This window comes from Fringilla coelebs (genome assembly GCF_963513975.1).
Source record: "Fringilla coelebs genome assembly, chromosome: 8".
Classification (NCBI taxonomy): domain Eukaryota; kingdom Metazoa; phylum Chordata; class Aves; order Passeriformes; family Fringillidae; genus Fringilla; species Fringilla coelebs.
Window position 1 is genome coordinate 17221675 of NC_140066.1, and position 287137 is coordinate 17508811.

At 44.7% G+C, this 287137-nt stretch overlaps 11 protein-coding genes and 2 pseudogenes across 16 annotated transcripts in view; 6 read left to right on the forward strand and 7 right to left on the reverse strand.

Annotated features, from left to right (window-relative positions):
* The window catches only part of LOC311156300 (zona pellucida sperm-binding protein 4-like), a 6112-nt pseudogene extending 819 nt beyond the window's left edge, over positions 1 to 5293 (reverse strand). The window contains exons 1-8 of the transcript in view: positions 5263 to 5293; positions 3557 to 3853; positions 2843 to 3003; positions 2278 to 2458; positions 2014 to 2111; positions 1557 to 1687; positions 1171 to 1361; positions 941 to 1097 (exon numbers count right to left, since the gene is read on the reverse strand). The product of the transcript in view is annotated as a zona pellucida sperm-binding protein 4-like (transcript). The remainder of the gene's footprint in view (positions 1 to 940; positions 1098 to 1170; positions 1362 to 1556; positions 1688 to 2013; positions 2112 to 2277; positions 2459 to 2842; positions 3004 to 3556; positions 3854 to 5262) is intronic.
* A 2707-nt stretch (positions 5294 to 8000) lies between these two features.
* LOC311156474 (cytochrome P450 2C19-like) lies at positions 8001 to 13566 on the forward strand (the record flags this gene model as incomplete). The annotated part of the gene is made up of 9 exons (XM_084210422.1): positions 8001 to 8180; positions 8440 to 8602; positions 9078 to 9227; positions 9531 to 9691; positions 10098 to 10274; positions 10790 to 10931; positions 11248 to 11435; positions 12585 to 12726; positions 13385 to 13566. 9 exons carry the CDS (start codon positions 8001 to 8003, stop codon positions 13564 to 13566), a joined length of 1485 nt encoding a protein of 494 aa, XP_084066548.1.
* A 2761-nt stretch (positions 13567 to 16327) lies between these two features.
* On the reverse strand, positions 16328 to 23084 carry LOC311156301 (zona pellucida sperm-binding protein 4-like; annotated as a pseudogene). Its single transcript has 11 exons — positions 23054 to 23084; positions 21339 to 21635; positions 20625 to 20785; positions 20060 to 20240; positions 19796 to 19893; positions 19338 to 19468; positions 18952 to 19142; positions 18731 to 18878; positions 17032 to 17110; positions 16589 to 16705; positions 16328 to 16467 (listed from the first exon to the last, which is right to left on the reverse strand). The product of its transcript is annotated as a zona pellucida sperm-binding protein 4-like (transcript).
* A 2707-nt stretch (positions 23085 to 25791) lies between these two features.
* Positions 25792 to 31068, forward strand: LOC311156205 (cytochrome P450 2C19-like; the record flags this gene model as incomplete). The annotated part of the gene is made up of 9 exons (XM_084209977.1): positions 25792 to 25971; positions 26231 to 26393; positions 26870 to 27019; positions 27323 to 27483; positions 27890 to 28066; positions 28583 to 28724; positions 29041 to 29228; positions 30077 to 30218; positions 30887 to 31068. The coding sequence occupies 9 exons, from the start codon at positions 25792 to 25794 to the stop codon at positions 31066 to 31068; spliced, it is 1485 nt and encodes a 494-aa protein (XP_084066103.1).
* A 3502-nt stretch (positions 31069 to 34570) lies between these two features.
* Positions 34571 to 40443, reverse strand: LOC311156302 (zona pellucida sperm-binding protein 4-like; the record flags this gene model as incomplete). Its single annotated transcript, XM_084210151.1, is given in 16 exon segments — positions 34571 to 34710; positions 34832 to 34948; positions 35275 to 35353; positions 36673 to 36820; positions 36894 to 36913; positions 36917 to 37054; positions 37056 to 37084; positions 37280 to 37410; positions 37738 to 37835; positions 38002 to 38072; positions 38075 to 38182; positions 38566 to 38571; positions 38574 to 38726; positions 39280 to 39382; positions 39482 to 39631; positions 40390 to 40443. Coding segments are annotated over 16 exon segments (1545 nt in total).
* A 3304-nt stretch (positions 40444 to 43747) lies between these two features.
* On the forward strand, positions 43748 to 49000 carry LOC311156429 (cytochrome P450 2C19-like; the record flags this gene model as incomplete). Its single annotated transcript, XM_084210336.1, has 9 exons — positions 43748 to 43927; positions 44187 to 44349; positions 44825 to 44974; positions 45278 to 45438; positions 45843 to 46019; positions 46536 to 46677; positions 46994 to 47181; positions 48013 to 48154; positions 48819 to 49000. The coding sequence occupies 9 exons, from the start codon at positions 43748 to 43750 to the stop codon at positions 48998 to 49000; spliced, it is 1485 nt and encodes a 494-aa protein (XP_084066462.1).
* A 5922-nt stretch (positions 49001 to 54922) lies between these two features.
* Positions 54923 to 137377, reverse strand: TLL2 (tolloid like 2; the record flags this gene model as incomplete). 2 transcript variants are annotated; one of them, XM_084209907.1, is made up of 21 exons in its annotated part: positions 54923 to 55057; positions 56213 to 56463; positions 57490 to 57703; positions 58498 to 58625; positions 59453 to 59578; positions 60881 to 61061; positions 62420 to 62580; positions 64233 to 64358; positions 67639 to 67834; positions 68760 to 68905; positions 72336 to 72448; positions 75245 to 75351; positions 77240 to 77355; positions 81072 to 81196; positions 86122 to 86227; positions 86535 to 86713; positions 87112 to 87229; positions 88019 to 88189; positions 90706 to 90777; positions 105895 to 106005; positions 137227 to 137377. In XM_084209907.1, 21 exons carry the CDS (start codon positions 137375 to 137377, stop codon positions 54923 to 54925), a joined length of 3033 nt encoding a protein of 1010 aa, XP_084066033.1. The 2 variants fall into 2 exon arrangements, with proteins under 2 accessions (XP_084066033.1, XP_084066034.1); XM_084209908.1 differs by lacking the exons at positions 86535 to 86713; positions 87112 to 87229; positions 88019 to 88189; ... (1 more) ...; positions 105895 to 106005; positions 137227 to 137377 and having other exon boundaries at positions 86109 to 86424.
* A 7535-nt stretch (positions 137378 to 144912) lies between these two features.
* On the reverse strand, positions 144913 to 190226 carry TM9SF3 (transmembrane 9 superfamily member 3). Its single transcript, XM_084210123.1, has 15 exons — positions 190092 to 190226; positions 181919 to 182114; positions 175467 to 175589; positions 170644 to 170804; positions 168422 to 168499; positions 167343 to 167474; positions 166659 to 166825; positions 164188 to 164282; positions 162191 to 162321; positions 154553 to 154692; positions 152943 to 153011; positions 152705 to 152851; positions 152464 to 152547; positions 152278 to 152354; positions 144913 to 147806 (listed from the first exon to the last, which is right to left on the reverse strand). Exons 1-15 carry the CDS (start codon positions 190167 to 190169, stop codon positions 147739 to 147741), a joined length of 1746 nt encoding a protein of 581 aa, XP_084066249.1. The 5' UTR covers positions 190170 to 190226; the 3' UTR covers positions 144913 to 147738.
* Positions 190227 to 191059: 833 nt separating this feature from the next.
* On the reverse strand, positions 191060 to 229972 carry PIK3AP1 (phosphoinositide-3-kinase adaptor protein 1). Its single transcript, XM_084210121.1, has 17 exons — positions 229850 to 229972; positions 223915 to 224331; positions 212605 to 212753; positions 211626 to 211770; positions 209944 to 210086; positions 208685 to 208817; positions 207811 to 208007; positions 205492 to 205681; positions 202664 to 202759; positions 201969 to 202148; positions 201134 to 201196; positions 200249 to 200454; positions 198574 to 198646; positions 198080 to 198235; positions 196294 to 196364; positions 196003 to 196112; positions 191060 to 194933 (listed from the first exon to the last, which is right to left on the reverse strand). The coding sequence occupies exons 1-17, from the start codon at positions 229860 to 229862 to the stop codon at positions 194879 to 194881; spliced, it is 2397 nt and encodes a 798-aa protein (XP_084066247.1). The 5' UTR covers positions 229863 to 229972; the 3' UTR covers positions 191060 to 194878.
* A 4275-nt stretch (positions 229973 to 234247) lies between these two features.
* Positions 234248 to 245233, forward strand: NOLC1 (nucleolar and coiled-body phosphoprotein 1). Of its 2 annotated transcripts, XM_084210541.1 has the most exons (14): positions 234248 to 234372; positions 234465 to 234520; positions 234598 to 234719; positions 235815 to 235930; positions 236723 to 236864; positions 237373 to 237473; positions 238106 to 238256; positions 238776 to 238916; positions 239310 to 239399; positions 240710 to 240856; positions 241082 to 241642; positions 242328 to 242440; positions 242821 to 242901; positions 243150 to 245233. In XM_084210541.1, exons 1-14 carry the CDS (start codon positions 234262 to 234264, stop codon positions 243306 to 243308), a joined length of 2091 nt encoding a protein of 696 aa, XP_084066667.1. In that variant the 5' UTR covers positions 234248 to 234261; the 3' UTR covers positions 243309 to 245233. The 2 variants fall into 2 exon arrangements, with proteins under 2 accessions (XP_084066667.1, XP_084066668.1); XM_084210542.1 differs by lacking the exon at positions 242328 to 242440 and having other exon boundaries at positions 243150 to 243284.
* Positions 245234 to 252552: 7319 nt separating this feature from the next.
* Positions 252553 to 258404, forward strand: LOC311156553 (2-hydroxyacylsphingosine 1-beta-galactosyltransferase-like; the record flags this gene model as incomplete). Its single annotated transcript, XM_084210560.1, has 5 exons — positions 252553 to 253398; positions 256161 to 256300; positions 256470 to 256546; positions 256937 to 257156; positions 258089 to 258404. 5 exons carry the CDS (start codon positions 252553 to 252555, stop codon positions 258402 to 258404), a joined length of 1599 nt encoding a protein of 532 aa, XP_084066686.1.
* Positions 258405 to 269342: 10938 nt separating this feature from the next.
* On the forward strand, positions 269343 to 272830 carry ELOVL3 (ELOVL fatty acid elongase 3; the record flags this gene model as incomplete). Its single annotated transcript, XM_084210388.1, has 4 exons — positions 269343 to 269455; positions 270327 to 270458; positions 271665 to 271816; positions 272409 to 272830. The coding sequence occupies 4 exons, from the start codon at positions 269343 to 269345 to the stop codon at positions 272828 to 272830; spliced, it is 819 nt and encodes a 272-aa protein (XP_084066514.1).
* A 7026-nt stretch (positions 272831 to 279856) lies between these two features.
* On the reverse strand, positions 279857 to 286317 carry PITX3 (paired like homeodomain 3; the record flags this gene model as incomplete). 2 transcript variants are annotated; one of them, XM_084210841.1, is made up of 3 exons in its annotated part: positions 279857 to 280420; positions 281437 to 281642; positions 286212 to 286317. In XM_084210841.1, the coding sequence occupies 3 exons, from the start codon at positions 286315 to 286317 to the stop codon at positions 279857 to 279859; spliced, it is 876 nt and encodes a 291-aa protein (XP_084066967.1). The 2 variants fall into 2 exon arrangements, with proteins under 2 accessions (XP_084066967.1, XP_084066966.1); XM_084210840.1 differs by having other exon boundaries at positions 286209 to 286317.
* Positions 286318 to 287137: the final 820 nt, after the last annotated feature.

The following is a 287137-nucleotide window of genomic DNA, read 5'->3' on the forward strand; positions in this document are numbered from 1 at the left end:
GCACTGCCTGGGGCCTGGGGATATCCTAGTGCGCTGCACTGATCCCAGCCAGCAGCTAAGCGCCCACACAGCCGCTTGCTCACTCCCCTACTCGGCCCCAGCAGGGCAGAAAAAGAATAGGAAGAGCAAAAGCAAGAAAACCTGTAGCTGGAGAGATAAAGACAGTTAAAGTAGTGAAGGAGAGGAGGAGAGGGAAGAAAGGACCTAAAGCACACGGGATGTAAAGGCAAGTCACCTACCCTGCTCCTACAGGCAGGTCAGTGCCCAGGCAGTTGGGGCATCAGCTATGCTGGAAGATGAAATCCCCCAATGTTTACTCTGCTGACCATTAAATCATGCAGCATGGAATAGTCCTTTGGCCTCTTTGAGTCAGCTCTGCTGCCTCCCAGGTTCTAGCCTGTCCCATGCCTACTCACTTGGGGTTGAGACAGCAGAATGAAGAGAAAGTCTTGGTGTTCTGCAAGTGCCATTCTGCAATCACCAAGAACATCTGTTTTCAACGCTGTTTTAGGGACAAAGCCAAAGCCACAGCACCATGCGGGCTGCAAAGAGGAGAGTTGGCTCCCTATCCCGGTCCTTAAGGGGGAAGGCAGGAAGGCTTGTTCGGCTTGTTTCACATGCAGCCTGTAGCCTTGGAGCCCTCTGCTGTCTGCTCCAAGGCGGCTTTGAAATCTTTACACCATACACTTTCAAACTCGGGCCAATCAGCGTTACAGCACTTCTCCCTGACACCTGCAATACTGCTGCCCGGGCACCACTGCACTGGGAACCGTGTTGAGAACAGCTGAGACCAATTTTGGGTATTAGTCTATGCCCGGAGCACTGAGCAAACAGTACAAGGCAGGGTGAATTTCATGTGATTTAACTGGAGGAGGTCAATGAGATTCAGAGCCCAGATGCTTCAAAAGGTACTCAAAGTTTATTTCCAAGTCATTTTGGCCAAGAAATATAGTTTAGAGAGTTTCTCATGGGAAGTGGAGTCCTCAAAGGTGAATGTGTAGAGAGTGAAATGCTGGTAATGAGAGGGCAACAGTAGTCCTGAGGTGAAACTTGGAGGCATCAGCTGTGTCTGATAGTTGTCCCCTGCAGAAGGGCACCTGAGGAGGAAAGGTGAGCAGTGAAAAAGAGCAAGTTATTCCCCTGACCCAAAGTTGTTTACAAGTCACTTACCCATCCAGCAAAATTGGCCACTACTGCTGTTGCTGGGGCTTGGTGCTTGGTGTGGCCCAGCAGTGGTGCAGAACTAAAATCAGGTCTGGGTCTGTTCCCTGAAGGATCTTGACCTCTGCATAAACAGGGTCTCTCAGAGTCTTCACTACAGGATAGTCACTGCTCCATATAGTAGGAAGTATAGCTTCCATCTGGGACAGAAGAAACCCAAGAGCCATTTAAGAGCAGGAAGAAGCAGGAATAGGCATCCTTTAAGGCGATATCAGTAAGTTCCCACCATGGCAGGGAAGCAGGGCTGGGTTAACCCATCAATACTCCACTGTTACACATCAGAGACCAGAGCCCTGCTCCAAGAGCCTTGAGCAGGTCCTGCAAACCTCTCCTACCTGAGGCAACACACAGCTCCAAAGACAGAGGACCTGGCTGGGACACAGCAGGGAGTGGTGACAAGGTGAAGACCTGAACACTCAAGGGAATGGATCTCCCACTGGTGGAATAAGTACACTGGTCATGTAACCTGGTGGGAAAGTTCCAAATCAGGCAAATAAGGAAAACCACTCTGATACCCTCTTTCACCAATATAGCAACCTATCATCTGCTTTAATTAGTTATATCCCCTTCTTCTGACTCTTCCTTTTAACAAATACTTGAAATTCTCTTTAGTGTTTAAATTTGAGAATCTGCAGATTGTCACTGATCAGTTCCAGCTTTATTCCCACTAATTAGAGATACAGCAGCCTTCAACCTACTCCTTCATGTGAATTCAGAGGTTGTGACAAGCAGGAATTTCTCCAGGGACATTGAACGCAGGGACACCCAGCAACATCAGCGCTAGGGTAATACCTGAAAGTGCTATCCCTAGTGACAGAGCCAAGGCTCCCAGTCTTCACATCCCTGCTTGCCACTAACTCATTCCCATATATGGCCTGGTCTGCAATCATCTGGAATGACAGATAGGCAGCATCACTGTGGTAAAGTCAGGCTGCATCAGTATGAGGCTGGAGAACAGCATTTGGCCTGTGGAAGTCTGTAGGATGCCCATTGAGCAGCCAAAGCCATGGCAGGCTGTTCCAGCTCTTCCAGCCTAGCAGCAGCTGCAGCTCTTACCTGAAAAGCAGTGCCACAGGCACAGAGTGGAGACTGGTACACGACAAAGGCATTGTTTGTTAGGACAGACCACAGCCAGTACTGTGTCCACTGGCCAGTTGCACTGAGTCCAGGACAACAGGGGGGCAGGTGACATCCCGAGAAAGATCAATGGAAAACTGGCCATCTGGTGTGCAATGAGCTGTCACTGGAGAAAAAGATATAATCAGTCTTGAGCTCAGAGATGAGAGCAATGGGAAGGATGCTCTAGCATCACAACCAAGACAAGACAAGCAAGTCCTGCAAGCTGTCCCGCCTTTAACCCACAGAACAAGTGCTAAGTATGGCAAGACAAGTGCAACCAGCACCACCAACAACACCCATGCTAGGCATAAAACCAGGTGTGTTGCAATAGAGTGGAAAATGCTGGACACTTGACTGGGACATGATATTCTTGGTAGCCAAAAACATAGCCCTGAGCCACCTGCAGGAGTGGTACACACCAAGTGCTGGCTTGCCCGGCCACAAAGTGAGAAACCCTGTTTTGCAGCAGCTCAGGAGGGAGGGAAAACAGGTGCTCAGGCACCTGTGTGGTGTTACCAAAATAGCAAGGCTTCACCCTGTCTCTGGGGTCATAGCAGCAGCCTCGTGCTTCACAGTCTCCCTTGCAGATGGGCAGGGAGGCACACGGCAGCCGGTCTTGGCTGGGAACAGCCAGACAGACACTGCTGCTTGGAGTATCCAGGGCTTGGAGTATCCAGGCTTTGCAGATAAAGCACAAGAGCAGGGTGACAAAGACAGGAAGGACAGCGGCTGAAGGAGTCCTGGTGACTCTGCATACAAATCAAGGGAAGTGAGAGTCAGATGATGGTCAGACACATGGCCTGGATCTGGCATGGAAGCCTGCTCAGGAGGGACCTGCATTTCCATGGAGCAGAGACTCCCCCTGAGGCCACGTACGGGAAACTGGACCTTCATTGGATCTGTCAAGATAAAGCATTCTAGATTGACTCTTGGCAGTTAAGAAAATTTGTACCTCGTCTCCGGTTCATTCCCTGAACTAGCAGGAGCTCATGTAGCCAGAATATGGCTGGGAGACACAATGCACATATTCACCTGCTGACCCTGCAGAGAGGCCCGTGTCCACAGCAAGCTGGTGGCTCCTGTGTCCAAACCTTTCCAATGGAGTTTTCTGCACAGCAGTTATTCCACTTTCCTAGCGCCCAAACTGACTAGGAACAGCCATCTGAAAGCAATGGCACTCATCACCACAAGATTCTGACAGGTGCTTGTATCTTACCAGGAACATCCACAGGGCACCTGAGCAGCGTCTCTTCATGAAGAACCTTTTTCCCAGCAGCACCTTTTCCTTCAAGCCCAATAAGGCAATTGTGATCCCAGGGGAAAGCCCCACCACTCAGGACAGCCAGAGCAGCAGTAGTTACAGTCCCAGCAGAATCCCTAAGGCCACTCACCCACTCAAAGACATAAGAGCCTGCATAAGAGACTGATACATTCCTGGAGCCATCTGGAGTCCCAGATACCAAGAGCCCACAGCCAGAGACATTCTGCAGAACGTGGGCCTTCCCTTCAGTATCTAGGGAAAGAGGACACAGCAGCAGGGGCTTCAGAGTCCCACCTTCAGATTAGACCCACTACAATCCTACCTTCCTGTAGGAAATAGGGACCTAGACAGTATTAGGGTCTGGAACAGCAGTGAGAGAATCCAGCAGCCAAGACACCTAGACCAGGCACAGCACTCCACCAAGTCCTTGACTGCTGTGTCACAAAAACAGCCCCCAGATAATGCAAGATGCACAGAACTTCAGTGAAGTTCAGCAGGCACTTCACATCAAAACCTGTTCCTTTCCTCTCATTCCATGCACCTCTGCATTTGGGCAAAGATATGGCTAAAAATGCCTCTTGGTATTGCCTCAGCCCATGTAGTCAGCACAAATGAAGCATTCCCTTCTGAGCCTGGTGGTAAGGTGAGTTGTAAGCTTTTTTGGCCACAAGTCAGCAGGGTAGGATCAGAAAAAACACTGACATGAGTCCCCAGGACCAAAGCCAGGGGACCAAGGAACAGCCAGAAGAGCATAGCTCCTGATGAAGCCCAAGACCACCCTGCAACACCCATCCTGCTCTCTTGCTCTTAGCCTAGTCCTTTTAAATTGTGCAGCCAGCTGGGACCAGAAATCCCTGGAGTGCCCAGGTGGACCCAGCCCAGCAGTTGAACACCTTCCATTGCCCTCACCTGAACTCAGCAGAGTCTGCTTGCACTCTTTGAAGAAAACCAAAGGGCAAGAGTTGAGCTAATGTCAAGAGATGGGTCTGTACTTGTACTGTAGAGCCCCAGGAGGGTCTTCAAAGCTTCCTTCCTACCCTGAGTTCTTCCCACAGATGGGACACGTAGGAAATCTGGTTGCTTCTGCCCATGCACCCTGTTGCTGCTCTAATTGCTCAATACATGGCATGAGTGCAAGAAACAGTGACTATGCCCTTTTATTCTTTTCAAGATTGTACGAGTTCAAATGCCACACACAGGGTGCTGACACAAAAGCACAGAAAGAGCCCTCCACATAAAATCTGTGAGCAATCATGGAGCTCAGGAGGCCTTGCACACCTAAACAGTGGTGATTCCCCATAAGCACTCTTGGCTGTGGACTTACAGCCCTGTTTGCAGCGTGTTTGGGAGGGGATAGTTGCAGGACTGGTTCAGGCCTGGCTGCTAAGTGGCGGGATGGTGTGCTCTCTGGGACCCCTACCCCCAAAAAGTGGCAGGTAGGGCCCTGAGCTGGGCTTGAAACATGGGCAAGGGGAGCCTCTGTGATCCCAGAGAAAACTCTGCCTGCCAGCCACCATTGCCTGCCTGTAAGTGCAAGGTCTCAAGGAGAGTCTTCTCCCCAGGCACACATCAGGCAGCCACACCAAGTGAATGCCTGACAGTCCACCTTTCCATGCATGCTTCTGCATTCATGTCTGCACAGCACTGTACAGCATCAGTACCCTGGCCCCAGCCAGCCCTCATCACAGGCATGGTGAGTGGGCAGCAGCTGAGTCTGAGGGGGGCATTTCCTTTGCTCTTCCACCTCAGCCCACAGCCCATCTTGCTGCACAGCCGTGCAAGATGCCATGATCCCAGCTGCCCAAGAAGGTCACTGTGCCTACCTCTGCTAATTTCATGCACCAGCCAGGATGGCTGCTCCACAAAGTGTGAGACTTTGTCAGCCGCTCTGCACAACAGGAGATGGAAACAATGGATCTTGGCTGGCTGCCTGCATTGCTGAGGCATGAGCAGTCCTCATGAACCAACTGTGCTCCCCACAGCGCCTGCCTGGGCGCTGGGCAGCACAAAGGAGAGACATCCAGGGAAAACATTTGAACTTTGGCAGGGAGGGAGGCTTCGTCTCTTTAGAAGCCGAGCACTGTGCATGCCCCAATCGCATCATCACTGAATGACTGCCAAATGCTTTGACTGCAATACCTGCTGATAATTGGGTAAAAATCAGTAAAGTACTTTGGAGCTATAGGGAAGTACTTTTATTATACTTTAACCCATCAATACTTTATTCTGCTAACCAAAAAATGTCTACGTGGACTTGAAGAATAATTCTACATGAAACAACCCCAGAAGTGCTGTAGATCCACCAAGGAGAACCTGTGCTGAGAATGGTTTCAGGTAACTGCCCTTTCCTAGTTCCTACACAGACACCAAACAGCTGTGTTTGATCATGTAGGGATGGGAAGCTCTTCTAATGAGCCTGAAATTCAGGGAAATTAAATGCTTTGTTTGAAAGAAGTTGCTATGGAAAATGGAAAGCAGAAAGCAGCCTAGCTGAAATGAAACAAGCAGGTCTCTCTTCCTCAGAAATCTTTTCCTCACCCATTTGATTGTTCTCATGCATTACAGTGACCCAGCTGTGAGCACCAGTTTAGATAGCAGCCAAGACCACCACAGACAGGAAGGACATGCAGTGGATGAAGGGAGGTGAAGAAAACCTCTCTGTGGACCACTAGTCTGATCAATGAGTGTCACAGCAAAAAGGGAACTTTGCAGACCAGGTTGTCAGTTCATGAACGCTGCTAGCTGGTAGCTACCTCATGTGGAAGTGCAAACTCTCATGAACTTCACTTTCATTAGATGAAAGTCCATGAACCTACATGAACTTGCATGAACTGCCCTGAGAGCATCTGAACTGATGCAGGAATTGGGCCAGCAGACCAGCAACTAGCCAAAATTTGTTGGCAATTAGGTTTTTCCACCAAAGTATTCAGTATGGCTCTGTAAGAATTCAAATAAGATTTAAAATGAACAATTAGAAAATTATTGCAACTACCCAAGAGAACAAGGATGACTTAGAACTCCCTTCTGCAGGGAAGGCACAAAAGCTTTTGCAAGGGATGGAGATCTTCACTAGCTCCTCTGAGTGGGAGGGAAACTCACTTAACACACTGCTGTGCAGCAAACACAGCATACCCCAATGCAGCACTCAGTTCACGCAGGCCTCTTGATAATTCCCACCAAGTCCCACATCCCCTATCCCCTTGCAATGCCTTCTGATCTGCAAATGTGTCACAGTTCAGGAGAGACAGAGAGTTCAGAATGAACAAGCTGAGCACAGCCCTGAGAGTTGTTTCTACCAGACCTTGCCACTGTTTTTGGGACCCTGCCGGTATGCAGGCCCTGTGCAATCTTGGGCAGGAAGCCTCCAGCTCTTTTTTAAGCCCTTGCAACACACCAGACATGCTCTGCTGTCTCCCAGAGCACCTAGGGAACTTCCAGGGCACTAGTTCCTCATAGTGGAGTCAGACATCAACAAAACAACCTGTGCATGCCAGCTTCCAGCAGTAAGTTGGATGAGCTGCTATGGTAAGTGCAAGGAAAAGTTGCAGGTTGCAATGGCCAATACCCAGCCCTGGACAAATGCTTCTCTGTCCCAGCTTGGGAAGCCATTTCCCAGAGACTCTCTCAAGTTCTAGATTTCTCTATTCTCTGTGTTTCTTTATTTTTCTCCTCTAGGAGTCCTTGATGAGGTCAGAGACTCAATGTCTTGTCCCCTTTTCTTATATCTTCATTTTATCTCACCCAGCAAGTCCTTTCTTGTCTGTTGTCACGTCTGGAGACCTTTCTAGCCTTGCTAGATGATATTTTATACTCTCCTCTCTTGTGAAGCCAGACACCCCTAGGGAGAGAGACTGGGGCTATTGCTGTGCAATTACTGAGGAAAACACAGTTGCATATCCTTTTGGCAAATCCCATGCAGTGTGAACTTCACTCATTACATCAGGAAGATTTCAGGAACAATCGAGGATGGCTCACACTACTGAGGGCTTGCACAATCAGTATGGAAGAACAGAATACCCAAATGTCCCTGAAGTACTTGGAAGATGCTCTTGTGACAGTGAATATCTGTGAGTGCCTCAGGAGGAGAATGTACCCCTACCATGATTTCTTTAACAAATAACTCTGGATAAAAGAAAACAAGTTTTGGGAGCACATTACAGATTTCCTAATCTCTGCTGGCATCCACAGTTGTTTGCGATAAGGTGTGTCTTTAATGAATAGTTAATACCAATAAAAATATCTATTTCATAACACAGGGCAATCTAACAAATGATTGACTAGTAACCATGACTGACTCAGCTATGTGATCCAAAACATGCTCTTGAGCTAACACAGACATTTGGTATATAAACTCAGATTCTGATAGCCAGAATCACTCCCTCCTGAGCCACAGATGAAAATGGAGCTCCTGGGAGGAGTCACTATTGTCCTCCTGGTTTGCATTGCTTGCCTGCTCTCCTTTGCAGCATGGAAAGGAAGGTCTGGGAAGGGGAAGATGCCTCCAGGACCAGCTCCCCTTCCCATTCTAGGTAACCTGCTCCAGGTGAAACCAAGTAACTTGGCCAAAACCCTCCAGAAGGTAAGGCCACTTCTTCTCTCTTTCTGCTGTGGGTCAGAAATGTGTGGGACATGTCAACCTATGGCTATGGCTTGCAATTCCAGAGCAGCAGAAAAAGTCATGAGGATTGCACTTGCTTCCCCTCATCATGAGAGAAGCAAATCATGATGTTACCAATGTATGAGGCTAACCTCCTGCTGTGGGAGGCAGCAGCAAGGAGACTTTCCCATTCTTCCTCACTCTTTGCTCCATGGCCACGTTCTCTCTGGCATTTTTACAGCTCAGTGAAGAGTATGGACCAGTGTTCACAGTGCACCTGGGCTCTGAGCCAGTGGTGGTGCTGCACGGACATGATGTGGTGAAAGAAGCCTTGATCGATCGCGCGGATGAGTTTGCTGCTAGAGGGCACATGCCAGTTGGAGACAGGGCTAACAATGGATTAGGTATGTTTGCTGACTGAGCTCCTTCTGAAGGAGAAGGGAAGGGCTGAGGATGTGTTCAGCAGATTAGAGCTGGAGTGTACTTTGCATGAGGAAAAACTGCCAGGGGTGGGGCAACCCACCAGGAGAGGGGAAGCCAGAGAAGGCTACAGCAGCTCAAAGGTGGCAGAGAAGGGAGCCAGACTGCTCTCAGAGATGGGCAGAGAAATGGCAAGGGGCAGCAGCCAGCAGCTGCAGCAAGAGAAATTGTGTATGGGTGAGTGATGAATTATTCACAAGGATGTTAGGCATGTAGTGGAGAAGGCCAAAAGCAGGCCAAAAGCAGGCAGTTGGACTACAGGACCTCCAAACCATAGTGCGCTGTGACGCTGCCATGTCAGTGCTCTCTAGGGACAGGGTTCGCTGTCACCAAGAGCCACTGTTCATCTCACACCCAGAATGCCCAAGACAGGTCTTTCCTCTTCCTCTTCCTCTGTAGGGATTATTTTTAGCAACAATGAGCCATGGTTACAAGTCCGGCGGTTTTCTCTCACCACTCTGCGCAACTTTGGAATGGGGAAAAGGAGCATTGAAGAGAGGATACAGGAGGAATCTGACTACTTGCTGGAAGAGATCAACAAAACAAAGGGTAAAGTCCATTTTTAATATGTTTAATGTTTTAAAACGTAAGCGCTATTAAGGGAGCTCACTTCTTTAGCAAAAAATGAAGGTCCTATGGTTTTGGTCCATGCACCATCTACCCCTCATTTCAAAACCATAATAATTCTGTGATCATGTCCTGTTCTCTTTGGGGGGACCCTTCTGTGTCACTCAGAGACTGATCTGATATTTCCACTAACAACCAGAGTACAGATTAGCCACAGTAGTCATACGTAGACCTACAATATTTCATGGGGGTTCTTAAATAATCTTAACTCTTCTGAAATCACAGGAACAGCTTTTGACCCAACCTTCATGCTGAGCTGTTCTGTCTCCAATGTCATATGCTCCATTGTCTTTGGGAAACGATATGATTATAAAGACAAGAAGTTCTTGGCTCTGATGAACAACATGAACAACATCTTTGAGATGACGAACTCCAGCTGGGGACAGGTACATTCAGCAGGCATTTCACAGTGACAACATTCTCCCAGGGGAGCAGGAGGCCTCCTTCCCAATGAAGTTCCATTTCAGTCTTCTAAGTAGGACCCCATCAATGCTCTGTGCTGCACTGAAGGCATTTCATTTAAGAGCAAGAAACTCCCTTAACAAAGGTGGAATTGGCTTTGCCAGCTAAGTGCAATAGTTCCATATAGCCCTGGACACCTTTCTTCTCCACTTCTAAGGTTACTACTACTACTACCACTACTACCACTAAGCAAGTCCTGCCAGACTGTTCAGCCCCATAGTCCTTCTGCTTGCCTCAGTTGACAGGGTTGTGGCTTTCCTGGGCTTTTGGTTAATATCAAAGGATGGGGCAAATGTCATACTAGGGACCTTCCTGTTTCTTTCCTTCCAGCTCTACCAGATGTTCCCAAATATCATGGATTACCTGCCTGGCCCACACAACAATATATTTGCAGAATTTGATGCTCTAAAAGCCTTTGTAGCAGAGGAGGTGAAGTTGCACCAAGCCTCCCTAGATCCCAATTCCCCTCAGGATTTCATCGACTGTTTCCTCAGCAAAATGCAGGAGGTAAGGAGACAGATGGCCCCAGCGTGTCCCCCAAACACACCTCTGCTGAGTCCTTCCCTCTCATAAGTAACACAGACATGGGGACCCCGTGCACAGCTGACCCCTTCCCAGTCAGCTGTGCAATGGGAAAAAAACAATAATACCCCAGATATTGCCTGTGTTGGAGCTTATAGCTCTGGGTCTGCACGCTCTGCACCAGCCACCACTGCATGCAGGTGTTTGGAGAGGGAGAGCTTCCTCTGCTTTTACCAAAACACCGGGACTTATTCATTCTGGTCTTGCAGTTTTTTCACTGGAAGGCATTAGACACAGCAAACAAGCCGTGCAGAGTGCACAGCTTAAAAGGAGGTTGGTATTGAGTTTACGCTCAAGGCTGCTTTGCAATGCCTCAGATGGCTGCTGCCCCATAGCAGAGAAATGCCACAGCTCTAGGAGAAAAGGAAGGTCTGGGATGACATGTGAAAGGGCCATGTCTCTCAGCTCAGCCAGAGGAAAAAACAAAGCCTTTTCCTTAGGAGAAAGATCGTCCCAATTCCAGTTTCCACATGAAGAACCTGATAACAAGTGCTTTCGACTTGTTCATTGCTGGAACTGAGACAACAAGCACCACTGTACGATATGGGCTTCTGCTTCTTCTCAAGTATCCAAAGATACAAGGTACCTGCTTGTGATCTCTTCCTCTCTAGCTGTTCCCCTGGGCTGGGCACATGACTAACACCACATCCTCCTCCCAGATTTTCCCCTCATCTCTCTCTCTCTCTCTTTCTCTGAGACCTGACTGTGTCCACATCTTTATTTAGCCAAATCAATAGGAGAACTTTCTTTGCATGGGCAGCAGTGGAGCTGCGTTCCAGTCAACATCAAAACCAACTTAATGCTCCTGCCATCTGTGACTTGTTAATAGCTGAGGGCAATCTATTTAGATGGGTTTGGTTTTATTTACCCATTTGATGGTGTGTGCCTGTCATGACAGAGAAAATTCAAGAAGAGATTGACCAAGTAGTAGGACGATCAAGAAAACCCTGTGTGGCTCACCGGACCCAGATGCCCTACACAGATGCCGTGGTCCATGAAATCCAGCGCTTCATCTCTCTTACCCCCCTGGCTCTCCCTCACACTGTGACCAAAGACACCAGCTTCAGAGGCTACGTCATTCCTAAGGTGAGCTCCCTCGAGTTCAGCAGTTCAGTTAAAAGGCTGTCAGTTAAAAGCCACAAGTGAATGTTGTGGCGTGATTTTGTTTTCACGCAGTCCTTTGTGAGGGTTTTATCCTCGGGCAGCCGTAGCTGACTTGCACTCCCTTCTTGATGCTCCATGGGCTAAGACTAAAACAGTAGCTCTGACCAATACTTTTGTTCCCTTGCTCTGCAGCTTAGACATTTGTAGAAGCACAGTGGGTTCACCAACACCCAGAGCAGTGATTCTGCACACCAAAGGCAGCAAAGTTGAGGAGCAGTTCACCACCATCCAGGATAGGCTGTGCACATGCTGGGGAGCAAAGTCAGTTGCTGGTTATTGAGCACAGAAAGACACTGAGACACAAAATGCTGTAGGCAATGTTTGCATTGAATGGAAAAATCCAAACCTGTGGGCTCTGTTCTAGCAGATGTCCTGAGGCAGTCTCTGCTGGCCACTGCCAGAGGCAGGCTGGTGGGCCAGAGCAGCCCATGGCTTGGCCTGGATTGCTGCAGCAGTGCTTGTTGGTCTTCTGGGTGACTGTGGGCAGCTGGGAAACAGTATATGGGCTGCTGGTGACGTGATTTCCAGCTCTCTGTGTAAATTTATAAGGCAGGGCCCAGAGAACTGCTCAGCCACCAACAGAGAACTCTTGTGTCATCGCTGCCGAACAATCCAGCCCCTGGTAATGGCTGGCCAGGAAGTGGGAAGGTAGAGGATTATGGCAGGAGAAATTTGTGAGGACAGGGGAATTTCACAGGAACTTCTTTTCCGCATCCTTGCGTGCTTTTGATATTTTGGACTCGCAGAAAAGAAGGGACATGGTGCATATACAAGGTCCCTATTGTGAAATACCAAGAAAGAGATGAATTAGTTGGGGTGTCCCCTGATGACCAGAGCAAGGTCAGAATGAATGCTCTGGAGACGACAGACAGAGTTCAGGAAGAGCAGGCAACAACTGCTGTGACATTCAGTAGGATCTCCCTTGAGCTGCCTCCTCTAAAGAAGAGTCCCCAAAGGGAAACCACAGGCACTGGTAGGGTTATACAGGGAAGCACAGTCTCAACTTGGCAGGCAGATTGAGTGACCTCATTTGCCAGCCTTTCATGTTCTGCTCTTCATGCGTTACTACAGGGCACCACGATTTTCCCTGTCCTCACTTCTGTCCTCCATGACAGTAAAGAGTTTCCAAACCCACATGAGTTCAATCCTGAACATTTCTTGAACAAGAATGGCAGCTTTAGGAAGAGTGAATTCTTCATGCCCTTCTCAGCAGGTAAAGCACAGGTTTGCTCTTTCTCTCTCTCTCTGTCAGCCTCCTCCTCTGCTGACCACCCTGCCTTTCCCTGCAGCACTCAACTGACTCTTCCCTACACAGTCCCACTGGTGTTTTCCTGGGGCTCACTGCTCTCTGGATAATTCCTCCCATCTCCTGTGGCATCTCCCATCTTCTTTAAGCCTGACAGCTTCTTAAATCTCCTGCTAGGGGTTCTCATTGTCATGACATGAATGGGCTCCACTGCCACTAAAATACCTGTCACCTTCCTACACAACCACCCAAGTCGTCCTGAACAAATCTTTTTGTGATAGCTCCACTTTTTCCCCAGCACCTTTTAAGTACCTCTTAGGCTACATGCAACCATTCACCTATCATAGGCCCAACCTTGCACTTTCTCACCTGTGCCTTATGTCACCCTGCTCTCTCTCGACTCCTGTGCTGTTCTCTCCCTGTTCCTGCTCTTCCATCACACACCCATCCAAACTGTCAAGGGTCTTTTGCCAGCAAATACTTCTCTTGAAAATGTCCGTGCTACCTTTGACAGTTGTCTCCCTGCTATGGCTGCGTGTAGTAAACAAAGGGGTGCAACAGAGCTGCTTAGCACAAACTCTGCTCTACTCAGAAACTCCCACTGAGTTCTATTTGCTTCTTTCAGGAAAACGAATATGCCCAGGAGAGGGCCTGGCACGAATGGAGATATTCTTGTTCATAGCCACCATCTTGCAGAACTTTACTTTGAAGTCTGTTGTCAACCCCCAGGAGCTCAACATAACCCCGACTCTGAGTGGGACAAGCAATGTGCCTCCTGCCTACCAGCTCTGTGCTGTCCCCCGCTGAAAAGCACAGAACCACTCCCCAGTGGCCTGAAACTGGCCAGTCCTTCACAGCTTCTTTACTAAAATCAACAGCAGGAGCATTGGCCCACCTTTCCCAGGCCTTCAGGAAGGCAGTCCCAACACAGGCACAAAGCAGAGACCTCTGAAGCCTCCTAGAACTCCACCACAGCGCAGGAGGCCCTGGGTGACATCGCAGCCTCTTGCACGGATACTCTGTCCCAGGATCACTGAGGGCACTGGCTGCACCAAACAGCTACTGTTGGTTTTCTCACCAACACAGCTCCCGTGGCTGCTCCCACAGCACGTGTCCCACCAAGACCTGGCTTTGCAGCTGGATGGTGCTGCATGTGTGTACATTCACAATCCAATAAACAAAAATCTCTTTATGACAATTTGAGCTGTTACTGAGTTTGGGTTGGGGCAGTGCCCACATCAGCTGCTGCACTGCAGAGTAGGTCTGCAGAGCCTGTGGCCAGCACCCTGTGGGAAGGGCTGTCCATCCTGGGCAAGGATCCTGCCTTTGTCACCCACTGGGCTCACTGCTGCTACCTGCAAGGAGCTCCAGAGCACTCACAGCACACCACCGGTCGAGCAGGCTCACGGTGCTGGAGGGGAAGGGTGTCCTGCAGCCTGTCTGCCTAATGAAACAAACGCATTCATGCTTTTTGCAGCCTGTTGCAAGGAGATCCCTTACCTGAGCATTGGAGACTGCAACCAAGTCTCTGGCACCGCTTTTCTACCATCAGGGTTACTCCAGGGATTTAGGTGCTCTTTATTAAAATGAATTAATTTTGGATGTGGGGAGTGTCTCTTATTTCCACCCTCAGCTACAATTTGGTGAGAAAATGTTTTCCTACTAAAGAGCTCCAGAAGACAGGACATGCTCAGGGGATAACCAACCACACAGGTGAAAATATTATTTGGGATGATATTCAACATATCCTAAGCTGGATGCAATAATGCTGTGTTGTTTGGAACAATGACAGCATCCTCTTGACACCTGCCCACGAGAATGACCTTGCAGAGGTCCGCTTCATATTCTAGGGCACCAACCTCCTCTTTGCTCCAACTGCCCTAAGACCCAACAATACCTCCAGGACAGAAAGGCTGAGGGCAGATGTTAAAATCCAAGCAGGTATTTGAAACCATCTCTTGCAGGGTAAGGAAAGGCAGAGCTAATGAAGGAGTGAGTTTGATTGCTCTGGCTGGGACAGAGAACGAGAGGGTTAAACACCCCCATGGAGCTTTCCAACCAATACATAGGTGGTCCAGTGCCTCACCTCTCCTGCCTTCTGACCTCCCCCTGCCACTCCCATCCAGAGATCCAACTCCCATTCACCATTTCATGCTTCTCCATGAAAAAATCCCTGCATGCAGCAACAGCAGACCGCCCAGTTTCAGGGTTAGTGCTCCTTTCAGGATAAGCTTCTCTTCCTGCTAACACATGGAGGACCTGCAAAGTGGAAGAGATGATGGCATTTCTCTTGGGCTGACTCAGACAAACTGGCTGGGTCCCAGAATATCCCAGGCACACGCCTGGGAAGCTGGGCTTCAGGGCACTGGAGCCTCCATATCTTCTCCACCAGCAGTATCGGCAAATTAGGCAGCTTCTGGCTGTAAGGCTGCACTTAAAACGAGGCACAGAGGGGAATCCTGCTTTTGCTTTCTAAGGGTTTTTACATTTTACTTGTCATAATAATTGTGCTAATCATGTGCCTAGTTTTCTCCAATGCATCCAACAAAAGATTGACAAAATTATTAAAGGAATCCAGATGGTTGAAAACAGAGGGGGGGATGTTGGCATGTAAGCCTCTCTGAGTTCCTCAGAAAGAGAAATGAAGGCGGGGGTTGAATTAAAGCCTTTAGTGAAATTAATATATAGTAAGCCACATAGATTTGAAATAGAATGTAGGTTTAAGTTTTAAGTAAGTGGAAGTGTACGTTATCATTTTAAGGAAGTAGAAATACATTTTAAGTGCCTTAAGAAACTGTGTTAGCAAATAAAGGCCCTAAGGCCTAGTTTAAAGTTCAGTAACTTAGCTCCTGACATAATAAAAACATAGCAGAACTTGGCTTGATCCCCAGAACAGATAGAACTATAGCTGTAATTAGGTAGAACTATTCTAGTAACTAGATAAACTTCTACACCAAAATTTTAGTAAGAAAACAGTATATTTGAAAAAATAGATTATATTATATAAATAGTTTGTTAGTTAAGAACTGACACTACTTTTGTAATACTTTTACACATTAAAATTAAGTTTATATTGGTTTAGAAAGAATGTTTTAGAATTATGCTTTTAGCTGACTGGATGTTTCATGAATAAAATGCCCTTCTATTGGGGTGCAAGGGATAGAAGAAAGAAAGAATAATAAGAAGAAAAGGCTGGGGTTCCTGCGGCTCTGAACATTTGACTCTCTGCCAGGGAACAAGTGTTGCTGCTGCTGCTGTTCTTGCATGGTACAGTGGGGACTCTACACCAGAGAGGAGCTGCTGCAGCTGCAGCCTCTGCTTGGGACTCTATGCCAGAAAGTTTTTAGCATGGACTTTAATACCTGAGCACAGACTTTAATACCTTGAACTCTTCACCTTTGAGACTGATGTATTCATGAAATAAATTCCAGAGTGAGACGAATTCAGAGCATTTGGAAAGCTTGCACAGCCACTGGGGTAGTTTTTGCCTTGCAAATAAAGTCTTACAGCTAGGGTCTCCAGGGGAAGGGGTCCCACCAACCAAATGGGTTTGATAGTAGTCACTTTATTACAATCCACTAATTTCATGCATGGCTGACACCTTCCTTTGCCACAGCACAGAAACCACGAGCGCCACACACAGAGCTGTCCCAGCTGCCACAGCAGCAAATCCCAGAGCCCAGGGGGCTGCAGCATGCACTGCCGCTCCTGTGGGGAGAGACACCCCAATGAAAGCTCCCAGTGGGGCACAGGGATGCCTGAGGGGCTCAGCCTTCCTGCAGAAAAGCCTTAGACCAGGCCCCTTCCCCTGCCCTGCTGCCACACTTACCAAGGCCATCCTTGGCTGCGTCCTGGCCTAGCTCATGCTGGAGGAAAATCGCAGGGCCTTTGCTGGAAACATGGGAAGTTCCTTCCTGAAAAGGATGCTCAGCACTCCTTTTACCCCCTACAGAGCAACACAAAGGTTGTAGGTAAGAAGAGGGATGGCCCTGAAGGTCAGCAAACTTTGTCCACGTCAGCTTCCCAACACACGGGAAGCGCTGAAGGCGCAGTTTCCACGTGAGTCCACACAGAGCTAAGAGCCCATGAAGACCTCTGTCTTTGGGGTTATAAGAAGAGCCCTCAATCAGTGGAAAGGAGCAATAAATGCTTTGTCAAGCTGTCCATGCCTTCAGGGAATTACTCCATAGGCTACATGTCTCCTCCTCCCCAGCATGGAGACTAGGCCCTTGCTGCCCCTTTGGCTGGGGAGCAGAAGGCCAGGACACTTACTGACTCTGGAAGGACAAGTGGGGATGCAGGACTCCTTTACAGACGGGTGGCACACGGAAGCACTGCAGTGCAGGAACACCTAGAGAGAAATGGAATACAGCCTGACATCCCTCCGGCACTGCCTGGGGCCTGGGGATATCCTAGTGCGCTGCACTGACCCCAGCCAGCAGCTAAGCGCCCACACAGCCGCTTGCTCACTCCCCTACTCAGCCCCAGCAGGGCAGAAAAAGAATAGGAAGAGCAAAAGCAAGAAAACCTGTAGCTGGAGAGATAAAGACAGTTAAAGTAGTGAAGGAGAGGAGGAGAGGGAAGAAAGGACCTAAAGCACACGGGATGTAAAGGCAAGTCACCTACCCTGCTCCTACAGGCAGGTCAGTGCCCAGGCAGTTGGGGCATCAGCTATGCTGGAAGATGAAATCCCCCAATATTTACCCTGCTGACCATTAAATCATGCAGCATGGAATAGTCCTTTGGCCTCTTTGAGTCAGCTCTGCTGCCTCCCAGGTTCTAGCCTGTCCCATGCCTACTCACTTGGGGTTGAGACAGCAGAATGAAGAGAAAGTCTTGGTGTTCTGCAAGTGCCATTCTGCAATCACCAAGAACATCTGTTTTCAACGCTGTTTTAGGGACAAAGCCAAAGCCACAGCACCATGCGGGCTGCAAAGAGGAGAGTTGGCTCCCTATCCCGGTCCTTAAGGGGGAAGGCAGGAAGGCTTGTTCGGCTTGTTTCACATGCAGCCTGTAGCCTTGGAGCCCTCTGCTGTCTGCTCCAAGGCGGCTTTGAAACCTTTACGCCATACACTTTCAAACTCGGGCCAATCAGCGTTACAGCACTTCTCCCTGACACCTGCAATACTGCTGCCCGGGCACCACTGCACTGGGAACCGTGTTGAGAACAGCTGAGGCCAATTTTGGGTATTAGTCTATGCCCGGAGCACTGAGCAAACAGTACAAGGCAGGGTGAATTTCATGTGATTTAACTGGAGGAGGTCAATGAGATTCAGAGCCCAGATGCTTCAAAAGGTACTCAAAGTTTATTTCGAAGTCATTTTGGCCAAGAAATATAGTTTAGAGAATATTGATTAGCATGGCTAGAGCACAAACCCTAAGCTAATTCACCAGACAAACTAGCACATGCTTAGGTACACTACTACCCTTCTAGGAGTCACATTTTCTGTCACACTCCAAAAGTGATGTCTCTAACTGTCACCCTGGGTTTTTGAGATTTCTAGAAGGCCTTCTGATATTGACATTCTTTGTAACGAACTTTCCCACACACTTTTCTGTAAACAACTTATAGTTTACATTCTTGTGGAAAAGGACACTGTTGATAGACTGTTAGTTAAGCCAGTGTCTGTGGAGAGGTGGCACTGTCACCCTCCAATCTACTGTCACCTTTGTAAAACTATAAATTATAGAGTCAGAAAATAAACGCCCTCTTTTTTCCTTCTCACCTAGAGAGCAGTGTGTGCGTGTGTTCTTTCGTGTCCTACAGCGACATCTAACCTCTACCACAGTCACTTCAGGGAATGAGGTTTTGGCATCAAGCTCTCCTCTTCTGTTTCAGCAGGGGATTTTCCCAGTCCTTGCCCCACTCCCCCAAGGAGGCCAAGAGACTCATAATCATGAAGTGGTTCTTATTGCTCACACATTTTACTTGTCTTCAGTAGGAAACAAGGCAGGCAGGACAGGATCTTACCTGCCCAGAGAGTTTCTCATGGGAAGTGGAGTCCTCAAAGGTGAATGTGTAGAGAGTGAAATGCTGGTAATGAGAGGGCAACAGTAGTCCTGAGGTGAAACTTGGAGGCATCAGCTGTGTCTGATAGTTGTCCCCTGCAGAAGGGCACCTGAGGAGGAAAGGTGAGCAGTGAAAAAGAGCAAGTTATTCCCCTGACCCAAAGTTGTTTACAAGTCACTTACCCATCCAGCAAAATTGGCCACTACTGCTGTTGCTGGGGCTTGGTGCTTGGTGGGGCCCAGCAGTGGTGCAGAACTAAAATCAGGTCTGGGTCTGTTCCCTGAAGGATCTTGACCTCTGCATAAACAAGGTCTCTCAGAGTCTTCACTACAGGATAGTCACTGCTCCATATAGTAGGAAGTATAGCTTTCATCTGGGACAGAAGAAACCCAAGAGCCATTTAAGAGCAGGAAGAAGCAGGAATAGGCATCCTTTAAGGCGGTATCAGTAAGTTCCCACCATGGCAGGGAAGCAGGGCTGGGTTAACCCATCAATACTCCACTGTTACACATCAGAGACCAGAGCCCTGCTCCAAGAGCCTTGAGCAAGTCCTGCAAACCTCTCCTACCTGAGGCAACACACAGCTCCAAAGACAGAGGACCTGGCTGGGACACAGCAGGGAGTGGTGACAAGGTGAAGACCTGAACACTCAAGGGAATGGATCTCCCACTGGTGGAATAAGTACACTGGTCATGTAACCTGGTGGGAAAGTTCCAAATCAGGCAAATAAGGAAAACCACTCTGATACCCTCTTTCACCAATATAGCAACCTATCATCTGCTTTAATTAGTTATATCCTCTTTCTTCTGACTCTTCCTTTTAACAAATACTTGAAATTCTCTTTAGTGTTTAAATTTGAGAATCTGCAGATTGTCACTGATCAGTTCCAGCTTTATTCCCACTAATTAGAGATACAGCAGCCTTCAACCTACTCCTTCATGTGAATTCAGAGGTTGTGACAAGCAGGAATTTCTCCAGGGACATTGAACGCAGGGACACCCAGCAACATCAGTGCTAGGGTAATACCTGAAAGTGCTATCCCTAGTGACAGAGCCAAGGCTCCCAGTCTTCACATCCCTGCTTGCCAACAACTCATTCCCATATATGGCCTGGTCTGCAGTCATCTGGAATGACAGATAGGCAGCATCACTGTGGTAAAGTCAGGCTGCATCAGTATGAGGCTGGAGAACAGCATTTGGCCTGTGGAAGTCTGTAGGATGCCCATTGAGCAGTCAAAGCCATGGCAGGCTGTTCCAGCTCTTCCAGCCTAGCAGCAGCTGCAGCTCTTACCTGAAAAGCAGTGCCACAGGCACAGAGTGGAGACTGGTACACGACAAAGGCATTGTTTGTTAGGACAGACCACAGCCAGTACTGTGTCCACTGGCCAGTTGCACTGAGTCCAGGACAACAGGGGGGCAGGTGACATCCCGAGAAAGATCAATGGAAAACTGGCCATCTGGTGTGCAATGAGCTGTCACTGGAGAAAAAGATATAATCAGTCTTGAGCTCAGAGATGAGAGCAATGGGAAGGATGCTCTAGCATCACAACCAAGACAAGACAAGCAAGTCCTGCAAGCTGTCCCGCCTTTAACCCACAGAACAAGTGCTAAGTATGGCAAGACAAGTGCAACCAGCACCACCAACAACACCCATGCTAGGCATAAAACCAGGTGTGTTGCAATAGAGTGGAAAATGCTGGACACTTGACTGGGACATGATATTCTTGGCAGCCAAAAACATAGCCCTGAGCCACCTGCAGGAGTGGTACACACCAAGTGCTGGCTTGCCCGGCCACAAAGTGAGAAACTCTGTTTTGCAGCAGCTCAGGAGGGAGGGAAAACAGGTGCTCAGGCACCTGTGTGGTGTTACCAAAATAGCAAGGCTTCACCCTGTCTCTGGGGTCATAGCAGCAGCCTCGTGCTTCACAGTCTCCCTTGCAGATGGGCAGGGAGGCACACGGCAGCCGGTCTTGGCTGGGAACAGCCAGACAGACACTGCTGCTTGGAGTATCCAGGGCTTGGAGTATCCAGGCTTTGCAGATAAAGCACAAGAGCAGGGTGACAAAGACAGGAAAGACAGCGGCTGAAGGAGTCCTGGTGACTCTGCATACAAATCAAGGGAAGTGAGAGTCAGATGATGGTCAGACACATGGCCTGGATCTGGCATGGAAGCCTGCTCAGGAGGGACCTGCATTTCCATGGAGCAGAGACTCCCCCTGAGGCCACGTACGGGAAACTGGACCTTCATTGGATCTGTCAAGATAAAGCATTCTAGATTGACTCTTGGCAGTTAAGAAAATTTGTACCTCGTCTCCGGTTCATTCCCTGAACTAGCAGGAGCTCATGTAGCCAGAATATGGCTGAGAGACACAACGCACATATTCACCTGCTGACCCTGCAGAGAGGCCCGTGTCCACAGCAAGCTGGTGGCTCCTGTGTCCAAACCTTTCCAATGGAGTTTTCTGCACAGCAGTTATTCCACTTTCCTAGCGCCCAAACTGACTAGGAACAGCCATCTGAAAGCAATGGCACTCATCACCACAAGATTCTGACAGGTGCTTGTATCTTACCAGGAACATCCACAGGGCACCTGAGCAGCGTCTCTTCATGAAGAACCTTTTTCCCAGCAGCACCTTTTCCTTCAAGCCCAATAAGGCAATTGTGATCCCAGGGGAAAGCCCCACCACTCAGGACAGCCAGAGCAGCAGTAGTTACAGTCCCAGCAGAATCCCTAAGGCCACTCACCCACTCAAAGACATAAGAGCCTGCATAAGAGACTGATACATTCCTGGAGCCATCTGGAGTCCCAGATACCAAGAGCCCACAGCCAGAGACATTCTGCAGAACGTGGGCCTTCCCTTCAGTATCTAGGGAAAGAGGACACAGCAGCAGGGGCTTCAGAGTCCCACCTTCAGATTAGACCCACTACAATCCTACCTTCCTGTAGGAAATAGGGACCTAGACAGTATTAGGGTCTGGAACAGCAGTGAGAGAATCCAGCAGCCAAGACACCTAGATCCAGGCACAGCACTCCACCAAGTCCTTGACTGCTGTGTCACAAAAACAGCCCCCAGATAATGCAAGATGCACAGAACTTCAGTAAAGTTCAGCAGGCACTTCACATCAAAACCTGTTCCTTTCCTCTCATTCCATGCACCTCTGCATTTGGGCAAAGATATGGCTAAAAATGCCTCTTGGTATTGCCTCAGCCCATGTAGTCAGCACAAATGAAGCATTCCCTTCTGAGCCTGGTGGTAAGGTGAGTTGTAAGCTTTTTTGGCCACAAGTCAGCAGGGTAGGATCAGAAAAAACACTGACATGAGTCCCCAGAACCAAAGCCAGGGGACCAAGAAACAGCCAGAAGAGCGTAGCTCCTGATACAGCCCAAGACCACCCTGCAACACCCATCCTGCTCTCTTGCTCTTAGCCTAGTCCTTTTAAATTGTGCAGCCAGCTGGGACCAGAAATCCCTGGAGTGCCCAGGTGGACCCAGCCCAGCAGTTGAACACCTTCCATTGCCCTCACCTGAACTCAGCAGAGTCTGCTTGCGCTCTTTGAAGAAAACCAAAGGGCAAGAGTTGAGCTAATGTCAAGAGATGGGTCTGTACTTGTGCTATAGAGCCCCAGAAGGGTCTTCAAAGCTTCCTTCCTACCCTGAGTTCTTCCCACAGATGGGACACGTAGGAAATCTGGTTGCTTCTGCCCATGCACCCTGTTGCTGCTCTAATTGCTCAATACATGGCATGAGTGCAAGAAACAGTGACTATGCCCTTTTATTCTTTTCAAGATTGTACGAGTTCAAATGCCACACACAGGGTGCTGACACAAAAGCACAGAAAGAGCCCTCCACATAAAATCTGTGAGCAATCATGGAGCTCAGGAGGCCTTGCACACCTAAACAGTGGTGATTCCCCATAAGCACTCTTGGCTGTGGACTTACAGCCCTGTTTGCAGCGTGTTTGGGAGGGGATAGTTGCAGGACTGGTTCAGGCCTGGCTGCTAAGTGGTGGGATGGTGTGCTCTCTGGGACCCCTACCCCCAAAAAGTGGCAGGTAGGGCCCTGAGCTGGGCTTGAAACATGGGCAAGGGGAGCCTCTGTGATCCCAGAGAAAACTCTGCCTGCCAGCCACCATTGCCTGCCTGTAAGTGCAAGGTCTCAAGGAGAGTCTTCTCCCCAGGCACATATCAGGCAGCCACACAGTGGCCAACAGTGAATGCCTGACAGTCCACCTTTCCATGCATGCTTCTGCATTCATGTCTGCACAGCACTGTACAGCATCAGTACCCTGGCCCCAGCCAGCCCTCATCACAGGCATGGTGAGTGGGCAGCAGCTGAGTCTGAGGGGGGCATTTCCTTTGCTCTTCCACCTCAGCCCACAGCCCATCTTGCTGCACAGCCGTGCAAGATGCCATGATCCCAGCTGCCCAAGAAGGTCACTGTGCCTACCTCTGCTAATTTCATGCACCAGCCAGGATGGCTGCTCCACAAAGTGTGAGACTTTGTCAGCCGCTCTGCACAACAGGAGATGGAAACAATGGATCTTGGCTGGCTGCCTGCATTGCTGAGGCATGAGCAGTCCTCATGAACCAACTGTGCTCCCCACAGCGCCTGCCTGGGCACTGGGCAGCACAAAGGAGAGACATCCAGGGAAAACATTTGAACTTTGGCAGGGAGGGAGGCTTCGTCTCTTTAGAAGCCGAGCACTGTGCATGCCCCAATCGCATCATCACTGAATGACTGCCAAATATTTTGACTGCAATACCTGCTGATAATTGGGTAAAAATCAGTAAAGTACTTTGGAGCTATAGGGAAGTACTTTTATTATACTTTAACCCATCAATACTTTATTCTGCTAACCAAAAAAATGTCTATGTGGTCTTGAAGAATAATTCTACATGAAACAACCCCAGAAGTGCTGTAGATCCACCAAGGAGAACCTGTGCTGAGAATGGTTTCAGGTAACTGCCCTTTCCTAGTTCCTACACAGACACCAAACAGCTGTGTTTGATCATGTAGGGATGGGAAGCTCTTCTAATGAGCCTGAAATTCAGGGAAACTAAATGCTTTGTTTGAAAGAAGTTGCTATGGAAAATGGAAAGCGGAAAGCAGCCTAGCTGAAATGAAACAAGCAGGTCTCTCTTCCTCAGAAATCTTTTCCTCACCCATTTGATTGTTCTCATGCATTACAGTGACCCAGCTGTGAGGACCAGTTTAGATAGCAGCCAAGACCACCACAGACAGGAAGGACATGCAGTGGATGAAGGGAGATGAAGAAAACCTCTCTGTGGACCACTAGTCTGATCAATGAGTGTCACAGCAAAAAGGGAACTTTGCAGACCAGGTTGTCAGTTCATGAACGCTGCTAGCTGGTAGCTACCTCATGTGGAAGTGCAAACTCTCATGAACTTCACTTTCATTAGATGAAAGTCCATGAACCTACATGAACTCGCATGAACTGCCCTGAGAGCATCTGAACTGATGCAGGAATTTGGCCAGCAGACCAGCAACTAGCCAAAATTTGTTGGCAATTAGGTTTTTCCACCAAAGTATTCAGTATGGCTCTGTAAGAATTCAAATAAGATTTAAAATGAACAATTAGAAAATTATTGCAACTACCCAAGAGAACAAGGATGACTTAGAACTCCCTTCTGCAGGGAAGGCACAAAAGCTTTTGCAAGGGATGGAGATCTTCACTAGCTCCTCTGAGTGGGAGGGAAACTCACTTAACACACTGCTGTGCAGCAAACACAGCATACCCCAATGCAGCACTCAGTTCACGCAGGCCTCTTGATAATTCCCACCAAGTCCCACATCCCCTATCCCCTTGCAATGCCTTCTGATCTGCAAATGTGTCACAGTTCAGGAGAGACAGAGAGTTCAGAATGAACAAGCTGAGCACAGCCCTGAGAGTTGTTTCTACCAGACCTTGCCACTGTTTTTGGGACCCTGCCGGTATGCAGGCCCTGTGCAATCTTGGGCAGGAAGCCTCCAGCTCTTTTTTAAGCCCTTGCAACACACCAGACATGCTCTGCTGTCTCCCAGAGCACCTAGGGAACTTCCAGGGCACTAGTTCCTCATAGTGGAGTCAGACATCAACAAAACAACCTGTGCATGCCAGCTTCCAGCAGTAAGTTGGATGAGCTGCTATGGTAAGTGCAAGGAAAAGTTGCTGGTTGCAATGGCCAATACCCAGCCCTGGACAAATGCATCTCTGTCCCAGCTTGGGAAGCCATTTCCCAGAGACTCTCTCAAGTTCTAGATTTCTCTATTCTCTGTGTTTCTTTATTTTTCTCTTCTAGGAGTCCTTGATGAGGTCAGAGACTCAATGTCTTGTCCCCCTTTCTTATATCTTCATTTTATCTCACCCAGCAAGTCCTTTCTTGTCTGTTGTCACGTCTGGAGACCTTTCTAGCCTTGCTAGATGATATTTTATACTCTCCTCTCTTGTGAAGCCAGACACCCCTAGGGAGAGAGACTGGGGCTATTGCTGTGCAATTACTGAGGAAAACACAGTTGCATATCCTTTGGCAAATCCCATGCAGTGTGACCTTCACTCATTACATCAGGAAGATTTCAGGAACAATCGAGGATGGCTCACACTACTGAGGGCTTGCACAATCAGTATGGAAGAACAGAAAACCCAAATGTCCCTGAAGTACTTGTAAGACGCTCTTGTGACAGTGAATATCTGTGAGTGCCGCAGGAGGAGAATGTACCCCTACCATGATTTCTTTAACAAATAACTCTGGATAAAAGAAAACAAGTTTTGGGAGCACATTACAGATTTCCTAATCTCTGCTGGCATCCACAGTTGTTTGCGATAAGGTGTGTCTTTAATGAATAGTTAATACCAATAAAAATATCTATTTCATAACACAGGGCAATCTAACAAATGATTGACTAGTAAACACGACTGACTCAGCCATGTGATCCAAAACATGCTCTTGAGCTAACACAGACATTTGGTATATAAACTCAGATTCTGATAGCCAGAATCACTCCCTCCTGAGCCACAGATGAAAATGGAGCTCCTGGGAGGAGTCACTATTGTCCTCCTGGTTTGCATTGCTTGCCTGCTCTCCTTTGCAGCATGGAAAGGAAGGTCTGGGAAGGGGAAGATGCCTCCAGGACCAGCTCCCCTTCCCATTCTAGGTAACCTGCTCCAGGTGAAACCAAGTAACTTGGCCAAAACCCTCCAGAAGGTAAGGCCACTTCTTCTCTCTTTCTGCTGTGGGTCAGAAATGTGTGGGACATGTCAACCTATGGCTATGGCTTGCAATTCCAGAGCAGCAGAAAAAGTCATGAGGATTACACTTGCTTCCCCTCATCATGAGAGAAGCAAATCATGATGTTACCAATGTATGAGGCTAACCTCCTGCAGTGGGAGGCAGCAGCAAGGAGACTTTCCCATTCTTCCTCACTCTTTGCTCCATGGCCACGTTCTCTCTTGCATTTTTACAGCTCAGTGAAGAGTATGGACCAGTGTTCACAGTGCACCTGGGCTCTGAGCCAGTGGTGGTGCTGCACGGACATGATGTGGTGAAAGAAGCCTTGATTGATCGTGCGGACGAGTTTGCTGCTAGAGGACACATGCCAATTGGAGACAGGGCTAACAATGGATTAGGTATGTTTGCTGACTGAGCTCCTTCTGAAGGAGAAGGGAAGGGCTGAGGATGTGTTCAGCAGATTAGAGCTGGAGTGTACCTTGCATGAGAGAAAACTGCCAGGGGTGGGGCAACCCAGCAGGAGAGGGGAAGCCGGAGAAGGCTACAGCAGCTAAAAGGTGGCAGAGAAGGGAGCCAGACTGCTTTCAGAGATGGGCAGAGAAATGGCAAGGGGCAGCAGCCAGCAGCTGCAGCAAGGGAAACTGCGTATGGGTGAGTGATGAATTATTCACAAGGATGTTGGGCATGTAGTGGAGAAGGCCAAAAGCAGGCCAAAAGCAGGCAGTTGGACTACAGGACCTCCAAACCATAGTGCGCTGTGACGCTGCCATGTCAGTGCTCTCTAGGGACAGGGTTCGCTGTCACCAAGAGCCACTGTTCATCTCACACCCAGAATGCCCAAGACAGGTATTTCCTCTTCCTTCTTCCTCTGTAGGGATTATTTTTAGCAACAATGAGCCATGGTTACAAGTCCGGCGGTTTTCTCTCACCACTCTGCGCAATTTTGGAATGGGGAAAAGGAGCATTGAAGAGAGGATACAGGAGGAATCTGACTACTTGCTGGAAGAGATCAACAAAACTAAGGGTAAAGTCCATTTTTAATATGTTTAATGTTTTAAAACGTAGGCTCTATTAAGGGAGCTCACTTCTTTAGCAAAGAATGAAGGTCCTATGGTTTTGGTCCATGCACCATCTACCCCTCATTTCAAAACCATAATAATTCTGTGATCATGTCCTGTTCTCTTTGGGGGGACCCTTCTGTGTCACTCAGAGACTGATCTGATATTTCCACTAACAACCAGAGTACAGATTAGCCACAGTAGTCATACGTAGACCTACAATATTTCATGGGGGTTCTTAAATAATCTTAACTCTTCTGAAATCACAGGAACAGCTTTTGACCCAACCTTCATGCTGAGCTGTTCTGTCTCCAATGTCATATGCTCCATTGTCTTTGGGAAACGATATGATTATAAAGACAAGAAGTTCTTGGCTCTGATGAACAACATGAACAACATCTTTGAGATGACGAACTCCAGCTGGGGACAGGTACATTCAGCAGGCATTTCACAGTGACAACATTCTCCCAGGGGAGCAGGAGGCCTCCTTCCCAATGAAGTTCCATTTCAGTCTTCTAAGTAGGACCCCATCAATGCTCTGTGCTGCACTGAAGGCATTTCATTTAAGAGCAAGAAACTCCCTTAACAAAGGTGGAATTGGCTTTGCCAGCTAAGTGCAATAGTTCCCTATAGCCCCGGACACCTTTCTTCTCCACTTCTAAGGTTACTACTACTACTACCACTACTACCACTAAGCAAGTCCTGCCAGACTGTTCAGCCCCATAGTCCTTCTGCTTGCCTCAGTTGACAGAGTTGTGGCTTTCCTGGGCTTTTGGTTAATATCAAAGGATGGGGCAAATGTCATACTAGGGACCTTCCTGTTTCTTTCCTTCCAGCTCTACCAGATGTTCTCAAATATCTTGGATTACCTGCCTGGCCCACACAACAATATATTTGCAGAAAGTGATGCTTTAAAAGCCTTTGTAGCAGAGGAGGTGAAGTTGCACCAAGCCTCCCTAGATCCCAATTCCCCTCAGGATTTCATCGACTGTTTCCTCAGCAAAATGCAGGAGGTAAGGAGACAGATGGCCCCAGCGTGTCCCCCAAACACACCTCTGCTGAGTCCTTCCCTCTCATAGGTAACACAGACATGGGGACCCCATGCACAGCTGACTCCTTCCCAGTCAGCTGTGCAATGGGAAAAAAACAATAATACCCCAGATATTGCCTGTGTTGGAGCTTATAGCTCTGGGTCTGCACGCTCTGCACCAGCCACCACTACATGCAGGTGTTTGGAGAGGGAGAGCGTCCTCTGCTTTTACCAAAACACAGGGACTTATTCATTCTGGTCTTGCAGTTTTTTCGCTGGAAGGCATTAGACACAGCAAACAAGCCGTGCAGAGTGCACAGCTTAAAAGGAGGTTGGTATTGAGTTTACCGCTCAAGGCTGCATTGCAATGCCCCAGATGGCGGCTGCCCCATGGCAGAGAAATGCCACAGCTCTAGGAGAAAAGGAAGGTCTGGGATGACATGTGAAAGGGCCATGTCTCTCAGCTCAGCCAGAGGAAAAAACAAAGCCTTTTCCTTAGGAGAAAGATCGTCCCAATTCCAGTTTCCACATGAAGAACCTGGTAACAACAGCTTTCGACTTGTTCCTTGCTGGAACTGAGACAACAAGCACCACTGTACGATATGGGCTTCTGCTTCTTCTCAAGTATCCAAAGATACAAGGTACCTGCTTGTGACCTCTTCCTCTCTAGCTGTTCCCCTGGGCTGGGCACATGACTAACACCACATCCTCCTCCCAGATTTTCCCCTCATCTCTCTCTCTCTCTCTTTCTCTGAGACCTGACTGTGTCCACATCTTTATTTAGCCAAATCAATAGGAGAACTTTCTTTGCATGGGCAGCAGTGGAGCTGTGTTCCAGTCAACATCAAAACCAACTTAATGCTCCTGCCATCTGTGACTTGTTAATAGCTGAGGGCAATCCATTTAGATGGGTTTGGTTTTATTTACCCATTTGATGGTGTGTGCCTCTCATGACAGAGAAAATTCAAGAAGAGATTGACCAAGTAGTAGGACGATCAAGAAAACCCTGTGTGGCTGACCGGACCCAGATGCCCTACACAGATGCCGTGGTCCATGAAATCCAGCGCTTCATCTCTCTTATCCCCCTGGCTCTCCCTCACACTGTGACCAAAGACACCAGCTTCAGAGGCTACGTCATTCCTAAGGTGAGCTCCCTTGAGTTCAGCAGTTCTTAGGCTGTCAGTTAAAAGCCACAAGTGAATTTTGTGGCGTGATTTTGTTTTCACGCAGTCCTTTGTGAGGGTTTTATCCTCAGGCAGCTGTAGCTGACTTGCACTCACTTCTTGATGCTCCATGGGCCAAGACTAAAACAGTAGCTCTGACCAATACTTTTGTTCCCTTGCTCTGCAGCTTAGACATTTGTAGAAGCACAGTGGGTTCACCAACACCCAGAGCAGTGATTCTGCACACCAAAGGCAGCAAAGTTGAGGAGCAGTTCACCACCATCCAGGATAGGCTGTGCACATGCTGGGGAGCAAAGTCAGTTGCTGGTTATTGAGCACAGAAAGACACTGAGACACAAAATGCTGTAGGCAATGTTTGCATTGAATGGAAAGGGGGAAGTCGGAAGGTAGAGGATTGTGGCAGGAGAAATTTGTGAGGACAGGGGAATTGCACCGGAACTTCTTTTCCACATCCCCGTGTGCTTTTGATATTTTGGACTCGCAGAAAAGAAGGGACATGGTGCATATACAAGGTCCCTATTGTGAAACACCAAGAAAGAGATGAATTAATTGGGGTGTCCCCTGATGACCAGAGCAAGGTCAGAATGCATGCTCTGGAGACGACAGACAGAATTCAGGAGGGGCAGCCAACAACTGCTGTGACATTCAGTAGGATCTCCCTTGAGCTGCCTCCTCTAAAGAAGAGTCCCCAAAGGGAAACCACAGGCACTGGTAGGGTTATACAGGGAAGCCCAGTCTCAACTTGGCAGGCAGATTGAGTGACCTCATTTGCCAGCCTTTCATGTTCTGCTCTTCTTGCGTTACCACAGGGCACCACGATTTTCCCTGTCCTCACTTCTGTCCTCCATGACAGTAAAGAGTTTCCAAACCCACATGAGTTCAATCCTGAACATTTCTTGAACAAGAATGGCAGCTTTAGAAAGAGTGAATTCTTCATGCCCTTCTCAGCAGGTAAAGCACAGGTTTGCTCTTTCTCTCTCTCTCTGTCAGCCTCCTCCTCTGCTGACCCCCCTGCCTTTCCCGCAGCACTCAACTGCCTCTTCCCTACACAGTCCCACTGGTGTTTTCCTGGGGCTCACTGCTCTCTGGATAACTCCTCCCATCTCCTGTGGCATCTCCCATCTTCTTTAAGCCTGACAGCTTCTTAAATCTCCTGCTAGGGGTTCTCATTGTCATGACATGAATGGGCTCCACTGCCACTAAAATACCTGTCACCTTCCTACACAACCACCCAAGTCGTCCTGAACAAATCTTTTTGTGATAGCTCCACTTTTTCCCCAGCACCTTTTAAGTACCTCTTAGTCTACATGCAACCATTCACCTATCATAGGCCCAACCTTGCACTTTCTCACCTGTGCCTTATGTCACCCTGCTCTCTCTCATCTTGACTCCTGTGCTGTTCCCTCCCTGTTCCTGCTCTTCCATCACACACCCATCCAAACTGTCAAAGGTCTTTTGCCAGCAAATACTTCTCTTGAAAATGTCCGTGCTACCTTTGACAGTTGTCTCCCTGCTATGGCTGCGTGTAGTAAACAAAGGGGTGCAACAGAGCTGCTTAGCACAAACTCTGCTCTACTCAGAAACTCCCACTGAGTTCTATTTGCTTCTTTCACTTTCAGGAAAACGAATATGCCCAGGAGAGGGCCTGGCACGAATGGAGATATTCTTGTTCATAGCCACCATCTTGCAGAACTTTACTTTGAAGTCTGTTGTCAACCCCCAGGAGCTCAACATAACCCCGACTCTGAGTGGGACAGGCAATGTGCCTCCTGCCTACCAGCTCTGTGCTGTCCCCCGCTGAAAAGCACAGAACCACTCCCCAGTGGCCTGAAACTGGCCAGTCCTTCACAGCTTCTTTACTAAAATCAACAGCAGGAGCATTGGCCCACCTTTCCCAGGCCTTCAGGAAGGCAGTCCCAACACAGGCACAAAGCAGAGACCTCTGAAGCCTCCTAGAACTCCACCACAGCGCAGGAGGCCCTGGGTGACATCGCAGCCTCTTGCACGGATACTCTGTCCCAGGATCACTGAGGGCACTGGCTGCACCAAACAGCCACTGTTGGTTTTCTCACCAACACAGCTCCCGTGGCTGCTCCCACAGCACGTGTCCCACCAAGACCTGGCTTTGCAGCTGGATGGTGCTGCATGTGTGTACATTCACAGTCCAATAAACAAAAATCTCTTTATGACAATTTGAGCTGTTACTGAGTTTGGGTTGGGGCAGTGCCCACATCAGCTGCTGCACTGCAGAGTAGGTCTGCAGAGCCTGTGGCCAGCACCCTGTGGGAAGGGCTGTCCCTCCTGGGCAAGGATCCTGCCTTTGTCACCCACTGGGCTCACTGCTGCTACCTGCAAGGAGCTCCAGAGCACTCACAGCACACCACCGGTCAAGCAGGCTCACGGTGCTGGAGGGGAAGGGTGTCCTGCAGCCTGTCTGCCTAATGAAACAAACGCATTCATGCTTTTTGCAGCCTGTTGCAAGGAGATCACTTACATGAGCATTGGAGACTGCAACCAAGTCTCTGGCACCGCTTTTCTACCATCAGGGTCACTGCAGGGATTTAGATGCTCTTTATTAAAATGAATTAATCTTGGAAGAGGGTAGTGTCTCTTATTTCCTCCCTCAGCTACAATTTGGTGCCCTTCTTTCAGTAAGTGGCCAGATGGTTTTCATAAACATATTCCACCACAGATTACTTTCTCCTGAGCTTCTTTGTTCCTGTGGCCTTTGGTTGTGTCTGGATGTTCAGTTTGTTGTGTTTGTCTTGATCTTCATTTACATAGATACTTCTTGTCCCCTGCATCATGTAATAGTCCCAGTGGAAAAATATAATTTCTGTGATTGGCTGTCACTAGGCACTCAGAGAGAGACCATGCAGAGAAAACAGTGTGCAAGAATTCCCATCTCCCTTTGGAAATGTTTAGAATTACTTTGATGGATATATCACATTTGCCCACAGCTCAGGTCCGTCCCTCCTTGTCCCTCCATTTGTTCCCATGAAGACTGCAGCTCTAATGCTTGTGTACTCTAAAACAATGGCAAAGCATTGCTGATTGCTCATCTGGGACTGCATCAAATGGACAGGTGTGCAAGCACAAACAGCAGTCATGTGTGAGACCCAGGCACAATGGAGAGGAGATTACCTTGAGGTGTCCATTAGTCTAAGGCTGCCCTTAGAGCCAGTCCTGCAACCCAACAGCATGTGTGCTTTGCTGAGAACAAGTTAAAAATGGCTTACATCTGGAGGTCTTGGAGGGGATGATTCACACTCATGTCCTTCCTGCCCACTGACATGCTGATTCATCTGAGGCAATGAACAAAACTGTGAGAACACCTTTCAACAATTCAGAAACAACTGCAAGAGAACCACAGGGCAGTGAGAAAATGTTTTCCTACTAAAGAGCTCCAGAAGACAGGACATGCTCAGGGGATAACCAACCACACAGGTGAAAATATTATTTGGGATGATATTCAACATATCCTAAGCTGGATGCAATAATGTTGCGTCATTTGGAACAATGACAGCATCCTCTTGACACCTGCCCACGAGAATGACCTTGCAGAGGTCCGCTTGATATTCTAGGGCACCGACCTCCTCTTTGCTCCAACTGCCCTAAGACCCAACAATACCTCCAGGACAGAAAGGCTGAGGGCAGATGTTAAAATCCAAGCAGGTATTTGAAACCATCTCTTGCAGGGTAAGGAAAGGCAGAGCTAATGAAGGAGTGAGTTTGATTGCTCTGGCTGGGACAGAGAATGAGAGGGTTAAACACCCCCATGGAGCTTTCCAACCAATACATAGGTGGTCCAGTGCCTCACCTCTCCTGCCTTCTGACCTCCCCCTGCCACTCCCATCCAGAGATCCAACTCCCATTCACCATTTCATGCTTCTCCATGAAAAAATCCCTGCATGCAGCAACAGCAGACCGCCCAGTTTCAGGGTTAGTGCTCCTTTCAGGATAAGCTTCTCTTCCTGCTAACACATGGAGGACCTGCAAAGCGGAAGAGATGATGGCATTTCTCTTGGGCTGACTCAGACAAACTGGCTGGGTCCCAGAATACCCCAGGCACACGCCTGGGAAGCTGGGCTTCAGGGCACTGGAGCCTCCATATCTTCTCCACCAGCAGTATCGGCAAATTAGGCAGCTTCTGGCTGTAAGGCTGCACTTAAAACGAGGCACAGAGGGGAATCCTGCTTTTGCTTTCTAAGGGTTTTTACATTTTACTTGTCATAATAATTGTGCTAATCATGGTGCCTTGTTTTCTCCAATGCATCCAACAAAAGATTGACAAAATTATTAAAGGAATCCAGATGGTTGAAAACAAAGGGGGAGATGTTGGCATGTAAGACTCTCTGAGTTCCTCAGAAAGAGAAATGAAGGCAGGGGTTGAATTAAAGCCTTTAGTGAAATTAATATATAGTAAGCCACATAGATTTGAAATAGAATGTAGGTTTAAGTTTTAAGTAAGTGGAAGTGTACGTTATCATTTTAAGGAAGTAGAAATACATTTTAAGTGCCTTAAGAAACTGTGTTAGCAAATAAAGGCCCTAAGGCCTAGTTTAAAGTTCAGTAACTTAGCTCCTGACATAATAAAAACATAGCAGAACTTGGCTTGATCCCCAGAACAGATAGAACTATAGCTGTAATTAGGTAGAACTATTCTAGTAACTAGATAAACTTCTACACCAAAATTTTAGTAAGAAAACAGTATATTTGAAAAAATAGATTATATTATATAAATAGTTTGTTAGTTAAGAACTGACACTACTTTTGTAATACTTTTACACATTAAAATTAAGTTTATATTGGTTTAGAAAGAATGTTTTAGAATTATGCTTTTAGCTGACTGGATGTTTCATGAATAAAATGCCCTTCTATTGGGGTGCAAGGGATAGAAGAAAGAAAGAATAATAAGAAGAAAAGGCTGGGGTTCCTGCGGCTCTGAACATTTGACTCTCTGCCAGGGAACAAGTGTTGCTGCTGCTGCTGTTCTTGCATGGTACAGTGGGGACTCTACACCAGAGAGGAGCTGCTGCAGCTGCAGCCTCTGCTTGGGACTCTATGCCAGAAAGTTTTTAGCATGGACTTTAATACCTGAGCACAGACTTTAATACCTTGAACTCTTCACCTTTGAGACTGATGTATTCATGAAATAAATTCCAGAGTGAGACGAATTCAGAGCATCTGGAAAGCTTGCACAGCCACTGGGGTAGTTTTTGCCTTGCAAATAAAGTCTTACAGCTAGGGTCTCCAGGGGAAGGGGTCCCACCAATCAAATGGGTTTGATAGCAGTCACTTTATTACAATCCACTAATTTCATGCATGGCTGACACCTTCCTTTGCCACAGCACAGAAACCACGAGCACCACACACAGAGCTGTCCCAGCTGCCACAGCAGCAAATCCCAGAGCCCAGGGGGCTGCAGCATGCACTGCCGCTCCTGTGGGGAGAGACACCCCAATGAAAGCTCCCAGTGGGGCACAGGGATGCCTGAGGGGCTCAGCCTTCCTGCAGAAAAGCCTTAGACCAGGCCCCTTCCCCTGCCCTGCTGCCACACTTACCAAGGCCATCCTTGGCTGCGTCCTGGCCTAGCTCATGCTGGAGGAAAATCGCAGGGCCTTTGCTGGAAACATGGGAAGTTCCTTCCTGAAAAGGATGCTCAGCACTCCTTTTACCCCCTACAGAGCAACACAAAGGTTGTAGGTAAGAAGAGGGATGGCCCTGAAGGTCAGCAAACTTTGTCCACGTCAGCTTCCCAACACACGGGAAGCGCTGAAGGCACAGTTTCCACGTGAGTCCACACAGAGCTAAGAGCCCATGAAGACCTCTGTCTTTGGGGTTATAAGAAGAGCCCTCAATCAGTGGAAAGGAGCAATAAATGCTTTGTCAAGCTGTCCATGCCTTCAGGGAATTACTCCATAGGCTACATGTCTCCTCCTCCCCAGCATGGAGACTAGGCTCTTGCTGCCCCTTTGGCTGGGGAGCAGAAGGCCAGGACACTTACTGACTCTGGAAGGACAAGTGGGGATGCAGGACTCCTTTACAGACGGGTGGCACACGGAAGCACTGCAGTGCAGGAACACCTAGAGAGAAATGGAATACAGCCTGACATCCCTCCGGCACTGCCTGGGGCCTGGGGATATCCTAGTGCGCTGCACTGACCCCAGCCAGCAGCTAAGCGCCCACACAGCCGCTTGCTCGCTCCCCTACTCGGCCCCAGCAGGGCAGAAAAAGAATAGGAAGAGCAAAAGCAAGAAAACCTGTAGCTGGAGAGATAAAGACAGTTAAAGTAGTGAAGGAGAGGAGGAGAGGGAAGAAAGGACCTAAAGCACACGGGATGTAAAGGCAAGTCACCTACCCTGCTCCTACAGGCAGGTCAGTGCCCAGGCAGTTGGGGCATCAGCTATGCTGGAAGATGAAATCCCCCAATATTTACCCTGCTGACCATTAAAATCATGCAGCATGGAATAGTCCTTTGGCCTCTTTGAGTCAGCTCTGCTGCCTCCCAGGTTCTAGCCTGTCCCATGCCTACTCACTTGGGGTTGAGACAGCAGAATGAAGAGAAAGTCTTGGTGTTCTGCAAGTGCCATTCTGCAATCACCAAGAACATCTGTTTTCAATGCTGTTTTAGGGACAAAGCCAAAGCCACAGCACCATGCGGGCTGCAAAGAGGAGAGTTGGCTCCCTATCCCGGTCCTTAAGGGGGAAGGCAGGAAGGCTTGTTCGGCTTGTTTCACATGCAGCCTGTAGCCTTGGAGCCCTCTGCTGTCTGCTCCAAGGCGGCTTTGAAACCTTTACGCCATACACTTTCAAACTCGGGCCAATCAGCGTTACAGCACTTCTCCCTGACACCTGCAATACTGCTGCCCGGGCACCACTGCACTGGGAACCGTGTTGAGAACAGCTGAGGCCAATTTTGTGTATTAGTCTATGCCCGGAGCACTGAGCAAACAGTACAAGGCAGGGTGAATTTCATGTAATTTAACTGGAGGAGGTCAATGAGATTCAGAGCCCAGATGGCTTCAAAAGGTACTCAAAGTTTATTTCCAAGTCATTTTGGCCAAGAAATATAGTTTAGAGAATATTGATTAGCATGGCTAGAGCACAAACCCTAAGCTAATTCACCAGACAAACTAGCACATGCTTAGGTACACTACTACTCTTCTAGGAGTCACATTTTCTGTCACACTCCAAAAGTGATGTCTCTAACCTCTACCACAGTCACTTCAGGGAATGAGGTTTTGGCATCAACTCTCCTCTTCTGTTTCAGCAGGGGATTTTGCCAGTCTTTGCCCCACTCCCCCAAGGAGGCCAAGAGACTCATAATCATGAAGTGGTTCTTATTGCTCACACATTTTACTTGTCTTCAGTAGGAAACAAGGCAGGCAGGACAGGATCTTACCTGCCCAGAGAGTTTCTCATGGGAAGTGGAGTCCTCAAAGGTGAATGTGTAGAGAGTGAAATGCTGGTAATGAGAGGGCAACAGTAGTCCTGAGGTGAAACTTGGAGGCATCAGCTGTGTCTGATAGTTGTCCCCTGCAGAAGGGCACCTGAGGAGGAAAGGTGAGCAGTGAAAAAGAGCAAGTTATTCCCCTGACCCAAAGTTGTTTACAAGTCACTTACCCATCCAGCAAAATTGGCCACTACTGCTGTTGCTGGGGCTTGGTGCTTGGTGGGGCCCAGCAGTGGTGCAGAACTAAAATCAGGTCTGGGTCTGTTCCCTGAAGGATCTTGACCTCTGCATAAACAAGGTCTCTCAGAGTCTTCACTACAGGATAGTCACTGCTCCATATAGTAGGAAGTATAGCTTTCATCTGGGACAGAAGAAACCCAAGAGCCATTTAAGAGCAGGAAGAAGCAGGAATAGGCATCCTTTAAGGCGGTATCAGTAAGTTCCCACCATGGCAGGGAAGCAGGGCTGGGTTAACCCATCAATACTCCACTGTTACACATCAGAGACCAGAGCCCTGCTCCAAGAGCCTTGAGCAAGTCCTGCAAACCTCTCCTACCTGAGGCAACACACAGCTCCAAAGACAGAGGACCTGGCTGGGACACAGCAGGGAGTGGTGACAAGGTGAAGACCTGAACACTCAAGGGAATGGATCTCCCACTGGTGGAATAAGTACACTGGTCATGTAACCTGGTGGGAAAGTTCCAAATCAGGCAAATAAGGAAAACCACTCTGATATCCTCTTTCACCAATATAGCAACCTATCATCTGCTTTAATTAGTTATATCCTCTTTCTTCTGACTCTTCCTTTTAACAAATACTTGAAATTCTCTTTAGTGTTTAAATTTGAGAATCTGCAGATTGTCACTGATCAGTTCCAGCTTTATTCCCACTAATTAGAGATACAGCAGCCTTCAACCTACTCCTTCATGTGAATTCAGAGGTTGTGACAAGCAGGAATTTCTCCAGGGACATTGAACGCAGGGACACCCAGCAACATCAGCGCTAGGGTAATACCTGAAAGTGCTATCCCTAGTGACAGAGCCAAGGCTCCCAGTCTTCACATCCCTGCTTGCCAACAACTCATTCCCATATATGGCCTGGTCTGCAGTCATCTGGAATGACAGATAGGCAGCATCACTGTGGTAAAGTCAGGCTGCATCAGTATGAGGCTGGAGAACAGCATTTGGCCTGTGGAAGTCTGTAGGATGCCCATTGAGCAGCCAAAGCCATGGCAGGCTGTTCCAGCTCTTCCAGCCTAGCAGCAGCTGCAGCTCTTACCTGAAAAGCAGTGCCACAGGCACAGAGTGGAGACTGGTACACGACAAAGGCATTGTTTGTTAGGACAGACCACAGCCAGTACTGTGTCCACTGGCCAGTTGCACTGAGTCCAGGACAACAGGGGGGCAGGTGACATCCTGAGAAAGATCAATGGAAAACTGGCCATCTGGTGTGCAATGAGCTGTCACTGGAGAAAAAGATATAATCAGTCTTGAGCTCAGAGATGAGAGCAATGGAAGAATGCTCTAGCATCACAACCAAGACAAGACCAGCAAGTCCTGCAAGCTGTCCTGCCTTTAACCCACAGAACAAGTGCTAAGTATGACAAGACAAGTGCAACCAGCACCACCAACAACACCCATGCTAGGCATAAAACCAGGTGTGTTGCAATAGAGTGGAAAATGCTGGACACTTGACTGGGACATGATATTCTTGGCAGCCAAAAACATAGCCCTGAGCCACCTGCAGGAGTGGTACACACCAAGTGCTGGCTTGCCCGGCCACAAAGTGAGAAACCCTGTTTTGCAGCAGATCAGGAGGGAGGGAGAACAGGTGCTCAGGCACCTGTGTGGTGTTACCAAAATAGCAAGGCTTCACCCTGTCTCTGGGGTCATAGCAACAGCCTTGTGCTTCACAGTCTCCCTTGCAGATGGGCAGGGAGGCACACGGTGGCCAGTCTTGGCTGGGAACAGCCAGACAGACACTGCTGCTTGGAGTATCCAGGGCTTGGAGTATCCAGGCTTTGCAGATAAAGCACAAGAGCAGGGTGACAAAGACAGGAAAGACAGCGGCTGAAGGAGTCCTGGTGACTCTGCATACAAATCAAGGGAAGTGAGAGTCAGATGATGGTCAGACACATGGCCTGGATCTGGCATGGAAGCCTGCTCAGGAGGGACCTGCATTTCCATGGAGCAGAGACTCCCCCTGAGGCCACGTACGGGAAACTGGACCTTCATTGGATCTGTCAAGATAAAGCATTCTAGATTGACTCTTGGTAGTTAAGAAAATTTGTACCTCGTCTCCGGTTCATTCCCTGAACTAGCAGGAGCTCATGTAGCCAGAATATGGCTGAGAGACACAACGCACATATTCACCTGCTGACCCTGCAGAGAGGCATGTGTCCACAGCAAGCTGGTGGCTCCTGTGTCCAAACCTTTCCAATGGAGTTTTCTGCACAGCAGTTATTCCACTTTCCTAGCGCCCAAACTGACTAGGAACAGCCATCTGAAAGCAATGGCACTCATCACCACAAGATTCTGACAGGTGCTTGTATCTTACCAGGAACATCCACAGGGCACCTGAGCAGCGTCTCTTCATGAAGAACCTTTTTCCCAGCAGCACCTTTTCCTTCAAGCACAACCAGTATAAGGCAATTGTGATCCTAGGGGAAAGCCCTACCACTCAGGACAGCCAGAGCAGCAGTAGTGACAGCCAGAGCAGCAGTAGTTACAGTCCCAGCAGAATCCCTAAGGCCACTCACCCACTCAAAGACATAAGAGCCTGCATAAGAGGCTGATACATTCCTGGAGCCATCTGGAGTCCCAGATACCAAGAGCCCACAGCCAGAGACATTCTGCAGAACGTGGGCCTTCCCTTCAGTATCTAGGGAAAGAAGACACAGCAGCAGGGGCTTCAGAGTCCCACCTTCAGATTAGACCCACTACAATCCTACCTTCCTGTAGGAAATAGGGACCTAGACAGTATTAGGGTCTGGAACAGCAGTGAGAGAATCCAGCAGCCAAGACACCTAGATCCAGGCACAGCACTCCACCAAGTCCTTGACTGCTGTGTCACAAAAACAGCCCCCAGATAATGCAAGATGCACAGAACTTCAGTGAGGTTCAGCAGGCACTTCACATCAAAACCTATTCCTTTCCTCTCATTCCATGCACCTCTGCATTTGGGCAAAGATATGGCTAAAAATGCCTCTTGGTATTGCCTCAGCCCATGTAGTCAGCACAAATGAAGCATTCCCTTCTGAGCCTGGTGGTAAGGTGAGTTGTAAGCTTTTTTGGCCACAAGTCAGCAGGGTAGGATCAGAAAAAACACTGACATGAGTCCCCAGGACCAAAGCCAGGGGACCAAGAAACAGCCAGAAGAGCGTAGCTCCTGATACAGCCCAAGACCACCCTGCAACACCCATCCTGCTCTCTTGCTCTTAGCCTAGTCCTTTTAAATTGTGCAGCCAGCTAGGACCAGAAATCCCTGGAGTGCCCAGGTGGACCCAGCCCAGCAGTTGAACACCTTCCATTGCCCTCACCTGAACTCAGCAGAGTCTGCTTGCGCTCTTTGAAGAAAACCAAAGGGCAAGAGTTGAGCTAATGTCAAGAGATGGGTCTGTACTTGTACTGTAGAGCCCCAGGATGGTCTTCAAAGCTTCCTTCCTACCCTGAGTTCTTCCCACAGATGGGACACGTAGGAAATCTGGTTACTTCTGCCCATGCACCCTGTTGCTGCTCTAATTGCTCAATACATGGCATGAGTGCAAGAAACAGTGACTATGCCCTTTTATTCTTTTCAAGATTGTATGAGTTCAAATGCCACACACAGGTTGCTGACACAAAAGCACAGAAAGAGCCCTCCACATAAAATCTGTGAGCAATCATGGAGCTCAGGAGGCCTTGCACACCTAAACAGTGGTGATTCCCCATAAGCACTCTTGGCTGTGGACTTACAGCCCTGTTTGCAGCGTGTTTGGGAGGGGATAGTTGCAGGACTGGTTCAGGCCTGGCTGCTAAGTGGCGGGATGGTGTGCTCTCTGGGACCCCTACCCCCAAAAAGTGCCAGGTGGGGCCCTGAGCTGGGCTTGAAACATGGGCAAGGGGAGTCTCTGTGATCCCAGAGAAAACTCTGCCTGCCAGCCACCATTGCCTGCCTGTAAGTGCAAGGTCTCAAGGAGAGTCTTCTCCCCAGGCACACATCAGGCAGCCACACCAAGTGAATGCCTGACAGTCCACCTTTCCATGCATGTTTCTGCATTCATGTCTGCACAGCACTGTACAGCATCAGTACCCTGGCCCCAGCCAGCCCTCATCACAGGCATGGTGAGTGGGCAGCAGCTGAGTCTGAGGGGGGCATTTCCTTTGCTCTTCCACCTCAGCCCACAGCCCATCTTGCTGCACAGCCGTGCAAGATGCCATGATCCCAGCTGCCCAAGAAGGTCACTGTGCCTACCTCTGCTAATTTCATGCACCAGCCAGGATGGCTGCTCCACAAAGTGTGAGACTTTGTCAGCCGCTCTGCACAACAGGAGATGGAAACAATGGATCTTGGCTGGCTGCCTGCATTGCTGAGGCATGAGCAGTCCTCATGAACCAACTGTGCTCCCCACAGCGCCTGCCTGGGCACTGGGCAGCACAAAGGAGAGACATCCAGGGAAAACATTTGAACTTTGGCAGGGAGGGAGGCTTCGTCTCTTTAGAAGCCGAGCACTGTGCATGCCCCAATCGCATCATCACTGAATGACTGCCAAATGCTTTGACTGCAATACCTGCTGATAAGTGGGTAAAAATCAGTAAAGTACTTTGGAGCTATAGGGAAGTACTTTTATTATACTTTAACCCATCAATACTTTATTCTGCTAACCAAAAAAATGTCTATGTGGACTTGAAGAATAATTCTACATGAAACAACCCCAGAAGTGCTGTAGATCCACCAAGGAGAACCTGTGCTGAGAATGGTTTCAGGTAACTGCCCTTTCCTAGTTCCTACACAGACACCAAACAGCTGTGTTTGATCATGTAGGGATGGGAAGCTCTTCTAATGAGCCTGAAATTCAGGGAAATTAAATGCTTTGTTTGAAAGAAGTTGCTATGGAAAATGGAAAGCGGAAAGCAGCCTAGCTGAAATGAAACAAGCAGGTCTCTCTTCCTCAGAAATCTTTTCCTCACCCATTTGATTGTTCTCATGCATTACAGTGACCCAGCTGTGAGGACCAGTTTAGATAGCAGCCAAGACCACCACAGACAGGAAGGACATGCAGTGGATGAAGGGAGATGAAGAAAACCTCTCTGTGGGCCACTAGTCTGATCAATGAGTGTCACAGCAAAAAGGGAACTTTGCAGACCAGGTTGTCAGTTCATGAAAGCTGCTAGCTGGTAGTTACCTCATGTGGAAGTGCAAACTCTCGTGAACTTCACTTTCATTAGATGAAAGTCCATGAACCTACATGAACTTGCATGAACTGCCCTGAGAGCATCTGAGCTGATGCAGGAATTGGGCCAGCAGACCAGCAACTAGCCAAAATTTGTTGGCAATTAGGTTTTTCCACCAAAGTATTCAGTATGGCTCTGTAAGAATTCAAATAAGATTTAAAATGAACAATTAGAAAATTATTGCAACTACCCAAGAGAACAAGGATGACTTAGAACTCCCTTCTGCAGGGAAGGCACAAAAGCTTTTGCAAGGGATGGAGATCTTCACTCTGAGTGGGAGGGAAACTCACTTAACACACTGCTGTGCAGCAAACACAGCATACCCCAACGCAGCACTCAGTTCACACAGGCCTCTTGCTAATTCCCACCAAGTCCCACATCCCCTATCCCCTTGCAATGCCTTCTGATCTGCAAATGTGTCACAGTTCAGGAGAGACAGAGAGTTCAGAATGAACAAGCTGAGCACAGCCCTGAGAGTTGTTTCTACCAGCCCTTGCCACTGTTTTTGGGACCCTGCCGGTATGCAGGCCCTGTGCAATCTTGGGCAGGAAGCCTCCAGCTCTTTTTTAAGCCCTTGCAACACACCAGACATGCTCTGCTGTCTCCCAGAGCACCTAGGGAACTTCCAGGGCACTAGTTCCTCATAGCGGAGTCAGACATCAACAAAACAAGAACCTGTGCATGCCAGCTTCCAGCAGTAAGTTGGATGAGCTGCTATGGTAAGTGCAAGGACAAGTTGCCAGGTTGCAATGGCCAATACCCAGCCCTGGACAAATGCTTCTCTGTCCCAGCTTGGGAAGCCATTTCCCAGAGACTCTCTCAAGTTCTAGATTTCTCTATTCTCTGTGTTTCTTTATTTTTCTCTTCTAGGAGTCCTTGATGAGGTCAGAGACTCAATGTCTTGTCCCCTTTTCTTATATATTCATTTTATCTCACCCAGCAGGTCCTTTCTTGTCTGTTGTCACGTCTGGAGACCTTTCTAGCCTTGCTAGATGATATTTTATACTCTCCTCTCTTGTGAAGGCAGACACCCCAGGGAGAGAGACTGGGGCTATTGCTGTGCAATTACTGAGGAAAACACAGTTGCATAACCTTTGGCAAATCCCATGCAGTGTGAACTTCACGCATTACATCAGGAAGATTTCAGGAACAATCAAGGATGGCTCACACTACTGAGGGCTTGGACAATCAGTATGGAAGAACAGAAAACCCAAATGTCCCTGAAGTACTTGGAAGACGCTCTTGTGACAGTGAATATCTGTGAGTGCCTCAAGAGGAGAATGTACCCCTACCATGATTTCTTTAACAAATAACACTGGATAAAAGAAAACAAGTTTTGGGAGCACATTACAGATTTCCTAATCTCTGCTGGCATCCACAGTTGTTTGCGATAAGGTGTGTCTTTAATGAATAGTTAATACCAATAAAAATATCCATTTCATAACACAGGGCAATCTAACAAATGATTGACTAGTAACCATGACTGACTCAGCCATGTGATCCAAAACATGCTCTTGAGCTAACACAGACATTTGGTATATAAACTCAGATTCTGATAGCCAGAATCACTCCCTCCTGAGCCACAGATGAAAATGGAGCTCCTGGGAGGAGTCACTATTGTCCTCCTGGTTTGCATTGCTTGCCTGCTCTCCTTTGCAGCATGGAAAGGAAGGTCTGGGAAGGGGAAGATGCCTCCAGGACCAGCTCCCCTTCCCATTCTAGGTAACCTGCTCCAGGTGAAACCAAGTAACTTGGCCAAAACCCTCCAGAAGGTAAGGCCACTTCTTCTCTCTTTCTGCTGTGGGTCAGAAATGTGTGGGACATGTCAACCTGTGGCTATGGCTTGCAATTCCAGAGCAGCAGAAAAAGTCATGAGGATTGCACTTGCTTCCCCTCATCATGAGAGAAGCAAATCATGATGTTACCAATGTATGAGGCTAACCTCCTGCTGTGGGAGGCAGCAGCAAGGAGACTTTCCCATTCTTCCTCACTATTTGCTCCATGGCCACATTCTCTCTTGCATTTTTACAGCTCAGTGAAGAGTATGGACCAGTGTTCACAGTGCACCTGGGCTCTGAGCCAGTGGTGGTGCTGCACGGACATGATGTGGTGAAAGAAGCCTTGATCGATCGCGCGGACGAGTTTGCTACTAGAGGACACATGCCAATTGGAGACAGGGCTAACAATGGATTAGGTATGTTTGCTGACTGAGCTCCTTCTGAAGGAGAAGGGAAGGGCTGAGGATGTGTTCAGCAGATTAGAGCTGGAGTGTACCTTGCATGAGGGAAAACTGCCAGGGGTGGGGCAACCGAGCAGGAGAGGGGAAGCCCGAGAAGGCTACAGCAGCTCAAAGGTGGCAGAGAAGGGAGCCAGACTGCTCTCAGAGATGGGCAGAGAAATGGCAAGGGGCAGCAGCCAGCAGCTGCAGCAAGGGAAACTGCGTATGGGTGAGTGATGAATTATTCACAAGGATGTTGGGCATGTAGTGGAGAAGGCCAAAAGCAGGCCAAAAGCAGGCAGTTGGACTACAGAACCTCCAAACCATAGTGTGCTGTGACACTGCCATGTCAGTGCTCTCTAGGGACAGGGTTCGCTGTCACCAAGAGCCACTGTTCATCTCACACCCAGAATGCCCAAGACAGGTCTTTCCTCTTCCTCTTCCTCTGTAGGGATTATTTTTAGCAACAATGAGCCATGGTTACAAGTCCGGCGGTTTTCTCTCACCACTCTGCGCAACTTTGGAATGGGGAAAAGGAGCATTGAAGAGAGGATACAGGAGGAATCTGACTACTTGCTGGAAGAGATCAACAAAACAAAGGGTACAGTCCATTTTTAATATGATTAATGTTTTAAAACGTAGGCTCTATTAAGGGAGCTCACTTCTTTAGCAAAGAATGAAGGTCCTATGGTTTTGGTCCATGCACCATCTACCCCTCATTTCAAAACCAGAATAATTCTGTGATCATGTCCTGTTCTGTTTGGGGGGACCCTTCTGTGTCACGCAGAGACTGATCTGATATTTCCACTAACAACCAGAGTACAGATTAGCCACAGTAGCCATAAGTAGACATACAATATTTCATGGGGGTTCTTAAATAATCTTAACTTTTCTGAAATCACAGGAACAGCTTTTGACCCAACCTTCATGCTGAGCTGTTCTGTCTCCAATGTCATATGCTCCATTGTCTTTGGGAAACGATATGATTATAAAGACAAGAAGTTCCTGGCTCTGATGAACAACATGAACAACATCTTTGAGATGATGAACTCCAGCTGGGGACAGGTACATTCAGCAGGCATTTCACAGTGACAACATTCTCCCAGGGGAGCAGGAGGCCTCCTTCCCAATGAAGTTCCATTTCAGTCTCCTAAGTAGGACCCTATCAATGCTCTGCTGCACTGAAGGCATTTCATTTAAGAGCAAGAAACTCCCTTAACAAAGGTGGAATAGTCTTTGCCAACTGAGTGCAATAGTTCCATATAGCCCCGGACACCTTTCTTCCCCACTTCTAAGGTTACTACTACCACTACCACTACTACCACTAAGCAAGTCCTGCCAGACTGTTCAGCCCCATAGTCCTTCTGCTTGCCTCAGTTGACAGGGTTGTGCCTTTCCTGTGCTTTTGGTTAATATCAAAGGATGGGGCAAATGTCATACTAGGGACCTTCCTGTTTCTTTCCTTCCAGCTCTACCAGATGTTCTCAAATATCATGGATTACCTGCCTGGCCCACACAACAATATATTTGCAGAATTTGATGCTCTAAAAGCCTTTGTAGCAGAGGAGGTGAAGTTGCACCAAGCCTCCCTAGATCCCAATTCCCCTCAGGATTTCATCGACTGTTTCCTCAGCAAAATGCAGGAGGTAAGGAGACAGATGGCCCCAGCGTGTCCCCCAAACACACCTCTGCTGAGTCCTTCCCTCTCATAAGTAACACAGACATGGGAACCCCGTGCACAGCTGACCCCTTCCCAGTCAGCTGTGCAATGGGAAAAAAACAATAATACCCCAGATATTGCCTGTGTTGGAGTTTATAGCTCTGGGTCTGCATGCTCTGCACCAGCCACCACTGCATGCAGGTGTTTGGAGAGGGAGAGCTTCCTCTGCTTTTACCAAAACACAGGGACTTTTTCATTCTGGTCTTGCAGTTTTTTCACTGGAAGGCATTAGACACAGCAAACAAGCCGTGCAGAGTGCACAGCTTAAAAGGAGGTTGGTATTGAGTTTACTGCTCAAGGCTGCATTGCAATGCCCCAGATGGCTGCTGCCCCATGACAGAGAAATGCCACAGCTCTAGGAGAAAAGGAAGGTCTGGGATGACATGTGAAAGGGCCATGTCTCTCAGCTCAGCCAGAGGAAAAAACAAAGCCTTTTCCTTAGGAGAAAGATCGTCCCAATTCCAGTTTCCACATGAAGAACCTGGTAACAAGTGCTTTCGACTTGTTCATTGCTGGAACTGAGACAACAAGCACCAGTGTACGATATGGGCTTCTGCTTCTTCTCAAGTATCCAAAGATACAAGGTACCTGCTTGTGATCTCTTCCTCTCTAGCTGTTCCCCTGGGCTGGGCACATGACTAACACCACATCCTCCTCCCAGATTTTCCCCTCATCTCTCTCTCTCTCTCTTTCTCTGAGACCTGACTGTGTCCACATCTTTATTTAGCCAAATCAATAGGAGAACTTTCTTTGCATGGGCAGCAGTGGAGCTGTGTTCCAGTCAACATCAAAACCAACTTAATGCTCCTGCCATCTGTGACTTGTTAATAGCTGAGGGCAATCTATTTAGATGGGTTTGGTTTTATTTACCCATTTGATGGTGTGTGCCTGTCATGACAGAGAAAATTCAAGAAGAGATTGACCAAGTAGTAGGACGATCAAGAAAACCCTGTGTAGCTGACCGGACCAAGATGCCCTACACAGATGCCGTGGTCCATGAAATCCAGCGCTTCATCTCTCTTATCCCCCTGGCTCTCCCTCACACTGTGACCAAAGACACCAGCTTCAGAGGCTACGTCATTCCTAAGGTGAGCTCCCTTGAGTTCAGCAGTTCTTAGGCTGTCTGTTACAAGCCACAAGTGAATGTTGTGGCGTGATTTTGTTTTCACACAGTCCTTTGTGAGGGTTTTATCCTCGGGCAGCCATAGCTGACTTGCACTCCCTTCTTGATGCTCCATGGGCTAAGACTAAAACAGTAGCTCTGACCAATACTTTTGTTCCCTTGCTCTGCAGCTTAGACATTTGTAGAAGCACAGTGGGTTCACCAACACCCAGAGCAGTGATTCTGCACACCAAAGGCAGCAAAGTTGAGGAGCAGTTCACCACCATCCAGGATAGGCTGTGCACATGCTTGGGAGCAAAGTCAGTTGCTGGTTATTGAGCACAGAAAGTCTCTGAGACACAAAATGCTGTAGGCAATGTTTGCATTGAATGGAAAGGGGGAAGTCGGAAGGTAGAGGATTGTGGCAGGAGAAATTTGTGAGGACAGGGGAATTGCACCGGAACTTCTTTTCCACATCCTCGTGTGCTTTTGATATTTTGGACTCGCAGAAAAGAACAAGGTCCCTATTGTGAAATACCAAGAAAGAGAAGAATTAATTGGGGTGTCCCCTGATGACCAGAGCAAGGTCAGAATTAATGCTCTGGAGATGACAGACAGAATTCAGGAAGAGCAGCCAACAACTGCTGTGACATTCAGTAGGATCTCCCTTGAGCTGCCTCCTCTAAAGAAGAGTCCCCAAAGGGAAACCACAGGCACTGGTAGGGTTATACAGGGAAGCCCAGTCTCAACTTGGCAGGCAGATTGAGTGACCTCATTTGCCAGCCTTTCATGTTCTGCTCTTCTTGCGTTACTACAGGGCACCACGATTTTCCCTGTCCTCACTTCTGTCCTCCATGACAGTAAAGAGTTTCCAAACCCACATGAGTTCAATCCTGAACATTTCTTGAACAAGAATGGCAGCTTTAGGAAGAGTGAATTCTTCATGCCCTTCTCAGCAGGTAAAGCACAGGTTTGCTCTTTCTCTCTCTCTCTGTCAGCCTCCTCCTCTGCTGACCACCCTGCCTTTCCCTGCAGCACACAACTGCCTCTTCCCTACACAGTCCCACTGGTGTTTTCCTGGGGCTCACTGCTCTCTGGATAACTCCTCCCATCTCCTGTGGCATCTCCCATCTTCTTTAAGCCTGACAGCTTCTTAAATCTCCTGCTAGGGGTTCTCATTGGCATGACATGAATGGGCTCCACTGCCACTAAAATACCTGTCACCTTCCTACACAACCACCCAAGTCGTCCTGAACAAATCTTTTTGTGATAGCTCCACTTTTTCCCCAGCACCTTTTAAGTACCTCTCAGGCTACATGCAACCATTCACCTATCATAGGCCCAACCTTGCACTTTCTCACCTGTGCCTTATGTCACCCTGCTCTCTCTCGACTCCTGTGCTGTTCTCTCCCTGTTCCTGCTCTTCCATCACACACCCATCCAAACTGTCAAAGGTCTTTTGCCAGCAAATACTTCTCTTGAAAATGTCCGTGCTACCTTTGACAGTTGTCTCCCTGCTATGGCTGCGTGTAGTAAACAAAGGGGTGCAACAGAGCTGCTTAGCACAAACTCTGCTCTACTCAGAAACTCCCACTGAGTTCTATTTGCTTCCTTCACTTTCAGGAAAACGAATATGCCCAGGAGAGGGCCTGGCACGAATGGAGATATTCTTGCTCATAGCCACCATCTTGCAGAACTTTACTTTGAAGTCTGTTGTCAACCCCCAGGAGCTCAACATAACCCCGACTCTGAGTGGGACAGGCAATGTGCCTCCTGCCTACCAGCTCTGTGCTGTCCCCCGCTGAAAAGCATGGAACCACTCCCCAGTGGCCTGAAACTGGCCAGTCCTTCACAGCTTCTTTACTAAAATCAACAGCAGGAGCATTGGCCCACCTTTCCCAGGCCTTCAGGAAGGCAGTCCCAACACAGGCACAAAGCAGAGACCTCTGAAGCCTCCTAGAACTCCACCACAGCGCAGGAGGCCCTGGGTGACATCGCAGCTTCTTGCACGGATACTCTGTCCCAGGATCACTGAGGGCACTGGCTGCACCAAACAGCCACTGTTGGTTTTCTCACCAACACAGCTCCCGTGGCTGCTCCCACAGCACGTGTCCCACCAAGACCTGGCTTTGCAGCTGGATGGTGCTGCATGTGTGTACATTCACAATCCAATAAACAAAAATCTCTTTATGATAATTTGAGCTGTTACTGAGTTTGGGTTGGGGCAGTGCCCACATCAGCTGCTGCACTGCAGAGTAGGTCTGCAGAGCCTGTGGCCAGCACCCTGTGGGAAGGGCTGTCCCTCCTGGGCAAGGATCCTGCCTTTGTCACCCACTGGGCTCACTGCTGCTACCTGCAAGGAGCTCCAGAGCACTCACAGCACACCACCGGTCGAGCAGGCTCACGGTGCTGGAGGGGAAGGGTGTCCTGCAGCCTGTCTGCCTAATGAAACAAACGCATTCATGCTTTTTGCAGCCTGTTGCAAGGAGATCACTTACCTGAGCATTGGAGACTGCAACCAAGTCTCTGGCACCGCTTTTCTACCATCAGGGTCACTCCAGGGATTTAGATGCTCTTTATTAAAATGAATTAATCTTGGAAGAAGGTAGTGTCTCTTATTTCCTCCCTCAGCTACAATTTGGTGCCCTTCTTTCAGTAAGAGGCCAGATGGTTTTCATAAAAATATTCCACCACAGATTACTTTCTCCTGGGCTTCTTTGCTCCTGTGGCCTTTGGTTGTGTCTGGATGTTCAGTTTGTTGTGTTTGTCTTGATCTTCATTTACATGGATACTTCTTGTCTCCTGCATCATGTAATAGTCCCAGTGGAAATATATAATTTCTGTGATTGGATGTCACTAGGCACTCAGAGAGACACCATGTGAGTACTGCAGAGAATTCCCATCTCCCTTTGGAAATGTTTAGAATTACTTTGATGGCTATATCACATTTGCCCACAGCTCAGGTCCATCCCTCCTTGTCCCTCCATTTGTTCCCATGAAGACTGCAGCTCTAATGCTTGTGTACTCTAAAACAATGGCAAAGCATTGCTGATTGCTCATCTGGGACTGCATCAAATGGACAGGTGACAGGTGTGCAAGCACAAACAGCAGTCATGTGTGAGACCCAGGCACAATGGAGAGGAGATTACCTTGAGGTTTCCATTAGTCTAAGGCTGCCCTTAGAGCCAGTCCTGCAACCCAACAGCATGTGTGCTTTGCTGAGAACAAGTTAAAAATGGCTTACATCTGGAGGTCTTGGAGGGGATGATTCACACTCATGTCCTTCCTGCCCACTGGCATGCTGATTCATCTGAGGCAATGAACAAAACCGTGACATTCACCAACAATTGCATGAGAAGCACAGGGCAGTGAGAAAATGTTTTCCTACTAAAGAGCTCCAAAAGACAGGACATGCTCAGGGGATAACCAACCACACAGGTGAAAATATTATTTGGGATGATATTCAACATATCCTAAGCTGGATGCAATAATGTTGCGTCATTTGGAACAATGACAGCATCCTCTTGACACCTGCCGACGAGAATGACCTTGCAGAGGTCCGCTTGATATTCTAGGGCACCAACCTCCTCTTTGCTCCAACTGCCCTAAGACCCAACAATACCTCCAGGACAGAAAGGCTGAGGGCAGATGTTAAAATCCAAGCAGGTATTTGAAACCATCTCTTGCAGGGTAAGGAAAGGCAGAGCTAATGAAGGAGTGAGTTTGATTGCTCTGGCTGGGACAGAGAATGAGAGGGTTAAACACCCCCATGGAGCTTTCCAACCAATACATAGGTGGTCCAGTGCCTCACCTCTCCTGCCTTCTGACCTCCCCCTGCCACTCCCATCCAGAGATCCAACTCCCATTCACCATTTCATGCTTCTCCATGAAAAAATCCCTGCATGCAGCAACAGCAGACTGCCCAATGTCAGGGTTAGTGCTCCTTTCAGGATAAGCTTCTCTTCCTGCTAACACATGGAGGACCTGCAAAGCGGAAGAGATGATGGCATTTCTCTTGGGCTGACTCAGACAAACTGGCTGGGTCCCAGAATATCCCAGACACACACCTGGGAAGCTGGGCTTCAGGGTACTGGAGCCTCCATATCTTCTCCACCAGCAGCATCAGCAAATTAGGCAGCTTCTGGCTGTAAGGCTGCACTTAAAACGAGGCACAGAGGGGAATCCTGCTTTTGCTTTCTAAGGCTACCACCTCCTCTGCCAGAGCATTTGCTGGAAATTCTAGGACAAAGTGGAAGATTTCTACTGGATTGATGCTGAGACCAATGAGCCTGTCTGGTCTGAGGCATGATTCCTTGTCTGAAGTAAGTTGGGCCACTGGGTCATACTGTGCCATGGTACTCGGCTGCAGGATGCTACATGGGGATCCTTATTCCTTACTTCATTTCCGCTTCTGCTTTGGCTTTGGGAAGAGCTGGGAGAAAATTCAGATAGCATGAAGTTTTGGGTAGCTGTGATACACATCACAGAACTGTTCTGGGAAGTGGAACATGAACCAGTTACATGTGTGTTGGGAAAAGAACATAGACATGGTCCTTAGCAATCAGAGTAGACATCAAGCAGTGGACAGAAAGAGGAAAAAAAGCATTTTAGGTGCTGCCTTAGCAGCATTTTGCTGCCACATATTGTGGACTAAAACTTTGCAGTAAGGAACATCTGCCTCATCCTGCTGTCCTTCACACAGGAATTTAAAGTCTCTGTGTCTTTGGGACCTGCTGCTGAAGGCCATAAAAAATGCTTTCAGTCTAATTCCTTAATCCCTGATATTTATCATGCAGACCTGCATCTCAGCCTCCCAAAGTGTGAGCAACACATGGAACAATGTAGCCCTTCGGCTGGCCACCTTGTTTCTCTGCCCTAGTTTCTAAATGCTCCCTTGATTGCAATAGCCAACAGAAACCTAAGGCCCACAGGTAATGTTCCTTCCTGATATTACCAGCAGACCCAAACAACAGTTGGCAGAACAAGAAACGTAATAAGAAAGTTCCTCCCCTTGAGGAAGTGGAAAATGCATGCATACAACAGAATGTATAACTGAATCCACAGTCTTTAATGAATGCAGAGATTTGTTCTGGACACAGGTACATTTGTGATTGTCCCCACACCCTCTTCTTCTCCCCCTCTAAAAATTATTTTAGTTAGTGAAATGTAAAACCACACAAAGACCAGAATACATATTCACACATCAGAGGGTTTGACTTTTTTTTTTCTTAAGAAAATTTCACTCATTTAGAATTATTGACTGTAAAGTCCAGTCAGTACAGCAGAAATATTCTACATAGATCATCAGTTGGAATGCACAGTACAACATTTGTGAACACACTGTCACAAAAGACACCTGGATGAACACTAACAAGTGTCCAAGATCTGTCAAACCATATTTCAAGCATCTGCATCAAACCAGTCTGGATTATATGGGAAATTACTAGAACATGGAAAAAAAGATGCTAAAGTACATGGGAACCTGCTACAGTCACTTTTCTCTAGAGTCATTGCTGCCACTAAAAGGTCAGGAAACTTGAACTGCTGCTTGTCACCTGAAACTTTGCCTCTGTTTCACAGGGATTGATGTCACACTTTTATTTCCAGACCGATTTACTGTAATTTTGCTTGAACTGGAGCAAAGAAAAGAAGGACAAACACACACCCCATCTAGCAGAGCTCACTTCCCCTGACCTGCCTGGTCAAACAGCTTGAGATCAGAGGTCTTGCCTGTAAAAAGGCCACAAAATTTGAAAAAATAAACAAAGCAGAGCTAAAATAAAGCAAACAAAAAACCCAAAACCAAAATAGAGATAACATGATTTTATACAGCCTGCAATAAAGCTATAGTCAATGGTACAGTATTGTTCACATTACACTTATTAAGGCTCTGACTACTGGTCTTCTACATGCACATTTTATATACATATAATCCTCTGTGTGTATGCATAAATTACTTTACTTTTCTTGATCTAAGCAAGAAAATATTTTCATGCATTTGCTTCTCCTAGTATTCACAATACTTGGCCCATATTCTATTCAAGGATTTCTGGAGAGGGCTGGGTCTATTTATTATCCATCTGAAAATGCCCTTATCTCCAGGAATGTTGTTTGTGCCAGACTGTGGCACTGGCCCCACACTTCTCCAAAGTCATACACAAGAGAGGAGGTGCCACTCCAAAGCCTGACAGCACAATGGTTATGTAAACACAGCAATCCTTGGATTATAAATACTTTATTAAAGCTAACATACCTCAGCTTTTAGCTCATAATTGCCCATGAGTGCCTTAATGAAACATTCAGAATGAAGTATTTTTTCCCTCCCATGTCAACTGCTCAGTTACAGTGGTTCCCCCAAAACACACTTTTCCTTTTTTTTTTTTCTGAAAGAAGCACCAAGCTACCTGTTAATTCTTCAAGCCTGTGGCTGGGTAGCTCTCACGGGCAAACAAGAACATGTCTGAGCCTTACAGCTCTAAGTGCTCTAAGTCAAAGCCACCATCTCACTTGCACCCTTGCCATGAAGTTAAGAGACTGTGCCATGCACCAGTGACAAATGGGGAGGAAGCAGAAACCAGAACTCTTCATTCCTAGCCCCATGCCTGCAGCTTGCAAGTTTGACAGGTTCCCAGAGATCACCAAAGCTGACCTGTAGCACGGCCTGTGTCCCTTGGCCTCAGGGACACCCTGACTTCCCCTGCCCCAGCGTTTTCTTCAGTGAGATGTTCTGGCCAGCTGAAGTTGCAGAGCACTCCTAGGTTGTGGCAGGGAGTCCTGGGGAGAGCAGCTCTGCTGTGAAAAGGAAAGGCTCACAGGGAAGTGGTAGTATGGAAAGGAAGCAGGGTAAAGAAGGCTGAGGAAGCAGGCATGGGTGGAGTGAGAAGGAGAGATTCTTTATTTAAGACAGGGCCTGGACTGCTGCCACAGCCCTCTGAGCTGCCTTGCACGGTGGTGTAACTGGAGCAGGCAGTCAACACTCCCTAAGCTTTGCCACCATCGCACAGCTTTGCCTCGCATATCACCACAACATTTCTGTGTCAGCCACCACCCTTGCCTCGGGCACTGCATTGAAGTATTTCCATTCAACATATACCATGACAATTACTACAAACCAAATACTGGGTCCTCCTCATTCCCTGGAATTAAGTAGCTAGAAGAGACTGTCCCCGTCCCCTGCCTTGCTCTCCACTCAACAATAAGCAAGACAATAATAGAGAGGACAGAAAGAGTGATGCAGGCACAGCCATCTGGTTGTTCTCTTATTGCACAGAGTAGTTGGGGCAGGTAGGGGAGAGTGGGTGGCTCACAAAGCCCTTTAAAAAATCGTACTGGATGTCTGTCCAAAACACTTGCTCCAGAAAATACATTCAGACAGCTCATGTGGATGCTTGGGAAATGTCACCTAGAAACAAGGTATGCAAGAGATGAAGACTATTCTCAATCCAAGTTCAGTCTTCATTCAGCCCCATGGCAAGTTGTGCAAAATACAATGTTTATGCCCTGGCAGGTATGATTAAAAGACAATTTTTTGGTCCTGGGTAGGTTAACAAGAAAGGGTCATGCTAATAATTGCAGAGGCAAACCTTTGAAACTGGATTTAGTTTTAGTTACAGAAAATAATGTACACTGCTTTTGGCCAAGTGCACAGAAGCTTTAAAAAAAAAGACAAAGATCACAGTTAAATGTCTCAGTCTTCAGATGGGGAATATCTGTGAGTAGCAGTCAAACTATTTTCTCATGTGCAATGCATCCTGAAATTTGGTACTTATGTATCGGGCATGAAATCCTTTCTTGTTGATGGTGTCATCTGTATGGAATCGAATCATAATGGAATCCCCTGCAGAGTAGATTTCTTCCAGAGGCTGCAGAAAAGGAAAGAAGACAGTACACAGTGGTCAAATATGGAGACTAAACAACTGTCTGCACCAAGATACTTGAGTTTAAACCCATAGTGAAGACAGACTGGCCAGTAAAGATGAAGATTTGAACACTCAGTACCTCCCTGCCCTGATCTCCCTTCCTAAGCACATTTCTTTGCTCTTTATGTTTGAAGACTGATGTCAGTCCACTCTACAATCCCAGTCCTTCCAGCTGCTTTTTTCACAGGCCTCCCTGAATATTCTCGTTCCAGTCTTCAGGTTGACTCTAATTTGTCATTGTCTTTTCAGGAGAAAACTGGAACCTGTTTGGCAGCTGAGACTCTCCCGGTGTTCAAATAACTCAGGTTCTTATCTTACATGACAATTCTGGATATGTCCCACACTGTTGTGACCTGCTGCAATCTCCTTGTGCTTCCCTTTCCCAGCCATTCTCCATTCATCAGTGTGCAGGTAGGTAGATTACTACCCAGCTGCCCTGAGCTTCTTCACACCAAGCTGCTCTGCCTTTGTTTGCCTTGGTTTCCAGACCATTTCCCCAGTTTGTGAGAACTTCTTCCACCCACCTGGTCCCTGATTGTCTCTCTCTAAATTCAATAAGAAACATCTCCATTTCATTGCTGAAGGCCTAGAGAAATCAAACACAGATTCTCTGATTTCAAAAACCACACACCATTACTCATGTTAGAATCACTCCTGGTAATGGGGATGCAGGTGACAGTTTAGGATGCCTTTAGGATGGCAGCAAGCATCACACAACTCTAAGTCCCTCCACGGTTCACCCATGCCATAGCATGGCCACAACATAACTCAGCTTGAGCCAGAAAACAACACAGGATGAAACTGGCCTTTGGATCTCCCACATTTACACAAGGCTGATGGCAGGGCTGGGGCACAGCAGCATGGCAGTCTCATGCTGCTGTACATGGCCCTGGGCTAAAAAGGACAGTCAGGAAGAATTTTCAGCCAACACTGTGTAACAGAAAATGGCTGTGATCTCCTGAGGAAGGGAAAGAAGCAAAACCCAGCCACAAAGCATTCTCAGTACCAGTTTGTGACAGCTGCCCCTCTCAAAAAATGGTATGAGGATGCTTTGGCACCCTCAGTGACCCCTCTGAAATCACTGCTGTCATGGCTTACCCCCGAGCCACAGAAGCGTCCCAGACGGGGTGCAGTGCTGTCGTAACCATCATAAATCTCCATGTAGTCGTACCCACAGTCAGCCTCCTCCTCTATCTCGAATATCTGGAATATTAGCTCCACCCCATAACCATCTTCAGCTACAATCACCCATTCACAGTTGGCTTGACCTGGGTAGTTGTTGTCCCCATACTGAGCATGGGAATATAGATCCTTAGCTTGTACTTCAGCCTTTAAGAGTCCACCACACTCTGAAGGGAGAAAAGGACACAAAACAGTCTCTCAAAGTTCTTAGTCACAACGAAGACTCATCCCACTTTTGGGTCAGTCATGAGCAGAGAAGACCTCCAGCTTGAAGTGCAATAGTGAAGGTAATTAAACACTACACCAAACTACAATAAACCAGTGAATTCTACAGTCACCCATGAATCCAAAGACCCACAGAGCTTAGAGGAACTTAGTTTTTTTTGGTACAGAACACATGTGAAAACAGGTGATCAGTTTAGACTGCAGGATAGGGTTCTTGACACATACTCTGGGAAATTTTATTGTATTAGAAAGCAATCGCTTTGCTCTTTGCATTTGTCCTGTAGATAAAATTCTGACCCCAAGTATTTTGTCAGCAGGAAGCGGAAGCACACCAGAAAACTGGTGACCAAAGCAATCCTTTTCTGCCCACACAATGCACAGAAGTAGCCCTGTGTTTGTGTAGAAAGTGCGTGCTTTAGCAGAGTTTTCCGTCAGCCAATGAGGAAGACACTTCTTCACCAGTGTCATGTGCACAGCCACTTTGAGCATGTTTCATCTATTTACAGTGGCAGGGATTTCAAAGAAATGAATGTTGCTGCAACACACCCACATCTGGGCTGCACAGATAGGAGGATCAAGCTGTGTCTGTTCCCAGCACAGCTCTGCTTCTACCACAATCAATCTAGTCTGGGTCTGTTCTGAGGGTGGGCCAATACATGGGCTAAATTGCATCACCTCCTTTTCCAATGGTTGATGTGGAACAAAAGGGATTGTTGCTCAACCAAATACCTCAATTTTAACAAAAGAGCCTGAACAGGAATGTCCAATACCAAGAGAATTTGGAGCTGTTATGGCAGCTGGTATTTATGGTATGACACTGGCAGCGGTCTGGGAACTGAATGTACACCACTTAAAATTTAGGCTGAGCTTATTTAGGAAAAAGGTGTGTCTGTTTTTACCTAGAAAAAAAGGTAGTGAGACTTGATGACAGCTTTTGGCACTGGGGTATTGGCAGGCAACCAGCTTACCTGTGCTGTGCTTTGCCTGGAAACCTCTCCTTTGCACAGAAGCATCAGAGTAAAACCTGAGGAACATCTTGTTGGTAGAAGCCACTACAGGGTCTGGTTTCTTGCTGCCACAGAAGCGGCCAAGGATAGGTGACTTGCTGTTGGGCCCATCGTACATTTCTAAGTGGTCATAGGCACATTCTTGGTGCTGCTCAATCTCAAACTCATTGAAGGTCTAGAGCAAGAATTTAGAGAATTAAGACAGTCGTAAATCTGACTATGCAATTTAGCATATGGTGAAATGGCAAGTGAGAAACACATCAAATGGTACATCTGTCCCACTCTCCCCACACACTAAAACAGAATAATGTGCTTTCAGACAAGAGTGATCTCAAGGTGACAAAGATAGAACTCTGTATCAGTGCGCTGCGTTGCCTCAGCCTTGCTGCCTCACATGGGTGCATATCAACAGTTATCAACTGCAAGCCTTATAACACTTATTTTTCTGGCTGGAAATTCTGCCCAGCACACCAGAAGGGCAGTTCTGTAATATCACTTCCACTCAGCACAGGCATTATTTCCCCCAATACATGGGCCATCTGCACAGTTCTGGGCATGTCCGGCCATTTGCATCAGGCCATGTTGTAAAATGGGCCTGACACCTCTCCCTCAGAGGGGCTGGGGGCTGGCTCAGCCACCATCTTATGTAAAAATGGTCCCAAGAGAGTGGCTCACAAAGAGGGGCAGGGATGGGAGGGCATTTATGCCATCTATTTACATAGGGAAATACTCTACAGCTGTCATCTGCTGGAGTCTCCTCCAAGCTGCCTCTCCTCTGCTTTGTGTCCCTCTGAGATCTTCTGCCCTTTTGCAAGCCAGGGCAGCCTCCCAGAAAACTCTCCTCCACGAGCCCCAAACAGGACCTGAGGGCATCAGCCTCCCACTCACACAGTGGTGGTGGGAAGTCACTTTAGCTCCTCACAACCCAGCCTGCTTCCTGCCTCACACGTCCGCTCTCTGGCTACTCACTACTTTCACTCGGTGGCCAGGTGTTGCAGAGATGTCCCAGGTGCACTCTTTCCGGCTGGGATACTTGTCAGGCCAGTTGGGACTGCTCATCATTCCCTCTGCACCACTCAGCTTGTGCTCACAACCAGCTTGGGAGAGAGAAATCGCATTGGGGCAAGTCTCACATGGCAACCCTGTAGTGTCCCACATGGTCCACTCTGCCCACTGAGACCCTCTGCAGGGCAGAGTTGTGGAAGGCTTCAGTCACCAAACAGGACCTTTCAGTATTACTCCATAGTTCTGGTGGGTTTGTCCAATACTTATTTTGAGCTAACCTGGCGATGGTGAGAGAGACCATCTCACTCCCCTGGGCCTCATTAACCTAACCTATGTCTTCACACCCTGATCTATTCTCCGGCTCCTTCACCTCATCTGCCCTGTTCCTAGGGCCATGATGTCAACCCCTCCACAGTGTTGACTCTGGTGCTATCTCAGCTTTGCAATGTTTTGCCAATTTGGAGAGCTTTATGAGCTCATGGAGAAGTCAGACAAGGACCAGAGACCATATACAGGAAAGCCATGGGAGCACATAGCAGGGATAGGGGTGCAGGAAGAAAGGTAGTTTTGGCACCAGCAAGTGGTTAGATCAGCCCATCCTTTCTCTTCATACTCAAACACAATAATTAAATGAAGCAGCAGTGACCAGTCTAATGATGATGTCCCACAACTACTCCTTTTGCAAGTCAAATTTCTCATCCCCACCCTGTCCATCCCCTGTGGGCATATAGAGAGCAAGACTGGGGAATAGGAATGGTCCTATTTCTAGCCAGCTTTGCAGCTAGTGGGGGTTTTTTCACCACCCTTGCCTGGCAAGCTGTACAAACTTCCTTTCACAGGGCAAAGGGCAGGAAGTGCCCTGAACCAAACAGTGTTTGAAGTACCTTGGCATTCCCAAGGGCAGGAGTGGGGACTTTACCTTCTTTACAGTCATGGCCATTTTCATGCAGCACAAAGCCATTTCTGCACTGGCACATATAGCTCCCAAAGGTGTTGATACATTCGTGCTGGCAACCACCATTGTCTTTGGAGCATTCATCCTTGTCTGGGCAGGATCAAACCAACAAATACTGAGTTAACAGTGACACAGGCTACCACAGTCACCAGCTGAGAGCCCCATACCCAGGCTGGCAGATAGCAATTCAAGCCTCCAACTCTACTGCTGGATTAGTCCAGTCAGCTTTTTAGCCCAGATCCTATTCTCTTCAACTGCCTCACATTCCATAAAATGTATCACAAATGTGTTCTATTTTATAATGTAAGTTTATTGGTTAAAGACTCCTGTCTAAAAGAAACCTAGAGCAGCATCTCATTCTTTAAGAATAGAACCCAGGAAAATCATCACACAAATTCACTAGCCAAGGTAAAAATCTACTTCATATTTTCAAGTTTTTATGTGCTCTGATGAGCCTCCATTTCTCAATAGCTCTGTCTGAGCACAAACAACCAGCTGATGAAGAAGATCTAAGGTATGAGCTGCTCCCTGAAGCGGAAATATGTTCCAGTGGATCTTGACTCCTGTGTGCTCAGGACTATGCATTCCTCAGTCTCACTTTCTGAGCATAGGATCTGCTCATGGTTTCCAGTCCACTTTAACGTATGAAAAGTTTATCTCTACTTTTTCTTGGGATAATGCCTTCCCTTGATCTCATTAAATTTATCTGTCTCCTCACTCCCAAATGTATTTCTAGATGAATCATACCCACCTCATCCTTCCTCCTGTACAATTTAATAAGTCAAATCCTTAGTCCTGATTCTACTCTGCACCTGTACTGATTCAAGGCTGTTTTGCCTGATCATTCTCCTCAAAAGCATTAATACTCCAAGGCCTCTGCTGAAGAGACACAACAAAATTGAATTTCTGCTTCCAAATGACATACAGTTAACCTCCAGAACTGCCTACCAACAAGGTACATCACTGACCAAGGATTGAGAATAGGATGAAAAGCTTCCACTAGTACACGTTGCTTTGATGGGAATGATTACAATAAAGAACACTACTGGAAATTTTCTAAATCTTCTTGTTTCAGAGGAAAAAGCTTTCCTCTAATCTTCTGGGAACCGAAATAACTTCCAGGGTTAGGTTCCACATTGCCTCCTGCTGTAGAAGGACTGGAGGCATTGATGGAACTCATGCATCTTGCTGACACCACACTATGAAACTGGACCATACACTGCACTGAGAACCCAAGATGAAGGTAACAGACCAGAGCAACCATGCTTTTAGATTTAATGAACCAGGTCAGGCTCTGATGGGTTCAACATCTCAGGATGTTGAAGAAAGTTCACCAAAACCAAGAGGTTCAGTCAGAGGAGACAGGTTAAATGAAAGAATACAGTCACATACCAGAGAAGTAGTGAACTTTAAAGCCTTTCTTGGAGACCGTGTTGTCAGATTTGAACTCCAGTCTCATGTTGTTGCCATAGGACGTGATTATTTCAGGCTTCTCTGAGCCACAGAATTTGCCATGTAGCTTGGAATCAGAAGCCAGCTCACTACGAACCTCAACATAGTCATATTTACAGACCTGCCAAGAGAGGAAGAGATTTCTCAGTTCTGCGGCCTTGGAACAGAGCATTTCAGAGGAAGGGGACAGAGAAGGAATAGAAACAGCCTTGTACTCAAATACACTCCTAACTTGCCCAAAATCTCCTCTGCCAGTTTTCTCACCCCTTCGCTTGCTGCCCTGATCTTAAAGGATGGCTGTGTTTTTCAAAATTCAAAAGGCTCATTGAATTTAGCAAAAGTAATTATTTTCACCTTATCCAAGAACCTGGCAGTGTTGAATAAACTTTAGCAGCCTCCTGAATTATGGAAGTGCCACTGCTCCCATTTACAGTAGGGAAACTCAGACCTGAATGCTTTGTTCAAATTTCACTGTGCATGGCAGAGAACAGACTTTTACTATTATTTCCTTTACCATTGAAGAACTCTACTTCATTGTTCATTTCCAACTATTTTCCTGCAAAAGTGGCACTGGGGAGGTGGGAGGCGGGACACCTATTAGGGATAGAAAATACCTACAATTTTGCAAAACTAGTAGAGAGAAGAAGCCCATTGTGCTGGTCTTGGCTGGGCTAGATTAAATTTTCTTCATGGTGACCGGTACTGGGCTGTGTTTTGGATTTGTGCTGAGAAAAGGCTTGATAATATCAAAACATTTTGTTACTGCTGAGCAGGAGTTGCACGGAGTCAAGACCTTTTTTCACTTTTTGTACTGTTCCACCGCTGAGGAGGTTGGGGGTGCTCAGGGAGCTGGGAGGGGACATGGCCAGGACAGCTGATCCTCACTGAACAAATGGATATTCCATGCCACAGGACATCATACCCAGTATATAAAGTGGGGGTGAGTAGAGGGAAGAAGGAGGAAGGGAAGACACTTGGAGTGACATTGCCTGTCTTCCCAAGTAACCATGTGTGATGGAGCCCGGCTCTCCTGGAGATGGCTGAACATCTGCCTGCCCATGGGAAGTAGTGAACTAATTCCCCATTTTTCTTTGCTTGCATAAGTGGCTTTTTGCTTTATCTATTAAATTGTCTTTATCTCAACCCATGAGTTTCTCTCACTTTTACCTTTCTGATTCTCTCCCCATTCCACTGGGGGAAAGTGAATCAGCAGTTGCGTGGTGCTTAGTTGCCAGATTGGGTTAAACCATTGCACCCACTTATAACAGAACAGCTTTAATCCTTCCATTCCACAGAGAAAGCAAATCCAGACTTCAAGGAGAACAGTCACTGTTATTGGGGTAATTACACTGAGGGTGGGAAAACAACCAGGAGCTCCACCAGTAAGACAGAGCCTCCTCTTCCTTGTACCCCAAGGATTTATCCAGTTCTGATTTAGCCAGTAGTCCCACCTCTGAGATGCAGGGACTGGTTACGTACATCATTGCCTTCCAGCTCAAACACTTCGAACTGCAGAGAGATCCGGTACTGGGCTGGAGCTACCACCTGCCAGACGCAGTTTTTGTTAGTAGGATATTCCTTGGGCCATCCAGGGCTAGTAATGGTCCCATTGAGCTTGGTGATGAAGCCCCCACAGGCAGCTGGAGAGGCAATAAATGAACACAAGTTTTACTTGGTTCTGTTCAGACACACAGATTGGGCCACAGTGTTAACTAGCAAATGAACCAGATCCTGGTTGGTGGCACATTTCAAATCCCAGCCTCCAGAACAGGCTTAAAATGCTGGGAAGTGTGAAGAAGACAGAAACTTCACCTGCAGTAAATCACCAGTCAAACACACCCAATGAGGCTATGGCCCTGAGAGCCACCATGTAAGACTAGTTTGCTTTTTAATCTGTCTCCTTGGGCTTACTGCTTGACTTGACATGCACAACACAGTTGTAAAGCCCAGCTTGGTAAATTCACCTACACTCTGTGCTACAAACCTTGCTGTTTTAAGTTTATCAGTAATGGAATAATTATAAGATAATGGAATCATAGGGCAGACATTCCTGTCAACTCTTCAGTGGTTCATTATATTTGGACTGCATCTTCTCTAGGGAAGGCAAAGTCAAGACTTAGATGTATTATCCCATATCCTTTAAAAATTTAAGACATCTCAGCTTCATGTTCTTGTGGGAAGGCAGGGCTATTATCTCAAAGGAGTAAACCTCAATGTGCTGCAAAATTCTATTTGCAACAAAGCTTTTTTTTTTTCTTTCTTGCTGTTTCTTGAGAATAATGAGATATAGCTTCAAAACACACAGGGATAAAAGCTTTCTGTGTCTTGTTCCCAGCATCATTTAGCATTAAGAGGACTAACCCTAACCCAAGGGAGCAGCTTCAATAAATAGAGTAGCAAGCAAGTGGTTTTGGAGAAAAAAAAGCAATTTACTCTGATGTACAGTGCTACGGTTTCAAAGACTGTCCTTTCTGTTTTGCCCACAGATGAAGTTTAAAATAGGAGGTTAAGAGTGAAGTTCAGAAAAAAACCCTGCCAAGTTATAGCAACTTAGCAACTGGCTTGCTAAAACTACAAGAAATTATTTAAAAAAAAAAAAAAAGCTTTCAAAAGCCTTTTGCACATGCCTGACTGCCCTCACCAAGTTGATAGCACTCTTACCCAGTTTGACAAAAGCAGAAGTCAGGGCAAACCAGGTGATATCGAGAGCACCACTGATAGCATGTGGAACACCCTAAATGTCCCTACACACAGAGTCTTGAGAGAAGAACAATGGAAAGCTGACACAAACACCTTCTATTATAGACATGGGATTTTTTTTCTTCATTAGAGGAAGGGAGGAAAATTCCCTTCAGTGTGGAAAAGCCTGTTTTGCATGCAAACAAAACATTGATATTTTATTATATTTATTATATATTATTTTATTATATATACATTGATATTTTATGTTAGATTTAAATACTTTTGGGCCACTCAATGGTTAGGTTGTAATGCCTGCTTCCCTTATGTTACACTGTGGGAGATCTGGTCTGAACAGCAATCTCTGGCCATGAAGGACAACTGGCTTTAGGGATGATTAGCAGTATAAATCAGAGAATTTTCAGGGTTTTTTGAACCAAAACTTGTTTTTCAATGGAAGATGTTAACAAAAACAAAAATATCAGTTGGGGGAAAATAAAGTGAAATAAAGAGGATGGAGGGGTAAGGAAAATCACTTCCAAGACTGTTCAATTCCATTTATAGCTGTAGTACCTCTCCTAGAGTCAGATGGCTCAATCTGGGGGGTACTTACCTTCACAACTCTTTTTATCAGCTGTCAACTCATAGCCAGGCTCACAGGTGCATTTGTAACTGCCCAGTGTGTTCTCACAGTGCTGCTCACACCCACCATTGTCTGGCAGAGAACATTCATCCATCTCTGTCAGGAGAAAACCAGAGCAAGTAGCACTTTCCTGACCACCTGAACACACTGATATTCCTCATGCAACCCTTCTGGACAGAAGGAAGAGAGCCCTGACTGCTGAGCAGGCACTGCAGCAAAGCTGACAAGTGCTGAAATACTCCTAACACCAGAACCATAAAGGACTGCCATTACTGCTACTAGCCAACTATGCTTTTTCTAGACACAACCAGGAAAACTGTATCCTGTAAAGACTTCATTGCCTTTTGTTCTCATATGCCATTTTTTGGCTTTGTTTTGTTTGTTTTAAATTCCTCGCCCTTCTGAGTAACTTGAGCTACCAGGAAGTAACCCACTATGGCACCACAGTAATGGAGCTGAGGGAGGTGACACCCCATGGAACAGGGTGCTGCGAAGGAGCTGGCAGGAATGCAAGTATTTGCCTTTTCACAGGCACATGAACTCTTGCTGTCCTAGACTCTGAAGTCAGGTTCTTCAATCACATTTCAACAACCTGAACTGACATTTTAATAAAAAGATAGGCACTGGCTTCTAACCCTGACCCCTGATTCCACATGCATCCTTTAATAGATGGTTTTATTAACATGGCTGTGGTGGGTTAGCCTCAGCTAGCAGCCAAACTCCCACCTTGCTGTTGGTTCATTCCCTGGCCTGCCACTCCCATGGAATGAGGAAGAAAACAGGAAGAATAAGAGCAAGAAAATTCTGTGTTGAGCAGACAAATTACCCACCCATTACTGTTCTGTTCAAACAGACTCAATTCTGAGGAATTTAGCTTAATTTACTGCCAATTAATAAAAATATTTGAGTGCTGCTTTATGTATGAGGAAACCAAAACTGAAAACAAATACGTTAAAACACTTAGAGAAATCATCTTTCTGCTTCCCTTTCTTGGCTCAGCTTCACTTCAAGCTCCTCCCCCCCCGCCTTGTACAAGTTACACTCAGCCCTTCAGCAAAGCCACGGGTGTGCAAAGGCAGGAGGGGATGGGGAGCCACAGGCAGTACATGACCCTGCTGCTGCTTCTCATTCTTCTCCCCTGCTCCAGGTAGAGGCACTAACACTTCAGCCACATAAAAACAGGCTTCAATGATACAAACAATTTGTTGCCAAAATGAAGATAACTAACAAGAATAATCCTGGAGGTATCCAGGATTACCTGACTGAGTGGGCATGAGGTGATTGTTCTCCATATCTTCCTGGCAATGCATCTTGGGTGTGACCAATGGTTTACCCTCTAAGCTGATTGCAGGGTTATTTTCTCTGAAAACTTAGACATTACCATTGCATGGTCTCACAAAGCATAGCATTCAATTCCATCCTTAACTCTGATTTTTTAGGCTAAGTTATTTTCTTTCAGTGTTGTAAGACATTTAATTGAATCTCTATTCCTTTCCTGATTCATTAAGGCAAAGCTCAGTTGAGCTCATTGTTCAATCAGCTATGAGAAGCAGTCTGAAGAGTGCCTGCAGAGCCATCTAATTTACTCCCTTCGCTGATGGAGTGTCTCACAATCCCCCTGGATACAGAGGTAGAAACTGCAGACTTCAGATTCCAGCTTGAAACTCCACGTGCAGCCTGCACACGTGTCCACACAGCTTTTGGACACAGACATCAGCTCCACCCACAATGCAAGCTGGCTAGAAATTGTGCAGGTATGACTACTGTGATGCTTGGTTCAAGCAAAACCACTTTGCTCCTCAGCTGAATTTACTGGCATGGACTTAAAGATGCTCTAACCAAAAATGCTGTAACCACAAGCTACATGGTTTCTGATTCAAATATGAGAAATTCAAGCAGACACTGAAAGATCTAGTCTGCCAGCAAAAACTCCACAGAAAATACCTGTGTCTCCAATTGCATTAGTGTACAAGTTCACACATTTTTACATTAAAAAAATAAAACAACCAAATTTTTTTCTGCCTATCTGCATCACAGAGAAAGCACTTCAGGTTCAGGTGTATAACTTTATTCCCCTACAAACTGGTAGGGGAAACTCAGGTTTTAGAGAATGACTTGCTGTGTCTTCGTGTAGTTCTAATTTTGAAAGACATCTCTGCCACAGTCAGCCTGCACTGTTCATCCTGAAAGGGTCAAAATATCTTTAGGAAGAAGTATTCTCTGAGCCTTTATGGAACCTGAGAAATTTAAACAAGGAAATCTAGGTACTGTGAGACCTGTCCAGGGACTGAGATCAAATGTGACAGTATTTGCCAGTGATCTTGCAATCACCCTTTGTCACAGTCCATTAAGACCTCTCAAATTTACGGGTGAATATAATCTGTGAATTAAACTTTATTTACCTTTTCTTTTTTTCACTTAAGTGCATGGTTTAAGAATTATGGGTTTTAAATGATGACATTTTATGCCTTGAATGGTGAATAAGTGAATTCATAGGATAGACTAATCTGAGCCAAGGGGATTGAGCCCTGACATGTTTGTTTGTTTTAAGTCTTAAGTTAATGAAATAAAGTTTAATTCACAGAGTACATTCTGCTGAAAATTTGAGAAACCTAAATGGACCATGATAATCTTAATACCAGAAAAAAGTTAAGGTAGAAATAAATAAAGGACTTATGCAATCCAAATATTGGCATTGCGACTATTATTTCTGCACAAGTGCCACTGAACCTAAGATAAACATGACCGTCTGACTCCCAGCAGCTCCACAGGTATTTTCCCAGTTAGATATTGCCTCTATCAAGTCACCAGGATGCTGGTAAAGACCATTTCTAGGGTCTAGCTCTTAAAAAAAAGAAAAAAAAAATTAAGATCTTAGTCTTAGAGAATCTCAGTTTAGGAATACATTTGTCTCCTAAAGGTCCCAGTATTCTTTTATTGAGACTCTACTTGTATTTAGATTTACCCTCTCTCCAGAAGTTTCTTTTGGAATAGAACTTAAGCAGAGAGCTGTTCTTAACACTTCTTGTACAGTATTAGTACTTTGAAAATGTCAGTGTCCTCTGCTATGGCTAAATGGAGGTGACATTCCATCCAGCTGTGCAACATTTATGCTGACACCAGCCCAGCAGAGTTGATTTCTGTCCTAATCAGGGAGAAGGTGTTTCTGCCTAAGCATCAAACCCCTCTACAGTCTCAAAGCAATTTGTACATAAATTCAATATTTGCAAACCAAGCATTCAAAAAAATGCTAAGTACAAGCAGATAGAATGATAACGTGTGAATTGAGAAATAGAATGAATTGATTTGTGGATGGCAGTAGCTTAAGGGATGAATTGTCCCCAGCTTTGACTGTGAGAGGTATTAGATCACATACCTTTAAAGAAATTGGCTGCAAAGCCTGCTTTATTGATGGTTGCATCAGATGCAAACTTCATCCATACTTTGTTTGAGCTGGATTTGATGTCTGCTGGCTTCTCATAGCCACAGAAGCGGCCGATGAGCGGGCTCTGCTCAGCGAGGCCATCTCGGATCTCCAGGTAGTCGTAGGAGCACGCATCGTGCCATTCAATCTGCAGCGGGAAAAGTGTGTCTGCCCCTCACTGGGAAGAGTTCTTCAGCCAGGCTAGTGACACAGTTAGACTGGCCACAGACCGGCTCCCCAGACAACTGGCTACAACTAAGTACTTGCTGTGGCTGACACCGAGCTCTTCTGCAGCTCAAATTGCATTTGAGCCTAGGCACATCTCAGTTCTGCCACTGCTTTGTGGCTATCCTGCAATGAAACCCAGTACCTGACCATCTACAAACTGCTTCTGCAAGAGAAGCTGTAAGAAACAGAGCAGAACAACTGCAAACAAAAAGGTTCAAGGAATGGCTATGGTGAGGTAGTAGTGTCAGCCCTTTACAGGACAAGCGTGGTGAGTGTACACAAGCCACAGGAGCCTGTGGGATAGATGAGATTTATGCACCAGCCAAGGTCCTGCCCACTCCTGTCTGTGACTTAACATCAGCAATCAGAGACTGACGACTGGCATGTAGCTAAGAGTGTAAGACATCTTATAACCAGAGAAGAAAACTTGTTGTGACCTCTTCAAAGTCTGTCTGCCATCTGGGAACATATTGTTTCTTTGGGGAGTCACATCCTGCAATCTGACAAGTCCCAGTGACACCAACAAGAGTTGGTTTGATTGTGACCATTTACTTCCATTTGACCAGAGTGAAAATTTATGGACTCATGAGTCCCTATCTAACATCATCAACACTTTTGAGCTCCTTCTAATTCCTTCTGTCTAAAGTAACAGTTTTTGAAAACTCAGCATATTTTAAATTTCAAAAATCAAAATCTTTGGGCAAACATCTGGTAAGGTAAATAGTACTCTGAAATAGACAAATAATTTTTTTATTATTACTATTATTTTTACTTTCTTCTTCATTTTAAATGGTTTGTAGAGGCAAAATAATATCTGTAATATAATATGCAATGATATTTCTCACCTCAAAGGCTTGGAAGGTGATTCCTATGTGAAAACCCTCAGAAACTGTGATCTTCCAGATACACTCTTTGGAAGGTCTGTAGTCATCTGGGTAATTGGGAGATTGGATCTGGCCAGCATCTTTGTGTATTTCTCCACCACAAATAGCTTCATAAAAAAGAAACAGCAAACCCACGAGATTGCAAGTTTCTCTCTAGGTAAAGCCCACTCCATATACACCTTTCTCATCCAATCTGTTTCAGTATTGCTTACTATACAAAGGCAACACACAAGTCATAGATATTTTAAACATTTTGTCTTATAACAGTGCCTCCTATCTCGCTGTCCTAATGTCCTCAGAAGGTGAGCTCACTGGACAGAGATTTGTGTTATTCATACTCCAGCTCACCCTCATATCTGCTTGAAACCTGCTACCAGCACTAAGAACCAAGAAAAGCTGGGGGTGAGGGTGTGGGAGAGGGGAGAAGTTGCAAATCTAATCCAGCCACACGATGGCAATATTAACAAGCACAACTTGAGTTGTTCATCACCAGACTTTCAGGCTGACTGCTGTGCATGAAAAATTAAGCTTTACTGCCAAATATAAGAGTCAGTTTAAATACCAAAAGAGAAAATGTAATGGAAATCTAGTTTAATACAAAACTAGTGAATATCTTGAAGACAACAGCAGCTCAGCAAAATTGTCTGCAAGACTCTGTAAGAAATGAAAGTAAGATCACAGGCTAAAACCTGTGTTACCCATGACACACATACAAAACACATGAATGTTTTGGCTGTGCCAAAAGTCAAGGAAACAAAAAAGCACCAGCAGAAAGTGCAACAGAGATGCTACTGCAATGACACCTGCCAGATATCACCATCCTCACCCTTGGCTTCTCCCCCCATGGCACTGCATTAGCAATTCAGATATGGGTCTCCATGTAGTGTCCTGCAGATTGCTTGCATTGGGCAACACTGTCTTGGTCTTGCATTGTAAGCTGCTAATGTAGCAGAGTTAAAAGCAGTGCTTCATTAGTGCAGCTAACCTCTGTCTTACAGAATCAGTGCTAAAGTAGCACCAAAAAGTTGCACCCAAAAATTCAGAGGTTGTGCTGCAGAGCACAATTTTGATTGCAATTTGGATTCATATATCCAGAGCTACAAGTGGTGCTTCAGAAAACCTCTGAAGGACCCTTTAAAAAACTGCCTGCCCCACCCAACAGAAGAGACCTTCAGGAGCAGAGCACTTTTTTTTTTCTAAGAGCCATGAAACTGACAGCCAACAAATAACATTTTCTCCATCCACTGCAGAAGTTCACACTGACACACAGCTGAGCATCAACTATCCTTGGAAGAGTCTTACTGCAAAATGGAAAGAACATCTACGCATGGAGCCCGAGCAGACGGAATGACGGCACATTCGGGGCTGTCAGCAGTTCTGGAGGGCAGAACCACCAACATCTTCCCATCTTAAATCTCATGAAAGAAAGGGAACAGAATGACTGAACTAAGAGGACACTTTCACTACATAAATTGTCATTTAGGATCAAGTAATTCTACCAACATGTGGCTGCATGCTTCTGCCTCTTTCCTCCCATCTTCTGAAAACTTTAGGGCCAAGACTTGGAGAAATCCAAGCCCAAAAATCAGTCCTCACCCACAGTTTCCAGAAAAGTTCAGATGCATGAGCATTCATATACACTGTCACTAAAGCAGAAGACAGAGAAGCAGTGCTAAATTTGAGGGAGGAGGTCAAAAGAAAAAGAGGAACTAACAGCATCAGAGAAAGATTTTGGACAAAAATTGACAGAAAATTAAACATTTATATGCAATCCCTCCTGGAAATAAAAGCTGCCTTTATTGCTTAAGCACAGAAGTCACAAAACACCTGAGCAAGCCATTTTCCAAAGGGCAAAAGAAACCAGACATTATCAGAACTTGCCTAAGAGGGAAATAGGGATTAAAGAAGACTTTTGGAAAATCTCCTATTTCAGCTAATAAATTATGGTGAGACATGTAGATAATCTCTCTACCTGCTGTTCTGACAAGAGGAGGCTGAGATATCCAATGCTCAAGCATTCCCTTCATCATCCAGAGATAAGAATGAAGCTGTGCAATGAGCCATCACTGTGTCTGTAGTACAAGCTGGTTTACACCAGTCATACTCAGTGCTTGCTCTAAGGCAAAGCCATGGATTTGACAGCCTTTCAATGGGAAATTTCTTGCAGGAAGGGGTTATTTAAAAAGCCACACTTGAAGAGGCAGGAAAATATGAACTTGGAGTTTGTTTGACTACTAGATGCACATTCTACCTTCAGTTGCTCTATTCAAAAATCAAGTGAAGCGAGCTCATTATTACTGAATCTTTAGGGATCACTTATTAATCAACAGAAAATATGGGAAATTGTCAAGGGAAAACAAGGTCACTTTGCAAAGTGACTTTGGAATGCACCCAATGTAAATTTTTTTTTCTTCCAATACCATTTGGCAATATGAAGGATGATTCCATACACACTAATTTGATCACTTCTAATTCCAACAAACTACTATAAATGGGGAGTTACAAACCACATGGTCCAGGCAACAGCTGCTTTTCAGAGGAGATCTTTAAAAAAACCCAGCATCAAGCAAGCTACTTCTGTCTCTGGGGCAACAATTCCTGCAGAAACCAGATATTTCTCCTGTGAAAGAGATTTGTTAGCCCCAAACTGCCGTGAAATCCTCATATGCTTTATTTGCACTTCCCCAACAGTCCCATGTTTGCTTCACTTCCCTCTGTTAGCATCATTATTCATGAGTTTATGGGACACTTGGGCACTGGGCTTCCAGCATTATGCTTGTTCCTGTGGCTGAAGAAAGAAGATGATGCAATGTCGGTATCAATACAGTCAACCTCAATACTGGTGACAACACTGGTATTTTTAAAAAAAAAATGCCTGCTGCCCAGAAAACAATGAGGGCTTTTAATACATTTTAGAATCATTACTGCAAAAAAACCAAGCATATATGGAAACGGGAAGTTACTGATTTTTAATGACTGTGGTAGTATTGTTCTTCCACTGAAGTTGTTTCATCATCTCAGTGCTATGCAAGTTTCTAAAATACCTGACCTGTAGAAGATCTGACATGTTAATTTCCAATTTTCTGTAAGTAAAACTTACAAATGAGAAACAAAAGACTAATCTTTGAATTTGAGAAAAAAAACCTCAACCAAACAAACAAAACCACCCCAAGACAATCTGCATTAAGTGATACAAAATGTATGATCCCAAACAGAACTTTGCCTGTTAAAATACTGAAAGAAACTCTTGCTCCATACACTGCTGCTTGCAGGGGCTGCTTAGACCAAACAGAACCTGGCCTAAGTATGGAAGCTATTCCTTTGTGTTCCCATCTTGTTGTGCCCCTCAAAATGTGATAATACAGTTGGAAAATTCATGCCTTGTCTACTGAAACAAGCCACAAAGTCTGCCAATTCCCATAAAAACAAGGGCATAGCTGTATCTAACCACACAGCAGAACTTCTGCTGATCCCATAAAACCCCTGCATCCTGCTCCATCCACTCCCTACAATGCAGCCTTCTGCTAAGGGTTGTACCTTCATAGAGCACAAAGAAGCCTTTGCCCAGGATGTTACTGCTGCTCCGGAACTCGATCCACAGCCTGCTGTCCGTGGAGATGACTGGTTCAGGAATCTTGTCGCCACAAAATCTACCTAGAAGGCAAGAAAGCAACAATAAAGATCTCTACAATCTCCTGAGGAACAGCACAGCATAATGGGCACCTGTGGCTCTGGGAAGCAGAGTCTTTGGTAAAGGAGTGTGCTTGCGTAAACACCCTCTCACTCCCATCAGCTGTGCTTTTGAAAAAGTTCCTGTGTCCCCCCCTTCATTATTCATATTCTTTTGCATTATTAAGTGAATTAAAGATCTCTTCAGCTGGGAGCAGAATCCAGTTACAGATGAAGCCTCTATTGCCCTGGTAAATTCAAAAGGGCTCTTGTCTTGATCACATAATTGAGCAAACGCACTACCACGGTGGGGGGAAGCAGCCCCCTCTCCTTCTAGAGATGTGGCATTAGGAAATGTCCTTTCCACCTGCTAAGCCTTGAAAACTCCTTCAGCACTTTGCACCCAGGAGCGAATACTCCAAGTCGAACCAGGGGCAGGACATGACCATGCTGATGAGAAAAAAATCACTTATCTCATTCTCTGTTCCACAAATCCCAGTTAAACTTCTGCAGTCATTTAATTTCTTTCAAGAGAAAAAGACCAGGAGCCATTTTGCTCCATGATTGCCCTAGCTTTGAGCTCTCTGGCATGTACCAGCACTGGTAAACTCCCAAATTTTACCAGTAGGAATGAATCCTGAAACAGAACAGCTGCAGATGGCATCTGCAGCCTGGACAACCTCAACAACCCCAATTTGGTGCTCCTCTGTTGAAGCCAGAAGCTCCTCAGAGAAACAGAGCAAGCACCAAGTGTGCACTGATAGGCAGGGACCTGCACTTGGGTCAGGAGCTTGCGCAGAGCAAACATCAAACATGGTTTTTCACTGCAGCTGACACCAGCAGGGCTATACACTGAATTCAACATGGTCTTGGCACCCTGTTCAACTGAATCCCAGTTGGAATCTGACAGAGGCAAAGAGCACTTCTTCAGGTTGAATTCAGTCAGAACAGTAGTGATAGGGATCCTGGCCTTCCAACACCAGGCAAAGGCATCTTTGAACAACTTCCACTGAGTAAAAGCCTGGTTAATGCCTTACTTTCAAAACAGCATCATATTCCCCATTAACTAGCTGGGAATGGCAGTTTCACTACCAGCTTTTTTTTCTTGCAGAGTCACCCATCCAAATATTATCTTGGACCCAGCTTCACTCAGCTACTATTGTGCCCCTAACCTGCCCGGTGCTGTTGGGGCAGTGTGACAGCCCTGCAGCATATCAATAGCATCCCCCATTTCCACTCCCAAAGGGGATGCTAAAAACAGCATCAACACTGCAAAACTTCTTCCTCTAGGGTCACTGAGCAACTTCCTCCTGGATTTAGCCTCGGAGTTTAACAAGGGTGTCAAGAAGAGGAAACACAGATGAGGAACGAGAACGAGCAAGCTCCTCAGAGTGTGATAAAGGGCCCATTCATAAAAAGTTATACACCATTTAAAGACTGGGTTTTCACACACTTCCCTGGGAAAATATGCAGCACACATGTATTTTTTTCTCTCCAAAAGAAGCCCGTGCTTTCACAATTCACAGTAATCCCCCTCCTCACCCCCTGCTGAATTGCTGTCTGTCTGCCTCTCTGACCTAATTTCATGGGCTCAGCCCCATGCGGGAACCACGGCCACTCAGGCAGCGTCTCCTTCCAGATGGAAACACTCCCAAGTCCACCTGCACTAGGGGGACAGGGAGGTGCTTGGCTTCTGAAGTACCTTTAAATTACTCAGCAGAAAAAAAAATAACGAGGAGCTAAGTTGCAGCTGCTGGAGCAATGTTACCTGACACATATGCAGCAGAGAACAGCAGTATATGCTGCCAACCCCAAAATAGGCAGTAAAGAGTAAAACCAGCTGCCAACTGCCCTGAAAGGGAGGCCCACTGAAACCTGGGAAGCAGCATGGCTTCAGCCTCAGCACCTCACCTGGTACAAGGGCTAGGATGTCCAGTGGAGCCAAGGAGAGCACCCAAAGCTCCCTAAACCCTCCTACCCAATGCTCACTAGCCCAGTCTGAGCAGCATGGGGTGCAGCATCTCTAACAGAGCTGGGGATGATGCCAAACCTGATTGCTTCTTTCCTTTTAGGCAGAAGGGACTGTTGCAGTGCCACATTTTACATGTTTGGGACACCAAGCTTAGGGGATGAGGTCAAGATCAGAGGCAGTGGCAAAGCAGGTGGGACTCTTGAACCATTCAAGGTGACAGAAGACTTGCAGTTATGATAGCAGGAGGCAGAGAAACAGGGAGGACACAGGGGAGCTGCACTTCTTAGAGAGCAGAAGCAGACTGGAGTCCTTGCACAACTTGACATGGCATGGTCTAGCAAGTTCCCTGCTAGGACTACAGAGGCTCAAAGTACAAATACTGTGTATTTGTAAACAGAAATTCATGAGAAATAATGGCAGGAGCTCGGGTCAGGAGCTGTGCAGCTGCTTCATTCTGACTGCCTGACAGTTCTTCCCTGGACTTAGGAAAGAGCAATAACAAAACTCCAGAGACTACATTGTTAGTCCCAGCCAGGGCCCTGGCTCACTTCCCTCCCTGCCTCATTTCTCAAGTTGGAAAAGGAAGGAATAAAGCCTTTATGACCACAGGGCTTGGAGCATGGATCATTGGGAGGGAATACAGCACACCAACCTCTCTGCAGAGAGACACTAAGGGATGGCCAGTGCACGGGCTGGACCTAGGATCCTTCCAAGCAAAGGAAAGTTTGTTTCTGTTTGTTTTCCCCACCCACTCTCCAAAGCATCAAGCGCAATACACAAAATGCAATTAAAATGAAATAGCTACTCACCCAGTAATGGAGCCTTCCTCCAGTAGCCATCACGCACCTCCACATAATCATACCAGCAAAGGCGACTTTTAAATAAGTCCATCGATGTGAAATTTAACATAATCTGAAAGGAGAGAGTGCACATTTCTCTCTGGGGAGGGAGTTACTTTAAAGAGAAGACTCTACAGATTGTTTCATGTTTCATTTTCACTACAGAGCTGCCTGAGATAGCTGGGCCATTTGCAGGATTTGTACACCACCTTTTCTCAAAAAAGAAAGCCTTCTCAAGGTGTTTTAATGAAATCACGACAGTATATGAGAGCAGAGAGGCCTTTACTATCAATTCTGTAATTCAAATTCAATACTTCTCAGTTACTAAAATGTTACTTTAAAAAAAAGCCCAGTTCAGATTTTTAAAATTAAACCCTTTGGTTTTGAGTAATGTGAAAATCATACAGAAAGATATTGTCACAAACCACACATATTTGGTGTCTATACCTGAATATAAATATGTGTAAGAAATATCAATTTTTGCTAATTAGGTTCCACATTCTGACCATCAAACTCACACCATCACTGTGATGCAATTGCATTCACTGGCTTTAACAAACAGAACTTGTCATTTTAATGCTATTTTCGTCTCCTTCCTCTCTAAGATGGATCACTGGCCTTGGTCTGGGAGGTCACCTATGGAGGTCACCGTTGGCATGTACTTGAATTTTTGTTCTGGTGAGATTTGACCCATGTAATTAATTTACATCCAGAATCTGAACATAGTCACAGAAAGGTCTTTATGTTAAAATGGATGTTCTCCTCCAAAGTACTGGTTGGGTGTGCAGAGTGCAATCTGTAATGATGCCACTCACTTTTTTTCATATTTTTTGCAGTATTCTGACTTTAGACAGCAAAAGGAGATTCATCTGTTCCTGTGCATATGCATGCTCTAAGCCCAATATCTGTTCTGAACTAACACCTCTGTGCAACAATTTGCACCAACGACGGCATTGAAGCATTTAATCTGAAATCAATTCTTTATTTCCTTTTTCAACACTAATGCTTCAGCATTAATTAGATGCTGGGTCCTTCCCAGCACCACTCTGAAGAGGCTGAGAAGCAAAGGGAGAGTTTATAGTAAGAGTGACACCATGAAACTCTCGGTGCCACAGTTGTCAAACCTGGACAGCTCTTGCCCTCTCGCCCCAGCGATGCTCTCCCTGCAGCTGCTGGCAGGAGCTCAGCATGGCATGGGACTGGGCTGGCAGGTGACAGAAACAGCTCCTGGAGCCAGGCAGCTGCTGCAAAACAAACGAGCTCTGCGCTTCTCTGTCCGAGGCTGAGCCTTAAGCGCGTCTTGAGGGTGATGCTCAGCAAAGTCACTCTGCCAAGGAGTGGGCTGCTCATTCCTGCAGCCTGCTATGGCGTGACAGGCCTGAAGGGCTGGGGTTGCTGGATTAAGGAAAGATTTCATTTCTACAGGAAGATCAATAAAACAAAAGGAGCTGGGAGGAAAGTGGACAGGGTGGGTGATTGATGTGCAGTGGGGCTTGGCGTTTCCAGGCGGGAAGTGGGAGTTCCCTGACAGGGACATTATGCCTGCATGACAGGGGCAGGCCACAGATGTCACTCACGGCTCCTCAGCTCCCTTCAGGACCCCAGATTGCAGCACATTTTATCTAACTCATCTGACTGGCTTTGGAATGTGTGCTTGCCAAAGCTAACAGGTGGCAGGAAATGTCCATGCAGGGTTTAGTCTCAAACTGAGAGGGAGGATCAGAGATCAACACACAGCCCAGATATGTGAGGGGCTCTGCCTCGGCATCACCACTTCTCTCCCCAAAATCATGTATTCCTGACTCCATCTCTCTCCTGAGTGGTGCTCAGGAGCCTTTCCAGGCTCCATTCCTGCAAGCCAGGCATGCAGAGATCTTCTGGCAGGTTCTAACACTGCCATCACAGGCAAAACCTCCCATGAGGGAAGTGCAGAGTATGCCTTGTGCTGCTGTGGCACCTACCTTCTCCCCCGGGGTCACCGAGATCCTCCAGACACAGTGGGAATAGGAGGGGTAGCCATTTGGAAAGCCAGGGGCTGAGAAATTACCTGTTGAATCTTGCAAGGTCTCTCCACAAGCTGCAGGAGAAGGGAAAAAGCCTGTCAAAAAGGAGTGACTCTGAAAGACATCAGGGTCTACCAGACTGCTCATGGCTGCTCTGTGCAGGCTGCTGCTGGTACTCCAACAGTGCCCACCCACCATGGGCACTGGCCAAAGGTCACTGACCACCTGAAGCCTTGCCGAAGGGCTGATGTGAAATGTGTCAGAATTTCTGGGATAGAAGATGATCAGGGCAAGGGCATAGATGAAACAGCTACTAAAGAAGAACCCTTCTTCCTTCATCATCCTTCCACATGCCAGCACTTTCAGGTTTCAGTTGAGGAATATCTCATTCACTAATCAAATGCAAAGTATTAACCCCACCCCACTTCGCAACCCCACACTGCTGCCAGCAAATCTGTTTTCACTTCATTACAAGCTGCTCAATGAAGTTCTCCTTAGTTACCATTGTAAATTGTCTTTCTTGGGCTTAAAACATCCTAACAAAAGTCCCATCACCCTCATGTTTCAGCTACCCAACACCTTCCTGTCCACTACACTGCACAGGAGAAAACATGAGCACAGCAGTCCATTGCTCTTCAACTTCCTGTTTTGTGGCCTGCTGCAGTTGATGAAATGTAGATCCCAGAGCGACTTTTGGGAAGCAAAGAATATGCACATGCATATGATCCTTTAGGGAACTGCAGCTTCCAACATCTGGAAAAGCTGTGACTACTGTAGTTCTGTTCTCTGAGACAGGATGGCTGAGCTGGAACAAGGAGGACCATCCACAGCTGCAGAGCACCTGACCGGCTGGGTGGGAGGACCACAAATATCAAGGCTCCCATTTCCTTGACAGTGCCCACCAGACACATCCAAATGCCAATTGCAAGCAGCAGGGACCTTGCCTTGCCTGCTTCCCAGTTGTTTATCCAGTTTCACAACCAAGTGATATTATAAAGCTCCACTGGACCTGGAACTCTGTTTGCTCAGAGATGGCGAGGCAGCCCCCCAAAATCCCTGACTGAGCAGCAGTGCTTTGAAACATCCTTGAAAGGCCTTCCCTTTCTCATGGAAATGCCAGGGGTTGTTCCTCTCCTTGATGTCATCACAGGATAATTTTGCAGCCATGATTACATTTAGATGGCTGGGTGTGCAGTTGGAGATGAAAGGAGACAGGTTCCATTGAAAAAGTGTAATACGTTCAAGCAGGGGAGGAGGAGTCCGGCACTTCTTAATTTCTCTAAGGAAGTTTGATCCACAGTTTGACAGATCAGACTAGATGAAGAAATGTGGGGACACAGAAAGGAGCTTTTTAACTTTTTTTTTTTAATAAATAGGGAATTCCAATCCACAACTCACCGGGATAAATAAATGTTCTTTTTCTCCGCTCAAAAATCTATTTAAACAAGCATGAAATTATAAAGGGAGCTCAAAATCACAGGAAGCATGCACAACATGAGCACAGTGATAGCAGATTATTGCCTCTCAGATGAGCCATAGTGAAGGTTTCCAACAGGCCAGACTTAATTCTCCCAGAGTGCAATTACACAATGACTGGTAAGACCCTGTAATTATGGAACAGGTACTACCCCTGCACTGTGCCAGGCTGGCCTTGCAGCATGCAGCAAAGTGCAGTGCAGCGCAGGGGAAGCACGACAGGCAGCAATGCATCTTTGTGGGGAGAGCACAACCTCTTGCAGAGCACCCTAAAACGCAATATTACTGTACTCCACTGAGGAGCAAAGAAGACAAGAGGTCCAAGAAAACAACTGTTCAGCACTTTTGGGATCCAAGAAACTGAGCAGGTAGAAAGGACCAGGGGTGAAAAGCAAAGCAGTAAGGTGAATGCTTCAAAACTCATTTGTAAATGAAGCAGTTGGGTGATAGGCACTCACAGCTGATCAGCTGGTTACTAGTACACTGTATCTTTTTGAAAATGCCCAGAGAACTGGAGGATATTACATAATGCAGGACCATTCTCAATACTGTTTAACCATTCCTGCACAATTAGCACAGCTACACAAGCCTTTTTCCTTTAGCACAGCATCAGACAGCAGGATGAGCTGTTTTAAAGCTTTCGTAGTCACTGAGGTCATCAAATCCTCAACTGTGCAGCCATAGCAAATCTAGCATTAACTACCATGTAGCAGACTGCAACTTGCCTTCAAGAAATTCCTTCAGCAAATTTCATTTGATTTCACCTGGCTTGGCACTAACTTTAACCCAGCAGGTATAAGCTTTGAGGAATTACGAGCAATTTAAACCAGCAGGGTTTTAGAATGGACAAGCTAAGCAAGCCCTAACTGTAGCAGGCACATGAACTCCAGTCTAATGAGCTGGAGAGCCCTGTTTCTTACAACAAACACAGCAGTTGTTCTGGCTGATTCCAGTGCATGCTTGTAACTCATCCTCCACCATACTAGCTCTTTTTTTGGAGATATTATTAGGTATTCTCAGATGGAGACTCTCTTTGTAAAAGGGAAGCCATCTGCCACTCAACTTCTGAATTATGTTGCTGCATTTTACCCTAAAATCCTCAGCTTGCCTGCCAAACAAAGTGTCTTCATCCTAAAGTCTCGTTCAGACCCTGCCTGAACACACACATGAAGTCCTTTGGTTTTGAACCCCTTTGCTTTGTATTTTGCAGAGGAAGAAAACCTTCCAAGTTACAGATTCAAATAGCAGAAGATTTTACCGTCACTAAATACATGGCACCTCTTCTCCTAAGACACAACTTGTGTACAAATTTTGATGCAAAGATAAAAAAACCAAAGCAGAACAACAGTATTTGGAAAAAAAAGTTTAGTAGGCTTAAATCTCTAATTATTTTGCTGCCTAATATGTTCTGAACTGCAATAACCTCTGGTAAAGCTTTGTGGAAAAAAAAAAAGTAGGAAAAGTTCTACTTCGCAAATGGAAAACTTGAGAGTCGCAGAAGAGTCCTCATTTTAAAGAAATTTGCTTTGTCGCTTTTAGTTAGTACATCAGGCCAAAGTGGCTTTTCAGCTTGCCTTGAGAAATCTAAATCTGTAATTGATTCTTCCAGCTATGGGAATGAAAAGCCTGGGTGGATTAAGTCTGATTCAATCAAAAAACATGGTGCAAAAAAATAACCCCTAAACTAATCCATGAGATAATTTTGCAAGAACAACATTTTATTCAACCAAAATCAATTTAGAGATAATGATGAGTGCAAAAAGAAAAATGTAATTATGAGGTAAAAAGAAAAAAAAAGTTAATTAGAATAAACAGACCTAAAAGTTATACCACCCATTATAAGATAAAAGCAGTAATCTTCAAACATATAGACCCCGAAGCCCTCAGAATTCATTGTAGACCCTTATGGACTCATATTTTCTGACCTGTAGCTGGATACAGAAAAACAGTGGATTTGAATACCAACTATCCACCACTTTCCAGGGCCTCTGTCTACCAGACATCTTTCCATCACTTTGCCAACTCCTAGTCCCCACTCTGCCCGTTGCCTTGTCCATCAGTTTAATTTTCTAGGAATAGAACCTACACTGGACCAATTTGAAGCCCTAAACCCGACAAGAATACTGGCAAAGTACTAACAGGAGACACATCTTAGGCACGTCCACTTCTCCCCCACAGCTCCAGCCTAAAGCATTTAATAGTCTGCGTTTCCCAAGTCTCTTTCCTCAAAGGATGGTGCTCTGGAACGCCAATGCTTTCCACATACACCATGTGTCTGTGATGAAGCAGGCTCCACCTCCCCAAGCCATATTACCTGGGCATTTGTACAGCTTCCTTGCCTGAGCGATGTCCCCCCGGCTCAGGCGCACGCGCTGGCCGATGGTCGGCCGGACGCCGTTGTCGTCACGGCGGGGAAGGATGGTGTCCAGGAACACTCCTCTGAAGGGAAGAGCAGAGACACTGAGCAGTGAAGCAGGGGAAGGGACACAATGAACAGAAAGTAGAGCTGGCAGGCCTCCCACACCCCATCCCCCTGACCATATATCCCATGCTAACAAGCAGTAGTGGTTCAGCTTCTAATAACTGCTAACTATCTCAAGACAGCCTTCTCACTATAGCAGACAGCTTCCAAATGTACAAGCAAGTCTGCCAAGCCAAATTCCTCTTGGATATCTCAAAATTGCTGCTGCCTCTGTTTGAGGTAGCACATTCCTTGCCATAAATCAGAAAAAGCAATGAAATATTCCTGCAGACAGTTCATGGCACATCTGGCTCAGCAGAAGCACAGATCTGGCATTTAAGCCAAAGAAGCAGAGGAAGGGGAGTTTTCCCAGTAGAAGATGGGGTTGGGCTGGCAGTGACTGTGGCTGCCACAGATAAGAGGAAAAGATCATGTGCTCTACCTTTGTTCTGTATGAGTTTCCAAGCTAGTAACTCCACTTGTCTCTGCCTCTTTTCACTTGCTACTATTTCTTCCATGTGCTTCACACTCAGGAGCTCTTTACTGCACTTCTGATCTCAGTCCAGTGAAGGATTTAAGCTCAGGCCTCACTTCTATCAAAATGCAGTCCATGTAGCCAAGCAAGAGCTTGCACATGAAAAGAGACGCCAAGGGAGCATTAGGACTGTAGGGAAGGAGGGAGACCTGAACTCCAGGTGGGCAAAACCCAAGCTCCTGCAGCCAGGTTGTCCAGTCCACCCGAATGTTTCACTGCACCCCTGAATGCCAAACAGGCTTGGGGATGCCAAGGCTAACACTGAGCTTTACCTTCAGCATCAGGTCAGTGAGGCAGACTGCCCTTTCTGAAGGACAGGATATAACTGTCCAGAGAGTCCAATGGGAAATCAGGGCAGAAGCAATAATTTTAGTGCTGCCTAGTCCAGAGGTGGGGAGGGAAGGGGGGAAATTGTTTTGTAAATATTCAAACTGAAGAAAGAAATAGAGGGAAAGGAATTTAATCTGTTTTGAAAACTGGAATCAGCTGTTGCATGGGACAGATTCCATCAGATGTTGGCATTTTTTCAGCAGCAGAAAAATTCCTGATCAGCACCAAAACCAGTACTTACAAGATCTGAGGTGAGTCCCGCAAATTTCAATTTATAAATTCTGTTTGTTATTCTAAATGCCAACTGCATACCTTGGGCTGAATTTATTTAAGTTTATGTACTGAAAATAAATCCTCCAATTCCAGAAACACCACAAGCATAGAAACAGGTCAGTTTGCTCACAGTAAATGTTCAAGCCTCCTCAGGAGTTCATAGAAGAACTCAGCATTTGGCAGGACATACATCTGTGGCCTCTGAAATGCTTTCTGCAGATCTCCAGGCTCAACCAGGAAAGAATGACAGAGTTTAACAGAAAAACCACCACTTGCACATGCAAAGTTTTGATTCTTTTTCCCAATCCAGCCCTCACAACTGTGCACGCACAGCCCTCAGCTTTCTGCACGTAGTATATACCTCAGGCACTGCTCACACAACACAAACAACCCACACAACCTCAAACTACCCTTGCTACCTGCCAAACACATTTTCTTCTAGAAGGCTGTACTCTATGCTGAGGCAGTAAGATTTTTGGTTTTGCTTTTTCCTCCAATTGAATTTTTTCTCCTTTCACACACATTGCTGAACATGACTCTCAACTACAGAGCAGTAAGTACAGTTTCTCTCATTTTGCCATCAAAGGAACCAAGAACAGGAGAATCTGTCTGGCCCAAACCACACAAGTCCCAGAAGTCTATGCTGTCCACCCAAACCTCATCTGCTTAGAAACACTTGGAGTGTAAAGTTGCACATTTGGTGAGTGCCTCAAAAAGTGCAAATACTTTGACTCAAAAGTTAATAAACAACAGACCATTAAACAGAGCAGCTCAGGAAGTCTAACACCAGAACCATGCTTGAGTAAAATATCTAAATTCTCCTCCCAGAGGTAGGAGAAGAACCCATGAATCCTGGATGCCCCATTCTCTTGCTGTCCAGGCACAGGCAGAACATGCAGTTGTAAGCCAAGCACAACACCCCACCATTCCTACCAGCTAAGAACAACAGAGTCTGACAGGAGATTCACACAAGTCATTAGCATCTGCACAGCACCCTGAACACGCCCAGTGCCAGGCAAATGCTATGAAATTATCAATTGATCTCAACAGGTGCTAAACATTGATGTCCCAGGAGATAGGGCAACAAATACAGGTGCCTAAGCAACAGCCAAGGAAGCAGATACTCAAGGCAGGTTAAGGACCCAGCTGCAGGCTTACCTTATATCTCCATGTGCAGAAGAGAGACAACATGACTCTTCATGCAGTAAAACTTGGGGAGGATCTATGTATGTCTTGTGTGGGATTAGGACAGTGCATTGCAAATACAAGATGTGCCTCCTGGGCATGGAGGCAGTGCTACCTACATCCTAATTTGAACACGAGCTTGCAGGGATCATGTTTTGTAACTCCAGTCTGTGCTGTCACGTCTACTAGCAAGCCACTTTCTGAATTAAGGTAACAAGCTACTTGCTTTGTAAAGGTTTAAACTTTCTTCTTGTTAAGTTGCCATTTTTAGGTCTTGACAGCTGTAAAAGAAATTGTTTCATGATACAGCAACATTCAGTTTAGACTGCTGCCATGTTGTAAGGAATGCACCAGGAAATAAAAGCTTGCAGCCACACTCTGCACAACAGGCAAATTTCTGACCTAGATGAGAACAGAAATTCCAATGGTAAAAACTTGTTCCTGATGTCATTACAGCCTCTCGTGCCACACTCCTATTTCTATTAGTCACAGACAAAAACGAGAGGCATATTTTGCTATGAAATGGAAAGGGGTGACTCTACACCAATCCTCAAAAGTATCACTGGAAATGATTTCCACTGCTAGGACTCATCAAATTTCAGAAAAGCTATACCTTTCTGTCCTAGGTAAAAAGCTTAGAATAAAAAGGGCCCAGGATTTACAGCAGCATTTGACCATGACAAGCACCATATGATTTATTATCATCAATATTGACTGAAGTTAAAAACAAGGTTGTACTAAGTGCCAGGTAAGAATTGCTACAAGAGAGTAAGTCACAGACATGACTGTGTGTCCTTTCCCTGCTCACTCTCACATCCCATCTCCACTGGTCAGGTGCCCACCCCATCTTATGTCGACTTTCTGCTGTCTGCTAATGTATTAACACACCCAAAGCAACCCTTCCCTTGCAGGCCCAAGCAGTAACTCTCTCCCTTTCCTAGCCACTGATCTTAATGGAACTTGCTGGAACTTAATATTGTCTCGGACTCTGTGCTTCTGTCAGTTTGGGCTGCAATCGGCCGGCGCTCGCAAACCCCAGTGAGGTGGGAAGGTCAGGTGCATACACCCACCAGTCTCTCTGGCTGCTCACTGCACTGCTCCCTTAGGGGAGCAGATGTCAAGACAGGTCTTGGCAAAGTAAAAGCCTACTCCAGCCCTGCTTATTTGTGGTGAGAGCACAATCAGCCTACCGAGGCACTCAGTGCTCAGTTCAATTACGGCACAAAGACTGCAACTGGGGTAAGGGTGGGTCACAGAGACAAAGAGCTTAAAGAAAACAGACTTAAAAATCCTATCAAGCACCAATTTAAATCTAGCAGGACTCTTGCCATTTTTACCCATTTTGGCCCAGCAGTGCTCTGAAGGACCCTAGTTTTCAAGAGACACAAACTCAAAGGCATCCACAATATAAATGGTGGTAATAACTTAATCCTGCTTTTGTGCAAGACAATTCAAACCATTAAGAGTTTAGCAAATGTTGGGAGGGTCCAGCAGATGCTTCAAGGGAAGAAAAATTGTTTGCTTTAGATATCTAATGCAAAGAAATCTGCAAAGTCTGCAAAACACCCTTGCTCAGGCACCATCTCCTCCTGCCACAACAAGCAGCATTTCAGCAATTTTCCACTGGCTGGCGTGAAGTTGTCAAAAGAAAAGCGCCGAGCAACAGGCTTGGCCCTTCAATACAACAGGGGAGTAAGAAAATGTAAAAAGTCACAAAGACATCTTTAATTTTTGCAACAAAAATTTTCCAAGAGTGTGAATACTTCCACTGTACCTTCCAAGCCCTTTACTCGCAGTATGTAGTGACAGAAAGCTCTTGGGAAGGAGCAGCAGTAGTAGGATTTACGGAAGAAAACTTCTAACAATGCAGCAAAATGAATCTGGTCATCCAGTAACTCTCATTCCAAATACAGGACATAACAATGGTTATATCACCTCTCTATTCAGTAGAGCAGTCTGATCAGAAAATGGGCTCCATCTGGAGGTATGAGATGGGAGTCAAAGGCAAACAGCCTATGCAGAAACTGGCACTTGGTTGGGGCAGGACTGATAACTCCTCCATGAAAAAACCCAGTCACACAGAACCACACAGCTGCAGAGGCCATGATCAAAAGCTCATGCATAAAGGGGTAAAAAAAAACCCCAAGCAATTAAAGATCATGTTCTAGAGTTCAGCTCTCCCTCGACACAACCACTAGAGACTCTGATGGCTGTATTGTGACTCCAAAGCATAAGCTGGACAACCAAGAGATTCAAAGCTTGTTCTAGTATTACCCAACGTGCACACGGGCAGATATGCACACAGATACACATGTGCTGCCTGGGAAGGCTGCCAAAGAATGTCAGCAAGGCTTTGGAAACTCTCTAAAATTACCAGTATCATTACTGAGTAAATACAGCGGAACGGGAAAAACAGGAGTCCACCACACTACACCCACCTTGCTTCTTCAAATATTTTTTGAGCCTTGCAATGCAGCAATAGATCAGAGGTCTCCTTCTAGGCTTGATATATCCCACAAAGTTAACCACAAGTACCAAAAATGGTACAAGGTACAAGGACATGTAACCTTGAATTATCACCTGGAGAACGTGTTCCTAGCATAGTGCATGATGCTGTCAAAGTCATAGGTCTCTCCAAGTGAGTTCACTTCCCCAGCTTCCATCTTTAAAAAGTTGTACTCCTGACCTGTGATGACAAACAAAAAGGAAAAGAAACAAACCACTCTTAGAGAATAAAAAAAAAAAAAAAAAGAAAAGACTTTCACCTGTGGGAGCCTAGAATGAAATGGATATGCTCCTCTGTTTCAACAAGTCCAGCTGGACATCCAAAATTCTTATTCATATAGCTATTTTGACCCTTAGTATACAGCAATATTTCTTCATTTCTTCTTCTCTATCCCAACCCTCAGACCACCAGCATTTTCTACAAATGTAGCAAGAAAGGTTTCTACCCAGCCAAAAGCCAGGTGGAATAACCTGAAACATGATTTTACCTTGCTGTATGTTCTCTCTGATGATAGTGACATGCTGGTCCCTGTCAGGCCGTGTGTGCTCGTGCCAGAAACCCACCACATGACCCAGCTCATGAGCCACAATACCAAACTTGTCACAGTTCTTTCCAATGGATATTGCCTGAGGGCCCCCTCCTCGGCGACCCACGTAGGAGCAACACCTGGAAAGAAAACCCCCAAACCCAAGCAGCACATCAGTGACTTGAGGAACTCTAACACATAGGAACAGAGCACGGCATCTGGCAGGGCTCAGGACAGGCCAGCAGGTGCACACACTATATGTACTTACATGTAAGGACCAAGAAAACAAAGAAAAATGTGTGTATCTATAAACACACACATGCACACCTAAGTGTTATCCCAGGAAAAAAGAATCCAGAAAGGCTTAGCACCTTTTGAGCAAATACTAAACTATCCTAGCAATCCTCACTGAAAGCGACCAGCTGCATCTCTGTGTCAGATTCTCCACTGGTCTGTTCTGGGCTAGACTTACAAAGCCACGTGTGACTGAAAGTGCTGTTTGCAATAGAGAGCTGCAGGGAATGTGTGCATCACTCACCCACACGTTCGGTACGTGAACACAATGAAGCTCTCTTCATCAGTTCTCTCCACAAAGGTCACACAAGTGTGCTTCTCCCAGTGCCTCATTGCTTGCTTAAAGATAGCTCTTTGGGTTCCTGGAAAAGAAACCAAGAGGGGCAAACAATGAAGGCCTGGCTTTCAGGAAAACCTCCAACAGATTTCATCTGTACATGGGAACAGTCAACCTTTCAAACAGCCAATCTTATACTGTAGACACATCATGGACTCTGGGGCCCAGTTCCAGCTATAGCATTACCTTCCTGTATCATCTTTTCTCTCCTTGTGCCTGATTACTGCTCTAATTAAACAGGTAGAAAACTTTACAGGTTAAGTACATCAATATTTGTGAATATGAAACAGACCACCTTTCTAGGTACAGGCCATTCTAGCAGAGCTGCCAGGTGGTCTGATCTGAACACCAGCTACTAAGTGATGTGCCAGATTCGTTCTCATGACATGAAGTCATGACCATGCCCACCTTTCAAAACCCAGCAATCTCATCAGTGCTACAGATGCTCCTCAAAACTAAGGCAAACCTATTGTCAGGAACCCAGAGTACTGCTCCTGCTCTTCCAACAGCAGAGAGAATTCTCTTCTGGAAAAACAGGGGGCAAGCACAGCTCACAGGTGCTGGCCTCCAAAGCAAAGTAACTCAGTCACTCAAGTATTTCTTGGACTCCAAGAGAAGAACCATCCCAGTGCACACCTCAGCTTCAGGCTTCCACGGTGCACAACCCCTTGTGCAATGACATGCCCACCCTACCTCAGCAGACAGATTCCCAAGGATCTGAGTCTTTTGTGGGAGAACTCTGCTCCAGAGACTTCCAGCACAGTTTGAGACACGAACCCCATGGCAAACAGAAAGCAGTGTTGTCACTACTGACCGGTGAAATTTCCTCCGATCACATAGGGGATGACCCCCCCTGGCCAGATCCTCTCAGCCCTGGCCGTGGTTGCCCTGCGCACTCTGGCAGAGGGGTGTGCATCCATCCCTGACTCATCTTTGTATTCCTTCCTCCTCGGGCTCCTTGCCAGCGTTGTGTTCTGCCTGCCGTCTGCAAGACAGAGTGGCAACACTGTTTAAATCCTCTTTAGTTCCACCTGCAGCCCTCAGGCAATACCCTGGAGCTTCAGAAAAAGATAAAAAGAGAAAGCAAGGTGTTAAACCAAACCAGAGGTCAGAGCCAGATTTGCCAGAGATTTTTTTGGGGATTTTGAGACTGGTAATCTCTAGAAAACTGTCCCTTCTTGTTTTGGAGCCTCCACACGCACCATGCCAAAGCTGTTCTCTCATTAGGATGTCAAAGCACATCCTTCCCTGTCTCTAGCCACTCCCTCTCTGCAACAGCAACTTCACAGATGGGGACACGGTACTCAAGGGGAACAGAAGGTGAGAATCAAGCCTAGATGTCACTGTGTATTCTCAACTTGCCCTACCTGATGTCACTGTATATTCTCGACTTGCCCTACCTATCCACTCGTCTGCAGAGAATGGTTTGTTCTATTAGGAACAGCTTCACAGCAACAACTACCCATTTGAGTTGGCCTTGGAAGAAGGTGACAGACTCCTAACTCTGAAATCTGTCCTCAAGGCTGAAAAGTATTACTTTGGTTTCACATACCAGGTCTTGGGTGCTGTGAAAATCTATAAAGATCGGATGGTCTCTGTTGGAGGAGGGATGCTCAGGATGGGAAAAACAGAAGTGCAGATCTCCATCCATGCTGAATCTCTTCATTTTAATGAAAAGGAGCAAAAACACAAAAGGGAAAGCAGAACACATTTCTTGTTACAAAGGGTACGGGAGCCCTGGCTGTGGTGTGTTCAGCACTGCCCTTGAAATCTGCAAGAGGACTCATACAGGCTTCTAGGCAGACCCTGTCCCTTGCCCTGCATTTGTGCTGCTGCAGCTCTGCTCAGATACTGGTTATGCCTACATGTGCTGCACTTTTAATGTGCTGGCACCTTTACTCAAAAACTCCTTTACTCAAAGCTTCCTGGTTGTTCATCCCCTAATTGAGGTGCCATGGGCAACTCAAGCCCTCAAAGCAGCCACAGTCCAGCGGAGCTTTACAAACCTCTGTGTGCAGACACCACTGCTTAGATAAGCTCCCTGTGCTGCACAGCCAACTCCTCAGCTGGACTAGGGCAAAGGAATAACAGAGTACAGGGGTTGCTATGCCTTCAGAGAGTGCTGGCCTACAGGGTCACACCAAGGTGAACATCTTTGTCACTCTGAGGAGCAGCACTACTGACGGTGGCTCACCAGCAGACTGCTGTGAAGCCCAAGAGGATGGCAATTTGTATGTAAATCGGCAAGACTGGCCACAGCTTTGCTTTCCAAGTCAGAGACATGGGATGCTGGGTTATTAAAAAGCACAGGTCCTGCTAAGACCTTCCTCTACTGACCAGGGGGGCTGCTGAGAGCTTCTTTCCCTATTCATCCCTCCAGCTGAAGCACCAGTAAGCAAACCACTACTGTCAAGGCTGAGGGGATCAATACAATGGGAAGGAAATCCAGGCAGTGTAAGGGAATGAAAAGAATGAACTTTAAACCCTCCCTCCTGCTTCACCAGGTCAAGCCCTTCCTGCTGAAGGCCTTGCTCTGAGCTGCAAGACAAAAACGGGAATTTGCCTTTTGTTCCTCTTACTCCTAAGCACCTTTCTGCCATTTCAGAAGCTGCCCATCCCCAAGCCAGCTGCTGGATCCTGGAAGGCAGATGCTCTGAGGTTGAGGGTTCTCCCAAAAAAAGGAAGAACCATCCTCCTGCATACACCTGGTACTGCTGGTACCAGGCACCAGCACAAACACTGGCATTAAAAGGGCCACGGCTGGAAGAAGTGAGAGGGTCTGAAGATAGTCTTGTCTCCTATTCACAAACTGCTCTCTGTGGATTTGCACATGGAAGCTCCTGATAGCAAACCCCAGTGAGGAGCTGCGTGCCCTGGGCTCTCCTGTGCCTGCTGCAGCAGCAGCTCTGCACAGGGGACCCTGGGTCCACACTTGTGTGCCACAACGCTTCCATTCCTTGCCAGCAACACACACTCTTGGGCAAGCTCTCCTCCCAGTCCTGCCACAGCTCTTGACTGCTCCTTCATAGGTACTTTTCTGCCTTTCACAACTGAAATTTGTTAAACTCTCCTCCTGGGAGAGGCCTGACACATTCTTCTAGCAGTGGCTCCTTGTGGGTGAGGGTGAGCTGTTGCCTCTATATCACTTTGTTTTTTTTTCCTCCTTCATTCACTTATTAAACTGTCTTTATCTCAACCAATGGGTTTTCTCACTCTTGCTTTTCCTGCTTTCTCACCTCTCCTGCTGGAGGAGGGGAATTGTGACTGGGTGCTTGGCTTCTGGCTGGTGTCAACCCACCTCATTACAAAAGGCAAACCCACCCCTTCAGAGAGTTCACCAACAGCAAAGAATGCCTGGGCAGGGCCGATCTCCCAGGCACAGAGGCACACACATGTAAAAAACAGTACAAAAATATGTTTAAATATAAATAAATAAAAAAAAAATATAAATAAAAAAGTAAATAAAAGATACCCAAAGGTCTGGGTGGGGTACCACATTACCCTTTTTAACTGCTTTGTCACTGTGGTCGGTTGAAGTGGCATTTTCACTTGACACCTCTTCTCCCAGGCCTCCTGCAAAGGAAAAAAAAAGCAGAGACTCATCTCTGGTGAGCTGGCTGGCAGAGCTCTGATGTGGAAAGGACAGCAGCTATCAATACTGCCAGCTGGGGGTCTGCTGGCCACAGAAACTGTCTGCTTTCCCTGTTCAGGGAGCAGAGACTAAACCCTTGATAAAGCTAGACAGTTTTCCTAGATTTGTTCCTAGCCTACAGTGACACTTTGCAACTCATTACCATATCATGGCTAAGTTTCTCCATATGCTGAATAAGCAGAAAGTCTCTTCTAGGGAAGGCTAATTTCATGGAGATTTAATGAGAGCAGGAGCCGAATGAGCTGATCTCTGTAGAGGTTTTGCAAGAGCAAGTTTCTGTAGTCTTGGTGGCAAGATAAAGCATGAAAAGCGTGGTAAACCAGCACATGCAGAAAAGAATACACTGTTGGCCATACAGCACTGCTGGATGCAGTGTGGACACTTCCAAGAGGGATGTCTCACTTTCAAGACAGTTGGACATCTTCCAGCTGAAGTCACTGAAGCAGTCTTGCTTTGCCAGCTGGAAAACTCTCCTTTGCTCTGGAGCTGGCTTCTTGCAAATCCTTCTCCAGCCTGTCCAACGGGGCAAGGACAGGGCGAAAGGGATATCTCTGGCACTTGGAGAAGGACTGAGAGGATGGTAAAAAATCTCCAACATTATACTACTATAACTGATATGAGTATCAGAAAATTATGATGAAAGATAGTTACAAAACAATTCAGAAGAAAATAAAATACCCAGACTTCCAGCTGGCTATAGGTTAGAGCTTCCTGGTCCAAGAGACACAGTAAATCAGGGGTTTGTCTCCCAAAGGAAGTGCCATAGTTTAACAGAGCTTGGCTGGACAAAAGCCATTAGATGTGTGAACAGGAACAAGCCTGATTCAACAAGATGGATTGCTCTGAACTCTATCACTCTTTTCCAGCTTCAATGTCCCATCCTAAGATTTCCCTTTGTTTTCTTTCATGCCCAGTCCTCGTCACTTCCTTAAGCCCAAGCTCAACAAAAGTTCCTCTCCTCAGTTTTACATCCCCAGGACTTCTCCCACCCCCATCTCTGCAAAGTATGCTATTCTTCACACAATATCTCACTCCATTTAAAGGAAACCCCAACTAGCCATTCATCACCAGAATTATTAAGGCATGCAGTCTTTGCCAAGGCAAAGGATAATTTTGTATTTCTAAATAAATGCAGCTTGCTTCCAGTCACAAACAGATTGCTTCTTAATTGAACTTAGGAGGTGAATTATATGGTGAATTAGGGAAAAAGAACAACTCTGTATTTAGTGAATTGTTCTCCTAAGAGGGAGCTGCATGGGATTGAATTGCAAATGATGGCACCAAACCCTGGAGCCGGCCCCTCTGCTGTGCCCGAGCCGCTGACCTCTGCCGTGCCGCGGTGCCGCTCGAGCACTCGGCTTTTCCAGGCTCGGAGCACATTCTTTCCCAGAGATCAGCACAGGCCTTGGTTTCTTATGCAAAGAGGAGGTTTGAATAAACTAGTGTGACTAATGAAATCTACAACATCTTTGCATATTTTGTCTTATAGTAGCCCGTGAATAGGGAGAGCCCTACACAAAGGCCAGATATGGGGGTGCACCTGTAGCAGATATTTTCAAACTCTAATCTCACACAGACAGGGAGCACCCACAGCCTTGTGTCCCACAAGGGTGTTTGGAAACAAACATGACCATTTTAGAAGACCTTTTTCTGATTCACTTGAGTTTTTAGACATTTCCTATCATCATGATGCCTAAAGATAACCCAAAAATTAAAGTCACTTGACAGACCTTTAGGCCACTTCTGATTCTTTCCAGGAGAGGGCTAATGTAGGATCCCAGAAGGAGTGATTGGCCATTAACAGTAAATAAGGAAGCCAAGAAATGCACCTTCTATCTGGAAGCAGCTGCACAGAGGTTGCAGATAATGTGTAGGTCCTGCTGTCCCCTCAACACATTCCTGAAGTGGTACCTCTTTGGCAGACTACTCTGTCACATCCAGAAGCAGAACATATTCCAGCGTTACTGTTCCAGAGCATGAAATGCCCATGTATGTACTGAAGCCCATTATCATTGGAAACACTGAAGAGGAGAAGGGAGATTTCCAGTTTGACACTGTGCTCTGTGGAAAGCCAATAAAAGCAGGCTTGGTATCCCACAAAGACATGACATTGACTTAATGGGTTTCCAGCACTTAACAAGCCCCCAAGATCACTTTCATCCTCACTGCTCTCCACCCACTGCTGAGCTAGACCAGCACTCATCCTTCTGCAGCCTGACTGAGTTTTATCTGCTTCTCCCACAATCTGTTGAAGACACAGAATTTGTTAGGTCATGTCTCCATGCAGAGAGCTGTACTAGATCTCCTAAACCCTCTTAACCTCCACATTTTTGTAATTCAATTCTTCCCAACAATTTGTCCTACTTAACAGCTGCAATGCCAGCAGAACACTGCTGGAGTCCCTGACGAGGTAACTTGGCTTCTGTGCATGACCTGGCACACACAGAGCAGAGATTCTCTACCCAGGCTGGGGAATATTTCACCTTCTACCTACAGCCCACTTGTACAACAACTTGTTTTTCTGTTTCTCACAGACCAGCACTGCCAAGGGAGCTTGGCTAACTGAAGGAAATGTCCAGTAGCTTGAAAGAACCACAAATCTGAGATAAATCCACCATGTCTGCAAGCATGGCTGAAGAACAGGTGTATAAACTGTTTTCAGGAACTAGAAGCAGCCTGAGGTGGTAAGTAAGGGTCCAGTGAAGCAGAAAGCAGCAGGCCAGGGCATTGTTGTGATGAAAGTAGTCTCTCACTCTCCCAGGAGAGGAAAATGAAAATCCAATTTTGTTAAATGAAGTCCAAGTTGTTCAGCTGAAACCAAAATAAAGGACAAGCTATTAAGAGAGAGTGCACAAAGCATGCCACCAAAGCTATACTGTTTGTAGCTCCCTTGCACCACTAGCAGAGGCAGAAGATGTGCAGCCTGAAGGAAGGGCAGGGAGCAGACTCCATTCAGTACCCTCACTTCCAATAAGAGAGGGTGAGCCTTGGAGAAGCAGCAATATATCAGACCTGAAAATGTGTCTTCTACAAGATGCAATTTAGGATTGAAGGTATTTATTGCTGTGCATGTTCTGGTTTGGTTTTTTGTTTAAGCCCAGGTAGTCTGAATCACCAAAGAGGGGACAATCAGATCTCTTGCCAACTAAAGCTTCAGTGCTTCTTCCACTTGTTTATGGACCATGAAGGGGTTCTTGTCTGAAAAATGAAGAGGAAAGCCAGGCAAAGCAGTGAAACAGCCTGCTGGTGAATCAGAATGCATGTAATTGGCCCAGAAGTACCTACCACCCTCCTATTGGGTCCCTTTAAGATCTCAAAGCTGCTTGAAAGGCCCCTGACTTCCAAAATATTTTAGCACCATCTCTCTTTCAGCTTGCATTGGAAAATGCTACTCTGAGGCAAGATGAGTTACCCAACTGAAAGCAAAGAAGAAACATCAGTCTATCCTGAGTCAAACTTCATTTTCAAATGATGCCTATCTATTATGTTAGTCTAAAACCCAACAAGTGACAATAGGAACTGGAGTTGTCTGAAAAATTGCAGTCTGAGAACGCAGAATATTCTTTACACAGGAAATTGGATGGGATGAAGCTTGCAACGCCACCCTTTTTTTCAAATTGCAGAAGTTCCCACTAAAATCAAAACCACTTTCAGAACAGGTCCAAGCCAGGATACTTTTACCTCTCCAGACCAGTGAAGAATCTTTTCATGTTCACAGAGTTTTCCTTTCCCTTTCCTGGTTGTCCACACAGGGAAAGGGTTCCACAGCTGAACTCTGAAGATAGCTACCACCCATATGCTCATCACCTCTGCTGAGGACAAAGGAGTCCACAGTGAGCACTGAGGACTTTGACAGATTTTCCAATTTTTCTGATTTAGCAGAGACTAACTTGGCTGTGCACATAATTATTTGCTCTCAGGTGAATCGAACCGCAGCAAGACATTTTCTAATATATCTTAGTGTGGAGAAAAGGCCATTTCAGAGCTGAGACACAACACAGTGATAAAAAAATACTTTTGAAAAATTATGAACTACTTCACCTCCCCTACCTTATGTGTTAGAACACCCTGCATTCATAGTCTCCCTCAACATACAGGCTATTCACATGCCATGGCTTAGAGACTGGATTTCAAATAGAAATTGCAATGAAGCACCAACAAAATCAAGTAGAGCAGTAAACATTAAACACTAGTCATTCTTTAGAGTTTCAGTTCTGGTCAGTTCTGTCATATTATGACCATCAGAGAAGCTCCTGGAAAAACAGGATAAGTCAAACAAAGCAAACACGCAGTTTTTATCTTCATTAACCAGTGGTCAAGAATTGTTTAGCATAGGGAAAAAACTATTTCACTGGGTTTTCTAAGCACAGAAAAAGTGATGATTTTATTAAAACAATTTCTGCTGGGAAAATGCATTCAGAATGCAGAACAGATGTTTCCCAGAGCTGGTGGAGAGTCTATAGCAAAAACCTTTCATAAACCCCCGTACCCTGGAGATCTGAGCAAATGATTTGAGATATATCCTTCAGCATTTCCTGTCAGTGGAATAGCTGAAGCTCCCTCAATTTACTTAAAGAAAAATAAATTAAAGTAAGGAAGAATTCTGAGCCCCAAATTCCCTGCAGGAATCTGTTTTTCCTATTCAGAGTAAGCTGACTAGCTGCAATAACTCAGGAGAGTCCCAGGGTCCAGAGGCTTGACAGGCAGATGTGTCATCTCCACATCAGCTGTGAGTGCTGGTGCAGGGAAGTTCACAAGAGGAGGAAGGTGAGTACAGCTAAGCAAACCCAGGGCTGCCCCAGACATCAGCTGCAAAGCACTTAATGGACCAGAATCTCCTGCTGGCCAGCTGTATTTGGAGTGGCATGGCAGGCAGAGCAGAAGTGCAGGCAGCACCATTCCCAAACACCCTCTATTTTCCCTGGATACCGCCTGCTCTTCTGGAAGTGACAACATTGCTTTTATACTGTGATGCATCTTGTTTTTAAAGAAGGCATTGCAAGAAAGGGGACAACCTGACCCAACCTCTCCACTGAGAGGTGATGCTTAAGGGGATCAACACTCTGGTTAAAAGGAAGGACTGAGAAGACTGAAAGAGGTCTTTTCTCGTGGGCTGTAACAATCACTTCTGTTCCCTAGGGTGAAAAGACAGAAAAATGAAAGATAAAAGAAAGAAAGAAGTTACCTACAACCTGTGCATCTCACTGGCTTCTTCCAGTGACAAAGAGCCCTGCAAGTACAGTCCTTTTACTGTGGCAAGTGAGGATGAAATTCTGAAGTGGGCACATGAGTATCCTGGCCATGTGAGTGTCTCTGTTTTTTAGCCACATCCCCACACATGGTGTCAGACTTCTCCCCTCCCAGCATACAAACTGAGTAATGCATAGTATCAACTGTCCCCATCCCCTTGCACCTGATTTCTTGTCAATCTGATGGAGCAAGATCTACTCCTAACAGGTGTCTGCTTCACTATTACATTCCTCTCAATTCACAAAAATCACCATGCCTCCCTGTCTCTCTTTTGGAAGGAGGCAATAAGGAAACTGTAAGAGCTGGCTTGGGTTCACCCATTGCTGTCCTAGTAGACAGCACCAACCCCACAGCCCCCCTTGGCTGACATTCCTTTCCTTCTGACCTGCAGAGTCCAATTTCTTCAGCCTCAGTGCAGCCCAGGCTGCTCCAGACAGGGCCATGCACTATTCCCTGTGCTGCCCTGCTCCAGCTGGGGCTTCCAGAGAGAGCCTGCTGCTCCCAGCAGCCCAGCCAGGCCACTTCTCCCCTTCAGCCCTCCTAATCCTCTTGTTTTCCCCCCACCTTGTTTATACTGGATAAAAATTAACTCAAAATGAAAACACTTACATGGGAAACTAAATTATATTTGAATGGAATTAAAACTCTTTCCATGAAGAATGTTTTGTGCCACTAGAGAGACCTTTCTTCCTGGCTAGACATTCAGACACTCACAGTCCTGGAGCTTCCTGGAGAGCTTTTGGTACTTTCTTATGCCCTGGGAGCCTGAACCATGTTTAACAGGCAGCTGAGCAGCCTAAGCAGATATAGCTGAGACACCATCTGCTTGTTTACCGACCAGCTCCACCACAGCCCATTTAAAGAGCACCTGAAACCAACTGCCAAACCAGGGAAACTGAGGCAGGAGCCAGCACTGCAGCCAGACAAGTGGGACTTAAAACACCGGGAGCACAAACCCAGTGTAGCCACTGTTAGGTAACCTTAGAGCATCTCCTTCCCCAAGGTCTCCCTGACTCCCTGGTGAAAGAGGTGCCCAGATCCCTTGCTGTCATTGGAAGAGCTGTGGGGAGCTGAGGACTGAGGGCAGAGGCCCTTTCCTCCCTTTCCTCCCTTTCTTCCCTTTCCTCCCTGCCCCACGGGTGCTGCCCTGTCCTTCCCAGGGACAGCTGTGCTCTGCAGGGGGAGCGGGGTCTCAAACCCACTCCACCACAGAGACACTCCAGGATTCAGCAACAGCAACAACTGAAGAAAAGGAGTGGCTAATCCCCTCCCTAACACAGCCTGATGCATCTCACACTCCCTTTTCTTCTCTAGGAAGTGGAACTGCAACTTAATCTGAATATTTCCTTTTGCTTCTGATCTTTGCCCTGGAGAAACTTGTTACCCATTCCCTGGGGCTGTCCAAGTCACCATCTGGCCTCAGAAATACAACAGCAAACACAGTCCAGTGTTCCAGCCTAAAACTAATTTGCTTTCTTTCCCCACTTGACAGCTGAATAAATACTTTGTCCTCACCATTTGAAAAAGGGAGCTGCAGCAAAGGGGTTTTGTCCACTGCAGCTACAAGCATCAGCCTTGTCTCCAAATTAAGCCTGAACAAGTGGCTCAAAGTGAACACATTTATTCCACAAATGTAACCCCTTTCTGTTCAGAATCAACCACAAGCAGTTTACAACTTATAATTTATCTGTGGCTTGCTATTGTCCAACAAGCCATTTTGGCAACTGATTGTTCCCTGGACTTTCCAGACATTTTTCTGACCAGTGTAAGCAACTTTTATTTTGTGGACACAGATTCCAGCTTTAAAGAAGAGCGCCTGAGGGTCAAGACAGCCCAGCCAGTCTTTCAGAGTGACCATCCTGCAGTGACTGCTCTCAGAGCTTACTAGACCCTGCTCTTTCATGGACTGTTTCTGCCTCCAAACTCATTTGCCTAAAACATTCTCAGAAATGACGGGGCAGCTTATGCAGTTGAGGCAAATACAATTTTTCATTTGAGCAAAGATTCAAGGAAATGAGGCATTTGCCCAGCTCTGAAGCACAAATGCATGATTTAGTCAATGCCACAGTTATTGGCTAAGCACAGTCAAATTTTACAATTAGGGTAATGGATTTAACTTTCAATGTAATTTCCATATGGATAAACTGATCTCCTCAAGTACCTTTGCCCATGTGCTCCCTTCATCACAGTTAATTAATATAAAACTATTTAATAACGTCCACTTAAATACAAAAGACCATTCAGACTCTTCTGGCATCAGTAGAAGCAACAGACTCCAAATGTGATACACCAGCTGTAGACGAGAGCAAAAGAAAATTTAATTAAGAGCGATCAAGAGCACGACAGTTGCAAACAGAAATCAGATGTTATAGATGTTCCTACATTGTGATTATCCCAGCTCCTGAAAGGGTTAATGGTGCCAACCAGTACCAACTTCCAGGTGCTTTAGATGTGCCCAAGAGACCTTTGAGATGAGGAAAGTAGTGGGGCTGGGAGCCAAAACCTGGCATAGCTAAGCATGGAGCAGCAGGGATCTGGCATCATCTGTGCAGGAGCACTGCAGCAGCCAGGCCCAGAGCTGCAGCCATGCCCAGAGCTGATGGTGGCACCACACTGAATAGGAAGAAACTACAGAAAGAGGCTGTTTGGAAGCAGCTTGAACCACGGCATCAATGGATAGCTTCTGCAGATGTTTTTGGGGGGTTAAATAATGTTAATTGCTCATTAACAAAATCCATGCCATTTAATTTCTGAATTGCAGCATTTGACAAGAGTGATACTGAGTTACTCGCCTTCCTGGATGATTTCTGAAAGAAGCATATGAATTGTGACTCACAAGATAAGCACAACTAAAGTTTCCACTAAGAATGAGTAAGTGGCAGTGTTTGAAATAGCTGGGGATTTTTGTTACAATGGAGAAAGCTTTATTGCTTGGATGGATTCATTTGTGCGATATTGCAGCACTCATATAACCACTAAAATAAAACTGTGTAAGGCTGAACATTGACTGCAAAGCAGAAATCAAACCACTTATTTTGACAGGTGGAAGGCCACCATCCAGAAAACTTGATTTCAGGGAAAGTGCATTTACAAAACAAACTTTGTGGAGCATGTGACCAGCTGCCACTGGGAACTTGGACAAGAGGAAAAAGAACATCTTAGTCCACAGGAAATGTGGAGCAAGTAACGGGGCTGTGTCATTCAGGTTGTGCTCTGCCCATTCAGGTGTTCTCAGCACCTATTGCTTGGGACTGTCTTTACCATGCCCTGCAGAACCTTTATCACAAACAAAAGGGAAAAAGGAGATGGATTTCATTTCTCTGTTTGTCACAAGTCTGGAACACCACAGCCAAGTGTGTAAAGGAATACTGCAAGCCCACTAGTCCCACCTGGTTGCAAAGCAACGTACCATACTGGAAAGGCCTTAATTGAAAGAAAATCAGAGCCTGCCTATCTGTTGGTGGGACAGGTGGAGCAAAGACTCTAGCACCTCTCGTTGCTTGCTACTCAGGCAGATCTCAAGCAGCACTCCCTGCACAGGAAGGCACTGGACAGCCCCTGAGAACAGGCAGATGGGGCCAACAATCTGACTTCTCCCCTGTCCTGACTCAGGGCTTCTTCTCCAGCCTTCCAAGGGAGATCTGTCCCCTTTGCACATATGCACACTCCATGCTTTGGCATCTTGACTTCATGACCTTCTCTCCTCTCCTACCATCACACACCAGACTGGCAGATTCTAGTCCTGTGACTAGAAAAAGTGCATCCCTAAGATGAGAAAATCCCTCTCAATTATTTCCAGAAAAGACTTCAAGCTGCCACTCAGAAACCCACAAAGAAAAGCATTTGGTGTGAAAAAAAATCAAACCTAGAGATAGGCATTTTCTAGTGGAAGAGTCTTAACTACAGAGGGAATTAGAAGGTCTACCAGCTAAGGGTATGCGATATTTCTAGACAGTCATCTTTATCCTGGAGAAAATCAGGCAAGTCTGAGAAGGTTGCAATAGGACTGTAAGACACTGAGCTGGGAGGAAAAAAAAGCACAGTATCTGCTTTTCTTCTAAGAGAAGATCACTGGCATGGAAGGGTAGATTGGGGACAGGGGATGACTCTGAAAAGCAGAGCAAAGAAGAACACTCTCAGCCCTAGAGGACTTACTCAGCTCCTCCAAAGGGGAGCTCCTGCTTTGCCTTAGCAAACCACAGAACGGTGGGAAATGCATTTCATGGCTGTCTGCTCTGGTAAAACCCCTGAGTGAATCGACTCACAGAGGTAAACATTTGGACTAGTCATAGGAAAATCATCTGGCACAGCTAACCAAACCTCAGCATCAGGCCAGCTCTAGGCACCTATCTTTCCACCCTTGAGGCTCCTCTTTTCCTGTTAAAAATGTGCCTGGACTGCAAAGAGACATCCCCAGAGTGCATGTCACGTGCTGCAGAAAACTGAAAGGAGGTATGCAGACAGCTGGACAGAGCCCTCAGACAGGTCTGCTGGAACAAAGATGCTCCTCTACTCACACAGGAGGAAGCAACCTTCAGGAAAGATTTCCCAGGGAAAGAGCAGACCCCTGCAGAGAGTTCACAGATGTGGGTTATGTTACAGCACGTACGCAGTTACTCGCATTGCTCCTGGCCAACTATGAGCAATACGGCTCAGGTTAAGTTAGCACAACCCACAGACTTGCTCTAAGCTGAAATGAATTAAAATTTGAGCACCAAGCAGTCCTAAATGCGATGATTCTGTGGTTCTGTGAAGTCCAGCAATGCTGAAGTCCACTCCTTCTACCCTGAATCAAGTGACGTTACAGTGGAGCACCAAATATGAGTTACAATGGGAAAACCAGCTGAGATGGCAAGCATGTGTCAAATCAGCTGAATTTGACAGTCTTGCTTTCAAATCCATAAATCAGATCTTCCCTGGAATCTCAGTTAGTCATGGTCTAAATCCCTGGATTTTGCAGTCTTCTAGATGTATATTTTGCACCAAGTTAAATTTCACTAGAAACACAGGAGTAGCACTCAAGAGGACTCTGATGTAATGTGCAGCACTACAACTGGCCACAGTCCCTTCACTGAGGAAGCTCTCGCAAAGTGAAACAGCAGAAACCCTGCTGGTGACTGCCACCAGTACCTTAAGCATTCCACTGGAGAAGTCCTGAAGTAGCACAACTCTCAGCTGGAGAGCTGCGCTCCAGCAACCTGTCCAGCAAGTAAATCCAGATTACACAGGAATCAGTGCCTTTCCTCAGGAATGCAACCAGAGACAGTGACCATGAGCATCTTAAAACAAGAAAAAGCAAAGCATCCTGCTGCAGATAGGCCCATGTGCAGATGTGGTGAGGCAGCAGAGCAGCTGACTGTATTTTCACAGCACACAAGAACAGCAGAGCTGCTGCCAATGAACCAGGTCCCTGCTCTTAAGACAAGGTCTAACACAGAACTCCTGTCTGCCTCATTTGTCAGAGAATTACCTGCATGAATTTGCTGTCAGAGCCTCCAGTCACTGACAGTGGCCTCTCTCTCCCCTGATTTCAGCAGAGAGCCTGGGTTCAAATATATCCCTCTCCCAGCTGCACCGTTACCTGAAGCATTACTTGTGCTACAAAAGATGCTGTTTGAATTTCTTCTGCCAGCCATTTGTGGCAGTGTGAAAGGCTCATCAAGGCCTTCAAGCCATGAGCCTCAAAACCTCTCAGGATGAGAGGTAAAGCAAACCTGTTTCAGCTGTTCTTGAAAAGCATTCTTGGCGACAGTGGGATATGGAGTCAGCAGCAAGCCCAGCACAGCAGGGCATCAGTGAGGGCAGCCAGATGCCCTCAGCTTCTGATCTGCTGCTGCCAAACCCTGAAGAGACAAACTTGCCCTTCTTACTCACAGAGGTGCCTTTCAGGATTAGAAACTGTCTCTATGATACAAAAATCAGGTAAAGGGGTAATGTATCAGAGGAGTCCTCATAATCCCTAAAATGCCCATCAAAACTTAAATCAAGCCAGTCAGTATTAAACAGGCACATACCTCTAAGAGGCATGGCAAGAAATAAGGTCTTCTTCCCCTGTGCCTAATGCTTCAGCAGACAATCACCTTGCACCAGGGGACTCATTTGGGTCCAAAAGAGAGGTGGCACTGCAATTTCCCAGCCTGCCTCTGGATTCTCTTTTTTTCCCATTGTAGCAGATGAATCCTCAAAGCTTTCAGTCAAATTTCTTCTAAATTAAATTATATTGTAAAAGCAAATATTTTCACTAGCAGCTATTCACAAAGCAACGATTTTCATTTAAAAAAAATACAAGAAACTTTTCAGAACTGCAAATTTTTTGAAAAATCTTTCATCAAAATGATTAGGAGTTGGTGACACATGGGCTTGCTGAGATAGCACTCACTGGCAGAGCTCCAGGTAACAGATTCATTTCTTTATGTTCTGAACCATCACTGTCTCTCTACAGGTCCAAATCCTAAGGGCATCCATTTCAACACCACTGCACGAGAACACCTGATTTTCATAGTAAACATCTAAACTTGATCCCACAGAAACAGAGATAGGGAGGCAGCTAAGACCTGCATTTTAACAATATGCCTCCTTGTTTGCCCCTCCTTCTAGCAGCAAAACATTTTTAAGGAAGAGGAGAAATTCCTCGTTTGGCAGATTTTATATGGTATTACACACGGTGATAGCAGGATGAGCAGGTGACACGGAGGACATAGTCTGGTCTGCAAAATTTCTTGTACAATGTAATCTAATGCAGGATGTTTGCACACAAGATGCTACTGAAAACCTACTGCAGTTTTCAGATGCTTTACCTGTTCTTTTCCTGACAGATTTTTAGGAAGGAAGCTCCTTTGGAGCAAATGAGACTCCTCACAGGAATAAGGACTATCAGGTCATACACTGCACTCCAGAAAGCCTTAAGTGCATAACACAAATGATAAAATTCCCTGTGTAATGTCAATTCCCAATATGACCAGTAACACAAAAGAAACTGGGTATACTGGACAGAGAAATCCAGACAAAGCCAAAGATGAACATCATTGCTAGAGCACTGAAGTAAGGCACCAAGGAGACAGCCACCCCTAAAATCCACATGAGCAGTTTTTGAGGGGATTGCCAGAGAGCTCTGTGCCAGTATTCCTCAGAGGGAAGGAACCATGACCCTGCTCTGTGACCTTACCAAGGAGACAATGCCATTTGGTCCATTGCTTTTAGATACTAGGAATAAAACACTAACTCCAATAGTTGCTGAGAAAATGCTTGGAAACACTGAACTTCAAGGCATTCCCCTCTCAACCAGGATCACAAATATTTAGTTTCTGAAAAATTACCATGGCATTTCTGCAAGCAGGAAATTAATGGAGAAAACATGCCTGAAGCACACTCATGCTGTGAACTTAAGCTCGGGACAGAGATCCACGGCAAAATCCAAACAGCTCTCTGATTCCCTGTCCCTCTCTCTCAAGGACCCAGAGAAGTACCTAGCTATTTTCTAGACAATGACTGGGAGAGGGTGAAGAAGGGGAAAACTTGAAACATCTGACAGTCTCTGTCTTTACCAGCCAAGGCAAAACTTTCCCTCAAGCAGCACAAGAGGACCATGTCCAGTCACTCCTAAGCACATGGGAACCTCAGTCCTCCTGCAGAGCCTGCCAGCTGCAGATGCTCCACACCACCCATTAGGGAGCACACCTACAAAGAGCCCAGCAGCGTCAAACTGCACAATTTTCCCTTCTCCTCCCAGCTGAACAGCATTTTCTGGGAACAAGGGAGCAACACTGGGCAAGAAGAATGCCTGGCCTAACACATGGTCAGAAGGGCAGCTCCCTGCCCCAAGAGCCTGGGTGTCTGTATATAGGTACCAAGGACTTCCTCCACTATGCCACTAATCCGATTAACAGCTTTAGGCAACTCTGAAATGTTATCATTCAAGGGCTTCCATTCAGAAAGGGTCTTAGGCTGTTTCTGTACAGAGGTTGCATTCTTCCCACTGGAAATAAAGCAGGGAGTAGGATTTTCTCCCAGGGAAGAATGGAGCCCAATCCCCCACCATGCTGAAGTAGGCCACCCTCTTACAATTCACAAGAGTGTCAAACAAGCCTCACAAGGGAAAAATCAACCCTTCCTGCCCATGCAAAGAGCCCCTCCCAGGGCAGGTGACCACAGAGGTCCCTCTGTGTGTGCCCTGCAGAAAGCATCACAGTCCCAGGGGCCGCCCATTTGTCAGCTGCACTCCCAGGGGTACAAATGAAACCTCCTAGAGATGAGGACAAGGGAAAGTAAGTGAGGTGGCATCTCTGCTCACCCAAGGCAAAGCACTGTGTGATGCATCAGTAAAAAGTGCAAAGAAGAGACTGGCCCAAACACACCACACGAGCCATGGCCGTAAGAGACCTGTGCCTGCATGAAATGATACAGATGTGAGCTATAAAACCCAGTTCACTTTCCAGATGGCACAGGTCTGGCACCAGTGCCAAGTGAAAGAAATGTGCTAGACATGACAAGTAAAAAAGTTCCCAGAGAAAACTGATACATTCAAACATATCTGACTTTGCTTTCCCAGTAATGTCCTCATCTAACTTCAGGAATCAACAAAGGGATGTGAAAGAGATTAATGCTGCCTGTCCCACTTGGTCCTCATTTTCTGATAGATCTTCTGCTCCTAATAACCTACCATCTAAGAATGTGTGACAGCCAAAAACCTGATGGGCTAAGTGACACAGCACTGCAGGACAATAGCATTTCCAGGGAGCTACCCATAATCTGAAGAACTGGACAGCCCTTCTCTACCCAGAATTTCAGTTACATTGACAATTAAATATGCCTGTGTTGGATGTGTCATCTTTTATACTCATCCCAATAGGAAGCTGGACCACTCATCCCCAGAACCAGACCTACATGGTACTTAGATGCCCTGAAGCCAAAGCTAGGCAGTTGCAAGGAAAGAGAACCAGCCACCAGTGCTTTCAAATGATAGATGGGCTGAGTTGCACAGGGGTCAGGTGAACATACAATTTCAGTGATTTTTGCCTCTACACACCCTCTCACCCTACTTGCTAACCTAGAGGCAGAACAGCAAAGAAAAACAGAAATTTGTTCTGACCTTTGTCTTCAGTCCCTCTGGTACCTCTCAGAGGTCAGACTTCCAGCAATTTCTCTCTTGCAGCATAAAGTGAACTAGAGGGAAAAAAACTGTGGGGAGCTCTCTGAATCAGATGCAGTGTTTCAGAGACTGTTAAGAGCTGGAGTCCAGTCAGAATCCTGAGTAAGAAACACCTTTGGTCTGGTATGAGACCGAGGACACATTAGAGGTGCACAGGGGAACAAACTGAGCACACACTTTATAGAAAATCAACACAATTTTTACCCTATTTTGATTAGAATATCACTTCTAGGGCAGTCTGGATGCACAACTGCAATGGGTTTTACTAGGTGGACGGCTGAAAAAGTTCCATTAAGATCATACAGCAAAAGAAAAAGGAGCACAATAAGAGTCAGAACTCCTGACAAACTGAGTGGCCCAACTTCAAACACATCTCCTTCCAAATTAGCAAAAAGGTATTTCCTCATAGAAAGAGACCAGTGCTATCAATCAGAAAGTACCCCTCAGACAAGATAGGATTTGGCTACATTAAATTGTGACTTGATTTTTATTTAACAAAGTTCGAGCTGGATCCCACCCTCAGTGCCACAGCTGAGCTCTGCACACACCACCCTGCCTGTGGGAACAGCATCACCAGGGAAATGGAAGCCCCCCTTCCCTAAGGACAAAGAAGGCATGCCCACCCCAGGGCTGCCCTTACCTGAAGTGTGCCTCGTGTTGCCATCTGAGTGCTTTGTTAAGTCAACAGTTCTGTCTACTTGAAACAACTTCAGATCATCTTCATCTAAAGCGATATCTCCCCAAAAGGCAGCTGGAGAGAAACAAAGTGCAATTAGTTCAGTTTTTATTTTGGAAGGAAGGCACAGTTCCCAGTTGGCTTGTACCACACATAAAGGGCAATGACTTTGTGGCCAGAAAAAGGTCAAAGGTTGCTGCAGTTCTAGAAGTTCCAACAGTGGACATCAGCGGAGGCCAAGTGACAGCACTTACATAAGTCCCACACAGATCCACCAAAATGAGATGATTACCTGAGATTCCTTGTGCCACTCACTCACACGTGGGACTCTCAAAGAGGGGGTGCTCACTCCTCATTAAAGCCTGCAGGAGGCAACCACCAGCATTGTCCTCTTTCCTGTGAAGGAGCCAGGTAAGTCTCAGCTCAGATCCTGCCTGAGACATTGCACTGCACCATCCCCAGGTGAGCAGTGTGTGCGAGACTGGAGAACAGCAGTGCAGCGCTTGAGCTCGGCAGTGCACACCTCAAGGCTACAGGCTTCAGGATCTCACACACCTAGACACAATGCACTGGTCCAAATCCAACCTGAGAGCCAGCCTACCATTTCCACTTAGCTAGAGAAACACCAGTTATTTGTGCCCTTGTGGATTAGTTCCCTAGATTTAAGTTTGCAGAGCTTTCAATTTTGTGAAAATCTTGGAATATCAGTCAGAAGACAGCAAAATAAGGTAAACAAACAGATCACTTGACATTCACAGCTCAGAGAAACAGACTAGGAATCATTTGAGTGGAAGAAATTACACCCCTGGAATATCCTGGCTGAGTTGATGCTGCACAGTACCAACAGGTACCATTTTGAGAATTGGAACAAAATAAACACAGGCAATGAGGCTGTTGATCAAGCCTAGCAGATCTTTCAGAGATAAACAGATTACAAACAGAGCTCTTAAAACTCATACAAGAAGCCTGTATAGGCTGATGAAAAATTAGAAAAAACAGCAAATTAATTAATGGTACAGTTGAAGAGAACTCAGTCAGACAAACAAGGAACAATACCAAGGCACTGTCTGCAATGATGACCAGATTTGATGAAATTTCCTTTTTACTTCTCTTGTTAAGTCAGCATTTACATTACTTGAGGGGAAAAAACATCCCATTGCTACACCAGAAACATAACTGATCAAAGCATGTCAGGCACATAGAGACCAATGTGCTTTACCAATCATCTCACTTTTACTGCCAAGATCAAATGGAACATGGACCTTTGCCTGAATATCAGAAACTGGCAATCAGATCTGTGGCCATTGAATTAAGAAAGATTAACTCAGAGTTTTCTCTGACACAACACGGTACTGGTTCTGATTCGGGACTTCATTCCTCTGTTCTGCATCCCTGCACCTCAGTCAGTGCAATAGTATTTGCCAATGTCACTGGTCTGGGATGTGGGCATGGAAAGAAATCTTTGCTTGCTACTGCCTGCTACAAGCAGCAGAGCCCTGGCATGAGCAGAGGGTGACTCTGCTGCTTCTCCCTTTTCCTGGGACAAAGCTGCCTCCCCTGTCTACCTGGCTGTGGCAGCCTCAAGAGAGGCTGGTTCCAGCTTTTTGACCAGGTCTCCTTAAAATTGCCACCAAAACTCAGTTCCAGAAGAGGACATAGCTAATGCAGACAAATCTGTAACAGACTGACATCATCAGTAACTAGGGTAGACCCTCCATTTGTTACACAAACACAGAATCAGGCTCTCCCCAGCTCCTGGGCAACCCAAGCCGTCACTCAGAACAGAGAAGAACACAAAACACTGGCAGATCCCCCCCAGGTAACAAGTCTACCAGTACAGCCAAACATCCCAGGCTGATTGGGATGAAAGTGGAAGTGGAAGAAAGCAGTGAGATAGGTTCCTGTGACTGCAATTGGAGAAGAAGGCATTTTATCCATCCTCAGGAATTCCTTGCCCAGAACAATGTGGCAGTCAGGTGCACATGGATCCCATTGCCATCCCGCCACCTCCCCAGCCACGTCTGGGAAGTCACTGCTGGACTGGCCACCTGCCACCTGCATTCCCTGCCTCCTTGTCAAACCTACTGTCCCAACTCATGGCCACCACCCTGGGCTCTCAGTGGCTCTTTTCCACGAGTACCACACAGTCTGTTTCTCAGGCTGAGGCAGCCAAAACACAGCGTTCAGGGCAAGCCTGCAGCGTGGATTTACACCTACAGAATTGTTACGTTTCCTTCCCAATGGAAGGCAGCAGTTTACTCCCACTTCTAGCAAAGGGATCTCTTTCTGTTACAAAGTAATACATCATCCTGATAGATAGCCCACTACAAAAGCAGAATTTCCCCAGCATTTATTTCCAGCTCTCTGCAGTCCCAGAATCATGATTTATCCCAGTCCCCAACCAGCTGAACAATTTTCCTTGCTGGAAGTCCCAGCTGAGAATGCTACACTGCAACTTCTCCTGTGCCATCAAAGGCCCCTTCCCAAAGACAGGCAAGCCTGAAAGCCTCCACCCAGAGGGAGCTGTCCCACAGGAAAGCCCAAGCACTTTATTTTAAAGGGTCACAAGTTCAGAGACTGCTGGCAAACAAAGCATCTGAAACCATCCCCTCTGGTTTCTTTTACTGAGTTCTCCGTTTTAATTTAATGTGGGAGGATTTCCAATTAAAAAAAAAAAAAAAAAGAAACAAACAAAAACATATAAATCTCCAAACAGCAGGCTAACAAGCTTGGAAAGCAGAGTTTCTCTTGGCAGAGCTCTGCAGTGTACACCCAGGTGCAAACTCTTAACACACAGTGCAACAGCATGCCAGCTTTTCTTTGAGAAAATGCATTAATCCCTCTGGATAGCGGGAACAGAGCAGCTCTTCCTGAGCTTGCTGGAGCCAACGTGAGAGACTTTGCTCCTCTTCTGGACTGGTAACCTGCACCAAGCACCTGAGTGCTGAACCTCACCACCCCCAGCACCTGCAACCAGAGAGCATTTCTTTCCTGGGCAAGGGGGAAGGATGACTGCGTTAAACAAACAAATTCAGCTCCAAAATGAAAAAAGCAGCCTGGCTAGCTGTCTGCATTCTCAGCACATTTCTCCCACAGGAAAACAGCCCACATGCTGTCACCTGAATTGTGTGCTGAGCACAGGGTGCCACGACACCAGGAAAGCAAGGCAGGTGGCACTGGGAAGGAGAGCACTTCCTTCTGGGCAGAGGACAGGCTCAAGAGTTTTTCCAGGTGCCTCCCCCACAGCCAGAGCCCAGAACCATCTGTGTCTTCACTTTTCCACAGTAACATTTTGGGGAGTCCCCAGCAATGTGACAGCACAAAGTGTCTTCTTTCTGAAAACTTCATCCCTCTTCCCTGTGAATCACCTCCAACTTGCTTTTCCCCCCACTAAAGCCACTCTTCTCCTATTTCCTACTTGCATTTTCTTCTTTCCCTGGTTCTGAGTAGCACAATCTTATTTCAGGGGAGAAAAATAATTGTGCTATCTCTCATGAGAATTCAATTCAGAGGCGTTCACAACAGTTTAAACCATTATCCATGAAAAGAGTGTTTCATCAGTTTTAATAAGAATCTTGTACTTTCTGGGTTGTTTTCTCTCCTTCAAAGACACATAAGGAAAAGAATAAATCACCAAAAGAAGTTTATGGTATTCAGACAGAAAACAAAATAATGTTGTTCCTAAAAATATATCTCAACCCAAAATGTACTGTTGCAATTAGTTAAAACCAGGCTTATCTACAACACTTCAAGACAAATTCCTGGGGATGGGTATCCTTCACCCTCACCACAGTTAGTTACAAGCTTCTACAAGAACACGAGCCACTTCAGCTGCCAGAAGGAAAATATGACTCCATACTTGAAAAACATTTGAACTGATCTTCAGCCACCAAGGTGGAGGCTTTCATCCTTTCATCCATTTGCCTGTCACAAGCTCTGGCCAGGAAGCCCCCATTCCAGCACAGCACAGGCCAGGGGTTTATCCTGGTGGCAGGGATCAGCAGAGCAGTGCCCCTCTGCACACTGTGGAAGAGCACAGCAATTTTCCCTCTAGCACTGCTCAGAACCAGCTGTGACAGAGACTGACAGAAAGAGAGACTTTGGAAACATGAACACCCTGCCTGCCAGGAGAGCACCCTACTCCACCTCAAATACAGACTCAACATCTGATGCTTTAATTAAAAAATGTCAGGTTTTAAGTGCTGAATGGGATCTGAACTTAGACTGAAGACTATGTCTTCCAGTTTGAGTCAAAGGGGCCCTCTTGTTTGGGGTGACACCAAGCTGTGTCACCAGCTCAAGGATCTGCTCTGCATTTGCAGCTAATGGCACAGCTCACAGTGGCAGATTTCCTGTCAGTCCCTCCAGCAGAGTTCTCACACAATTTTGCTGCTCTTTTTGAGCAGGTGTCCCACAGGGCAATACAGGAATGAGCAGGTTAAACCAAGAGCCCTGTGAACCCAAGCAGTGCCTCAGATTTGCTTCACCAATCCTCACCACTCAAGCTGAGTTTTTATGAGCATTCCCAGCCCCTGTGTGTAGATAACAGCTGGGTTCCCAAGCACAGGTACCTCACGACTTGCGCCAGTACAAAATACACAAGGAAGAAGAGCCTGCACAATTAACCCTGGCATCTCCAATTCTGTGAGCATCACAGGCAGGCAGCCGAGAGAGCCTGCGGGGCACAGACTCAGCTGTGTCACCCAGGAACCACACCTGAGTCTGTTTGTGCCTCAGGCAAACCCAGACGTGCTCTGACCCCACCATGAGACCAACCACACCTCATCTCTAAGGCACAATCTCTGTCCCCACGCACACCTCTGCTGTCCATCAGGCACCTTAGGGCAGCAGTCAGTTCCTTTTGTTCGTGAGCTGGCAGTACCACATCCAAATAACAGAAGAGAAAACCGATGTCCCTCCCACCTGAGCCACAGGAGCACCTGGCAAGGGGTGCTGGGCACATGTGGACACGGGAACACATCCCACCTCCTGGCAAACAGCAGCAGAACCCCTCAGGCGCTGGCCAAAACATGCCAAGTTATTTCTGAGCATTTGCAGAATGCTTCCCAACCTGACAGGTCTGGGTGGTGGAGATTTCATTTTCAGGGCTGGCCAGGCTCTCGTTCAGGCTAACACTGTGCAGCCTAACAATACGAAAATAAATCAACAGATCAAAGCACGTTCCCAGCACCTCCATATTTCTTTTCTCGCAGGAAGACAGGTCTGTTGCTGAACCTCCTGCTGGCACAGGAACCAGCAGAACAATAATGTGAAGTATGCTAAGATTTATACCTTAGAGAAAAAACTCAATGCATTCCTCAGGGCAAAGTAACAGCTGTGTCAGAGGGAAAAGCAAAGCCTCAAAAGGCAGAAACCAGTGAAAGAGGAGAGAGAAAAAATCCCAGACCACGAGCATCAAACACTCAAAACAAAGGGAGATGGGAAACAAGCAGCCAGTTAACAAAAAGCATTAATACTGCCACATTCAGCCATTGTGTTTTCATCCAGATCAATTTGTTTCTCACCAGTAAGAAGGAGCAGATGTTTCCCACTGGCCAGCTTTGGGGATGAGCTGCCATGGAGGCTCTGGGGGTAACCAGCTCCACTCAGCAAGGCTGTTCGGAGTCTGAGCTGGTGTCTGGCATCAGTGGGGTTTCCTGGCAATAGGGACTTGGTGATTCTGTCTCCACTGGGAAGTCCTCTGTCCAGGGAGCACATTTTGTTTCAGAAATTGCTCTCAGTTTGCATAGGAATGTCTATGAACATGGTCTGCTTCGAAATGGCAAAAATTATTTCAAAAGCATCAAAATCTCCTGGGAATCAGAGTCCAAATCTCTATTCAGATTTCTGCAGAAAGGTAAACTGCCTAAATTATCATGTGTCGTGCTCCCAAAGCACCCTCTCTTGGGAAGTGATCTGCAGGAGACCCAATTAGGCCAGAAATCCTGATTCATATTCAATGGATTTCCTATCCTGAGAGGGGACAAGGCAGGAACAAAGAAATACTTTGGGCTTGAGTTTGTTCAAAAGTGCAAACACACATGTGAGCCCGCACAATGCCCAGCTTTGCTGTCCCTGGACTGAATACCATGTTATTTTAACCAAGAACCAAGCAATAGAGCTTGCCAGAATCAGGTTAGGAGAAAGGCATTTTCATGATAAAATTCACAGCTCTCCTGCCGCTGGTTACTTCCTCACTCAAGGTCTTCATCTTTTCCACTTCAGCACGGCAGTCACACCAATCCAGCAATCTAGGAACCCATTCCCTGTAGAATGAGCGGTGCAGGAGGGCACGTGTGAGCACACGGAGCTGGAATGCCGTGCCAGGCAGCTGGAAATCCATGCCACAAGCAGCAAAGCAGCTCCCTCTACGGGCCCTGAAATGGTTAAACACCTGCGCCTCCAGAGAGAGCCTGCCCGGGCCGGGCAGCGGTGCCAGCACCCAGAGCGCCCCAGGAGCTGCTGCCCTCGAACGGGGGCAAAGCCCAGCTCAGCCCCTCAAACCTGGCTTAGCCCCTCATGCTCCCATAGGGAGTAAATTGAGCTGTGGGAGCTTCATAACACTGTTTTCTGCTCCAGGTGATGGTGCAAGTTCCATGGCAATGCTGGCATGAGAGAGGGATCTGGCTGTGCATCTCTGAATTTTTCTCCCTGAAAGCTGTACACAGCCTGCAGCGCGCCTCTCGGCCATGTTTTTTGTGTAGGCAGGAAACAAGGGAGAAGCTATCATGGACTCATGAACACATGCAGCTTGAGCTCTGCCCCAGCACAGACAGACAAACATCCTCAGAGCCACACCAAAAGCAGGTAAATTCACTTGGAGACCTCACTCCCTTTCAAGTGAAACCAAGCTCAGCAACTGACTTGGTTTTCCTGACCAGGCAACTCTGGCCCCCTCCTGCTCCCTGGTGGACACAGGTATCCTTCCTGGATTCTGTCCATTCCACCACGGCCACGATTCTCCAACAGCTTTTGTCACACCCTGCTCAAAGTTATTTTGGTTAAATGGAGGCAGCAGACAGAGACCAGAGACCCAAGAACCAGCTGTCTCCACCCTCTGCCAACACCCGCACCCCACAGTGCATACAGAAATGGGAACCAGGAAACAAAACCATAACCAGATAAAAGGATTTTCTGGTCTGATCCTAAATGATAAGACCCATAAATAACCCAGGGGCACTATTTGACAGAAGAAGCCCTTTCTCCAGGTGCCTATGAAGTGACCCTTGTTAGCTCAACCTGCAAGGCAGCAATGCTGTCTTGGAAATCCAGCATTGCTTCAGCTGCCCTTTAAGAGCAGGAAATGGCAAGGTTCTGGGTAATGAAATCCAAGAATGCTTTTGTCAATTAATTATGGAGAAAGCTGAACTACACAAGCCCCATCTCACCCCCTTCATCATTTTTGCTGCTCAATATAACTTTAATTAATCTTTCCTTTGGCAATTTGAAGGAAGGGTGAGCACGCTGCAAACACCCACTGAGTATTAAATTGATTTTCTGTTTTATAGTTCTCTTTCCCTCCCTATTGGCCAGGCTGTGATTTGTGCCCCTTCCCTTGGAGGCATTTTTTCCATGCTAATATAATCCAAAGCCCCAAGCAACAATAGCATCCAGAAAAGTAACACTTTGCACAGCCCATTGCTTCAGCACAGCCTCTGCCAGCACAGAGAAGATTCTCTCTTGCCCCCTTTTCCCCCACGCCACAAAAATTCAAAGCAACCACCTCATTTCCATATCTTCATCATTTTTGCCTAAAAAACTGACAATGTTTTGTCCTAAGTGACTAACACATCAGGTCCCTGTATTTCCTGCCTGCTATTTGTAGCAGTGCATCTCAATTACCAAAGCTCTAATGGAAAGCCTGTTCTGCTGGCAAACACGACCTCCTAGCTGAGCTGCCAGGCTGGTCTGGTACTGCAGGTACCTGGACCTAAAACCAGAAGGCAGGAAAAAAGCTCAGCTGAGGTCCTTCATAACTTGACCTACGCTGAGCAAGAGACAGCATCCCCCCTCGGGCTTGTGGGGCTGCAGTCGGGACCTTGAGCAGCGAGCACACCCCAGCACAAGGCCAGCCAGCTGCAGCCCAGCTGTGCAGCAATGGAACAACCTCCACTCATGGGACCTTCTCCTTTGCCTGGTGGGGACCCAGGCCTGACTGGCACCAGCAGTTAGGGATCACCTCCTTACCCCAGCACACCTCAAGGGCAGGCATGGAGACTGGCTGCCAGCACTTTCTGTCTCAGGAATTCAGGCTCTTTTTCATCACCACTGGTTTTGGTACCACAAGTTAGGAGACCTTGACCTAAAATATTGCATGTCCCATAGCAGCTGTCCCACAAGACTTTCTGAGCCTTATGGCCACCAGTTCCAGTCTGTTGGGAGGAGACATCCAGGTCAGAGCTTTTCCTCAGATAATTCCCCTACCATGGGACTTGCCCTGGATTTATTCTTCAAAATTCAGATGAGAAACATAACCTTAGAGATGACAGAATAAAAATTTAAGACTAAAACTCTTCTAATTTCATTTAGAATGGTGCAGTGGCTAAGCACTGTCCCCCACCCCAAACACATTTCATTTCAAATTGCATCTTTTGGGGAGGGATGTTTTTCCTTCAGTGGCCAGAAACACACAGGTGTCAAAACCTCGCTGTTCTCACCCCAGGCACTGCAACAGGGGAATGGGTAACCCCAAACAGGCAGAAAATTCCCTGTCACCTGCCCACCCCATGGAGGAAATTGGCTCATGGCAAAAATGAACAGAAGAGGAGCCACGAACTGAGCTGCATCCTCAAAAAAGGAAGGTGGCAAAGCAGGCCTGATTGGAGCAAACTTTAAGGCAGGCTGACAATTTAAAACCACATGGTCCTGGATGAAAGGAGGCAGTTCATGATAGATCACATCTATTCAAGGGCCAGACAAGGAAAGCAAACATAGGCTCATTTTACTCTTTGTTCTTTATCCACCAACACCAGGAGAGGAGTGCTGCAGCACCATTGGAAGAGAAAAAAGAAACGGACAGCAGGCAGGAAAGAAATGGGAGCTATTTATGGAGGATAGCTAATTTGAGCTGTTTACAGACTTTCCTTCTGAAAGCTCGGGGATGGGAGGGTGGGCAGGGAGGTGGTTTCAGCCATTAAAAATACAACATGAGAATCCATTAATTTTCCATAGAAACAATGTCGTCACAGAAGCGAGACAAATCCGATCAGTCATGCAAATGTGCTGATGTTAAATTCTCAGGCCTGGGTGGGGAATTTGGGTTGCCAAAAACACCACAATGAAGAGATCAGAATGAGATTAGAAGCCAGAGTGGCTGCAGCACTGACAGCATGGTGGGTGCATGGGATGTAACCAAAGGCACCCCAGATTACAGCGGAGTTCGTGCCTTCAGCCAGGCACAGGTGACCCAGCAAAAAAGACAAGAAAAAGTCATCCTTGCATGAGATCTCAGGAAGCAGGCAAATGCCACATTCCTACTCTGCAAACCAGAAAGGAGCACAGCTCACTCCAGGGAATGAAGGTCTCAGCAACCCGCAGGACTGGGGCCCTCACAAGATGCAAAGTCACAGCATCAGCAAAAAGAGGTGATAGCAGAGGAAATGGGTGAGCACAGCCCAGCACAGCACCAGGCAATTCCAGTTTTGGAGAGAACTGTCCCAAGTAAGCATCAGCACTGTCCCAGGCACATGCTGAGCTGTGATGAAGCCTTAAACATTGCATCTGTGTTAATAAGGGGCAAAAAAAAAGTTTATTTCCCCTCCGATAAAACAAACAAAAAAAACCCCTAAACAACCAAAGGCAAAATGAGACCAGCAGACTTTATCTCCTTTCTTCACTCTGCTCTACAAAAAGCAAACTTTCCAAACACTCCCTGGAAGGAGATAGTACACGTGAAAAATTACAGTGGCGCTCTCAGCAGGAGGAGTGGAAATCACTCACCCTGGCAGGGAACACAGCCCTTCCTTGCTGTCAGTCACCATCCTGGACTGGCCTCACCACAAATAATTAGAGGACAAAAATAACCTTGCAAAGTGAAGTGTGCCACCTCCTGTAATACCCAAAACATTACCAGAGCAACACCTGGGACAAGGATGCTTCCCAGAGAGTCCCACCGCTGGCAAAAACAGTCCAAAGAACCATATGAATAAAAACAAATGAGAGGTCAAAACACATCACAAGAGGTGCTCCACCAGGTTCATCCATCAGTCAAAGTATCAGTGTTTGTCCTCACAAACAGCTGGTTGGGTCACCTGCTCCTTTTGAAGATGCATTGGTTTTACATTTGAAACCTTTGGTGCTACAGCCATGGGAATCCCCTCCACACAAGGGCTGCTCAGGCTCATCAGGGTGGTGTCCACAAGCCTAGGAAAGGGCTCAGCCCCCCAGTGTCTGAGAAGGGGGTTCACAGCACACTGTGCACCTCAGGCAAACTCCCTGTATCATCAACTTGCCCAGAAACAGATATTTACCAAGTAATTCACCTTGGTCACTGAAACCTGCCTCTCGTGTCATGTCATTCAAAGCCATGGCTCCCCAGAAGGGGACAACCCTGCAGGAGACAGTGGTGCCCCAGATGGGGGCTGTGCTGGAAGGTCAGCACAGGCTGCTGAAACTACTCTTGGTTCAGAGACACACTTGCTTCTAGAACCCCTAAAATGCCACCTGCCCCTCTGGTCATTCCCCGTCCATTTTAAACCCCTACAAAAAGCCTGGAAAAACAAGGGGATTGCCTCATCATGTATACAGAGTAAGCAGGATCTCCTGTGTCCCCTCCGTGGCTAACAAGGCTCACCAGCAGCCAGTGCAAATGCCTCTCTGGAACCTGTGGACACAGGGCAGAGGATGGAGCCAGCCTGCTCTGGCAGGCACTCTCCCAGTCTGCTTTGCAATGGCAAGCACGACAAATCTGGCAGCAGCACACCCCTCTATAAATACTGCACTGTGCAGACATGCCTGTGCAGCACACAAAATCACAGGGCTGCCCTCACAGGAGAGGTCTGCATCCTGCCATGGCTTTCCTCCAGATGGTTCTTTCTGATGCCCCAAAATGTTCCATTGCCCTCTCCCCCTTTTCTGAGCATCCCTGCCATAAATGCTCTGCTCTTGTATTTCAGTGTTACTGTTCCACATCAGCTAAACTCAGTCACCCAGACATCTACAGCAACAATCACTGATTTCTCAGTGACTCCCCCTTGGTCTATCCCATCACAGTTGGCATGCATAAAGTCAAAGTCCTCGATATTCAAGGGCATTTTTATTGTCACAGCCATGCACACTGCAGTGAGCATCTAGGACTGTGCAGCAACACAGAGCTCCTCTGTACAGTGAGCTCCTCTCACTGTACAGAGCTCCACAGGGCTTCAGAGGCTGCTGCCGCTCCACTTACAGAAGCATCAGCTTTGGGTGCAACTTCTCACCATACAAAACTGCTCTCACGGTTCACACCCAAAAGTCAGAGCAGCCAGTTTTCTGTTTTCTTCAGCCAGATCTCATTACACTCTATTTACTGAGATTGCTCAGAAAGGTGTAGAACTGTGCTCTGATCACACCTTGGAGTTTTAAAGTAGGTTGTTGACAGACCAGCATACAAGTGGAAGATGCTAGAAAGGAAGTCATGCACCTTGTCTTCTTCTGACACAGCTGATCCTGCTCCAGCTAGGAGCAGCCAGGAAAGCAGCAAAAGGTTAAGTGCCATTACCCCCATTCACATTGATTATGCAGTAGGTACCCATAAGAAGTTGGTCTTTATTGATACATTCTTGAACATGCTAGTTCTGTTTCGCTTCAAGCACTTAACTACATCTGGGTGAGGACATGTTCTCACTTCCCAAGCAAGCCAGCTGCACCCTTCACTCGCTCAGACATCAACCATAAAAGCCTGCTCAAGAACATGCATCTGTTTCACGCATGGCTCATATGGCTAATTTAAACACTTTCCATATGCTGCCAAAGAGCTGTGACCAAATGCCACTTGCAAATAAATGAGAAGATTGTCTGGCTTCCACAGAGAAAAGTTTCATCTTGGAGCAACAGCTCTTTTGTTCCCAGGTCTGCCAGGGCTTCCCCAGCCCCTTCCTCAGTCAGATGTTGCTGACTGGTCCAAACACTGCCTCCTCCTGGGATCGTGCCACTGCAGCAACACACTTGACAGATCAGGGTGGGTAGGCTTTGGAAAAGACCTGTGGTGAACACCTCAACACATGGAAATCATACAGTCATAGAAGGGTTTGGGTGGGAAAGAACCTGCAAAGGTCTAGTTCTAACCACCTGCAATGAACAGTGACACTCTGAACTAGATCTGGTTGCTCAGAGCCCCATCCAACCTGACCCTGAGTGCTTTCAGGGACGGGGCAGCTGCCACCTCTCTGAGCCATCTGTTCCAGTGGCTCATTAACCTCTGTCAGGGTATCCTGCTCCTTCTTCCAGAAAAAGTTACTTACTCATAGAACAGGCATGATTTTTGCTCAGTCCTTATCCAGCCATTTCCATTGGGCACCAGGCTGTAACTGCTGAAAATGTTCAAAGTACAAATGAAGCTGCATATAAGCTATAATTTCATGATTCCACATGTTGCTGTGACGCCAGAAGCTACCATTTCACTTCCAAAGTACACACAGTGGCTTTCTTCTCTATTCCAGCCTGCCAAGAAGTCACTTGCCATATTGCAGCTAGACCAAATCCAAACTAATGGTCTGTAGGTGTGTGATGGGAGGACTGTCAGTAAGGCCTTCACCCAGGGTTACTGTTCTCCAAGAGGTAGATCCAGTCAGGGAAGCATATACTAAATATCTCTACTTGGAAATGGACAGGAAGCTAATAGGAGGAGTTAAAAATTCAAAGGGGAAAGTAAATGGATGCCACTATTTTCCTTGTCAACAATGGCATGCTGTACTTGCACCCCAGAGAAGTGCAGTGCAGAGCCTGTGCCTGCTGGAACTGGCCTTGCACAGTAAACCCCACATTGTCTCTTCAGACAGAGACTGCTGGAGCAGGCACCAAAGAGGTGCCTCAAGGAGCAGTCCAAAGATACACTTCTCAGCCTGTCCTGAAGAAGTGATTATTTCATGGTTACAGAGTCCAGGGCAGAGCTGGATGTCCCAGACCTCCACCTCAGTGCTCCACTATCAGACAGACCATCCACTGCTGTCCAGCACCAATGTGCTGGAGCTCCCCTCCTTTGCTTGAGGGTGGAGGGTGTCCACTCTGTGCCACTTCACAGGCAGGAAGGGCAGTCAGACCAAGTGGAATGTGAGATCATCCAGCTCCACACTGCCTCGCACTGGGGGCTGTCTCCCAGGGCTCAGGGGAAGGGGATCCACACTCACCAAAGCTATCCTACTCCTACATCTAGTGGCCACCTTGCAGCATCTCCTCCCTCCCCCCCTCTGTTGGGGACCACAGACACAGTTAACAGAAAATACCCCTCGAGTCTGATATTGGGTGAAGCACATGAAGAATTACTGCTGCAATTGATTCACATGGTTTCCGTCATTCAGAAATTCCTGTGCACAGGGGAGGTGTGGGATTTGCACATAACCGACTCAGACAGCTGCAGATTTCCATAGGCACTAAATGTCTGCAGGCAGAAGCCACTCCTCGTGTAATCCCATTAAACAGCTGGAATGAATGAAAATGCTGTGCAATTCAGCACACTAACAGCAGCCACCCCTGCTTCCTCCACCATTAGTGCAGGGTCCTCTCCAGTTCAGCCTCTTCCCATGGGTCCAAATTACAGGAGTTTTTTCATACCCTAAACTGTGCAGAAAGCCTGGAGCACAAGTGAGCCTGCAGTAATGGAAGACTGGTGTCAGAAAGTGCTCAGAACACATCCAAGCCCCTCATCAGAGTCTTCTTCACTTTTGGGGATATCACTGCAGAAAGTACAAGTCTTCTCATGACTAGGAATCAGTACACTGGAGATTGGGAATAGAATTAAAATCAACACACCACCATCTCCAAAGGCAAGGTGGTGGAACTCACACAAAATATAATTGCTAGTAGATTGCAGGACAAGCAGGAGGATCTCAGGTGGAAGCTGTTTGCCATTTAAAGGCTTTTCATGGCATTTTCATGGCATCACACTACAGGAGATGTGAAAAGCCAGCACAGAAATATAGTGTTCAGTAATTTGAAGGAGGCATCATTAATCCATCACCTCCCAGAGAAGGCCAGAGCTGAGCTCTGCTCCCTGAGGCATCCAGAAGAAGATGATATTCAACAAGCTTACACTTCATGCATATGCAAATATCATCTACCTTTCACACTGCCATTAACTGTTAACTCATCCTGAGTGCTTTCCAGTCATATTTGATTGTCAATACATGAAACCTCCTGCAGCCTCATGGAAACTGTAGGGTCTCTCAGGGAAGGTTAACTGCAGCCATGACTCCAGACAAGCAAGCAGGATTAGACAAGCACATGCACAACAGAAATACCATCAACTGTAGATTGTATGCAGCTTGCAGAATTGTTCATTTACTCTCCCAGAGGCAGCTGGGTTTGTCTCTTTACATCCCATCTTCCTTTCCAATCACTTGTTCCTATGGACTTTCTTGTGCTACTACAAGCATTCAGAAGACTGGAAAGTAAAAAACCTTTTGGTTCTGAGTAAAAACCAGATCAGTCACTCTTTGTACTCAGTTCCTACAGATCGCTGATACTGGGAGAAGGAGGATGAGAGGGAAGACCACCTTCCTCAACAGCAGCTCAGCTTTAAATTGGAATAAAGTGGCCATGACTGCAGCATCAGTGGACATGGCTGGGCCAGAGAGCAGTTGTTGGACCCTTAGGCAGTGGGTGAACTTCTGCCTCAGCACGCCCAACCCTTGCTTTCCAGTTCTGTCCTGAATACAAAGCATCAGTCAGAGATACTCATTCCAGGCCTTCACAAACATTCATAAGCTTACATTGTAAATATTCAACTACATAAACATATAAATCATAACATTTCTGCTGGCCATCCCCCTCTGAAACACCTCAGCTGTGCCCTGTGCATTAGCCCAGTCTTTGTCAAAGCTCTGCTCCCCACTTCCTGACAGCAAGCACTTGGCACTTTGCAAGTGATCCATATGCTCCCATGCCAAACACCCAGTAAAGCACAAGGCTAGCAAGGATCTCTTCTCATCCTTGCTCTGTGCGTACTGCCCCAACTCTGCAAGAGTAGAGAAAGGATGTCTGTCCAAACCAGTGCCCTCTGCCCCACCACTGCACCTATTCCTAAGCAGTGCCATGCAATCACATCATTAGCAACTATCACAACATGTAAGCAGGGTAGGGCTGGAGGTAGAAAGCAAACTTCAATCCTGACATTTCTCAGCTCTAATAAAGTATCATTACAGGAACAAGTTATTCCCCTGACAAGCTGTTTGTGCCCTCTGGATAGCAAAGTCTTGTGTGAGGAGTGTGCCTGTCTTTGAATTGGGAGGCTGCAGTTTGACAAAAGCAGGGAGCAGAGGTGAGAGGGACCAGAGCTGCTGTGAGGCAGTTGCCAGAATTTAGCAGTGCCAGTACAGTCTCTGTGCTAGCCTTGCTCTGAGACAATGAAGCCCTTTTTTGGCTCAGGCTCTAAAAGCACTTCCCAGCCACAGGCAGACTAGTCAGGGAAAATTCCAACCCAAAAACCAGCAAAGTAGCATCTCCTTCCTGTCCCACAGCTTTAACCCTGAGCATCAGCATCAGGGAGGGTCACCAGCCCTGCTGGAAAAAGCAGGAAGGCACCAAAAGAGAAAGTGGCTCAATTACTGCAGGACACTCATCCTGGATTAGAAAGAAGAGGTGGTGCTCAGGTGTTTGCTCCAGTGGCTGCTGGTTTTCAATCCCTCCTGCTCCTCCAGAAGATGCCATGGACAGGGGATTAGCTCAGCAGGAGAGCCTGAGCAAGCAGTAGCAAACCCCTTTCCCTGCCACCATAAGCACAAAGGATGAGAACAGAGATTTGCCTCTGGTTCACCCTCTCAGAGCCACCTTTGGATCAGTGGAAAGCACAATGCAGGCACTTTCCAGAAGGGCTGCCCCCATCAAAAACCATTTCCATTATTCAGCTATTCTAACACCCTAGCAGCAGCAGCAGCAGATCTGCTCCCCCTTCTGTCAGTCATCCCTCTGCAGCCACACCAACACCCATCAAATGCCAGTGCTCCCTGCATGGCACACACCTTGCACAAGATTAAAAACCACCATAAAGCAGCATGGCCTAACATGGAGGTTTTCAGGCTGTGCTTTTCTCATTCCCCTCCAGATTTTGCACAGACCTGCAGTACTGTGGGGAGCAAACCTTCACACACCTAGTGCAAGAGAGGATGGAGCTCCCTCACCATCAGACACTGAAGAGCGGAAAGCAGGCAAATCCACTGGTAAGAAGGGGTATTACCAGAGTATAACCAGAGGTATTACCAGAGTCTAACAGCCTGAGAATGTTAAGAAAAGTAATATTCAAGGCAGCTCAGAAAACACAATTCAGTTTCCAACGGAGCACATTCCTCAAACAAAGCAACTAACATGCTGGTTAGGCAGGATAAGCTCACAGTGTTCTTTAACATCAAAAGTGTCCCTGCTGCAGGACATGGCATAACTGTCACACAGGAACTGGGTGTCACTGGAGATGGGGAACCATTATTTCCATGGCTGGTGATGGCTTCACTCGCCTGGCTTTGTTTCCCTGCCAGGTCTGACTGCACAGAAAAGATTACAGGTGTGCTACAATGGGAGAGAGAGCAGGGAAAGGGGGAACACATCAGTGTATTTCTCTGGGCTTGCTGCTAATACACCCTGTTACCCCCACACAGCTGATGATGAAAATCTGTCATGACTCATGTGAAACCTCATCTGCTCCACTAGTCCTACATAGAGGACAAACAGCCATTGGGAAATTCTGGGGCAGAAAACCCAAGGAACTTCACAGATCTGAAACAATAAATAAACCCCAAAATATTCCCCTGAAGAGAGAAACCAATGCACTACACTAAATGCACAGGCTTCTGCCATCAGCAGGGAATACTGAGCATGAGCTACCCAAAGGACTTGCACTGCCACTTCATGCTTTCCAGGTGCCAACAGAATGAGGACAGCTCGTGAACTTCCACAAGCCAAGAAGTGCCCCTACCCATTGCCCTTTAAAACTGCTCTTCCTGGGTCACCCCTAGCTCCTAGGTAGAATCCCAAGGCAGCTGAAAGCCAGTTATAAGCTTGCATGATCTGCTGCAGTGTGCTGCAGAGAGGCACTAAGCAGTTCCCACAAGGTGTGGAGCACAGCTGCCTGCTACTGCCCTCCATGTTTCCCCTCCTTCTCCACAGCCAGTGTAATCTTAGACTTCTTAAAGAAAGGAATTTTCCTTCAACAGCAAAGGATGAGCATATTCTGCTATTAAAAACATCTGAGTTCCTCTGAATCTCCCCAAGACAAGAGCCAACAGCTGGGAAGCTTTGGTGTAAAAGGAAACAAGGATGCAAACAGGTAGGCAACACTAACTACACCTCCGAGACGCCAGGAGCTCTGACTCCTTCACAGGTGAGTAAGAAAAGAGCACAGGGATGCTGCAGTTAAGCTCTGGCACTTCTTATTCCAGCAGGCTATGGATGCTAAAAGCTTACACAGGTTCAAAAGAAAGCAGGTGGAAGACAAAGCTACCCAATACCATTAAAGGCAATGAGCCATCCCTGGACAGGGGATTGTGGAGTCTGCAGCAGCCAGGGAGACATTCTGGATCTACCACTCTGTCTTACCCTGCTTTTCTACATCTCCTTTGGCATTTACTGCTGCCCCGCTGAAACAGGTTACAGAGTTTGTTTTGAGGCAGATCAGTCATTCTTAAGTATTAACAGTACATTTCTAAGGGATCATTTTAGCTTTAGCAAAGCTCCAAATATAAAAGAACAGATTAATAAAGGCCTTGAGAAAGTATTTTCCAAGTGCTTACCCATGCCTTTTGGCTCCCAACTAACTGTAAAATTTTGGTCTGAACGGTCTTGGTGAAAAAGGATAATTTTCATAGAGCATCTTTAACAAAATGGCAGGATGTAATCATCTCTCTGGGGTGATACTTCTCTTAGAGAGAAGTCACCCTAAAACATGCAGTATGTTGGACACTGAATGACAGGGCAAATTTTGTAAGCAGGAAAGAATACCATGGTCACCAACTGGGAAACTAGTGAAGATGCAGAGCCACAGACCAGTCTTCATAGTTGGAAAGCCCCAGTTCCCACCACTTTGTTTTATTCTAGCCCAGCTCAGAGAGCACTAAGAGGCTGAATAATTCCTGCTGGCCCCAGAGCACCAGAAATGGTTTCACGAGTAGAAAGGTGTTCAAGGCAAAGACCTTGCTTTGAGGATCCAACTTTCAGGGAGCCAGAGAGAGAAAGGGAAAATGCAAGGCTGAAATCAGCTCAGACACATTCAGCTGGGCCCAAGCCTCCAGCAGTGGGATTTATTCAGGGCTTAAAGCATTTCTCTGGGACTCTTTGTCACAGGAGTGTAGGTACAAACAAACGGTAGCTGGGACAAAGGGAGGCAACACACATTTTATTAGTAAAAAGTTAATCGGCTTAAAGTGTGCAACTAAATAAGCAAAGCTTACATTAAAGTGACCCACCAATAAAAGATGCCATGGAAATAAAGTTATAGGAAATACAATATAGTCTCTATGTTCTTTTGTAATCCATCACGATAAATATTCATGATTCTGGGTTAATGGGGTATGCAGCTCTCAGCCACCACAATAGTTTTTTGTTTATTCTCAAGACCATGAACTTTGGAACCATGAACCTGAATTTCAGGACTCTGTATTCATGCATGTTAGCAAAATTCAGGGCAAGGCAGGGTGATGGAGACAAGGCCAGGACCTTGGCTTGTGACAACGTAACAGAGTTTGCTGTAGTTTTTGACAATGAGTAACAAGAGCCCCAGGATGCACAGAACTTCCTGTGGATCTGTCACCCTCCCTGCCTCCACGCCAGCAAAAGGAGGAGAGAAGAGACACAAGCCTGTTCCTCACTTCCAGTCCATGGCTCATTCCAGAGTCCCCCTGTTCAGAAGACAATGGCATCCTCAGACAGCCCTGGAGGAGGCAGAAGCTGCTGGCACCACAGAGCAGCAGGCAGAGCACAGAGCAAGGTCCACTCCTCGCTCAGAGGAAGACCTGCACAGCCCTGCACACAGCCCTTTGAGCCTGCAACTGAAAGGACACTTCTGCTCTCTGAAAACAGTCCTGAAGGCAGAGGACACCAAGCTCCAGTCCTGCCTTCACCAGAGAGAACACACCACTCCAAAGTGTGTTTTAAAGAGTCCCAAGCCTCCCTAGCCAGGCCCACATCCAGTTGTTCCTTTGATGGTGCCACCCTGTGCAGCATTGCCAGCATTCCCTGCTGTGCTATGAGACTTCCAACCTCTCCACTCCAACGTGCATCAATGTGGACAGATTACACTGCCCCTTTTCAAGGTATGTTAGGAGCCTTTGGATTAGTGAAGGACATGTAGAAACTTAAATAAAACTAACAAAAAACCAAACACCACAGACTTAAAGTTCAAAGCCTTGAAAGCAATAAGAGGAAAACAACTTTAAATGTTTGATCAAAGGCGTTTTAAGACATTTTATTTTGTTGTTGTTTTTTCCTCTCAACTGCTTACAACTAACAGCAAAGACGATGATCCAGTAAGGTCTTCAGCAGATTTCTAGCGTATTCAACTGAAGCATACACCCCCTTTCCCAGTAAAAACTTCCAATTACCTTTTTCTTCTTTCCCCACATAATGTAGTGAACCATGAAAGCAAGGCTTCCAGCAGCCTGGCACCAGAGAGTCAGGCCCTGTTTTGCTGAGAGCTGGAGCACAGCTCTCCACTCTCCACCACTCTGGATCATTCTGCAAACAGAACTCACCCCTTCACTGACCCCTCAGGTTTAACTTAGGGAAAGCACAGCCTAAGACTCATAAATAAACAGGATCTATTCTTCATGCACCTTTCTTTAGGACAACCCAGATGACAATCTGTGCCACACAGAGCTCTGTTCCTCTATTTGGGCAAAGCTGATCACTGTGATCAGCTGAACGTGAGCAGCACTAGGACCAGCCATGGCTTCAGAACGCCCTGTCCTGTAATAATGCAAAACTCCCTCCAATTTTAAGCCTTTGATGCTTCAATTGCAATAGTTAAACAAAGGACTAGCCCAGAACATTTATACATAAGGAAGAGGAATTTAGCAAGAACTGTGGAAGTTGAGACATTAACAGGAAAGATGAAAGTGTACTTTTGGAAAGAAAACTATTTCTCCAACTACTGAAATATCTGCCTTGAATCACACGAAGGCTCTGTCTAAAAATCAAGTACATCAGAAAACAACAACAGCCTTCTCAAACCCAAGGTTTCTTGCTGAGACTGCATGCTGGAATATTTTTCTTTGCAATACCTGCAATAGCACAGAGATGGCTGTTGAGGGAGAAATACACAAATGTCCACAGGAGGAGGGGAACTGGCTGGGAAGCAAACACTGCCCATGCCCTGTGTGGAATTCTGCACTGAATGACACCCTTCTGAAACAGGGGATGCCCCCAAGCCCTCCCACTCAGATCCAAGGAGAAACCTCTTCCCTGCACAATTCCTACTACCAACCTCTGTAACAACAAGCCTCTGGGACAAGCCCAAACCTGGCAGCTCCTTCCATTTCACCACAAAGCACCAGGATCCAGGCACTGCCACCAGCCAGGAGGACACAAAGAGCAGGCACACGTGATGGTTTGAGGTCTCCATTTCCATGCATGCTTGCGTCACACCTCTGCCAAGAGATGAGGGATTGTACAATGGGCAAAGAGAGAAAAAGATGCTCTTTTCAACATCAAAACAAAAGAGGGCAGCCAGGAAGTTTTACTCCTCCTGTCAACATCCTATTGCCAACCAGCAGCTTGCCTTGACAACAAAGCTTTCCAAGAAAAGGCAGAGATGTGGGCACTTGAGCAGTGGCCTTAGAAGATCCCAGCTCTTTGCCCAGGAAACAGAAAAAAAACCAAAACCAAACCAGCATATCACGTATCACCTTCCTACTGAAGCATGAAAAAAAGGGGAATATATGGCAAAAGAGGCCAACGAGGGGAAAACCAGAAATCAATAGGATCTAACAGAGCGTGACGGAAAATCACTTCCCTCATGAAAAGAGGTTACTTACCAGGTTAATGAATCTTTTCTGTTCTGTACTTAGACACCCAGGAAATGGAAGGGGTCACAGGAGCAGTGTGGGTGGGAATGAAATCCCTAGAACATGCTTTCAAGAACAATCAAAGGTTAGAGATTAAATCCAGACAGCAGTCAACTGCAGAGCACATCAGCAGCTCGGTACAGGCACCAGCTGCGGCTCAGAGTGTCCCGAGCAAAACACTCTTCCACCATCAACAGCACAGCAAAAACCAAACTCCTCTTCCAGAGCAAAACCAGCCTGACAGGCCACCCCTGCCCCCAAAGGGTCAGCCCCAAGAGCCAGAGCATCTCTGCCTGCTTGGGTCAGCAGTACCAGCATGGACAAAACAAAACGGTCTATGGGTCTCCGATATGAGTAACTGCAATAGAACCATGAAAAGCAGACTCCAGAAATCACACTGTGCAAATCACATAGACAGCTCTTGGTGCCGTGGCCAAAACTTCTCAAAACTCACTTTTATATAAAGCTCTGTTCCTCACGTTTGTTGGAAATGCACAGGGAAAAAAAACCAACCAAACAAAACAAAATCAAAAAAACCAACAAAGAAGAATCTGGCACTGGCAGAGTACAAGATCTGGTGATAAGAGAAAGCTGAATTAGACCTCTGGAATATCAAACACATCTGAAGCCAGATGCATTCTGGAGCCCTACTGGCAGGCCCACAGATAAAGCACAGAGCCCTGCTGCTTCATCACTGCCCTGCCCACATCCAGTTCGAGCCACTGACCACAAGTGACCCAAGGAATAGCTCTACCTAGGTCCAAGGTACTCAGTGAGGGAAATGCAGATGCGAGAGTTCCATCTTCTGTCAATGCCACTGAACTTGTAGGTTGCTATGCTGGGTTCCCCCACTGCCTGCAAGGATTATTTACCGATGGATGTTTCTCAGTCTGGCCATCTTGACTCTGGTACAGCTCAAACACCTCTGCCATGCAGCTGTACAAGCTGCTCCAGCAGCAGCTGCCTCGTTTGCTACCCAATTTCTGCAGCAGAGACATGGATAATGCAGCCAGAAATCCCCTTTGTTACTCGTATTGATGCAGTCTCAGGTTAGATTTCCTGCACAGGATAGCTGCTCAAGTCAGAGTTCCATGTCACACCATCTGCCTTCATCCCCAAGGAGCCACACCACAAGCTCCAGAGCAGATCTAACACTGGCATTTCTGTGAGTTTGACTGCAAGTCTAGTGAGTTTAAGGATTTTTATATCAAAGCAAAAAACCAATGCCTTACTGAAGCAATACCTTCATCACACACATCCTGCTAACACACAGCAGCGTGGACAATCCTTCACAGCAGATGTCTGTCCCTGGAGCTGGGACAAGCCCTTCTGTCAGGTACAGCCACTGTTAGTGGGAGAAGGGCACAGTTTGTAATTACAGCTCTTTCAAAGTCTGCTCTTTGAAATTAACAGCCTCCAGCAGATCCCACCTGAAACTGGTAATGTAAAATGCCAAACAAACCAGCCAATTTTGCCAGTCCTGAGCAAATGGAAGTGCTGCTGATTAGGCAATGCTGTTTGCAGCAATGCTAAGTTCAGTCACAACGATGGAGGAATGTGAGACTGGCAACACCCACAGTGAGATGAAAAGGGGAGAAAGGCAATTCTCAGCACCCAGTACTGCATCAATCAGTCTCTTCCAATAAGGAGGCAGAGGGACCCAACTGTACTCCCAACAGCAGCTCTCAGGAAGATAAGATAAAGCACTTGGCAGACTTACATTTCCATCTTGTAACATTGTGGTATGGTTTGCTCTGTGAATAGCGTTGAGGTTTGTGGATGGAAAAACTAAACAGATGCTTTTCACTCGAGTGCTGACATTTACATGAACACAAAATTACTTGAGAGGACATGAATTTCCATTCAGGTCTAAAGTTGGGCTGATTCATGGACCAGCAGCAGCTGTGGGTCTCTGACTATTTGTACCACTCAAACCAGAGGCTCGAGAAACCAGGATTTAACAGTTGCTGAGATTTCCTGGGACTTCCTTCTCAACATGCAATTAGAGATTTCTCTCCATTGCAAGCTAGGCTGACACAAACTGGCCAAGAAGGGGCAATCAGTCACTGAGAGTTCTTTAATAAAGGGCTTCCTTGCACATTTTAGCAGTTTCTATTGACAGGGAACCTTCCCGTTCAGGAAGTGCTAGAATGGGAACATCAAAGAATGCTTGGAGATCAGCATTTCTGGAAGCTCAGCTGCAACAAAGGAGAAAAAAAATCCCAAAACCAAACAAGCCCAGAAGTCCTAGTAGCTGAATCAAAACAACAGCCAGTTTCTGCTTAGTCATCTATCTCTTCTGAGTACTGAAATCACATTTCAGCACTAGTTGAAAGTGGTTTTGTTGCAGCTTAATACCTGCAGTACTCGTGATCCAGGACAACAGAGTCATTCAGTGTCAGAGGTGCCTCCTCTCTGCCAAGCCTGCCCATCTCCAAGTCAGCCCACAGACTGCCCTGTCAGGTCAGTGTCCCCCCAGTGCCACCATCACCTGCTCGGCACAGACATCTCTGCACTCTGAGTCAGTCACAGAAGCCAGCCCTGCATTCCCTCCTGCCCCTCGAAGGGAAGGGGAGCTGGGTGGAGCAGCCCCAGTCGTACAGCACACAGCCTGCTGCACAGAGCTGGCTGGTCAGGGCACAGCAGCTGCACTCACAGCAGGGCTGCTCAGGGAGAGCAAGGACAGAAGGACCCCTGGGAGCCACTGCCAGGACGGGAGAGGAGGCGCCGGGAGAAGCCTGGGGGAGAGGGCATCGCACAACACCGGAGGCAGGAAGCAGAGAAGGATCTGAGCAATTCTCCAGGCAGGCTTTGGAGAAGGCTTCAGCAAAAGGGAGACAGAGGAACATCTGAAATGAATCTGTAGGAAACACAGGGGGAAGCAGGCACAGAGCACAAAGGTCTCTGCAGCGAAGGCCGGAGCAAAAAGAAGGAAATTAAAGCGTCAGGGGAAGCAGATTGGAATGTATCGGACACGCAGCAGTGCCAATTTCCCAAGGACTAAGGTGTGAGCCTAAGCAGGCTGCAGTGGGTATCTGCAGCCACACAGCTCTTCCCCAGACTGGGCCAGAGCCCACTCACCTGGGAGACACCCACAGGCAGTTTTAGCAACAAGAAAGAGGTGGGTTACCAATAAATGCAGCAACTTCTTGTGTTAACCATTGGCAAGGCACACTACACAGGTTAGAGCGGGAAGAGAATAAAATCTCCAAGCACAACTGCAAAGGTATAATGTAATTACACAAATGCAAAGTGCCTCCAACCAAAATCCTCAGCTTTGTGGACTTTTAAATCCTGGAAGACTTAAAGCAAAGATTCTAAATGCCTTTTTCTGGGACTCTGTGGCTTACTAATCTTATGCCACAGAACAGCTGAAGAACAAGCAGCATTCCTTGACCCCACCTGAGCAGGCTATGGTTGAGGGCAGACACCTGTGAACTGCACCCAGACTAGGAAGCTCAATAAAAGCTCTGGAGAAGTATCCATGACAACTGCAAGCACCTCTTCCCCACCTTACCAGGCTTTTTTAAGGGAAAAAAAAAAGTCCTCTGTCCTAAATTTTCCCATTTTTGTCCTGTCCATTACTAAATCCCAAGGTGTAGGTATAGAACAGAGCATTACATCTCCTGTAGGCCAAGCAGATCCAACACACCCCAAGAAGTGCCAAAGATCAGGCATGATTTAGTCAGATCCCAAGAAGACAGATAAACACTGGAAGGACTTCAGGCCCAGATCTCAAGTTGCAGTGATCATAAAGTTTTGTTCTCCAATTCCCCAGGCCATTGACTTCCCTACTGAGGAATCTCAGGTGCAATAAAAGGGTTGCTGGTTATTATTTCTTTAAGCCAGAGCCATTAGCTTGTGCTCAGCTAGGATTGTAATCAAAGTCACCTTAAACCTTCCCTTTGAGGAGGAAACTTCTGCTGCAGCTCTGCCTCACTACAAAACACCTCCCCAATGGCAAACAGCTGCATCACTGAAGAGTGACCCCAGTAGTTTTCACCCACCTGTTTTCCGTTCTGTAACTGCTGTCATCTCCCCAAAGCAGGTAAATTAAAGACTGAACAGTCTGGTCTCATTCTTTCCCAGACCACCCAAAAAGAGTCAATTTCCTCCTTGAGTATTTAACCCTTCCTGCAATGTACCAGGGGAAGAATGCAAAGGGAATGATTGCCAGTGAGAGCTCTCCTTTCTCTATAAAAGGTTCCATCAGCTCAGCACTGAAGATTCCACAGACTGGGTCATGTCCCAGACTCTGCTCTCAAAGCCCTCCTACAAGCAGTGGTAGCAAAAGAAGAAATTTCCCTTTTCTGGAAGGCCATATGCCTTCTGAAGTAAGGAGACCAGGACTCAGCTCCCAGCCCTGCCACCCCCCTGTGACTGCCCCTGGGTAAGCACATGGCTCCCACTGTCCCCTACAGCTCAGACCCCACAGCAGAGCACTGGGACCTTCCCCACAGCTGCACTGCCACTGGCCATGCAAGCCCAGAGGCTTCAAAGCTGTATTCAAAACCTGTAAGATGGAAATGAGATTTCTTCACAGGATTCTGTGATTCCCAAGCACAGGGTAGGTTGGCACACACTCTGCCAGTGCTCCCACCATTGCCAAACTAAACAGGACCACTTGCAAGATTGCAGGAAAGCTCTTGTCCAGAAGTGAGTGGGCTGGATGCCTAGCACTGCCTGCAGAGAGCTTTCTGGTTGCCCTGCTAACACGGTGGATCCACGCTTCCGACCAGGAAAACAGCATCTGCATCCCACTCAAAACCCAAGCAACACTCTAATGACCCAGGCTTCACAGATGCTGTCTCCCCTTTCTCATTTGATTACCCCCTCCAGGCTTTCAGTTCCTAAGAGCAAATTCCTCAGCTGCCCACAGAAATGTCTGCACCTGACTTCAGATGTTTGCACCACAGCCCGAATGAAATGTGCAATCTCCAGAACAAAAGGCACTGTGCCTTTACAGAGGGAGAGCTCTGAGGAACAGAACAACAACGAAGCACAATTTACAGCTCTCAGGACAGCACTGGGTGTGAGAGCTCTAAATGGGGCATTTAGAAGTTAGTGGATCAAATCAGCAGGTGGAGCAGGAACAAGGATGGGTGGCAGCGTCCTGTGATGGACAGGCAGCATCCCCACTTGACGGAGCCTTAGCTTGCAGGAAAAATGATCATTGCCAAACTGCTTCTCTAATACTTTTCTAGTGATAAAGAAACAGGAGATATGGAATTGCTGCTTGGTTGATGCCCCTTCACACCTCTTGCCCCAGTTCTTCCCCTTTTGAGCTCATATCCTGAGAACTCCACAAAATCCATGGGAACTAATTCACTTTCTAGGTGCTGTCTCCCTGCCAGAGCCCTGCTCTGTTCTGCAGCCTCCCCAGGCCAGGCTCTGCTCAGAGCACTGCAAGCAATGGCCCAGAGCAAAAGCCATGGAGAGATCAAAGTCTCATGGAAAGAAGCTGAGCTTGAATGCAAGGCTCATTTGTACCTATAGGCAACTCCTCCTTGGTCCAGCTCTCCTCAGCCACACAAACCCTCCTGAAGGACTCCTGAGACTCTCAGAGGCAGCAGCAGCCCAAGTCCCCTTTGGCCTGTGCCTCAGGAGCACACAGCTGGGCAGGCAGCTCTGCCCATCCCTAATGCAAACACCTGCACAGAGAAACACTGCCTTTGGCCTGGCAGTCCAGACTTGGTCAGCCTGGAGTCAGGACATGTCACACCAGGATGAACTGCCCAGGGCAGAGAGAAACAGGACTCCAACACAGAAGACCCTCCCTGCAAGATGAACTATTGCACCTCCAGCTCACCAAAGGCAGGAAGTGCCGTGTTAGGAGCTGAAGTACCCAGGAATCAGGATGGTGAAACCAAACTGGAGCTTTTTCTCCCCACCTGGCAAATGGAAAAGAGCCTCACAGGAGGTTTGAGCTGGAAGAAAAGGATCACTAAGCCAGAGGACACATCCAGAGAATAACTTATTCAGTGCCCAGCTCTCCCTCCTGTTTACGCCCACCTCCCCCTGTTGACATAAGCTGGATGACATTACCCCCAGAGGTCACTTTGAACCTCAGAGATTCTGCTGTTCACCTCAAATTAAAGTTTGTACAAGCTTGCACCCATATAACCACCAGAACAAATTACAGGCTATTTAATTCCTTTGGTTCCAGTTTGTCTGAGGAGTCTCAGAAGGACATGCTTGTTTTGTTTAGAAGGCATCCACTGTTCCTCCTGCTGCCTGCCTGTCCCACAGCCTCACTCAGACCTGCACACTGGCCTGGGTGTCCTTAACTGCATCCTCTGAGCAGCAGATCCATCCAAAGCTCATGTGAGGCTCATGACATTATCCCATCTATTACAGAGCAGTTCTGGGCAGGAACCTTTGTACTATTCCCTTTGAAAAGCTCCAGTGAGCTGCTACAACACTCAGCAAAATCCACCCCACAGAGCCGGCACTGCCACCTTCCCTGGCAATTCAGCCTGACAGCACAGTGCTGCCTCAGCTGCCCCTTGATCAGCCACTCAGGCAGCTCCTGGTTTCTTTCTGCCTTCCAAAGAGGCAGGAAAGCAGCCCCATTAGGAAAAGAAAATCCTGGATGGGTTGAGTTACGAGCAGCAGTGGAGTTATGGCCCATCATCTGAGCCCATGTGCTGGCACCAGTAGCGCAGCGGCTGCAGAGCTGCAGGAGGTTACTGCCCTGTGCTGTCCCTCCTGCCTTGCTGCAGGAGATTATTACATCTTCCACTAATGCAACAGAGAGGAGCATGTGCCAGGAGCATGTTTCCACTCCCAGTCTAGCAGAACAACCATCGACAGCCTGCACTCAACCTCAGGGCATGAGCCACAGGCGTGAGGAACTGCCAAGCTTTTACATTGAAACCTGCCAGATTTAAATCCATAACAGCTTCTGGGCCACAGCCATTAGCCCACAGGAAATTAGAAAAAATAAGAGAAGAAAATAAAAAGAAATAAGTAAAGCACTCAAGTTTTAGCAGCTTTGGAAATCATGCAAGAGGAGCAGCAGCTTGTCTTCATCACGGGCTAAGAGCCTGCACAATCTGCAGCCGCAGGACTGGGCACAGGAGCCTGTGCCTACAGCAGTGATGGAAGCATCACCACAAGTCTCAGAGTGCTCATAGTCTCTGTTTCCCCTTGCAAGACATACCAGACACCTGAGCATTTCACAGCAGGTCTGCAGCCACTGCCCTCTCCAGTCATGCTTCTTGACAGATCCCGACACTGTCCCACGAGTGGAGGAGCCCAGGCCTAAGGAAGTTAAGAAGACTTGTCACTGCTATAGTTCATCAGGAACAGTGTGATACACTTCCCATACAGGCACTAGACCACAGCCCAGACAGGCCCTCTTGGAGACACAACTCTGTTAAAGGTGCCTTCACCTTGTGTCACTAATAGAAATAGATCACTTATTAAGCTCAGCTAACCCTTTGAGATGGTGTCTGCAGCAGAGAACCTGCCTAGCTCCACCAGGTGCTGATGGTATAGGACAGGAATAGGAAGAAGGCTGTGAATGCAAGGCAGGGTCTAACACAGATCCTTGTGGTACAAGCCTTGTTTGGTTTAACTTGGGGCTAACTTTAAAATTTGGAACTATCCAGTGCACTGAGAGAGGTACACAGCATGTAAGGAGTGTCCTGCTCTCTAAGTGCTCTGCACTTTAGGTGGACACAAACACATGAAGAGAAACTGGATCAGAGAGCCTGGTAATACAGCCAGCCAGGACACACTGAAAGAACCAGAGTCTCTTTCTTCTACAGAGCACAAGAGTGAAACTTGAGAAAGCCAGTAATGGTGCTCACCAGAGCAGGAGGCTGAGCAAAGCAGAAGGCACTGTACTGCCCTCCACACATGCACACGCTGGTGAGGAAGGCAAACTCAAACTGCAGTCCTGGAGCCTCAGGTCAGGAAGGCAGAGCAGTGCTGGGCTAGGCTGCCTGGCAGCCCCCAGCACAGGCAGCTGCCTGCCAGCACCGCCAGAAACACCAGCCTGCTCCTGGGAGGGAAAGGAATCACCTGGGTGACCTCCACAGACCTTGTTCACTCCTCCCTTTCTGCTGGAAAGAAGACATTGGAAAAGCATAAAAAGCAAACACTGAGAAGTCAGAAAATAAAAATTTCTGTGATTGATCCTGCCTGAATTGAATTAACAGGAATAACACCCACAAAGTTTTTCTGACCACCGCAAGAAGAGGTGCTGATGTAAATGAAGGGAGGCTGTCCTTGGCAGTCCAGGGTCTTTTCTGTGTGCATGCAGAAGTGAGAGGGAGAGAACTTGAAATTAAGGGACTGCAGGAGGAAAAACTAAAAGGTCCTGCAATGAAGGCAGGCAAATTGAAGGCTGTGAAAATATTTTTCCCCCTTTTCTGTCACAGGTTCCCTGCTAGATGTAGAGAAGTCAAATAAAGTAAATGTTCTCTGTATGGTCCTTAAAGGAGCATTCCTCATCCTCCATGTACTTGATCTGACATCAGCACCCAGCAGTCACAAGGGCAAGTGAGGCAGCAGAGATGATGGTATAATTTTGAGGAGAAAGCAAGGATAATACATTTTCAGATGGGAAGGCTGAAGCACTGTACCTGTAGCTCTCCAAGTCTAAACCATAGCTGTGTCACTAACAACTAGTTTCACTCGCAAGAGAGATCAATTCATTACCATTTAGAAGCAGACACAAATACAGTAAAGCATATTTGGGCTGGATCCCATATTCATTACAAAGAATTAACCTGCACACACACCAGACTATATATCAAATGACAGATGACTTGCTGATCAAGGGAATGTTTTGTGCAAAAAATACTCTCTGGAGAGGACTGAGCTGAATTTTGGAAGGAAACCCACCACACTCAGCCTACATACAAAGCCAGCTAAACTTGCTGCACCAGGCAGAGAAGCTCTGGACGACATTACATTGACAGAGCTCGTCTATGTGAGCAGATACGGCTGCAAGCAGCACAACAGGAGGCAGGAGACAGCTGATAACAGGAGAAGCTATCACCGAGGGACACTGAGTAACAGCCAGGAGCACATTCAGGGGGCAAAGCCCCGACTCAAGGGGCCAAGAACACCGCCCACGAAGAAACACGTTTCTTTTTTCAACTCCTACAGTATTAAGAAAACAGGACTTCACACAAAATTATCTGTAAATGTAACACAACTAACAAGGTATCAGTTGCCAATTTCTCAGCAGAAAAGCAATTCACAAGACTACAACATTCTCCAATAGCTAGAACCAAAACGAATTACACTCATATCAAGAGTATCTCCTAGTTTTCCAAAGAGAAAATCTGGGTCCATATTCTCTATAAATTAAGGCAATGCAACGTTAGGGACGACAGCAGCTCTTTTAGAACTCAAACAGATTAAAAGCAACGAGCTCAGAACCAGCAGAGTGCAGTCTGGCAAAGGAACGAACAACTCCAAGAAAGGGACGGAGGGAGCAGCTGGAGGCTGCCTGGAGAGGATGTGCTAAGCTGCACCCAGACAGCTCCGGAGCACCTGGCTGCCCCGGCAGGCCGGGCTGTGTGCGAGGCGGGCGCGCCGGCTCCCCGCCGCCCCCGGGAGCCCCGGGGCACGCACCGCAACGTCGGGCCGGACAGAGCTCGGGGCAAGTTCGAACAGCTGCCAAAAGGCTATGAAAATGCACAGAAAGAGCCAAAATGGTTGAGGGCGCGGGGGGAGAACCCCCAACCCCAAAATGCAAAGCACGGGCGGGCATTTCCCTGGCTTTGCAGAGGGGAATCTCGCGCGGGAGGGAGCGGCACAGGTGGGGCGAGTTACAGAAAAGGCTCGGCAAAGCCTCGCACCCCGGGCTACAGCCCCCGGGCAACGCGGGCAGCGGGGCGCAGGCTGGAGGCAAGCAGAGCCCTCCCGCAGCGGCGGGCCGGGGACAGCGGGGCAGCCCGCGGGGTTCGGGAAGGCAGCGGGATGCCGGGGACGCTCCCGGCCGGGCCGGGGGGCTCCCGCCGCCGCCGCCAGGTGAGCCTGGACACGGTTCGGCCGGGCGGAGCCGGGGTACCGCGGAGCGCCTCGCAGGGACACCTGTCCGCCGCCGCCGCGCTTCCAAACTTCTCCCGGAGTTGCAGCCGGCCCGCTTCCCTACCGGCTTTGCAAGGGTCGCGGTACTCCATCAGCTCCTCCGCCGTCTCCGGTTCCCCCAGCGTTAAGGAGGCTCCGGGCGCGCCCGTCCCCGCGGCAGGCAGCAGGAGCAGGGAGAGCAGCAGGCGGCGGAGCGGGGCGGCCCCGCGGCCCATGGCGGCGGCGCGGGCGGAGCGGGCGGCGCGGCTGCCCGGGGTGCGGGCACTGCGCGGAGACAGCGGCCCCGCGGCCGCGGGGGGCGCCGCCGCTGCCACTCACGGCGCCGGCAGCCAATCACAGCCGCGCCCGCGCCTCGGCCCCGCCCCGCCCCGCCCGCGGGGCCGCCGCTGCCTCCCGCCGCGCTCGGGAGCCGGAGCCCGACGGCGGTGATAACACACATCAAACACTGGAAATTATTAGTATTGCCATTAGCTACTACTAGCGTTATTTAGTATTATTTCCCTTCAGTTGGTACTTCAGGGGCAGCCAAAGATAATTAGCCCGTCCGCCGCCGGGAGAATCAACGTTTCAAATCCTTAAAACCCCCTGTGTAAGTGGAGTTGTTAGACCGTGGATGGAGAACGGTGGGGAAAAAAAATCACTCCAAACTAAAGAATGGGAGAAATTAGGAAATATTGGACTAAACATCAAGACGTGCATTTATACCTCTCACCTGCTTTTCACAGCTGTTTTCAGAGGCAACTAGGCTTTGGGCTGGAAATTTGGGCTTTGGGATGTCCGATCCATATACAGCAAAGCCTGGGAAATCAGGAAGATGGATCACATGCAAGATGCTTAATTGTATAAAAATCTACACCTTGGTATCTGATCTGGTGGCTTTCTGAGCCTGTGCAATATCTTGGACAGCTCTAACAGCAGAGTATGGAGTAACACACTGGAAAGCATCATACTTTTAGGGCTGCTGGCTTGAGATGGAGGTAGATCACACAGGCACGATGACTCTGCTGTTCGCATAGTGACAGGGAAAGGGCAGATGCCCAAAGCCCAGCCATCTCACTGGGTGCTGAATCGTCTCACAAATAATCTCACAAAGGCCAGCCAGGTGCTTCCATATGAATTCAACACTGCCTAGCAAAGCCTCTGGTCTGACAAGATGCTAGGCTGAAGCTGGAGCAATATTTCCAGGTGGTCATCTGTGCTCGTGCTGCTCAGCAGACGCAGCATTAGGCAGAGAGGGTTCAGCTGCCATCCCAGTGAGCAGGGGAGAGCTGACAAGGGTACAAGCTCAGTGGGGTGAATGTGTATACACTGTCTCCTGGTGCCAAAACTGCTCCTTCAGCTGTGCACTTCCCAGCTCCCACAGCAGGACTGTCAAGCAGCTGTATTTCCCAATACAGCACGGGCTCCAAGCCCTCCCTTCACTCAGACAGATAAGCATTTGCCATCCATAAATTTGTCCCTTCTCTCTTGCAGCCTACAGCAACGAATGATAACTCAGCACAAAAGGGCACAACATGATTCAGGCATCTCCTCAGCAGCAACGCAGTCTACTGCAAACTGTCCCTGACTCTTGTCCCCTGCCACTCATTTAATATTTAAAATTGTCTTCAAACCTTCAGAGAAGCTAAAAAGGCTGCATCAAACTCTGACATGAAGATTATGGTGAACAGCTCTGCTACTCAAACATACTGGAGTTTCTTACAGCTGGTGTTCAATGAACCAAGGATGATGTAGGTTTCAGACAACCTTTCTAGCAGTGAAACAGGGAAGTCCTAGAGCAGAGTGCCATGAAGAACCGGGGAGTTTCAATCACTGTAGGTTTTTGAAGAGTGCAGACAGCCAGCCATCAAGACTAAACTTAGTAAGGTAACTTTATCCATTTCCTGAGTTTTTTACTGCCCATTTACACACTATCTACTTTTACTTTTTCTTTATTAAGTTGCTACTGTCTCCGATTTTGTCACATGGAAGAGCAGTCTAATGGTTATTTTTAAAATAAAGGTTGATCACCTCTCTGTGTTTCAGAACTCCCAGCTTATATGGGAGGAACACTAGCTGCTCTTTTCTCTCTGCACAAAGCCTGGCAATATAACTTGCTGAGAGTATGGTAAGCTGGAAAACAGAGGCTTGAATCTTCGTAAGGGTGGTCAACAGCTTCCCTGATCAGCATCATGGATCCTTGTCATCCCTGTGGAAAGCTGGGCTGTCACCCACTAAGAACAGTTTTTTGACCACTGTTTGTTAACCTCTCCCAGCATGACAGTTTACACTGGGGAGCCCGGCCCCTTCTGCACACACAACCTCCATTATAGATGTGGATGGATGTAGAAGAGGACATCCTACAGCTTTGAAGGAGGAACAGAGCAAATTAAAATATGGATCCTTAATTGTGCAATTAGAGTGAGTCTGTGAGGGAGTTCAGAGGAGTCTATCACTATTATCCACACACAAAAAATAACGTTGCCCTACTGCAAGGAACTCTGGAAGTCTCTGACATGAGAAGTGCTCAAACCTTCCAGAAACAGTTCTCAGTAACAATCATGGCACTTTGCAACTGGCAGCCAAAGCAATGTACCCAGAGCAATGACTGCTACAAGGTGTTTAGGAGATCAGCTCATGTCATCTTGATTGGCAGTGCAACTAAGGAACACAGAGAGCCCTGTGAAAGGATCTTTTTCATCTGAGCTGTTAAAAAGTCAGTGAAGTCTCACACCAGCAGAGCAACTCGTGACACCAGTAGTTAATTATCTGGAAAGAAAACAATCCATATCCATTGCTATCAAAGGCAGTCTTTTCCTTTGCAGAACCCTCTCCTGCTCAACACACAGAGACAAAATCCACTGTCCTTTCAAGCCTCGCTGAGCAAGAATGCTCACAGCTCTTTCTGAATAGCATCCACAAGCAAAGCTATGTGTGAGCTACTTAGTGCTAATGGAACATCCCTGCACACAATATGTCCTGAGGCCAAAACACACACAAAGTTTGCTAGGCCTTCCACAAGACCTGCTTTTTTCCTCTTGCCAGCACTTGGGGTGCACCAATTCTTCTAACAAAGTGTCTGAGGCACCGCCCCCTTGGAGCCTGTCCCACTGCTGATTCCACAGCTGCTGCCAAGTCTACAAAAAACCAAACACACCGAGGTGTTTGCATCACCAATACAAGGGCAGGTAAGAGTCCTGGAGAGATGGAGCAGGACTCTGGACCCAGAGCATTCTCTTTCTTCTTCCCTATGCATTTCTAGTGCCCCTCACTTCTCCTTTAACTTCTTTCATTGCAGGAAAGAACTGCTGCAGGTGTAGCCCAGTGAGCTGCACTCCTGCCTACAGGCACCACGGGGCCCTCTGCAGAACCACCTCCCTCCCTTTGCTTCACCCCCTTCTAGCAGAGGCTGATTTATGCCTAGTACCATTACAGGCTTCCTACCCTGACAGAACCTCTTCACTTCCCCATCTCCCTTTTCCTCTGACTGGTTTATATCTAGCAGTCTATTGCTCTCAACTCCCTTATCACTCATAGAGTTGACCACTTTTGGGATGTCCTTTCCCTGAGCAGTCACAGACAAATCCAGGTGATAAAGTAAGGGTCAGCCCCTGCTCTCTCTTCTTTCCATCACCCCCCCCCCCCCTTTAGTTTCTTGTGCAGTGGATTGGGGGTGGGTAATTTTTTATCAAGTTTATTGTCTTACCACCTAGGAAATACCTGCATAAGGTTAAATTATTTGCTACCTAAAAGGAATCTTTCAAGATGCTGACACATACATGCTTAAATGTCCCAGGGGTTCTGAAATCCACTGTACAGAGATCACTGCAGTCACAGGCACATTCACCTGTGCATTAACAACTCAATGTATAATTAACAACAGCCTTGTCATAACTGCAGTGACCCTTAGAGAAACTAGAAGTAAGCCATGGTTGGAAAATTCCTTTTTGTTCACCGACGTAGCAGCAGGAAGGATTTGATGTCACCCCACATAAAAAACCACCAAACATTTTTCCTGTAATTAATGCAATCCTCAAACTATGTGAGAAAAACCAAGATACTTATGGGGTAATTTTGAGTTGTATGGGGACAAGCAGTGGGAGGCAGGGAGAAAAATCTGTCTTATCTGGAAGCATAAATTTTGGCTTGACCGCTGTCTCCCAAACTGAGGCATGTCAAACTGATGTTTCATTACTTCACTTAAAATCCATTTTCAGGGTTCACACAGGAGTCAGTTATGCTTGGAAAGCATTGAGCAAAGCTGGTGGTTTTGGTGATCTCTGCTGCAAGGTTAAGAAGAAGGGCATGGGAATATCTTTGGAAAAGCATCTGCTGTTAAAAATTTGAAGAGCTGAATCCATTGGTTTTTCCAAAGTACTTTTGCCATAGGAAAAGTTCTTTTTAAATTTTTTTTTCTCTTAGTGCAGATGAATAAATCTGGGAAAGTATAAACATAACTCCAATCCTCTGTTACAAGATGAAGATAGGATAGTTGCGTTTCCCTGCTCACAGGCAGGCATCCTTTACAGAGGCTGGACCATATGCTACCTGAGTTAAGGCTGTTTGACAAGTGGGTAGAATTTAATGAATCTCTCAGAAAAGATGTTGCTCCATCAAAAATTGCCTTAGAGAATTTTCCCAGTTACAGCTCCTGCACAGGATTTCTGTGCAGAGAATAACTATAGTAACATCTTCATCCAAACCATAGACAGAGAACATGCAGGTATTCATCTTCTTAGGTAAGTGACACCTTAAAATAGGTTCATCTTACAAGTCACTATTTAGATCACTAAAAGCAGGAACAGTAATTTCCTTTTTCATTATTTATTTTGCTATACACATAATTAAAAATTATGGTAATTTCAGCTTCAGACAAAGGTGGGTGTTTGATCACTTTCTAGTAGTGAGATAAACAGAAAAAAAATTCTTAACAAAAATCACCTTTTATCTTGCCAATTAAAATGACTCAAAATGATTCTGCAGAATCCAAATGCAGAACTTAAGTAACCTAACAGTATTTCTTCAATATTTTATTATACAATAAAATGTGGAAGAAATGTCTCCAGTTCTTGCAGGTAAATGGATGCCTGACTCTCTAAAACTGTCACAGCTTTTAAAAGCGAACAGTAGGTAATGTTCACTATTCACCTGCTAATGCCTGGTCAAGCATTAAGAAAATAAGGTGAATATTTCCACCCCATTCTTGTAGTTACTCATGTGTAGCAGACCAAGAGAAGCCTCACACTAAGTTAATTACATAACACACTTTTCTCAGCCCAATAAAGTGATAAGACAAATTATTTGGAATGAAAAAACAGCATAAAATGAAATCCAAAGGAGAATTACATGTCTAGCAGCACAGAAAACCATTGTGCCTTGCTTAGTGCTCTAAGTGTGAACTTCCTGATACAAACCTTTGGAAAATGCGAATGAGCAGCCACAAAAGCTTCCTTGAATTCAGCCTCATATGATGTTCTCAGCCCTGTTTGGAAGCTGCTCAGAAAAAGTTACTAGAGCTCTCAAAACATTTCAGAAACCAAATATAAGCTTGTGACACACAGGGTTCAGAAAAAAAAATAATTCACTGTGTGATGTCTAACTGTAGCACGTTTTGCTAGGTCGGGCAGCTTGCTACACAGAACTGCTGGAGACTGGCCTTTCTCACCCAGATGCAGCATTTCCAGTTCATAGGACTTAGGTCTAAGCTTTTGTGAACTGGAATCCATCTAGGTAACCAATGCATCATATGGGTAAGCACACCTCACAGTATTAGGAGAACCCTAAAATAACAGTTCTGTAAAATTAGGTATTTTGTTAATTGTACATAAACTCCCAATCCTACAAATACACGTGTTTTCTGGAATGCTGTAGTCATCCAATGCCAGCTGAAGGATAAGCACAAGCTTGTGAAGGAATGCTTTGGAATGCTCCAAACCCATGGTCCTGAAGGAGATCTATTTAGAACATAAGGAAAGTTCAAATGGGTTTGGTTTTCATAACAAAACAAGCCTCAGCACAGTAGGACCTCCAGAGACATTTGACAAATCATTCTGTATTGTATTATTAAGAGCTGGTGAGAAAATCAATACATCAATAAGGCAAAAATGCTGGTACCAGGCAGTATCACCCCCTTGTTCATGGCAGATGAGTCCTTGTTTTTTTGCAAAAGCACTGCACTGCTGGCAAATACACTGATGAAAATAAAAATGCTGTAACTGGTACAGGGCTGGGGGCAATGACACTGTTAACAGTGCACCTGTTTCAAGGTCTGCCTTTCAAATAGGTTAGTCCACCAGATAAAAAAGCCATTTATCCTTTTCCCAAATGAATTCCTGCCCTTTAAAGTGATTCTCTCCAAGAACTACACAAAGCCTTCCAGATTCATGGGTCCTCCCATGTCTTTACAGTTTCTCCACACAAACCAAACTCCCAGAATAGGAAGAAAAATTTCAGAATCACTGAATGAAAATACTGAAAGTAAGGAAGAACCCCTTTCCTGAACTGAAAACGCACTCCTGGATAAAAGCACACTACTTGCAGAATGCACATGCAGATGTTTCCTCTGCAAGTTTTGAGAATTTTCTCACTGATGCCATTCAGCAGAATGAAAAAGCTCTCTTGAAAGGCTTTGGAAAACAAATAGCACCAAAACTTTTTTTTTTTTTTAAGAGATATGATGCTCCTGAAGGACACAAGCCATAAACACACTGCTCCAACACTTTCAAGTGTGGCTTTATTCCAACAGAAGTCCAACAACAGGAGGGGCTTTTGTGACATCAGGGATAACCCTGGTATGAAACACTGACTTTAGATGGCAGCCGTGCTAACAGCTATTGCACGGCTTCTCTGCCATAGTGCATTAACCTGGAAAAGATCCAAGGGATCCAAAACTGGAATTCTTCATCAATCTACAGTTCCAACAGACTTGAAATGAACCATAAGCTGCAAAGTCAAGAATTCTTTCAAGAAAACAGGAGCCCTAAACTCCAGCTCCAACTATTCAGTTTACTTGTCCACAGACTGGAGAAGAGACTTCTCTTTCTTGAGCTGATGCTTTCTGAACACATTGCAGTGGAGAAATTCCTGAAGCACTCATAATTACAGAATTCTGCTGTCTTCAGTGAAACTGTGTATATATACTCCCTTGGGCAAACTTGGCTGGATACTGGTGATGAAGTTAGAGCAAAATGTAACTTTCTCATTTGTGTTAGCTCTGCAGTAATGATAGTGATAAGAACGTGCTATCACTTCTACTGTTTCAGTACCAGAAGTGTAAAAGTGTGGGTTTGTTTTTGAACCTGAAACTTGTTAAAGAAATACACCTAGGACTATCCTACAAAAAACAATTTTTGTGCCCTTTATGCACTTTGGAATGTAATTCTGGAGAGGAATTAATAGACACTGTGCCTTCAAAACATTCAGACATCAAAAAGAGCACAATGTAATGATTATTTACAGTCTCCATTCCCTCCAATCCAGCATTCATATATTTTCATATATGAATTACAAGAGGGACTTCCTATGTTGCACTCTGCCTCAACTGAAAATATTTACAAATTACATTTACTGAAAACATTTGGTCAAGACTGGCTATTGCTTATGCAACTATTTACCCAAATCCCTGGCCCCTGTACCAAGAAGTGGGAAGAAAAGGACTGAGCAGCCAACTCAGTTAGCAAAAAACCTGAATTCAAGAACCAGAAACTCTTAAGAAACAACCATGGTAAGAGGAGTATTGTCTGTAAGATCTTTATTTCTTCCATAAAAGAGGAAGGACTACATCATCTAAGCAGAGAGCTTCCAATTTCTATTAAGCAAGATGGTTCAAGCTATACCCACATTTTTGGGGAGGAGGGCAAGGAGGGGGAAGGGGAGAAAACAGCCTTGCCCCAAACAGCAACCATAAAGACAAGCTGTTAAAAACTGGTCACATTTTGCACTCCTTCAGAAACCAAAAGGGAGAAAACAAAGCAAACTCCCAACTTACGTGCAAGGGTGGCTGCATAAAAATGTCAATTATTTAAACACAGTACTGCTCCGGAGGAACCTGCTTGCAGAAACAAAAGCAATGCCTGTGCAGTAAGTATCTTTCCAATGTCACTTTAGAAGATATACAATCCTGTCTGGATATGCAAAAGCCAGTAACACCAGAGGATAGAAAAAGCAAGTAGGCAACCCACCATCCTGTGGCATTAAAAAGTGATTAAATGAAATTCACAAACGGTTTAGTGAGTTTTCTGATAGACTAATCACACAGCAGGGCTCTAAACAGAGAACCAGACCCATTATAATAGCATTCCCTTTAAAAAAACTTTTATCTTGGCAGAGTACTTACTGTATTTATTATGAGGAGAAAATGGCTTCTCACTTCAGATTTAGAAGGAAAAGACAGCTTTCCACACCAAGTACTAGTACAAAATCCATTTTTTGCTCTAAGTCTCCATGTTTTGGAACAAAGATGAACTAACTGTTGACCCAGTTTATAAGCTCATCTTAAAACTGGCCTGTACTTCAAAACAAAACGAACAAAAAATTGTTTTGTTGTGCAGCAGAGTGTTCACCTACAGACACAAATGATACACTTGAAGCCAAACTTAATTATTTTCTGACAGATTGGTTGAAATTGGCCAGGGAAATCAGAGCTAAAAGCTAAAATACTTTTCAGAAGCCATATGCAGCAAGGATGCACTGCTTCCCCCTATCATCTACCTGTACAGTTCACCCAAGCTAAATACGGATGTTTCTCATTGTGGCTACTGCATTATCCGTACTTTTTATATAGAAACGCTACAGTGCTAATCAATACAAATATTTGGCTCATTTTTTAAATTCAGGAATTTTCCTTTTACATGGCAGGTGCTTTATTTCAGACAGCCACACTGATGAAAACATTCCTACATGGCAGATGTCTAAAAAAAACCCCATGAAAAAATCAAGCCCGGTGGCTCGCAAATCTGTCACAAACACATTCAGGATATTTCTAACTAAATACAGTGCATAATTAACAGTCATCTTAGAAAGACTTAACCTTTATTTGCCCATTTATTTCAGTCCACACTTACCCCCACTTTTCCCAGTACACTGGCTGGATCACAAAACACTTTGCCACAGCCAAGAAGAATCTTTTTGGGTTGGTCATTCACTTTGGAGTTGTATTGTACAATACAGTTGTAAGCAAATTCTGAATTCAAAGCGGGGGGGGGGTTGATAGATGAAAACCACACTAATATTGTATACAGAAACTGGTGCTCAGCAGTATTGCCTTTTCAAATATTCTCAATTGCAAACTCATCTATTTTCACAATCAAAACATTTTGTCTGAAAAGTTTATTTTAGTTTTCTGAACACTCTAAAGCAACTGTGCTTTTGATGTTACAAAAGTGTTCAGATAGGATTAACAAAAATTAAAATGTTCTAAATTACAAATTTAATTCCTGTAAGAGCTTGAGAAATAGAACAGAAAAGCATGACATACACACATTGTGAAGAAACCCCAACTTTTCATGCAATGGCAGGCAAGATGTAAAAAGCCACCCGAATTCACACATTTTTACACCGAATCATCAGAAAAAGTACTCTGTAGTAAATCTGTACATCCAAATACATTTGGGATCTACACCTAAGTTACATTATTTAATGTTATATACACTTATTACCCCTTGTATGATGTCTAAAGGAAAATCTTCATTCAACCCAAACCCAAAAAAAAAAAAAATGCAAGACTAACTTGGAAAAAAGGAGAATCACTTTAGACATTCAGTTAAAACGTTGGTTTTGTTTTAATCTAGACCTCAGAGTGTTTATTAAAAAACAAACAATCCTCTTCATTTAACATTTTGCTTTCTAACTGTACAGTAAATTGCATTGCAGAGAACACATCCCGTCTTCAGACTATATTTTCTTTGGATGGATTTAAGATGTAACTGGGTATTACTTTAAAGATAAATAAAGGGAAGTTGGTCCAACTAGAGCAATAGCTGATATATTACATGCATATGGGAGTTCTATATATGTTTAAATTATTTTTTAAACAAATGAGTGTAGGGTAGTTGATATTGCAAATAAACCAAAAAGCACCTGGAGTTGAAAATACAAAACATACCTCCTATCCTGGCAATGGCAGTAAAAATCAGAACAGTAATCTTTCTGGAACAGCATTTTTACATAATTTAGAAATGTTGAGTACCAGGAAGACTACTAATCAAGTAGTTTTAGCAGCCAAGTTTCCCTCTTTTTACTGAATGGAACAAATTCTTTAAACAAACTGTTTGTCCTCTTCACTGAAGAGAGCTAGTCTATTCATCTTTAATGAGCTAGGTTTTTTGTTTTTTGATGTTGGTTTTTTGGGGGGGAAAGATTAGCCACATACTGTAGTAATGCCTACTGCATATAATCCAAGCATTTGCTGTGAACAGTTGGAGAAAGCAGTCAGTAAGAACCTAGGATCAATGAAATAGATGTTACTTTAAGCCATCCATGAAATGGAGACCCACATAGTGCCCAGTGTTAAAACCCAAATCTCTTCTCGCGCTTTTTGCTGTGCAAATTCATCCCCAGGAAAACAGGAGCTGATCCATAGTTCAATTTTCTCATTTCCTTAGTCAATTTTCACATTAGTGTAGATTTTACGAACAAAGGCACTTGTTCCCATGTAACCAATAGCTCCTACAAAAGAAACCAAAAACATTGAATATGTTAGGAGCTGATCATCAGAACGAGCCAGCGGTATAAACCACGCACACTTCAACAGAGAAAGTCACACAAAGCACATACTCTGCACACAGAAACTTCTCCACCTGCAATACTTGTTCTTAAACTCCAATTATCCATGTTCTCCCCGAAAGGCTGACAGGAACTTCCCGTCTAGCAATCCAAATCCATTAAGCCATCTTACCAAGAGGCCATGCTCACTTGGCCTTGATAAATATAGCAGCCCCCCTACTGCTGCCAATAACCAAGTCCATTTTTTCTGAGCAGAGGGTAAAAAACATACAATCACCCACTCTGCAGGGAAGGTGGATAGGAGGGCAGCTTTTTATTATAAGTTACATGCCTTCTGGATGAGTGTTTTATTGGCAGATGGCTTCTTCCCTCCCACAAAGCACAAATAATAATAGATCCCCATCCCAGGAGTCTTACACTCCAAGGAGGTCTGTAAAAAGACATTAACAAGTAGCAGTTAGTAGTTCAAGAAATTGCAACCTGTGGTTTTCAAATTAGTAAGAGTCATGAGCAAAGTATGCATTGTCACAGCAGTAATAAAAGAACAGGTCACTGAGTTTTTGATAGGGGCAACAATTTATGCTAAACCCAAAATACTGCAGTATTAAGGACATCCAGAAAAATTAAAGAAATGCACTGGACTAAGGCCTCTTCTCAGAAAGAGATTCAGCAACCCTCCTGGTCAAACACAGAACCTCAGGTTTGCCAGGCTCAGTAAATACTGTGGTCTTACAACATCAGCAGGGAATGTCTTCATCTCTTCCAAGCAAAATGAGAATAAGTCAATTTGGCTAATCATCATGTTTGAAGTGAAGTTGAAAATCAGGCAAGAATTACAGACGACTGCTGTCTGCCTGCCAACACAGTCGTATTTTACAGAATGGATAGAGAAGTCAGGGTCTGTAAATCACTACAGAGAACTCCTAACATCATTAAATGTTTGGATGCTTGGTAAAGAACACTCTTAAGAGAAAAGATATTTTTCCTTCCTTGAAGAAATGAAGAAAAGCCCAGAACAAAGCACTGTAGTGAACTAGGATGCACCAGAACTGCAGAAGACATGTTAAATATGCTAAAATTTTTAAGCCAAACTTTCCAGTAAAAATATAAAGTGGTTGTTTTGCCTTTACATATTAAATCTGTACAGACCTGCAGCTGGCATTGCTGACTATGGAATTATTCAGATTCTAAAGACTTCTTTAAATCCTGGAGACTGGTGGGATAATTTATGAAGCCAGTCATTAAGCCATCACAAAGTTTTGATTTTTAGACCCTCAAAAGCCAAATATTTATATCCAATCAAGAAATCTGCACAAGGCAAAACTAAATAAATAATAATAATAAATCATTCCAACGTTTTTGGAGCAGTAAGGAGCTTGTGGAGTCAGCTCCTGTACAGGACAGCATTCCAAGTTGTATAAATATCATGGCTACCATTCCACTGGCCAGCAAACAAAAGATTTGCTTTACTAACTTGGGCAAAGTAGAGATCCATTAAAGCAAGTACAGCACACACAAGATCAGGTTGCTGCTTGCAAGCAAGCTGAGGATGCAGCAGAAGGAGGGCCTGACTGTTCAGAGACCAGTGCAGCACTTGGACAGACCCAAGCGCGGGCTGTGAAGAGGCGATGAGAGCTTGGAGTCATACAGAAGCATGTGCAGATTTTTCTGCAGCTTGTCAAGAAATTAATCTTCTGTCTTACGAAGTAAATGAACAAAATAATGGCACTGGACTCCTGCTTTAAGACTCATCAGGCTTTTCCTGTTAAAGCCAACACTGCCAACAGATCCAATGCCCATCTCCATTGCCAAACTGAGATACATTCCAGGACTTGTTCTTTAAGAGATCCTCTAGTGATGTGATGCCAGGTATCACAGAGATTTGAGAGAACAAAGCATTAACTGTGTTTCACTTGAGATCCAGAGAATGTATGAGGTGGAAGTGAGGGGGAGGAGTAGAGAGTAGAGGTCACATGAGACCACAAGCTCTCATCCCCATAAACAAATCATAACCTATTCTGAATCAGAGAGGTGCCTTAGCCATGAAGGCCACTAATGGCCAATACCCAAGGCAGGGGTTAAGCCTCAAGGCTACTTCAGAGGCATTGAATAAAACATGGGGCAGGGAGGCAGAAACCCTGGGAAATGAGGACTAAAGAACATCCTCCTGATTCAAATGCAAGGGAGCTGGCTCATCTGAATTAAAAAAAAATAGTAAAGGGAAATATTTTATTTATTTATTAAACACCTTACCAGATGATATTTATAACCCGGTTATGGCCTATTTAGGTTCAGCAGAAATAGACTGCAACCTTATTTTAGCAGAACAATAAGCTTTTAAATAAAGAGAAAAATCCAAATACTGAGTAAGAACAACCACAAAGCAAAAAGAGATTAATTCCCATCTATTATTTCAAACCAATTACTACAGTTGTGACTTTGTAAGCACCAAATTTTTTTTAAAGCTCTTTAAGTATACTTAAACACTGAAGTGTGGTATTGCAAGAGGCCTTTCTATGTAGCCCCTAAGCTTTCCACTAAGTTGGGAAATGAGTTTAACCTTTTCTGCCACTAAGAGGGAAACATGAGGAGCTCAAAAGGTTTGGAAATTCTCACGGGCTCCCTACTGTCCGGTCCCAGAACCGAGATGCTCTGCAGAGAGCAGCAAACTTTGTGGATCAAAGCATCCCACTGTATGCGGGATTGAGTTCACTAGGCATTGTCAAGGGCATTAAACCCAGAGCTGGGTGATCCATTCCTACACAGAGGTTCCCCGTGGCTGCTTTGGGCCCTAACTAGTTCATCTCACATCCAACTGTGATACCCAACACGCCCATGCATGTGAGCCTCCAAAGAACAGCCCCACACACTTTTCACAGACCTACAGTCAGTAGCACACACACTGCACAATTCTTTAACACAAATGTTTTTGTTAGACCTCAATGGCTGCAAGTTCCCTACACAAATGCTTTTTGACAGGGGATTTTTTTTCTCCACTCCACATGCTGAAAATGGCACTTCTCAGTAAAAAGGAATCTCACGGCTTCTCTTCCAACACATTTAAAAAGACAAAAAGAAATCTCAATAGAGCTGTGGAAATAAAGTTTAATGCGCTGAAGTATCTTCTGGTTTTGAAAAATTTGGGGTTTATGCTAATATTCCATCAAATAGTGTCTTTTACCATGAGAAGAAATCATTTGACAATCTTCCTTTTTTGTGTTTTAAAACACATTTTAATTACAGAAGCTGGTGGACAAGCTTGGCTTCTGCATCACAGACATTTTAATCAATACTGGCCTGAGCACTTTTGAAAGAAAACATTAGAGCTGAAAAGTATAAGCCTATTAAAGAAAAAAAATGGCTGCAAGTCTACCAAAACAGCAGGGAAGTCTTGTAATGTGCCAAGAACCTGATGAAGCAAAATTACATTGTATGAGAGGAAAGGGGAACAGGTACTCAGCTGTTAAATGATGAATTGCCTTCCCTTTTTATAAAGCAATGTGATATCACCCACCCTTTTGAGATATCAAGAAATATATACTTTACAGAAGTAAGTTCCTGTAAGACATCTCGTGTCACAAACTAACTCTAAGAAATCTTCCCATTAGCTATAGGACTATTCACTCACTGCTAAGCAGTATTAGATGAAGATCACTCACCAAAAAATCAATATTATAGAAAAGTGCAAAAGAATCAAGAAGCACTCGCTGAAGGTCATAAAGGAAATGATAAAAACAAAGTTTACATGTGAACAAGTTTTTGGCTTTAACAGATGACCTCCCTGCCATGAACTATGTTTTTGTCTAAACATCTGTCAAAATAGTATCTTAAAAAGCAATGAAATCCAGCTGCACACAGGAGCACCCTGCACTCTCCTCACCTGTGAATACTGCAATACTTATTCTCAATAATTATGGCAATAATTGTTTTTCAAGTGTCATCCTCAAGCTCTCAGTCCTCTGTTCTGCTCAGCCTCATATATACATGCCACAAGACACACATGGTACTGTCACCACTATGGTGCTATCATTGATGCTTCAATGAGTGTGCCTAGCTCCTTGTCTTGGGTGACAGTAAAAACTCCAAAGCAAAATGCTAGCATGGTCTCAACTTCATTTGGAATTTATTTTGCAGGATTTCTTGCCAAATATTGAATCTTTTAAGCTTGCACAGAGGGTGAAATTCTCTCCATGGTATATAAATTATCTTCCTATCAGAAGACACAATCCACAGGAATCTCCTATACAAGGTAGGAACCAAGTATAAGCAGAAAACTAACTCTTCAGATTCTTCTTAAAGACTTTTTGAGCAGATCTTGCAGACATACACATTCCACCACCAAAACCACGAATTAAAATCAGAAATATGAGTCTGAAAAAATTGTTAGAAAACCTTCAAAATATTTGGAACTCACCACACATTATTCCCAGAGCTGTGCTAAATACTGCCATATAACCAAAGTAAAATGATGTTTGAAACAAGCCATACATCCTGAAAAAGAAAGACAGAAAGTTATGCTAGCCGTTTCCCCTGTTTTTGTCAATAAAACCAATTTGGCAATACAGTAATCTGATATTCAAGCAAGAAAAGTATCACTTACTTTGTCTTGAAAAAGTAGTAGTAAAAGGAGTACATGTAAACATAAATCGCAGTTGATGCCGCAGAAAGAAAGCTTGTCCATTGCCTGAAAGTAAACACACATGTCCATCATACAACTAGCCAAAAGACTTCCCAAGAAGATGCACAATGCACTTGGAAAAGAGCCCTCTAGGCTTAAGAAACACTGCATTTCTACAAAAGGCTCACAGTCTGGTTAACTATGAAAACAGTGCAACACTTACCACCTGTAATCCTCTGCGTTTAGCAGGAAATACGTACAAACGATGGTCACACAAACTGTCACAATGCACAGGATAACCAGGACCAGCATCATAAAGCCATAAACATAGTAGATCTTGTAAGCCCAGAATGAAGTAAAAATGAAATACCTGAAGAGAGTAAACAAAATATGCAGATGATATTGTAATTTAACTTAAATTGTAATTTTTAATCAAACTGGGAAACAGCTGAGGTACTCACATTTCAATAAAAATTGATCCAAAAGGGAGGATTCCACCTAGGCAAACAATAACAGCTGGTTCCATGAACCTGAAAGATATTAGGATTGGTTTAGGGACTACTGAAATTTTTCATTTATAAACATATTAAGACCAGATTATTAATACAGCACAGAAGATTGTTTAAAAGGCATGCTAACAAGAACAGTTCTGTCTCTTACCAGCAATTAGAAAGATTCCCTCAAAAATGTCACATGTATGGATAAAACAAGAAGTTACTCTTGGGGAAAGCTGAAACAAAACATGAAGCTCATGCCTATCACCTACAGGCATAAGGTTAGCCCTCTAACCAGCCTTAAGGCCACAGAAAAAATCTTTCTTGGCAAAAAGGGCCCAAGCAACCAAGATCCATGACATCCACTAGCCCTGCATGAAGGCAGTGAAAACACAGTGCTGTTGATGGCTACAGATACAGCAAAAAGCACAAGCAAAATTTCACAGGATAATGGTTATATAAATAAGAGCCAGTGTTCATTTTTAATGCTATACTGAGTCATGAACATATGGTTAAAAATGAATACCCAGCTACCTGTAGAAGACACTAAAAGGTGACCTCTCTGTAGCACTTGCAATGATGCTGAATCCAGCTAGTAACCAGTGATTTCATTTGCAGCTTCTTTTATTATTTATAGGGAGACTTGTCTAAGCTGATGCTGTGTTACTTCATCATCATCAAGAGACGTATTTTTAACTGTCATGCTGATTCAGAAAAATCCATCAGAATCCAAGATACCGGTCACAATATAAATTAAATTCTAACATCTGAGCTGCACAACCCACCACTAACAAGAGACTCAGTGTGCTGCACTTCTCGGACATTACAGGCTTACATGTTTCAGCGCCCCTTTCACTTCATCTGTTCCATTCCTCTGAACAGGGAAAGCAAGAAAAGTCTATTAAAAAAATCCTCTGAGGATATTTTAATTTCCATAGCTTGCTGCTTTCACCTCAGAATTAAATTAATAGGAAAAAATGATTGCATTCATAATTTTCCAAAAACCTAAGTATATTTTTTGAGACTAGGCACCACTTTGCATTCACGTCAAAAATTATAAAGCCTTCTTCACAGTTCAAACCACATACCTGTAATATTTTAGGCTCTGTGCCACCAACAAAAGTACAGAATTGGGAACAGCATTGCAAGCTTCTCCCCACCATAACCCTGCAAATATGTCTTAGCTTGTGTTAGGAGACCATTCATCAGAACAGTTCTGCCTGCAAGGCACACTCAATTCTAAACCTGTAAGAGGCATTTACTGTAGGGGAGAGGTTTTAGTGTCAATATATCTACACAAGAACTGAGTTGGCACCACCCCCTTTACACAGGGACTAAAGAGCACTTCAGGCAAAATGTGAGTCAGTGATCCAGGAGTGTAAAATCTGCTACAACTATTAACCATGGAGTTTTAATTCAAAAGAAAAATCATATTAGGAAAATGTCAGTTGAGCGGTTCTTCTAGGCATAACTCAATTTAAATTAAAAGGAATTATTCCATTAAAGCTGAAGACCAGAAAAGCCATTTAAAATGTATTGAAGTGAATATTTCTAGTTAACATTATGCTCGTCTTTACCATTTCTTCTCTGGTATAGGACGAGGCACTGCATTGACACGACATGGAAAATTAGGCTGTCCTGACAGATTTCGGCCAAGAATAGTCCCAACGAGGTTCAGTGGAAGGATGACAAAGAAACAAATACAGCACACTGCCACCTGCAAGCAAAAATTTACAGTGGCAATTAAAGAAACAGGTCTAAGACAACAATAGAAGACAATCAACCAGTATTAGTCCTTAGTAGTTATTGTTGTAGAATTATACTCCTACTTATGAAGCATTAGTCACCATATATTTTATCAAATAGAAGCATTTTTTCCCTGAGAAACTTTCTAATAAACATTATTAAGTATATTTTCATCCATCAGTTGAGAGAACAGAACCATTTCAGACTGCTTTACTGTTTCCACCTAATCATTATAGTCAATACATTGCACAAGAAATAAAAGGAAATCTTCATGGTACTTCATAACAGAAAGTCAGCATTTTCTACAGTTTTGTAGATAGTGCAAGTGGGAATTTCTCTGGAAATTAACATCTAGCAGTTAGGTAGTTGCACACAAAATCACAAGTGTTGGGTACAGAATTTTTAATCCAATAAAAAGAAAAAACCAACAAAACCAAGCCAACCGCAATAACAATCACAAAACCATGTAAGAATGCTACCAATTTTGATTCAATTTTGGGTTCAATGTTTTCTATTATGCACCAACCAGGCAATTAAGAACATTGACTGACAAAGAAACCAGTGACCACTGGTACACCACCATACATAATTTAGAAACACAACACACCTACTTACATATAGAAATCACATTTATGCACAATATAGGAAAGGTCAAGCCAATGCTACAGCTCTTTCCAATGGAACAGCCTCTCTAAAAATCTGCCATGAATCTTTTTATGCCACTATACTTATGTAGCTCCATTTTTTCTAATCCTTAAAGGCAACATAATTTATATCCCAAAACCAGGAAAATTTCAAGTGCGAAGCAAGACGTTCTGTATTCATAACTCTTTAGCATAAAAAGAAATAGCATTAGACAGTTTGGTAACTTTTTGATATTGATAATTAAAGACAGAACAGTTGCCCATAATGCAACCACCACAGTACAGGATACTGACCCTGTGACCTTTTCTGCACAAACATATGAAAATACTGCCTTTTAATGGCTTTATTGCCTGAGGCTGTGTGTACACCCTGGTGCCTCCTGAGCAAAGGAGCTACATTTGTCTTCACTCCAGCAGAATGCCAAGTCCATGGCAGCAGATTAATGCAAAACAACAGAGAGAAGAACAGATCTAAGAGCACACATTTTAACTTAAGAAGCAGTTACTCTGAGGACAAATAAAAGCCGCTCGTGTATGTTGTATCTAATAAATCTACAACAAGCAGCTGAAAAGAAAGAATGACATTAGTTCAATACAAACTTAGCATTAGGTGAAACACAAATTTAAGGCGGCATTTGACTAAAGTCAGGGGGTTATTCTTCTATTACTGGCTAGCTTAGGTCAGATGTGAAGGGAAAACATTGCCTGGGGTTGGATGGAGCAAGCCTTCATACTTCACAGGAGGGGTACACCAAACTGGTGGGTCAACAAGCAGAAGCACTTTCCAGACTGCTCTGTATATCTTTGAGAAGAGGTTATTAAAGAATTACTTCATGAGCCACTAAAATATGAAGCGTCACTTGTAAACAAGGAGACACTAAGCTGTACTTCTATTTGAAGTATACATAATATAATAACAATAAAGCAGTTTTTACACAATTAATTTAGTATCTTCCATTACTCAAAACACACAGGTAAGCAAACATAATGTTTTAAGGAGGACACTGAGGTTGCCTAAGAATAAATTTCAGGAGAAGCATACAACTCACTCAATGGATACAGGTTCTGCCCTTGAAAACTGCTCAGTCTAAATGAAGGAGCAGATGAGAATTTTCTGACAAAAATGTCAGAAAGTATCAGAAACATCAAAGAACATCATCTTGAGTGCTACATTTATTAAAATCCTCACCAAAATGTCCCAGCTTGTTTGAGGTGCAGTGGGCTGAAGAGATTTTCAAGAATTAAGGCTTGGATAGTATCCAAAAAATTTCTGAGTTGAACATATTGAAACCACTTCCATTTTCAAGAAGAGTGCGCTCTGCTTCCTGCAGCAAGGCCCTCCAGATGTGCTGGGTGGTTCATCCTGCTCTGCAGTGGTGTTCTGGCAGATAGCTTTCACACCTGGCTGAGGCAGAAAGCTCAGATCTAGGCAGTGTGAAAGGGCATCTGTACTGCTCATGCAGCCACAGCTGTCTCTTACAGTGCAGGTTTTAAGATGCTATAGCTTAATTTCTTGATCTTAAAAATTTCACCTGACTGGTGACAGTGGTAGAAAGAGAATCCACTGCTTTACTGCATAAAGAAACTGCCCAGGAACTGCCTTGGGCTCTAAGCTCACCTGCAACAACTTAGCATCTTGGTTTTGTTCATCTTGCAAAATGTGTCTATTTTACAGAATCCACACAGAAATATTATAACCTTGGACAAGGAACCAAGCAAGGAACATCCAGGCCTATTTACAGATTAGCTGGCAAACTCCTGGATGAAACAAGGTTGTCAGTAGCATTTCATTCTAGTGACACCCTCTACACAGCTGAATGGCTTCAAACCAGGTGGGAAAGGGCTCAACTTGATCCAGCAGGGCTTGGCTGTTGTGTTATCCAGGAAACTGACTCAGCAGTAGCATTGAAATCTAAAATGTTCATCTGCATAAAACAAGCTGAGACAGATCAAGTTTCCTTGAATAATGACTTCAGTAAGTACAGTCAAGCTATCCCTAGTACACCTATAATTGGCATCCATCAGAAAAATTGTGGTTTCATTATCAGATCAAAGTATGACTGAAATTGGTGTAACACCTTACATTCTGTTATCCATTCAGCTGAAAAATTAACTGATTTCAAACAGAACAGCCAGCATCTTCAGTGATACCTAGCAGAAGCATTAGGTAAAGTCAAAATTTTGTTGAACAGTGAAATGACACCTGTCTTAATGCTATGCTGTGTTCTGAGGACATGTGAAAGTGAAGTACATTTTTTCCTTTTATCCTGGAGCCATTTCAGGAGTCTAAAAATTATCTGAGCTAAGTCTGGAGTGCAAAGGAGACACAATTGAGCAAACAAGGATGAACCATAGCACAGGCTCAGGAATGCCTCCTACTCCCACCTGGCCCTGATAAGCTGCCCAGAATGAAGATGTGCATGTTCTCTTTACTGAGATAAGACCATTCTAGAGACAGCAACCTACTGGTCTTAGTAAGATGACCAACAAAATCAGTACTGGTTGTACACACCACGTTGAACTCAGCAGCATCTTCTTTTTCTTGCTTATCCTTCACTGACTCACAGGTAGTCTACATCCTCAGATTGATGACTGGTAAAACAACTTTCTTCACTCTTGGCAATAATAACCCTTCCCTGGATGTGAGAGATGACTGGAGATAGCTGGTGGTTTACAGGCATGTTCCTCTTAATTACAGGTCTGAGGTAAAACCAGTGCCCCTCCTCTCAAACCAAACAGGTAATGCCTGTAGCTACAGATGGCAAGGACAATGTTTGCAGGCCAGGCAATATCCAAACCTACAGAGTCCAAATACTAACTGAAGCAAACACAGAGTACTGGGACAACAAGTGTCTTAAAGGTGAAGTTACAAGATTCCTGCCTAAAAGGCTTCCAAGAGTAAGAATACAATGGGAAAAGCAGCTCAGGCACTTAATGGCCTCCACCATCACAAATGGAAAGGAGAAATGAAGACAAGACCAACACACAAACCTGCTCTACCCTCCTGCCAAAGTCACTGACAACATACTAAAAAATCCAATCCCAGTAACAGCAGTTGTGTGACAGGCAGAGATAAGAGTTACGTCTTTCTGAGTGTTTTAAGAGTTATTACTGTAACATCAGCCACGAGAAATTCAGAGAACTGTTTTAACTACTACTTCATAAAATACAAATTATGCAAAGAGGCAAATACATTGGATCTTCAAACCTGTTTTTTCATCGAGCAAACAAGCAGAGGTTCTCCATAAACCATGTTACCCAAAACAAATTAATTGAGCATTTGTACCAAGCCAGTACATTAAAAAAATACATCTTTAGTTTTGACTGTTGCAATTTTGTTGTACAAAATATCTTATACACTAGCAGCCAATTTCCTTTGCAGGTTTTAGTTGCCAAAGAAGAGGACTGTCAACCTCACCAAGCCTGCATTCCTTCTAAGTCCTTTTTTGTTTTGTTTTGATAGGGAAAGAATATTCTACTGCCCTTGACTGAATGTGCAGAATTCAGTTTTCCATATTTGAAAGGAAATATTGTGAAGAGGGATATAATTTATTTCCTAGTGCCACATGTTTCATATTTCCTGACAACTGTAGATTAAACTTCTTTCAAGGGTGATAATTAAAATTTTTATGAGCATATCTAATATTAAACAGCTAGTGGCAGGCTATGGCGCTGTGTCTGCTTAATGCACAGGGAAGAAAAGCAATAAAAATTAACTGTCAAAGCAGCAGCTTGATCTTCCCTGTCAGCTACCAAAATGCACTCTCAGTCATGAGACTCCCTCCCATATAGAGGTTACTAAATTTGTATAACACAACAGTTTTCTGCACATTGTCCAAACATTACAAGAAAAAGAATAGAACAGAAGGCTTCAACATAAAGTGTTACTAGCTTTATTACAACTAAGTTGTTAATTTAGACTGTTGCTTTGGGTAATAAATTGAACTGTTGAAAATGTAGGCAGAAGAATTAAGAGGTGTCTAATTTTAGCAAAATGAAGGGGTTTGACCAAGGGCTGCACAGTCACTTCTGCTGAACGCATGTAACAGGATTTTTTTCCTTTTTTTAACTAGGTGTATTTCTTTATCTGGCTCAAGGCATGAAAATCATTGGCACTACTAGGTCCTCTTTTTTTAGTGGCAGTCGATACTCATATAAACTCAAAGCTGTCAGGGAAACTTGCACTTGGATTAAGCTATTTGTTGGAGGAAACACTTTTTTCTTTTCAAAACAAGGTACAAAAGATGCAAACAATAGGGTCTCACTCCCAAGAGAAATACAGTGTCCTTAACCTTATTTAATTAAATCATTAAGAATGCACACTGGAAACCTTAGCCACAAAGGAACCTACTGTTCAAACAAAACAAAAATGATAAATCTTAAAACAGTTAATAGAAGCTGCATAGATTTTGCAATCAGAATATTACATTAGTCATAGTAGCCTTAATGGAAATCTTTAAATTATGCATCACTCACAGAACAAGGTAAGCAGTCACAACTTATGAAATGCCAGAATTAAAATGGTCCCTTCAAATTCAATCATGCTGTACTCTGTAGAAATTCTGCATTAGTCAGTATTTCTACACAGAACTAGTACCATACTCCTCAAATATATTATGGAGAAGTCACTTGACATACCATTATTTAAAAGTCTTCTTAAATCTTCTATGTGCCACTTTTTACATATCATTCACACAAACACAAATGTAAAGATGATCGCTAAATACAGCAGAAAGGCTGATAAACATCAACAGAAAGTAAGTCAAGATATATAACAACTTCAGAACTCAATGTTCACCAGTAAAAGGACATAACAAACAAAATACACCAAAAAATCAAATTTAGACTCCAAAGGCATGAATAACTGAACAGTACCCACTGCATTCCTATAAAGGGGAAGGAATGAGTGAAAAAAGCAGACTGTGCATCTCCTTCATTTGCTCCAGAAACTTAATGCATTAAGTTTTAAAAAGGTGTCATATTTGAATAAAACCTGTCACATTCTTGATATCATTCTGAAAAGGACAGCTGAAAGCTACCCCAAGGAAGAGATTAAGCCTTTGTTTATGCTCATGGCTTATTTCACTGCAGAAGGTTTGTCATTCCATAGGTAGGACAGCTTGCAAGTGTATCTAAAAGGGCTAAGGGCAGAGTCCCAAGAGTGAAGACTGATTTCAGAAACAAGCTTTCCATTTTCCCAGGTCCTGCCACATCTCTAAGGAGATCCCAGACACCAGGAATGAGTTATACAAGGTGAATAAAGTTTTGAAGTTCAAAACGGACTACAAGATGCATGAAGGTCCTGAAGAGCCCAATCAATTTGAGGACTTCAAGACAAAGTGTAGAAAAACAGATACCAGGTAGGTAAAGATACAGCAACTGAGTGTCAGTTTGGATGTCCTGGATTTGATTCTATCAGCTGCCCTTGCCTAAATTCCACAGGAAAATCCCTCTGGAGGGAAGAATTAAGTCACAGAGACTACTTAGATATTTCACTGGGAAGTGGCAATGCAAAACTGGCAAAGTACAGGATGACATATTTAATAGTCTCTTAGCAACCTTTTTGCTAAGGAACTTTTTCCAGTAACTCAATTTCTGCTTTTTCCAGATTTATGGCAGTCAAGATGAAGGGGCAATACTTGCCAGCAATTTAAAGCAAGGAGGATGGTTTCAAGACATGTCAGGGTAAAGGAAGTTATTTCTGTCTTCTAATACATTTAGGTGGCAGAAGTTTTATTTCCCCAAGAAAGCAGCTAATTTGCATTAGACAATCTGGAAGCCTCTTTACATTGAAAACAGAGGTGGAAAGACACAAAGGGATCTCATCCATAAAGCCAGAGGGCTTCCTGGGGACTTTAACCTGAAGCATAACAGGGTAATTGCAAACAATTTCCATTTCCTTCTACAAACCAGCTTGTTGATTTGAAGTCATTAGAGCGTTGCTCATGCTGATGAAGTTTCCGATTCATAACCTGCTTGCCTGCTAACTCCACTTAAGTTTTATTGCCAGTCACAATGATTCAAACACTTTCATAAAATCTGGCAAACATTAAAATCACTGCCTATAGAGAGTCCTAACATCTTGGTGAATTGAACCCTGAAGATTTATATATCTGTTTGCTTTTCCATGCATGTGCCCATGGTCTTAAAATACAAATCAGCTGAACAAATTCAAAAGACAAACTTCAGCACACGTGGAAACGCCTTCCCTCAGCATTCCTGGCCTCCAAATGAGATTACAAGTGAGAAATGGGATACCATAACTGCTTGCTTAGCAGTAAAACAGTCTCTTTACACATATCAAAGATCAATGCTGTAAACTTTTATGACAGTACTGTATATGGCTGCTAGCATAGGAAAGAAAAAAATAACACAATATTGCTTTGGGACACATTGAACAACTAACACAAGCATACTCAGAGATAGAATTTTAATCTAATTTCTTGAAGAAGAAAAAGAAAAAATAAGTGAAGAATTTATAAACATGTTTAGCTTTATATTACTTGTAGTGGTTTCATAAAAATGAATTCAACTGGTAAGCTGGTATTTAGGCATGCTTTGAAAATACTGTTAATGAGGAGATGACTAGAATCAGCAACATCACTTTAAGTGTCACTTTAAGTGGAGATAAGACTGTTTTTAGCATCCAGCACCTGTTGCTATTGTGATTAAAATTAATTATACTTGAAGGACTTTAAGCCCCCTCCCATGAAAAACTTCTAATTAGCTAGGTCTAAACTATGACTCACAAATGTATTTTGATTAAGAAAATATCATTTTTCTGTGTGTACAGTGGAGTTCAAATTTGCCAATGAAACAACTCACCATGGTTGCAAAGGGTATAGCTCTTGAAGCATGGTAATAGATGGCAATGAAGTTGATGAAGAAGGCAGTTCCACACACCATTGCTGGAATAAGGAAGGCTCCAATGAACATCTGCTTTATCCATCGCCTTCCTGTAAGAAGGGACATTTCAGGTAAGATACAGCATATCAAAAAAAAAAAAAAAAGATTAGCAAACACTCCTGAATTTACATGTTTGACTTTTGACTACTTCTCCCACAAAAAGGTAAAAGAAGTAAGTAACATCATATTACATCAATACAAGAGCTAAGAGCAAACTAAGTTTCATCTGACTCTGGTCACTCACAAGATGCAGCACAGGAATCAATTTAGTGGGTCAGGTGAAAAGAAGAAAAGGGATACAGCATGAGAACATTTCAGCTGAAGAAGAGCATATGCTGACTAAGCTGGCCAAAGAACCTGGGCTGTGAAACCTGAGGGTGCATGGAGCTGCAGATGAGAAGAGACAGAGATAGCAGAGCTGGCCCTGTGCAGAACCTGCTCCCCCTCTGAGAGCACAGGAGAGCTCAGCACTGCTCCCAGGAGAACTCAGCACTACAGCTGCTCCCAGGCAGCACCTGCTCAGGGCTGGCTTGGTCCAAGCTGGACCCAGCCAACCCAGACACACGTTCGGGATGCATTAAGGAAATGGCTATCCCAGGAAAAAAGCAAAATGCCAAGGCATTTAACATACAGGAAAACTGGACTCTTGACATTTCCAACTACAGAAAAGGTAGAAAGAAAGTGATCTCTAAACTCAAAGCATCAAGGGAACAGAACACCTGTTAGCAGTTATTACTAAGTTTAGAGCTCCCTGAGGAGACCAAAAGTCCTTTTGGGCAGTACCTTAAAAATTTCACCTATCTGTATTCCCTGTAGTTTCTATGCTCTTGAATACTGTCTACATTTATACACCGTGATATTAATATGCAGTAAGTAAAAAATATTTTTAAAAGCATATTTTTTCAAGACAATCATATGTATTTTCACCATGTGCCAACATAATCAGCATTTCATGGTTTGATACATGTTTACCTGTAAAAAAAAAGCTTATCTAGCTCAACTACAGAGCACAATACATTACAGCACAGCAACCCCTTTTTAACTAGATCTGGTTTTGTGCAAATTACTAGGTTTATAAACAAGCCACATGAAAATAAACTTTTAACCTCCAAACTCAAAGTGGAGTTGAGATTGAACATTAACAGGTATATCATGCTAAAAAGACACAAATTTTCTTTTGTGAACTTACCAGAATTATTTTTTTAAGCACTCTAGAAGATAATAGATATTGATTATTCTTTTATTGCAGCACAGGGACTGGATGAAGCTAGTGCACTGCAAGACTCTAACTGGTCATAACTCAGAGGCATAGTGGAGAGCATTTGAAGACAGCCTGTTCAAATCTTCTGTCAATTTTATTTGGCTTCTGCTCTCTACTGATGCTCATTTTGATTTGCTAAGTATAAAGCAGAGCATATACTGGAAAGTAGAACAACTTTCTTTAAAAGATAAAATAAACAGTGCTCTCCATCTGCAATTCATGGTCTAGTAAATAATCTATACTTGTCCTTTCTGCCTTAGCCTAACATAACCCCCCTAGTGCACAAAGAAGAGGACCATGAGCTGTTTAACAACATGTTACAGAAAAGGGAAAGGCTATTATACTCTGTGGACACCATGAGCCAAAAATTATATACCAAGAGTATAACAAGCAATTTGGAAGTCACAACTGTTAACAGTAATTTAGGTCTTTTAAATTAACCTAAGACTTCTGATACCTTTTGAGAAAGCATAGCCAATACTGACTGAGTAGATAATATGAAAGTTAAACATACTCAAAATATTTTCTGTTTATTAAGAATCTAATGGATTCCATCTAACTCCATGAGGACTCTTCTACATTGGTGCAAATCATAAAATAATAACTTCTCCATTTAACAATGCAATGAAAATGCTGAAACATGAAAACAATTTACCTCCTTGTCTAGCATAAAGGCTTCCTCCAAAATATCCATTCACTGGCGATGTTGCAGCATAAACAAATATAGCTGTACTAAGCATTGATCCTCTCCTACAAGAAGGGATGTTTTTGGTAAATGACATATAAAACCAAACATGATTAGACCTAACAAACCCCTGTATTTTTAGCAGAAGCAGCTATTTAATATTTTTATGTAATACAAATATTTAAAAGTGCTTAAACTGTAAAATCTGCGTAAGAATGAGAACTGTTTGTACACAAGGCTTTGGCCAAGTCTAATTCAATGTGGGAGAGTTTTGACATACTACACTCTTTCCTAAGATGCATTTATTTTAACTGGAGTACAGACTCTCACCTCTGATAAATATACCCTGACATTTGGATGTGTGTACTTTGTGCATAAATAACTATTTACTTGATATCCATTAAGTGTAAGATTCAACTGCAGATAAAATGTCAAAAGGTCAGTATTAACAAAAATATACTAAGATTGTGAATAATGTTTCTGCCATCCCCCAGAAATTAACTTTTAAGATCAAAAGTGCTCATCTGGCAGAAAATTAGATTTAGAAACTATAAATACTATAATGAAGTCACAAATCAGCATTAAGTAGTGCAATCAGAAGAGCCTAGTAATTTTTAAATGTCACCCCATTAAATGTTGGACTACTAATTCTGGCATAATTTTTCTGAAATTTTTCAAGCAAAGCTAATAATTTTAAATCAAAGAAGCCATTTCCAAATACATTTTAAAAGATCATATCTAAGAATAGGAAGATATAAATGTTGTTCATTAATAGAATTGTTTCCCCACATCCCTCTGCTATTCTTCAACAGCAAATAGCAGTAGATTTTCAGCTGACTTACTGTACTTTCTTCAAATTAGTTGCTCTGAGAGATTCTAGTTACTGCCATTTTGATTTTTGAGGAACCATTCCTGGATGCCTGCTGTACTCAAAGAAGCAATCTTTAGCACTTAAGCTTCCATGACAGCATGACCAAAGCAAATATACCTGCTGGTCACACACACTGAAGCACTGTTTTACCAATATTTGTTTTTTAAAAGCTTCTTGTAACTTAAGACAATTTAGAGACACATGCAAAACCCCCAAGAGCAGGCACAGTCTGAAATGGCCCCGCCACTGTGTAAATCCAGACTACCAGTAAAAACAACAGACTTGGTGCTGTGCTCCTAAACATAAGAATTGTCTGCACCACATTTGGTCAATTGTTCCACTACACACCCAGAATTAAATTCCCTTTGAAAGTGACAGAAAGGCCAATTGCAATAAAAGACTAAGTGCACTTATCTTTTCAAAAAATACTGTTCTGATACATTTTACAACTGACATGACTAACCTACAGCCTCCCTACAGGACACACACATTCTGAAATGGTTTCATTTTGTTCTCTGAAGGGCTGATATGCTGCACAATTAAAAGTGTGTATGTATGCCTGTCTAGAAATATAATGATGAGACACAAGGAGGGGAATAACATCCTATGAAAAATGAAAATATGCCAAGATTCTGGTACTACAGAGTGGCTTTTTAAACACTCCATAAAAGGCCACTAAACTGAAAAGCAAGAGTTCCCTCTTGCGGCACATGAGAAGTATTACAACTTATTAAAATCAGGTAACAGGTGAAAGTTTTGTCACTGCTTAAAACAAATCACTTGTAAAAAACGCAAAAAAACCCAAACACAAGCCAATAATTCCCTCCAATACCCAAAACACAATCACTACAGAAACAGATGAAGTCTACCCAGTAACCCAAAAATCTCAATCAAATTGAGAGGTAAAGCAATCAAATTGAGAGGTAAAGGAAGAAAACAGGTTAACTACAAGTAGTTTGTCAAATTTAAACTTGAGTATTGTTTCTTTTTTTAAATTGATTCTTTCCAGTCAGGACCTATTTCCGGGGATTTTACATCAACACAGGTTGAGCACTATGTGTTCAAAAGAACTTCAAGAATTACATTTTCATTCCCAAGCAGACTTATGATAAGACTGACTTAATACTGACTTGTCAGCAGAAAACAGGACTATTCACAACAGAGCACACTCTTATTTCAGTCTTCACAGGACATGGTGGGGAAATAGGGTCAGAAATATCTTATTATCTTGCCACTCTGGATAAAACCAGGAGTGAAATATGTACTTTTGAATATATATAATTCCCATATTATCTACCAGTGATTCTGCAGAACAAACTAGTTTCAAAATAAGTAATTCAAAAAGCAAGCACTAAAAGAGAAAAATCAAAGGAGACCAACTAATGTGGTAACAGTAGGACAAAGTTTCGTTACAAATTAAAAGAGCACTTCTTAATACTACATCTGATCTACACATTACTACTAGAGACTCTCAAACACTTTTTTTCAGGCCACTTAGTACAATAATTTTTGTAATTATTTTGTTCACTTAAACATTTATATATGGAAGACATGGCACAATTATACTTACTCTGTGTATAAATCTTCTATCATTGCAACAATAATAACTATAAGAGACACAGCAAAAATTTGACAGCCAGAACCAATAAGCGATGAAAATATTAGAGGATGACTGGATGGTCTAAACACATCTCCATGGACCTGCTTCCACCCATACTCATCACCTAGATCTCTGTCCTGGGAACAACAACAACAAATTTTAGGTCTAGTCATGACAATTAAACACAAACACACAAGCTACATAAAAACAAAAGGTCTGATTTAATAAAGCAACTTCAAGTGAAGTGTGTCTTCTCTTCTAAATGCATCAAATTGAAAAGTTTACTTTTCAGATGCTTATGAAGACAACAGATTACTACCTTAATGTATGACACAATAAAGTCTATCAAAATCCCTCCCTGTCCCTAAAGCGTCTGAGGTGCTTAGGAGCAAACCAGGCTTCTATTACAAAGTCAGAATGGACCTAGTTAATCCTAAGGTTGGATATGAACATTAACACAATGACTAGAGAGAGATTTTTGGGTCGCAACCTAGAAGCATGTTATAAAGAAAACCAGTAACACTTTCAAGACACACAAAAGGCATTTTTTGTCCAATTGAAGAAAGCCATTCAGAGCTGCTAACACAATGAATGTATGACAAGGAAGCAATAAACCTTAAAAAAGGAGCTCTAAAGCATGGATGCAGGTCTTACCATATCATCCATTTCTTCCTCCTTGCTGTATCTTGCATAATCTTTTCGCAAAGTTCTCATTAATATCATGGACACCAGGCCAACCAGAAAGATCACCATCATAAAAGAATTGAAAATTGAAAACCAGTGAATCTACAAAAAGAAAACACACCCATAAAATTTAGAACCGTAAATGTTTTTCAAATTGTTCCAATAAGGATAAATTGTTGCCTATAAAAACAGCTTGTCAGCACTAGCTAAGTAAAAATAAACCATACTGTAAGTAACACTACATCTTCAGAGAGTGACACTAAAACTGGCCTGTGAAACACCACACATAAACCTTTTTATCAGCCAGCCTTGCTTAGGACCAGTTGTGATATCTTAGTTAAGCAGCAGCAAAGTTTGAACAACTGGCTGTGCACACTCCCTTGGTAAGCAAAAGGCAACATGATGTACTGCTGCCTTTCTCGAGAAGAGATTCAAGTAGTGAAGCCAAAGGAATTATTGCTCTGCACAGGATGAAAATGTGCAGCAGCATTATTTTTGCTCTCAAAAGCATATGCTTCTGGTTTTCACTGAGCTCCAAACAGAATGCAAAGTCTCTACTTTCAGAAAGCAGCACAGCTCAGTACACTACTGTTAGGAGATTACAACCACAGATTTAAACACAACTGATAGTGCCACAACTGATAACTGGCTTAGGCTAACGCTTTTTGCTCTGCATTTACTTCAGAAAGAAGTGTGCCCATGGCCAACTCCATTTACTCAGCTTTCACAGTTGCAAAGTCATGTCCCTGAAGTTTCATTGCTTCTGGTCACCTGAATGTATTTTCTTGAACTACACTGTATTTTCTGCAAGCCTGAAGAGCTTGAAGCTTGCCTGAATATTTATTGAAGCACTCTAAAAAAAATGGAGCTATCCTATTTTAGCAGCAACATTGCCACTTAAACAACAGTCAGACCTCCCTGTTTTATTGTCCCAGAACACCAGGAAAATCTGAAAATTCAAGGATGTAATCCAAAAATTGCATGACATCTAAACTAATGCAACCATTGTAAAGGGATGTATTATAAGGCTGTCCTAGAACAATACATACTCTGTGCTGAAAGAAAGATGGGTCAAGGTACTTGTCAAATCGGTCTTCGAACTTCACATCTGATTTCTTCCATTTCACCTGAAGAGAGAAATGTTTATATTTGAAAAGCTCCTTACAATATTTTTAGCTATACTCACATGCAGAAACCCAGAGCACATATTAAAAATCATCCACTTTAGATGTCTTCGTCAATATGAATGGGGCTCGGCAAAAAACATTGGAATGATGTTCTTAAATACTGGCATCTGCAGGTCAGACATGGAATGAACACCAGCCACCTCTCCTCATGGATCTAATTTTGTTCATGCTTATGTTTAAGAACAAGGAAGAATCAGTCTTACACTACCTCAGTTCTTTCTGTCTCTGTGAGGTTAACCAAAGATACAGATTTGTAGTTGTCAAATACCAGAAATCTTTTTCATTATTACAGAATCTATATAATGTATATATACATATGTATGAACACACATATACATGTAATTACTATAAATCTAGACACTGCAATTGCCAATAAATCACTCTGAAACCAAATGGAAAAGTATGTGTTTATAGACAGACTATCACAGGGTAACAGCGTATTACAGCTGTCAGTTCCCCACCAGCTGCATAGAGGACTACTTTTGATTTGGAAAATGTAATTGCACTAATGAACTATACAGTGCTAATATGGTAGCACAAAGTATTTTGTCAATTTTTACAAGACTGCATTTAAAAATTAAAATTAACATAAGTTTACAAACTAAATACAAGCCTACCTGAAAATCTTTTTCAAAAGCATGCCAAAAATTATCAGGATTTTTAGTGATATTGAAATAAATGCAGCCCCCTTGTACGTATCTATTTTAAAATCCATGAGAAGGAACTATCCCTTCCAAAAGCTGTTCTCTTACTGAGTATAGAAGAAAGCATATAAATGTAGATTGAACACCCCAATCACTCACCACAGTCCTGAGACATGTTAAAAACCCCAAGATGCCAGCACTACTCACTTTGAGGTTTGACATTAATGTTCCTCAGTTCAAATGACAACTTTGTTTAAGATTAGTAGCTTTCAACATTGTTTCAAGCAGATACATTTCTCATTAGAGCATCTGCCACTATGAAGCACAGTTTAGAACAAATCCACCAGTAACAATCTGTGAATTAAACACCACACACAGGCCAGCCCAGCAATTGCCCAGTGGTGCCAACAGAATTTGATAGAGAAGTCCTGATCTTTGCATGCTAAAAAGTCTTTTAAGGGAATATCTTATGTTATTTTTATTACTGGCTGCAACTCAATGCTGTCCAACTTAAAATTTAGAGCAAATGGACTTCACAATGATGGTAGAATTTGAAATAGCAAATTCTGAAATTTCTGCTATTGATTTTGCAGCAAAAATAGGGAAATTAGTGTAAATGTAATTCTAAAAAGCACATACAAAATCCAGTTATCTGCACTTCAAACTATACAACTTAGCACAAAAGAAATGTAACTGTGGCAAGAATATTTTCTGAAATAAAATCCTGTGCTGACATCCACGCATGGAAGACAAGCAGTGCATTAAAAAACGGTTTCACTACATAAATGTGTTGAACATGACAAGTGAACCATCACTTGATTTAAGTAACATCAACTAAATAAAGAGGAAAACTGAAAAAATTAATGTCTCAACCAGCAAGCAGTTTATTCCATTACCTTTTATCATAGCAACTTAATATCATATCAGAGAGCTTCAGAAAAAGAAATTTAAAACCTTATTAATCATGTTATAGAAATAAGAAATTTCTACTGGAATTGCAAAACAAAGTAAATTTTGATATTAACTGCTTGCAAAGTAAAAAAGCTTACAGTGGGTTCTTATCCTAGCTGAGAATCCAGTTCAAACCAATGACAGAAAGGTCAGAAGTCCAAACATGAAGACAATGTGTACCTGCTCATGGGTCCTCTATACTTCTAGACTCCATCCTTTCAGGGTATCTTCCTTTCCCACTAAAACACTTTTCTGCACATTACAGAAACTCCAGTCTGTTTGGAGTACTTCAAAAATTTTAAGTTTGTTCTTAATAAATCTATCAAGATTTTCCAGCAACAAAACAGAATCATTGAAGGAGTGAAGATGCATCTTCCTCTAACATAGCCCAACACATCAGTACACATTATTTTTGAGTTATTTCACCAATTTTTGAGTTATTTCACCATGTAGAGTTTCTTATTACAGGTGCATCACCAAATTACTTACTGAATATGACATCTGGATTTTTGTGTTTGGTACCAATTTCACCTTTCCTTCACTGGTCAGATTGACATCTACGATTCTATTTCCATTGAAACCAATTTCAAGTTTTTTGTAAGTCCAAAGGTAATAATCTTCTCCATTTTCATCTGCTTCTCCAACAATCCCTGCATAGAAAACAAGTGCAAGCACCTATTACAGGTATGCTTTTCAGATATTTTGCATTTACTTTTTAAAACATGCACTACAAAGTTTTGCCAGCTAAAAAAGCAACATAAAGAGGACACAGAAGACCATATGCTCTTCTTTTCAACTCTAGTATCTGGACTCCACTTTCAATCCACGGCTCTCTGAAATACGTATTTTGTAATGGCATTAAAAGAAAAAGCTTGCAGCTACAAACACTGCAGAAGACCCAACAACAGTGCCTCTACTTTTATTTGCAATTCTTACCAGATAAATAACTAGCTAAACACAGATTCATTTTCCCTAACAGAACTTAGCCAGGACCTCTAGAATTTCCCATCTTCCATCTATCTATTCGCTCATTTTTCTTCCTCTTAAGAATTTTACTTTTTCTCTGTAATCCTCATTAGTTTACTTCCCAACACATGCTTCTTGCTCTCGTTTGCACACAAGTTTCCAATGCTTGCCAAAAATGTGGTTTTATATTAGAAAGAAATTCTTTACAGTGAGAATGGTACAGGTTGCAGGTTGCCCAAGAGAAGTTGTGGCTGTACCATGATGAGCTTTACGCTCTCTTCCAACTCAAACCATCCAAATCATTCTATGATTAAGTTCTTCATTTTCAGTAAGTTAGTGCAAAATGTCTCATCTACTACAGAAGAATTCCAGAGACTGTGCTATGTTGGGTGAAAACAAAAAGTTTAACAGTCAACAAGTTCCCAGGCTGTGTCACCTTTGATGTCAAGATCAAAGATCACATACAAGGTGTACAAGACGGAAAGTTACAAAAAAAGCAGCACTCAAGATACACAAGGCTGAGGGGAATGGGAGAACAAGTAGGTGAAGGATATGGAAAAGACTATCACAGAGTGCCAGGTATATGAAGGAAGGGCCTTTGTGCATCACCTATCTTTTTTAATTTTCAAGGTGGTATTTTTCTGTCAAGTTTTTCACTCATGCTCATCTCTCAGGATTGCCTTGTATATGCCATCTTCACAAAACATGTGCCAGTTTGTGCCTCCACCATATAGCCTGGCACCTGCCATGCCATCTGTTCCCATGGTAGTATCCAGAACCATGACAATAAAGACCTCTAAACTACTTAAAGGACATTCTGATTAATCCCTCACTGAAGGAATGAACTAAAACAGTGCTTCACATAGTTAGGGAATGTCCTGAAACAATCAAACCTAGTCTCCCTCTCCACTATGGGACAGCAAATCAGGAAAAAATATAAAATTGAATAATTTTTTCTGAATGCACTTAGAAAGAGCTTGTTGCCTTTTTCAGATTAGAAAATAGTGTAAACCTTAGAGAGCCCTCAAACAGCAGTTTGATGTCATTACCTGCAGTTATCAGCCGTTAGGAAAGACTATGCCTAGTCTCTACTGAAAATAGAGTACTCCTTATAGGGCTTGAGGACTTCTAGGGCAAATTTTAGGAATTAGTGTTTGTGCATATGTCTGGTATCAGTAAGGCTTAGCAAGGTGGAAAATCATAAAGAACACAAAGAATGAACTTAACTAAAGTTTGCCAGGAGGAGTACCATGAATGCATCTGGTAGAGCCCAGGGAAGTGAATGGTCTGCTTTAAGAATAGAATTAAAGAGAAGTTGCCTAGAATTCTCAGAAAACATTAGCACCATCTGAATCCTTTTCTTTTACACTCTTCACAGAGAACTTTATTTTGGTAGCACTAAAAAAGGATTCCAGCCATCTACATTTAGGGAACAAAATTTTGGTTTAATCCAGCTACAAGATGTGAAGCCACAATGAAAAAACGAGGATATTGGGTCATACCGTATATACAATACATGCTGGCCAGTAAGGTTCTCAAGACAGGTAATCCAAATAAAGTGGATCAACATGATAACCTTCACACAGTAACAAAAAAAGTCATTCAGCACAAGCTATTTTTAATGCAAGCTGAGGGTAACCAGTTCTGGACACTATCCTCATGAAACCAAAAAAACTCTTCTCAGTATTCAGAACATTTCAGGGATGTCATCATAACTACTTCAGACCTTACACCCATGTATCTTAAACAGTCCTAACAGTTTCCTTCATTATAGTTACTGAAATTTAGTAACTATTTAGAAATAGTTACAGCTATGCAACAACAATCAAGCAAAAGATATTTGCTTTCTTCAGTGTCTCTACCTGCTACCACATTACAGGGTACTAGACAAGTTTATACAACACACTCAAAGGCACCAGTAAGCTGGCAGAGGCATGTGTACAGCATCATTCATGCCACATTCATAACAGAAATACTTAAAATAAAAACTGTTCAGTTAGCAGCAAGTCTCAGAGCTTTAAGTTTTAAGCAGCACTGAGAGCCCAAAACATTTCTGTTGCTGAACAGAGACCCAGGAAAACCAAAATTATTGCAGATAAGCTATATTCCCAGTTTTCACTATCGGACTGGGAACACAAAGGTCCAAAATACTAATTCAGACTTGCAGATAAACTCTTCTGATTGGTTCAGGTGCATCCACTCCTTTCTCAGCCCCCCACCAAGAACTCATTTAATTTTTTGAATAGAAGTCAGGCTAATATTGACCAACCTGCAGTCCTTCTACTTTTACCTAACCCGCAAGAGACACAGACCAAAATTGTCAGCACCACTTGCTTTCACACCTGATGTCAGATTAGATCCTTACATAATACTACCTGTACTTATGATCCTGCAGTCCCCATTATGTAGCACAGCTTGAGATCCTGGTTCCAAACTATCAAAAGCAGCTTCTTAATATCTTAGAAAGATGATACCTATATTCTACATATTTTTTAGCTGACTTCTTGCACATAAAAAGCATACTACTGGGAAACATTAGAAACACAGGAATCACAGGAAACCAGATTTTTTAGCTGAGAGTATAAAATTTGTCATGTATAGAAGATTTAGTAGGTATGTTTGTTTTTTGGCATTTTAGATGATGAAACATGACCAGAAAAATAACTCCTAAAAAAGAAAACCTCCAAGACTTGTTAGCCACATAGGATTCCAAAGAAGTAAGCTTAGCATCCATCATCCCTGGTCAATTCAAAGCCTAAATACCTGCCCCCAGTTTAGAAAAATAATTCACTGGTCTTTTGCTGAAAGGCCAAAGCCATAAAAAATATTGTAGCAACAACTGTCACTCACGAATGCTTTTAAAAAGCCTACCAGCAATTACACAAGCAGTACAGCAAAGGTCACACAGAGTAATTCAGGTTTACTCCAAGCCTGGCTACAGAGACATTACACACGATAAACAAATCATCTGAAAAGAACAAAATCAATACTTAAGTACTTCTCTTCAGGCATTATAATGGTATCTCTTAAAAACAGATACATTAAAACAAAACAAAAAAAACCCCAGACCTTCCTGACTACCAGATAAATAAATAAATAAAGTGTTAATATTTCTGCCATGTTCATCAGACAGATATTTTCTAAAACCAATTAAAATAAGAAAGAGCTAAAAAAAAAGCACCCTTTGTCAAAATGAATTAATGATGGATAGCATTATTCATACCAGCTCTCAATGAACTTTTCTTGCATGACTTGAACTGCATTTCTGTAGGTGCTGTAGGACTTGGTTTAGTTTGGGCAGGTTTACATCTTTCACAGAACACAGGCAACAAAGACCTTACGGCTGTCTTTCATTTCCTTTCAGTTTTTATCTACAACAGGGGAATTAGACCTTGGAGAGCTTGGTTGATTGCTATCAGTGCAAAGTGCAATCTGCAGAGCACTCTTTACTAGGTATGTGATCACAGGTTACGAGGGAGCAACAAAACACAGAGACCTTAGGAGACAATGGCAATAAAGATACACACATTTTTATGCAAGACACAAGCCCTTCTAAACCCAGATAAATAATACTCAGCAAGAGAAATTCTGAGAACTGTAAAAGAATAAGTAAAATAAAACACATACAACAAAGCAACACTGTTAGCAGCCACTAAATTACCATGAAATTAAACAAAACAGTTTTTGCATGAGTAATAAAGAAAAGTAGCAAAATACAGCTTCAACTCTCAAATAAGCTTGTTATTCATGATCACAATAACATGGACCTTACAAGTAACCTACCTAATCACCACTCAATTGAACATCTGAACAAATTTAAACCTAAGAACTTACTGTTATTAAATCAGGGCTTTAGAAACAAAACAGCTTTTCACTGTTTTTGTATTTCACGTGTACAGCCTTCCTACTGTTCTTTCAAAGCTATAAGCCTTCAACTTATTTCACACCAAATTGATTAGGCTGGAAAAGAACACTGAGATCATCGAGTCCAACCTATGACCCAACACCATCTTGTCAACTAGACCACGGCACTGAGTGCCACATCCAGTCTTTCCTTAGACACCTCCAGGGATGGTGACTCCAACACCTCCCTGGACAGCCCATTCCAAAGTCTAATCACCCTTTCTGGAAAGAAATGCTTCCTAATGCTCAACCTAACCCTCCCATGGCGCAGCTTTAGACTATGTCTTCTATTACTTTACTTCATACTCTTGTGAATTTGATTTGCATGTAAGTTTCTTCTGAAATTCTTGCAACAAAGCTTAGTCATTAAATGACTCCATGAAACCCACTAGTACAGGACTTGAGTAGGTGTAATCCAGTCATCAATGCATAATATCACTCACCCCATATTGGCAAGTCATCAATATACATCTGGTACCAATAGTGATTTTTGATAGCATACACAAATGCATCTCTTCTTCCCTTGTCCAAGTCAACTTCACAGTAAGTGGTCTGCATCACATCATCTGCAAAAAATTAAAGCACAGTTGAAGATTTATTAATGAGTTGGCTCAAAGTGAAGGCAAATCAAATGGAGGAATGGACAGAGCTGAAGTCTCCAAGCCCTCTTGGGTATACTCAAGTAGATAACAATAAAGAACACTTTAAAAGGAACCATTAAAGCAAATACATGATTGTCTTCAGAAATTTACACTCCTGCATGCAGAGGCTTCCCACACACTGGACAAGAAAAGGTTTCACAGTATCCTTTTACTGCTTCACTCACACTAAATTAAGATACAAAAGCTGATGGCAGATTCACCTGAACAGATAAACGAGATCTCTCCAATTTTAACAAGAGGTATATGAACTTATTAACAAATACCTAAAACTATTTAAAACATTATCTCTGTTTTAGTATAATCAGCTTTACCGACTAGGAATAATGTTTGTAAAAAAACATAAAACTTTTTAAAGTTCTCAGCAGTTTTGAAGAAACTACCCTAAGGAAGAAACAAAGCAATCAGAGTAAAGACAGAGAAAAAAAGGAGAGAAGACAAAAATAGGAATAATGCAAAGAACGCACAAGAGGCTACATTTGGAGATAAAATAAAATAAATCCACCTCTTTCAGCCAGAAAGTTTTTCTTCCCCATGTACAATTTCTAAGTCATACTGTTAGCAGCCTTTCTTTTACATCCCAGTTTCCTTCCCTAATGTCTCCTTTTCAAGTGAAGAAAGATGAAAGGCCTCATATTTACAAGACTTCAGACAGCAACGGAGACAAGCTCCCTCACCTACATCATAGTAATTGTATTCATGCTACAAATAGTGAAACGCAGTAAAAGTAAAGAATTCCAACTTCTCCTCTTTTTGTCATCACTGGAATTGAGGACCCATTTTAGTAGACAAAATTAATTTCTGCCCTAAGTACAGCTCTAACTTGTATTAAAATTCAGCTTACTTTCTTTAAAACACTAATTACAATATAAAGCCTAAAAGGAAAATCAAATCATCCGCACAGAAAAAGCGCAGGTAAGCAGAATATTTCTAGTACAAAGCATAATTACTCTGATAGCAACGAAAGTCAAAATACGCCAAGCACATCTGGTCAACAAAACTTCTTTTCTGGAGAAAAAAAGAGAGTAACAAAACCATTCAAACCAACAAATGTACCAAGAAGACTTTCAGTGCCCATACTGGTACATTCAAGAGAAGGAAGCCATTAAAGCTGGTATCACAGCTGAAGCAGACATACATATTCAAGTTTGCACTTATGCCTCTACCGAGCTGGATCCTGTATTTTTGGACTGTGTTTTCCCCCACCCTCTCCTTGGCAAGTTTTCATTTTAACATATTTTTAAATTGTCTTGACATTAATTAAAAGGGGGGAAAAAAAAGCTAACACACAAACCCCAGAATCATTATTTTCTCGATTTGTTGCTAAGTAGGGATTCTTTCCAAAATATTTGGCACTTCACTGTCATACGATGTTCAAATAAAGGATAACACCTTTCTAATACTACATTTTTTGACTCAAAGGATTGTTGCACACACAGATCAAATAAGCCATGAATTAAAATACAGGTAGAAGAGAAACTGGTAGAGGCTGCTGAAAAAAGCATTTCCCAGGGCTGAAGCAAGAAGCCTGTTTTGGAGAAGTATTATGGGTGCCAGGCTGGCTTTAGGTGTCTCTCTGGTTCCCAGCAGTACCAGCACAGGCAGGTTAGACTGTAAACTACTCTAAATTACTCCAAGGGCCTTCAGACTGTGAGATTTGCCACTTGTTTGTTTGTGCAGAGCTATTGTGCATATTATGCTTTAGGATATAAACAGTGAGGTTTGCTGCCATTAAAAAACAAAAAGACTTTTTAAAAATCATGTATCATCAAATATCATTTGAAGAGAAACTACTGCACTGACACAAGGCTGCAGATAGCATTGTGCCAGGAAAAAAAAAACTGCCTTCACTCATTTTTACAGATCTTATTTCCAGTATTCAGAATACCAGAAGACATCACAGAGATAGCATGATCACATCTGGATTAAGTGTGTTACAAGTTGCTCCAGGGCACACACACAAAACCCCAGTGGAATCAAGAGAAACAATCTCAGTCAATTTTTGCAAAACACAGGCATGACATTACATATGGAATATTGATGTCAGCCATACTGCACAGTACAGCTCCTCTCACCTCCCTGTAAAACAAGTGAAGGAAGACAAGTGCTCCTTTCTCCAGCCACTGACAGCTGAAGCTGTTGTTTAGTTATAGGACAGGATTAGGTAGTCAAGCTTAAATCCACTGTTAAATGATTAAATGAAAGAATCTTAGAATGGCATTTGGTGGCTGGGGTACCTGATGTCTACTTCATTACAGCTTTACCAGCTCTAAGGTTTTGCATATGTTAGAGAATTCTTATCAAAATTATGGCTGGATGTGTATCCAAGAGGAGAGTGAAGTTAAAGGCAGGTTTTATGGCACCTCTTTATAATAAAGTAATATCTGCTATGCAATAAAGCTTTAGGAATGTCAGTAGCACATTTAGGAAATTTTTTAAAAGCATGACTCATTAGAAAAGCAAGTGTACTTAACCAGATTTCAAATTTCCTATGAACAGTCAGATCAATGGGGTTTTATTCAAACATGTGAACCTCATTATATCTGACAACACTAAACGTCATCCTTCTAGAGGTGTTGCAGGAGAAAGTTCGGGTGAAGAACTCCCCATTAGAAATATGGTCATTTAGTAACATTTCTGAAGAAGTACAAAATGCAATTTTGTTAAATCATCTTTTTCCTCTGTAAATTAATCTTCTCTAACGGCACAGTATGGTAATATCAAAAATAAATTTTCAAATTGAAGTTACTATGATACCAATGTTCAATACATTTAATAATTTACTAGGTCTCAGGTGTTGCAGAGGATGTCACTCAAACACTTGAGTAAAGAACTTGACATATTAATTAAAAAGCATTATTATCCTAGATTTAGCTTGACAAGATAATTAAGCCAACCGAAAACTTAGACGTTATATTACAATGTGAGTGTATGTTAATAATTCATTTCTTCCTTCACACAGGTATTTATACAGATTTGAGACCTGTGATGTAAGAACAAAATTGTTCATGCTGTAACAAAAGGAAAATCCAACTATCTTGTAAGATTGCATGATCCTTTCATATGCCACACTTAATACAACAAGAAACACTACTTCATGGAGACTTGAATAATGTAGATTTGCCTCACCAGTCACCACCATGAGAGTTCAAGTGGAAACCTTCACTCTCAGAAGGGCACATTTCTGCAGGATCACGATTTTTTTATTGTAGTTCAAAAAATACAGGCAATGCCTACTGATTCAACTGCCAGTTTTACTTACACAGTTTAGTACTTCAACTAATAACAGCTGTAGCCTAAACAATTCTTTGAATATGATGAACAACATGCAGCTTCATGTTTACCCGCTACTGCTGTCCAGTGAAACAATGTTGAGAAGGGAATGATTTTTTTATTGCAGAAGCTAATTTATTAGAACAATTCTGTTTCTCTTTTACTAACTCTAGAGGATAAAAACCTAAAAGTATGAAGTTCAAACCTAATTTTGTAAATTCATGCAAATCTAATTTTGTAAACTCATACAATACTTTAAAGCAAAAGAAATGCCTGCAACTGTTAATCTTGCCATAATGCCAAAGGCACATAAAGAAAAGCACAGATGCCTGTAAACTCAGAACTTAGATATGATTCACATATTCATGAAGAAAATCTGTGCAAGTTGATTACTTATTATCTTAATTATTTCAGCTGCAGATTTTAGATACTCAACATTCCTTCAAGCTGCATCTTTTACTTAAGAACACATGAATCTATTGGTATCAACCAAGCCTCTATCTGTTTGCAAAAAGAAAAAGGAAAACAAAAGCCAACCAAAAAACCAAACCACCACAACAACACCAACAGCCCTGTTTCAATTTAATTGCAGCAACTTCTGGAACACTGATGCAGAAGCCAGTATCAATCACACTGAAATCAAACTTGTGCAATACAAAAATATTATTTCAATTTCACTGATACAATCAAGTTACAAGGGGAAAAAAAGTGAACACCCCTTCTGTACAAAACAAGGTCTACCATTAAAATGTCACCAAAAAACTGAGCTACCATCACATTTCAACAATCTAATTGGAAAGGAATTCTTTATACCAATGCTAAACTTTAGGACTGGTCTATGAAATCCAAATTTTACAATACGTAAATTGGATACAAATTGTACTGGGTTTATGACAACTTTTAAGCCTCTAAAAAATGAATTTAAGTATTGCAATCCTCTGCTATATTTCTTTATTTTTAAAACCTGTGCATCAAGGGGATTTGAACTACATAAATTTTACATAATTTCATATTAAATACTAATTTAATACTAAATAATTACGATTACAATTAATTTATACTTGTTACTTTAAAATGTGGAAAAATTAGTATTTTAATACTTGTAACAGCAGATTAAGGATAGCAAAATAGAGTTGACTCCCATTCAGATTTCACTTCACAGACCACTGCTAGAAATACTAAACCAGCTCCTGATGCAGAAGCTGCTGGAATACAGTTAACAGCAAAGAGATGATTGTCTTCATCTTTTAGCCAGAGGACACAGACTGCAAGAGAAAAAACTAGAAGTGCACATATACAGCTTCACACATCATCTACACAAACTTAGTAATCAACCAGCTAGCATGTACCATCTGCTTTATTGAAAACATCTGACCTGCAGCCACTTCAGCTGTGAGCTCAATTCACTGCATGTTCAACACAGATTATCAATCTACTTAACTCCAAGGTGGTAATAATAAGAATTAAAATTATTAAAATTCTGTGCATTGGGCTACATCATAGCAGTAAACATCAACTCACAAACCTTCTAGTCTTTTCAATTTGGTGCTGCACCTGGAGAGTGCACTTGTCACAGGAATGAAAGAATCTCTTTGTAAAGTTAGGGTACTTAAAGGCAGTAAAAATTACACATCAAAATGGCTGTACAAACAAACATTTACCATATTCTGATAACAGAAACTTTATTAAACTTCACCAATGTGTTGAATTGCTGCCAGTTGCCTTCACTGTCCTTTCCATTTTGTGTTTCTGAGGACAGTCTATGAGGTTTGACAAGAAAATTATTTCTCCCACATTGAGGAAAACTTTCAGCATGCTACAAGTGTTACAAACCAGTAGTAGGACTGTTTCCCAGTACTTGCACAGGTACTCTTTCTTTTTAAAAAAGAAAAGACTCAACTCCAAACTCCTTTAGTGTGGCAATGCTATCTTCTATGCAAATTTAAAAATTATGAAGAATTTAAGGTATAAACAAACTTTGTAAAAATCTTTTATTCAACTTATCCTACTGCTAGCAAAAACATCATTAGCTCTTTTATTTTGCAGATGTCCAGTTTTGGATAAAACTTTTACAGCTTACAGAAACTAAATCCCATCTGACTGTAAATGCTCAGACAAGAGACACTATGCTTAAGTTCTCCATCCAGTTAAGCCCTAGTGATGAAATGCAGTGTTCTGGAAAAAAAGATACACAGAAACATAAATTGACTCAAATTAATAAATGTTAAAATTCAAGAGGCAAAATGAATCTGTTACTATTTGAAGTTCTGCAACTACTACCTACAGATATCTGAAAGGAGACACACAGAGAAATTATGCAATAGAAGACTCAGGCCTTAATACCAAGAAATATACTTGCAAAAGAAGTTAAATGTCTTCTCTGGAAGAGTATAGCAAGATGGTGAGGACAGGGAACAACAGGAAGAAAAATCCAACAAACCATCTCCATCCTGCTCCAGCCTGACTGGCATGAGTTAGAGACAGCAATGTAAAGGTATTTGTCAAAGTTATTTTAAACTAGACATTAATCAGAAGGATTCAATCATCAACTTTGTGTTGAGGTGGAACTTTGAAATACTGAGCCCTTACTACTCCCTTTGCAATTGCAGTGAGTTTACAAGTATTCATCATCACCACAGGAAAAAAATTACATCTTCAGAAGTGGTAATTCCAGAATATTAATTCCAGTAAATTATCAAACATTCATACGCAGAAAACTTAGTTTTACTTCGTAAAATTCTATCCATTTACTTCAGAAGCAATATCTACTGCAAGCATTTTCCTTCAAGAGTACATAGATGGAAACGTCACTGTAAACTCAAAAGCCAGTGGTAGTACCAATCAACCATACAAAATACACTCAGGTGCTAGCAACACGAAAATTTAAATTCTTCTCATTAAAAGATCAAGTTTGAAGAGTTTGTGTATTTTTTAAGCGACTAAATGCACTTTGAATCACTTACCTTTAAATTTGATGTCAAGCCCACTAAATTCCAATTCAACTCCTTGAAGTGCTTCCCCTAGGGTTTCATGGTAATGGCCGATGCTTTTTTTTGATCCCACACAGAAAGGGAGAGAGAAGTATTTGTATGTCTCTTGGCGATTGTGGTAGGGTCCTACAGTATTCATCCACAGAACAACTTCCTCTTTATCTTGGTACTGAAAGACAAAGTTATTGAGTTAAATCAGAAGCTCAGCAGAATAAAAATGTTCAAGAAGCTCTTATTTATATTAACTAGCAGGGCAGGATTGCTCAATCACAGGCAACAGCCACATTTAAAGACAGCTGAGCATTTTTGTATTTTGCATGACAGGGACTCTAGGATAAAATTTCAGCCTGCTTTCACAGAAAAAAAAAAAAAAGCCAAGTTGATCATACAGCTTCTTACAGCCTATCAGTGGAGTATCAGATGAGAGGGATTTAAGAAAGATGTAGAAGACGCAGCGAGCAGTCGTCTTGAAAATAAATAAGTTTTCACAAATTTTGTAAAAAACCAGATCAATTAAAAGCAAAACTCTGCTTATCTCAACTGAAATAAAGAAAACACCAAATTAATGTCCTGTTAAACAAGATCTTAGCAAAGTAGTCAGGCAATCTACCCACACTGCCAGATATTTTGTATTTTCCTAAAATGCAGGTCCCTTTCTTTTAGAAAAGGTATAAACTGCATTCAAAATTCCCAGAAGAGCACAATGCCTCACAGGAAGCACTAAAATTAAACTGTTGCATACCTATAGTAGCCAAGAAAGAGCCAAAGTCAGACAGAAGAACTGTATTTTGATGCATTTCCAACATTCCCACAGTGAAAAAACAGAACAGCAAGGAGTCTCGTGGCTGCCATGAAATCCTCTCTGGGAACATTCACTCTTCACTTTCCACAGCTACTGTTAGCCAGGAAAACATATTCCTTGTCTAGGAGCCAATAATTTTTTTCAAGCCCTTATTACTTCTGAACAATGAAAAAAAGTACTTAGAAGTCATTAATCTATCAGTTTTCAAATACTGGACAAATTCAGGAAAATTAAATGATCTGAAATAATAATTTGCATTATATCTGTATGCATCTGGATGAGGTATCAGATTTGCTGATTAGTACACAAAGTCTCTCATGCAGCACTACCTCACCTATAATTTCAATAGAGTAAGAGGGACAGGGACAGCAATATAACTTCTAAGACAGGAAAAAACCCTATTTATAATTATATACACATAAAAGCAAATCACTATAGAGGTCCTAAATTTTTTTAGGTACAGAAGTATAAAATACTATTATTAAAGACCAAAACACAGACACAGAACATCTTGGAGAAGAAAAGAAAGCAAAATGTTAATTAGATGCAACTATTATATAGTGCACAGCTGAAATACTGAACACAGGTTCTTCAACTCCATTTATTCTGAACAACCACAGTCATACCAAGAGGTCAATGCAGAAATGAAATAGAAAAAAAAATTCAGAGTAAGTTTAAAAGTTAAACTCAAGTATTTAAACAAATATGCTTTGGAAAATAATTAAATCCCTTTAAACTAACACACCATCTCAATTAAAGGCTCCTCTTTTTTGTTTACAAAGACGTACAAAGGTCATTCCGGTCTCTTATGTGAGTGATTTCCAACAAGAAACTTAAAATATCTTACTAATTTCATTCTGAGCTGCAGCAGAGACCAAACACTTACTGGTTTCACCTGCCCCTTTGCAGAGCACACACATTTCTGACAGCTAAAGAATGTCAAAGAAGCATCAAATAAAAAGTAAACAACAAGAGAAAGCAAGAGAAAGTAGACATTCCTCCTCTCTGCCAGCAACAGAAAGGTTATACTAGTGCAGCACAGTTATCCAAAGAAAGTTGGGACAGATAAGAGAAAGAAAACAAAATCCCAGTTCCAATCCCCGCAGCTGCAGAAGCAGACAGTGGAGTCTGCACTTTGAATCTGCCTCTAGCTCTTGCCAAGAGAGCACGGGACAAGCTGGTCCATATCTCTTCCTAGCCTGTTATTTCTATCATGTCTTCTGTTTCTTCCTCTAACAGCTGCAGAACATATTTCCAGCCCTTTCTCAAAATGGTTTTTACTTGTCAAGAGCCCACTTTAGCACTACTTATACCAAACAGCTTACATGTGAGCTGACCTACGTCTCTGTTTAACCTTCAGTAATAGAATATGACAACATCCTTAGGTCTGTCAGTTCATCTTTGACAGCCTGAATAAAGAAAGCACTGACCACTGCTTTTCTCAGCTGTTCCTTTCTGACATGCTTCATACTGAGCTGGGACCTCCACATTTTTAAAACTCGTGACAGACGAGGCAGAAACCAACAGATTTAGAACATAATATGTAAAACCTTGTTATGTTTTCTGATCTATCAATGTCACTAAATAGTAATTACAACATCTGCAATAACAAATCTGGTTTTTGCTTGTCTCTTATCTGCATGTGGCTTAGTCCTTCTCCAGGGCCTACAAGTTTTTCCCACAATGACTCCAAGATGCCATCAACCTACTCTAAAGAAGAAAGGGGCCACATGAAACAGATGCAAAAAATTCAGTCTGCATTTATTACTTCCTCCTTTCTCACAACCACCCCAGAACAGCAGGAGATAAACCTTTTCAGGACTGCTACATAAACAAACACAACACCTCAGGCAGCCCAGGCTACACCTCACTCACACAGTCCTTAGGCACAGCCAGATGCCGTCCATCAGGTGCTCCCGGTGGCGACCTCCTCAAATTAAGATCATTGTAGTAAGCAAAACAACTTAAGCACTTTCAGCTTAAATTTGGGGGTGGTGCCTAGCAGAAACTGAAGGACATTTTCTTCTCTCTCCACTTGTTGGGTTTTGCTCATTGTCAATTATAAGGATGAGCTTTCACATTTAAATATATTTCTCTGAATGACAGATCCTATCCTTGCATTCTTAGCCTAGTGGTAGGGTAACTTGCTGGCAAGAACACAGCGCTATTAAAGAGTTCAAGTGTGGCAGTTTGATGGGGGGCTTTCTGTCTGGTTTCTTTTCTGTTCTGTTTCATTAGGGCCTTCATAATATCAAAAAGTCCACAATAAATAAGAGTGCCAACACAAAGGAAAACTTATTTAGGCAAGACAAGCACTAGAGTATTTTGTAGGAGACTGTACTGTCACCTCTTTATGAGGGCTGCTAAGTTTTGAGAAGGCTTACATATAACACACCTTTCAGCAAAAAGGTCACGCTATGAGAGAGAGAACATTAAGTAAGCCAAGATGAATATAGTAAATGACAAGGCAAAGAAGGTGAACAATAAGAAAGATGCAATCTGCACTCTGGTGTATCTCAGCAAGCTCTTCTGGTTTTGGTTCATATGAAGGGATAATATACTGCATGTAGCTCAGAGATCCCAATTATATTCACAGACACAAGCATTTAACAACTTGGTCACAGTGCCACAACTCACATAGCTCAGTACTTCCATATGTGAGAGAAGGCCATAAAACACAATTTTATTTATGTTTCACTTCCTGTAATTTATAAAAAAATGTCTGTAAGCTTCACATATTTTTCTGCACTAAGCTTAATATCAGTAATTTCTGTAGCTGCATCTGTAGTAGTAATTTCAGGCTGCATCTGTAAATATAATGATATATTTACAGATGCAGCCTGAAAAGTCTCAGCATCAACACAAGTTACCTACCATACAGCTGTTAAGCTAAGGGAGACAAACCCTCAGAAAATACTTTCTGTAAACGCCAACCAGGTGGTGGAGAACCAACCTGCACCTCAAATGCAACTACGTATCACGTACAACCCCTCACCACAGCTGAGGACATCTGCTCCAAAGCAGCACAAAATGGTCAGGCTGCCTGTTCAGAGCACTGGGCTGCAGGGATGTTCCTATGCAAGCTAAAATCCCATCCAACCCATCTACAGTTCTTCCTTGTAGCCGGTATTGATGGGTCCACTCTAGCTCCCTGCAGAACACTAATCTGGCAGGAAGCTTGTGTAGTCTGACATGGCCAGGCCTGCATCTCTTCTATGTAATACAAATAGTGAAAAACTCGGGGTCTGCACCACTTTGAGGCTTAATATAAAGACAATTTCCATACATCTATACAATTTAGAAACTATTCAAGTACAGCAATACTGCCTCAGTAATCAAGTACAGCACATACATCTTTCTTTCCTGTTACCCAACAGGGCACTCATGGTGTGGAAAGCAACTTTATGTTCTTTGCTCAACTGTAGAAATTAGCATGCTAACCCTAAAAATAGACTATTTATTCTAGAAAACAAGGCTAGATTAAGTCAGTTACAAAAGGTTGCAGAAATAGATATGAGACTTTTGCTGATATTCTTCTTTAAACCAGGAAAACATTTTGCAAAGCAGTGATGGGAGACAAAAAGAGGATTACAACTGCCAAACTTCATGTGATGAATCAGCAAAATAAATTCAAATCAAGACAGTTTCTTTCAGAAAATAAGCAATTTTACTCCTTGCCTCGAATAGAAGTCTGCAATGACATGTTCCACAATGCACATCTTTCACGGGGAAAAAGAGCCCAACATTATTTGTTACTGGCAAACCAAAGATGTAGAAGCAAGACAAGGAGGCAGCAAGCAAGACTCACCTGGCAAGTAATATTCCAGGCTTGCAGTCCTCAGTATCTTAGAGATATTCCATCTATCGAGCACTGTGATAATGCTCAATGTTTGGAGCTCACATCCACACCCTATTAAACTGTGGGTTTCAGCCTCATGCTCGCCTTTGGACAAAGCAGGCTATTTCCAGTAACACTTCTTAATTTCTCTCTGAATTTTAGGCTGCACCAAGATGTGTCTACCACTGTACCAGTGGCACAGGCTGAACTTCTGTACAAGCAGTACTTTTACTGTTACACTTCCTTGATGCATGAGATTGCTCAGGCACACCACGTCCTGCTTCCATGACATTTATTTCACCTCTTCAAAATGGAAACACAACTTCAAAGAGGAATCAGGCCGCTCATCTGCGCACAACTTTACATGCAAATAAGTATTTTACATGAACTGAAATGTTTTCCACAGTGCTTCTCTAACTGACAATTTTCAGATTCTATACAAAGTTCCTAATTTTACATACTAATTTTAAATAAGCCTTACATGCTCAGGATTTTAACGTACTTGATCAGGGTATAAGTCAAGCAAAAATGCTTTACTCAACCATATTAAATTAGGATTTTTTCTATACAATAGAGGCTGGGTTTTGTTTATTTTTCAATGTTTTTCATGTATTTCTATTCTTACAGAGCACAGACAATTAAACTGAAGCAAGATTAAAATTAAAATGCTACCTACTCTCTAGACCATTCTCCTGCAACAAAAACCACAGGATATTTCAGAATGTTTTATGGTTTGCCTATTACATCATCAATTCCAACAAGTCTAGCAACAGAAGATGTGAAAGCAAAGGCCAGGCAGGAGACCCCAGCCCTGTTTCTGCAGGATCAGTATACACTGTGATAAGGCCACCAGGACCCCATTGATACTATCATTTCCACAAATAAAAGGGCAATTGTCAAAAAATGTTGCAATTGTTATAATACAGGTAATGAGCAAATACATTAGATGCTCTGAAGCATGAAAATAAGTTAAAGAATCACCAGACAAGTTTTCAGTTAGTTCCTGATAAACTGTTCTGTCATGGTCTGAAGTTATGCTGCTGTACTGCCTTTAAACAATGGAGATTTTAAATACTGTGGCAAAAATTTCTCTTCACTTACTATTCATTTTAAATAACCATGTCTTTATCTTATAATTGTATTTACACTGTTCTTCCTCCAAAGAAAGGCAGATGTGATTTCTAAAGACTAATTCAAATTTAAGATAAAGGATATAAGCTCTTGATTCAATGACACTATCCATACCTAATATCTCCAGAAACAATAGCATAGACCTAGAGCTTTATGCAGAGTCCTCTCACAATTACCTTTTACAGTATTTGCTTAGAAGTCCACAACCAAATAAAATAAAGGACACGTGTAATACACATTACAGCACACACTGCATACTATTCCATGTTATAGCAGCATTAAAAGCTTAAGACAGCAGTTCTGAATGTCCAACATGCTGAGCACTGACAACACCCTGTTCAGCTGTGTCAGGATGCCCCAGCACACCTTCCCCCAGGGAGCTGCACACTGAGGAAACAGAAGCACAAGGCTGTGTATTCCTACCAGCAGGTCTCAAGTCTTAAAGTCAGTGAAAATTTAGTTTGAGATTATCAAATCCTGAATTTCCCTTCCACTTCTCCAAAAGTGAGCAGAGCCTTCAAAATGTGGCAAAGCACTTTGATTATAAGAAAATTAATCTCCCAGCTGCAATGATATTTAAAAGTGAAATTCATTAAAATGCAGTATTTAAGGAATATTTCCTTTAGGTTCTTTATCTTAATATCAGTACACTACTACAAAACCCTGGGCATGCTTCATTCATGCTATTAATGCTTCCACTCCAAACTCCCACGCACAAGATTAAAATACCAAAATACCCAAGCAAGGAGACAGCCTTCCAAAAAAAGGTAACTGTCTTTCTACACCAACTATTCCTAACCTATCACATAACCTATCCAGCTAATAAACTGGACATTATGTGAGGAAGAATACCAAACCAAAATAGACTTATAATCCCTCAGAATTTAGTAGTTTAGATGAAAAAAATGACAAGTCTTCAAAAGGAATTTGTAATTTCCATATTAATTGTTTAGGTAATCATTCAGAAGACCTAAAACCATCAAAAATCACCTTTGAAGGGAGAGCTCAAACCAAATAAACTCAGTGACAGCTTTATTTTTTTCCCTAGAAGATCAACAATATTAATTTAATAATAAATAATCCCTCAAGGTAACTAGCCCTTAAAATAAACCCAGCACTATGCTGAAAACCATCTCACCTCAGCAGAAGCCTCACTGTAAAGCATAGGTTCAGCAACAAAACTGGCACCTAAATGAGTTCAAAGAATATCTGTTTCTTGAAAGTACTGAATATTAGATTAACTTTTCTGTCATTAACTGAAGAACCACTAAAATCCTTTCCCTTTCAAAAAGCAAACACAATCCTAATCAGTTTGTAAAGTTTAAAAAAATCAGTCCTCAAAAGTAAATGGAATGAGGCAACTAATTACCTACCCCTTATACAAAAGCTATGAATACTATTTATCTGTTTTATTAAGAACACTTGGTAAGCTTTACCACACCTCACCTTGAGAAAACTATGTTAAGAAACTCCGCAAGTGTTTACCAGACAGGCTGTTCAAGAGCAAAAAAAGTCCTGACAGTCAGACAGACCCAGTGTTCAATCATAGCCACGTTCTAATACACTCCACTCGCAGCAGAGATGGTTTCTAGGAAAGTCTCGTTCCAAAATCACATCTCAGCTCATCACACAAACTTCCACTTTCTTTCACTGACAGTCACGGGAAACAACACTCTAATGCAAAATCAGAAACAGATGAAGCTCTACTATTTTTTTCCTAGACATTCTTTTTGTGTAATATTGTGAGCACTTGAGAAAAACTATTCTCATGCCAATGCGTGAACTCTCAGATCGGTAGTATTTTCTACACCCATTTTTCCTGCGGGTCCGTGGCAGTGTCCCTGTCCCGCTCTCACTCCCCAGCCCATTCCCACGCTATCCCTGCCCCTTCCCGAGGGGAGCTGTCAGCCCCTGTCCCGCAGGGCTGTCAGAACCGCGCTCCGGCTCGGACTTGCCTCTGAAGCAAGAGCAAACATCCTCCCGAGAGGAGGGCAGAGCAAACAGCGCTCTCCAAACAAAGCACGCGTACCTGCCGGGCCGTTTATCTGCTCCAGGAAAAGGTGGGACACCCCGCCCGGCCGCACTAGGATGTGCAAACCGGATCAGAGAACCCGGCGGCCCTACCCCGATCGCCCGGGCGTCCCCCTTGCGCCGAACGGGATCGCGGGGCCCGACTCCGCCCGGCGCGGCCGGAACAGCCCGAGCAGCGCAGCAGGCGCGGCGGGAGCCCCGCGGGGCGGCGGCCGCCCACTCCCCCCGAGGCCGCGGCCCGCGGCTCCCCGTCCCCACCGCCCACCGAGCCGCGCTCCCCGCGCCGCTGCGGCACGGGGGCCCGGCCCGAGCGCCGCTCCCGGGGAAGCCGGGCGCCGCCTCACCGTGTGCTCGTGCTCGTCGGCGCGGGCGCGCAGCGGCAGGAGCGGCAGGAGCAGCAGGAGCAGCCCGGGCGCCGCCATCTCGGGCCTCGGCGTCCCCAGCAGGCCCCGCCGCGGCACCGGCCCGCGCCCGCCGCCGACGCCACTTCCGCCCCGCCCGCCACGTCACCCGCCCGCCCGCCGGAACCGCGGGGGCGCTACGGGAGCGCTACGGGAGCCCCGCGGGGCGGGCGGAGCCCAGGAGGGAGCGCGGGCAGCGGGAGCGCATGGGAGCGCCGTTCTTAGGAGATGGAATTGTAATTGATATTTCGTTTTGATCGATAAAGTAATCGAAAGGCCTTTGGGAGGGGCGGGACGCAGTGCCCTCTGGAGGACAAGTCTTGGGAGCAGCAGTGGAGGGAGCTGCGGTTTGTCAGCCTGGAGAGGAGGAGGCTTAGGGGAGACCCTTACCACTCTCCACGAGTCCCTGAAGGGAGGCGCTAGCGAGGCGGGGGTCTCTTCTCCCAGGGAGCCAGTGACAGGACAAGGGGAAAGGGCCCCAAGCTTAGACACTAGGCGCAATTTCTTCACGGAATGGCTGACCAAATATTGGAAGGGGCTGCCAAGGGAGATGGTGGAGGCGCCTGGCCCTGGGGGTGTTTAAGGAAAGGCCGGACATGGTCAGGTTGATACGGTGATGTTCAGGCCGAGGTTGGACTTGACACTCTCAGAGGTCTTTTCCAAGCTCATCCGTGAAATACACAGGCCCATTCTCCACGGCCCTCGCACAAGCAGCAGCAGCACACGGAGCCGCAGGGGCCCAGGGCAGGCGCTGAGGCAGCACAGCCACATCTGGACCTTGTGCAGGGTGAGGTTTCTGTCAGTGCTGGCTAAGATGAAGCCCACAAACCTGCCTCCAAACTTGGACCTACCTCAAACTACAAGTCTACAGTAAGAAAAAAACCATTGATTCATCAGACAAAAAAAAAAAATTACAGTAAAAGTGAATTAATTTATTAATTACAGTAATTAAAATTAATTACAGTAAAAAATTCAGAAGTTATATATTCTTTTAAAAAAGGGGGGGGGGGGGTGTGCTATACCATCTTCTCAAATAAAGAGAGCCAACAGATAAGCAGACAGACAATAAATGACATGAGCAGAAGACAGGAACTCCATGCTGTTACATATCATATCATCCATGATTTGTAGAAATGACGCAGAAAACAGATCTCCCTGTTACCATCATACCTATGCTAAAAGCTTTTTGTCTTGTGACTTACACATTCAGTCTACCTTCCCTGAACATATTTCACAAGGTTTATTTATCTGAAGCTTTTTCCGGAGATGCAGGAGATAGTGCATGCACTGCTTCAGCAGAAGCAAGGTCCCTGTAGAGATGCTTGCCAAAACCCATGCAAAAGCCATGTTTGTATTACACACACACACACAGACTAAAAAAAAAAGAAAACCTAGACAGTTTTGATAACACCATATGTTTCTTTCTAGTCACTGCATCTCAGTCCAAAATAGAATAGCTTACCCTTGGGAGACAGAGAGAGGAGGCTTCAGCATCTTCAGTTTATTCAGTACTTAAGTCTCTCAGTCAGCACTAGGGCCAACCAGAGCCATCTGCTGCAGCAGGGTTTGCAAGGCATGCTGTACAAAGAACAAACACTTTCCCCAGGCCTGCCAGCTGGCACCTGAGTTTGGTGGATTGGTTGATGCCCCTACAATTGGCCAGGCTACTCAAGTTTTTACAAGCAATTTTATTATCTGTTCAGTCCTTGAACTCTAATATGCATCAGAAACACTTCATATTTCCCTTTCCACTCTCTCTCCCAAGCATATTTTTAAGTAACCAGCAATCTGCATGCATGCTGTTTTCTTCTCTGGTCTCTTCTGATCTTCATTTTCAGTGCATTTCTCATCCTGGGTGGAAGCAACACACACCACATGCTCACCAGCACAAAATACAGATACAGGGACTGCATACATTGAAATGTATGAGGCTGGAAGCAATTAGATGAATCCAGCCTATGTGGAACACACACTTTGGGGGCTGAGCAGGTGCGTTCCTGTTGGCCTGTAAGAGGCTTGAAAGACATGACTGCATCCAGTTGTTTACCTGCATCCAACAGTAAAGCCATTTTAGTGCTGCTCCTTTTTTCCTCGATAGGGTGAGAGTCTTGCAGTGATTGTTGGTTACTGAGATCCCTCACTAATCCAGCAGCAGTGAGACAGGAATGCCTGAAACTACAGCTGCATCTTCAGTTTCCCTCCCTTAAGGAGTGCAGAAGGGGCCTGAACAGAATGCATTTATAGTATGGCTCAGTTCCCCTTTTCCCAGCTCACCTCTCCCAGAGCCCCACCAGCACTTTGCTTTAGGTGATGGGTGGTCAGAGTAATGAAGTATCTAAGCTTCAAATAGGAGAGGGACTGAAAGGCTACTTATGAACTACTTTTTAGTAATTCAGATACAACCATCTCTCCACAGCACAAGCAAGAAATATCCAGTTCACAGCCATGGTATTAGGATTCTGCAAAGTCAAATGCTCAGATAAATCCCTCCCATAGAGGACATTTGGCTATAACATGGAGGGGATGCAGAATTAAAAATTAGCTTGGAAAGATGGATCCCTGAGCTGCTTCAGTCCAACAATGCTGAAAGAAAATCTGCATGATACACATATAATTTGCTCTTCCTTTCCTGCCTTATTACAGTTTTACCTACATCCTACGATTCTACTTTAGGCTGTACCTGGCAGATGTGAAAGCAGACAAATTCCTTTTACCAGATCACTGGGGCACAGCTGCAATGAGCACCAAGAAGATAGGGAATTTTTGAGCAAAACCAGGGAGCTGTATGCAAACCAAAGCATGTGACAGCTGAAGACAATCAAGCTGCTGAATTTCTTCTTTTGGTTTTTCTTTTATCCCTAATTTTTTTTACTTGTCCTTGCTTCTATTTTCCTCATTTCAAAACTTCCTTCCCTCCTTCCAAATTGAGCTAATAGAACTGGAAATCTTGTTTCATTCCAAGAAGAGCACAGGAAGACAGCTCTCATCTCACCATTCCCCTGGCTATAGTGAACGAAAGCAAACTCACTGAGAGTCTATAGTGGCAGTACTGGAGACAGCACTGAGGTTCCCTTAGAAAATAAAATTTAAAAAAAAGAACAAAACAGAAAGGACACCTCTGTATCTGTTGTGCTGTTTATGCAGCACAACACCTGCATCCCCCTCTGCCATCAAAAGGAGAGGATTTATGAACTGCATTTGGAGTCACCCAAATCCTATGAGTCTAATGCATAGATGATATTCAGCATATGCCTATATCCCTGAAAGAAGCAGGGCCTCCTCCACCTTCATTCAGTGCTGGCCAAGTCACAGTTGCTGTCACTACTGCAGCTTCACACATGGGGTTTGCCACCTTGCAAGAGAAAGGAACTGCAACTCTGTCACCTGCTCTCCTACAGATGAAAGGGAGCTGGCATGATCAGACAGAAGCTCTACCTATACCTGAGGGATCACTTAATACAGATGTATCTGTCTGTTTTTCAAGCCATTCCCCCTCTTTCATCCCTGAAAACCAAGTATGTAATGATATTTAATTCTCTACCCTGAATGTTATCTTGCAGATTCCCATCTGTGTCACTCATGGACAACCGGAGCCTTAAATTGTCCCCCAAGGGTTGGGATATGCACAGATAATTTCAAGGTCTGGAAGAGAGCCAAACCAGGAAGTCTCCTTAAGTTTGTAAGCCCTCAGGCAAAAAAAGGCTGGACATAGCTGCTGCAGATTCATATTGGCAGAAAGGGACAGTAGAGCAAGCAGAGTCCAGGTCCCAGGCTGTCTGTTCCCACTGCAGCCAGCTAAAATATGGCTGGTATTTGTGAGGGGTGTGCACTGATAATTGGAGAGTCACTGAGAAGTGGAGAGTATGAAGTGAAATGCCTTTATATTGCTGCATAATGACCACATGTAAAAAGACACAGAACACAGCACTGCCACCAAGTCCTTCTCTAATTTGAGAGCTCAGTCATGTGATTTTGTAACACCATACCTGCACCCTGCATGGAAAAGGTTTAAGTACAGTTGGTTTGTGATACAGAAGGTCCCTTACCAGCTGTCTTGGGAATTTTCATGGTAAATACAGCACACACAACACCTTGTCTGTCCTCTTCAGGATGCAAACAGAGAAAGGAAAGGCATTTTCAAGGCTGTATGCAAAATACATTCTTGAAGACAATTTCTCATCCCCCCATGGTTTAATGATTGCTAAAGGGGGATGCTACACCTTCTGAAAGGTCAGTATAATTGTATCCAAAATGTTATGCCATGCAGTAGTACATTCACCTGCTCCTGCTGTAATGAGCATTTTTCAACCTTCTTATTTTCTTTACTTTTTAAGCATGTTTTCCAGTCAAGCCCTGGTAGACTGTATTGAGAGGTTTGGTAACAATGCTTATCAGGATTTAGTTCCTAAAAGGACACATGTGCTTTCTTGATCAAATGGGATCTTCATGTTGATGCAGGGCTCCCAAGACACACATCAATGTTCTTCCCAATGATGATACATTTTCTTGAAGCCCCAAAGCACCAAAATTCCTCAAGCTAAAAAAAAAACTATAAAATGCCAGAAAGTCCCAGTGAAAATCATGGGAAAAGTCACCAGAGCTTCAGGAAGGATGAAGGGGATGAAATCATTTGGGTCCCACTTATAAATAATTTAACGCAGCCCAAAAAAAATCTGTACAAACACATATATAAACCAAAAAAATCTCATATTCCACAGATGTTGAGAGATTCAGCGACCTCTTGGGGGCACAGGTGGAGGATAAAAGCCTTCACAGCTTACAGGCCTATAAAAAGACAGATAACGAAAATGTATGAAAAAGCAGTAGAAAAAAAGAGTTCTGGAACAACACATTGCATGCAACAGCATCATATGTAAGCATACTGTACAATCAGTAGTCATACAAGAAGAAAAACAGGCTGATTGAGCAACAGAGCAGATGCCAAGCTGCCAGAACATTGTTCCTGTCCAAGCTATTTCTTCTGTTCTTCAGCTGCAGTAATTCTACTCTTACTGGAAAAAGATGCTATAACAGTTGGTTGGAGTAAAACTGATAGTTTGGTAGCTTTCTCCTGAAATGAAGATGTAATAGGAAAAGATCAAAAGATTCAAAACCTTTTTTCAAACTAACTGCAGATAAATTCCAGCTATTTCCTTGCCAAAGCCAATCAACAACACAGAGCTTGCTGCACCCACACAGTGGCAATTACTGCTTTAAGAATTGGAGAATTTTGTAGTATTTGTACGGAGAGAACTTTTTGAGGAATAGGCTTCATAGACTTGCACTGGTTGGACTAAAGGAATGTTTACAAGTTATTTAAATTTATGATCAAATCTCCTCAACACCTTTTATAAAACTAGTGCAGTTCTTTCTTTGAGGACAGTAACACATGTAAACATATATGCTCTGGAGAGATCTGAACTTTGTAAAAAGAAAAAAGTCCAAGAGAATGCCAAAAAGAACTTCCCCCTGCACTGCATTTTGTATGTTCCAAGAGGGTATTTTCAGGAGGGTCAGGTACTAAATCTCTGCCAAGGGCAGGATGTAACTCCACCTCGGTCAGTCTTACTATGGCAAGCATTGTGTGCTTCACTAGTGCTGCCCCTCGCTGTGCATGAACCACAGGGACAGCACTGCAACAGCCTTGTTACCAGCTAGGAAACATATTCCTCCACGTACAGATGAGAAACAATGACCTTACAATTCCTAACAGTGTGTGCTGACAGATAGCAGTCCGGTAGACATTGTTCAAAAAAAACTCACTTTCTGCCTTTGCTAACTGCCTTGCTTTCTGTCCAAGGCTTCCATAAAGATTAACTGAAAGCACACATTTTGAGCTGCATTTTAGTTTTACCTGCTTGCACCTCGAGGAGGCACTCTGGGAGGCCTTTCTGGGAAAGGAAGCCTCTCTACTTGGTGAGGAACTGGGCTGCGGCTCCTTGCTGTTTCTGGGACTTCACTGTCCTACAAAATGAAGAAAAGCGTTTACAGAATAGCAGAATCTGGTTCTTGATGTCCTCACAAAAGTGGCTACATTTTCGCATTTCTCTAAATGCAATGCCAGCTCTGAGCTCTTTTTTCTGCATGAAAACAAAGGCATGTACGTAAGGACAGCAGAGCATAGCTAGCAGAGGTGAGAGCTTACCTCACTGTCCCCTTCCATCCCACTGCTGACACTCAATATACTCCGAGTGCTGGAGCGGTTACTTGCACTACCTGGAGGAAGCAAGAGAAAAAACTGATTAATAAACCTGGGCATTTAACTGCAAATTCCTAACTCCAGGCTCTTTCTAACCTCATGCTTAATTCTTGCAAATATAATTAATGCTTGTTTAGATTAATTTATTTTCACTGTTTTTTTCATATATTTGGGATCCAAACAATAGCATTTCATACAACACAAACCACAGGACCAAGCCATTCAATTATGCTTTCACTTTAGAAGATTTCTGCCTTATCTTTCTTTATCCAGTCTTCTGGTCAAATACTTACAACCACAGTCTATTCTTTATATCCATCATATCATATAAGATGAAAAGATCTAATGCTAACATCATCTGGAAAGTCAGAAAAATATTTTCACAAGGGTTACACGCCCAACACTTAACGTACATTTAAATTATCAGTCCCCATATCTTTAGCAACTGCATGAAGATAGACGGCTCTCAGCACTGCCACATATTCATTCCTGGAGTGACTGCTTAAGAAGCTATTGTTCCAAATAAATAACCATTTACTACCCCCTCTTGCAACAATTCTCAATCATCACAGAATGTTTCCTAGTCTATTTACAAGCTAAAAACAAGTTTGTTCAAACAACTTTCAGCACCCATCTATGCAAACCCATTAAACTGTCATGGACTCAGAGTAGGGATTGTTTTTTCAATCAGTCATGCCAATTCCAAAGGTGACAGCAACTCACAAACATATCCTACACTGCTGTGGCTGGTTTCAGTAATAAATAGATAACATTCTATAGGAGTGTGAAATACAGGGACACTAATATTCAGAAACCTGTACACTGAAGTGGTGGCTAGAGAGGTTTTCTCCTAAGATGCAGTCCCTCCCTGATAGCTTTGGTAAGTCTCATCAGCTGGCGCAAATAGCAGCATTTAAGAGTGCTAAATCCTGTGCTAGGGTCCATTCTCAGCATCACCTCATGAGAAAGAGTGCCAGGCTGCATACAGTGAGCTCTGCAGACTTTTCACCCTTCTCTCACATATGCTTGTAGGCGAGTTACTGGCTCAGCCAGCTGCCTCTGGCACCTATCCTGGATGTATGCCAGCTGCACTTCACCAAGAGTCATAAAGGTGGTAATCTAACAGAAATCAGGTTTCCTTTCAAAGGACCCAACTGATCCTAAAGGATTTCTGCAAGAATTGCTCAGTCTGCAGTAAGAGTAAGAACGCAGGGATTTAATTTGTACAAATTAAATGTAATGAAAAGCAAAGATAATAAAAATGTGCAGACTGCCCAACCACTCAAGAGGTCCCACAGCTACCAACGAAAAATGCTGTCCTTTATGTAAAACAATTGAAGAAATAGGGCCAGAAGAGCACACAGCCTGCTGGCAGTCACAGCATGGGAGCATCCTTTCCAATAAGGCAGCAACTGCCATCTACTTTTAAGAACTGAAAACAGGTAGCATGCCTTCACTGAGAAGGGCTCAAGAGAATCTTTTGCTCAGCTTCCAGGTTCTCCTCCTGCAGAGATGCCGACAAAAGATGCCCAAACTACTTGATGGACACCTGGAATTGCTTTTACAGTTTTGAGAACAACTGGCCTGAGGCATGCAAGGTTTGGGGTGGCATTGTCAGTGCTGGGATTCAGGAACAGAAGTCCTGTCCCCTGGGTTGACTCCAGGGTAAGGCTTGGGAAGTGTGTTCCATCCAGCTTTCCTGTCAGGACGGTGATGCTCAGAGGTTGCTTACTTGTTGTGCTGGATGTGCTTTCTGTTTTCCAGTCTCCTCGTTTTAACTCCCTTTTTGGTGGAAAAAGGTTTTTCCTGGGGGTGTATTCATATATTCCACATTCTGGTTTCCCCAAAGTATTACGAGAATGTCGAATGGGTACTGTAATTTCCAAATCTGGAAGGGAAAATGAATAGCTCAGAAGGTCTATGTGATTATAGCCTTCCAGAGACAGTTTTGCACTTAAGGACAGAGTTAAACACAATTGCATAAGGACAAGCAGAACTATGCATGAATAAATCAAGATGCACTCCACAGATGGGGGCATCCTTTTCTTGGCTGTGAAAGTGAGGAGCAAAGCAGTTTCTCCAAGTTTTTGACAACTGGCACATGAATGTGCGTATTAAAATATCACAGAACTACAATACACATGGACGGACACATATCTGCTGAAGAGCTTGTTAATATGGTTAGCTGCTTCATTACCAGAGAATATCAGAATCAAAGACTGTTACCTGCACTTTTGTCTTTTTTTTGCTTCTCCATTTGCCTCCTGGTTATGCTGTCTCGTAGACGTTTCAGATTTTCCTAAAAAACATCACAAGATATTCTTTTCAGGGCTTCGGATAAAGAAAGATGAGCAGCCTTCTGACAAAACCAGTATTATATTTTAGCTAACTTAGCCAAAATATAATGACTTTATATATATATATATAACTTTAGCAAACTTGCACTGCAGTCAAGCTGTAACAAAGCTTCCTTGACCTGTCTAAAGTCCAAACCATGTCAACAGGTTTTAATCTATTCCTTTCAGAAACCCATGTGTGCCTTTCAGAAGTCAAGTTTTTTTTCTGATGTTCATTATGTATGTTAAGGTCAAGTTCACATATGGGCAGTCGCACATAAGCAGCAAATTGGGTTTAGAACTCCCTGTATTTTCTGTTTGTACTGTGACACTGGCACAGAAACAAGACCCACCACAAAATAACTGCACTGTTCTTTCTGTACTAATGAACAGATTATTCTGACTGTAGGGACAGAAATGGCTGCCCTGCATCCCACAGTGTAAGGTACAACTCAATATTCAGGATATCCCCAATGAAGAAATGTAACTGGGAGCAAAGACTCTTCACCATTGTGTGGCAGCATATTACACCTTACAGTACAAAAACGTAGGGAGAAAAAAGACAACTTTTTTCAGCAGGGAAATATGTACAGATCTGAGAGGAGGAAAGCCCTGAAAAGCAGAGGAAGCAACTGCTGTACCATGAAGCAAAATTCAGAGCAGAGACTTTGAAAGCTGCTCATGGCATGGGGCACAGAGCATGCCATTTCATCTCTTCAGCGTCAATTTATTTAAGTAGGACTGTGTTCTTCTCTGATAGAAGGACTCCTCTGACTGTTTCTGGGTAAGAGAGGACCTTTCCAAGTGAGAATCAGGAGGAGAAGCTTTGCCTTTGCTGACAACTTCCAAAACAATGTCACCCACTGGAGACTAGACTGCCACAGCATGAACAAAAGGCTCCAATAGAAGCAGGCACTGGTTTTCAAGAGGGAGCCAAACTCTAACTTGAGAATTAAAATTTTAAACTATAACTGATAGTTCTACCAGTCATCATGTCACTGCTGGCAGCTGACTCCCTCTCTCTGCTAAGGCACCCAAACACTCTGCTTTTCCTAATGACCATTGTTAGACCTTGCCCAGCTGCAAAGAACACTCCCATAGCCATCAACAAACAGTTGGAGAAATCAGATCATCTACCAACTAGGGCTTTATAGCCAATACATCATCTGGGACACAGAGTCTTCACTGATCTGAAATGGATGAGAACCAACAAGTTAAATGTTGAGAACCAACAACTTATATGTCCATCACAGAAGTTCCCTGCCAGCAGGTAGGTGGCTAGGTGACCTCTAGAAAGGTGATTTAGCCAACTGGATTTGATCCAGTTCCCTGTATACAGATCTTCAAAAACTGACAATATTACTGCAAGAAAAACAGATCTGTAAAACTGCTTGCTGCTTACTGGGAACAGCTTCCCCATGGCAGGAGAGAACTCTGCTAGCTGGAGGACTATGTTAGCAGTCTTCCTGCTCCAACCAGGAAAAAAAATGTACCCATGCTGCAAAGCTTCTGATATATACCTAGAGAGACAGCTGTATTTCTTAAACAGTAGCAGAAGTCTGTACCTGCTGGAACCGGAATGATTCTGATCTCTTTTTCTGGTTCAGTTGCCACTCCTTAAAATGAAGTACAGCTTCATCCACGGTGAGGATGCCCATTTTCACTTGCTCCTGTAATGTAATCAGCTGCCGCTGACCTGGGGTTTTCATTCCAGCAAATGGATCATATATACTTGATTGAGACAGGTCCCTTACAGGCCTGACTATTGTCTCTGAAGAGAGAACACCAGCAAAAACATTATTAAACTTGTGCATCCACCTTCCTCACTGAATACAAAGAGATCAAGTACCCTTCATCCAGCAGATATTAAAAAAAAAAAAAAAAAAAAAAGGCGGGGGGGGGAAAAGTATTACAGAGTAAGTGTTTCCTAAGAAGTGTTTTCTTCTTAGGCCATCCTACTATTTGTCAGGTCTAAAAGCCCCACTGAGAGGTAACATTGTAGACAAATATATCCCAGGGATAAGTTCTGCTCTTAAAAACATAATTTAAGTAAAGAGCACAAAACACTTTCATTAAAGCACCCTGCTTCCTCAGCAATTTACAGGACAGAGCTTTTACCTTAGCAGTCACAAAGCTAGACTCTATCTAGGTAATCTGTGTAGTTCAAGCCCAGAAACTGAAAACTCATTCTCTACTGATGCTGGCATTTTCTAACTCATTTGTAACAAAGAAGAGTTCCCAAGACATGAGATGTGCTCCCCTCACACTCTGCCCTTCTAAAAGTTCCCAGCGTCACAAATGGTCAAAAAGATTGGGTCATTCCTAGAGGACTGTTATCCCCAGAGCTTTGCAAAACAGTCTATTCTGTCATATTTCACACAAATGAAGCTACCCTAACAGATCTGCTTTTGGATTACTGAAAGGATTTTCAGGATGAACTTCTGCCTTACCTTTCTTAACCCTTCCTCTAGGGACATAAAGATTCTCAGGTCTTTGAGCCTTCTGTGCAAAAACTGCAAAAGAAACATTCTTTAGATTCTGAAATGCATCTCAAGAAGACAGAAATAGGAAGGAAGACTATGGTAAGCATACACAATTCTGCACTGCATTACAGCTTCCCACACCCTTCTAAGTCCATTGAAGAAAACAAAGATTTGTACGGCAGAATTTCCTTTCTATTGACCTCAAAGAATTTAGCTCAGCCACCTCTAAGAGAAATCTGGACATGATTTCTCCATAGTCCTGTCACAGCAGGAAGAAGTCAGTGAAATTACTCTCTCAGATGTCATTGTGGTTCTTGTTAGAAGGTTCATAATATGTGACCAAGATTTCCAAAGCTGCCTAATGAACTAGGATGAACAGTCTTCTTCAATTTCAATAAAACCCCACCTCAGAGGGAGGTACTGAGGTATAAAATCATGTCCTTTACAAATGCAGTTGAATCAATGATAGCATTACAGATCAGCAATGTCTCAATTTATTAGCTTGATTGTGTCCTTATAATATCAGGATCTTTCCTACATAATGGATTTGTTTATACCATTTGGGGGTAATCTGTCATGCTACTGCTTTCATGAAGAGCAAGCTTAGGCCAAGATCTTGGGATATACCATCCCCACATTTTCAGAGTTGGCAAAAGATAAAAAAACAGATATGGAATTGGATCCCAAAGGTAACCTAACTCCAGAGTCAATCCAGGGATCCTGGCATTTATTCGGCACTGGAGCCCATGTCAATGCCATTCTACTGTTTACTGGACTACATTTTCACTAGTAACCAACTCACTTTTGGAGATGTACAGCTCATTGTCTGGCTGTGGAGAGCTAGATTCTGGTCTTGGAACAGGAACTGGAGGTCTGTTAGCCATTTCCTGTGGAAAAGGGTCTTGTTCCACTGAGTAGTACACGTCTTCACCATACTGCTCAGGACCTCCTTCCCCAGAATCTGGCACATCCATGCTACCACCTACAATGAAGCAGAGTTTGTAAGAATAACAACCTGGCCACTTGACTGGACACTGGTTCCCTCCAGATGCATAATGTACCATATTCTTACCAAGCTGGCCATTTTGCAGCCAAAACCATCCAGTTTTACAGTACCTTAAATGTATCAAAGAGCTTCATGACAGGACTTGATAAAGTTATTAACATCTAGTAGCATGTAACTGCCACTATGCCTGTACCATCTGTTTTAAAGAAATAGTAAAAAATCTCCTAATTCTTTAAGAATTCGAGGAACAGTTAGTTTAATTAATTTCAGTTAATTAACATACTTTAATTGTGAACAAATCCAACAGACCAATGGTTTCCAAAAGCTATGTGTGATGGTCTACAAAGTACTATAGAGAATGAGTCCTTTGTCTGAAAAAAAGCAAACTGTGTGGGCTATCTTCTATCCTTAATAGGTTAGGAAGAACTCTCAGGTTCTGCTTAATTGCTTTAACTGTGCTACTGCCATCCTTCCCTCAAAATAGGTCTCACCTTCTAAAAACTTGCGGAGCATTGAGTCTTTTGTAGTTATAGAGACTTCATCTCCAGCAACTGGAGCGTCTGGTTTGGATTGAAGCATCTCTACATCTGAGAAAAAAAAACCCAGAAAGATGAACCTGTTAATTATATCCTTCAATATATGTAACCATGTAATAAACCGGACCTTTATGGTGACAATCAAAGAAGCTGGGCAAATGACCAACATTTTCCTTGAAAAAAGCTTCTAAGTTGCTATGTTCAGTCCATTCTGCACAATTTTTTTCCAGCTGCCTGATGCTTACACTTGATGGTGACTAGCAATGCTATTGAGGTCTGACAAGGCTTCAAGCAGGCATTGAGTTTTGGCTATTCTTAGGCGTGTGTTGTCCAGGTGAAAGTTTTGACCTCTGGACAGTGCCCCAGAGAAGAAACCATGTGGCTTGGAAAAACAAGACATTAAAGGCAATTTTCCCATGACATAAGATAGTGTTTGTTTTATTTACTGGAATAAAGTCAAAACAGTTGGCCGAGTTAATTACTTGGATCTGGAAAGTGTTTACAGGGTCAGATGATAACTCAGTATTGAGAAAGGACTGACAGCAAACAATAAGATACTTTGTTAATTCAGTGTTTTGACATAAAGAATTCTGATTTTAAAGAAAAAGGTGAACCTCATCATAACACTAATACTAATCGTAAAGCTAAAATAAAATGTTAGGTAATAATGTTCCTAATGATATTAAAAACAAGAGTGATATAAATGGATTGCTGAGGCTTATTGATATAAGTGAATTTTTGAGGTATATCTATTTTTATGCAATAGATCTACTACTATGTAAATTAGATAGTTTGGGTTACATGTGAGAATATGAAATACTTTTAACTCAGTCCCCTGTTACCCCTATTCCTTCTGGAAAAATTGGCCTTGTGTTATCTAATCTTCCTTTGAGCAGTCTCTGAAAAACTGTGGTGGAAGCACATCTTGATCATAATAAAGGGGCACCCTGCCACAGTATGTCTACACCTAAAATAGCCCAGGTATTATCCTCTACACCACAGCCTTATCTACTCACAGAGGTAATTCCTAGAAAAAATCCTTCAAGAGAAGTTAGCTATGATTCCTTAGTGAGCCATCCTCAGAAATCTTCAAGTCAGTACAAAAGCTTAAATCCTGTATTTGTGATGGCAGCCAGCACTCACATTAATTTCAGCGAGACACTGCCTGTCTGGTGGTATTCTAAATGATATTGAAACACTTTCACTTTGAGAGAATCAATCTAAGTGCTGAGAACTTAGTGCCAATTTAAATCTATCTGTTATGATACAGGTAGATTTTAAGCACTGTTCAGACAAACTGTTAATATTCTTCAGGCAAAGACTAACAGACCAGGTAAGCAAAACAGAATTTCAATAAAAGACTCCTGAATGGAAGGCAGCAGAGCTTTGTGTGCAGAAGCAACACATTAGAACTCCAGAAGAAGCAGGAAAGAGAGGATTTTCAGAGTCCAGTTGAAAAGTGCTAAATTACAGGGAGCTCAATTTGCCAGAAAATTCCATGCATAGTTTCTGGGAGATCTGGGCATTTCAGGCCTGGAAGAAGGGGAGTTTGGCTTAGTAGTGTTGAGCTTGTTTTTTAACCCTCCACAGGCTTTGTCAATCGACCCCATTCAGAGGCGCACTGATTACAGGCAGACCTACCAAGCATCTAGAAACTAACTCTCCTTACTGCAAACAAGAGCACCTTTGTTCCTTCCAAGTCCAACTTGATTTACTGCTTATCTCCATCTGAAGGCAGAATAGCCCTGATTTTGGTAGCAAAACTATCCCTGCAGTGGCCAACAACACATAGCAGAAAAGAGTTTAGGATTTCACAGAAAGAACCAACATAGTCTTCTGAGCTTCATAAACAACAAAAATGTGTTTTATAGTATCATTTAATCTCAAAGAGGAGAGAACAGTCCAGGACCAATACAGCCCATAAGCACAAGTGTTTCAAAAAGAAAGTTTTTCCCCTGAGGCAGCACACCTAAAAACTGCAGAACACTAGAAGTCCTTAACTACCTTAAGGAGGTACTGAAAATATAAGAAGATAAATTCTCTGCTCATTATGGGAATCATATAATAGATGAGTGGACCAGTCAGACTAAACAGGTGAGTAAGAACAACAAATTTACAACTGCTTAACAGAGGTACTTAATTTAGTATTTTCAAATGGCCTCACTGAATAGTAATGCAATAGTGAAAAAGTTAAACATATGCATATTTATCAGAATTAGCTCTGTATTTTTAGCAATAAACCAATCAGATTTGAATAATAATTTTTCACTTATAATCTTTTTGATACTCATATTTTTAGATGTTCACTTTCTTTTGCTCTCAAGGTGTTCAGCTAGAATCTCAGCTCTTGTTTTTCAGTTTCCCAGTTGTCAGTAAAATCACATCTGACATAGTGTTCTTTTCTGTCAGTGTCAGAATGTTCCTAGGTACCAGTCCTCAGGAGGAAAAAGCAGGTAGCAAATTTAGTCTTACTTCTACATGTTAATTTATTTGCTCAGGGTTCAGGGAGTCCTTGAAACACTGAAGAAATAGCTCTTATCTTGTACACCAGCAATTAAGAAAAGGTGTAGAGCAATTTTGTCAGTCAGCTGATGATGGAACTGCAGCATTGCTTCTGTGTGGTGAGAACAGAAAAGCTGTAACTGTGTGTGAGAGCAATGGGTCTGAGCAATCTGATCTAAACATGTCTCTGCCCATTGCAGAGGGCTTGGACTAGGTGAGCTTTAGAGGTACCTTCTAACCCAAACCTTCCCATGATTCTGTAACTCTATGAATATACATACAAAGATCTTCTGGGGCACCGGGGACAAATCCAGCCATGGATTCATAAAGCTCTTCATCGGAGCCTGGATTCAAGGAACATTTCATTAGCAGATCAGTGGACAGATGAGCCATGGACTCATAAACAGACTCATCCTCCTCGCCTTGCATCAGCTCTTCCTTAATGTGACTCTTTAGCATATCTGCAGTTTCCTGGAGAGGAAGGACGGCAAGAAAAAAAAAAGTCTCTCTTAAATAAAGAATTTAGAGAATAAAAGCAAGCAAAATATATCTCACTTTGTCATCAGTGATAGAAAAAAATGTCAGAACAGCTCATTCCCAAAGATTAAAGCTTCTCAAGTGACTTAAACCCCCACTACAGCTGTCTGGGTCAAACTTTTGAGATCTATATTGTATTAATAGGTAACAAAGGTGAAACAAGGGCTGCTGACACATTCTGAGTAGCCATTACAGCCTCTCATCCCACCACTTTCATGTCCTACCCAATATCTGCAAACTCCCAGAACATAAGCACAGCTTATTCTAAAAATACAAATGCTTGTCAAAGGCTATTTTGGGGCATGCATAGCTAACCATAAAGGGGAAAGCTTATCACATGCAGAGCACCTGCAAAATAGCAAAGTTTTAGCTTTGATGTAGATTTAGTTTCAGTTTCTTGGCATTAGCAGCAGCATGTAACACCCAGAGTGGGAGTACACAGACCCTTTTCTGTGATATTAACAGGAAACCTCATAGCAGGCAGCAGTTCATGTAGTTCAGGCAACTTCTGGTTCACAGGAGAGCAGAATCCTTTCTTATGCAATTGCAACATAGAGTGGGGGGAAGGCAGAGCTTCACCAAATCAGAACACAAGGAAGCAAAACAAAGCTTCATCCCATCCTCCTTCCCAAATTCCAATTATGTCACAAGCACCACCTTAGCAGTTGAAATACTACAAGATATTCTTCCATTCACAAATGCAGAGTCAATCCACAGGGCATGTCTGTCAAAGCTATCTACACATGCTTCCCTCCACAGTCAAAATGTGTCAGGCCAGTAGTTCATGCAATGCTTTACAGAGGAACTTTTGCCAGAGAGAAAATTAGGTGAGTAATGGGGTTTAAATGGGATTTTCAGACATCCATACTACTGATAGTAGTCACTACCTTGCAGTAGTGACACTGTTGCAGATGATTTGTGGGCTTTGGACTGCGCTTCACTGACAGCTCCAGCAGGTCAGTAAGGAAGACCTGCTCTTAACACAGCTCTGTACTGTGCTGGGGGAGAGAATATGGGAGGAGCACAGTACTGCAATGAGAGGTTGGAAGGACTTCCTGCACATCTCTCACTTACCCCAGTGCAAAGATTGTGACCTCACCATTTACAGTTTCTGCAGCCCTCCTGATCTCAGAATATAGAATGACTTTTATTTAAATCTAATCTATAATGTCAAGAAGCAAGGCCCAAGTCCAAGAACTACCCATGCCTCCTAAACAGGGCTTAAACACTACAGTAATTGGCTGGCAGAACCATACTAAAGCTGTCAGACCTATCACTCAGCACTCAGACAATGTTAAGGACAATTAAACACAATTTTTCAACCTAAATCAAAGGCAAATAGAATTCAGATGTGGTCAATGTGACCTGAGTCAAGGAGCTCCTTGTTATTTTGAAGCATACAGGCCAGAAACAGCTCAAACTGAAATGAAAGGAGAAACTCTATGAATACCCAAGTACTGCACGGAAAATCTGCTTGGTGCAGCTGGAGTCAGGTCCATGTCATAATCTGGAAAAGTCAGTGTGTGTTTTCTGAGGGTGGGGTTAGCTCAAATAGAAATGAACTGTCAGTTGGGATCCCTGATAGAACAAACAGATCAGCTATGAATGAGCTAGTAAGCAATCCTGCCCATACGAAAACTAATAAGAGAGCACCACAAATTCTATCTTTCTAAAACACATTCTGTTCCCATATTACTCCCTGAAGTAAGCTGGATGAAGGGGCTCTTTCCCAGGATCAGAATTAGAAGAATGCATTAGACATGAAACACATTTCCTCAGAAACTTCTTTAGCTGGATGGAGGAATGGAAGCCAGCACAGCAGTCTCTGCTTCCATCTTACTTGCCCTTTACCAAAGCCCCAGGAATTTCCCTGGCTCCAGAGACACATGTAACCCTCCAGCCTGAAAGCTTTCAGCGTGCCTGGATGTCTGTGTTCTACAGCCTACCACAACACACTTTATCACCCCATCACTCCTGCTCAGGTAACACTAAGTGCCAAGCTCGGTGCCAGAGCCTGCACCCGCTGTGGGACGAGGCAGAAGGACGGCTCAGCTTCCTCTTACCACGTATTCATCAATGAACTGGCGGAGATCCTTAAAGCCATGCTTTTCTGCAATGGTGTTTGGATAGTGGCCGTACTTGTTGGCTACGCTGTAGGCCTGCAGTGCTCCAGGGCATGTAAGCAGCAAGGCAGTAAGGTTCTTCAGCCCATATCTTGCAGAGAAGTGAAGCAATGTTGGCAACTCCTCATCCCTCTGATCTGTGAGAACAGGAGCCCATTAGAACCTAAGTTTTTCTTTAGTAGCAGCAGAGCCAGTAGGTGAGAAACAGACAGCAATCACACAGCCCAAAGCAGCTGTGAAATCCCTGGAAGTATAGGTATGGTTTCAAAATCAAGCCAACTGCACAAACTATCTTGTGCATCTCCAGGCTTAAGTCCTATAACCTTCAGTGGGGAATATGGCACTGTAATAGCTTAAATGTATGTAGGATCACAGATTTGCAAGGACTTCTTAGATCATCATTACAAAAAGACAGCATACCAACCCAAATGCTCAGTGCCCACTGTGTATCTTAAGGGTTAATGGGGTTTGGGGAAAAGGACTGGCCTGTGGAGAAAAGGCATGAGGCAAAAGAACACAGAAAACCTGGGAGACATTTGGGGAGCATCATCTTCTCCCTCTGGTTTGAAGCTGTCTATATAGCAGCAACTGCCACAGTGCAGGGAAGTGAGAATGATAGATGCAATAAAAAAGGATCACCTGACTCAAATGGCAATTCCCTTTCTAGACACATCATCAAAATTTAGTTTCCTGGCTAAGATCCAAGGTTTTTGAGCCAGCCTGTGCAGGTACCACCCACTGCAGTGTTAAAGTGCTTCAAGGTAAAAACAACTGATACAAAGAAAATCTATAAACCAAGTGTCTTTAAACTTACTTGCTGTCATATCTTCTTCCTCCAGCTGGTTAATTCCAAACAGGTGTAGACCACTGGCAGGAATGTTCTTCTTGAGTGACTCAGTCAATAGTTTGTCCAGGGCTTCTATGCTGTATGGCACAATTTTAAAGGCCTACAGATAAATGGAAAGCACTTTTGTTTGGTAGAATCTGGAGATTCAGTTAAGGTGAGATTGATATGGTGTCTTTATTATCTAACACAATCAGAATACAGTAGGTATAAACACAAAAGGTTTGTTCAGGTCAAACAAAGAACTTGGATAGCTTCCTGGTGTAGAAACAAGAGTATCATCAAGCTCAATAGCTGAAAACCGTATATTCCACAAGACAGCTCAATGAGAAAGTCACTCATGCAACTGGAAGCACAGAAAACTTGCTTCCTACTTTCTTGGCAGGTATACACTTACTTCTGAAAGTGTTCCAATGAAATATCCCTCCTGCTTTAAAAGTATGCACTAGTCCATTTTGAATCGTACACCTGCTGGGTTCAACTTTTGGACTGGTTCTTTACCACTGGGAAGCAGGCATACTCCCTAAGCAGAGGCATCAACTGCTACACAGCTTGAACTAAAAAGCAAGGGAGAAACAGTCTCCCCTGCCCCAGGTATATTGGTGACTAACAAGGTTACTCTGTAGGCTTCCACTACATGGCAGATCAGGAACATGCAAGCAGGCAACAGGGCAACACAGCAGAAAACTTCCTTGTGCAAGCTTTACCCCTCTAATAGGGTTGAGGTACCCCAACCAGGCAAATCAGAGTAGGAAAACTGAGTGGCTGTATTGAAAAAGTGAGTGTTAAGAACCAGCAAATCCTTTTATGTTACTCTGCTTCCTCCACCTAATATGAATCTTTGCTACTATTTACATATTTTTCTTTAATAACACCTAGGTACAAATTCCAAAATGTTTTATTTCTTTATGGTACTTTCTGTTATATCACGTTCTGTCATTCCAACCTTTTGAAGACATCAAGGTCTAAAATGTAGGTGTTGATTGACCACATTTTTTTTTCTTAGTTTGATAACCTGACTCACCTTAACCAGCTATGTGCTCCAGAGACAGAAAAAACAGCCATGCTTTCAGTAAAAGGGGATATGAGAGTTAGGTGAAAATCCCTGAATAACCTTGCATTTCTTCATTTCATAAGAGCTACTTCATGGCAAACACTTTTGCTTATGCCTGCTTGTCTAGCCTCTGAAAGAGCTGGTTTCCAAAGCAGCTGATTGCTAAAGTCCTTACCTGGCACATGAACTGTACAGGGTTGGCTGCATTAGCCAGCAGATTGCTGATTTCCTCCATGTCAGTATGGTAAGTGACACTTGTTTCTCCCACCATCAAACCCCCTGAATATATCTGCAGGGTCACTGTCCCAGAGGTTAAATCTTTGAAAATAAAGAGCAAAAATAACCATTAGCACAAACAACGGGCATGAGTTTGCATGATGGACTGTGAGGACAGGAGGAGTTTGGATATAGCGCCAGATGGATACCCAAACAGTTTCTGCTATACTGAACTCATGAAAAGTCATGAGAAGAGTCATGATCTTGGAACACTAGGTAGGAAAGTACTTTGGAACTGCCTTCTTTATAGCTATGTCAATGCACATAACCTCCTAGGTCCTCTGCTAACAATGGACTGGACCACTAATGTTAAAAATACTCCTCCTTTAACAGAAAACCACACATCTCTCCACCCCGGCTTCTCGGGACCTGTCTATAAAGCCATACCATAAGTACAAAGAGCTGGGGAAGAAAAGAAATCAGAAAAGTCACTAGAGATTTTGCAACCTCTGTCAGCCTCACTAGTCTCTGAACTAGTACACTTGGAATTCCTTTTAAATCCATTAAAAGGAATTCCAGCTTTGCAAATTTATCCATGCACAGGATTATGTTCTACTTGCACCTTGGAGGTTCTTGATGTTTTGCCTAATATGCATTTTTAGGTCTGAACTTTCTCTTTGAAACACATATTTTGAATCCCACTCAAGTTAGTCTTTCCCTGTTAACAACTTGGGAAATTATGAAACAGTTAATAACACAAAGGAATAAATTATTTCTCTTAGAAATGTTAGAAACTTCAGAGCTTACACGGTACACTCAATCAATGTGAAGGTCATGTTTATAATTCAAAGTACAAGTTAGTTTCCAGGTCAGTGTTTATATCGTAAGACTTGACTTAAGACATTAAATTAAGCCTTTATATGCTCATGAGGTCACCTTCTTTAAAATTAACCCACTTCACTGACTTTATGGTAGTTGCTTTAATGACTATTAGTCTCTATTCTCAGTCAGAATGGCAGAATGACTCTTCAAGAGGACAGACTAAGGTAGATTAAATAAAATAATGCTGGGAAATAATACCAATCTTAAAGGCTCTGAAATCATTCCTTTAAAGTTCAGTGAACCTAAAGTTTAGGCAACCTTCAGTTTTTAAATGTAAATATTTAGAGTGACAGAACATATCTAAATTAAAAGCCAGAATAAATAGTCTCAGCTCTGATCACAGAGATCACTACACATTAAACACATGCCATTAGAGTCATGTAATTATTTACTGGCACTTCCTTCTCTCTTGGTGCCCTGCCAATGCTAATATGATGGTGGTCATAACACACAGCTCAGTTCAAAGTGCTCTACAAGCTGCAATGTGTTCTCAGAACTCCCAGCAAGGTGTTTCCAGCCTGCAACCCTACTGCTGCTGAGGGGAAAACAGAGCCCACAAGCAGCAGTCTCTCTCAGTTCCTCATCAAAAGTATCACAGGTGAGAATGCAAGCTCAAGATTTTCTGGACTCAAGTTTTTCTGCACTGCAATCTTTACCCTTATGCCCCCTTGCACTTCTCAGGACAGGCAGGTTGAGATAGAAAATAAGCAATGGGGAAGGGGGGGGGTGGGGTGGGGTGGAAATCTCAGTCCATCTTACTTGGTGCCTTTACAGAGATTGTGTACTCGTTCTCCACTTCAGCCAGCACACACACAGAGGATGCATTCTCTGGAGAAAATTCAACTTCAGTTTTCATTTCACCATCTAGTTTACATTTCATGATAATATAAACAGTTGTCTGCACCTAAGACAAAAAGCATTACAACACATGGGTTCAAAACAAAAACACTTACTTGGTTAAGTCAATTTTCTAGGGATTTTGTTCTCATTGTAACTAACACATCAATTATCATCTATCATTTTCACAATTTTGAACTGTTTTCAGGAGCATCTTCCAGTCATAGACTAACTGGGCAGGTGGCTTCTGCTACAGCTTGCACCAGTATAGATACAAGCATTAAACTGATAGAACTCCAGATTTATTAGATAGATTTATAAACTGATTAGGGCTAGATTTATAAATTTATTTATTTTCAACTCTATCCATCTCTTCCCTTAAGCGGCACAGCCACATTCTAAACAGAAACAAAAGAAAGAAACTTGGACTCTTTCCATTTGCTATACTAAAAAGTTCTGTTTTTCAGACAAGAAGCCATGATCCAAGCTTTTCAGGGTCACTTGCAAGGCATGCACCAGAATTGTCATATTAGACTGGATACTGACTGTGGAGTTAATCAGTTCATTACAGTTATCTCACCCCACTTGCCAGCAGAACAGAGAAAGGGAAGAGTGTGACCTGTCTCACAGCGCCCAAGTCAAGCAGCTGTGTTAATGGGACAGTCATTAAGTGACACCACAGCCTAGACAGCACTAAGCACTGCACGTTACCAAGCTACTCCTGGGCCTAGAGAGCCAAGCCCATGAAACAGGAGACGTGGAGGACAGGGGGCTGAGCAGGAAGATGACAGAAGAATTCAGGACTAATTTCCAGGCCTGTAAAGCTGAACATTACAAAGCAGCATAATGGGTGGCACCAGCTCACAGCAAGAACATAGCCCAAGGAGTGGACATACAGTACCCCACATTGTATGCGGTTGGGCTGCACCACTGGACAGTCCCCAGGGCTCTTGGATGATCCATGTTCTTCACTCATGGCAAGTCTGTGGGAGTCAACTGGATTCTTCTCGTCTTCAGTTTCTGTATCAGTCACAGAGTCACAGCCTGAGTCTACAATAAAGTATAGAGAGTCCTGTTGCCTCACTCCCCTTTGCTGAAAATGCTTATCATACCCATCCATTCTGAAAAACAGCTGTGAAGGTGGTGGGATGGAACTTGCTATTCCTCTCAAAGTAATGCTCAGAAAAGAGGATCTAGATGAAGAAAGGGAAACTACCGAGTTTCCTCTTTTTTTTCCCCTTAAGAGGATTTGAGGAGGAAATTAACAAAGACATGAAAGCAGTAGAGTAGCATTGAATATGCTTACGGAGCAAACAACAGTGGCATTCTTTGCTGAGCTGGACAGCCCCCTCATGTTAAAGAGGAAACTCAGCATGTGAATGTCTAATTTAAGAATGATCAGCATCTGAACTCATCTGACTCAAGCAGCACTCTGATATACTGTAAGAATAGCAGCAGCCTTTAGTATTACTTTCCCAAAATAAAACATGAAAACCAATGTTTGTCATTTCAGTAGCATCTTTAGTTTTCTCAGTGCTGCTTACCCCAACTCCCCAACTTGGATTATTGCATCAAAAAATAAAACATGAAGCAGTAGTTTGAAGGGGTTCTGTTCCTTGGGCAAGAACCATAAGCTCCAGTATCTATACAAGAGTGAAACTGAAAAGTACCAGAAGCTTTGCATGGAACATAACAGCACTTTACCTAAACAGAATCAAGAGCAGAATTAACACATGTAAGCCTACAATACGTGTGTAGAAAACAATGTTCTCACTCTCATTTCCCAAAACCAGCATGGATATTGATAGAAGTGCAAACAAACTGAATTGAAGCCACTGGCTGAAAAAAATTATCTATCCCTGCCAGGAAATACTTTTCTCAGCTAGAGAAAGGAAACCAAAGGCAATGACATAGCTACTTAGTACAGAACATGTTTTTAGCTAGTTTCTACTTCTTGGTTCACATGGTTCACACCATTCCCCCCCTCCCCATCTCCCAGAACACAAGGCAAAAGTCACTGACACCACTTTGTCAGAAGACTATCATGACTTAAAACTATCTCTTGTGGTCAGAATTTCCCAAACTTTGTAAGTCTGTGAAGCAGTCAAGGATTCAAAACAACATTTTGGAATTTACATGTTATTCACTACTCAGTAAAAACCCAAATCTGTAAAGAGAAGTACAAATTATTTACCAGATAAAATCTCAGATTTGGACTGTTCTTGTTCTTATATTAGTAAGAAATATTCTATTTAAAATGCTCAGTCCTGATGAGAAAGACCTAAGTGATGAACTGGGCTGTCAAACCTGTGGCATCCATACAGTGAAGCTGCCAAGAATTCAGATTTCACTCAGAATCCTCCAATCTTCAAGTACATCAATTTTCCACAAATCAAGAGAACCAAAATAATAAGTGGGCCACCACTTATATAAGGAGTTCAAGTCTTCCTAGTTTCAAACTGAAGCTAGAAGTCAGCCAAGAACTTTAATGTAGATGTCTTCATAATTATTATTATTGCCACCAAAGACTTAAACTTAGGATATTTGAAGTGCTTTGTGACAATTCTTTAAAATATATTTTCAATTCATTTAAATGGGATTTTAGGAATAAGAAAATCAACCTTGCTTTCAGGAGACAAATTTTAAGCCACAAAACTTTAGCAAATCATTCAGGTGAAATTTTTTTCACAAATTTTGGTGCATACACACTTAACTAAGTATGTGAATTTCTCCACATGGCATATAAGGCCACTCACATGAGTACAAGTAGATTGCTGTGTTAATGTTTACTGTAGAAAGAAGAGAGCCAAAAATTTGCAGCTCTGAAGCTCAAATAAGGCATGACCACTAACATAAATATTTCTTAAACAAACCTAGAACAGTATATGTAATTTAGCAAATTATTTTAATACTGGACCAAATCTGAAGCTTTGGCTAAGCAACTGCTTTGACACAAGGCTGAAGGCAGTACTGAAGGTGGTCTTTGGGATTTTCAGACTAGTACCAAGTATTAGAAAATTAACTGAGGCATTATATTCCTTAGAACAGTACCAATTGAAATACTGAGTTAAGTCATCAGCTGCAAGAACCAGACACATTTTGGGAATCCTTCTCTTAGAGAAAAATTGATTACTCCCACCTGGGAGTGCCCTGATGCATAGAGGAGAAAAAGCACTGGTCCCACATCCTTCCCTTTCATGATAGCTATCAATTCAGGTGTTTGGCATATGCAGAGCAAGACGCCATGCCTTTTGGGGAGAAGAGGCAACTGTTACTAGATTAGTGTCTCTGTAATCTCTGTTGGTTACTTCCAATATGACTAAGACAGAAAAAGTCCACTAAGTTCAGAGCAGATGAGAGAGCCAGTGATGGCCCTCTTGCTCTACAGTAAGACATTGATGTTCCTGCAACATATGCACAAATGACACTTGCCAGCATCCTGATCCTCAGGGCTTCATCCCCAACACAGAACCATTAGTGTGCTCATTTTTACCTCACTTGGCCAACATGTGGTCCTTTTCAGAGAAAAATCAAACCAAAGCAATGGATCTCAGCTACAATACACACAGAAAGCAAGGATAAGAGGGGAGGCAAGGAGAGAACAAGCCCCCTGATCTCTCTCCCTTAACAGTGTTATTTCATCCTAGAAACAATTTAGCAAATAAAGAATAACTAGAGCTTTTAAGAAGTTCTGGCATTGCACTTCTGCATTCTTGTAACAGAGCTGACTGCCTGGAGGTCATGTGAACACAGAGCTGTTAGGTAATACAGGAAGAAGCAGGCAATGTTAATCAGTAATTGGATTAATAGCTGAAGAAACAGGCATTCGGTTTCAGGTATGAATTATTCATCAGTTTTTTCATTCAGAAAATACTGAAATTGCAAAGTACCAAATTCCCACATCAGCAGTGAGGTGATCCTATGATTCATCTTGAAGTTCCAGTCATGTGCTAGTGAGTGACTCATGAACATGCAAGGTCTGGAAGAGGAAACCATCCCATAACACTTGATAATATCCATGCTCTAAAGCATTGTTAGAGCAGGTTCCCTACCCACTAAGATACTTGAGTAATGACAACCCGTTTGCCTACACAGACTCAGCAGTTATAACACTGCAATAACAGCCAGCCTAGAGAGGCCATCACTGAGGAGAGCAACAGACTTATTAAAGTTAAGTGAATACCTTAATTAAGCTTCTCCATGAGCATGTGCTGTAGGTCAACACTCATGGTTATAAGAGGCTCTCCCTTTTAAACAAGGGCTCCCTCAGGCCTCACTTGACGGTCTGTGAAACACTTGTGAGAATAGCAGCAAGGGGAGGAGATGTGGTCCAAGAAACCCAACCACATTTCCCCTTGAAGAACGTGCACCCCTCAAGGATGCATCAGCAGCTGAGCTGCAGAGAGCAGCCTCATGCTCTTCTTGCCTGCCCTGCTGGGCTCCCTGCACAGCTGCCCTTCAGACACTCACCCCAGGGAAAAGCCCGGGGAAAACACAGGCATTGACATGTGCTTCAAGAGCCATTTAGCAGTTTTAGAAACCCCTATGAAGCAGCCAGTTACTTTGATCTGCCACTTTGTGCTACTGTGGTGTAGAGCACACAGCTCTCCCTATCATCCATTTCCTCCTGGCGAAGCTGGCGGGCTATTGGCATGGAGCTGACAGCTGTGGTTTCTCACAAGTCAGCTCTCACACCATAGGACATGTGAATGCTTGGAAGAAGTCAGCAGTCTGTCCAGAGCACTCTGTCACCCAGATATTAATGCTAATGGCACAACTGGGCAACTGCTTAAGTTCTGCGTGGGTAAACCAGCCCCTCGCTGACATCTGCAAACACCTCCCATTCTGTCCATCAACCAGTTGAGACAATTAGCTCTCAGAAGGCCTTAGACTTTAAGCACAGACTTCAGTATGCTTAGGGCAAGAGGGAAGACCCTCAAAGAGAGCTACTACTTTTACCTGAAGCTTGCAACTGGCCAGTATCCTTTCCCAAGTGCTAGAAAGGACATTAAGTCTCCCAGAGCAACTACAGCTACATTTGCAAGAAGCAAAGTAGTGACAAGTAATCGGGGAAAGCGGGGAAAGTTATCTTTCATCATGCTAACATCAGAGCCCCTGCTTCACCAAGGAGATAAATGTGCATCAGAGCAACATCTTGTGATAAGCCCTCAGAACTGGGCGATGCTGTAGCAACACTTCCCGTTTCAACTGAGTGGAGAGAAGCATGCAGAAAAACAGCAAGTGAGAAGAACAAAACACAGGAAAATTTAGGACTTCGTAAAACTGTCCATGCAAAACAAAAAAACATATGGGACATCTCTCCCTTCTCTCCAAACCCCTCACCCCAAGCAGCTCATCTACAAGCACAGCACCTACAAACAGATTTTCAATTCTACAAAGAGCATAGTAATGTTTTGTATGTTGTGCAAAGTTTGATACTACAATAAACTTCCTCATCCTCCATCAAGGAAACAAGGTGTATTTGACTGTCAAGTTTTGCTAAGGCTCTTGCAGGTCTAGTGGTCAATTTGCGACTGGATCAAGTGTATAAGCCAAAAGAACTAGCTGGGGTGCACAGGAACAGGAAGAGATAGGGAAGACGTTGAGGAAGAAGCAGGGTTCTGGCCACCCAGACAACAGACATTGTGTACGTGACCAAAATCTCAAGCAAGAGAGGCTGGAATAGTTCACTTCCACTACTTCTGGCAGAAAGAGACAACACATACTGACAAGGCATATGCACACCTCTTATGACTTTCAAGGGTGCCAAGAATCACATTATATTCATCACTGATTCAAGCCTTCCTGAGAAGCCACAGGTAAGAAACTTGAACATCCAGACTGCTAATTCATTATCTCCTCTTGCAGTACCTCCTTGCTTCAATTTAAGCGCACTGTGTAACACTTTCATGACAGAAAAGACAATCCCCATAAAAGCCAAAAACCTGGAACTCCATCTCAGAGAGCTGGACAGCTGTTTGGAAACATCCCACCAGTCACTGTTTGACTGAATGTGGGATTCTATGAGTGGCTCCAGTAGATCTAAGACCACATTACTACTGCAAGGGCAGTCACATCTTCCCTCTCCTTCAATAATTTCTCTTGGAATACCACCCTTGTAGTGGAACACCATACCCAATCAGACAGGTAAAAGGTGGAAAATGAGGCAGACACTCTTTTGCAGCACTCCATGTTAAAGTCAGCCTATGCCAGTGGTCAAACTTCCCCATGGGAAACTCAAGATACACTGTTATTCTCAAGTCAATGAGAAACATGTCAAAAGTTTTCTGAGGTAATAACAAACAGCCATGAAAGTCTTCCAAAATGCAACCCTGGAAGTAAAACAACTGTCCAAGTACACACAAAGGGTCCATGAAATAACCTAAATTCTGTTCCATACATCTCTCCAGACCTGCTCTCCAAAGCATCTGTTTCTTGACCACATACTTCTACTGAGATTTTTCAGAAATTACTTCAGCTGCTCCAGACTTGGATATGATCAGTGATGGCCACTGGGCTCTTACTTTAAACAAGTGTTCTAAAGCCTTGCAGTTCTCATTAGCAGATACCTAGAATTTGTCTGTGAGGATAATGTCAGAACCACAAGCCACAGAGAAATACAATTAGTATTTACAAGGCACATAAAGACTATAATAGTCTGAATTTCTTAACCACAACAGCTTCTGTCCTTTACTATTTCTGGGCTATCGTTTCATTGTCTCTATTTAGAAAGCTAATATGCACCTATGCTAGCACTGCTTGAATTTTATAATGCCATGAAAGAAAACCCATGAAGTATTGCTTTTTATGTAAATAAACTGGGACTTTATGAAACACCTTGATGACAAATAATTAATCAATTCTGCAGCTGGGAAGATTATTTTAACTGCTTGACCCCATATGCTACAGATGGATAAGCATATCCATGCATTTCTCTCAGAGAACTCTCAGTATCACTTGGGAACTTAGTTAAGGTTTCTCCAATTGCTTTAACCAGCTCTCTAGTCTCTGATCTTCCAGCATCAGTCAGGCATACCCATGCACAGAGAGGCATGCAGCCAGCATGCTCTCCCAACCTGAACTCCTGTGCAAGAGCGTCACAGTTTCCTCTTCTTGACAGGCAGTGAGAACCAGCCAGGCTGCTGAGCTCCCATGTAACAAAGCAGGCTCTCATTTGCACCCAGAGGGCTGACTAATAGCTCACCCGCTCCTCTTCAATGAGCAGGGTCAAAGAACCATGTCTTACGTTTAAACAAGATAGAACAGAGAAAAATATAGTTTTAAGAATTAATTTCATTTTACCCCTTCAAAGAGGAGGGAGAGAGAACTGCATGCTACCACCTCACATCTTCAAGGCCACTTCAATAAGCCGGCAGAAGTCAATGTTGGATGTAATTAGCTAAGATAGAACTATTTGGAATATATTCCTCCACAGAGCACTGACAGTGGAGAAGTAAACATCACATGACAGTTCCTGCCAAACTTAAAAATACATTGTGAATTTAGGTCTCTAGCCCTAAATGGCAACTATTAACAAAACAAAATCAAATTACAGAAACATAAAGCTGTAAGAAATCTCACATGTACTACAATTTCACCTATCTGGGTTGAGAAACAGTTGAGAACATCTGTCCAACACGACCTTAAATTCTGAGTAGCTTATTCCAAGGTTTATCTTTACAGCTTGAGTCTAGCGCAGCATCATAAAGATGACTAAGAAATCACAGCATCTCATAAGAGGAGAGGCTACAAGAGCTGGAACTCTTCAGCCTGGAGAGAAGAAGACTCAGGGGAATATTATATGGACAAGATAGGAGAAAATGAAAAAGAAGGAGCCAGACTTTTCCATAGTGCCCACTGACAGGAAAAGAGGCAATGGGCACAAACTAAAATGCATGAAGTTCCATCTGAACACAAGAAAATATTTTGTTACTCCTGAGGTGGTCAAACATTGGAACAGGTTGCTCAGAGAGGCTGTGAAGTCCTGCACAGTCTCCACTTCCACATTCAAAATCCAACTGGAAATGGTCTTGGGCAACCTGTTTTATCTAACTGTGCTTGGGCAGAAAGTTTAGATGATCTCAAGAGGTCCCTTCCAACCTGACTGATATGCTCTCAGTTTTCATCTGTGGTTTCATCAGTGCAACAGAAGAAAGCCAGGAATTCAATTCAAGTCCTTGACATGAACAGGAGGAAGAATTATACAGCCTATGGGGTTCTTCTTCTGCCATTTCCCTCCCAAAAAAGCTTACTGCCTTGGTGTGGTAGTGTGTTTTTATACTTTGTAATACTTTGAAGTAGTTTGGGTTTTGTATTCCTGTAGTTTTCCCAAATAGTTTACCCCAGACTGTACCCCCTTTCCCTTTACTTATGCAATTCTTCTCCCTTGATGAGATCATCCCCAAATCCCCACCCTGGCTCTCTGTCAATCACTCAGCATCCCATCCCCTCCATCTAGAAGCTTCAGTCCAAGACATCAAGTGATTAGCCAGAGGCCAGGGGTCAGCCCCCCAAGACCTTTTTATACGCTGTCCTAAATGTCTATCCCCTAGTACCCATCCCTTAGGGTCACCTATTGGTTGGTAAAATGTTATCTACTTTTGGTTTCCACCTCCCTATAAATGTAACCTTGGCACGTCTCCCCGGGGCTCTTAGCAGGAGGCCCCCTAAGGCGCAGGAGCTCCCCTGGCTCCTGAATAAAACCTTGGATTTACCCCTGCTAAGAGTCGGCCCTTTATGTTCCACAGATGCCTCTAGTGTCCCTCCTGCTGCAAAGGCGACTGGCCTGGCTGCCCTCAGCCCCCTCGGGGCACAGAGAGTGTCTCCCTGCAGTCGGCCATGTCGGGGTTGCTTCCCCAGTGTCTGCTGACACGGGCCTGGCCAGGGGCTCCTGAGAGGCTCCCAGAGGGACAGAGACACCTTGGTCTTTGGCATCTCTCAATGAGCCCCTCAGTAGGTGGGGTAACATTGCCACTCTTGCTGACTTACAAAGTTCAGAAAAAGTTCTCCTCTTCCTTCTAACTGCCCAAGGCCCTCCATCTTCACCATATGATTCCTTACACTGACTTCTGACCCTCTTCTTTCACAAAAAGTTTGTTGGCACTCATCTTTCATTCTTCTCTCCTCCAGTGCACAAGAGCTGTGCTCAGCCGAGGCTGCACTTGTCCTCCAGCAGCACAGTTCACTGCTGCTGTCATATTCAGTCCACATCAGCCATCTCAGGCAGATGTGGACTTCCCCGTGCTTCTACCCACAAGAGACGGCTTGGATACAGAAAGCTCAAGGCCACTGATGAATTAGTGGAAACAGCAGCTTCTAAAGTGGGAAATTTGAAATGTTTCAAAACAAAGTAGGTAGGGACAAATACACTGGAGCAATTGAAATGTCAAGTGAGCTTTGAGAACACATGAGGAGGAGAAAGATCACTGCCTCTGACTGTGCTCAGACTGCCAGCTGCTCAATGCACACAGCAGAGCTATCACAGGCCAGGCAAGAGGGGTTAAGCAGCAGCTGGTCACTGCACCCTGCTGAACCTGAGCTGGTGTGTACAGAGACATCCTGAGCAAGATTTTTTAATCTAGAGAAAAGGAGACTCATGGGGAACTTACTGCCTTCTACAACTACCAGAAAAGAGGCTGTAGACTCTCTTCTCCCAGGTGACATGCAATGGGACAAGATGAAAGAGCTTCAAGTTGCTTTAGGGGAAGCTTAGATTGGATACTATGAAAAATTTCTTCACTGAAAGGGTGGTTGAACATAAGAACAGGCTGCCCAGGCAAGTGGTGGGATCACCATTCCTGGAACTGTTCAAAAAACCATGTAGATGTGGTATTGAAGGACATGGTTTAGTGGTACACATAGCAGTGTTAGGTTAGTTGGACTCCATCTTGAAGATCTTTTCCAGCCATAATAATTACATAATTTGCATCTTTAGCACAGTTATTGCATAGTCTGAAAAACATCCCCACGGATAAGAGGAGTACCTGCAAATGCAAACCTTCATGTGCTCTGTAGTTTGCCAGAATTGAGAAACTTTAGAAGTAAAAATACCACATTTACAAGAGAGCAAGAGTCAGCATCAGCACAGAGTTGTCAACAAGGCTAGATGAATGTTTCCTCATTTCTGAATTCATATTAAACTAATAAAAATTAAAATAAACTAAGTTTCAGCATGTTATGTCTGGGGGTGTCATAGCCCCATGATGCCCTAAACACCAAGAGCTGTGCTGGAGCACAGCCTGCACAGGGCCAGTGTGCAGCCTCTGGAGAAGAATTTGCCCTGACTGCATCCTGTACCAGGCCTCACTAGCTCAGGATTCAGCAATTTGGAAGCTGAAGCTGAGTAATTTTAGCATCAGGCCTAGTTTTGACACTGCTGTTAGGCGTATGGCTGAGTGCAAGTGAAGAGAAGTACTTCCCAGAGGAAGACACCCAGACCCAAGCAATTTCAGATTATGGTAATGAACTTTCTCTGCCAAGTGCTGAAAGAATTAAGGGCTGCCTTAATAAGGAAAAATTCAAATTTAACTAAGACCAGAGCAGAGGCTGTGTTTCTCTGTGGGAGAGGTCTGCTGTCACAAATATTTAAAGTTACTCATGCTGCAACCAAACCATGCAGCAGATTTTTTTTACCAGTCAAGAAGAAAGTTTTCACAGTTTCACCCAAAAAAGGAACTATGTACACCTGGGGCTGTCTTCAGGGGAAACATCAGAACATTTGCATTTGAGCCATTCACAGAACTTGTATAGAATCACACATTAGAAGAGGTCAGAGTCATTTTTTCCTCACACAGAAGTAGGATCTGATACTTTAATCCAAATACTTTGGCCATGAAAGCAGACCATCTTAAATGGGCTCTTCCTTCACAAAAACCACAGCAACAGTAGGTGGCTCACCTTTGCAACTGCTCTGATGTGCACAAACCAAAAACTTGACATGGCATGCAGGTGACAGGCACATCAGCTATGACTGCCATAACAATAACTGAAGTCCAGAAATTCTGAATCTTTGTGTACCAAACTATCTGGAATACGTTACAGCAGACTTCACAGCAAATGAGTTTAGTTTAATCTCTTTTTTCCTCTCCATCAAGTGTTTTCTAGATACACTGAAGTCAGTTTGAGGTCAATGTATGCTTATTAAAGTGAGAAAACAGAAAATAAACTGATTTTTTTTTTGTCATGTAGAAACAGCAATAAAAATCCAAAGAACAAACTCCCTTTCGAAACAACTACATAAAGCCAAAGCAGAGCTTGCTTCAGCACATGCTAACTTGCAGCACAGATGGAAAAGGACTTTAGATCCAACTGTGAGACTCCAGAGCCTTTATGCACACAACACTAGACACACTGCCTCACTTATACCATGGAATAGAGATAAATCTTAGGCCAAGATGCAACCACAGGATTCCAGTCTTGCTGAGGCTGACAACGCTATAACCCTACCCATGGCTATGTCATAAAAATACCCAGACCAGCACAACTGCCCAGAGCTCTCCACCTTCATTTCAACAGAAACAATGAGAAAGGAATTCTACACGCTCTTCTAGAGTTTAGGAAAATTTGGAATCAAAACTCAGTACGCTGGACTTGTGTGGTCTCCAGCTCTTAATACTTCTGTGCTAGTAAGTCCGCTGCATTAGTTACAAGGGGATCACCTTCAGACTGGCTGGATTATCTTTAAGGCCATCAGTGGAATTCTTTAATCAATCTCAGCCTTTTCATCATAGGTAACAAGGTGATCTGCTGCCAGTATGGTTACATCTTTGATTTTAGGCCCAGTGATAAAGAATGCATATTAGACTTTATTTTGGTATGACAGAAACAAGTCTGAAGAAAAAGATAATTCTTTTCCCTAAAATAAATAAATGACAATTTTACATTGATTTGGGTTAAAAAACTGCAGAATACAATATTTACAGGTAGAATTTTATTTATAGAAAGTTTTCATTCTAAATTTGCTTCAAAAGCAGCCACCCAAGACAACATCAAAATCAGAAGTTCTCTGTGAGTTGCTGGTAATTTCTCCTGAATTAGGGACCAACCAACCAGACATAGAAAAATTTGCTTGCATAACTTTCTTGATACAAGGGTTGGACAATTTGCTTTAGTTTGCTCTTTACGTAAAGCACATTATCAGTGTAAAAATAAGAACAGCACCACGTATCTCCCTCCTCCAACAAGAAAGCACAGCTCCTAGCTATGTTCTTACCTTCTGAAATAGCCTTCTCAACAGCTGCAAGGTAAGCATCAGGCTCATCATCATTTGTGAGTTCTTGCCACTGAGCCCAGTCCTTGAAAAAGGTCAAGTAGTCATCACAGTCCGTAACACCACAGAACAGCTTGACCACTTTGCACGGGGGCCATAAAACTTCCTGAAGGCTCTGCAGGATGTGAGGAATGTAAAAACTCTGCACCAGCTCAGCAGAAAGCAAAAGGATGATACTCCGACTTCTGCTGAACAGGTCCAGCTCCTGTTGGGAGATGGCAGAGTCGTCTTCCAGCTGGTAGCTCAGAATGCGATGCTTTCGAACTTGCCAAGTAAAGAGGAAGAGGTTCTGGAGGTACTGACACCATTCAGCAGCGTCACTTGCATACACAATCAGCACATCATATTCTCCAGGGGCTCCTGTACAGGTGCAAGATGATCACAAGAAAAAGGATTAAATTCAAACCATGAACTCACCCACAGCTTTGGAAGAAAAAGCCCCACAGCACTGTCTCTAATGCCTGTCAGAAACAACGAAGCATTTCAAAAGAACAGTAGTTCTATCCAAAGTGAGGTGTTCACAGCCACAAAGCAATTATAAGGGCAAATGAACTCCTACTTGCATCTACTCCACTAAATTCAAGTTGTTTTTTCATTCTTAAAAATGAAAAAAATTAAAATGCTCTTCCTATAAAGGAGAGCATTGCCTATGTAGTTTCAAGTGAAACAAACTATGCAGAGATTTACAGATTTAAAGTATTCTGATAAGGAAAAAAAAAAAGCCACAAAAACCAGATCTTCAGAACAAACTAGCTTGAAAAGGGGAGTTCGCTCTCACATGAAAAGTTAAAATCATTTTAGGCAACTATATGGTCTCTGCAACACAACTGCAGATCATTACATGCCCAAGCAGATACCAAAAATAACAGCACACCTAAAATAACAAATGAGGTCACACAACGCCTACAGGAAGTCACTATGGCCCCTGTAGTGTTAGATATTGGCTCTCATTGCAGCAGAAAGCAAATTGCCTGAAAAGCATGCATGCAACTAAGGGAACATCAGCCCCAGTGCTTGCACCACAGCCACTCTGTCCTTCAGGCTTCAGACATTCCACAAGGCTGCGTTAGAGTCCTTCCTTAAAACTGTCATCAAAAGCTTTCCCAAAAATTTTTGGAATGACAAGCACTCTCTTCAGAGGGAAAGAACTAAACAATAGTGGTGGCCATAAGACAGCCCAAAATATGCCCAAAGTTGACTGCTTCCATAATTCTCTAGAAACAGCTTTTACCTACAGACTCATGCATTTCAGTGCTCTGGCACAAAAGCACTTTAAAAATGTTAACAGCTTTTTAAGCGTAGATGCAAATTGAACCAGTGTTACATGATGTAGTGCTCTCCCACCAAGCTCAAGAAAGCTTTTAAGTCTAAATTTAATTTTTCTATTTACCTATGAAAAAATTTACTCAAAATTGAAGCTTACAGCTCAGGTCCACAGCAAATTTCAGAGCTGAGCATTTAAAGTCTTGTTACCAAATTGTCTGCTAATTCCAGTTTGACTCTTTAAATGTCAACATTTTCATCTCCATCATGATGCAAGCAAAGGCAAGGTCTTCCAATTAAAGAGAGCAATGCCTAAAATCTGGCAGCCAAAAAGAGGATCTGCAGAGTGAATTTACCCGAACTGAAGATGACAGTTTTTCAGTCACCTTAGAAAAATTCAACCAAAATTCAACAGCCTCCAAAGACTTGATTCTATCACCTTCCCCAGAACCTTCATTACAAGATTAAGGCAGAAACAATATCTAGGCTGAGGGACCCCAGCCCTAAACTATACAATTAACAGCTTTAAACAGTGGCTCAGCAGAAGCGATACAATTGACAAGAATGGAGATGTGCTCAGTGCTTGACCAAGAGTGTTACAGTTACCTGCATAAATAAGGAAGCCCCTAGCAGGGAAAGGATGTGAAAGGATGATAAGGAGAACGTGGGCAGCGCAGTGCTGGCATAGTCACTGGGACAGCTGCACGTTTGGGAGTGAATACAGCTCCTGAACCACTGATGGAGGCTTGGAGGAGACAACATTCCCAAAGGAGAGGATCCAGCAAACTCAAAGTGGAGTCCTCAGGACTCAAAACCTTGGGGCCTTTAACCTAAGAGTGCTGTACTGCTATGAAAAAAGATGGCTTTCACACCAATGAGCACACCCCCATTGCCAAAATATCACTGATGGTGGCTGAACACCACTGGCAAAGACAACAGAACTACATGAGCAAAAACATGAAAACCAAGCAGAATTCAAGTTTTATTCTAGAAAGGGAGATGTACCACAGACTTCTGCTTCCACTGCTCTGGGTTGATTACATGCAGTACAGTGGGAAAGGGCAGTGCAACTGTCTGCTGAGAATGGAGCCCATGCATTGCACCAGGGCCAGATAAACCCAACCTCAACAGATGGGGAGGCCACACAATGATTCTTTCAGGTGTGCCCGAAGTGCTTAAAGTCCTACCCTGGTGCTGTCTGGCAGGAGCCTCACCTCCAGTCTCTGGAAAAATTAGTAGTGGCCTCCTGGGCCACTTTAACACTCTGTAAAATGGAACAACTAATTCTGTCATTCACTTTAGGAAGCACACAGCTTCCACAACTACACTTGTGAGCCAAACACACCCTTCTCCAGGCTTTCAATGAAAGTAAGCAGCTGTGCTTGGAGACAGGGTGGAAGAGCCATTGACTTCAAACACACCTTGCACTGCAGGGGCACTAGGTATCCAAGAATCCCTCCCTTCTCTGCTATGTAGATAAAGGATGCAAACAGGACAGACTCACTGCAAATTCCCTGCCAGAGCAGCGCAACTTTTGCATCCAGCAGGAAGGAACTTCCTCTGGTGTTCAGGAAAGGTACCGATTTCCTAGCTAGCACTGCTTGACAGGAACACCATTCCCCTTAACAGAGCTGTACCAGCTCTCCTCAGTCCCTAAGCCTTTTACACACATACAATCAACTGAGGAACGATGCTCCTAAAATAAGAACTGAGAAATAAAATTACTGACTCCACTTGTAGAGCCCAAGTAATGCTCCATGTTCATAAGCAAAAATATGGGAAGTATTGCAGAGCTAAATAAGCTTAAGTCAGCATAGGGACTGTTAAAAAAAATCCCCCAAAATCTAGAAATAACTTCAATTGCAACATTCTCCTTTAAAAGAAGAATGACACAGGACTCTCCTTCCTGCATCATGCTATTATTTGTCTAACCAAATAGCTGCCTTTGCAGCACTAACTACTGTCCAGTCCTCAGAAAACAGTGTAAAAAGAATACAGAAAATTTCAGGGAGGTTTTTCACAATTCTCCAAACATCAGAAAAAACTCACAGACCACAGTTCAAAACACAATGTATACTCTGCCTATTGTAAGCATATAGGGAAATCCTTTGGTGAACACCAAACATTTTATTAAAACCTGCCCTTAGATAGATGGTTTGACAATGCTTTTGACAGGCTGGCACAAGTCTATTTTTCACACTCTCAAGTGTGATTTAGTTTAAATTTTACCAATACCTTGTTACTGGGTTCCTAAGCTTAGAGTATTAAGAATATTTTCGCCTCTGTTTACAAAATGTCAGCACTATTAACATACTACAGGGCATGTTCACTTACTTCATAGAAAATCATTAAGGTACAGTTCTGTTGCAGTTTGCAATGATAACCATAACCTTTGGAATGCTTTCCAGGTGTTAACTGCCTCTCCAGTGTTTAGCTGCACACTCCACTACACAGCAACGATAACAGACGCATGACATTACAAACCAGTACCATAGACATGCCTTAATTGAAGTGTAAGCCCCACAAATTAAACAGCACAAATGACATGATACAAAGCTCTCCCTCACTCACAAACCACACATAGAATGGAAGAGGATGAAACAATTCAGTAAAAATCACATAGGCTCAAGGCAAGAATACAGAAGTATGCATGACCATGTCATGTCTTCACAGTCTCTCTCTGAGAAGCAAAAAAGTCAGGCTCATCTCCAAATTATGCCTGCAAGTAGTGAGGTGATAATCTTTAGGCTCAGCCCAAACATGTGATAGTGGCTTATGGCCATATCATAAAGTTCTGATTACAACAGAAATAGCTAAACAATACTGTGGGAAGCTGGCATATCAGCTTTGGGTAAGACTACATCTTACATTATTCACTATTATTATCTATTTCATTCCATAAGCCAAAAGGTCTGAACCTTTGTCAACTTACAGATCATAAAGTTTTCCATTGTACTTGTGGGCCCCGTAAAGAATATTCAGGGCTTGCAGTAATACACAACTTCTCTGTGTCATCTTTCACATACCTCTCATAAGTAGATCATGACTTCTCATTGTCCACAGACCAAGTAAAAAAACTGAGACTAAATGCTTCACTCCAACTCAGAGGATCATAAGCAGTGGCAAACAATTTATCTTCATCTGCTAGGAAAAAATCCATCTCCAATTCTGACTACATAAGAAGGGCATCATGTAACCTATTCCAGTGTGTTTTGTGATTCATGTGTACAGAGGATACAGAAATAATGCCGTCCAAAATAAGAATCCTTGATAGATGGGAATTCACTCTTCATGAAAGACAACTGCCTATGGTATAAAGGAAACGCAACTCAAAGAGTCATAATAATCAACTTCTTAAAAGAGAGAGCACTTCCAAGAAGTCATAGAAACTGCTGGTGGGCCATTAAGAGAAGTCCTCAGCAACCTTCCACATTTCAGTATGTGAAGTGTGTGTATTTAAGGGATGTATGATAAAATAAATACATTCTCTGCATGCATGGAATACACAGTAATAGTGATCATGTGAGACTTCTTACCTTGACTGGAATAGAAAATCTTCGCTTTAAATAAAATGCTGCAAGCAAGCAAGAGGAAATAGCAGAATCAAAGCAGATAAAATTTCTGCAAACCGAACTCCACAGAGAGGAACAAGAGATTTGCATTATGATACGTTAATCTAAAGTTGTTCTCTTTTTAAGGGTCTCTGTGAAATCACCTTCTGTTTATAAGGAGAAAAGTAGTTTTGCCCACAAGTCTCCTGAGGCCTCCGTTTAGTTTATTTTTACCTCACAAGGAGATATGCGTCAACGAAACGCAAATGTTACTTCACACCCTGAGAATGGCACGTTTTTTCCTTTTTTAGATAAAACCCATACGCTTCCCTGCAAAGAGAGGAACTTGCAAATTGGGCATTAGCAAGACTTACACAATACAGGCTAAACCCCTCTCCCCTTGAGTTTGCAGCTCTTATTCTAGGCAGTTTTACCTGCACATATGTCAGCTAAAACATTTTCGATTATGGCAAACCAGCTCAGTTTGGGATCCTATGCCACTGTGGCGAGGGGCACCAAGTCACACCACCAAAAGGAAGTGGTGCTGAAGAATAAAGCAGTATTTGGCAAAAACTGACTTCTCTGAAAAACATGCAAGTAGTAAAGGCAGAAAGGGGCAAATTACCCTAGAGAACACCCTCTCTGAGAGCTCTCTGATCTACCAAGCCGAAGTGCACTTAAGACCCAGGAAAGCTCTGCCAGCAGCTGCCCTGAACTCCAAACAAGTGAAGCAAGGCGAGCTAGAAAGCGTCGCAGCCCGGCTACGAGCAAAGGAGGCACCGTAGCTCGGAAGAGCGCCAGGGTTCCCTGAACCCGGAGAGCGGACCCCCCCATCCCTTTCCCCAGCAGCGGAGCGCCAGGGGCGCGCAGAGCCGCGCAGCGGCACCGCCCCGCGGGGGGAGCGGGCAGGGCTCCGCTACGCTCCGCTTGCCGGCACCTCGGCGCGGGGCAGCTGCGGAGAGCCGCGGCCCGCCGCAGCACAGCGGGACCGCCGCGCAGCACGACCGCGCGGAGAAGCCCCGCCACTTCCCCGCGGCTCCCGGGACGACAGCCGCGGCACCTACCGGGGGCCGCCATGGTCCGAGGCTGGCGGGGAAGGGGCCGCTCCCCTTCCCTCACATCGGCGGCGCAGCGAGGCGGTGCATCCCCCCGGCCGCTCCCTCGCCCCCGGCGCGGCACGGGACACGGGACACGGCACCGGGCTCCTCCCGGCCCCGCCTCCCGCCCGCGGCGCCCCCTGCAGAGCCGGGCACTGGGCTGCCCCTGCCCGGCCGTGCGTCGCCTTTCCGGGACTCGGCGGGACTCTGCCCCCAGGAGTGAAACTGCCTTTTCTAGCCGGTCCAATCACACATTCCCTAGGTGGCCGAGGAAACAGCGCTACAACGAGGAAAGGTTGTGTTACAGTACTACAGAGGTCTCGAGAAACCTGGAGCAACAGCCGAGGAAAAGAACAAGCCATACCTGCTTTATACTCATCCCTAATCATGTCTTCTATGAGCACAGAAAACTCCTATGGAGAAGCCAAGTTGCTCCCTACAGAATAAAGTAGCTCGATATTCTGTGTTTTCATCGAGAAGATGCTGTCTTTCAAATGAAATTTACCAGTTTCTGTAAGACTATGCTCATGTTTGAGTACAGAGACAATAAGCAGCAGGACACCGTTGCTGTTCAGAGAGTAGGACTCAACTTACTAATTTTGTCAATGAAGACAAAGCAACAGATTCTGCCTAAATTATTCAGCCTATTCCTTTGCAAACTTCAAAAAAACACTTTTAACCAGTGAGATCTTTCATTGATGCACTTCAGCATAGCAAAAGCAGACCCCTTATAATCTGGCTTCCCAGTCAAGGCAGTCAGTGAACATTCTGTATGCAGCTTAACATCACCACTAATGTTACAAGCAGAAAGGAGCCAACTATTTTCCACTAATCAACTCTATCTTAGAAATTAGTCAAACTCTCTTGTTACCTCCAAATCTTTCTTTACTCAAAACCTACTTTAAGCTTACAAACTCTGTGCCACTGCCTGTCTTCCAAAACCAAGGTGTTTGTTCTCTCAATAGGGAAGTACTAGGACAAAAAGCATTTCCTGATGATAAAGCCTTATGAGTAACTCCAGGTATGCAAAGAAGAAACTTTCCCCTCTGAATCATCCCAAAAATATACACTAGAATAAGGAATACACAGACACTGGAGAAGTGTGCAAATACAGAACCAACCTGGGATTTACGTGAAAGACAAAAGTTAACTAGTTGGAAACTAGAGCCTATAAGCAAATTATTTTACTATTATGGAACAGCAAGTATATTTTAAGACCTATTTGAACAGATGGATAATCACATGTATGACTTTATGACTGTTCCACATTATTTCTCTTGTTAAGCTGTGTATTTTCTAACTTCCAGTATAAGAAGTTAAAAACAAAATCATCTTTCTGATGTTACATGAGAATTTCAACAGGCTCTTATGAAATGAGCTTTTAAATTCTCTCTCTTTAAAGACTTGCAGTAACACAGAGAGGGTTAGCAGAGTCAGCTTCCAGGGAACCCCCAGGACTTCTCCATGTCTGTCAGTATCACTTAGGATACTCTGCATTTTATTTAATCAATGCAAAGCCTCTTCAGCATTTAAACTTCCCAAGTCTCTAAAGGGAAATTAATGCGCCTCCACAAATGAGCTTAAGTAAAATAACTGCTAGTGTGCTGTTTCAGCAACCTCCAACTAAAAACTCAGATAGCAAATCAAGGCAAATCAAGCCCCTTCACACCCTATCACAGTAGGATGGCCTAACAAACACAAATGTCCTAAAGAAATAATTAAAGGGAAAAATAAAAAAAAAAGAGAGGAAATAGTGGGAGCATTTCATCCTACCTTGCCCAAAATTGACTGTACAAGTCTTTCCTCACTTCAGTTCACTGCAGCATACAAACACAGCTGCATTTGCAGCATTATTCTCAAGGGTCTGTCTTATCCCTATCCAAAGAAAAGGACTAGATTGCTCTTTCTGGAGCCAATGCTTTTTTTTGCTAGGCACTTACAAGCAGTAACAAGGAAAGGATTGAGTACATGTTTGAATACTAATACTATCTCTCTTCACTTTTTCTTGGTGATGGAAAAAGTGGGAAGGCCAGAGACCCCTCATGGAAATGCTCTCTTCTGAGATGAACTGGGAAATGAGAGACTGGAGAGCAGTGTGCAGAAACAGACATGGGGGTCATGGTCAATGGCAAGTTGAACAGGAGCCAGCAGAGCCAAGTAGGCCCTGGGGGGCATTAGGGACAGCACGGCCAGCTGGGCAAGGGAGGGGATTGTCCCACTCGGCTCTGCACTGGGGCCTCCTCACCTTGAGTGCTGGGGGCAGTTTAGTCACTGCAATATTGAAAAGATGCCATGCAGAGCTCTCCCTGCAGCCTTAAAAAAAAAAGAGACATGGCAGCCAAGGGGAGGACTGAAAAGACTTATGAGGAATAGGTGAGGGGAACAAAGGAATTCACAGGCAGTAACAAATCTGTTGAATTTGCTCGCCTTTTAGATCCCAGGATCTCCCACTACTGTCTTGGGGAAGAGAAGGACACAACAGCTTCCCCTGCCAGGTGATCTGGACAGCTGTAGGCACAACACCAAGGAACACACCCAGAGAGCCACACAACTTTGAAGAGAAGCTGCCACACAGCACAGGGAACAGACCTAACTGGCAAAGGCCAGGCAGGAGAGAGAGACACTTATTAACCAGAAGAGAAGCAAAGTGAGCCAGTGAAGTAAACACAGTAATTTCCCTGGTTCCTCACAGCAGTTACTTCACACAGTGGGGCTTAAAGTAACCACAGTTACTTTATGCAGCAAAAGCTGCATCTTTTCCTTTCCAATGTCGGCAAAAGCACAAAATTTTGCTGAGTTTTACACATGAAGCTTGCAGCTATAGGTTGCTGTAGAGGGAAACTACAAAAACGAGGAAATATTAGTTCCTGCAAACAGTTTCTTTTCTGCAACACAGCCCCATGTTATTCCATACATAAAAGGGGCAGGGCATCTCAAAAACAAGTAAACATATCTAACCAAGCCTCAGCTGAGCACCCCTTTTCTGCTACACAGGCTACAGCACCTGTTCAGAATGACAGAATCTTACAGTACAAAATACCACAAGAGCTGATTTCTACTTCCCCATGAGTGCAAACATGGAGCCTTCCAGAAGCACCAGCAACAGGCATGCTTTGCTGAGAACAGAGCACACCCAATTGTGTGTCTTCATTAGGCACTGAGGCACAAAACACCCACACAGCACAGAACAGCAATATTTGGAAATAGTTAAGTGCAGAAGGCTAGGTAGGGGAAATGTAAAAAGAAAAACACCGCCTACCACTGTGGTTTTGACCCTGGAAGCCCTAAATCTAGACTTTAAGCAGAGAACTCTTCTTCCTTGGCCCTCAGCAAGTTTTATACTACAATCTATTGAAGAAGATCAAGAAAAGTGCCATCTGTCATAAGGGCAGGAATACAGCACTACATCCAGCAGAGCAACCCTGCAGTATTACAGGAAAAATATTTCCTTGGAAAAGTAACTAAGGCCACAAGAATATACAACAGGTGAATGAAATCTCACCAGGGTTGTGAGTACACTAACACACTCAGCTTGTCCTGCTCAGCCTTATCTGGGGTTTCCACATCCACCCTTTTCCATAGGTCCAGAAGCTTTTTTCAAGGTCAGGTCCGGGTCTTCAGCACTTACTTGAGCTATACCTGCTTCATACCCTATCTCCTGCCTTGAAGCCCTTCAAGCTTATATTCTAGATAGCCTTATCTCAAATTCCTTTTCTGTCTCTTACAGGCTGCCACTTTAGGATCATGGTGTTACTTCTACCAACTCCCTTTGTTCCTGTACGGATTTAGTAGGAGTATTCAGTACGTTCCTGCACGGGTTCAGCTGCTTCACAGCCCATTTTCCGGAATACCAGCGAACGCCGCTAGCGGCGCCGAGCTCTGCGTGCCGCGCTCCAGCCGGGCCGTGCCGGGCCGTGCTGCTGAGGGCTCTGCCCGCAGCTCCCGGCTGCTTGTCCTCCCTAGAGCAACCCAACTCCTACTCTCCAGCATTCTCCTTTCGGTGATTTAAAACACATTACAAGAGGAGTAAGCTGGCGAGGCTTAAGCGGACTTAAGTTCAAGTCTTCCCGCTTCCAGAGCCGAGCGGGCGCTGCCAGGTTCCCAGCCCCTCTCCTGCCTTTGCACCACAGGCAGCCGTTCGGCACTGCGCGTTGCCTTGGCGCAGGCACCCACACCGAGCGGGTCCTTGCCCATCCCCTCACGACGGGCGTGCGATGGCCCCCGCCCTGCCCGCGCCACCATCGCTCCCAGACACGGCGCCGCGCGGGCAACTTGGCACCGGCAGGGGCGGGGCCGCGGCGGCACGCACGCACGCACGCACGCAGGCACGCACGCAAGCGTTAGCGCACGCGCGCGCAGCACGTGTCGGCGTGGGCATCATGGCGGAGCGGCGCGCGGTGCCCAGCGACCTGTTCCCCCTCGTGCTCGCGTTCCTGCGCGAGAGCGGCTGCCAGGGCGCCGCGCGCGCCTTCGCCAGGGAGGCGGCGGCGGTGAGCGGGGAGCGGGGCGGGGCGGGACGGGACGGGCGGGGGCTCAGCGACCGGCTGGCTGACCCTGGCTGACGCGGCCTCTCTCGCTTTAGAAGGAGCAGGACCCCAACGCGGCCTCGCTGCTGGACATCTTCACCTACTGGCTGCGGTAAGTCCCCTCGCGGTGCGGGTGCCCCTCCGCCCGGCCCGCACCCCGCAGGGCCCCGCTCAGCTCTTCTCCCGCAGGTCTCCAGCGGCCAAGAAGAGAAAGCTGGTCCCGAACGGCGCCCAGGCCAAGAGGAAACCGTCGGCCAGCAGCAGTGACAGCTCCAGCGAGGAGGATGAGAAACCCCCGGCCAAGAAGCCTGGTAGGTTTGTGGGCACCCCTAGTGCAGACCGGGGCTGTGTTTGGCGTTGGCTTCTCACGTGCGTTTAGAGCTCAACTTCAGCAGCTCTTCTAAGATCTTTCAGGAGTTATCAGGCGTTAGGTTTGTATTGACTGATCTCAGTTTTGGCAGGTCTTTTGCCCGTGACATGGAAGATAGGTTTATTTAAGGGTGATCTCTGTATCTTGTTAAAATTTAGGCACAGCAGTTTGTGTCCCATGGAAGGTTTTAGCCATTCCAGAGAAGTGCCTGGCATCCACTTGCTGCTTGTGTGAGGTTGCTACCCTTTTTTCTTTGGAGTTCGTGTACTAGTGCTACCAAAAAATACATCCCTGTGCTGCACTTTGCTGTGTGGTGAGCTGTATTTTTCCATTTTATCTGCAACTGTTCTTGCATCTTTCATTAATCACTGTACACAAGGTTGTGTGTGTGTAGCAGTAGATGTGCAGGAGGAAAAGAATAAATGAGGAGAGGGAGAGACACAGAAAGAACATATGTCTTCAACTTGACCCATCCTAAATTTGACCCATCCTGAATTTGAACTTCCATCTGATTTTTATTTGATAAGGACAGTTGTAAATATAATGTAAGACAAAGCTTTTTTTTTTTTTGCTCCACATTACTGAAAAGCAATCAGTAACCAGGAAATGGATTTGGCTAAAACACATTTGGTTGTCTGGAACCTTTACACGACATTGCAGTGGTTCTCTTTGCAAGCACCTGTCTGTACTTGTTCAGCAGGTTTCTTTAAGCTGGGTGGTGTGCAGACCCAACTAATGCTATCTCAGGTCTGAGGGGTGCTCTTTCTTTGTGGGCTGTCGTTTTTGGTGATAGAAATCTGAACTCAAATTTGTGTGTGGCAAAGATAAAGTCTAGAATGGTTTTTTTCTTTTTACTTGCCCATTTTGGAGCAGTCTGCTACACACTGCTCAAGAAACAAAATCAGTGTTATGAACTTCAGTCATAGTTTAATGACCTTAATATATCCTTTAGCCCTAATATCCACTAGTGCAGGGTGTAGGTACGTGAAAATTGTCAATTAACTTGTCATCAATATATGCTGTCCCTTCTTTGTAGCTAAAGCATCAGCTGTGCCCAAAGCAAAAGCAGCTCCTGCAGCCAAGACGGCAGAAAGCAGCAGTGAAGACTCCAGTGATGATTCAGACTCAGAGGAGGAGAAGAAGCCAGCAAAGGTTGGCTTTTCTTTCCAGCAGCTTTAATGCGTGCTTGACAGTGATGAATAATAGCAAATTTAACCAACAGAATTGCATGGGATATTGGGCTCACTAGTCCTGACCTATGAAGTGCCCATGCTGCTGCAGATACAATGCCAAAAGACATTTCTGTAGTGCAATTTGGACTGGTCCCAGGAAAAATTAAATTTTTGTCCTGCACCTACTTTGTTTCATATCCAAGTCTGGTCCTTGCTTTTATCCTAAGACTGCTTTATCCTAAGGCTTACTTCCTTTGCAAAGAAGGATTCGGATCTATAGGTTTGATCTTTATATGTATATGTGTGTATGTTTACGTAAAAAGAGAATATTCTCTTTGCTTTTTCTTGCTGCAGTCATGGTCTTGAAGTGGAGGCAAGGAAGAATGATGTCAGGGGAGGAAGAGTGATAACATGGTACACTAGAGGAGACCAGCTAGAGTTGCCCAGTCAGTATTTTCAGTCTTCCAGCTAGTGTGGTCTGTAGAGGGAAGAGAACAGAGCCAGCCTCAGGGCTGCCCAATTTTGAGGAGGCAAAACTGAAGACTGATGTGCAAAGGAGGCTTCTAATGCATTTCTGGGACGTTTTCTAGAGCAAAACTCTTATCCCAGGATTTTCAGACCCTGACCACTAAGCAGAGTGGTGTTTTCAAATCTAAATGGTAACTTCTGTGAAAGGCAGCTGTTTCTACATTCTGTGTATGTGTTCATCTTATTAGCCTTGTTTTCTTTTCATAACTTTGAGGGTTAATCAGTTTTTCCTGCTGTTGTTTAGAAAGGTGCAAAACCTGTTGTGAAGCCAGCTGGAACCAAAATCCAGCCTCAGAAAAAAACAGAGAGTTCCAGTTCTGACTCAAGCAGCTCAGATGAAGGAGCACCAAAGAAGCAACCACCAAAACCAGCAACACCTAAATCAGGTACTTGCTATTGTGTATCATGAGTGAAGTGCAAAATCAAAAAAGCAGAGAAGGAGTGCTGGGGGCTGTACCTTGATGCAAAGACATAGGTATTAACATAGCAGTCTGAAAATATGCTTTCACTGCCATTCCACTCCAGTCTATTCTCTTCTGACACAGAGGTGTAGAACTGAATGCAAATGAAACATCCTGAGCACCACATTGTTTGAATAACTGTTTATGCTTTACATTTGCCATTGTCTTCCTCTCAAAAAGCAGGGAAGATCTTTACTAAGCCTTTAGTTTTAGAACTTCCCAAGAGCTAGAAGACACAGTTTCCAGAAAACTTTCTCTAAGGTTGCGGTAGGATAAGCCAACAGTTTTGCAGTACAACTGCAAAAGCAGTGCTACTTAATCTGCTCTGTAGGCTTCTGTGGTTCTTTTTTCTCTAAGATACTCACTGCTCAATGTAATTATCCCTCGTATACATAGCATGTTTTGCAATGTCCCTTTTTACTTCTCTCAATAGGAAGTAAAGCTGCCCAGACAGCCACCAAAGTTGTCAATGGAAAAGCAGAAAGCAGTAGCAGCAGTGAAGATTCTGATGAGGAAAAGGCTGCACCAAAAAAGGTAAATTAGACTATGAAAAACTTCATGAACAGTGTAGAAGTCTAGTAACACTGGGTATTATATTTCAGGCACAGAGATGCTGTGCTCAATATAACTCTTACACCTGCTTCTCCTTCATATGCTGGGATTATGTGTTCTAGCATCTCTCCATGTACTGCTTTCTTCCCTAACACCACCTTACTGTTTTTTCTGCTCCTTCCTTTAGAGGAAAACATCTTGTTGTGTCATAACCATATTGTGTCTCCATTATATAAAGGTGCTTTGGCCTGACTCTTTCATGTTTAGCTGTTACTTTGAGTTTTTCACTAGGAAGCATTTAAAAATGCTTCCTGCAACACAAGAATTATCATAGTTGTTTTTAATCATGTGGCAGTTGCTAAATTTCAGTCAGTCCTTTGCCCTTTTATCCAGAGGAGCTCATCATTAGGGACTCATGGAGCAGAAAACAATAGCAGAGGAGCTTGAAAAATAATGATATTTGTGTGTTTCTTAAAATTTGCATTTGAGAATCTCTATTAATCTTCTTCGCTTTGTCTGGAGAATTTGCTTATAAGTGAGGCATGGAATTAAACAAGATTGTCCCCACAAGACTTCTGAAATTTCCTTTTTTAATGTATATTTCTTTTGATAAGGCTGTTCCCAAGAAATCACCTCTGCCAAAACCTGCAGCCACTCAGGCATGTCCGGGGAAAACCAAACGTGCCAAGAAAAGTTCCAGCAGTGAGGACTCATCTGACAGCTCAGATGATGAAAAGCCACCTGCAAAACAAAAGCCAAAGTCTGGTGCGTAAAAAAATACTACATAGGGTTTTTTGTGAAGTATCCAGGGCCATTCAGTTCCAGTCCAGCTGATGGGCTAAATGGGCCCCTGACCAGTGTGGTATAATGCCTTTAGGCTTCCAGTAGAGAGCTGGTCTGAGTAGAGGGTCAATCGTCCAAGGTCAGTCTGACTCTCTAACCAGAGGATTTGAGAAGGCAATAAATGAAAACAATGAAAAATTGACATATCTGATTTTTTTTCTGTAAAAGTTTGCTGACAAGCTCCTGTTCTTTTAAAAGTGCAGAGAAAACTTCTGCAGAGATGGTTGGATCAGCTGAACCTCAAGAGGAGAGTTAAACTTAGTAGAAACAAGGAGGTAGCAGTGGGGTGGGTATAATCTTTCAAATTAGAAGCTAGTGTTGGATTGTAGCTACAGAAGAGGAATAAATATAAGTGCATAGCAGAAGTGCTTTATTCTAACTACAACAAACACGTGCTGCTCACATCATCCAGGCATCTGAATACTGTGTTTCTCTTCATAGGTCCATACAGTGCTGTACCACCTCCTCAAGGAACACAGGCAAAGAAGGGCGTTGCTAAACCTCCTGCAAAAAAGGCTGAGAGCAGTGACTCTTCAGACAGTAGTGATGAGGCAGAGCAGGTGCCCTCAAAGGCAGAAGCAGGTATCTTGTGAGAAGGAGAGGGAGCAGGGGAAGTACTACATTGTGCCAACAAGGTTTTTGCAAGGTCTTGGGTCCTGGAAAAAGCCATTTGTCTTTGCTCTATGTTGCTATTTGCTCTTCTGGAAGCTTCTGACTAATTTGAAGGCATTCCAAACAACACTGTGTACAACTTGTGGATCTGAACTGTGGTCAGGTTGCATTTGCACATGCTGATTTGAAAAGTCATTGGGATCTAGTTTAGTGGGAATAAGCCAAGTTCTTGCATGGCTTCCAGTAGCCTGGCTGAGTGGCTGGTGTACTGAGAAGGAGCTTTTTCACTTCTGCTAAGGTTTGGATCTTGGGACAAAGGTTTGGTGTGGATGTGGCCTATTAATTTTAAACGTGCTTTTGCAGGCAAAGCAGTAGTAGCTAAAACAACCCCTGCTCCCCAGAAGAAAGCTGTGACTAGCAAGAAGGCTGAATCCAGTTCTGACAGTGACTCAGGTAATTCAAGAAACCAAGTTCTGTTTGTTTTGTGTTAATGTTTTCACTGGCCAAGTTGCTCCATAGTGATGTATCTAAAAGCCTTAGTGTATATGCTTAAAAGCTTCAGAGTCTCCATGACTAGCAAGATATGAAATTGAAAACCAGCAGCCTGCTGTTCAAGGGGGAGTGTGACCATGAGACAAGACCATTGGCAAGTGTAGAAAAATCTCCATATTGCTGGATGGAAAGGGCAGGGAATTGTGAATTAGGTTTCTCACAAACAGGAATTGTGAATTAGGTTTCTCACAAACATTTAATGGTTAAACTGTTCTTGAGCATCTATGTCTTGAGATTTTTGGGGTTTGTTATTCTGTTGTGTTTGGAGAAGTATCTGAAATAAAAATATAATCACCATATGAAGTTCAAACTAGACTTAGAAGGTGCCTCCCTTCTCTGATGTGACCCTAGAAATGGGAGCAGTGTACTTTGTCTCTTCTGTTAACCAGGTTTGAGGTTTGGTATTTCTCATGTAAATTCCCTATGTGCTACAATTTCCCTCTGAGTTCAAGATGCTCCTGTGGCATATCTCAGCATCTCTTGTGGCATGGCAGAGACTGGGTGGCAGTCTGCAGACAGCTAGCCCTAGCACTAGGTTGTGTGACACTCCAGTGAGTGTCAGCAGCTCTGTGTTTTCTGGTTTTGTCACATAGTTTCTCTCAAAATTGTCAGGTTTTTGATTGCTGTTGCTAAAGTGTTCAGAAATACTGGAATAGATCAGGTTTAGTATTCCAGATCCATGTGGTACAAACAAAGGTGTATTTGTATTCAAGAGTCTCCATTTTCAAACTGCTGCTATCTCATCTGATAGAAGAATTAGGTAAAATGAGATACTGTGCTGTTGTTGCCTCACTTTGTATTTTGTCAACTTTATCTCTTAATTTTCATGTGGTTTTTCTGATCCTTACTGCATAGATTCTTTTTTCAATGTTTCTTCTCCCCAAGTTTAATGATACTGGTACTTTTGAGAAAGTTCCTTATTGAGTACCTCTTCTCCTACATTATTCTCCAAATATTTATTTCCTTGTGCATGCATTAGTGAACAACTTAAACTGTTTCCACTTTCTCCCGACAAAGAAGATGTGTGGAAAAATGAATGCTGTCCCTTGACTGTTCAAGTATTCATCAGATGCTTGCCGGTTACCTAGTGGCTCCGCCTTGAGCTACAAGTCATTTAGCTTTTCACTTAGCCATAAAATACATGTTACCACTAAAGTAACTTGCACATGAAGCCTATTCACTTAAAGAACGTGGTTTTTTGTTTTTTTTAGATTCTAGCTCTGAAGACGATAAAAAGAAGGTAGGGAATAAGCTCCCTGCTAAACAGCCTGTGATAAAGAATACTTCCAAACCAGCAAAAGTAGTTGTCAAGCCTGGACAAGCAAAGAAGGACTCCAGTTCTTCCTCAGACAGCTCAGGTATTGCGGTGGGAGAGAAGGAGAATTTCTGCCTGCATGTTGTTCTTGTTCCGACGTTTCTGTTTCTGGGCAGGGTCTGAGGGTACAGTTGGACAGGAATACCCATTGCAATATTGTTTCAAGCAGATGATGAAGCATACTGTGTATCAACCCTGAATCTGAATGTTGGCCTTGTGTTAAAGGAATGGGACTTAGCCTTGATTGCTCTTTTTCTTTCCATTCTAGATTCTGATAGTTCTGACAAGAAGGCAGCTCCTGTGAAACCCGCAACTAAAGCAGCAACCCCTGCAGCAAAGAAGTCACCAGCTGCCACAAAGAAAGCACAAAGTAGCTCTGATTCAGATAGCAGCTCCAGTAGTTCTGAGGATGAGAAGAAGAAGAAAGGCCCTCCAGCCAAACCAGCTGGCAAAGTGGCTAAGCCACTGTCCAAACCTTCTACTCCAGCTCCCAAAGCAGATACCTCTGACTCTGATAGCTCAAGCAGTGAAGAAGAAAAGCCAGCAGGGAAACCAGCCACCAAATCTACAGGGGCAGTAAAAGCAGCTGCGGGGAAGAAGGCAGCTGCTTCTAGTAGTAGCAGCAGCTCATCAGACAGTTCCAGTGATGAGGATGGGAAGCCCAAAAAGGCAGTGAAGGGGGTGCAGAACGGTTCTAAAGCCCCTGCCTCCACAGAGAAAGCAAAAGCATCTGCAGTAGCTGCAAACAACATGAAGTCTAAGCCAGCTGGTGGCAGCAGTAGTAGCAGTGAAAGCAGCTCTGAAGAAGAGACTGGAAAAATCAATGGAGGTATTACCAGCAGTGTGGGAAGTGGGTCTGTCAGGCAGTGTTACTGAGCTAAGCACGAATGGAAGACTTTCTGAAACTATTCATTCTAATCTCTGTGTGTTTGTGCCATTTGGTGCAGTAGTAAGAGGGAAGGGCTAGTTTTGAATTTGGTGGGATCTTTTTTGTCTGCATTGCATAGCTGCTGACAGTGAAATTTGTGGTAGTGTGAAGTAATGTCTGTGTAGTTGTTGCCAGTTGCCATCTGTGCATGCACAAGATTTAGTGACAGCAAAGCAGACTGCTGCAGGACCTTGTCTGTGTGCAGTGGGGACACCACAGTTGATGCCCCAGTGCACAATCTCAATCTTTAACCCTCCATAAGGAAAACAACCAGTGATGCACTAGTGGCGTGTGCAAGTGCATATAGTATGAATTTAAAATCTGGTAAATTTTGGCAAACAGAACTCTCTCAAGTATGCAAAATCATTCATATAGGGCTACCCTATTGCATAAAATTTTATCCATTAGGATAGGATGGGGAGGTTCTTGCTGACTCAGAATTTGTTAGTGTCTGGTACAGCAGTCTGTTTTCTGGGTGAAGTAATGCAGGCACCAGTTCTCACACCTGTGTCAACATTGGGTTTGCTTTTGGGGAACAGCGTTTCCCAACGCTGCCTTTAAAGTTCTGCTGCTGTACATCTAACAGGCACAGTCGGGAAGAAACAGAAGAGGGAAGATGTTCAGGAGCCAGAAACACCACACAGTAAAAAAGCAAAGATCAAAGCCAAAACACCACACACAGTTCCCAAGGTGAAACGGGTGAGTGAGGGTGGACTGTGGCAACTAGCTGAAGAGGCATCTCTGCCTTCTGAACAAGTTGGGGCTTTTCTGGGTGGTTGGGCCCACAGGATTACTTGTATTTTTACTGTCTCCTTAAGTACTCTAACCTTGTCTGGAGAACCCTAGGGAGTGCATATAACATAACATTATTCTGGGAAAAGCTGATTGGATATACTTCCACAAGAGCGCTCCTGAGCTGCCTGATCTGAAGTGGGAAAGAATGATGAATCTGAGAAACACTTAAAGATTGAGGTGATGTGAATAGGGTTCTGTATTTGCAGGGCAAGGAAGGAGGTTGTTACTAAAGGAACGTTGTGTGTTTGTATTTGATTACTGTTTCTCATTTTCTTTTTCAACAGCCGTCCTCTCCATTCCGCCGCGTAAGGGAAGAAGAGATTGAGGTGGATGCCCGTGTGGCTGATAACTCATTTGAAGCAAAGGTAGGGCTAGGTGGTGCCAGAGTGGTAACAATTGGTCTCTGGAAGTACATGACTGCAGAGCAGTCTCTGTGTGCTTCTGGGGAGTGGTTTTGGTGAGACATTCTTCCACCAGGAGGCGCATGGGAGAGCAGTATCAGGTCCTGTGCCAATGTGCTGGGCTTTGCTGGGTACGGGGAAGTGCAAAGCGTTGCCCTCACTCTCTTGGGTACTGACTTGAATTTCTTTTTCCCCCCCTCCATCCCTCACAGAAAGGAGCAGCTGGCGACTGGGGTGAGAAAGCTAACAACATCCTGAAATACACTAAAGGCAAATCTTTTCGTCATGAGAAAACAAAGAAAAAACGAGGCAGCTACCGTGGGGGCACTATATCAACCCAAGTCAATTCTGTCAAGTTTGAAAGTGACTGAGAATATTGGAGTACATAAACCATCTGCTCACCAGAACACCCTTGGATGGGCATATGGACATTATGGGAGTCAAGTCTGCCTGGAATGATTCCTCCCTTAGCCCCTTGTGGGGCAGGCAGCTCCAGTGTAGGGGTGTGGGAGAATGGTTGGATGTTTCCCCTTTTTATTTCTAATTTTTAGTCTCCTAATTTGAAACCATCCTTAAGCTGGTGTTATTGGCACCACTAGGGTGACCGCCAAGACTTATATTTTCTACAGTCTTATTTTAAAAGGCTGGCAGTGATTTTTACTTTTGGTTTCCTGCCATCTAGTAGAAGAAAGAGAAATCATTGTCCTGTATTTTAACCTCCCATTTCTTTTTCAGCCAGTTTAACTCTCATACCTTTGAAAAGGCAAGTATTGTCACTTGCCTCTGACTAGTTACTGTAAGAACAAATGATTTCAGCAGTCTGGCTGTAATCCCTAACCCCGCCTGACATTTCAAGTTTACCCTTGTAGTGTGACAGGGTTCCTTTTCTCTTTTGTTTTGTGGTTTCACCCTGCAATAAATACCTACTTTCCTCTTCCTTGCACTCCTGTGGAGGCCACTAACCAGAGTACTTGGAGAAGCACTCTCTAAACATGGTTTAGTAGTTGAGTAACAGTATTGATTGCAGTTGCAAGGTGGGGGCTATTGTCAGAAAGACCAAGGTGTATAGTACTGCTGAGGCACTCTTAGTAACACTTCCATTAGTGTAGCTGGGGTGTGAAGTTGTACAGAAACTTGACTGCATGGGGGTTGTGAAGTTTCACTTGATAGGAAGGGAAAAGGAGACTGAGGAGATGAAGGCCCCTTAGCAAAATGCAGAGGTGGATAAACAGTGTTACTGTTTCAGAGGCTCTGGCTGCAGTGGCATTATTCCTTGTTCTGTCTGAACATAAAATGTGCTAGCTTACATTTGCTGCCAGCAGCATGAGCTGGAGCTTGTTAAGCGTCAAGGTGAATGTATCATTAATGCCTTAAAATTCTGAGTTAGATCACTTTGATCAGTTTTCCATCTGTTAAATCCTTCTTGAGAAGTAAAATGCCAGTTTCCCCCTTGCACTAGGGCAAACCCTGGTGCTGTAAGGCTTGAAGTATGAGCTACAAGTGTATGTTCAGTATGCACAGCCACAAAGAATGAGAAACTTGCAGCCTAAACTGAGATTTCATGAGTAATTGACAGTATAATGGTGTACTGAGGGGTGGGCTTGCATTCACTCAGTTGTGTGACTGCCTCCTTACTTTGGTGCAACTTGCATCTGGCAGAAAATATTCCCCCTTTGTTAAGTGGGTTAAGTTAATTAGTTTGAGGAGCAGTGGGTTGAACCCACAGCCAGTATGAGTTTAATAGTGGTAGTCCATGTTTGGGAAATTGAGTAGTGGGCTGTGAAATATGCTTACCCCACATGATGAAGCTGCCAGCCACTGAGAGGTAGTGCAGGGCCTGATTTCCATGTTTCCATTCACTCCCCAGAGGGTGCCAATGAGAAGAGCCTTGTTACAGGAAGCTGTGTTTGTGTGCAAAGCAGTGTCACCTAATTGAGGGTTGGGATAAGACTTGATGAGCCACCCCCATGTACATGAGTGGCAACTTTTTCCAGTGAGCATTTTCCAGGACTTCCCCCCCACCCCAGCTTGCACAATCACTGGGGCCTGAATTAAGGCTACAGTGCAGAGGGGCTCAGGAGACCATGGTTATTACAAGAAAGTAAAGGTTAGAGGCCAAAGGAAGGTGGGAAGAGTATTTTCTGCATGGAGATTTGAACATCATCTTTCTTGTCATTTGCCCTCTTTTTTCTGTTTATCAGGAACTTACATTTGAAACTTTAAAATACTTTTATGCTTTGAGGTTTTTAAAAAAGTATAAAAATGTGAGAATTTAATGTGTCAGAAAATAAAGATTGCTGCCTTCGTAGTCTGAGTGGATCTGGTAGTTACAGATATGGGATAGTGGGTGGGAAAAGGGAGGGAACCAGTGCTTGGGGGTAACAGCACTGTCTCTACATCTGTCTACAACTACTTGTCATCTTAAATGATTGTGGGCATGTAATAGACCTTCAGAAGTAACAGGTGGTCTGTGCAGCTGGCTGGTGAGTGACTGAGAAATTTGGGTAAGATGCTAGAAGCTTATATCAAAAACTGAGGCTGCACAAGTCCCTTCCCATCAGAATGTCTCATCAGGTCTTCTCAAATATTGCTGCCAAATCAGCTGTACGGTAGTTGGCCATAAAAGCACCAGCATATAGGAAAAAGAAAGACTAGGCATAACTGAAAAACCCTGTATAAATCTAGTTAAAATAACTGATTTGTGTCCCCTTAGATTTCTTCTTCTGTGTGCAAGGAAAAGAAACTTGCTGATGGGTAGGGCCTTGTGGAGACCTTGAGTGCTGTAATGCTCAATTTTGCCCCTTGCACTGTGGTTCTCTGGAAAGGGGGGGATGATACACCACATGCATCAGGCTCTGTATTGCTTTGTAACCAACACTCTTTGCCACAGCCTTCCACAGCCTTGAACGAGATGCTGTAGGAGAAGATGTAATGCTGTCTGAAGTTCCAGCACAGGATGCAAAGAATGTCATTAGCCTTGCTGGAGATCAGCACCTGACTGAGCAAGTGCAACAAGCACTAGGGTGGGAAATGCTTTGTGAGACTCTCAAAGTGACATGCTTGACACTCCTGGGAAAAACCGCTCCTTTCACAAGATTTTGCAGCTGCTAGATACACTTAGCCTACATCGCTGCTCTACTGCTGGTGTAGAGGCCTGGTTTCCCTGTGCAACAGTGGTGCAGTTACAGCTGTTATTAGTGCTGGAACTGGACCAACAGGACATCCCCGTCTGCTGTGTGCTGGAACAGTGTCCCTCACATTCCGATTCCCTTGTGCACCGCCCTTTCCCTTTTGCTGTCCTGACTATCGTGTTCCGATTGCCCTCCTCTCATGGGGGTTCTGGCCTTGGGGGTCCCCGGGCAGCGGTCACTGGAGAGATGCTCTGAGGGCGATCAGACGCACCGGCCGGGCCGGAGGCACAAACTGCAGCGCTGCCCGTCGAGCTGCCGAGGCAGCGGGTGCGGCTCCCTGTGCCCACCGCGTCCCCTCTCGCCCCGCCTTCGTGCCACAGCCCCGGGGTCGGCTCGGCTCGGCTCGGCCCGGGGTGCGGCCCGTGGGCCGGGGCTGCGCCGCCCGGCCCCACCTGCGCCCGCTGGCTTGAAAGGGGAAGGCGGGCGGGTGGCGGCTGCATCCCTCCCTTCCTCCCTCTCTTCCCTCCCACTTCCCGCACCGCCGCGCCTCTCACTCGGGCCGTGCTCCGCCGGGACTCGCTGCAGGTGGGTGCCGGCACCGCGGCAGAAGGGCGAGGGCGGGCGGCCCGCGAGGAGCTGCGGCCGGCGCTTCTCAGCGCGTCCCACCGCGGGGTGTTCCGCTGCCGGCTGCCGTGTCCTGCCCGGCTGCCGTGCAAGGAGGGTCCTTCCGCCCTGCGGCGTGCCGGGGTCGGTGGGATGCGCGGGCGGGGGCTCGGAGTGGCCGCAGGCGGGGGCTGCCAGCTGCGCTCCGGGTGAGCGCTGTAGGGCTGGGCTGGGCTGATGGCATCTGAGGTCTGCCCGGCCGGGGAGACGGGGACTGGGACTCGGTCTGAATTCTCGGCTGTCAGCCTGGTCCCGGGTCTGTCCGGACGCGTGTGTGCAGCCCTTGCTCCAGCGAGGCTGCTGACGGGCGCGAGTTCAGCATCTGCTTCACTGCGCAGGACTAGAGCCTTGGCACACGGACACGCGTTCAGAGCGCTTTTGTGTAACTTGTTTCATCTTCCTTTAGAAGATTACATCTCAGGAGTATCTTCCATCTCCTGTTCTGCCTCCTCTTCCTATGCAACCTTCTTCAACCTCTGTTTACGGCAGCTCAGCCAGATCTCATTCCTCTGGCGTGCTGAGAGCCAAGAAGCTCTTTGGCTTGGTTGTGGGTTTCTTTTACGTGAGGGCGTCAATTGTTTCATTGAAGATAAGACTCATCCCTAGCTTCTCTACTCTTGTAACTCTGTCAAATGTGATCAGACTTGTCTGTCAGGACTTTATCAGTCCCCATAGCTTTCTACACAAGATTTCACAACATTCTGGGGCGTTTAATAACTTTCCTTTAAATGTGATGCTTCTCTGCAGAAAGAAGCTGAAATGACAAGGCAGTAAATGGGAAGATTCTTTTCTTTCCCATTCCTCTTGACAGCTTCTCTAAGGTTTGGTACACCTGTATCTTCCCAGTTTTCTCTGAAGTCTGAAGAACTTATTTAACTTGAGCGTCATACAAATATAACATCTTCGTAAGACCAAATAATGGTCTGCCCTGTCATGTGCTCTCACTTTGAGGTCTATGGCTCACATGACTATTTGGAAATGGCCCCAAGCTGTTCTTTCTTTTTCATCCAGGGATTACAAATAATGTTCTGACTTGCTTCCACACGGCAGACCTCAGACCACTCACAAGGGGCACGGTCTCACATCAGCTGCTCTGTCTTGCAACTGTGTTGTAAGCAAGAGAGAAAGGCTGTCCGGAAGAACTTGCTATTGCAGAGCACCCTAGTGTCACAAACCATCTCTGTTCTTTCAGAAGACAAACAGGAAGCCTGTGGATATTGAATGGGGGAAATATCACTTACTTCCTAGACAGATTTAATGTATCATGAGGGACCAGGTGGGGAAGCAGGTGTGTGGTGTCTGACACCATCCCCCAGCTCAAGGTGTGTGTAGTTTCAAATACTTGAAGATGTGTATAGTTTCAAATGCTGTGACAAGCTGAGATCCAGATCTTTATTTCTTTTCTCAGTTGTTTCAGTCTGTGTGCAAACAACATTTTAAAAAACCCTCAGGGATGTAGACTGCCAGGGGATGCTTATATCTGATTGGGGTTTTAATCTTTGTTTTCTATACTAAAATACTAATGCTAGTATTGTTGTACTCTGATATTAGTATACTATAGTGCTAATATAAATGTTTTAGTGTTACTGTAATTTACCCAGGTGACTCTGGTTAAGTCAGAGTCTGTGATAAACCAAAACCAGAGCACAGAAGCCCACCAAGCACTGGGCTGGATATGATTGATGGTTAAACTTTCCTATTTCAACCTGTGCTTTGTTTGCTTTGTACATTATTGTATCCTCTAGGTTTTTACTAGGGATTCTTCTGGGCAGCCCCTGCTTATAGTGTAACATCCTGCAGTGACAAAGTTGCTCTTGGAGCTGCATACCTGCCTGCTTTCACAGTCTTGGCTTCCATATATTAGCTGCAGCTAGGCTGGCTGTTATCAGCGTGATGGTAGCAGATGATCCTGGTTTTTTTGGATCATACCCAACAGAAGGTAAACTTCAGTATCTTATTCCAGGAAGAGTTCAGAGCATCCAGGTGAAGATATCTTTTGCTTTTCAATTAATTCTGTTGCTTTGTTAACTCCTGAGAAGTTTGCAGTGAAAACATTTCTTACTGTGGGCAAGAGCTGCATAGAGACTAGGATGCAGGAGATAATTCAGTCCCCTGCATACAGGCTTCCAGGTCCTGGGCAGAAACTAGGTAATATAAAAAAGTGAGGGAGAGATATAAATGGTCCTTGCATTTGAGCCTGTTTATAGCCCTTTCTTTGTGGGGTTCTTTGCCTAGACTGCTTGCTGTGAGAGGTTTTAGTACTTCAGCCTGATAAAAGACACCTGAATTAAATTGGAGCTGTAGCTGTTCAGTTATTTCACTTAAGTTGATTGGTGTAATTTTCCATCAATACCAAAGCCATACCGTATCAAACATGTTAAACAGGGCAAAGTCATGGGACAAATTTCAGCCCAGTAAGAGATTTCTCAGGGCCATTTCAGAGGACTGTGCCCTCTCTACTCTCTTTCTGCTGCCTCACTTTTCAGCACCAATGCATTGCTGTGGCTTTGAAAGCAATCTCCCAGCAGCTGCAGGTGGACAGTTGTGCAGGGTAGGGGGGATGCTGTTGCTTGCTGTGACAGTCTCACTTTCGCAGGTCATACTCCCATTGAGGTGCCTGCTCTGCCCTGAATGCTGCAGTGGTGAAACTTAAAACATTTGTGATGTGGGATTTTCCAACAGTTCCCTTGGACCCTTACTCTGGCTGCCAGTGTTAACTGTGATGTTGGGTCCATTGCTCTGTGTAGATCAGCCAGCTGGCATGGCTCTGCCAAGCACTTGTCATGAAAAGAGGGAAGGGTCTATTATCTCTTTATAAGCCTTCCCCTCGCAGTGGCAGGGTTATTTTTGCAGTATTTATGTGATGTAGCCACTGGACTTCCAGACCACAAACAAGGAGATGGTTCTGTCTACTCTGCTCTCAGGCATAGTGTGGGATCTGTCATTTACTTTTTGTCATTTACTGGATTTTACACCTCTGACAAGACACAACCCATGAATTCACCTTCCCAGAGAATCACATTCCCATGCCCAGGTGTTTGAAGATTTCTGTAGACCACCTGCCTGCAGTAGCTGAGCTTCCATAGCCAGAGAACTGGACTGAGCCTGTGCTGCACTGGCCACAGCAACTGCCAGGCTGGAGGATCCTGCTGCAGAGCTCATGGAGCAGCTTTTTTGTTCAGTGTTATTAAGAGGTAAACTAGCAAGGTGAGCAGGTGGATTTTGAGCCTTCCCTAAACTGGGCCACTTAGCCCTTGTCTAGGTCTGGGACTTCCTTCCCCTTTGCCATCAACCTGAGACTAACTGCTGAACAAGCCCATGTGCCCTTTTTGCTGGTAGTTAGCCTTTATTTTATCCCAATAGCACTAAAAATCCAGCACAGCTCTAGGGCTGAAGCTATGACTAGTGTACCTTTCTGGGCATGGACAGAGCAGAGATTATCTCTGGTGGTATTGAGCTGAATTAAGAGAAAAGGTCTCTTTCTGAAGCTTGGCATCCTCTCACCTCTTAGCAAGATTTACAGCCTCCTTTATTGCTTGGGCAGGGAGAAGAGGTTCCTGAGCCAGCACCTTTAGGGATTGCTCCTGATTTTGGAAGAGATGAAACCACCAAGAGCAGTTTGGAAGTCTCACTGAGTCAGCATCTGCCCCTGACCTGAGGGCTGAGATTGACACCTCACTTGTCATTTGGATTTTGTTAGTCCCCAGAGAATCTTTGCTTGAGGGTCTCAGCAATGTCTGGTACGTAGGCAGAACACAGTCCTTGCTGAAGATGGGGACAATTTTTTTCCTAAATAATGATAACTTTTATCTGGACTATTTCTTCATCTTTTTCCTTGTTGCCCAATGAGAAAACACCCTACGCCACATATAAAACCTCTTCTACTCTTCTTGGCATACTTATGTGTATGTATGACCTACTAGGTGCCCCAAGACAAGCTCGTGTCTGCTTCTGTCCTTAACTCCTTGCCGTCCCAGTGGAGATCAGGAGTACATGGCTGGCATCCTTCCCCTGCTTCCTGGAAGCAGCATGTGCCCCTGGATCAGCTGTGAATGTCACAGCCAAATGCTTTACCTTCCCTGGTGTTGGGCAGGATAAATTCCCTTCGGGCTTCTCAGGTAATCTGAGTACCAGACCAGCTTTGTGGGCTGTAGCTCTGTTGTGACCAACACTTTTTCACAGGCCAGCCTGTTTCTGCTGTTAGGGAGGCAGGATGCTGGGCAGATCCTTACTTTCCTTGCAGAGCTTATGCTTTCTTCTTTCCAGCCCCATCACCTTTGTCTACATTCTCCTGGCGCTCTTGTTCTGTGGGTCCAACTACCCTCTTGGTATCTGTTAGCTTTTCTCATGTTTCTTATCACTCATACAGGCACAGCCACACAGTTGACCCTGGGTGAGAAGGATGGGAGTCCAAGCAGGAATTGCCTTTGAAACAGGGGAGGTTCCCAACCAGCAGCTGCTCTGTTTCTTTCCCATGTCCTGTCCCCACATGGGACAAGAAAGCATTGGAGGAAGAATAGGGCAGTTTTATTCTCCTATGTCTTCACCCTCATGGGCTTAGTTTAGCCAGAGAGAGGCCTGCTGAGAGGGCAGTCTGAACACTGTATTTAGCAGAATCTTGTCCATTACTTTCTTTCCCACCTCTAATAATTGTTGAAGCACTATCAGAGGGGCTGTCAGGAAATCTTGTACCAAGTTCTACTCTACCACATCCCTATGGCCCACTGGGACTTAGTGTGTGGGGGCCATCCATAATCCACCTCTAGTTCTCATTTTAAGAACTTCTTCCCACTGCTGCTTCCTAGCATGTCTGAACTGGGTTCTCAGAAAACTACTCTGCTTCTGACTATTCCCAAATAATTATCACATAGTTCTTCTCCCAAAATAATGCTAGGTGTGGGTGAGGCGCGTTCGCTTCCAGTGATGTAGCAACATCCCTTACACAACAGAAATCTTGGGTGTTTCACTAAACTGAAGAGGGGATGACGGCTTTAGGAGTGTGACTAAGGGGCATCAGTGTGCCACAGGTGTTGCATGTCATCTCTGGGATTGCTTTTTGGGTTTGCCTTCTTCTAGTGGATGAGTATCCTGGCACCCACTTTCCTTTCCCAGCCCTTTCCCCAGGGCCTCCCATGACTGATCCTTACGGGAGCAGCTCTCTGTCCAGACTGTTGCTGTGCTCTCTGGGATTGTGGCTCCTCTCAGTGGGTCCTGCTGTGACCTGGACTTGCTCCTGCCTTGTTTGTGCTGAGCAAGGCGCCTCGCCAGCCATGTGAGGGCCAAAGCCAGAGCACACCTCTTGGCATTTCCACCAAGCTCTGCAGGCCTCCCTGTGAGCTTGCACAGACATCAAGGCCTCAGAGAGAACCAGCTGTTCTGGCTGGACAGAAATAAAAATAAAATCCAGCTGAGCTGGTTCTATAGCGGTAAACAGGGACTGAGCAGCAAGTGTCCCTGCTGGTGCTGTGACCCAGCATAGCTCCTTCAGCCACTCACCCTCAGTAACTCTCTGCGAGTCATTCTGCTAGTTTTTGAGCCTTAGGAGCACAGAGAAGAGATTTTCTGGAAAACTCCAGAAAATCTGGAGAAAGTCAGGTATCTGACTTTGGTTGTTGGGGTATTTTTGTGGGTTTGTTTCTGGCTTGGTTTTTTTCTTTAGGGCAAGGCAGAGTGGATGGGGATGGATGTTCCCCAGTGAAGGACTCCAGACTGCTCTCCTTTCCCAGCTCACGAGTCCTGGAATGCAGCTACAATCCCAACTGTTATTGCTGAGTGCCTGACAGAGATACTGCATTAATGGCCTGTTTGTCTCCTTGCAGTGATGAAGATGATGAAGGTGCTACCGTGCCCTGCTGCTCTTCTTTTCCTAGTGACTGCATTCACTGTGGAGCCATCTCACTGTGCCAAGGTGCTGATCATGCCCACCATAGTCTTTGACAGCCATTTGCGAGTCTTCATGCGGGTGGCAGAGGCACTGACTGACCGGGGCCATGACCCTGTGCTGCTACTCCATGAAGGTCGGGATGTGGAGACCTCCCTGCCCGGCTTCCGCGTGCAGAGGTACTGGGGTACCTTCAGCACAGAGAGCGCAGATGCCTGGGTGCAGGAGAAGATAAAACGTGTCTTTCAAGGGAAGATGACCTCCCTGGAGGTGTTTTCATTTTTGGAGAAGTACCTGGAAAACTGTGACCTAGTACTGGGAAATTCTACCCTTCTGCAGAAACTCCAGTGGGAGCACTTTGACCTGCTTTTGGTGGACCCCAATGAGATGTGTGGATTTATCCTGGCCCACATCCTACACATCAAATATGCTGTGATTTCCACTGGTTTCTGGTTCCCAGCAGAGATTGGTGCCAGCTCCCCCATTGCCTATGTCCCTGAATTCAACTCCCTGATGACAGACAGGATGGGCTTTTTTGGTAGGACTTGGAATCTCCTAGTCTACATAATCACTCGTGTGGCTACAAAACTGGTCATCCTGCCCAAGTTTGAACGTCTCATGGAGAAGCACAGTGTGGAGCCCAAGACATCCATGTTGGACCTTGTTCATGGAACCAGTCTTTTCTTCCTCTGTAATGATGTGGTGTTGGACTTTCCCCGTCCAACGCTCCCCCATGTCATTTTCACAGGGGGAATCCTTGCTGAGCCTGCAAAGCCCCTTCCAGTGGTAAGTGCAAGAAAGCTTTGATCCATGATTGCACATCAGCTGGGGAAGCTACTTAGTACAGATCTTCTCTGGAAGAACCTTGTAAAAGTTCTGAAGCCCCAAGTGTCTGGAAAGCTGCTGTGTTTTGGTGCTTGCGTGTGCATCGGCAAGACAGGGAACACTGAAGGCTGTCAGGCTGCAGGGAGAATGTAGAATTAAGTGGGCCACTCTGAAGTGGGATTTGGCCTCACTGTCCATGTAAAATGGTGCATGGCATTTGTAAGGTGGAAGTACTGCCCCTGGGACTTGAGAATGAATAGTTTGTTTGTTCCTGTGCTAAAGTGGGAATGGGAAGAAAATTAATCTTCCTTGTTTCATCACTGATGTGTTAATCCAGAATTTCCTCCTTCACCCTATTTCTAACAGAGCATTTCTGCCCTTGAGCTTTTAGTCTTAAGAAATCACAGGGGAGAGCTATTCTTGTTCCTGCATTAAATTCAGTGCAGAATCCCAAAATGTAGAAAACTGAAGGGTATAAACCTCTTTTTCTCAGGGTTCAGTCCTGAAAACTCCTCTCAAGGCTTTCTCCAGACTATGCCTCACTAATCCCAGGAATAAATTCAGAGGAACAGGCTCCTAAAGCCTCTGGCTGAAGACAGTATTGGAACAGAGTAGGACTTGTTTTACCACTTTTACAAACATTATGGGGAAATAAACCTGGATAATAAAACTTGGGCAGTCAAGATATCCTGGTGCCCTGACTAAGGTTCTGAAATGGAGATAAGATTTCAACTTTCAAATTATTAGAGGCCTGTCAAGATCTCTGATGGCGATTTCACTGATGCTGTGGATACCAGTATTTTTCAGTTAAAAAATAAGTGAGATCAGGTGCCTTAAAAAGAAGGTCTCCAGATGTGTCTGACTGCACATGAGCCTTGCCCATGTAGCACGGCCTGCAGGTAATGAAATGCACGTAGGGTGCTCCGAAAGTGGTGTCAGAGGGTGGCTGCCTCACAGCTCTTGCAAAACTCTGGCTTGGTCCAATCTGGCCACGTACACACCTGCCTTATAAAGAAGGGAGTTGTTTGCTAGGGCATTACTCATGTGCTTCACAGCTTCCAGAACAGATCCCAGGGCACCTAAGGAAAGAATGATGGAGATAAGTCTGGAGCCCTGCAGTAGGTGGTGGTTATCATGCTAGCAGGTAGGCATGTCTGTGTCCACATCATGGGATGCCAGCAGAAGAGAAAGCCTCTGTTGGTCCAGGTGTGCCTTAATGTCACATTCAAATATCCCATTTGAAATGTGATTAAATGCTTATTTCCTCCTATTTGAAACATTATGATTTTGACTGTTTCTATTTAGGACTTAATTAAATATAGATATGTATTTGAGAGAAAGTGAGAACATTTGGTGGTCAACCATGCTTCCCTGGCAACTTCAATGCTGTTTCTGCAAGATAAATGTTATGGCCCAATTATAATGGATAACTTAGTCATCTGGTTTAGGAGTCATTATGCTTTTATTTAGAAAAGGAAAACCAGCACTTTCTCTTCTGTACCAGTTTCAGTGGTTGCAGTGCTCAAAGGATGTGAACTCAAAAGAATGGAGAAGCTAAAATATCTCTATGGTAAACTCCTTGATTCTTGGATTGTTTCAGCACACTCTAAGCTTTTCTGAAAAGATAGGCTTGAGTCTCTGAAGCAGGAGAACAACAAAGGAGAAGTATCCCCAGAGAGAAACACTAAGATGTGCTTTGTAAATCTTTTGTACTCTGATCCCCTAACTTTTAGACTACAATTAATATTCTGAATTAATCACTTTAGTTTTCTCTTCTAATAACGTTTTTTTTTAAAATTCATATTCTCCTACATATTTATTTATATTCAAAAATAGATTTTTATTAAACTTCCCTAATATGTTGTTGACTGGGATACATGGGAACTTTGAAGCAGGACATAATGAGAAATAGACTCAGCCCAGCCTGGCATGAGAGGGAACAGTCCATGTTTGCTTCACAGTAGCTGTGGGTGCTGATTTCTTCTCCATACTACCTTCTAGCTTTGGTACAGACTCTGTTCTAGATACAGACCTGTTTATGTAGCATTAGAGGTAGCCTCTAAATGAAGGACAAATAACTGTGCGTTTTACTGGATCTGCAGCTACCTTTCTGTCCAGTGATCAAAAACTAAATCTGCTGTCTGCAAGTAGCTGTCAAGTATGGGTAGAAGTCTCCTGTCAAGATGGCAAGACTTTCTGCCACCTCCAGAAGCCTTTGACCTTGGAGAGTTTGTAGAAACTTTCCAGGAAGAAGTTGTTCCTGACTGTGTGATGTTTTGTCTCTTGTATCAGCTTACATCTAGAGACCCTGACAAGCCTCCTGTCTTAGTGGTAATGGGAAAATAGCCTCCCTTTTTTGCTCCAATTTCTCTCTCTGCCCTAGCTATTCCTATGTGGTGCCTCTGTTTTCAGAACCTTTCCTGTCAAAGACTAATTGTGTTACCTCCAGTGGAGGAGATAATGCCATGAAATGAAGGTTTTGGTCACCTTCCTGCAAACTCCCAAGACCAGGAGGTGCTCAAGTAATTTCTGCCTGGCTGGGTGCAAAAATCACAGTGGTTTTAGAGTTCATTGCTTGGTGAAAACCGTGTAGCTTTGTGCTCTGGGTGGATTTGGCTCCATCTTCTCCATGGACAGCTTTCTACTGCCTCTGTCAGAGGCAGGAGTGGGAAGGGCCTTTCTGCAAGAATACTTCAAGGCAGCTGTGTGTGTCTTGCCCACAGGGTCTGCGTCTCTGGGTGGAAGCAGCAGAGGCGGGTGTCGTCGTTGTCTCCTTTGGCATCGGGATCCGAGCTCTTCCAAGCGATTTGGTGGAGAAGATGGCTGGTGCATTTGCTCGCCTCCCGCAAAGGGTGGTGTGGAGGTGAAAAGGGAATGGGATTAATTTTCACTTGAGTTGGATTAAAAACTATGTTGAGGGGTGATTCATTTCAAATTACAGAATCTGCTTTCTGTTTCTTGATCTGATTGAATTTACTCTTGCTCTCTGTGTGTTTCTCTTCTTTTTTCCCTTCCTCTGTCTCCTCCCACAGATATTTTGGTCAGAAGCCAAGAAACCTGGGTGAGAATACGCTGATGATGGGGTGGCTGCCCCAGAATGACCTGCTAGGTAAGGCTGGGTTCTGTGTATGTGTGTGCCACTAGCAACACCCCTGGAGTTTAGCCCAAACCACAGCAAAGGCACATAAGGGTAGAAGCACCTGTATGGATCTAAGTCTGTTGCTTCTTGTGTGTCTGATCTGTACAAAACATGATCCTCACCTAACACCTGCTTGAAGCTTCTTGGCTCCCATCTCCCTTCTCCTCCAGGCTCTACTCAGCAATTCTGGGCTGCAAAAAGCCAGATGTATTCCCAAAGGAATCCTCTCTGCTTAGCATCCTCTCTGCTTAGCATGCCTGTTTTTCCCTAAGCATACATCAACATTGTGTGTTAAGGAACCCCTGGTAGCCCTGTTGTAACATGGAAGACATTGACTTGCTACTCTTTCTTTACCTGCAGGCCATCCCAATGTGAAAGCTTTTGTCAGCCACTGTGGGATGAATGGTGTATTTGAGGCAATTTATCACGGTGTGCCAGTGGTGGGGTTTCCCTTCTATGGGGACCAGTTTGACATCATGACCAGAGTGCAGGCAAAGGGCATGGGTATCCTCATGGACTGGAGCAGAGTAAAAGAAGAGGAACTTTACCAGGCTGTCATCACCGTCATCTCTGACCCCAGGTGAGGCATCTGGAAGCATCAAGCTCTTCCTTGGTGCAGACAGTGTGGTGGGACCAGTGTATCTTTGTGTTGACCCCTACACTGCCTGTGGCGGCTTCTGTACCAAGCACAGTGGCAAGCATTGCTCAGCTGACCAGATGTGTCAGTGCCTCAAAATCCTTAGATGCAGCACAGGAGGAGATACTCCAGCATTTGCTGCTAAGAAGTATCATCTAGTCCTGTCTGACTGACTGTAATGTTCATAGAAAGTTTTCTGAGCTACTGAGAAACAGACCTCTTCTCTTAATGCCAGCCTGTCATCAGGGAGAGTAAGATCACACCTTCCCATTGGGGGCTCCCTGAACTTGTTCAAAAAACTTTCTACAGAAACAGAAAGGGAAATGCAGATAATGCTCCATCTGCTCCTTCTGTTAGTCATGTACTCTGGTTTTTCCTAGAAGTGAAGCAGTAACAGAAAAGTGACACAGGGTTCCTGTTTTCAAATGGGACATGTGCAACTGCTGATTTTTGAAATGCTCTCTGAGAGCTTGATTTTGAAAATATTTTGTCTTTCTTACCTATTGAGAGGTGTTACAATTTGGTACCTAGAAGGGTTTGGCCACTTATCAAGTGTATAACTTTTGCTTGATGCTGAGTGAGGTCTTAGGGTGCAAACTCCCCTCAGAAAGTACCATACACATGAGCTCACTGAACAGGTACTTGCAAGCCAACCTGTCAGTGTTATTAACAAAACACAAAGAAAAATACACCCTGCCTTGTGCCTTCATAGCTGGTGAGTGCCATCAGAGTGGCTTTCAGAAGAAGACTGGAAGAAATTTTCCCCTCTCCTAAGATATTATTTGGGACTTGAAAGCATCACTGGATGTTTCAGGCCACTTCTCAGGTATGAAGTTTCTGTTGAAAGGTAAATGTCTTGTCATCTTCCCTTGCAGCTACAGAAAAGCAGCCCAGCACATCTCAGCTCTGCACCTGGACAGACCAATGCACGCTCTCAACAGGACAGTGTATTGGCTGGAGTACATCCTTCGGCACAATGGGGCACCCTACCTTCGCCCGGCTGTCTACGACCTTTCCTGGTATGAGTACTTCTGCCTGGACATATTGGCTCTTCTCTTGCTCTGTCTGGCTGGTATTGGATTTGTTCTGTACAAATCTGTGCTGTGGTGCAGAAGGAAGAGGGCCAGCCCTGTGTATCAGAATGGCAATTGCATGAAAGGCCACTTCACAGATGAGAAAAAACTGCAGTAGTGGCCAGTGTGTTCCAGGGCATATCCTCCCATCACTGTGAAATGAACTGCTGCTATGCCAAGAAATGTATGGCATGCAGGCACGGAGAGAGGTGAAAGATCCACAGGTCTGGATGAGAAGAGAGTGGGGAGGGAGGAGTATTGCAGAGGCCTGTGTCTACACCTCTGTGTACAGCACCTGTGGGCGGGGGGGTGAATTCAGGCGTGGGTGGGAGCACTTGGCCAGGATGCTGGGAATGGGGCATGGGTAGGTAGACTTCCAGGGAGGAGTGCAAGTTGTTCCCTTTGTATTGCACGTTGGTTTGGATGCTGGTGTTGCTCTTCTGGCTTTTTGGATCATGGAGGCTCTGGAGGTAGGAACAGCATTTCATATGCAGCAGACACCATTTCTCCTCTGCCTTGTTACTAAGAGCCCCAGTAGTCAGGATACCTTTATGTGCAGATGAGAACTGAAGCAGAGCTGTGGACAAGGAAGGGCACTGAAAATATCATCTACAAGAGAGAAAAACTGGTCTGTTTTAAGTTCTGTGGCTAAATATTGTTCTTCCTACTTCAGTCAACACTCTGCAATCCCGTTTGTGTTTGAGCTAAATTATTATTTTTTAAAATAAACTTATATTCTTTCTCCTGTGTGGCAGTTCTCTGGTCTTGGTTTAATGTGAACCTGTGATTCTTATAAGAGGAGGTCGTTCAAGCAAGATGGCAGTGCTTTTTCCTTCTCATTACTGCTGCTATGGTCTCCACATACCCCCATCAGCAATTTTTTTAGCCTTTCTGCAGGCTTTCAGGCAGTGTCTTCCCTCCTCTGTCTTCATGTGGCACACACCCATTCCCATAGCACCTCCAAAGCTGTGATGAAAGAAAAATCTGGAACAGATGCAAGTGCCAGGACCACAGGATCAGCAGCTAATAACTCAGAGAGCTGGTCATGGCAATGGGCCCTACACCACATTTAGAGAAGCAGCAGGCTCTCCTCATTTCCATGTGAACAGACAATATTGTTGCCTACTCAGACCATGGTATGGAGTGATACCTAATGTGTTTTTACTCACTCTGGACTCTAAGGCAAATCTAACTGGGGTGCAGTTGCACAACCTGCCCACAGCGTTGTCCGACGGGCCTGCTGCCAGTGCCCCACGCTGAGGATCAAGGGCTCTGCTCCATGCTCCCACTGGGGCCACTGCAGTGCTCCCAGGAGTTGGAGAATAACCTCACTGCCACAGCTTGGTTCCAGGCTCTACTCTTGCTTGCTGTTCCATGTGGGGTTTTTCCCAGACAAGAGATGTGTTTTTACTGCAACCTGTGAAACAGTAGTTTGGCTGGGCTAGTGGGCTGCTCTAGGTTGGAATAGTGCCTGGCTCTGACTTGGGAGGTCTTCTGAGGCCAGGCAGTGCTGTCTTCCCTCCCCAACCCTCAGGCTGCAGAGGGGCTAAGGTTAAGGTGACTTTGGATGACCTATCAACCTTGCTCTGTAGCAGCCCTTTGTGGCATCAATTCCTCCGAGCTGAGGATGTGGACCCTAATAGTCCCTAGTGGCAGGAAGAGGGAGATCAGAGCAAGGTACTGATAGATATTAGGAGGAAAGTGGGCATTGTAGATAAGTAATAAGAACACTGTCTGCCTGGCACCTTTCTGTCTGCAAGTTGAAATTAAGAGGTTGATGGGAATTGGGATTTATTTTTAGATAAAAAAAAAGAGTTATTGCCACAAATTTTCAGCATTCCTGCCTGTTTCCAGTTGTACTATGGTGACCTTGTTGTCATCTCCTAGCAGATGAGTTTGGACAAGGGGGTGGAGGTGGGGCATTTTTCATCTCTGAGGTGGAAGAAGGAGATCATTACTGCTGCCTACGTGAGAGTTTGGATGTTTAGATCAGGCTGAACACAGCAAGAGAGTTGGCAAGCTTGCAGCTTGGTGACAATGTTGGAGTGTTTTGAACTTGAAGAAAAAAGAGGGAGATGACAAACACACCATGTTTGCAAACTGGAGGCACCATGGCTGGATGAGGACAGAGACCTGCAGGTTGCTTTGTTTGCAAGCAGAATAGCAGACAGAAGTATTTGAGACCCAAGAGCCTTGTGTGGACTTACAAAAATGTGAATCTATTTTCCTATGCTTCCTCCTTGCTATTCACAATTTCAGAAAGAAGCTCAAGCAAGCACCACATGCAGCATTAGTGTGTCGTCTCCTATCAGATATGCTCTTAACTTCTTGAATTTCTTATGGCTGCTTTCATTTCCAAAGGTATTGCAGAGTTAGGAGGCATGTCTATCCAGGGAGTCAAGGTTTATATAGTCTATTTTAAAATTATTCCACAATTTGGTGGCCACTATTTCTAATGGAGTAAAGCATTAACCTGCCCAAGGACCTTGTGAATAAGAAGTGGACATTCAAAAAGCACCCCTGAAGTAAAGAGTCTTCCCTAGGAAAAGCTGTGTACTGGCTTAGAAACTGTCAGGAGCCCTTCTGTAAGTTATAAGGTAATTTTATAGAAGTATTTAAATAGACTCATTAAAGATGAAGGCTACTGTAGCTTTTACAGCTTTATTTATGTTCTCTGTAAATCCTTTCCTAATAAACACATAGCTTTCTGTCTTTACTTTTCTCCTTTCTCTCTTTACTTTTCTCCTTGTTATTCTTTCAGTATTGAATACAGAAGAAAAGTATAATAAGGGCTTAAGCTAGTTATTAAGTTAAATTAGGAATAATGAGTAGCCTGTCACACAAATTAAAAGCCATGGTGGGGGAAGGGATGTTGGTGAGCTTTATCCTTCAGCTTTATCCTTCAGCTTGGTGCCTGATCTCTGGGCACAGTGCCTGCAGTTACTACATGCCCTCCCTGTCATAGGTACTGAGACAGGCACGCAGGGCTGTGGTGTAACTTGGGAAATTAAAAAATTGAAACAGTGGTTTACGAGGCAGCAAGCAGGGAGCAAGCTCTTTTTTTGCCTTTTTTTTTTTTTTTTTCCCCTCAAGGAAAAGTAGGACGTGAGTCAATACTTTCCAGAAGACTGAAGAAGCCTCACCCAAGAGCTGCAACCCCAGCTGAGCTGTGCACAGGGCCAAGCTGCCTCCTGCCCGTCTGTCTTGCTGCCGGCAGGGCAGGGGCATCATGAGCAGGATCCCGCAGCAGCCGCAGGGTGCAGCAGCACCCGCAGTCTCACTGCTGAGTGCGGATCTCCCTGCAAGGGCCCCGAGTACGGCAGGAGGTGTTCGGGGCACACTTGAGCCAGCTTTTCAGGTTCACCCGGCCCCACAGCTCTTCACCAAACTTCTCTGCCCTGTGATTGGGAGCCGTCCTGGCTTGGAAACACCCTGGGTTTGCAAAGGAATGCTTGTTCCAGGCACTGGCTGTGCAGCTCTGCCCAAACCCTGGGCTGGGGGCAGCTCCCCCTGGGCTGGGGGCAGCTCCCCCTGGGCTGGGGGCAGCTCCTTGTGGGGAATAGGGAGGGGGTGAAGCCACTCCTGTGGCTCCTGTTATGACCCCTCTCCCCAGCCCAGTGCCAGCGGCTGCAGCACTGCTGGAGCACACAGCAGGGCCTGGCACTGCCTCGGGGGCTGCTCCCCTGAAGGACTTTGCAACCAGCTCATAAACTACTGCAGCTCCAGCCAGGTGCTGGCTTTGGAAGGGTCCCCGCACACCCCTGGCAGCATCTCCATGGGAGAATCTCACCGTGGGCTACCACAGCCACATCAATTCCTTATCTGGTTTTTCCAGCCTAGTAAGGTGGAGGCACCAAACTGTGTCAACAAAATTGGGCTAATAAAGAGGAGCTGTCTCCCTCTGCAGGTGAGTATGAAATCGCTCCATGTGGCAGTAGGAAGACTAGAGAAGACGATGATTTTTCCTTACGCACCTAAATTTAATGACACTAATCAAAGAGCACTTCTGTGGCAGGAAGAGCACTTCCCTCTTTTTCAGGGACTGCTGCTAAGGTGCTTCTCCCTCTCCATCAGGACCACTCCACCTGCTGCAATAAAAGACTCTGGGCAGGATGCAGCTGGGACCAGTTATTTTTCAGGTTCTTACATCTTCTCTCTGTAGTTTCCCTAGTAGGAATGGCTGCGTAACAATGTTTTTAAGGAAAACTTTTCAATTATTATTTAGTAAAATATCTGTGCTAGTGCTATAGTAGTGATGCTGTTGACTAACCTAATCCTGTCTCCTTTGAATTCAGGTATAAGAGTTTCCATAAGGTAAGTTCTTCTAAGATCAAACCACGTGCTGATGTAAAACTCAGCTATTTTAGTAAAAAGCTCTTTTATTAAAGAGTTTTGCAGAGTTGAGTTTTCTTCTGTTATTAGCAATCCTGGAAAACCAGAGGGATCCTGCTTGATTGTGAAGAGGTAAGTATGGTTATAGTGATATGCAGAACCTGTAGTTCAAGGGAAGTCGGTTTTGAGAAATTCAAGATAACAAGGAAGGTTGGAGGAGTTTTTGAAAACATAGTGGTATGGTTCACAAGGGCAATGGCAGCCCTACATAGCTAATGTTTGCTTTCAGAAAAGTACAACAATAAACAAAAAAATAATATCCAAAGCGTTCTTGAAAACAACACAGATTAGCCTCTGTATTTTGCTGGGGAAAAAAAGATAAAACCACAACATTACACATTCTGCAAATGGTAAACCCCGTGTTATAATGCCAACAGAGTTCAACAGATGCTTTGGATGGAGTTGAACTTCAGTGCCCTTCCTGCAAAGCTTTGGGTAAGGTCATCTGTCAGTTCAGGCAGTGGTAATCTGGATTTTGGGCTCTAGGCAGGGAAATATTAAAGGCTACGCCCTGAATCACCAATGATCTACATGGACTTCCATTAAGAAAGCCTTTTTTAAAGCTAAACTAACTGGGAAGGAAGGTTGAATGGCTAATTTTCATTAAAACTAAATAGGAAAGAAGCTGAGGGCCTTGGCAAGAATGAAAGACAAAACTGGTAAAAGCTGATCTTAAAAGCCCTGCCTGTAGTTTGGGTTACGAAGTGGGGAGGGGCTGAAGAAACAGCTGCAGGCCTTTTGGGCTGCGTGGAGACATCTTTGGAAGTTGGGTATTTGGATTACATCCCATCCACCTTCTGTCAGGACTGCCCAGTAGCAAAAGAAGTGAGTACCTGTACTATAAGAAGAGGTTGAGTCTGATCAGGAAAGTTGCATTACAGTAACTTTTGTAACAAATTAGTTGGAAAAAACCCAAATGCTGAAAAAGGCTTGAAGACTCTTCTCCTTGCAGGTCATACCTTGCTAACCAAGGAGCCCTCTAACTGTATCAGTTCAGAGCTGGGTAAAGGAGTGTGGGTTCTCAGTATCAGGACTTTCCAAAGATGTTTCAAAAGGGGTTCTGCAAAAAGAGGCAAGTAACTGGTGGTGGCAATCCAAACTTTACTGGGGATCAAATTAGTCTCAAGGCAGAACCAAGTAGAATGAATGCTTATTAGTTTACTGTTGTTAAAAGGCAGAAACAAGCACTTTCTGCAGGAATAGCATTTTAGTCCCACTTTTGTAGCCAGGGCATTCTACAAAGCAAAGTGCTGAGCTTTGGTTTTGTGGTCTCAGTGTCATCCGGGATTGGCAAATTTACTTGGACTCTGCAGTCTTGGTAGACTTCAGCCAGAGGAAAGAGGTGATGTTTTGTGCATGTCTGGTGTTGGTGTAACTTCTACTAACCCTGACAGCAGATGATTCAACTGGGGACTGAAGCACAAGAATGATTAAGTGGAGAGGGGCCAACATAAAAGCATTGCCGAAGTCTGTCTGGGAATGACCCTAGGACAATTTTGCTTATTTTAACAAAGCAGAAGGTGCTTTGTATTTTTGAGAATGCAGGGTGGAGAGCTCTCACACACCGTGATCAGTGTAGGCAACAGCTCACATTGGCAATTTTGTCAATTCAATAATGTTGTTATTGTGCTGTGGTTTATTTCACTCTGATTTAAGGCAGAGGACCAGTTCTGGTTGAGAAATACTGAATGTTTGTACAAAGTCTCTCTCTAATGAACACTTCAGAAAACACAAACAGGTATGTGCATGAATGCTTATAGGTGTTCTTAAACTCTGCCCAAGCTTTGAGACTTCTGTGATAAAGGCATAGCTGACTGGGTTGTTCAAAGGACATTTTTGATCTTAATCGGAACTCATCCAATGGGATTTTTGTACATGCGTCGGTTCAAGAACTTGTTAGTTAAACTAGTCTCTGCCTCTAAATTTTCAATTATGAAAACAAACACCGACAAATTAAATTAGCAGATTCTCTGCTAATCTCAGGTTTTCTGGATTCTGTATATGTATCCAACTATTGTTTTCCAAAGAAAGCTTGAAGACATAACTCCAGGCAAAAGCCCAGCTGCCCACTCAAAATACCTGTTTTAATCAATGTTTCCAAACACCAGTGGGCCTACTTACAGGCTTTAGAGAGCAAAAGAGTTTGTAAATGGTAGGGTTTTGACAAAAGAGCTGCTTAGATGTGATCAGCCTTATGGATGTTTTACATGGGATTTGTAACCCTTAGCTTAGAGTTGATAGCATTCTCATGAAGGGTCATTGCAGATTATGTCATCTTTGGGTTAAGAGCTCCTGATGTCACCACTTTTTTGTTTACCCCTTAGGATGTTGCCCTTTCTAAACAAAAGCTTTTCAGAGCTGCCCATATATGAAGTGCGAGAAAATGTAAATAATATCTCATTTTGCACCAGTTTTTGTACTAGGGGTTATCATAGAGTGGTTTGGTTTGGAAGGGACCCAAACATCATCCAGTCCCAACCCCCCTGAAATGAGTAGGTACATCTATAACTAGATCAGCTTGTTGAGAGCTCCATTCAGCCTTGAATGTTTTGAGAGACAGGACATCTACCATCTCTCTGGACAATTTGTTCCACTGTTTCACCACTTGTGTGGGCATAAGTTTTGTGTTAGCTGAGTAAGCCTAACAGCTCAGGGTAACTCCCCCAGCACTTTATGTCAAGCTCTTTGTTGCAATATGTGTTAAAACTAGGCTGCTTTCTAAAGTTACGAATCAATCAGGAGAGAATGTTTGTTTCCTCATCCTTACCATTTCTTCTTACCTATTAAACCTACTTAAACTGTGATATGTGTAAAATCATGCCTTACCTGCCATGCCACTTCTGTTGGTGTCAAAGGATTTAAAAGATACTTTGATCAAGAACACAAAGATTGTTCTCTGTTTTCATAGTGTGGTCAGTCTGGTGAAAAAGCTGCCCTGGGAGGGCCCATATATGAAGTCGTATTCTCTGCAGTCAAGAGGGTCATATGGAATCAGGTCTTTATCCTGAGCTTTGATGAAAGCTTGCAATGCTTGTGCAAGGAGATTCCTCCATGGCTTTCATTGCTCTGATGTGTAAATCACAAGTAACAATCACAGACAGTACAACAAACTGATTAGGAGGTGGTTATGTGCAATAGCCTTGTCTCCTGGGCAAAAAAACCTCTCTGTCCTCTGCACTGGTGAGGCAGTGTAACTCAGACCAGCAAGGCTCAGCTTGAGTGAGGCTGACTCTGTGTGTACTCTTGTCCTGCAGAATGTCAGTGGTCTCATATTTAAGGGCAATCTGAACTGGCCTACTATACCTGGAACTAATTATTTTTTTTCATCAACAGCTCTGCCTCCTTGTTTCCCTGTCCCCACCTGTGTGGATCTGGCAGGTAGCTGGGGGCAGTACAGTGACAGTCAGCTAGCCCGCAGGCACTTGAAGACTTTGGTGGCCACATTGCCTCTGGCCCATGCAGTTATAATGTTTTGCCCCATTCTAGTTATTGTTGCTGCTCTCTTGACTCCTGCCACTGTGTTTAAGTCCTACAGACTTCTCTGTGTCATCTTTTTTGTGTCACTTGCTATGGAAGTGGTTGATCTGTGAGGCTAGGGAGCTGTAAATTCTTCCTGTTCTTTATCTTTCCAAAAGTTTTGGTTTCCTTAATTTGCAGTATTCTTAAAAAAGAGATTATGCACTCTTTCTTTCTAGAAACTACTTCCTGCACTTTGGACTATACCAGGATTTGGCATGTTACTCATTCTGAATGGTGCCTGCAGTCTTTCACAAATATCTTCATTCTCTCAAGTCTTGACAGAAGGCAAATGTGCTATCTACCACCAAGGTAGTCTATTTGTTGTTTACTGTTCTGCTACAGGAAATTAATTATAAGACTTGGGATACAAAATGTGATATTTTTGCAAAAATCAATTTTCTTGTACTCTTGACCACAGGGCAAATAAGATGTAGGTGATGCTCAGTCACTACATCAGAAACTAGTTCTCTCTCCACATGTATTGGTGCAAAAGTGAATCTTTACCAGAAAACTAAAACTCTTGTTGAAAATAGCAATTTAATTTTTAAGTGAGAATTGAATCTATTTAGGTCCACCTCAAAGAAGAATTATTTCTGGAATGCTGTAGAAGCAGTCTAATGGGACCCAGCTCTCCATAAGGATCCACAATGTTATTTCATGGTCCTCACAAAATTGTCCTTTCTCTTTGAGGTCCTACCTAGCCATTTTGAGCTCAGAATAAAGGCATGGAGGCTTCTGTTCCATAGGGTCTCTGTCTCCTTCCCACTCAGTTGAAGGACAGAAGAATGAAGTGCTCCCCTCCCATTGAATCAGGACTGCAGCCCTGATGCTCCTGCTCTGTGTGAAGTGTTGCTGGGGCTCCACTGCCTCACCTGCAGCGGCTGAGCTCTGTGCAGTTCACTGCGATGTGTGAAAATGAGCTCATCTGTTTATTTCCACGTTGCTCTGACATCTATATTGCATGTCAGCCGCTAAAGCCTTCTGAGTCCAGCAGTGTTTCTGAGCAGTGCCAGTGACCAGGCACTTGGCTTGGCAGCTCTCTGCACACTAATCCACCCAGATCCAGGAGGGCAGGCAGATGTATTGACAGCGGGGAGAAAAGAGGATAACAAGGATGTCACAACTGCATCTGGATTGTGCAGGTGAGCTTTCAGTCTGTGACAAAGCCTGCCTTATTAAGCAAGAAATGTGTGCCAGAGGATGCTAAGAGCCTCATCCCTGCTATCTGCTTCTGTTCTTTACATGTGGTTGTTCTTGTTCCCATCTGCCAAGGAGACGCTTGGGGAGGGCTGCCAGCTGCCTGCTCAGGTGATACCAAAGAGCTGCAGTGTCATGAGCTCCTCCTGTAACTGTACATGCCGCCACCTAAGGGATGGATGGACAGACCTGCCCTAGGAGAGGCACTGTTCTTGTTCATGTGGCATGAAACAGTTTCAAAATGAAAACTTTACTGAATCTAAATATAGATTAGGAATAAGAAATTATGTCAATATCAGGATGTACTCAGCTAATCCAACTCATCCTTGCATGTCTCAACAGGTATTTAAAGTTTTTTTTCTCTTCTCATATGGTGTCTTACACAAAAGGGGCCTTGTTTAATGGTTACTAAAGCATAGGTCAAAAAAGCAGGTGTTTTGTACTCGTAGTGCCTCAAACAGCTAACAACTGTACTCCATCTAACAACAGTGAATGCACAGACAATATGCAGGCAAAGAAGCCAACAACACTGAAACCATTGTCAAGAACATGGAGAGGGATAAATTTATAAGGTTCCCAACGTGGCTTTGCTGCTGAATAATAAGACTGAACATTGACTTGTACACATTAGAAGTGCAAAAAGTTTATGTTACTGTGCTGCCTCTTCTCTGCTCTTACTCTTGGTTTTATTCGTCATTGCACCTGTTCTTGCGGTGTGCAGAAGCCCTTGCAACAGATGAAAGTTTCCTCCAGCATGTACCTGAATATTCTTCCTGGTAATGCTACTGCCCAAAGTAGGTGATGAAAGATGAAAGACAAGCGACCCAGGAATGGAGACTGTACAATCCCTGACCTGCAGTCCTCTGGAAGGGGAAGGACATCCTTGGTGCTGGAAACACTGAGGTGAGAGCTGTGCAAGGCACAGTGGGAGCTCATGCTATGTACAAAGTGTTTTCCCTGTGTGGGGTATGGTAAAACCACTGCTGCTGACATGTGTAAGCTGAACTTTCCACAGATACATGCAAGTGCTCTGCCAAATTGAGACTGTAAGTCAGGGGTGGTGCAAAAATCACCAAGGGATTTTAATTCCTACATGTCAAATTCTTTCCTGACTTTCTCACACTACTGCATTGTTAAATACAGAGAAAATTGTGGATGCCCAATCCCTAGAAGAGTTCAAGGCCTGGCTGGATAAGGCTTTGGGCAGCTTGGTGTGGTGAAAGATGTCCCTCCCTATGACAAAGGGGTTGGAATTAGATGATCTTTAAAGTCCCTTTCAACCCAAAACATTCTACAATCCTATGAAATGTCTCACCCAGGCAAATGTTCCCCTGTTTGAAGAGGCAGCAGTTAAGCAGATGACTTGTGCACAGGCACAGTGATGCCGGCATGAAGCAAACCCCTTCCAAGTCTGTGAGCTTTACGGGGTGCAGCTTTGCACCTGTGTAAAGACATAACACTTTGGAGAGACACCAAGATGAATGACCAGAGGGTGTGATGAGATATGCTACATTCAGGGGATTTTGACTGTGCTGGACCCATTTGCAGCTGCAGGAACTTCAGTAGGAGATTATCCAGAGCCCATCTAGTTTCCAGCAGCAGCCAGATGCTTCAGTCTATGGTGAAGAAGGCACAACAGCAAACCGCAGTCAGGGTAATGGGATTTCTGCCTGCTGCTGGTGACAGTGTTGGAATCACCTTGCCCTTCTGCTGAGGGATGAGCTGGGCTGGATGGGAAACGGGAAGACCTCCCGCCCAGCCTGACTGGGTGACCAGAGCCTCCCCCTTCTTACCCAGCACAAGGAGTGGGAGGCTCCGGTTCTCCGTCGGACCGGGCGGCTCCCGGTCCCGCCTCCCGCCGCGGTGTGATGTTGGGGCGGAGCGCATTCCTGAGGATATATCCACCGTGAGGCGTGCGGGAGTGACTCGTTTCGGGTCGCTCCCGGGGATGCTGAATATGGAAGCGAACATTGACCCGTCGGAGTTGCAGCCGCTGGGAGAGTATGACTTCGAGAAGAACTTTAATCACCGGGCAGCCAGGAAATGGATGGAGGAGAATTGGTGAGAGGAGAGAGGAGAGAGGAGAGAGGAGAGAGGAGAGAGGAGAGAGGAGAGAGGAGAGAGGAGAGAGGAGAGAGGAGAGAGGAGAGAGGAGAGAGGAGAGAGGAGAGGAGAGGAGAGGAGAGGAGAGGAGAGGAGAGGAGAGGAGAGGAGAGGAGGTTGCTGACCTGGTGCATTCCAGACCCTGGGCAGCCCTGTCGGGTCCTGCTGCTTTCAGCAGAACAAGTGAGAGGATCTTCATTTCCGAGGAGGAGAAGACTGGGGGTCTCTGGTTGCGTACCTGAGGCTGTGGAAGGTGGGGTGCAGCAGTACATGTGGCAGAGCAAACAGTGGTGCAGGTAGGGCTGCAGCTTGTAGGGGGATGGTGATGCGGCAAGAGGGCAAAGAGCACCCACGGATGGCCGCTGCAGCCCTTGCACTGGCTAACAGGGTACTCAGCCCTGCCATGCTGCACTAAAGCCTTGGAATGTGTGGGATATAACACAAGGCACTTGAGGCTCCAGCTTAAATGAAACTGGCTGTTTTAGACATCCTGTGCAGACATCTTCTCCCTGTAAAGTCTCACGTGTAAAGGGATAAGATGCATTGATGTGTTTGCTTTGGATCCTGCTCACAGGCTACCAGAACCTGCCTCATCCCATCAAGGTCTTGTGGAAATCTCCATGATGTAGCAGTTCACTTTCTTTTGTGCAGTCCCCAGGTTTCTTGCTCACTGTCAGGACAGGCTTTTTTGTGACCAAACCCAACTTTAACATGAGAATGGGAGATCTTTTGTTTCTTTGTGAGAGTACTTTGCTGGGGCTACAGAAGTCTGGTTACAAATAGGTCAGTTTGGGTCTTTTCCTGACTGTTCCCTCCTCTCTACTTGCAGGCAAAAGTCTTTAATTTTTTCTGTTATTTATTTGATCCTGATCTTTGGAATCCAACATTTCATGAAGGAACGGAGGCCCTTCAAACTGCGTCGACCACTGATCCTGTGGTCTTTCAGCCTGGCTTTGTTCAGGTAAGAGCCTTTGTTAAATCTGGAGACAGCTGTAGACCCTCAGAACTGGATTGATGGAAAGTTCTGGTTATCCACTACATCACTAGGGAAATACATAAAATTTTTCCTCTTGAAGGCACTTTCCAACTAGGGGAGTAACCTGCTTATACTAGTAATTTATTTCTCACCAGCAATACTCCAGCAAGAATGAGTTGCAAAAGGATCTCTGGGAAGAGTGCTTGAAAATCATTAGTGGGTAAATTTGAACGTGAAGCCTGCAAGAGCAAACATCTTCCCTCATTCAAAGTGTGCCTGCCAATTGCAAGTTTGATTTGAGGTCTATTTCTCTTTAAAATTTAGATTTCTTTCTCTTCCCCTAACCACCCCCCCTGCTCCCCCATTTCTTTAATGCTGTTGTGTACGAGGTGAGGAAAATTCTGCTGCACTCACAGAAGCACAAAAGATTAAACTAAAATGTGCTTTCAAACTGTCCAGTCTTATTGAATAGGTTTTCTGCAGTGGCATGAAACTGTTTCAGCCCGTGCTCTGTATTTAAACTAGCATATGTCAATTTTAGAAAATTCCCCTCATCTCCACAACTTTTTCTGTCTATTTGGTGGGACAGAGAAAAACTAGACTATTGCCTCTGTAACTCCAATTGGCTTTAACAAGGTCAAAGGGACACTGGTTGTCCTCTGTCGGGGCAGAGTACGACTGTGATCTGTAAAATCACAAGGTGTGGGAGAGGGGAGGTCAGGGGATAGCTGTTTGTGGTCTGTTCAGAGACAAACTTGTGCTAATGAAACAGGTTGATAACAAAGGAAAAGTGCTATTTCTTCTCATAAGCTGTAGGAGTTGCCTGCCACAGGAGGTTGTAAGTGTTTCCTGTCCTCTGGGCCCATGTTGAAAGGCAGGACATCAGGAAAATTGTCCTCCATTTCTCATCAGGTGGGGCAGCTTTTGCTCAAGTGCCTCTTCAAGCCGTGGAAGCAGGGGGTGCTTCCCGGAGGGGAGCACTCTTTCATGCTGCTTTGTCTTGCAGGAATAGGTTTTAAATCCTGGCTAAAACTTGTAGGAAGTCTAAGAAGGCAAAGGTTTGTTTAAATGTTTCTGAGATTGCCCTGAGCATCAAGATGGAGTCAACTAAATATCCATGGGTGTACAGCTGTCAGAGGCTATGTTGAGGCCCTGGGCACAGCGTTCAGCTCTCCTCTGGTTTTCTTGCAGTCTCATCGCAGCCTGTCGGATCTGGAAGCAGCTGGCCTTCCTCCTCCTTACCAAGGGATTTAAGCAATCAGTGTGTAGTCTATCTTTTTATGTCCACCCTGTTTCCAAGTTTTGGATATATCTATTTGCACTGAGCAAACTTGTTGAAATGGGTGAGTCTGAAACTTCTCATTATCCTGTGTGTTTATAATTGCTTTGCTTTTACAAGCTGATTTTCTTTTACAGGTCTCTGTCCAAATGTTACTTGGAGAAAAGGGTTGCTTAGCCTTGCATGTGTCACTTGTTTTCTTGCTCCCTATTGCTCGAGTCAGATGATATGCTTGCTCTCCATGAGGTTGCAGCCTGATGTTACTGTTCGAGTTTGATCCCCAGGCCAGTGCCTGGACTAGGCAATTCTGCACGGGAACAGCCATGGCAAGGGGGCAGCAGACAAGCAGGGAGGGCTGGGCTTTCCACACAGCTTTCATAAAAAGAAGTAAAGAAGAGCCAGTTGGAAATACCGTGCAGGTAGATCTGGGAAAGCAAGCCTGGGGCAAGGGGCTCTTATACTCTAAACATGCCAGAAGATAGGGTGCCTAAATGGTCCTCTTCAATACAGATGATTTTAATGGGAACCTAGGCTTTGGTGGGATCAAACCACATAATGGCTTCAGCACTGACATTTGCTTGGTCGGTTTCATGTGAAAACTTGTGCAACTGCTGTGCTTTCACCTGACTAATGATATACCTCTTCTCCAACCCCAGGTGACACTCTGTTCATTGTTCTCCGGAAAAAGAAGCTCATCTTCCTGCACTGGTACCACCACGCTGCCACAATGATTTTATCCTGGTATGCCTATCAGACGATGACAGCTGGGGCAGGGTGGAACACAGCCTTAAACCTCAGTATCCATTCTGCGATGTACTTGTACTACACTGTGGCAGCCATGGGCATCCGGGTACCCCACTCCATCACCATGCTAATCACCGCTTCACAGATCGTGCAGATTACAGGATATGTAATAATAAACATCTTTCTCTTCTTCTGGAAGGATGATAAGCTCTGCAGATTTACCTGGCCACTGTATCTCTTTTCAACGAGCTTGTATACCACTTTATTGGCCCTCTTCTGCAACTTCTTCGTGAAAACTTACCTGAGTAACGTCCAGAAAGCAAAGTGGAATTAAAACCAAGGGATGGAAGAAGAGATCGGGATGGAGGTGGAGAGAGAGGGAGAGGAAAAGGGGAAACTTTTTGCTTCTGTCTGGAGCTTAAGTGCCTGATGGGATGGGTGTGATGGGGTTTAGGAAGAGATCACTGTGGGTAACAGCCTTCAGAGTAACTTGCACATTGGCCTTTGGTGTATCTGCCTTGCAGTGGGTGGCATGCCAGAGTGAGGTGCAGGTCGTGGCAGGCTGGTAATAGGAGAAAGGGGAAGAGGCTGGGGTCTGGAAACCTCAGGGTTGTGGTTCTGCTTTTCCTTCTTTGCATCACTTGGGTTTGCTTTGTGCCTCACTTCCTTCCTGGGGACTAATAGAATCCTGCATGCACCAAGACTCTCCTTGGAAAAAAGGTAGGGAAATTCCTCTCAAAGCAGCACTGACCTCTCCATGGTCTCCAGTTTTGGGGAAGAACAGAGCCCAATCCTGCTGCTACTCTGCAGGGAAGCCCTAATAGATTGCTGGTGAAATGGAAAACTCCTGCTGTTTTTTTAAGGTTATGTAGGGAAGGGATCTACCTGGGCTCTCTCTTCTCTGTGATGCAAAGAAGTGAATCCCATGAACTTTAATGGCTGTTACCTGTGGTGTGCCTCTTGTACAATATTAACCCATCTATTTGACTTGACTAGCTACTGCCTCAAAAGATGAGCAGGGTCCAGCTCTGTCCTGCAGTGGGTTATGCACTGCCGATGGTCCCAGCCCATGGCCAATCTCATGGGCTGGGAACAGAAGGGTCCCAGAGTCAACTCATCTCTGGGTGCATCTGCCACTGGGTGATGTGTGAAAACAACTAATAAATACTGTCATGTATGGATTAATTGATTGATTGATTGATTGATGATTGATTGATTTCTTGGTGCCTTTTTCATACCTGACCTTTGTACAGAATTGTCAGAGGAATGCTGCCTTCTCTATCTTGATAGTGTGTCTTCTGGAAGGTTAGTGACATGTCCAGCAGGCTGTCCCTCTGTGCTTACCCCTTCTGCAGTCATCAGCTGGTCATGCTGCCTGAGCGCCTTTGCTCACCACCAGGGAGCTAGAAGTGAGAGAGAGAGATGATAAAAAAATCAGGCTGTTGTTTTACCATCTGAAATGAGCATGTCACTGTGCTTCATAAAGCCAAGATGTGCCTCAGAGCCTGAGTCCGAGGGTACGAGCCTCTGGGTGGGGGTTGGCTCCTACCTGGTGAATGAGTTTTGGCCTCTCAAGGCAGTGGACCAGAAAGCTGCCACATGGCAGTGGGCTGCATTTCAATGCTGGGAGATGGCAACAGCCCTGTCCAGCCTTCTCTGACAAGGGCTCCTGCTCTGGACTTGGCATGTTGAATAGTGGTGTAACAGCACCTTCCACAGCTGTGGGAAAGGCAGGAGCAGTCAGCTGAAGGCTTAGGGAATAGAAATAAACTGGCTTCCACATATAGGTCTCTTTAGAGAGGGGATGATGAATATATGGGAGTAATGGGGTGGCCTCTCTCCTGCAGAGTGCTGTTTGGGGCACTTTATGTAACAGCTGTGGTCTTGGTGAAGCAACTGCCAGCTCTCCTAACTTCTACAGCTGCCCCAGGCATGCTCCCTCAGCTGTGTCCGGCATCTGTGCCAACACAAAGAATCACAGAATCATCAAGGTTGGAAGAGACCTTTGAGGTCATCAAGTCCAACCATCCACCCAGCACTACCACTGTAACCCCAAAACCACTAAATCACATCACACAGCACCAGATCCTGATGATTCTTAAACACCCCTGGGGTGTTGACTCCACCAAATTCCTGGGCAACCTGTTCCAATGCCTGACCACCGTAACAGTGAAAACCCTTCTAATACCTAATCTGAGTCTCCTCTGTCCCAACTCTAGGCCATTTCCTCTTGTCCTCTCCGTACGCAGAGCAGAAGAGACCAGTCCACAGTCTTCACTGTAACCTCCCTTCAGGCAGTGGTAGAGGGTGATGAGGTCCCCCTGGAGCAGGGAGTACACGGAGCTCCAGGTTGCGAGAGCCGGTGAAGCCGGGCTGGGGAGTGGGCAGGAGAGAGGGGGGCGGTTTTACCCCGGAGGCTGTACCGGTGTCACGGCGGTGAGGCGGCTCCCCGGAGGCTGTACCGGTGTCACGGCGGTGAGGCGGCTCCCCGGAGGCTGTACCGGTGTCACGGCGGTGAGGCGGCTCCCCGGAGGCTGTACCGGTGTCACGGCGGTGAGGCGGCTCCCCGGGGCCTCTCTCGGTCCCGAGGGCGGGAGCGCGGCATGCCCTGCAGCCCGCCGCTAGGCGGCGCCGCCGCCCGCGCTGAGGGCGCTGCCGGCCGGGTCGGGCCGGGCCCGCACGCCACGGCAGCGGGCCCTGAACGGGAGTGGGGCCGAGATTAGAGCCGCCCCTCACGGCTGTGCACCGATCTGAGCCCAGCTTTCACACGTCCAGCAGCGGGCCCTGAACGGGAGTGGGGCCGAGATTAGAGCCGCCCCTCACGGCTGTGCACCGATCTGAGCCCAGCTTTCACACGTCCAGCAGCGGGCCATGAACGGGAGTGGGGCCGAGATTAGAGCCGCCCCTCACGGCTGTGCACCGATCTGAGCCCAGCTTTCACACGTCCAGCAGCGGGCCGGAGGTGCGCGCCCACCCCGCGCTCCGGGGCTCTGTTGGCAGCACGCACCAAGCAAGAGGAGTGGGAACATCATCCTGCGCTGTGCGAGCGGGACACGAACTGCGGGCGGTGCCGCGCTGCTTCTGGGCTGGCAGGAAGAACCGACGGCAGCTGTTGAGGACACCCAGCGTCGGTGCGCTCTGCGTGAGCCTTCAGACACAGCTGCGGGGGACGGGGAGCACAGGCCGTGCTGGTGATGGGCGCTAAAGTCTGGCCTTGTGTAAGAAAAGTGCAAGGAAGACAGTATTTAGGCGAACGGGGTTTTTTCAGACCCTCTCGGCGTGGTGAACCTCGCACAAAGCTATCCCATAATGAGTCATTGTTATCTCTGAGAATTCCCGCGAAATTTCCCGCTCTTCAAAATGGGGACTGGGGCTAAAAGCCAGGAACTGCTCGCAATTAAGTGCCCCCTCAAAAAAAAAAAACATTAAAAAAACAAACAAAAAACCCACCAAACAAACAGAAAACCCCACCAAAAAACCCAAAAAACCCACAAAAAAACAAACAAAACAAACAAAGCCCCACAACAACAACAAAAAACCCCCACCAAACCAAACAAAAAACCCCAAACAAACAAACCATGAAATACCCAAACACACAAACAAAAAGCTGGATCAAATAATCTCACTAAGTGTAAACAGTGGAGATGTAGACAGGAGCTATATGGGCACATCAAGAACAGAATCTGGTCAAAATAATTCAGTTTTCCTCTCTGACAGGGTAAGGGCATGGTGACGGAGAGCTTTGGCTGCCAGTCAAGCGGCTTTTAAGGATGATCTAGATGGGATTTGTGTAGGTACAAAACCCACTGGGTAATTATACCCAGAGAGTTATCCACAGTTCACCATTGAAAAGAAAGGGGTCTGTTGAGTGAAATTCGGGGACATCTGTTGCGGGTCTGTTTTTGCTCAGCACTTCCTTTAATGATCTGGATGATGGAGGAGAATGTGCTCTTGCTAAATTTGCAGATTGGGAAGTATCCAACAACAAAGTTATTTGCCCAACAGGTCTCCAGAATAAGTGGGACCCTGCTAAAAATCATGTACTTGGGGTTGCAGTATCAACAAGATACATCTGGGGAGGTACTGGGGGCCTATGAGAGAGAAGTCCTGGGTAAGGTCTGTAGAGCACCTGCTGTGTTTGTGCTGTTCCAGAGAGCATGATGTCCAAGTTCTGGCCCTGTGGAGAAGAAGCTAAATGTGAGAGGCTGAACTGGCTTAGCTGAACCAGGAAGGCAGGTGGCATTTGTCAGACAGGAGACATCTCCCAGAGCGCTTTGCTGCCAACTTGCTCAATTAGTTATTTGCTGTTTTCTGTAGTTTTTAAGGTTTTCCCCATGGTTGTGTCAGTTGTTAGGTACCATTGTACAAAGTGCTCTCAGCTCAGAGCTGGTGTGTGGTTTGCCATCTGGTCTGGATCCTACTTGGTGCAATACTTCTGACTGCAGAAACAGACCCCACCATCTTCTCCATACAGAAAGGGAAGGAAAAACTTGAGCCAACTAGCCAGGCTGCAGAGCCACTGGCCACATGTACGAGTTACCTTGTGTGGGTACTGAGTCTGTCCTGCTGTGGTCTGGAGTAATATTAATTTAAATGACTGCATGAAAAACCTCAGGCTGAAAAATCGGGATCTAAACTAGGTCTTGACTTTTCGCCACTGGCTCCAAGAGGAGATAATGAGAACCATGTGCTGGAGCTGGCCTTCTGCTTGGCATAGTTGGACATATCTTTCATCCACTGAATCCTGAAACAGTCAACAGCCAAGTCTTGTACTGCTGCCCCCAGCCAAACATCGTCTTCTCTGTGGGACAAGTGGAGGACCTCCACGAGCATCAAAGCAGCATAGAGAACCACCAAGCACAGGGTGGAGGTGCAGTGTGTGTGGAAAAGGAGGAGGGGAAAGACCAAGTACGTAAAGACATCAGCTCTTCATCAAGGCAATAGGAGAGGATTATGGCACCACCTGTCTTGGGTTACCAGGGAGAAAAGGTGGATTCTGCTATGAGTTGGGCTCAGTGGAGGAGAGGGAAGCCCAGGCCCTTCTTTCTTCCCATAGATGGAAGAGTCGTGTCAGAGAAGGAAGTTAAGAACAGTAGCACCAAGATGAGGTGTGTATTTGGTGGAAAGGCTGCTGGATGGGAGCTCCAGCACAGAATGGAGATTAACCACTGAATCTACTTCAACAGCAGTTGTGCCCAGCAACCAGGTAGGATCCAGGTTAAAATGAAACATATGGTCTGGGATGTACTGTATTTATGTTTTGTATGTTTACACTTGATCTTTGAACCCTTTCCACTGGTAGCTGTTTCAGTGCAGGATATCTTGGCTCCCAGATTCTGGATTAGCTCAGAGCAAAGAATAATCTGCTACAGTGAGGGTGAGCTGACACTTGTGACTGCTTTCAGCATCTGCTCACAAATACCTTCAAAAGCAACTGAACTGTGGAAGAGGCTTTGGCGAAAACAGAGCAGTTAATGAGCTTGGTTTGTGAGAGACCGCCTACAGTGTCCTAATGAGGATCCATTCTTAGCAAAGAACTTGCTTTCTCTCTGCTTGCTGATGACATTGCAGAACATGGGTTATGTCAGATTCACCTGTCCTATTCTTCCTGGTAGGACAGTTTGTTGTGAAGATATTTGAGGGCTGCTTTTTTCTATCTAAAGAGGAAAGTAAAGTATTGGAGTTGTCTTTTCCCTCGGAGCTTGTGCTTGACGAAGGGAAAGGTGATTGCACTGGGTAGAGATGTCCTGCTCCCCTGCTGTATGTGGCGCTTCCTTGGGCCCTCGGAGGGATCTGCTGCCTCCCTCTGCATTGGCTAAAGCAGCAGCTTTCCCAGGTGCCTGTATAGCTTAAGAGGGCCACCTCTGTTTTACAGCTTTCCCAACAGAAGCTGAGCAGGGCAAGTTACTGCACCTGGCATCTGCCCTGGGGGCCACTGTTCAGAGCCAGAGTACCTGGGAGGGAATTCCTCTGCCCTGGGCTGTGGGAGCCCAAAGGCACTTTCCCATCCAGCACAGTGGGGAAACCTGAGTCAGAAGAGGCTCAACCTTCCTGCTGCACTGGGTGCATGCAGACAGGGAACACAGAGGGGGCTTGTTTTCCTCTTCCTATTGTGTGTGTGGTCTTTTGTTGTTCTGAGAAGCCAGGTGTTTTATATGTGAGTGAGGAACATGAACTACTCTTCCAAACTTCAGCCCCTGTTCCAACTTGGACTGCCTCAGGCTGGTGCTTCTAAGGATGCTCACCTTTACCTGGGCTGCTGGCACTTGATTTCAGAATCTTCAGATGCAGGTTTGTGCTTTCAATAACCACACAAGCAGAAGCTTAAAGGGTTTGTGCCAACTTTTATTATCTTTTTTGGAAATGGGATTTGGGGAAGGGAAGGAGATGTGCAAGGAGGAGCTGACTGTTGCAGATGGGAATGTTTGGGATGTATGCTGGCAGCAGTGTGTCTGACCAAAATGACTGAAGCAGTAAAGCATGACAGCCAGGACACTGCCTCAGTGGATGTGCTTCCTTTACAGGGTTTTTGGTTTTAAGGTCTACTTTGTAGATTATTTCACATCCAGAACAAGAAAGCATATTTTAATGTCTCTATATGTTTTGGTATATATATATATATATATATATATATATATATATATATATATATATATATATATAAGATAGATATATATATATACACACATATTTCATATTCTTACAACCCCCAGCTCCTGAAGGTTTCAAGTCTGAAGGACCATGTGTATATATGCATTATAAAGAGATGATAATTGACTGAGACAAGGCTTCCTTACTGGCTGTATGATAAATAAATGGGCAAGATATCTTTCATTGAAATCTTGCACATGTGCAGAGAATATGGTTTAGCCAAGCACCAACTGGCAACCCCCCTCAAGCTGTCCTGTCTCTGGCTATTTCCTGCAGAGGTGGTGTGAGGCTGCCTGTGCTGGCCCAGGAATTTGGGGGGTTCACCCCTGTGGGGCTTGGAGGTGCAGATTGAAACATACTTGATTGTGCTTCCCATGGGTCAGGCACCTTGCATGTTGGGGCTCCTCTTTCCCCATGGGGCTTCCAGTAGACTTTTTTGGTTTATTTTACCATGGAGGAGAAGGTTTGGTGGGCAAGAAGGGAAGGGGTTTTGAAGGGGAAAGACAGTCAAAATTCACCATACAATAGACAAATCTTCATAAAGGTTCGTCTGCCTGCTCGTTCTTTTCTCTCTTTCTCTCCCTGTCTCCCTCTTATGCTTATGCTGTCATGTTCACTCTCATTCTCTGCAGGACGTACGCTGTTGTAGGGCTAGAGGTCTCCTTTTGTCAGGCTAAGGTCAAGTCCCTGGTTGGCAGAGGGCAGCCCTTCATACGGGCCTGTCCACAGCGTACTGGCAAGGGCTCAGGTTGGAAGCTGCTGTCTGCACCGATGGGTAAGTGAAGTTGGCGTGCTGCTTGGCCTTCAGCCGCAGGCTGGCCAGGCTGGAGTTGCACGTGTCCCTGTACATGTAGGGGCTGGCTGTTGAGGCGTAAGGACAGGCACTGGAGGAGACAGCAGAGTTGAGGCTTGGGCTGTTCAGATTATTGATATTTCCCAGGTTGTTGAGGCTAGGGGCCGGTACCCCGGTCACAGCAGTAGGGACCATGGATGAAGGCATGGTCATTGAGGTGATGGAGCTGGGTGGGGAGAACATGGGCTGAGAGGAGAGGGGACTGACATTCATGGAGTTGAAGAATGGAAAGCTCTTGGCCGACAGCGGACTGCTGGCAAGCCCCTTGGTGGCCCAGTTGTTGTAGGAATAGCTGGAATACATGTCATCGTAAGGCTGCATCAGTCCATTGAACTGGGCTCCGAAGCTGTTCTTGCATAATTCGGCCTGTTGGTTCCTCTCTCGTTTCCTCCACTTAGCTCTGCGGTTTTTGAACCAGACCTGCAAGAGAGAGAGAGGGAGGGCATGGAAATTGCTCTGGCTGACCTTGAAAGGGGCCTTGCCCTGGTTTCTTTGCCCAGCAAGACAAGAGCTGTTGAAGGGCTGGAAATGCTTCCAGGGAGATGGGAGGCTGAGCATCAGGAAAGAGCTGCAGCAAGATGTCTGGGCTTCAGGGTCATCTCCCAGCAGGAATCACCAGGTGATCCTCAGTGAACCAACAGAAACCCAAACCACTGCCATTTCACAGCACACAGAATAACCCACCTCAATCAACAAACAGATGTTCTTTATACAGAAAAAAGAGAGGAAAATACTTGCTGTATTTCCAAGAGACCACAGCCAGGAGGAGGGATTGGGGTTGTGTGACTTCAGAGCAAAGTATTTGAGGGATGTGGCTTGAAAACTGCTGAACAAAGGAAATAACTTATCTTCTTTTGACTTTGCCTGAGGACTGGCTTGGAGTGGGATGTTATAGGTCTGTCTTCTAACAGGAAAATCTGTTAGTGTTAGAGGGGTTCAAACAATATAACTTCCTAGAGCATGGAAGCTGCTGGAAGGCTATTCATGATGCTGCTAACTCATATTTCTAGTAGCAGAGAGAAGCTCTCACTCCAGCTGGAGCCCTGCCACACCATGCCTGTGACTGCACGTTGATTTGGGAACCCAAAAGAGTGCCCTCCAGCAAGGGTAAGGCTGGGGAGTGATGGTACTGCAAGGAAAGGGTCTGTTGGGTCAAGGGCCAGCTGGTGGGGCTCTGTGAGGCAGAGCCTAGACTTTGAATCTACCTGTATAATTGCAAGGTGGCCCTGGATAGGGAAGGCACCACCAGCATGGGGTATGTGTGTGGTAGGATTGTCAAATCTCAAGGGCAGACTCTAATGAGGTGTTTCCCAGACAGGGAAATTTTCTAGTGCTCCTAATTCCTTCCTTGGTTTGGGGACAGCTTGGTCATGTATCACAGCAGGCTTCTTCCCCAGAAGCTCAGGCCCAGGAAGGTGGAAGGGTTGCAGTCCTACCCGGACTCGTGCCTCTGTCAAGTTGGTCCAGACTGCAATCTCCTCCCTGGTGCTCATGTCTGGATAACGGTTTCTCTGGAAAGTGGCTTCCAGCTCTTGGAGCTGCTGGCTGGTGAAGTGCGTCCTCTGCCTCCGCTGCTTCTTTTTGAGTGAGCCGTCTTCAGGGTTAGAGTCGTCTGTCTGGTTCTGCTGAGACTTCTCAGTGTCTGTGCGAGAAAGAGAAAGATGGGGAGATCCCCTGAATTAACTTGAGGGCTTGGGTGCACTTGGGGAGCCTATCCTTGGGGCAACCAGTGCTTGCTCAGTGAGGTCCCCTTCTACTGCAGCCACCAGGAGTGGTCCCATCTCCCTCCCTTGTCCTTGCAAGCAGGCATCCACCCAGCACCAAAACCAATGCCCCCTTCATGCAGCACAGCTTGGCTTTGTTTAACTGCCATAACAGATGTTAGCTTCTAAGTGACCAGATTTAGATTTTCCAAACTTCCAATATTTGGGTTTCATTTACAGGTCACATTGGAAATAGTGGCAGAACTTATCCAGGTCAGAAGGTTCTTACTTTGCTTAAAACTCTCTGCCTAAAGTGTCCTTTAGAAAAACTGAACAGAAATTGACACTTAGGACACAGCAAAACATCCAGTTGTATCCCTCATGGACAAGGGATGGGAAGAGGCAAATTGCAAATTGATAGCAAGCTGAGGCTCTTCAATTAATTAGACCTGAGGAGCACAAATTTTCATTGCTCGTCTTGCCCCTTTACATTCTTACTTAGCTGTATATGTTTTGGTTTTTAAGAAGTAGGGAAAGGCCTTTCTTAGACCTTACCATTAAGTAGTCCAGCATGTCCCTGTCTTTCTGCCCCTGCCCTCCTCCTATCCACAGATCCCTCTCCTGGAGGCAGTGTCTTTTGTTTCACTGCCCATTGAAGTCTCAAAACTCTCCAGTGTTCACATTGATATCTCACTGCAATGTACAGCTCAGCCTCCTTCTGGGCATCAAGACCATGTCTGTATGCTGAGCTTTTGGCTGCTGTGGGTGGAGGTGGGCAGCCAGCTGCTTCCCTCTCCCACAGCCCTTTTTGGGGGCTATGCAAATACAAGCAGGCAAAATGCAAATAGGGGCAGAAGGCAAATACAGATATCTTCCCTTAGTTGTCCTCCACAGAGTGCCCAACTGCTCAAGTGTGGCACTTTTATGATGGAAGAAAGCTATAGCTTGTGTCTAATTCTGCTGGGAATCAAGACAAGTCACCGTAGAGGAAAATTATTCCAATGAAAATAAAAAATTTCTGATGTTCAACTCCTTCTTCTGATCTAGAAGCCAGGTGAAGAATTTCCAAATGAAAATCAGGTCTTCAGCAGGGAGAGGAGGTGTTCTTTTACAGTGGGAAATAGCCAGCTAAACTAAATAGAAATTTTTGCAAATACCTCCCAAACTGTTCCACTTGGAAGAAGACCCTTTAAAAAAATCCTGGCATCACTCTGCTAAAATCGAAATTTTTGTTTGGTTGCAGTTCTCTGAGTAGAAGCTAGTTCAAAGGGCTTCAAAGTCCAGAAAAATCTCAGCATGCAGGTGTCTGGTACAGCCCCTTAATGAGTAGGGAGCTAAGGAGACAGCAGCCTGGAATACAGTTGAGTCAGTGAAAAAAGGGATTCCACAAGTCAAATAGATGTGCTCTGGCACAATAGGCTCTGTCTTTTCCATTTCGTTTTTGTAGGGCATGCAAGAGGCCTAAAATAATCTGAGCCCCCACAGAGACTGCTGCAGCGCAGTGCTGTGCCAACAGTAGGTGCTTTAGTGGGCCCCAGACCTGGAAGATGCTCCTGTCTCAGGAACCTGGTGCCACTACACTCTTTCTATGACAGCCTGTTAATTCAGAATTTTTTTCCTGCTGTTCCTGGAAAACTCTCCTTGTACTTGCCTTTTTTCAAAGGAAGCAATGCTGGAGTTGCAGAGAGCATTTCCAGGAGAAGTGCTCACTCTCTAGGGAGGAAACCCTGGGTGTGGTCAGTGGCTTGTTCCCCACCAGCCACCTCTGCTTCTGTAGCACATCTTGATGCTATCCATCAGCAGGAGTGTAAATGCAAGGACAGTGAGATGGCCATTGCTCACAGCAGCAGGTTATAAGTTGGTTCTTCTGAGCAGGAAGGTGCTGTGTCCTCTTCTCAGAATCAGGACCAGTTTGCATTTTCATCCAGGGTGTACTTGTACAAGAACTTTCCCAGCACACTCTTGAAACAAAGCCATAGGAATTGAAAAGTGGAATGAAAGAGTTTGGTTGAGGTCTTGTGGTATTCTTATTTTCATGAGCATCTTTCTTTGAGGATCCCATATTCAGCAGAACTCTTGGAAGCATGCTCTTAATGTTGGTTTTTATAGTGGTTCTTGCCAAGAAGATTAATCTAATTTCTCTAGCTCAGTGCTCTAAACCAGTATTGGATACAGGAGATTCCTGCACTATTCATCTCCAAAAGAGATTCAGTGGGGAGTGATGCCACTTTTCTGAGCTGGGTTATTAGGAATGGCTCAATACAGATGAACAGGCAACATTTGCTTTGTTTGTTCATCTGTTGGGGTTGCTGTGAAGTAGGAGGCTATGCCCTTATTGGGAACTCCTGCCCAGGACTGCCCTTCTTCACTCAGGAATAAATTATACCAAGAGGGAAAGAAAATGGAATGAAGGTACCACTGGTTTATGGGCTACATCTGGGTGAAAGAGATCACAGTGTATCTTGTTTGGTATTTGATTTCCAACACCCTCTGGTGTACCTACTTTCCATAAATCTTAAGTCTAAGGAGAAGTAGGAATCCCAACTCTGAGCCTTGAAAAATCTCTGCAGTTCATCTTGGTGTTCTCTTTGTTTCCATACCTGCTAGCTGTGTTTCTTTCTGTGTGTCATCTCTTTTCTGCTTCTTCTATAAACAGGGAATAAGTGTCCTCTGTAAAAGGTGCAGAGTTTTGACTGATTGCAGTGGGGACCCAAACCGTGGCAATACAGGGAAAGAAATGAGCCCAGAGAAAGGATGTGGGTGCCTTGAATCCATGCTGAGGAGCACAATATGGGAAGATGTGGGGCAGTTTTTTACCTCCCTCACTCCTCATCCTTGCTCTACCCAGACCTGTTCTGCCTGATGAAACCTAACAGAAGGGGGTGTCACTAACCATGCCATTCAACTAGAGGATACTTGAGATCCCTGAATGCTGAGCCTAGACAAGCAAGGTTTGTGTTCGCTTCCTCGGGATCTCTTACTTGTATGGATCAATGAAGCAGGGCCTAGGAGAAGTAGGGAGGCAGCTCTCTTGAGGGGAGTCAAGAAGTGTCAGAAGTGCAGCTCTGCCTCTGTTCCAGGCAGGCCTTGGTAGCCAGCCCTATTCTGCCTGACACTGCTGATGCATGGCTGTCATCAGCCTCTGCTGCAAAGGCACAAGCTGCCAGCATCTACACACAGGTAATGCTGGCAAGTCACCTCCTAGAACCATTTTATTTCTAGACTGCTTAAGACAGTGGGGAGTGATGTAGTCAGGCATCCAATGCTTATTGTCACCCCAAAATAGATCGTGGTATATATCCTGTACATGTTCACCCACTCGGTGAAATGACTGTGGCCATAGCTGGAATTAGCTGCTCATGCCTAATGGAAAGAAAAGTCAGTCCCTAATTTGGCACTTCTACAGCATGCCGGGGTGGGCTCAGTAGGGAAGGCCACTTGAATGGAGACACTGCCATGCATCCAAAGCAGCTGACGAGGAGCCACGGAGCTTGGGGATGTGCCCAACTAAGGTACATGTGCAGTGGGGAATTTGTCGGGCGGATTCTCTGACTCTAGTTATCCCAGTGTAACTCCCTTCATGATACTTTCTCTGGGGAATTTTAATCTGCATCATTATCCTTATTAGCTTTTGCATGCGGGTGAGCCTGGAGGCTTTACACAGAGAGCAGCGGGCTGTCCCCGGCCCTCACTCCCTCATGCTGGCACTGGCAGAAGCAGCTTTGCATCCTGACAGATCCAGAATAACAAGGGATGGAGTGGTAACCGGACAGATGTAAAATCCAGAGGAAACCATAGCATTCCTCTGAACAGGTGTGAATGGTGATGTTCCTCATTCAGATCCTGATAAAGAATTCAGCAGGCTTGGGGTTGGTTCAGCCTTTGGGAATGGTCAGAGGCACCTCTGTGGGAGAGCAGTGAGGCAGAGGTGAGGAGACTTTTTCAGTTAAAGCAGGAGGAAGACAGTGCTTCCCTTTCAAGTTAATGCATGAACCTGGAAAGTTCAGCCTAAGGTTTACCTTTACCATGGAAATTTTAAGCCCTAACAATTTAAACAGAGGTAAAAAAAAAAAAAAAAAAGAAAGATCAGTTTAAAATTAGGGTAGCCATCTGTGCCTTAGATACTTCCCATGTTATGGGGAGAGCTCTCCTGCTCTGCGGATCCTGTTTAGGCAAATACAATAAAATCTTGATTGGGCTGTGACCTGACTTGCCTGGCTCTGGCCTGCCATGGACTGTACCCTTGTGAGCAGCAGCTTCCTGCAGCCAGGGCCAGATGAGACCACCACTGGGATGATGTTCTCACCCTCCCAATAGCTGTCATTGCAATATGGACATTTATGCCTTTCCCCTGCTTGTTGGCACAGCCATGCTGCTATGGCATTTTTCTGGCTCCCAGTACAAAGGGAAACTGTTCCTCTGGGAGCACTGCAAGCCTCTGGCCACCCAGATCCACGAGCAAGGATGGGTCAGGGTTTTTCTTGTATCTTGAGCCTTGCACTCACCACTGTGGTCCTGCCCTTTGCAGCTGTGCTCATGTTGAGGAGTTCCAGAGTCCGACAGAGACAAGGCTGGGCTGCGAGCCTCCGCATCTGCCAGCAGGTTGAAATCCATGGGGCAGGGATGGGTGGTGGAGAAGGAGGAATCTGAAAAACAGTAGTCACAGGGTGATCAGACAGATCAATGTGTGTGTGACCTCTCCTCACCACCTCCAGCAGGGACTTGCCTTGAGGAAAGGTCTAGGGAAAGGAAAGGATCCCTGTGTGATCCTTGGACACCTTTGAGTTTCTTGGCTGGAAAATGGACATACTGGGCTTTCAGCTGAGCTTCCCTATCAATCAAAGATCATCTAGTGACACTTCTATTTGCAGCCTTCAGAGAAAGAGCCTCCAATTTATAGGTGACATTCAGACTGAAATAGCAACGCCGGGAGCATGCTGTGTAATGGAGATCTGAGGAAGTTGTTCTGGGCCAGCCAAGGGCTGTTAGCACCTTCCCCAGTCATCCCACCTCGCCCAACCTCCCTGCCCAGCTTCCCTCCTCTTTCTCCCTTGTTTCTCCACAAGCTGGCCAAGCCTAAGTAAAGCTGTTCAGAGAGCACTACATGCACACATCCCAAAAGAAAAGCATTCCTGTGCCTGGCACTGATAGGAAGGCACATCTGCCTGCACAGCCACTGCTACAAGCAGAGACCCAGCAGTGCAAGCGGACTCCTTTGGAGTACATAAGGACCTCTGGAACCTGAATTAACATGGGAATGACATTTCACCTGCTTAGGTGCCTGGTAAGGAATGGTCCTGGCTGTAACAGGAGCTTGCTTCCAGCCCCAGATCATCCTGACTGGAGGCTCCCCATCTGCCCTCAAGAGACTGGCCTGTGCTGGTAAGCCGTCTTCCCTGGCTGAAAGCATCCCAACTGGGAAGCTGTCAGTGCT

What these genes read in the sequence shown, in the direction of transcription:
- TM9SF3 (XM_084210123.1), bottom strand. Translation starts at nt 190,169, where the DNA reads ATGGCGGCGCCCGGGCTGCTCCTGCTGCTCCTGCCGCTCCTGCCGCTG. An exon ending in GCTTGACATCAAATTTAAAG is followed by an intron (nt 175,590 to 181,918) that starts GTAAGTGATTCA and finishes AATTTTTTGCAG; the next exon opens with ATGATGTGATGCAGACCACT. An exon ending in CCTATACCAGAGAAGAAATG is followed by an intron (nt 153,012 to 154,552) that starts GTAAAGACGAGC and finishes AATATCTTTCAG; the next exon opens with GTTCATGGAACCAGCTGTTA.
- PIK3AP1 (XM_084210121.1), bottom strand. An exon ending in CTGTACAGTTCATGTGCCAG is followed by an intron (nt 208,818 to 209,943) that starts GTAAGGACTTTA and finishes ATTTATCTGTAG; the next exon opens with GCCTTTAAAATTGTGCCATA. An exon ending in AATCATTCCGGTTCCAGCAG is followed by an intron (nt 198,647 to 200,248) that starts GTACAGACTTCT and finishes GATGTTTTTTAG; the next exon opens with GAAAATCTGAAACGTCTACG.
- NOLC1 (XM_084210541.1), top strand. Translation starts at nt 234,262, where the DNA reads ATGGCGGAGCGGCGCGCGGTGCCCAGCGACCTGTTCCCCCTCGTGCTC. An exon ending in AAAACAAAAGCCAAAGTCTG is followed by an intron (nt 238,257 to 238,775) that starts GTGCGTAAAAAA and finishes TTCTCTTCATAG; the next exon opens with GTCCATACAGTGCTGTACCA. An exon ending in CAGTTCCCAAGGTGAAACGG is followed by an intron (nt 242,441 to 242,820) that starts GTGAGTGAGGGT and finishes CTTTTTCAACAG; the next exon opens with CCGTCCTCTCCATTCCGCCG.